This window comes from Colossoma macropomum, unplaced genomic scaffold, assembly GCF_904425465.1.
Source record: "Colossoma macropomum unplaced genomic scaffold, Colossoma_macropomum, whole genome shotgun sequence".
Classification (NCBI taxonomy): domain Eukaryota; kingdom Metazoa; phylum Chordata; class Actinopteri; order Characiformes; family Serrasalmidae; genus Colossoma; species Colossoma macropomum.
The window spans coordinates 29464477-29679814 of record NW_023494789.1 but is presented as its reverse complement, the minus strand read 5'-3'; the positions used below and the strand labels follow the sequence as shown (position 1 = coordinate 29679814).

At 39.1% G+C, this 215338-nt stretch overlaps 8 protein-coding genes, 1 non-coding gene and 1 pseudogene across 17 annotated transcripts; 8 read left to right on the top strand and 2 right to left on the bottom strand.

Moving 5' to 3' along the window:
* The first annotated feature begins 14601 nt into the window (after positions 1 to 14601).
* LOC118808272 (ATP-dependent 6-phosphofructokinase, muscle type-like) lies at positions 14602 to 62292 on the top strand. Of its 3 annotated transcripts, XM_036570819.1 has the most exons (22): positions 14602 to 14822; positions 18044 to 18117; positions 18212 to 18289; positions 21098 to 21287; positions 21918 to 22083; positions 22801 to 22845; positions 22935 to 23043; positions 24565 to 24660; positions 24755 to 24847; positions 24933 to 25058; positions 25533 to 25597; positions 25692 to 25755; positions 26124 to 26270; positions 26368 to 26438; positions 26607 to 26694; positions 28593 to 28745; positions 28827 to 28991; positions 29146 to 29207; positions 29607 to 29718; positions 29816 to 29915; positions 30523 to 30628; positions 31085 to 31322. In XM_036570819.1, the coding sequence occupies exons 1-22, from the start codon at positions 14741 to 14743 to the stop codon at positions 31218 to 31220; spliced, it is 2328 nt and encodes a 775-aa protein (XP_036426712.1). In that variant the 5' UTR covers positions 14602 to 14740; the 3' UTR covers positions 31221 to 31322. The 3 variants fall into 3 exon arrangements, with proteins under 3 accessions (XP_036426712.1, XP_036426715.1, XP_036426713.1); XM_036570822.1 differs by lacking the exons at positions 14602 to 14822; positions 18044 to 18117; positions 18212 to 18289; ... (12 more) ...; positions 28593 to 28745; positions 28827 to 28991 and adding exons at positions 36266 to 36329; positions 36515 to 36594; positions 43175 to 43364; ... (10 more) ...; positions 60078 to 60238; positions 61900 to 62292 and having other exon boundaries at positions 29144 to 29207; positions 31085 to 32163; XM_036570820.1 differs by lacking the exons at positions 14602 to 14822; positions 18044 to 18117; positions 18212 to 18289; ... (12 more) ...; positions 28593 to 28745; positions 28827 to 28991 and adding exons at positions 36263 to 36329; positions 36515 to 36594; positions 43175 to 43364; ... (10 more) ...; positions 60078 to 60238; positions 61900 to 62292 and having other exon boundaries at positions 29144 to 29207; positions 31085 to 32163.
* Positions 62293 to 63648: 1356 nt separating this feature from the next.
* espl1 (extra spindle pole bodies like 1, separase) lies at positions 63649 to 83622 on the top strand. Its single transcript, XM_036570818.1, has 32 exons — positions 63649 to 63766; positions 65326 to 65426; positions 65541 to 65846; positions 66059 to 66787; positions 68700 to 68789; positions 68918 to 69029; positions 69184 to 69311; positions 69415 to 69608; positions 70703 to 70945; positions 71084 to 71228; positions 71748 to 71913; positions 72358 to 72497; positions 73396 to 73530; positions 73852 to 73968; positions 74329 to 74497; positions 75176 to 75304; positions 75830 to 75986; positions 76076 to 76185; positions 76468 to 77732; positions 78214 to 78616; positions 78717 to 78869; positions 79449 to 79662; positions 80095 to 80288; positions 80429 to 80556; positions 80923 to 81045; positions 81290 to 81430; positions 81736 to 81897; positions 82133 to 82237; positions 82384 to 82499; positions 82596 to 82679; positions 82794 to 82958; positions 83354 to 83622. The coding sequence occupies exons 2-32, from the start codon at positions 65346 to 65348 to the stop codon at positions 83553 to 83555; spliced, it is 6606 nt and encodes a 2201-aa protein (XP_036426711.1). The 5' UTR covers positions 63649 to 63766; positions 65326 to 65345; the 3' UTR covers positions 83556 to 83622.
* Positions 83623 to 84662: 1040 nt separating this feature from the next.
* pfdn5 (prefoldin 5) lies at positions 84663 to 88362 on the top strand. Its single transcript, XM_036570817.1, has 6 exons — positions 84663 to 84789; positions 85714 to 85816; positions 86132 to 86163; positions 86541 to 86615; positions 86707 to 86812; positions 88013 to 88362. The coding sequence occupies exons 1-6, from the start codon at positions 84724 to 84726 to the stop codon at positions 88090 to 88092; spliced, it is 462 nt and encodes a 153-aa protein (XP_036426710.1). The 5' UTR covers positions 84663 to 84723; the 3' UTR covers positions 88093 to 88362.
* A 2022-nt stretch (positions 88363 to 90384) lies between these two features.
* Positions 90385 to 107584, top strand: larp4ab (La ribonucleoprotein 4Ab). Of its 4 annotated transcripts, none has more exons than XM_036570813.1 (16): positions 90385 to 90814; positions 95428 to 95569; positions 96733 to 96846; positions 96969 to 97059; positions 97192 to 97328; positions 97529 to 97632; positions 98295 to 98405; positions 98774 to 98827; positions 100306 to 100512; positions 101745 to 101848; positions 103170 to 103364; positions 104125 to 104173; positions 104257 to 104436; positions 104545 to 104669; positions 105328 to 105496; positions 105846 to 107584. In XM_036570813.1, exons 1-16 carry the CDS (start codon positions 90701 to 90703, stop codon positions 106227 to 106229), a joined length of 2280 nt encoding a protein of 759 aa, XP_036426706.1. In that variant the 5' UTR covers positions 90385 to 90700; the 3' UTR covers positions 106230 to 107584. The 4 variants fall into 4 exon arrangements, with proteins under 4 accessions (XP_036426706.1, XP_036426708.1, XP_036426707.1 ...); XM_036570814.1 differs by lacking the exon at positions 90385 to 90814 and adding an exon at positions 94080 to 94285; XM_036570815.1 differs by lacking the exon at positions 96733 to 96846.
* On the top strand, positions 103839 to 104006 carry LOC118808743. Its single transcript, XR_005007305.1, has one exon. It is a non-coding gene; the product is annotated as a small nucleolar RNA SNORD97 (small nucleolar RNA).
* Positions 107585 to 109687: 2103 nt separating the features above from the next.
* atf7b (activating transcription factor 7b) lies at positions 109688 to 118308 on the top strand. The gene is made up of 12 exons (XM_036570812.1): positions 109688 to 109856; positions 110752 to 110827; positions 111183 to 111279; positions 111504 to 111634; positions 111797 to 111952; positions 113171 to 113325; positions 113979 to 114072; positions 114159 to 114278; positions 114478 to 114573; positions 114899 to 115087; positions 115227 to 115329; positions 116258 to 118308. Exons 2-12 carry the CDS (start codon positions 110780 to 110782, stop codon positions 116443 to 116445), a joined length of 1377 nt encoding a protein of 458 aa, XP_036426705.1. The 5' UTR covers positions 109688 to 109856; positions 110752 to 110779; the 3' UTR covers positions 116446 to 118308.
* Positions 118309 to 121029: 2721 nt separating this feature from the next.
* dip2bb (disco-interacting protein 2 homolog Bb) lies at positions 121030 to 174657 on the top strand. Of its 2 annotated transcripts, XM_036570805.1 has the most exons (39): positions 121030 to 121286; positions 143840 to 143911; positions 144841 to 144996; positions 145330 to 145455; positions 146631 to 146900; positions 149032 to 149178; positions 151003 to 151122; positions 151256 to 151453; positions 151716 to 151807; positions 152493 to 152603; positions 152835 to 152958; positions 153380 to 153489; positions 153599 to 153701; positions 153860 to 153924; positions 155267 to 155360; positions 155453 to 155572; positions 155695 to 155809; positions 157184 to 157323; positions 157765 to 157901; positions 159762 to 159842; positions 159929 to 160056; positions 160295 to 160409; positions 161738 to 161939; positions 162427 to 162539; positions 162743 to 162766; positions 163009 to 163089; positions 163261 to 163384; positions 163480 to 163601; positions 164752 to 164863; positions 164977 to 165086; positions 165249 to 165379; positions 165953 to 166121; positions 167827 to 167997; positions 168120 to 168181; positions 169144 to 169201; positions 169303 to 169377; positions 169471 to 169645; positions 170833 to 170956; positions 171075 to 174657. In XM_036570805.1, exons 1-39 carry the CDS (start codon positions 121202 to 121204, stop codon positions 171325 to 171327), a joined length of 4815 nt encoding a protein of 1604 aa, XP_036426698.1. In that variant the 5' UTR covers positions 121030 to 121201; the 3' UTR covers positions 171328 to 174657. The 2 variants fall into 2 exon arrangements, with proteins under 2 accessions (XP_036426698.1, XP_036426699.1); XM_036570806.1 differs by lacking the exon at positions 162743 to 162766.
* atf1 (activating transcription factor 1) lies at positions 173761 to 183064 on the top strand. Of its 3 annotated transcripts, none has more exons than XM_036570807.1 (8): positions 173761 to 173867; positions 176727 to 176830; positions 177002 to 177121; positions 178153 to 178250; positions 179027 to 179160; positions 180503 to 180679; positions 181210 to 181357; positions 181495 to 183064. In XM_036570807.1, exons 1-8 carry the CDS (start codon positions 173780 to 173782, stop codon positions 181637 to 181639), a joined length of 1014 nt encoding a protein of 337 aa, XP_036426700.1. In that variant the 5' UTR covers positions 173761 to 173779; the 3' UTR covers positions 181640 to 183064. The 3 variants fall into 3 exon arrangements, with proteins under 3 accessions (XP_036426700.1, XP_036426701.1, XP_036426702.1); XM_036570808.1 differs by lacking the exon at positions 173761 to 173867 and adding an exon at positions 174902 to 175046 and having other exon boundaries at positions 181495 to 181719; XM_036570809.1 differs by lacking the exon at positions 173761 to 173867 and adding an exon at positions 175141 to 176578 and having other exon boundaries at positions 181495 to 181719.
* A 1182-nt stretch (positions 183065 to 184246) lies between these two features.
* On the bottom strand, positions 184247 to 197171 carry LOC118808265 (methyltransferase-like protein 7A). Its single transcript, XM_036570811.1, has 3 exons — positions 196616 to 197171; positions 188181 to 188266; positions 184247 to 187477 (listed from the first exon to the last, which is right to left on the bottom strand). The coding sequence occupies exons 1-3, from the start codon at positions 197108 to 197110 to the stop codon at positions 187330 to 187332; spliced, it is 729 nt and encodes a 242-aa protein (XP_036426704.1). The 5' UTR covers positions 197111 to 197171; the 3' UTR covers positions 184247 to 187329.
* A 2073-nt stretch (positions 197172 to 199244) lies between these two features.
* LOC118807627 lies at positions 199245 to 210915 on the bottom strand (annotated as a pseudogene).
* Positions 210916 to 215338: the final 4423 nt, after the last annotated feature.

Here is a 215338-nt window from a genome sequence, read left to right as displayed (position 1 = left end):
TTAGCAAAAGAACTGCACGTTAGGAGCTTCACAAAATGTGTTTTCATGGCTGAGCAGCTACACACAAGCCTAAGATCAAAATGCCGAATGCCAAGCATCAGATGGAATGGTATAAAGCATGCTGCCACTGGACTCTGGAGCAGTGGAAAGGTATTCTGTGGAGTGATGAATCACACTTCTCTATCTGGCAGACTAATGGATGAGTCTGGGCTTGGTGAATGCCAGGAGAACGTTACCTGCCTGACTGCATTGTGCCAAGTGTAAAGTTTGGTGGAGGAGGGATAATGCTAGGGAGTTGTTTTTCAGGGGTTGGCCGAGGCTCCTTCGTTCCAGTGAAGGGAAATTGTAATGCTTCAGCATAACAAGACATTTTGGACACTTGAATGTTTCCAACTTTGTGGGAACAGTTTGGGGAAGACCCTTTTCTGTTCCAGCATGACAGTGCCCCAGTGCACAATGCAAGGTCCATAAAGGCATGGTTGGGTGAGTTTGGTGTGGAAGAACTTGACTGGCCCGCACAGAGCTCTGACCTCAACCCTATTGAACGCCGTTGGGATGAGCTAGAACGGAGACTGCGAGCCAGGCCCTCTTGTCCAAAATCATTGACTGACCTCACAAATGCTCTTCTGGATGAATGGGCAAAAATTCCCACAGACACACTGTAAAATCTGGTAGAATGCTTCCCAGACGAGTGGAAGCTGTTATAGCTGCAAAGGGTGGAAAAACTCTATATTATTGCCTATGGATTTAGAATGGGCTATTTAATGTGTGTAGTTGCAATGTGTGTAGTTGCAAGAGTGAGAAACTCTTTCTCCAACCCTTTAGAGAATGTAGAAGTTTCCACATTACAGTTGAACATGTGGAAGAATGGGGTGTCATAACTTCATCAGGTATTCTCCAACAGGCTAAAGACGAGAGTGAAAAGGGTTGTTCCTCACGCTCCAGTAGAGCACTCAATCAGCAGAGGATAGGTAGCCCTCAGTGGACAGACAGATGGAGATGGGTGGACAAATGGATGGATAAACGGATATGGTGTGAGCTGAATGGATAGAAGAATGAACTGGGTTCTGTCCTTAGACTGCTGTTTTTAGAGATGTTGGAATGAAGCTTTGGGCAGAAAGAGGGACGGAGGGAGCGCGAGACAGAGACAAAAGGAAAGAGGGCAATTATCTGAGCTTGGGCTGGCGCACCAGCTTTTGTTTGCGTTTTACAGTGTTGTGTTCTGAACACTAACGAGACAGACAACACTTGTTAATACTAAATTGGACAAAAGGTGAGTGAGAACGAGAGAGAGGCTCACAGAGGGATTCCATTGGCATTCCTTTCAATGACCTCCAATTAGACAAATTTATTCGATGTATTGATCAAAATGCCCCACACAGATAAACACTCACATAATTTGTGGTCACTTTTAGCTCTATGCTCTTGTCTGTACCCTATGGGCATAAGTAATAATTGGGTTCAGGTGCTAACAGGTAAATAAAAGTAAGCTCATAGCCTTGCCTTAATATACAAACGCTGGCAATAGAATGGATCGTACTGATGAGCTCACTGACTTTAAAATGTCGTAGGATGCCACCTCTGCCACAAGTCAGTTTGTGAAATTTCTGTCCTGCTAGATCAGCTCCTGTCAGCTGTAAGTGCTATTATTGTGAAATGGAAGCACCTAGAAGAAACAACAGCTTAGCCACAAAGTGGTAGACCATGCAAACTCACAGAGTGAGGCTGCTGAGTGCATCTTCTGTTGAATCACTCACTAAGGAGTTCCAAATTGCTACTGGAAATTATAAGCTGCTCACTCTTTAAACTGCTGGCTTTTTATTCAGATTTTATGTTGCAGCTTTACAGTAAATAGTACAGTAAATGACAGAGTTGACACTGCAGTTTTTCCATTTCCAAGATCTGACTAAAACCTGGTTACACTACAGCTTGGATTCACAGTCTGTGATGTATCAAAGACTTCCACATGGCCTAGAGTGATATTTTTCTCAAAAAGATTGTCCATTATATCCATTATCCATTATAAATCAAAATGTAATTGGTTGATTCTTCTACCACTTCCTCATTATGTTGGTAGTTAATCTAAAAGGTCTTCTATTCAGTTTCTGAAGTCTTACCCAATGAGAGAGCTAGCTTGGCACTATCTACCTAGATATCACAAGGATGAAATCCTGATTGGACAATTTTCCATTTTTTTTAATTCTTTTGTTCACAACCAGAACTTAACAATGAAATTAAAGTAATACTACTGTACTTGCAGAATGTACTTACAACAAGCATGATGATTCTATTTAGCAACTAAAAGATACAGACATGTCCTTTTATTACCCAGTAATCATTAGCTCTTCTCTGAAAGGCTATTTGTTGACTGTCATTCAACAAATACTGTAAATTCTTTCAGTTACTATTACTTCTGTAGTTATAAGAGTGAGGAATTGAAATGTGGGTCCACATACAGGCTCCTAGAGTTTCAGCAGTATAAAGAACATGACAGTTTTCTTTGTCTGAAAAAAACACATGCCTTTTTATGCTGCCCTGCTGTTCTGTCCCTCACTCCTCCACTACTTTCCTAGTCATACAGCAGTGTGTTTATTACTGTAGTGTTAGCAGCAGGCAGCAGTTTTAGTAGCATTAGGGCAGATGACAGCATGCCTCAGAGCATGGACATCGCCACTGTAACATTTATGAGCTGTTTAAACCTCCACTGTTACTGAGTAAGAAACAGCTTTGCTAAACGTGCTGTGTGTGATTTATTTCAGTGCTCTGTGTGTGTCAGCGCACTGAGGAATTCACAACACATACAAACTGACAGGCTGAGAGTGAAATCACATTAGATCTATTTCAATCTCTATTGCCACATACACTCACACAAATGTACAGGTTTGTTTTAATTCAGTGTAAGGATGTAGGCTCATGCGTTCACTATTGTTAAAACATTTGGAATCTCTTACCATATTAACATTTTTTGTTATTTCATAAACAATAATAATTTATACAATGGGGATTTAAATATTACAAACTATTGGCCAAAATAAATGTTTTAGGATGCTTAGTTTTCCATGGAACACATATACAGAATGACAATCAATAGATATATTGTACAACTCCTTTTACCCCCCCACCCACATCCATCCCATTCCATCCCATCCCATCGCACTCAACCACCACATGCATATACATACATACATACATACTAATAAAACCTCATGTTTTTTTTTTTTCTAGAAGAGTTGATCTCCACTTTTGAAACAAATGTTATGTTGTGTTCTCACTCATTGCAGAATGCAGTGTTGATTAGTCCTGCAGGTATTGGGTGATAACTACACATATATTGGGCTGCCACAACAAGAGGTTTGGAAATGGTTAAACAAAAACATGGACATATATAAAATCATTACTTATTTTGTTAATATTATTTAAATGTGCTGTAGGTTTAGTGTTTTGCTGATAGAAATGGTGATTTTCAGAGTAAATAAACACTTACTGACCAGCTTTTTAAGTTTAATTTTCTTAGGTGCCTAAAATTGTATATGTAAATGCCTATTTGTTATAACAAATTTCTAAGCCTACTGTTATACCTAATCCTAATCTTAAACTCTGCAACCAAAAATAAATTATTTTACCTGTTCAGTTTAAAAAAGTAAAAGAAACATGTAGCTTTTGTAAAAGGAGCTTTACAAAGTCAGGGCCATTTTGTTGGTCCTGGCATTGTAGGTGATCCCTGTTTTCCTTTGGTTTTAATTTACAATGTCATGAAAATGTATGAAAACAAACACCCTCTCACACACGCACTGACAGTTTAGCTGTTGGTGACCGTGCTGAGTCCAGTCCAGCCAGTCTCAGTTGGTCTGAGTGATTGATGTCTGTCAGTCATTGTGTAGGCTGATTGATTGACAGTGGCCTCTCCTGCCCTCTGCACACTGCCCTGAACCTTTCTTTATTCTGATAGACTTTCCTCATTATACACACCATGGCCAACATGGAACTGTTTTAGCCCGCTAATTAGGCACAAGACACACACACACACACACACACTGTCACTCTCTAGCACACACATACCTTCAGGACCCTCTATAAGGAGGCCTCCCCCACATATGCCATACGTTCACACACACACACACACACACAACCAACTTATGCGATGCTGTTTTATCATAATGTTTTTTGTGGATGAAGCTTTTAATCATTGTTCCCTCTATTATAACAACAGTACAATCTGTTCAGGACAGTATAAAAACGTATAAAAAGGTCTATTATTCTTATAGACTAAATAGGTACTTCCAGATGTAAAACTCACATCTGGTCAGCAGTGGAAGCAACTCAATTTAAGAAGTAGTGAAAACAGAATAGACTGAACCAAACCAATATATGCAAAATGTATTTAACAAATACCTTTGAAATTGCCAAAATTTTTTGTCCAACGTACTTTAGTGTTTGAAATACATTTTTTAATTTGAAATCTATTTAACACATAAAAAAAAAAATATAAACAAATTTACACCCCATTTCCAAAAAAGTTGGGACAGAATGCAGTGATGTGCAAAATCATTAAGCTCTATATGTAATTGAAAATAGTACAAAGACAACATATCAGATGTTGAGACTGAATAGTTTTAATGTTGGGACAGGGGCAACAAAAGACTGATAAAGTTGTGTAACGCTAAAAACACCCAGTGGAACATCTCACATCTAAATACGTTAATAGGCAACATGTCAGTAATGATTGTGTCCATGTATGGGAAAACATTGGTGATAATGGTGAAATCTTCTTGTGTTAGGGGCTATAATTTATCTCAGCACATAATGGATTATGTTTGTTTTTTGTTCTTCAATCATAAGTAGTATTCAACCCAGTGTAAGAAAGTGAATGTGTACCTCATGCTGACTTAGAAATCGCATAGAGGTACTAGCAGAAATTAGCATTATCATAACAGTGGTAACAGGATGAACAAATGTTACTTAAAAGTGAAGGTTTCTTCATTAACCACTATATATGCTATATAATACATACAAGTTTATTATTATATGAGAAAAACTTTCACAAGGTTAAGAGGTGATAGGTGTCCTGTGAGTTGTGATGTTATTGTCATGGAAAGAATACTTTTAAAAATAGAATTTAGAGCAAGCTTGGACCATAACAGCTTTAGTAACAAAGACGTTTGCTAATGTTAAAAACAACAACAACATTAGGAGCATCTAGTTTTCAAACTGTAAATATTTAAAGATATACTATATCTGAAAATGTTTTGTCTTTTATGGTCCACCAAAAGTAGATATGAACACATTCAAATTAAAGGTGACAGTTTACACTTTAACCTTACAGTCATTGTATAATTTCAAACTCAATGTGCTGGAGTACAGAGCTAAAATAACAAAGACTGTATGGATTATGAACAGAGAGAAAAATGAGAAGGGATTTTAGAGGGGGGATTTGTAAGGAGAGGGCAGGAGGTCAGTGAAAACGAGTGAGTATAGGAGGAAGAAAAAGGGAGAAGGGAGGAGTACTCAGCAGGAACTAGAGAGCTAGGGATGACAAATGGAGGAAAAGAGAGATCCACTGAGGATTGGGGGGAAGCTGAAGAGAAATTAAACGTAAAGGGGACACCAGACAGGAGGGTGCAGCCATTTAACATGATGAATAAATGAACAAGGAGGAGAGAAATGAGTGAAAAAATAAGGAGAGATTAGACACACATGCCAAAGAGGAATACAAACATGTGGAGGTAAACAGGGAGAAAGCATTGGACAGAACAGGACCACAAGAACTAGTGACTGTCAAAGCCACACTCAGCACAAAGGATCTTATACACTTACTGGGCTCATGTCCTAAATTTCTTTATTCTCTGTGTTACTGTAATGACAGTTGTGTTGTTCAATGCACCAAAAACAGTTCTAATTTGTTTTACATGGCCTCTTTATCCTTTTGTATTAAACCAGCTGATTTAGTTACTGTGTATTTAAGACTGATGTGTGTAAATGATCTCTGTTCTGATTAGTTGCTCTGTATTGTGCCTCATTCAAAAAGCAGACCGGGCTGAAACATTAAACACTACTTAAAGACCTCTGAAGTTGTGTCATCATTCTGTAGTTAAGTCCATATTAGGAATTCTGGGTCTAAACTGCTTTTCCCTATAAGGAAAATCAACCGTGTTGCTGTCAATGTCTGATAGCTGATATGTTTTATACGGACATCTTTGCTCCGAACATCGGCAGATCGTCTGAATTAAGGAGCCGAAATATGTGACGCTGAATTGACGTCATAGGACTGGCAACCTCACAAAAATACCCAGTGCAAGCTTTGTGGGCCAAATGCAAGCTTTGCAAAATAAGCATAATTAGGTTGATTTGGCAGTTTTAGGCTGCAGTTGTGGTAGTTAGTGTTGGTATATGATAGTATTAAAATGTAATAGTCGACTTACTCTCACATATTGGCTTGCTTGCTAGCATGTATGTGGCGTTATTTGAATTTTGACTGTGAAACAACATCATCATTCAGAGAATCAGGTTCTTGGGAGGAAAATGTGCACAGCACAAAACGAATCTGGTTTGGAAGCTTTTTTTACCACAGGACATAATCCACTATAGCAAATTTGATATTGCTACTGGCATTTCCTTGTGGCCCATATACCACGTGGAATGATGGCATGGAAGAGAACCAAATGCCTGTTTACTGCCACATCTTAGCCACCTTTAAACCATCACAGCCAGAACTGACCAAGCACTCAAAACCATGCCGCTACAACAACTTCCCTGTTGCCAAGTGACACCAGGCTCAGGGAGTGGACGCTAGCATGTGCTTTCCTCTCTTTGACTACCAGCTGCAGATGGCAGTGGCATTGATGGGATTTGAACTCATGATCTCCTGATGATGATGATTGGTTAGCCCATAATCTTCCATTCTCAAAAAAAGCCTACATGTCCAAAATGTTAATTACACAGTGTACTGCGTGATATATGGCCAACATCTGAATTTAAACTGTGCACCCCCACATTTCTGTTAAAGCATACATGATTGTCATGTAGCTCATGTCTGCACTGGCAGTGATTTTCGAAACTGTGTAAAATCTGCTTTGGGATGGAGTTCCTAATATAGGCAAGTTGCTAGCTACTTCAGTGTGAATGGGCTGGGCTAAACTGCTGTAGGTGGAATGTTTTTGTTTGACATTAAGAAAACAATTTAGTTCACACATATGGATCATGTGGAGTGATATATATTTATATACTACAACAAACTACTTTATATAAAGTAGAGCAACATTTTATTTTAACAACAATAAAAAGGAGTGATTTGTAGTCTCCATTCAAAATATCCCCAAGCATGGTAATTCCACAGTCAGTTAAGAAATGGTTTTATAGCATGAGCTGAGGCTTACAAGCAAATCTCTTCAGCAGGTATTAGGGGGAGAGTTACAAAGAACGGTGAAAAAAAATTCTTCTGGATTTTCCTATTAATGCATACATAAATGTATTTCAAATATATTTTAATTCACTTTTAGTAATGTAAGTAAGAGGAAGATAGAAGAATGTGGAGAAGGACAGAAACCTGGTAATATGAGGAAGTAGGGGTATCAATCTCTAACACTCACGCACACACACTCACGCACACACACACACACACACACACACACACACACACACACACACACAGAGATGAGAAAATGTGGAAATCTGTTGTAAAGTGTGCCCTCTAGCGGCATACTTTGAAATTGCAGAAAATGCAGTACCCACACACACACATACACACACACACACACACACACACACACACATTCTCAAGTTAATACTATGCTGTGTGTAATCCCATTACCAGTTAAATACCAGTTATCCTCTAATAGTAATATTTAAAATTGAAAGATATTTCTGAAAATCAGAGTGATCAAGATTGAAAAGTCACAGAAAGCACAAGCCGTCTGTGGAGATGGGTAAAGAGTTAAAGATTTCATGCATGGCTACCAGTTCACCTGGCCCTTCTACTGAGAGCGAATGCTCACAGACCTTCAGCAGAAAGAAGGGTCAGGGGAGGCAGTAGAGCTTGTAGCTTCAGGAAAATAAAAGTTTAGAAAAGAGTGAACAGGCTTCACAGATAAAATGTCAGAGCTCAAAGGCAGAACATGATTCATAAAACTTTGCTATGATGAACATTTTGCTATTGTTAGCCATTTTCTCAAGCGTGATTAAGGTAAATCAGGAAACAATATACATGCCGCCGCACAGCTATTCAAATCAATGAAATCACTAAAATGAAAAAAAAATGTAGTCTTATATGTTTAAATGTCATTACGCACACTGCATCCTTTTTAAAATGTTTTTTTTTCCACAGTGTTTAGAAAGCACATATACACTAGTAGTGAAAAGTTTGGACTCAGTTACACATAAAACAGGTACTAAAATAATAATGAGGACACCAAACCTATGAAAGAATTCACATGGACTTACTCCAGTCAGAAAACCCGGCTTTCTACCAAATTGCCCATTTGACTATTTAGACCCACCATCTCTCATCTCAACAATGCATTTACAACGACAGACATCCTACTAATTAACCTTTACTTAGGATGATATAATAGTTGGGGTTCAAGCTCTGCATTTTCCAACTCTAAATTTCACTAAAAATGGAAATGGAAATTATTTGTTTCAAAAATATTGTTTAATTTATATTTAAACAACAATTTATTAAAAAAAAAACTTCAAGCATAAGCCTTCAGGTAAAAATGTCTTGAATAAAATTGCTAATCATACAAACAGGTCTGTCTAAACTTTTGACTGGTAGTGTAGATTTGCAAAGTAAAATTAAAAACATGGCCCCAAAAAAGTGAATTAATGAATCTTGATTAAATGTAATTAAATACATTATAAGCATATATATTAAATATTCAGGCAATTCTCCATTCTTCAGCTGGAACCAGTTTGGTGGGATGACTCAGAAACAGAAGACAAAAAAGAGAAAGGAGAATAGAGAAAGAGAGAATGTGAGAGAGACATACAGTTGTATGCAAAGGTTTGGGCAGCCCTGGTCAAATTACGCTTTATTGGTTTTCTAAGTGTAAATAAGTACGCATCACGAGAACACACTTCTGCATGTGTTAAAGCAGAGATACTGTTAATGTGCGGAATTTAACATAGTGATGGGGGAAAAAACATAAAATGCAGCCTGTGCAAAAGCAAAAGTTAGGGCACGTTATATATGTTTACATATGTTTTTCCAGTGTGTTAAACTTAGCAAATAAATTGAAATTGTGCAGTAAAATATGCAGAAAAATTACATATGTAGGTTTTGTCCCTGTAGAGGACTTTCACATAGAAATATGGATGAAAAGAGAGAGAGAGAGAGAGGGGTATGCTAAGGAAAGAAACTGATCACAAAAGAGAAATGGGGTAGGACAGTAATTGTAATGTACAGCACTAAAGTTAGGACATGATAAATACATGGAGGACAACAAGGCTGTAAAAGAAAGTAAAAATAGCATAAAGGACAAGAGACAAGAAACAGATTGTGGCAGTGAGAGAAAAGGACAGAGAAAGAAAGTAGATAGAGGGAGGGAGAGAGAGAGAGAGAGAGAGAGAGAGAGAGAGAGAGAGAGAGAGAGAGAGAGAGAGAGAGAGAGAGAGAGAGAGAGAGCATATGTGAGGTCAGCTCTAATAATACTGATAAGCCCTGGTCATGGCCACCTCATTCTGCTGGGAATAATGGAGGCGGTGTGGGACAGGTGTGTGCGTGTCTGGCAGGTGTGTGTGTCCATTTGGGACGTGTTTGTGTCGGCGTGCGAGACCAGTGTGTGTTTGCTGGGCTTGTGTGTGAACAGTTTGGAGCTGGGTTTTCGCCTGGTCCACTGGATTCCACATATTGCGCTGGCCGTGCTGATCTGGCGCCTCACTCGCAGGAAGATTCGCTATCATGCCAATGCTGTTCACGGTATGAACAGTGCTTGTGTGTCTGTGTGTTTGTGTCTGTGTGTTTGTGTGTGTGAGTGTAGCCAATCTATGTTTATGTTTATCTGCTCATCTATAGTTCAGTCAGTTTAAGGTTTGTTCAGTGATTGTTTGTAGTTACTGTAGTGGTGTAAGTGTAGAACAGCAGGCTATTTAGGTACATGAGTTTGCAGATACTGTGAGTGTTGATGTGTAGTATTGGGTTTCCTGATATTTTGGCAGATAGACAGTCAGGCGGATGACCAAATGACACAGCACTTAATGGTCACACAGCTGGCCTATATGGTCAGGGGAGGGGCTTCAAAAAAGGGAAGTGACTTTGTTAAACTTGACTTTCCTCTGTGCTCCTACCAAGAGCATTAATGGATTGATTGACATTGACTTTAAACCGTATTATAAAGCTTTTTTTGGTCCATACAGAGCATTTGTTGATGTATATGCCACTAGAGTAAATGCACCTGTAGAGTATTAGTTAGTCTTAAGGAGGTTTATCTTGACTCTTTAAATAACCTCTTAAAGAGCAAGAGTGGAGAAGTTGTAACTGTCAATCAAAAACACCATAGGCATAGTACAGCTAATGCAGACCACCCACTACTCTATTCCAAATTGCAGACTAAGTGATGTGTGAGGTGGTAGGTAGAAGCAGCTTGATCTAACCTGCTTCTTTCGTCAGTAGAGAGACACCACAAGAACATGGACAGCAATCTGAACAGACTGGCTTGACCTAATTAGTTAATTACTGATGGCACATCAGAGCACCTTAGACAGCCGAGACAGAGGGAGAGAGTCTGAGAGTGTGTGTGTGAGTCTTAAGTATCTAGAGAGTTGTAGATTATAGGTGCATTAATCCGCTCTTTGCCATAATCACATTAGGAGACTATTCCAGTGGGCTGCGAAATCTTCACCTTTACTTCAGAACAGCGTAATGATACTAAACCTCTGTTTCTTATTTGCTATGTATTTTCTATTCTACTACAGACTGAACTTACAGTAAGCACAAAAGAATTCACATTAGGTGAAATTTCTACTGTAAAACATGTTGCACCTTGATCATCCTCCCCTGCACAAATTCCTTCCTGTAACTAAAGATCATTTACAGTCTCATTGGACGGGGTTTAAAAAAGGCAGACAGTCAGAAATACTGACACTGCTGTGTGTGTGAAAATCAAGTCAGAGTGTTTTGACATAAGTTTTGATGATTGAATAGACTTTTAAAACAGGGATGTACATGGCAACATAAATAAAGATTAAATTGGGTATTGCATCCATAAGCAGATGCTTTAAATGACCAATCATATAATGAATAATCAAGTATTACTGAATATTTATAAGTACTTGAAAATATTTATATTGCAGATGGAAAGCATATTTCTGAAAACTCTACACGTGGATTCTTCAGGGGTTTCTATGGCTCAAGCATCACACAGCATAGAAGTAAGTGTGTGTGTGTGTGTGTGTGTGTGTGGTAGCCCTTCACATAGAAATCAGTGACAGTCAGTGTAAATGTTTATGTAAATGTGTGTAAAGTGTACGAGACACACTGTCACACTGCCAGCCCTGAGTAGTTTTATTAGGCTTTTCTGGTAATTGTTATCAGAACACATGTAACATTTAAGAACACAGGCAGAGAGAGTTAACACAGGCAAATCCAAACACAGAAAAAGGTACAAGTATTCTACACTAATAGTGGAAAGACCAAAAGCTAGGAAACATGAGTAAATAAACCTCACTCTTCTCAAGCTGCCAAAAAATCTATGCATGATGCCACAGAAGGACCACATTTGGTTCTCCTAGTTTAGTGAAGTTAGTGAGGGTGAAGGACCTCCACAAAATGTAAACAGTCTAGGAAAACATTTAAACTGTATAGAACCTTTACATTATGTGAACTTTCTTTAAACATTTGAAAGGTTCTTCACACTCTCAAACTATTCCTCAGGGGCCCTGAGTCAGTCACACATGGGACAGAGCAAAAATGTGGACCACCTGGTGGGCCTGAGAATTTTAGAACCGTGGTTCTAAGAAACCAATAGTTGTTCTTCTATAGCAGTGGTTTTCAGCTCCAGTCCTGGGGAACCACTGCCCTGCAAAGTTTCAGGTATCCCCTGCCCCAACACACCTGATCCAGCTCATGAAGACCTTGATAATCAGTGAATGAGCTGAATCAGGTGTAATGGGGGAACAGTTGCAAGGCAGTTGTGTCCCCAGGAAGTTGAAAACCACTATTCTATGGTATTGCTTAAAGAACACTTTGTGTCACCTTTTTAAAGTATAGAAACAAGGCTCAGTATTATTTGTTGCACTAGCATGGGTCTGAAGCAGTCATACTCACAAGGTGGTACATATCAGAGTCTTAATGTATCCAAGAACAAGTGGCAAGTTCAGGTAATAATGATCAGGAAACAGCAGGGCTGAAGTAAAGCTAGGGTAAACTGGTCAAGAGCCGAGGAACTGGTATGAAATCTTCTTAATAATGACAATGTGCAGTTCCCAATATGAAGTGTAAGAACATCATACCGGGGAGGAAGAAGTGGAGCAGGAAAGAACTGAGCCTGAGGAAAGAACTGAGAATTGAACCATGGCAAGGAAGGAGACAAAGGCATACAGCACTGAATCAAGGCTAGAGATAAAACAGGAATAACAATAAGAGCCAGAGAAGTGGATGGCCTCTTTGCTGTCCCATGGAAGAGCAGAGATTAACAGGACATAGATGAAAATGAAAAGAGACAGACACAGGCAGGTGACACCATTTCCACAAGCATCAGCATAGTGATGCTCTCCAAGTCTCCATGTAGCACTCTTTCCCAAGGCTTCCCAACTCTACACAGTGATGATGCTGGAGGCTCTCTCATTGACTAACAAATGGAAGCAGAGTCTGTGTCAGTGGAACAGCACCTTCCTGGACATCAAGCAGCTCTGTTAGTGTGGATGCACCAAGGGTCAGGGGGTAGAGTCAGCAGACAGTAAAAGAGCTAAAGTACTGGAGGGATTGCACAGCCAGAGGCCAGACAAACTCTTGTGCTGGTTGCCAGATGGACCTGAGCAAGCAAGACTGTGGGAGCCAAAGTCACGTGGATCATGGAGGCAGGGATTGGAACAATGGCATGACCTGGGGCACAGACAGAAAGAGAGAATGAGATAGGAAGTGGAGCAGGGAACTGTGCCAAACCCTCAAGCAAGGCTGCAGTTCACCTTCCTTAGGAAAAGGCTTGAACTGTAACCAGAACCTAGGACAGGGAACAAAGAATCAGGAAAAAACAGGACAGGAATGGACACTGGCATTGATTCAGTAGGAATGGCAGTCTAACTGTGTCCCTCCTGGACATCCTCACTCACAGTTTGTTGACTGCCAGGGAGTCCTTGTACCAGATCTCTTCTAAGGAACACAGATTCCACAGTGACATGGGGACTGGAACAGGACTAGGACATCCTCCTCTCAAAAAGTTCTGGCAAGATCTGTCTTGCTGGATCTCCAAACTTGGTATGAAGAGGGGCTGTGAACTCTTGCACAGTCTTGGTTTCATTATTCCCATTCAGACTAGAGGGTAGCCCACTTGGAAGCTCTGCACGAGTTAACACATGATTGTTCACCTTCACTAGCAAGGTGGAAGATACGCAAAGCAAAACAAGAAGGAACACCCTGTATCCCCCAGGACGCTGGTCATCTTCACTGGCTAAATTATGTAGGGCACCCATGATGAAGGTAAAAGGATTGATAATTTCTGAGTGACTGGCACCAGTTTAGCAGCATCCTGTTTGAACTTGGTATGGCTAAGGACATAAGATACTGTAAATTTTTATTCACCTCCTTGCCTGTCTCACTGAATATGTGTTAACATTTTGCTTCTTTTTGGGGTATTAATCAGATTTAGCACCTAATTTTGCTGTGGCCAATTCCCACTTGCTATCTAGGTCATTCTCATCAACTGGGATGGTTAAGGCTAGCACATGCATACTCCAAGAGACATGATGCACCACCACATCTTTTCAAACTGTTGTTAATACCAACATAATGTCATTGAACAGCTTAAAATGCTTGGAGGAAAATGTTAACTGCCCATTCTGTTTCCCTGCATTTTCCAGCATCAAACCAATCAAGCTTTCTTGCACTCACTGCCTTGGACGGCTGTGGCATTACTTGGGATTGAACCTACCTCCTGATGATAGAGCCATTGTTAGTTCAAATGAGATCACTGTCATAATATTCGGAACAGTTGACAAAATAAGCAGATGCGGTTAACACAAAAAGAGGCACAGGATGAATTAGGTAGAGCTAGGAAACACAGATCAACAAAAAATCTAAGAAAATAATTCTCAGTGATGTTCTTTGCACTGGCAAGACTTCACACAGCAGCCAGACCAAAAGAGGAGTGAGTGTTCATGAATAAAGAACAAGTGCAAGTGATTGTGATCAGTGAGTGTTATGCCAGGCCTGGAAATATCATGTAGTCTCTTAGAGCAGAGCTTCTCCAACAGTGTGTTCATGTGTGTGCTTGTGTGTCTTTATATTAAAAACGCCTGGGAATTATATATTTAGTTTTGTGAGGGTACAGGGCTTGTCTTGTGTATGTATGTGTGAATTTTTAAGAGTGATTGGGGATTGGTGTGGTATGCGTCACTGCATGCCAAGGAGAGCAGGGAGGGGGTGTTATAAGGTATCCCCCTAGTCCGGATTCATTACTTTCCCCCCTGAGTCTGGGAGAGCGCAGTCTGGCAGAAAGAGAGAGAGAAAGAGTGTGTATGAAGAGTTTATCTGTTTTTCCAACTGTAGGTTTTGATTCTTTCTTTTTCTGCCTCAGGCCAGCCCTTCACAATGCAGGCAACACCGCTTGATCCCACCACAATGGGTGTGGGGAAGGCCATTGCTGTCCTTACATCTGGAGGAGATGCACAAGGTGAGAGAATCTGGTCTACGGAGAAATTGTCACAAGTAGGCCAATTGTGAGCAAGTTTTCCAGGCAGAGGGTGTATAGGCCAGGCAAGGGGAACGAGAAGAAAGGGTGTGTTCTTGAATGTATGAAGAGTTTCATTCCAAACCACTTTATATCTATTTGTAACAATTTTAGATCTAACAAGTTTCTGAAAGAATAATCGCTGATGTGTAATGGTATTGAATTTTTATTTCTCTAATAAAGGTGGTTTTAATCATATTGGAGGATTAATATTTCTTCCATGTGTAAAGCCCACTCCCAACAACTTATATTACAAAGAAAGAAAAATCTTGAAAGTGGTCTATTATGGGTTTTGCAGCAAAACCTTTCCTATGGAGAGAGATAGATTAATGCTATGTTATGTGTAAACATGCAGTTTCCTATAATTTAAACAGGAAATGAAATGCGGCTGCTCATGTATTTGAAGGTAGTCAAAGTAGTTGTTAGTAATGAGCAAACTTGTGTTGCTGACCAAAAATGTTTTGATGTTTTGATTTTGTAAAGCATTCAAAGCTAAGAAAAGTTTAAAAGTGCAGTTGTATTTTTCCCTCCCAGTGATTTTCTGGTAAAGGCTATACTTCCAAAATGGTAACTTTACAGGGGAAGAAAAAAACATTAACTTGTAATGGAAGTTCATCTAAAAATATTACCTTATTTTGGGTCATTTCTATTGGTCTATTCATCACGAAATTTTAACACAATGTAAAGGGAACTGGAGTTTGAAATTATGCAAAAATTAAAAAAAAAAAAGGTTTTTGTAAAACAACAACAACAACATAGATTTAACTTAAATAATATTTTCTACTTAAATAAATCATGCATCTATATTGCAGATGTAAGGGTCTGCACTGCAGGAAGTGTACAGGCCAAAGTAAGACTACTGGTGAAAATACAATTAACAAATGTAATGAGAGGCACTTGTTCAGTTCTTGTGCTGCCAGAAACAGCCAGAACTAGCAACATGATTCCCAAATCTGAAAGGTTGTGAGAGGTCACAGAACTTTCATTGCGACCTTTTGGCCAACCTTTAGCAAGCAGACCTTTGACTTTATCTGGTATCATCTGGTAACCCCAAAGATCCGCTAGTTTTTCTCTCTCTCTTCCCCCCCCCTCTCTCTCTCTCTCTCTTTCTCTCTCTCTGTGTGTCTGGAGGCTGTTATATTTAGCTAAATGACCTTTGCTGGGGTTGCAGTTGAGAGGTGGGCAGTGAGGTTTGCTCTCTCCTGTGGCTCGCTCCTAAACCGACACTCGAGCTGCCCTGCTTGCCCTTTTCAATGGGCCTAAAGCAATGACTGGGTCAGATTAGCGGGAGTGTGTTTCCACGTGTGTACGTGTGCTAGACCAGATGATCAGATAAAAGGTTTGGACCAGGCCCAAGTGTAAGTTGATTTCACACTCCCTGTGATTGGTTTGCTGTACATTGTGATTCTAAACCAACAGTGCTTAGTGCTCTGTAATTAATGCTTGGGTATCAGTTACTGAGCTATAAATTATGAAATAGACTGTGACATTACATTTAAACATGCAGTATATTATTCATCAGTTTGGAGGACATCAGACAGGATGCCTGAATTTTGGACAAAATCAGTTACCAGTGCATTAAGGGCGTTTGAGATAAGGAAGTGAATACTTCCTGTGGGAAAATAAAGGAAGCTATAAAATATAAATCTGAGAATTGTATCAGAAAACAGGAGTGAAACACATTTCTCAAACCACAGAAAACAGAATTTTATGCCTGGTTTTATTTTACCACAGCCTTTATGTTTCTCCCATTTTTCATGCAAAAGTCCAGATAATATCATAGCAAATGTAATGTTTCATATACAATGTATAATTCTGGATGTTAATATTAAGGCTATGGGTAATTGTAGGGGTATGTTGTGCACATGACCTGACTACATAATTAAGGCCTTTGCGGTTGTCAGCTAGACACTGGATTTTTTTTGTTATCGGAAACTTTCACTTCCTTATGTCAGTTGTGTGACTAATTTTGTGCATGAGAAGCACCAGTTCAGACATACTACTGTAAGCCACAGTCATCACCCTACAGTTATTGAAACTAAACAGAATGGGGAGAGCTTCATAAAGAAAGAGCTGAGTTATTTAAATGGTTTTTGTTCTTCAGTAGAAATGTAGGGTGAACTAGTACACACACAACAAGTCAAGTTACATTATATGGCCAAAAGTATGTCAACACCCCACTAATTATTGAGATATTTTAGCTACACTCATCATTAACAGCTATATAAAATCAAGCAAAAAGTCATGCATAAATGAAAAATAGACAATACTTGTGGAAAAGTTCATACTAAAGAGCTCAATGATTTTAAGTTGTCAAACAGTCAACTGTCAACTTTTTTTTTTTTTCATTTTCTTTGCCTGTGGTTAGGAGTTACTCTAATATCACAATTTAATATCCCAATTAAATTATTAGACGGAATGCACATCCCTAGTCTTCTGTGTGGCTGACATAATTATTATGGTTTACATTATGACACATATGGCTGACAGAAACAGACATTTTTTTTTTTTTTGGACCGCAACAATATATTATTTAAATGCATAGATTATAGATCAGTTCAGTCTCATTTGGTGCAATCTAAAAGAGTGTGATTTAGTTCTGTTGTTGTGCTTTCATGTTTAACAACAATGTTATTTTTAATTTAGTCTTACAAATGAGGATGTATTTAGGGAAACATTTCTACAGGTTAACTATTAGCTTTAGTTGAAAGCTTAAACAACTCTCCTTTGCTTTCTTCTTGATCACGAACCTCCATCAAATCTGCTTCCTCAGCTTGTCAGTCTCCTTCAGCTTTTTTCTCTCCCACTCATCCAGTGTTTAATAATAAATAATTTTTATGAAACTCATAGGGAATAAGAAATGAATGAGAAAACAATCAATTATTTGATCTAATAATATACATTTTTTTGGAGGGCTAAAGAACACATAGAAGGGTTAAAGCCCCTCTAAAACTGGTCTAGCAGTGCCCCTGCTCACGAAAGAAGGAAAGGTTCCTTAGGAACTGGCTGCAAAACCTGCACATAAGATGACATGAGATGTATAATTTTGTATGTCAATGTGAACATATTGTAAATATGAAATATGAATCATCCAGCTCCACTTCACATCTTACCTTATGTATGAGCTTTTCTACTAATCTGTTCCTCATTTTGTCTTCTCACAGGTATGAATGCTGCTGTTAGAGCCACAGTACGAGTGGGCATCTACACTGGCGCTAAAGTCTACTTTGTGCATGAGGTATGACACACACGCAGGACACTTTGCTGTAGTTAATAAAGGAAGTAATTCAACGTTGTATTATTCTAATTCATTATGAACATTGTGTGTGTAGGGATATCAGGGTCTGGTGGATGGAGGAGACCACATCCACCTAGCAACATGGGAGAGTGTATCTATGATGCTGCAGCTGGTAAGAAATGCACTTAAATTCTCTGTTTTTGTGTGTACATCAGCCCTGCTCTGTGAGTCAACTTATCTTTCTTACCACACTGATAAAAAACTAACAGTCCCAGCATAACTCAAGGGCTGATGGGATAAATATCATAACTCTAGATTGTCTAGCGATGGCGTTATTGTAAAGATTACTTTTACTCAAATATACACCAGATATACAAAACGTATAGGTTCACTTTGTAGGTTTATTGTCACAGACTGGAGACCATTTGCTGCTGGACAATTTATCAGCCCCTCTCTACCCTGTCTGTCAGTGGAAAGGGACCACCATAGGATCACTGCTGACCACATATGACTAGGGTGGTGGACGATTCTCAGAACAGCAGTGACACTGACATGGTAGTGGCATGGAAGTATATGGTACTGGTGTAAATGGTACATCAGGCACAGCAATGTAGCTGAGTTTGAGAATAGTGTATCCACCAAAAACAACCAGCCAACAGTCGTCCTGTCATCAGAAACTGATCACTGATGTAGGACAAGAAAATAATGCATGGAAAAAGATGAACTACACTCTCTAACTGTAAACCTACAAGGTGTACCAAAAAGTAGGTGTGTCTAATAAAGTGACCAATAAATCTTTTCCATTGATGGATGATATAGAGGGCGGCTGGTAAATTGAGCATTGACAGATGGGCTACAGTCAGCACTTTTAAACCTACAAAGTGCACCTATATGGTAGGTGTTTTCAATAAAGTGGCCAATGAGTATGAGTATTTCATTAAGTTTTTTATTATTTTGTATTGTAGCTGGCTTTTAGGCGTGGAACAGTAATGGAATTTACAAAGCAGTGCTATGGATGAGATCTAGAATTTAACCACAGCGCAAGTGCACCATTCACAGCTTGAAAGATGAGACTGCAGGGAAGATTTCCATTAATTCTTGAATTTTTTACGCATCCCAACACACTCTTCAACCTCTACCCATGTACTATCTCACAAATTATTTGTCGAGTTTACAGGATGGTGCAATTGCACAAGCTTGCATCTGAAAGATTCCATATCCATCTGTGGCAAAGAGTCCAAGAGATCATGGTGTGTTTGCTGGCCTCATGTGTTTTAGTAATGAGGCATGTTATAGGAAGATTCCAACAGTGGGTAGTAGGAATTGGTGATAAGAGATAATTGGGCAAAAGTCCAAAAAATGAAATAAATAACATAAAAGTTTTTGAAGAAGGAGTGCAACAGGGGTGTATTAGGTGAAAGGGGTATGTTGTTGTGATGTAACATGCAGTAATGTTGGTGAGAAGAGCTCCACTTAATGAGTTCAGTCAAAGAGGTCCAGTTAACGAAACATGTATTATACACAAACACCGATGTCTCTTCAGTGCCTCTTACATGCAGGGTTTCACTCCTGACTGCACATCTCCACTGCTCCACTAAACTAACTGAAATAGCATTTGAACAACACAAAGTCTGAACTTCATTGACAATGAAGTACATCACTTCAAGACAGCAGCATATCCATCTCCTACTTCCCTACTGGGCAAAAAAAGGCCAAAATATAATGGTTTTAACTGAGGGGTTTGGCCAGGTCAGAGTCCACATTTAAACCATACAGAGAATTTTAATACTAGCTTGTTAATGTTTTACAACCATTTGAAGCCATCAGTGCTAAGTAGAAAAATACTGACTCTTCTTTCTGTAAAACATTGTCTGCAAATTTCCACACAAAACTTTAACACTGAAAGAAATCAAAGTGAAAAGCTATCTCATATTAGGTTACTTCATTTATTTGTTTAATGATTTGTTGTTAAGACCATTAAAGGCTTAATGTTCTACCATTTTGGGTTTGGCCCATTTTATTTTTGCCCAGGAGTGTAGATGTTTTTAGACGAATGGTTCCATGAACATGACAATTTAGCTTAGATTGCATTTCTATGTTCTGCATCTGTAACTTACCATTGATTACTACAGACAGAAATCCAGTCAAACTCAAAACTCATGTATGATACAAGCTGCTGTGCAGTAGCTGAATTCTGTGATTAGATTATTTAAACATGACTACCTAATGAGAATTCAAAATGTCAACCATTACAGTTTAGCAAAAAAAAAAAAAAAGTTTTTGGATAAGATAGACACACCTTACCAAAGGGTGTCTTCCAGAACTGTTCTTTTGAAGTTTCTTCAGCTTTTGAACACTAAATCCTTAGAATACTACACTCTCAGAAAAAAAACTGTCACTGTCAGCAGGGCAGCACCCCTCTTGTCACTGGGGTGGTACCCTCAAGAGTTCATCTCTCACAACCTTTCTCTGGTACCTTTAGTCAGAGAACATAAGTGTAACCATACTGACTCCACAGACCCCGTCTCGTCTCCAGGCTTTTTATTTTATTGTTCTGTTTTAAAACATTAGGTTATGAAAAGGTACAAATACATACTTTTCACCTGGGAAAATTTATTGGACACAGTTGAACCTTAAAACCACTGAAGACATTTACATTGTTTGGACAAAAAATGTACCTGCACAGTACCTTTATTTCTAACAGTGTAGAACACTTTCCCTAAGGCAAATTTACAATTTAATAACAAATACATGGACCAAAGAATTCAGCAAAGTCTTCTGCAAGACCACATGTTTTGCGTAATTGTTTACAAATTCATCAAATTTAGCAAACGACTGAAATTCTTATCCATTATATTTGTTGGGAGAGAGAGATTAGTTTGAGAAAACTTTCAAGGATAAAATGTAACAGACTGTTTAGAGATCAGCTGAGTAGAAGTAGTTTTTAACAATACTTATACCCTCTTGCTAACCCCTCCAGGGTGGCACGGTGATTGGCAGTGCCCGCTGTAAGGATTTTCGCACTAAAGAGGGCCGCACTAAAGCAGCGTGTAACCTGGTGAAGCTGGGTATCACTAACCTGTGTGTGATCGGCGGAGACGGCAGCCTGACTGGAGCCAATGAATTCCGCTCCGAGTGGAGCGAGCTGCTCCAGATCCTGCTCAAAGCAGGTGTGACTCAAACCAGCCTGCACTGACACTACACTACACTGTCTGATTACTGCTTAACATAGTAAAGCTCATTATTAACACTCTGCAGACACTGACTCTGCTCACATGGTTAATAGAAAATGAATGAGTATACTATTACATGCTGAATGTACTAACTGATTGACATCAACCTTGTTTACCTTTTGTATACAACATTTTGTATAATCCACAACTGCAAATACCTAAAAACACCATTCAAAACATAGACTAGTTTTTGTGTGCTAAACTCCTTGTCTGACACCAGATTATGTTTCTTTAGCATATTTATTTACATATAACCTTCATTTTATACTGATTTTATATTTTATATACAGTACTATGCAAAAGTGGCACCTAAGCACATTTTTGAAAGGCTAGAAATTGCAGCAGTTTAAAATGAATAATTTGCCAAGAAATTTAATTTGTACCATTTCTCCCTCACCACCAAGTCCATCAGTCAAGATTGGTGTTTAGTGTCTGAAATTTGCGACAAGACTTTGGACACCAAACTGTAGACACTAAACATAACTTGGTATATCAACTATGAATGGGGAAAACTGTATAAATTTTATGTGTCCCATTCCTTTGAGTCGTGTTTGCCTGTTTATGCAGGTAAGATCACAGCAGAGGAGGCCAAGCGCTCATCTCATCTGAACATCGTGGGGATGGTTGGCTCCATAGACAATGATTTCTGTGGCACTGACATGACAATCGGAACCGACTCAGCCTTACACAGGATCATAGAGGTGGTGGATGCAATTACAACCACAGCACAAAGGTACAGACAGAGAAACACAGTCACACATGCACAGGCACACACACACACACACACACAAACACACACACACACATATATCTTAATGTGCAATAGGGACTGTGTTACAAAAAACACAAATTTCCTTCATGAGTTTGTTATACTTTGAAAATATTGTTAAGGTTTTAAATTGTTCCATTCACCTTCCAGTGAATACAGTGCATGGAAACTAAGCTGCAAGAACAGCCAGTTTTGAATTCATCATGGTTTTGATGTCACAACCATGAACATATTTACATGACTGCCTTTTTAACATACAGCAGCTTAGCCAGCCCATTCACCTTGAAGTGATAAGAAGTGTTGTTACTGCAGACACTCTGTAGCAGTTATTGAAGTGGTATATTTGGGGAAAGCAAATTAAGCTTGTGTTGTTTTTGGCTGTCAGGAAGCAAGTCATCACTGTCTAAAACATAGAAAATGGCCTAACTCAGTAAATTACCCACCAGAGGCAGAAGTGGCACTATAATAACTCCAGCTCACGACTTCGGCATGTAATTGATTTCTGGGCTTGACTTTGCCTGGGTATTCGGGCCTGGAGGTTATGTTTAAGGTCAGAATGGATGTGTGCAGATGCTCACCGGTGATGAGATTTTACACATCACGACACATTTCTCACAGAACCTCACATCTCGACATCTAGAAGACAAAATCCAATTTGTCTGTCTCTTCCTCTATCTACAGCCATCAAAGAGCCTTCATTCTAGAGGTGATGGGCAGACACTGTGGGTACGTATCACTAGGCCAAATGCTTTTCTTTTCTATTTGTGTACTAGTCTGTGATAATATATTTTTCTACTGCATTTATGTGTGTGTAGGTATTTGGCATTAGTAACTGCTCTGGCAAGCGGTGCTGACTGGGTATTTATTCCTGAGATGCCTCCAGATGATGGCTGGGAAGATCACCTGTGCAGGAGACTTGCCAATGTAATAATAGTAATAATAGGTACACATGCAGACCAAAAGTATGGAAGTAAACAGAATTTTTTTTAAAATTTAAAACACAACACAACATGGTAATTGACATGAAGTTGTTTCCAAAATATTACATTAATTTGCAGTGATGTAGGAGAGTGTGGGTTTGTTAGCACAGTTTTCACTCTCTGTCGTATATACCATGCCATACATTAGGGTAGCCAAACTAGCAGTAAATCAAAACTGAGGGTCTCTGCTAAAAACACTCTTTTAATGTCAGAAAATATTTCGTGGAAGTAATCCATTCATGACAGGTGATGAAATTCATGTTGAGCATGGGGTTGCATGTGGTTGGTTGGCACATATTAAGGGGATAGTTGGCACACTGTTAAAAGACTATAGTTTAAAAAATAAAGCAATAAATAGAAATAATCAGACTTTTTAAATTAAAACCAAATCAATTCAATATTAGAAATATTAAATTTTTTTCTAAGAAAAACATAATGGGCCACTTTTTTCATATATAATATTTTTAAATAAATGTACAGTTAACCTTAAAAACATATTTAATATATAAATAATTTGGGCTTAAACTTAGATTATTATAAGATTTTCATCCTGAGATAGATGCACTTAAATTGTAAATGGCTTAAAGCTTAGAGGTAAAAACAACCTGTTACAAATGTAACATAACTTTAATATAACCAGTGACAGTATAGTACTGCATTCTAGTTGTGCTGTTTAGTAAGTGTGCAGTATCTAATATAAATTAATATACTTTTGACAAAAGTCCTACATTAAGCAGGCTAACACAAGTGCCAACCAACCCAACCCACATGTTAGCTAGAATAACTCTTCTTTGTTTTTAAAATCATACATGAAAAAAGATGACTGCTATTTCTACAAACTAAAATGAATGTAGTTTCAATTTTTCTCTATTGAATCTAACATTCCAATAATGTCAAATAGTTAGTGCCACTTTAACAGATTTTAACATTCAGAGCTCTTGGCAAAATAGAGCAATGTAGGTTAAAAATGGCGGTCATTTTTATGTTACATTTCTGTGTGAGTTTCTCCTATTGACCCAGAAATTAACACTGTGTCAACCAACCCCTGTGCCCCTTCACATCTTTAGTTGGTAACTGTCTCTTACATTGACCAATTTTAATTATGCCCAAACTTCTATTTCAACACACCTGATGCAGTTTATTAATATTTCAGGAGCTTCTGAATATGTGAATCAGGTGAACATGACGATGGCTTTGATTAAACTCACCCGGAGAAAAACAAATTAAGAATCAATTAATTGGATACTATGACGGCAGATCTGTTTGTAGTATGTTATTAGAAAAATAATGTCTATCTCTTGAAAAATAAATCACACTTATTATTACCCCACAAAGCTGGTTTTGCTTCCAGACCTTTGGCTTACAGTGTAAAATCCCTCACTGAATTATCATGATGATGTGATGGTATGATTGGGATTCCTCATCATTTCTCACATATCTCAACATGTATGTTTGATTTCTTCAGCAAAGAAGACTGGGCTATCGTCTGAATGTTATCATTGTGGCTGAAGGAGCTACAGATCGCTTTGGAAAACCCATCACTTGTGACATGGTCAAGATTGTAAGAATCTCCTCAAAACAGCACACAGAATATGATTATGAATGCTAATTCTGTAAGCAGAGAGTGTTAACGTTTGTGCTTTGGCTGTGTTTAGCTGGTCACTAAGAAGCTGGGCTTTGACACTCGAGCGACCATCCTGGGCCATGTGCAGAGAGGGGGAACTCCTTCAGCCTTTGACAGAATCCTGGTATGTTATGGCATGTCTCCATATTCACATAAACAACATGCATGTATCACTGATGTGAGATGAAGTGCTCCCCTCACTCTTTCAGGGCAGTAGGATGGGAGTAGAGGCTGTGATGGCTCTGCTGGAGGCCACGCCTGACACACCTGCCTGTGTGGTCAGCCTGTCTGGAAATCAGGCTGTCAGACTGCCTCTAATGGAATGTGTGCAAGTGGTACGATTTGACCTCTAAATACAAAAATCAGAACTGGTATTACTTTCTGTCTTTTCTTTGAAGTTTTGCTGTTGGTCTGCAGTTTGGGAATATTTTGCAAAGCCACAATTTAGGCTTCAAAGCCTCTAAATAATTTTTCTTGTAACAAGGATTTATGCTGATATGTAATGCATTTCTGAGATATTCCTATATGGGATTTTTGGCCTATATCTAAAATTTCTTATGTAGATATCTGGGAAATTAGGACAAAATCCAACCGGATTACCAATGCACCATTTATTTATAGAGGGTTATAAATGCAGTGAATGAAATGCAGACATTTTAGCACAATAGCTCAGTGTCAGTGTACATGATCCACTCTTCCAAAATACAAACAATGCGTCATCAAATATCGGTTTTTAAGCAAATAGCTGCCAATACCGTTCTGAATTAGATTTCATCCTACATTCATACATATTCGTCTTTGTCTGCCAGACTAAAGATGTGACCAAAGCTATGGCAGAAGGCAAGTTTGAAGAGGCCGTGAAGCTCAGGGGAAAGTGAGTTTTGTGTCTGTCCATCTTTCTGCCTTTCTCTCGTGCTTTGTAATATCAGGAAGCTGAATCTACTGTCTGTACTGCTTCTGTTCTGCAGGAGTTTTGAGAACAACTGGAACACATATAAGCTGCTGGCTCATGTGAGCCCCGCTGAGGTGAAGGTAAGTGGCTGCATCTGCTGGTCAATCAGCTATACAGAAATTTACATTTCTGCCAATTCATCACTGTGAAAGAAAAACAAGTACTTCCAGAATGGTAAGTTTACAGGAGAGGGGTGAAATGTTTTTTTTTTTTTTCAATGCAAGTTAATGTAAAGAGATTTTTTCTAAGCAATTTTGTAGCATTTCTCTCAGTCCATTCATCATGAAATTTCACACAGTATGAAGCACAGCTGCCATGCTCAAATGGTAGAGAAAAACAGAAATACATGTTTTTCTTTCAACAGTGAAAAATGACAATCTGTGTCTTCTTTTCCCGCTTACATCATGTCTGTTTGTCTGTTTTGTATCTCTTTGTCCTCTTTCTGTAGAGCAATATAAATATAGCCATAATGAATGTGGGTGCCCCGTGTGCTGGTATGAATGCAGCAGTACGTTCTGCAGTCAGGATCGGCATCCTACAGGGACATCACATGCTGGCCATACACGATGGTTTTGAGGGACTCGCGCATGGAAATGTAACTAAGCACATGTAAACCGGAAATTACAGTGTAGACACTGCACATATAATGCGTAAATGCACTTATCAACCCACCCTCTGCTCTCTGTGTCCAGATTGAGCCAATTTCCTGGGCCGCTGTTGGAAACTGGACCGGACAGGGTGGCTCTAATTTGGGAACTAAGAGGTACTATAGATCTGTCGATCATGCAAAGAAAAATGAGTTAATCCCTTAACCACCAAAGAAAGACATTTAGGTTCTTCATATAACTTTGTCTCACTTTACTTAATCTCCTATTATGTTATGTCTGTTGCCAGTAGCTCTCTGTCGCCCTCTTTCTGTGTTCATGTGCAGGACACTGCCAGCAAGCGTCATGGAAGAAATTAGTCTGAATGTAGCTAAGTTTAATATCCATGCTCTGATCATCATTGGAGGATTTGAGGTGAGATATTAAGCTGAAATAATTCCAGGGCTTGCATTCACAAAACATCTCAACCTATAACTGCATGGATACCTGTGCAAAAAAGGGGTGGAGGTGAACAAAATAACAGAAACACTATGTGAAATACTCATACACATTGACCTTTTATTAGGGGTCATTTTAGGTTTAATATTACTGTATTAATATTACTCTAGCCCATCTGTTGGTGCACAATTATCAGCCTCCCTATACCCTATCCATTAATAAAAAAATGACCATGATATGACCATCGACCTACCAGATATTATTTCAGAGGTGGATTCTCTGCACATCAGTGGAACCATAAAGCCCTATTAGTGTGTATTGCACTGGTACAAGTCTATCAGGCACAGTGATGTTCCTGGAGTCTTTAAACATCGTGTACACTTACTGTCCACTTTATTAGATACATCTACCTGGTTGGTACACTTGTTGATACACCTGTACAGGTACACTGTACAGTTTGATTGTTGTGATGTGGTGGTGGTGTGCCGATGTTTATTTAATTCTTCAGAGAAACAAAAAGACACTGGAGGAGGATCCTGAAATCCACAAAAATTGAGGTGTTTATTTGACATAAACTGAAGGGTTTCATTGTAAAATGTATCATAGACCATTTTCAAGAATTTTCATGATATAATTATGTTAGGAGTGGGCTTACATACAATGTGACATGATTTATACCACCTTTATTTGAGAAATGAAAATGTGTTGAAAATGTGGATATAGAGCGTTTTGAAATGAAACTCTTTAATTGAAAAAGGACCAACATTCAATACCAGCAATGAGAGGGAAAAAAAAATGTACACCAAACCACATGTGAACCAAACAAAAAGTGCCTCCAGGTCCTCTGTGTTGTGCTAGAAACTCCCCCTCTTTTATTCCGAATACCCTGTGCTAAAAGCTGAATAAACAAATCAGCAAGAGTCAGTCATTTACATCTACCAATCTAGCTATCTACTATAGTCATTTACATTTACTATGCTGCTACTTCAGGGGCATCCAGTTTTATCCACCAAGGGCTGGTGTGGTTGCAGGTTTTTATTCCAAACAAGCAAAAGCACACCTGATTCCACTTGTGTAATCAGTTGGTCAAAAAACAAATCCTGCTTAAGGCCAGTGGCAACACTGGACAGCCCTGTTCTGCCTTCTCAATTGTCACACATAAATAATAGTTACTACTCCACAACACAGAAACTATAGCTGATCTTTTTTCATGCACAATTTGTGTCAGTCATCATTTAGCCTAGTGGTTCTCAAAGAGGTCCACAGGGCCCTCAGAAGGCCCATATTGTTGCTATATTGGTATGTGTTACAAGTGAAGTTGGATCAAAAATGTGGACTGCCTTGGCAGCATTGATGACTGTTTTGAGAACCACTGCTCTAGCCCTTCATCAGTGGTCAGTTTTGGCCACAGGACCATTTTACATTTTTACATTTACAGCATTTAGCAGACGCTCTTATCCAGAGTGACTTACAATCCACCACTGTTGGATGGATGGTTTTAATTGATGGACTATTCTCAACCCAGCATTGACATTGAGGTGTGAAAAAACCTCAGCAGCCCTGTTGTGTCTGATACGCTAGTACACCCACTACCCTGTCCCAAGTAATGTCTGGTCAGTGGAGGTCCATTTCTGGACGAGGTAGAGTGGGGCTAATAAATTGTGCAGTAACAGAAGTATTACAGCCAGTAAATGTAAACCTATGAAGTGCACCTCTCAAAATATTTTATGAACAATAACAATATAATCATTTGTGTTACGTTATGTTTTATATTTTGCTTGTCACTTATCAGATTGTGCTACAAATGACAGGCCATCAATGGGTTAATGGGTTAATACTAAAGCCCTTATATCTCTTTTTACTCTGTATCTAAGGCATTTGTTGCAGGTTTGGAGATGGTGACTGGAAGAGAGAAGTATGAGGAATTGTGTATTCCTATTGTTGTTATTCCAGCCACCGTGTCCAACAACGTTCCTGGATCTGACTTCAGCATTGGAGCTGATACTGCTCTCAACACCATCACAACAGTAAGAATTACATACACACACTCACACACAGTCACACATGCAGACACACACATTCTTAATGTAATCTTTGTGTTGTGAAAGACCTGCGACAGGATAAAGCAGTCTGCGGCTGGAACGAAGCGCAGGGTTTTCATCATTGAGACTATGGGGGGATATTGTGGATATCTGGCAACCATGGCAGGCCTCGCTGCAGGAGCTGACGCTGCCTACATCTATGAAGAACCTTTTGGCATCCATGACCTAGAGGTAAAAGAGGGTGAACCAATAAGAGGACAGATACTGATGCACAGTGGGGAGGAGGGGGGTAAACAAAGTAAACAAAGAGCTAAAGCAGTTATCTGAGGGTAAAGATATGTGTTTACTGTGTGGGTTAATCAGTGATGCATTGTTTAATTGGCAGGCAAACGTTGAGCATTTGGTGGAAAAGATGAAGACCACTGTGAAAAGAGGCCTCATCCTCAGGTTGACTTTGTGCACTTTTAATTTGTCTCTGATCATTTTTCTTCTAAATTTAGTCACAATTCTCATTGTACCATCACACTGAGAAGAAGAGTGAAGAGGAGTTTACCTTTCTATTCTATTCATATCTTTCATATAGTTAAATTAGGCACTTTGCATTTATTGCTGTCTAAAAAAAACATGCATGTACATTTTTGTCATTTTTAATTTTTCTACATTATTTGGACAAAGCATGCATGATGAATGAACCAATAGAAATGCTCCAAAATCACTTTAGAAAAGTCTTTACATTACTCACACAAAATGTTAAGAATGTTTCTGCATTCTGCTATAAATTTACTATTTTTTTTCTGACAGTGATGATTTGAGTAACATGACTAACATGAATTCATTTCTCTGCAGGAATGAGAAGTGTAATGCCAACTACACCACAGACTTCATATTTAATCTGTACACAGAGGAGGGCAAAGGAGTATTTGACTGCCGCAAAAATGTGCTGGGGCACATGCAACAGGTTCTAGTGCTGCTGTACTCTAACTATTCTGTCTGTCTGGTCTATCTGATGGGCTGTCTGACACCTCCTGATCTCTCTCTCTCTCTCTCTCTACCAGGGTGGTACTCCATCACCGTTCGACAGGAACTTTGGCACTAAGATGGGTGCTAAAGCCATATTGTGGCTGACTGATAAATTGAAGGAGTGCTACAGACACGGTTAGTGATGGCTTACGTGGGGGAGGTGGAGGGGGGTATTTTTCCCCTGGTTGCCCTTATTTTCTATTATCTGGCTTCTCTCTGGCTCTCCTCCCTAGTTTTATGTAGTGCCTGAGTTTTTTTGAATACTCTTTCAACGCGCTCACAAACATCTGATTCATCTGCTTGTCGGGGTCTGAAGCACAATCGACATTACAAAATGTTCTTCCGCATGTTGTGTACAATTACACATTTCCACCAGAGAAGGCACCAATCCCCAAAACTTACATAGTGCAGCTTTAGATTCAGTTTGATTTGCATATGTTAGTCTGGTCTGCTTTTTAAATGTGGTTCGCCTAATTTTCCTTGTGAAGAGACAGCCACTCTCTCAGAGTACGAGCCATTTACATAAATCTGTCCCAAAGGTTCAATAACCAAAACAGCCTGTTTTATTTTAAGGAATGAAGTGAGGTCGTAAATGGTCATGTAAACAGACTGTGCCTATTTTCAGTACATAAACCCACACAAACAGTATAAGCTGACTTTAGGGGTAAATGACAAGAAAGTGTAGAATATGTGCTCCATAAATGTGTATTATAAGTAAATGTGCCTTTGATTGCTTGTGCAGGTCGTATCTTTGCCAACACGCCAGACTCTGCCTGCGTGCTGGGCATGAGGAAGAGAGCTTTGGTCTTCCAGCCTCTTGCTGAGCTCAAAATCAATACTGACTTTGAGTGAGTGATGAATGTGCCACACATCTGACTGTCATTTTTTTCTCTTATTCCTAGGAGGACAATGTGCAATCGCTTTGTCATGAATTCTTATTGTCCTAACTTACAGTCTTATGTATTACAGTATGCAAATTTTTGTGCAACCCAGTCAAATTTACATGTGTTTTTGAACTAAGTGAAAATAAGTGCACATCTTCTATAGGGGACACACTTCTGCACATTTTAATACACAATTACTGTTCATTTGCAGAATCAAACATATTGGGAAAAAATAAAATGTTTTATATTTTTTTATATGTTAAACTCAGCAAACAAATGGAAATTGTGTACTGAAACTTTCAGAAAAATGTCATATTTAAGTGTGTTCTCTGTAGATAATGTGTTAACTTACTTTCACGTTTCAGCAAAACATGTAATTTGACTGGTGCATACGACTCTGTCTCCCCGTCCTCTCTCTAGGCATCGTATCCCCAAGACTCAGTGGTGGCTAAAGCTGAGGCCAATTCTGAAGATTCTGGCCAAATACAAGATCAGTCTGGATATATCAGAGAAGGCAGCAATGGAAAGTGTGATCAAGAAGAGAGGAACAGTCTAAATACACTCCCTCACACAGTCACACACTGGTGCTTCTGTAGTTCAGGGTTTCTACCATGAAGCCGTCTCGAGTATTTTGTCAGTCCAGGCATGGTTTCCATCTAAAACCGCACACTTAGTGTACGTGTGTGTGTTCGCATGCATGCTCACCCACTTCCTTCTTCTGCTCCATTTTTCAACTTATCATCCATCAGACCTTATCAGACCTACGCACCATCTTTACATCCTGACATGCCTTCACTTACATCTTTCTTTCTTTATTTTCTTTATTTGTCACTTGTGGTCCTGTATGTGCAAAAAAATAAATACGTGGGATTCAGAGACACTCGTTATACTGAGACACTAAAGCAATAAAACGTGGCCCTGAAACTCTGTCAGAGTGAAATATTTTACTTCAACGTGCCAACTTTTCTCATATAAACACTGAAAAAAAGGTTGGAAAAAAACAAGTAGGTCATGTTCATTTGATGCCCCAGAAACCCCCCCACCTGCAGGGTGAAGGATGTTGTAACTTGTGGGGCTCCCCACAAAAGCACTACATTTCACTTGTGAAACGTGTGAGCTTTTTTAAGGTCCTTCTTTTGTCAGAGAGATGGAATAAACAAAGATTCTATAGAGAAGGAAAACACTTTTTTAGCATTACTGTAGTTTAAGCTAATGTAAGTAAAATGTATTCCATTCATTTTTGATCCGTTTCTGTTAGTCTGTCAATTTTAAAATTCCCACACACATAAAAGGTGAGTGCGACAAAAAAGGGAAAAATACAGCTAAGAGGTTTTGATATGACTGTCGTTAGGCTAGTTCAGACGTGCGCTGGGTGAAGCTGCAGTGGTTGTGGGAACAGCAGTTCCTCATGTGTGCTAGGCTCGATCAGACGCTGTTGTAAGAGCTCAGAGCTGATCTGCAGATTTTAATAAACACAACGTCTTCATAGAAAAGCCATGGTAAGTGTAACTAATCTTTTCTTAATTTGAGTAAGTCTATGTTGTATTTATTTAAAGCAGTATGTTAACCAAAACAGAAAAGGATAACCATGAAAAATCACAAAAGAAATCCAGGAAATCCAGGAATAAACTCTGAACTTCTTTGACTTATATATTTGAAGACAAATACAACTGAAACAGGACCATTTTTTGTTATTATTATTATTTTTATTATTATTAAAAAGAGTTAAGGTAGACCAGTCATCCATTAAAACTGAATGCTTTTGATGAGTCTTTTGCTAACTATTGGAGAATGTCTTGTAAAAATATATATATAGCAAGAGCTTTTTTTTAAGCTTTTTCTTGAGACTCATCAAAAGCATTGCCAGCAGCTCTGGAGGTGGATAGAATAATCTAAAACAATCCCAAATAGGAGTATTATTACTTTCATTTCAGAATTCAGTAATGTAAAGTAAAAAAAAAAATACAAGTAAAAAAAGTATTTAAAGTGAACTGACTCAACAACAACAACAAATTTGTCAGGACATGCAGTGCTTAGCTGTAAAACTTTGTACAATCTTGTACTGTACCATGATCAGAAACGCACTCATTTTGGTATTTCATCATCAGAATACTTTACTGTTTTGTCCATTTACTTACAGGCACTAGCACAAAACTTTAGCACTAAACACTGAAACTGAATAAAAATGAAATAAAATCAAAGTGTGATAGTAAATTAAATATTAAAATTTATGAAGGACAAAAGCCATAGCATTATTATTGCATTATTATTTCACTGGCATGTATAGCAAATATTGTCAGTCAAATTATGTGATAAATTGGTATTATTCAGGTAACAGGTGACAGGATTAAATATTACTTAAATTTTGCTATTGTCTTTTAGTCATTGCGCCGTATTAGTCTGTGGCCTGAAGGTAGTGTTTGAAATCCTGAATGAAGGGGATGACGGGAATTATTAAACAACTGTACAGGCTGTAAAGTTATTATAGATGAATCTATGTTCTTGCCAGCCTTAATGGTTTGTTTTTTTGTGTGACAATCTTGCAGCATGGAAACCTCTCATTTAAAAAAAAAAAAAATTTGAGAACACTCTCAATTATGATCTGTAGACCCCAGAAGATTGGGGTATTGGTGTTAAAGCCCCTCCACTTCCTGAGGAGAACATTGCATTGCCTTGCTTTTTTTATAGATATAATCCACGTTGATCCGAAAGGTGAGTTTATTACCTATTACTGCTCCCAAATCCTAGAAATGGGTGACCTGCTCCACTTCCTGCACACTTATACTGATAGCCTATTTGCGCGGTGTGTGTTGACCACTTTATCTCTCTTCCTTGACACAGCTTCCTAGACTTGATGCCATTTCACCTATGTAAGAAAGGAAAGGTTTTACACTGCACTTAATTCCTTAAATGGCCAGGGCCCACTGGCAGGCCCAAAGCTTTATTACACACTTCTATAACATAAGAATAGCTCAGCCAGATTGCATTAAAGTCCTTGTAGTTACTGAGTAATAAGGCTTAGTATGTATTAAGTCTCTGATTTAAAGGGGTTTAATTTAATATCCACTTGCTGGGGATGCTCAGAAACACAACACAGACCCTTTAGGAGGAGGTGGGTAAAGCCTGAGTAAAATTCCATAAAAAGGATCCATATGAATTGGCTTTGTTAAGATGTCAATCAACTTAGTCCAAGAGAGTGAGAGTAGCACCATCTATGCCACAATTCACCTGCTAAGCGAATGGCATGGGGTCCATACACTCAGCTATTTAAGATAAACATTCTTTATGTACTACAATCTTCATGTATTTGCTGAGTAGGAAAGACACAGCAGTGGTGCCCAATATTGCCATAATATCTCTGTTAAAATGAACGGGCGGAGTCAGAAAGAGTTTCCACTTTGAATGCGACACTATCAGAAACATCCAAGGTGTCTGTGTTATGCTAGGCCTTAATTAATCTCCATTAAAATCCTTTCAATTTTAATCTTTTAACTAAAATAGCATACAGTGTGTAAGAGTTTGTTTTTAAAAGACTGAAAGTGAAGAACATATGCAAGAAAATTTCAATCACAGTGGAATATGGAGAGAAAACCCTGATCGAATTACAGTAGGTTGCTGGAGAACATCAGACTAACTGCAGAGATGGATAACGATTGAAGTGCTTCGGTTTATAAAGTCAATAATTCGATAATTAAACTTATAAGCTTTAACTGTGTGAAACAGTTTTGATGTATGTTAACATTTAATTTATGTTAGCTAATGGTTTAGCTGGTCACCCATCATGGTCATGCTGGTTGTTTAGCATACCAGCATCCAAAACATAACATATGCTGGTTTTGCTGGTGAGAGCTACGCTGGTGTATGCTGTTTTTTCTAGCACGGATGTGGAGGTGTGATTTCAGCTCTCTAACTTTTTTATATTTAAAAAAATAACCAAGACTTCTAACACTGGACTTTGCTACCATGCTACTTTAAGCCCACTTTAAAAATCCCTGTTACTAAAAGAATAGCCTGGTTAACTGAGCTTGTAATTTGGCTGGACTGTAGGCAACACTTTTGTAAAACTGATCAGAAGCTTCCTCTGAGAGAGAGTGAGAGAGTGTGATTCTGTGAGAACATCCTCACTCTGCTACAACATAGTGCCACTCTGTCTAGCACGTTTTGAGGGTAAGCAGGACTACACTGCAGAGAAAGAGAGCTGTGGTTTTACTTCTGATACAGCTGTCGCCTCTTTTTCAGACCGATACCGACTTCCTTCTTGTAACGTCTGCAGTCTGGTTTTGTGTGAGTGTGTAAATGTGTGTGCGTGAGCTTGAGCAAGAGGATAAAAAGTTGCTGCATTTTTTAAGTTGGACAAACTTCACACTTTTGTCCTTAGAATTTAGGCATCACACACCCTGTATTGAGATTTGTATTAAACTATTATTCATTTTCAGTGTAATTTCATTTTAACCATGCTGTCCTAATGACATAACTCATACAAGTACACCACCAAAGGCAAACATGCAGTGTGATCAATATGAAAAAACACAAGAGGAATTCTTACAGTTAGAGAACATGCACTGTTACGCATTTCTGGATGAGGGACTGAGCAAATGAGCTCAAATTATGTGTATTGTTGATTTTCTTAGTGAAAATATGTTTCATCCTCCATATTGTTAGAAATAAAGGTACAGTACATTACATTTTTCATTCATCAAGGTACAAACATTGTAAATGTACCCTCAAAGGTACAAGAATGGTTTTATGGTCCAACTGTGTACCTTAAATAAGTTTTTTTTCCCCAGGTGAAAATGACATATTTGTATATTTTCATAATCTAATGTTCTAAAACAGAACAATAAAATAAAAAGCCTGGAGACGAGACAGGGTGTGTGTGGTCAATACAATTTATAGAAAATATAATTTCAATGGATTATGGTACCATTATGTTACTGACTAAAGGTACTGAGATGTACCTTGAGGGTACCACCCCAGTAACAAGAGGGCTACTGCCCCAGTGACAGTTTCATACCTTTATTTCTGAGATTGTACAGAGAGCACACCTTTGCACAATTACTGTTTATACTTTTTATTATTGAATTTAACATATTGGAAAAAGATATAAAACATTTTTTTATTTTTCCTTAATCTTTAATTTAACCAGGCAGGTCATCAAAAATTCTTATTTACAATGGTGGCCTGGCAAGCACCAAAAAACATGTGATACATTTTATTTCATGCTTTATTTTAGCAATATGTTAATCTTAGCAAAAAAAAAAAATAGAAATTGTGCTCTAAATTTTACAGAAAAGTGTCATATTTAAGTGTGTCCTCTGTAGAGGTTATTTAATTTATTTGCATAAAACTGTATAACCTCCCTGTATACCTCAATACAGCTTTTAAAAGTTTTGAAATGTTTCCTTTTTGTTGTAATAGTAAGGATATCTTTGCTATAATTCATCCTCTATGAAGAACTGCGTACGGCTTAGCTTCTTTGAAGTTTCAATTTCAGAAATCTAAAACGATGGCCACAACAGGCCTGAACAAGCTACTTGTGGGACTGCTAACAATAACAGTTCATGCTTTCTTACAAAAACTTTACCTCTTTAACTCCAGCAGGTCATGACTTATGCTCCGGTGGTGGTCGTTCTTCTTCAGTTTGTGGGACAGCTGTGTACAGCAGGTAATGAACTTCAGTTTTGCGTCAGATGAAGACATAATGTGGAAAATGAAGAGTATGATGCCTTGTTCTATTCTGTTTTTTGTTTTTACTAAGTACATATAATGCTATAAATCATAAATTTGTTGTAGCATGATTTTGACAATGATATGTGATTCTGTCTCTCTCTTTCTTACTGTCGATTTCAGTTCAAGCACCAGTTTGCCAGCCACAGGCCTCATGCTCTGAATGTTTGAGTAGTCCAGGGTGTGCGTGGTGTAAACAGCAGGTAGGCAAGAGGGATTAAGAACTAGATTTTAGATACAACACATTGTAAACACATTTATTCATTGTTTTAAGCCAAACCTCACAACTAGCCAAATGAATAAAGTATTACTTCTTCAACTGAGAGTTCTTCTGGGGAAATAACCTATTTGCAGGGTAACCTGAACTGACAGTGTCCACATCCAAACAAGGGGCTATTAGGACTCCTTTCTCTTTGCTGTTCAAAATTTGCTGCTCTGTTTTCTAGTAATTTGAAATACTGTCTGCTAAGCAAGAGAACCCTAAAAACATTTGTTGTTGTAAGGTTATTAACTAAGGTTATTAAGGAAAGTAAACACTGTTTCAAATTACAGCATTGGCCAGGGGTTGGCCACAGGCGGCTCTTTTACTGCCCTGTTGCGGCTCCACAGCAGAATTAGATTTTTAGGTAAAAATAAAATAATCCTCCTTTGCAGTAAAATAAAGCTCTGCTGATCGTTCTAACAGAGTTTTAACTATAAACTCTCTTAAACACTGGAGTTAATGTATAACTGCTAATTCACCCTTTAACCCTGAAGGTTGGCGCACAGAATTCTGGTCATCATAGCAATGAGAACACACTCTCGCCTAGCTAGTAGCTAACAGAAAGGCAAAGAGAAACATTTAAGATGAACATCGATAATGTGGAGACAAATTAACATATTTGCATTTATAATCACTCCAGCTGGTTTCCTGATACGTTTAATTTGCAATGAGAAGCTGTCAGACTGAAAAGTTGCGAAGCTGTAGTCAGCTTCTCATTTGCCAGCTTCTCATTCGAATTGTACCATTCCACCTTAAATGGCGCAGCAGTCACATTCTGGCACCTCAGTCACCATTTAAGGTGGAACGGGAAAATTTGAACAAGAAGCTGGCGAATGTGAAGCTGACTTCAGCCTCGTAAAACAGTCGAAAGTTGAGAGAAATTTTACAAGAAGCTTTTTACTTTTGAGGAAAAGTTTCCTGCTGGAGACGTGAGAAATGTGGCTATATCTGAGCTAGAGCTTAGAGTAGAGCAAAGTAAGTCTGCGTTTTTGTTTACATTATATTTTTAGTATACTAGTACATTAGCACATACTGAGACATATTTACAGCCAAGATGGCAAAATGGACATAAAATATTATGGCTCCCAAGGTGGATTGAATTTTTGTTGAAAAGACAAAATGGCTCTTCTTACCATTTGGGTTACTGACCCCTGGCATAGGCCTACTTAAATGTGCTCTGCAGCACATACAGGATGATCACAGAGATGTTAAATATTTATATTAAAGTAGGCCTGTACTGTATTTTGGAACAATGAGTGCTTTAGTTAATAACCGTACAAAAAAGCGAGCCTGAAGGATCAGTTTCCAGTTGATGGCTGTGTTTCTGAAGCCCATTGTGTTTTTTCATATTATAGCTAGCTATTGTTTGTAACTGTTTCCTGTTTTTTCATGAAAACAAAATTTGGTCCATCTTTTTCTTTTTTTCTTTCTTTCTTTCTTTCTTTCTTTCTTTCTTTCTTTCTTTCTTTCTTTCTTTTTCTCCCTTGCTTCTTTCTCTCCTCAAGTCTCTCCAAACATCTACAAACATACTAAATTTCCTAGGCTATATACCGTATATTTCAAGAGTCAATCAGTTATTATGGAGAGTACACATTGTTCCAAATTACAGTTTAGGCCTGCTTACATGTGCTACTAGCTCTGCAGCACAAACCAAGATTATCACAGAGACAGAAGACCCTGCAGTGTTAATCTAGAGGGAAGCATGTGGACTGAAACCAAAGGCTGTGGTGAGCTAACTTTAGTGTTCCAGTCCGCTTCTCATTCTGATATTCTTGTGCATGACATGTTTAGTCCTCATTATCTGAAAGGGAAATACCCCACATAAAAACCTGAGAGTTAGTCTGTAGACTTTAGACTTGCTGGCACAAAAAACATTTCTTAATTATTTCTTAATTAAAGTCTCATTTTGAGTTTCAGTGCCATTAGTATAATTTATATACAAGTCATAAGTTCCAAAATCACCTCTGAATCAAGTGGAGTTTAGTAATCTGGTTGCTTTCATCTACCTCATTAAATAAAACAGACAGTACTACACTGTAGTACTCAAGTTTGAAGTTTGACCATTCTTGGGCAGTAATGTCATGTTTAGAATGACTTTGTGATAGTTGTTGTCCAAGCTTCATTGTTTGGTTTGACATAGCCTCATTATGCCCAAGTCATACAATTAAACTGGACATTGAGTTTCTTTTCTGACTGACAGGCTCTTTTCACATCTTCCATTGTTACTATGACATTTGTACGCAAGCTCAAGAAAGGGTTGTAGGAAAAAAGGCTGCACTTGTTTGTCACTGGCCTGATGAAAGCAGAAGAGAAGTGGTGATGATGCTGTTTGTAACCTAAATGCAGCAACCCGAAGGATCAGTTCCCGGTTGATGACTGTGTTTCTCAAGCCCACAGTGTTTTTTCATATTATAGCTATTGTTTCTAACGGTTTCTTGTTTCCTCAAAATTTCCTAGGCCATATACTGTATATTTCAAGAATCAATCACTTGTTTCAGTTTTAAAAATAAACTCAAGACAAACAATGTACTTTACCATGGTGGTGAAAATGCTCTCACAGCTGGGGCCCTGAAAAGAAGTGGTGAAAGAAAGCACAAAACCAATTCCAAAAAGTTGGAACATATGTAAAATGTAAATAAAAACCTACTGGAAATTACTAGAAAAACGTTTTAGAAATCTACTAAATCATTTCTATGGATGCTGAGAAGGCATTTGATCAGCTAGAATGGGAATATCTGTTTGGTATACTACGTCGCTTTGGACTGGGGGACGAGTTTATAAAGTGGATAGAGATTCTTCATCGTTCACCTCAGGCCTCAGTCATAACGAACGGCATGCATTCCCCACCGTTTGATCTTAAACGGGGCACTAGGCAAGGTTGTTGTTTGTCTCCCTTGTTGTTTGCCTTGGCACTCAAACCCTTTGCAATATCCGTCAGAGAAAATGCAAGTATAAAAGGGATAAAAATAGCTCAGATAATTCGTGTTATAGCTCTGTGTGCAGACGACATTTTGCTGTTTCTTTCAGAGCCGGAAAAATCTATCCCAGCTTTAATAGATTTGATAAGAGAATTCAGCTGTTTTTCTGGTAACAAGATCAACTTTGACAAGTCAGAAGCAATCCCACTTGGGAAGTTTAAAGATCTGACCTCCATTCCATCTTTTCCTTTTAAATCGTCTTTGGATGGATTTAATTACTTGGGAATACAATATTCCCGAAATTTAAAAAAGGTTGGTGCGCTAAATTTTTTTTCAATACTTAGGACAGTTAAGGAGGACATGGCTCGGTGGATGGACCTACCGATTTCATGGATAGGTAGGATAAACTTAATTAAATGAATATTCTTCCTAGGATATTATACCCTCTACACATGATCCCACTTTACATTACAAAGAAAGTTGCCATTGATTTTGAAAAACACATAAGCAGATTCATTTGGCATAATAAAAAACCCAGACTTAGGCTATCAAAGCTTCAGCTTCCAAAAGATAAAGGCGGATTAGCCGTACCTAATGTACGCTTTTATAATTGGGCTTGTCATTTAAGAACTATTGTTGACTGGCTTTTGCAAGAATCAGCAACAGGCTTAGAATTTTGGCTTGTTCATCCAATCTCTTTACAAAGTATTCTCACTTCAGGCAAAACATTTATACCTCATGAAATCCGAAACAACTTCCTGATTCACAGTACTTTAAAAGTGTGGTGGGATATTAAAAAATTTTTTGGAAGGGATAATCTATCATGGGCTTTAACTCCACTTATTATGAACAAAGCTTTTCCCTCTGGTTTGCAAGACAGTGTTTTTCATCAGTGGCACAAAGTAGGTATTCAGTCTCTATCTGATCTGTATCAGAGCAATATATTAATGTCATTTCAACAACTACAAGAAAAATTCAGTTTGCCAATTTGCATACCTTCAAATTAGAGACCATATACAGAATGCTATAAAACTCAAGACATATGCACCCCCACAGACTCCTTTTTGAAACAGGCTATATGTTTAAAAAATGTCATATCTTCATTTTATGCTATAATACTTTCAAACTTGCCAAGCAATTTGCAGACAGAGCTATCAGGCTGGCAAAGGGACTTTGGTAAACCAAAAATAGATAAAGATGCGTCAGAAATGATAAGAAACATGGGAAATGTACTAGCCTTCAATAAAACCCTGGAAACAGAGTTTAAGATAGTGTATCGTTTACACTGCACACCTTATATTCTAAATAAAATTGACCCACTAAAATCATCAGTTTGCCCAAAATGTAAAAAAGAGGTGGGTACATACTCACATATGTTTTGGTCTTGCCCCATCATTACCTCCCTCTGGAGTAGGATCAAATTAAAGCTTGAAAGGATATTCAGTTGCACCATGGAGAGCGACCCCTGGTTTTTTGTACTAGGTATGGTTAAGGATGAGGTTAAACTTACATCCTGTAAAATCCAGCTCACTTACAAATTATTGTTTATTGCTCGTAAGTGTATCTTAATTAAGTGGCTAGGTGACAGACCACCCACAATTAACCTTTGGCATAAAGAAATTATGAAAATTCTTCCCTTTGAGCGCTTATATGCTAGAATTAAAGGTAATGATACAGAATTTGAGTGCACTTGGTCTCCCTTCCTTTCCCGTCTCCCACGTCATATATGTGAAATTATTGAATGTGCTCAGGTTTGGCCGAGATGTTGTACTTGACAATGTTATTAAGGCAGATGGCTACATTTATTTGTATGTGTGTGTTTTTGAATGGAATGTCTAGAATGTCCACCATTATGTCTAGCAAGCTGTCTCTTGTTGTTAGTGGGATGGGGTAGGGGGGTGGTTCAGTAGATTCTTACCCTCCTCTGTTTTTGGTTTTTATTGTGGGTTTTGTTTTTTTTGTGTGTGTGTGTGTTATGGTTTTTTTTTTCCTCTTTTCTTTTCTATGATTGAAAATTAAATAAAAATCGTTATTGAAAAAAAAAGAAGTCTACTAAATCTACTGTGACCTGTATTTGAACAAAAACAGTTCAAAGACAAGCTATGTAATGTTTTACCTTTTCAAATTCATTGTTTTTTGTAAGCTCATTCTGAAACTGAGGCCTGCAACACATTCCAGAAAAGTTGTGACAGGGGCAATTTAAAACTGGGAATTTTGTAAAATGTTTAAAAAATTGGTTATGCAATCATGCTTGTGTAAAAAATGAGCACCCAGAAAAGACCTAGTCCGTGAGCAAGGATGGGTTGAAGCTTGCCACTTTGCCAAAAATGCACCAGCATAAAATCCAACAGTTTAAAAATAATGGATTTTAGGCACTGCACCTTCTACACTGCATTATGTCATCAACAGATTCAGGGAATCTAGAGAAATCTCTGTTTGTAAAGGACAAGACCGAAAACTACAACTGAATGGCCATGACCTTCAATCCCTCAGATGGTACTGCATTAAAAACCAGCATGCTTCTGTGATGGATATCACTGAACATGCTCAGGAATACTTTGTCAAACTGCTGTCATTAATCATTGTCTGTCACTGCATCCATAAATGCAAGTTACGACTGTACTATCCACAGTGGAAAACATAGGTTGGCAACATCCAGAAATGCTGCTGACTTTTCTGGGTTTGAGTTCATCTAAAATGGACTGATGCACAGTGGAAACATGTATTGTGGTCTGATGAGTCAACCTTTCAGATTGTTTATAGAAATAAAGGATGTTGTGTTATCTGGGCCAAAGAAGAAAAGGACCACTCACATTGTTACCAGCGTAAAGTTTAAAAGTCAGGGTCTGTCATGGTTGTGGGGCATATTAGTGGGTAGCTTTTACATTTGTAAAGGAAGCACCATTAATGCTAAACACATTTTGGAGCAACATATGCTGCTTTCTAGATGCCATGTTTTTCAGAGACTTCCATGCGTTTTCCAACATGAAAACACCAACACACATTCTGCATTTGTTTAAATAGCATGTTTGCCTAATCAGAGAGTGCAGGTGCTAGACTGGCCTGCCTGTAGTCCAGACCTGTCTCCCAATGAAAATATGTGCAAAACACAGCAATGAAGGAGCCATGTTGTTGCCCAGTTGAAGGCTTGTATTTTGTAAAAACTGACTCATTTTTTTGTCTTCAGTCTCCAAATGATTATTAAGAGTTGTGAAAAGGAAAGGTCAAAACATTAAATATTTATTTTTCAACTATTTTAAATTTTAAAAATGTTAAAGAGAATTTATTAAATACTGCTTTCTGTTTTTATATGCATTTCACATACTGTCCCAAGTTTTTTGTACCATTTGTCCCAAAAGCAGTCTAGAACAGCCATCGAGTTCAAACAGTACTGCTATTGGAGATTACTTTCACTGTATGCCTCCACCCAGTTCTAAATCTCATATAAATAAATTTGCAAGTGTTTATGCATGTGGAAATGTTAGAATAGGAAATATATTTCACACCACACAGTACCTACACATGTTTATCACCGTCCGGAATGCCAGCAACCACCTGGTTAATGTCTTCAAACTTTCTAAAAGAGATTTCTTGGTGTTGTAGGACTTCCTGAAGCAGGGAGAGTCTACTGAGCGCAGGTGCGACTCTTTTGAGTCACTGAAGAACAGGGAATGCAGAGATGTAGTTAACCCTGTTGCAAGCGTGTTTATCACGAAGAACAACAACCTTAACAGCAAAATAGAAGATGTGGTCCAACTCAAACCGCAGGGCATCGAAATCAAGCTCAGAATTGGTGAGCCCCAAATGTGTGGTCTACATATATTACACAGCATTATCCTGGCATTCATCCTCATCTGCCCTGTTTTATTTTCTTTTTCCTGTGGGCAGGTGTGCCACAGGAATTCAAGGTGGAATTTCAGAGGGCTGAAGGTTACCCCATAGACCTGTACTACTTGATGGACCTGAGCTACTCCATGAAGGATGATCTAGAGAATATTAAAAATTTGGGCCAGGACATTTTAAAAGAGCTGCAGAAGGTCACCCAGAGTGTCCGTATTGGTGAGATTATTAATGACATCATGTATAATGAATAGTATGCATGTACTGCATCAATGTTTGAATCCAAACTTTTAAAATCCAAACATTTAAAAACAAGCTCATGTAACAAGTGCAATAATTCAGTATGCATGCTGTTTTGTCTACACACAGTAGCTATTATCAGTCTTGAATGATTAGTCGACTTGGTGATATCCAAAGCCGTAAGCCATACATTTGCTCTCATTTGCTTCAGAACTTTACATGCTTTTTTAGGTGCTTTTCAGCAATGTATAACCTGTCCTTTCTGTTTTTGAGTGTTGTGCATCTTGTAATAAATCCTGTAAAGCATGGGTGCCCAGTCTTAGTCCTAGAGATCTACCACCCTGGAGAGCTTAGATCCACAGCATCTGGCTCTAATATTCAGAAGCTCCTGAAAGCCTTCATTAAGTGACCTGGATGCTGGATCAAGTGTGTTGGATTAGGGTTGGAGCTGGTAGGTCTCTAAAACCAGGATTGGGCACCTCTGCACTAAGGTCATTCTGTGATTCTCTTTCACTATCTTTGCCTACACCAGTCTTTCACTATATATCTTGATTCTTCATGTCTTCTTTTATTTCTTCATGATTCAAAGTATTTTTGAGACTTTCACTATTATGATCTTCCAGCTTCATATGCTAGTGCTACACCGGAAATCAACTGTAAACTTTTAAAGTTTCTTGTGCATGAACTGCATTTACATTTACACATTTGGAAGACCAGATAGACTTACACTGTACAGCCCCAATTCCAAAAAAGTTGGGATGCTGTGTAAAATGTTCAACCCCAACTCCAAAAAAAGTTGGGACGCTGTGTAAAATATAAATAAATGTAAATAAAACAGATTGCAATAATTTTAAAATCTAATAGATCCATATTTTATTCACTATAGAACATAGAACACATCAGATGGTGAAAGTGAGACATTTAACTATTTCATGAAATATATTAACTCATTTAGAACTTGATGGCAGCACCGCACCTCAACAAAGTTGGGAACATGGCCATGTCTACCATTGTGTAGCATCCCCTCTTCTTTTAACAACAGTCTGTGAATGTCTGGCAAGTGAGGAGACCATTTGCTGGAGTTGCTGGGAGAGGAATGTTGTCCCATTCTTTTCTGATGTAGGATTCTAGCTGCTCAACAGTCCTGGCTCTTCTTTGCCAGATATTTAATTTCACGATGCACCAAATGTTTTCTATTGGTGAAAGGTCTGGACTGCAGGCAGGCCAGTTCAGCACCTGGACTCTTCTTCTGCAAAGCCATGCTGTTGTGATGGATGCAGTATGTAGTTTTACATTGTCTTGCTGAAATATGCAAGGCCTTGCCTGAAACAGACGTTGCCTGGATGGGAGCATATGTTGTTCTAAAACCTCTATATACTGTTCAGCATTAATAGTGCCTTTCCAGATGTGTAAGCTGCCCACACCATAGGCACTAATGCAACCACATACCAACAGAGGTGCAGACTTTTCAACTGTTTGCTGATTACAAGCTGGATGGTACCTCTCCTTTGAGTCCATAAGACATATGGTTTCCAAAAATTATTTAAATTTTGATTCATCTGGCCACAGAAGAGTTTTCTATTTTGCCTCAGACCATTTTAAATGAGCTTTGGCCTAGAGAAGATGGCAGTGTTTCTTGATTGTGTTGACATATGGCTTCTTCTTTGCATGATACAGCTTTAACTTGCATTAGTGGATTTCACATCGAGCTGTGTTCACAGGCAATGGTTTCTGGAAGCCCATGCAGTCATTTCTAGTACAGAATCATGCCTGGTTTTAACGCAGTGCCGTCTGAGAGCCCGAAGATCATGAGCATCCAATATTGACCGTTAGCCTTGTCCCTTGCGTACAGGGATTTCTCCAGATTCTCTGAATCTTTTGATGATATTATGTACTGTATATGGTGGGATATCCAAAATCTTCACAATTTTATGTTGAGGAACATTTTTCTACAATTTTTAGATGCCGTTTTTCGCAGATTGATGAACCTCTGCCCATATTTGCTTCTCAGAGACTCTGCTCACTAAAATGCTCTTTTTATACCCAGTCATGTGAGTGAATATCATCAAAAGATTTAGAGAATCTGAAGAAATCCCTGTACGCAAGGAACAAGGCCAATGGTCGATATTGGATGCTCATGATCTTTGGACCCTCAGACAGCACTGCTTTAAAAACAGGCATGATGCTGTACTGGAAATCACTGCGTGAGCTCAGGAACACTTCCAGAAATCATTGTCTGTGAACACAGTTTGCCATGCAATCCACAAATGCAAGTTAAACCTTTCACCAATAGAAAACGTTTGGCGGATCATGAAACAAAATATCTGGCAAAGAAGAGCCAGTACTGTTGAGCAGCTAGAATCCTACATCAGAAAAGAATGGGACAACATTCCTCTCCTAAAACTCCAGCAAATGGTCTCCTCACCTTCCAGATGTTTACAGACTGTTGTTAAAAGAAGAGGGGATGATACACAATGGTAGACATGGCCATGTCCCAACTTTTTTGAGATGCGTTGCTGCCATCAAGTTCTAAACGAGTTAATATATTTCATGAAATAGTAAAATGTCTCACTTTCAACATCTGATGTGTTCTATGTTCTATAGTGAATAAAATATGGATCTATTAGATTTTAGATTAATCGTTGCATTCTGTTTTATTTACATTCATTTATATTTTACACAGCGTCCCAACTTTTTTTGGAATTAGGGTTGCAATAACGTTACAGAGATAGATGAATGTACAGGAGTCTTGCTTAAAGACTTTTATTGGTGTATCGTGGTGTTCTTGCCTGGGTGATGAACCGAACCCCTCTTGTGTGTAACACACTTACACCAACCATTGCAACTATATGGATCAAGAATGATGCAACGTTACACAGGAAACAATTGAGCAGCCAACTTTCACCTGAAATGAGGGAGCCTATTTTACAACAGCTGTAATTCCTACATGATTCACCTTATACACATATACAGACCCTAAATTGAAAGCTGATATTCTGTCCAATTACTTATGAAGTACACTGTACATGAACGTCTACGTACCTCTCTATATTCCTTCTCTATGTTTTAGGTTTTGGCTCGTTCGTGGACAAGGACAAGTTGCCGTACGTTAGCCAAGTGAAGTCAAGGCATCAGAACCCCTGCCCCAACCGCTTGGACACCTGCGAGCCTGCCTTCACCTTCAAGAATGTTCTTCCACTGACAGGCGATGCCAGAGAGTTCAAGAAAAATGTCAGTGCGCAAAAGATATCTGGTAACCTGGACTCACCTGAAGCTGGCCTGGACGCCATCATGCAGGCCGCTGTATGCCAGGTAAGGAGCATTCTACAATAGATAATACTTAGCTTCCATTTAACAAATTCTATTTGATATTATATTTGATATATTGGAGGCAGAATAATAAAATAATAGTACTGGTGTCAATACGGGCCAATGCCTGTCCGGGCACATTGTGGATTTCCATGAAAAATCCTGAAAAAAATACTGAATCAATTTATCTTATGTAACTAGGCAACATTTCTAAAGTGTGCTCCAATTAATTTTTTTAATCATGAAATTTCTTCTTAATTGCACCTTGCATCAAGTTTTCAAAGTTTTAAAGTTTATAGCTATCCTATGTAAGCTTTGGGGATTTGGCGTCTCTGGTGGAAATGTATAATTGCGTGCAACAGTAAGAAAGGAACGTCAGTTGTGCTTTGGACCCCTTCCCTAAGTAGATGAATCTCATATTTTTTCATGTTTGAGTTGAAAGAGTCTTCAAAAGGAACACAAAACTTTTTTGGCGGTTTCATATGATGAATTTAACAGAAGTCTCATTCATCTGCATTTTTGTTAAGACTCTTTTTAAGCACTTTTCCCTTCTGTATGTGTACAGAAAGAGATCGGATGGAGGGATGTGACACGGATTCTGGTCTACACATCTGATGACACGTTCCACATTGCAGGAGATGGACGGCTCGCTGGCATCTTTCAGCCACATGATGGACAGTGTCACCTTAGTAGTTATGGTTTCTATGATGGCACAGTTTTTGTGAGTATCACATAAATTACTACATTTACATAACCCACTGAATGTCAAGTTTATTGTTCAGCTATTGGCACACTAAATAGAAATGAATTGTGTGTGTTTCAGGATTATCCATCAATAGGCCATCTCTCACGAGTTCTTCAAGCTAACAGCATTCAGCTGATATTTGCTGTGACGAAAGACAGTGTTCCAGCTTATGAGGTCAAATCTGTTCAAGATGCTAATCATATATATTGTCTGAGATTTTTCAGTATTTTCAACAGTTAAAATTTCATCTTTCTTCATTTCTCTTACACTCTCTCTCTTTCTCTCATTCTCTTGCTCTCACACACACAAATACAGGCACTGAGTGCATTAATTCCTCAGTCAGTGGTTGCTGAGCTGAAGAAGGACTCCAGTAATGTGGTCCGGCTTATCGCTGATGCCTACGGGGTGAGTACAAAATTTCTGAATTTCAGTGTACTGAGCCTTCTCTTTACTGCAGTACTGTCCTGTCCTAGGGATATCCAGTCCAATTCCTGGACATTTACCACCCTGCATTTACCACCTAATTGGTTACATTAGGGCTGGAACAAAACTCTGGAACTAAAAAATAAGACAAAGTCATCCCTTTTGAAAAACTGCCATACCCCTTTCCATTCCTTTTTGATTAAAGTCAAAAGTCTAGTGTCTATAGATGCCTATAATGTCATATTATCTATAAAATAAAATGCTTTTCCATGTAACTCTGTCATCAGATTATCTGGGACACTGTTGGCTCTCTGTTTGTGAAATGTCGTGACTGTGTTGAGCTGCTAGCGAGCAATAAGGGATGAAAGAGGAGCAGTGCGAAGCCCCTGCTTCATAAACACGGCTGTGATGAAATAGAGCAGACTGCACAACTGCAGCTTTCTTCATATTAAACAATCTTGTGCAACTGTCAAAATAAAAAAAACACACTTTTGTGTTAAAAATCTTATATTTTCTTGTATATTAACAAATTCACAACATTGAATTGGTTTAGATATTCCACACCCAGCTTGTTAGCATGTAGCTCAATTTTCTAATGGATGTCTCCAGACATTCTGGTTCTAAATTTAAGCCTTTCCTTTCAAGACTACAGTGACATCAGGTTCTCTGTGCTGAGACCATTTACAATTACATTATTTGGCAGTCTTTTAGTATTAGGTATCTTGCTCAAGAGCTCTTAATAGCATGGCAAAGCCGGTTCAAGCACCAGCCTTTCATGTGGAGAACAACATTGTTACCTAGTGTGCTTTACCAGCCACTTTACCCATTACAATAGACTCTGTGTGTGGTCAGTGTCAGTAAGCACCTTTGGCAAGCAATCCTACCAGCCATGCAGTATTTTTCATCTCCTACATTCAAACAGTGCTACAGAGTTTTAGAACCCTTTACAATTCCATGAATTTTTGCATTAGTTTCACTTAAAATGTGATCTACTGTTCATTTAAGTCATAACAATAGACAACAGAGGTGTGGATTTGAGTCATATGACTTGGACTCGAGTCCAAATCGAGTCATGAATTTGATGACTTTAGACTCGATTTGAGAAAATCGAGAAAGACTTGAGACCTGACTTTAACACCAGTGATTCGGACTCTGACCTGGACTTGAGTGTCAAGACACGGAAAGACTCGAGACTCAAAGTGGAAGAAACATGGAGAGAGTTTGACTGCAGACGGGACTCTTCACAGTCGATTTTTTTTCAGGTGAATGGATTCGTTTCCTTCCATAAACTGAATAAACAGCAACATTGTCAGATGTCTGTTATTGTGTTTATACTTGGTTTATTTTTTGTTTTGGAAGACAAAAGAAGCGTTTGAGCTCAAGTTTGCCTCCATAAGCTGGAAACAAGCGAAGCATCAAGAGCACCAGTGAGCCCTCGCTCAGCACTTTAACTCTTACTGGATAAACTTACCAGGCGAACTGACCATTTTCCTCATGGTAGCAAAACAAAAGAGACACAGCTCTCTTTCTGACAGATTTTAACAGCTTCTGCAGGTTAAAAAAGTGCAACATTCACCATGAGGCTGAAGTTGACTTTTTAGTTTCATATTTGAATTTTCTGTTCCACCTTAAATAGTGCAGCAGTGAGGCACCAGAACGTAACTGCTGCACCATTTAAGGTGGAATGGAAAATTCAAATGAGAAGCTGCTGGTGAAAAAAAGTTAACTTCAGCTTCGTACATTCACCATCATTTTTCTGTCTTTTCTGTAAACGTTGTTCACCTCGGTCATTTTGGTTTCATGTGAATTCAAACTAGCGGTTGTTTTTAGTTGGCTGAGCTATTTTTTTTTATTTTAATCATATGTGCCCATTGTTCCCAAAAATCATCAAAAATAATCTTCAAAGGTTTTTTTCAGTAGTACTTTTAAAATTCTTTTCATATGTAGTGCACTACAGTTTGTGTATGCCCGTATGCCTGTCATTGTTATCTATGTACCATGGATTTTGTATTTTAGTCAGAAAGGTTAAAAAAAATTGTATACAGCCATACACTACTAACGTGCTGTCATTAAAAGGCTATAGTACCATTATTCAGTGTTATGGCCTTAAATTAACTGAAGAATGCATACTGACTTGTTTAGGACTCAAAGATTAGGTCTTGACTTGGGACTTGAGTGTGAAGACTTGTTACTTACAACATAGTGAGTTGTTCCCACCTGTGATAGACAAAGAGAACCAATAAATAAACAATTACAATGCCTTGCAAAAGTACTCAGCCCACTTAAAAGTCATCAGAATTGACTGGATTACAAATGACACTTACACAGATTATTCTAGCTAGTATTATTGTTGTAAACCGATATGTTCTTAAAGTACGGGAGTCTAAATTAGTTATTTGTAAGCAGATTAAAAATATATTAAAAACTGTAAAATGCTGCTTGCATAAGTATTCAACCCTTTAGACTAGTACTTGGTGGAACTAGTTTTTTTTTTTACAAAAACAGGTTTATGCCTGTTAGTGTGAATTTCTACCAGCTTTGTGCACTGTTTGGAAGAGAGTTTCAGCCATTCTTCCAGGCAGATTTGCTCCAGGTTGTTCAGATTGGTTGGATGATGTTTATGGATCGCAATTTTCAAATAGTGCCACAGCTTCTTGATTGGACTGAGATCTGGTCTTTGACTTGGCCATTGTAGAATACTCACCTTTTCCACTTCTTTGTTGCTTTGGCCTTGTGCTCGGGATCAATGTTCTGCTGAAAGGTGAAGTTTCGCTCAAGCTTTAGTTCCTTAGCAGAGTGAAGCATCTTGTCTTGCAGTGTCTCTTTGTATTTTGCACCCTCCATTTGTGTGTCCTTATAACGGGTGCACTGCTCAAACTGGCGATGAAGCGCAAGAGAGGCAGAAGGGCCGGCGCAATCGTAAGGCTGAGAGGCAGGTGGGAGTAATGGGTTTCCTACACCTATACCACCTATATTCCTCTACCAGCTGTGATCTCCACACAACAAATTGGGAGAACTACTGCGGCTTAACAAAACCAGCAAGGACTTTTCAAAAACATCTGCCGTCTGCTTCATGGAGACCTGGCTCTCTGAGCTGACCCCGGACAGCACGCTGCACCTAACTGGCTTCCAGGTTTGTAGAGCGGACAGAGACACGGAGCTGGCAGGACCAGAAGAGGAGGAATCTGCTTTTGCACCACGAACGCTGGTGTACGGACGTCACCATACTATTAAAATGCACTCCTCATCTAGAGTCACTTTTCATTAACTGCAAACCATCCTCCTCTCCTAGAGAGTTTTCTTCTTTCATTTTGGTTGCTGTTTACATTCTGCCAAACCATTGTTTTCAACTGAACTCAGACAGCTTCAGCAGAAAAAGGAGGCAGCATTCCAGAGTAGGGACAGAATTCTCTACAAAGAGCTGTTCTGCAGATTTGAACACACAAAGGACAATCTTCAGTCTCTGTCTGCCAGTCCCTTGCCCTCCTCAGGAGACAGAAGGTGAGAAAAGCTCCAGGGCCAGAAGAAGTCTCTCCATCCACCCGTAAAGCACTGCTGTGACCAACTACTGCCAGCTTTCACCACCATCTTCGACAGATCACTGGAACTTTGCTCTGTTCCCATGTGCTTCAAGACATCTACCATAATTCCTGTCTCCAAAAAAACAAACATTACTGAACTAAATGACTGCAGGCTAGTAGCCCTGACCTCTGTAGTCATGAAAGTCTTTAAACGCCTGGTCCTAGCTAACCTGAAGGCCATTACCAGCCCTCTGTTGGATCCTTTGCATTTCACGTACAGAGCTAACAGGTCTGTCGATGACACAGTCAACTTGACCCTGCACCTCAAGCTACAGCATCTCAACAGTCCTGGAACCCATGCTAGTGGGTGCATCTAGGAAAGCACAAGTCAGATCCTCAGTACTGGTGTACCACAAGGTTGTGTGCTCTCACCCCTTCTCTTCAGTCTCTGACTGTGTCTCAGCCCAGCTGTGAAGATCCTTAATTTTTCAAATGACACCACTGTGGTGGGCCTCATAACCAACAGGGAAGAATCTACCTACAGAAAGGAAGTCAAGCAGCTGTTCTCCTGGTGCAGCAGCAACCACATGCTGCTCAATATACAAAGGACTGTAGAGATGGTGGTGGACTTCAGGCCTTCAGTGTGTGCACTTATCAAGACAAATTCCTTGTATGTATAACATACTTGGTGAAATATAGAGATTCTGATTAAAATAAAATATGATGGCACAAAACATGAAAGTGTCATTTGTAATACATATAAATCTGATAACTTTTAAGGGGGCTGAATACTTTCGCAAAGCACTTTATATTTTTCATTAATTTACTGAACAATGTGATTCAACATTAAATGTCTTTGTTTGCAGAAGAATGTGAACCTCTAGAATTATCAGTTCAATATAGGCCATAATTATTGTCAGGAGGTTAGGAATGAATTGTATGACAATCAAGTGTGAGTATGGGTGACCTGTCCACTTTATAAAACTGTCGCTGTCAAATTGGGCTTGACCAATCCACTGTCAGACAGTGTACAGTAAAAGGAGAAAATACAATAACACTGTTACCCTTCTCAGCAGTGGTTGTCCAACAAATATCACTCTAAGAGTGAGGCATATTCTGGGAGATCACAAAGAACCCCAGGGTAGTGTCTAAGGATCCACTGGTCTCTCTTGTGCTGGCTAATGTCAGTGTTAATTAATTACTTTACCATCAGTAAAACACTGAAAAGGAAAAGTATGCATAAAATGATAACAAGGAGGAAGCCACTACTCACCAGCAAGAACATTGGTGCTTGTTTAACATTTACTGAAGGTCACCTAGATGAGCCCAAAGACTACTGGAAGAATGTTATGTGGAAAGATTAGGCAGAAATAGAACTTTACATGAGAAATGTTTTTTGTCTTGTGAAAACTGGACACTGCATGCCAGCATAAGAACTTCATTCCAACTGTGAAACATGGTGGTGGCAGTACCACGGTTTGGGGCAGTTTTACTGCTACTGGGACCAAGATGGCTTGCCATCATTTGATGGTACTAAGAATTCTGTATTATATCAGGAAAGGCTACAGGAGAATGTCAGGGTCAATCTATGAATTGAAGCTTAACAGAAGGTGGGTCTTTCTAGTACCACTGCAGGAAACACACTTTCACAACAGTGCTGGTGCATTCAATGACTGCATCCTTCCTCAAACAAAACACTGCTAGTGGCAGGCAAGTAAAGGAACCATTATCATAGCTGTTGTTGAGAGTTTAAAGAAATTTTTTAAATTTATTTATTTATAAATTTATTTAAAAAAAATATCCATTTTTTAAATTGCACATTTAAAAGTGTTTGTGACTATTTTTCCAAATATTATCACAGTAAAGAAACGTCTTTCATTGTTTTGGCTTAGAACTGTGAAAATCACCAGAAATGTGCTGCAACTGAAAAGTGTAGAGAAATTAGTAATTAGTATTAGTCTTAGGTTAGCCTGTACTGTGCCCTTGTTTTCTGAACAGCTGCAGTGGACTAATGTTCAGCTCACCACTCTTTGTCTGAGACGATTATCCTCATTCAGGCAGTTTCTTGTAAAATATGCTGTTGGTTTTGTCATTTTTACGAGCTTGGTGGTTTTGACTGTGAACGGCACTAAACAATAGATGTGTTTTAGGCTAGCCTGTTGATTTGACTACCGGCCCAGTGAAAATCCTGTTTTAAAGCAAATTTGAATACCTGTGAACACAAGAATGGTTCATTCCCATCTGTTCATGAGAATTGAGAAATAGACAGTTTACACAACCTCTTAGTCACTTCCTCCCCATGATCCCCATCATCCACATCACCAGACCGTTCTAAAAAATGAACTGAAACTATGACTATATGTGTGTGTACATCTGTGTAAGTGATGTGGTTCACTGATCTTTAGACATTTAATGTCCTCTTCTGAGTAAACACACAATGACACATGCACATACTGCTTTGGATTTTTTCGTGTTGTAATTAAGCAGTAGTAAATGATTTGTTAGAGTAAATTAGAAATAACTTTTATTTATGTAGTTTTTCACAAGTAAAAATAGTCATAGAGTCATATGCCAAAGCATAAACACCTCTGTTTTAAAATGAATTAACACATCCTGTATAGATAAAATGCATGAATATGACATTTTTCTGCTAATGTCAGTGCACAATTTATAGAAAAAACAAAATATAACATAGAAAATGTGCCATATCTTCTGCACAGGCCACATTTTATGTTTCACTTTTCTCTATATGTGAAATTTCAGTAAATAAACAATATTTGTGCATTTAAATGTGTGTTCTCTGTAGAGGATGTGTTAACTTATTTTCACATGGAAAATCAACAAAACATGTAATTTGACCAGGGGCACCCAAATGTTTGCATACAATTGTATATATTACCTATGGTATGTATGTAATGTCATACAGTTATATTTATTCAAGTATCAGAAATGAAGTCAAAGGTCATATGCACATTCTGAATGTGTGTGTACTGTCTGCAGAACCTAACGTCCACTCTGCACCTGGAACAGGACCGCACCCCTGCTGGCCTGCATATCTCCTACATGTCCTACTGTAGCCCTGGAGTACCCAGTGAGTGGCAGCATAAGGGAGAGTGTACTGGCATCAAGGTCAACGAAAAGGTCAGCTCTGTCACTGTCACCTTCATCATCAGCAGCAGCAGCAGCAGCAACAGTAGCAACACAGGCTACAACTGAGGCTACTCACAGTTTTCCGCAGCTTAAAGCAATAGTTTGACCAAAAATCAATGTTCACAATGTTGTCTTTACCCAAAAGTGCAGTTGATCATCTAAGACATGTTCAATGTCTCAAGTTTGCTTCTTTGGGCTTTGTTGTGTGGTTTCTGACACTGTATTGCACGCTGTTATTATTAAGGGAAAAACTGGGGAAACCCCCTTTAAGAACAATGTCCATGTACTGTTTAGATAAAACATTAAGCGAGCGTAGCATATACAGGATGATGACGAACTACACACAGTTAGGGGAAATGAACTGGAACAGCGGACAGTTTTTATAGCACAAACAAAAAAAATCTTGCCACACCAAAAATATTATATTTGAAAATATTTATATATAAAGATGTGGATGTAACTCTGCCAAACTGCAAAAGTTACATACAAACTCACCTCCAGCAAGATGGCTAAATTGCCTAATTCCAGCTCTTGATTGCTGTAACACTAATGCTAGCTAGTCAGTGACACTCTAGTGAATAATATTGTAAAACTCTAAATAATATTCCTGAGGCCATTGCATTTTGCCCCATTTTGCCTGAGGGACTGCTCTCCCTACAACCACAATATATTATCTGGTGGAATAACTAATAATAATAAGAGGTGGTCGTATAAATAAACTTTAAGAATGAATTAGACCATGGCCAGTTAGTAAGTGGGTCCAGATTTGATTTCGCTGATGATCAGCAGAGAAGATAAAGAGGGTGGGATTTTTGTCATACACAAAAGTACATAGCAAAAAACAGTAATAGCAGCTGTCTTGAAGAAGGTTATCTGTAAAAATGAACGAATATACCCCCAAATGTCCAGCTTCAAAATGGCTGCAGGTACAGTTTTTAAATAGGTGATGCACTTTTGTCCGTGCTTATAGATAACTTCATTCCAAACAGTGATAAACACCACATAAGAAAGTTAGTAGGCCAACTTAGAAACTTCAGAGACAAAACATCTCTAATCTCTCATCCTTTTACTTGCGGTTTGTTTGTGTACTGTCTATTTTATGTTTATATAGAGTATCTTTTTTTATATTTCATTTATTGAACGTATCTTTTATGTTGACACCCACCCCAAAAGAAATTCCTTGTACACCTGGTATTTAAACATTGTGATTCTGATCCTGAAATAGGGTGGCTGAACAACAGTTTGAGGCAACAGGAGAAACTTTGGAAATTTCTTTGCATTCAGTCATTGTTGCAAATCTCACAACAGCTGGAATTGAATGTTCTAGACTCAACTATTCACTTTAACGTTTGCGTTAGGTGTCCTGAATGTTATTTCGTTCGTTGCAGGTGGAGTTCAAAGTCCGTCTGAACGCGTCAGAGTGTCTGAAGAAGCCTGAGATATTTGAGATTCGAATGCACGGCATCAAGGAGGTCCTGAAGGTGACAGTGGAGACGCTGTGCGATTGTAATTGTAAGGACAAGCAGGAGAATTCAGAAGTCTGTAAAGGACAAGGAACACTCAGCTGTGGAGTCTGCAGGTAGGTTATCATCTCTCACAGTCTGCAGCTCCCCCTACTGGCAACGGAATGGAACTGAACACACTACTTACCACGATATACCCGAAAAACCTTCCCTATTTGAATGATTTTAGAAATAATGTCTGTCAAATATGTTTATATAGCAAAAGCATGCAATTACAAACCTTACATTATGTCTGGAGGTGTAAAACCGTTTGATTCAATGTTACAGCTGATAAAATTCTTCTGGAGATGATACAAGACCTAAAATTTTGAACTATGATTTGATTATATTTTTTAAGTTATTATTGTGGTATAATTCCTAATTATTTGTAGAAAAACACTGAATACAAATGACCAAAGTAGTAAAATGCAGTCTTTTTTTCATTTTTATGTTTAAAAATAGCCCTTTTTTTTTATTTGGACAATAACTTAGCGCATGTTAAGTATTCATCAATAATGATCACAACTTATTATTTTTTTAAATCCTTCATTGCCTAACTTTATGTTTGAAAAAGCCTCCATAAATGTATTTAGTTATTAATTGTGTGGCCTCTAACATCTGATGTTAACATTTATTCAGTTATTTCATGTTCAATGTTCTTTTCATCGTTAATGTCCAGTTCTCTCATCACTACTTTATGTACGTTTATTTGTCTCAGTTGTAATGAAGGTCACCTGGGTCAGCACTGTGAGTGTAAGCGTCAGAGTGATATGAACTCCACACATGCCATGCTGAAGTACTGTCGTCCACAAGAGACGTCCCAGGTGTGCAGCGGGCACGGTAGCTGTGAGTGTGGCCAGTGCATATGCAGTGGCCATTTTAGAGGCAACTTTTGTCAGTGTGATGACGCCAGCTGTGAGCGCCATAACAACAAAGTCTGCAATGGTGAGAATAATACATTCTAATTACAGATGATCTCCTAAAATCAGTTTTGTTAAAGCAGGGGTGCCCATGGTCTAATCCACAAAGGGTCGGTGTGGCTGCAGGTTTCTGTTCCAACCAAACTGGAGCACATCTGATCTACTGACCTAAAGACAGAGACGCTTTGATTAAACACGTTGAACATATCATCCAGCATAGTTGACTGTATGATACAGATGTAGCAGATTAGGGATTAGGCAGGGTTCAAATTGTGTCAGAGGTCTTTGAGGGGTCCCCTGGCAGAAAGTCAAGCTAAAAGGTGAGCTATATGTTGATTGATTACTATGATGACTTTCACAACATACAGAATATATAGAAGAATATAGAGAATTTAGACAGAATATATTATTTCGGTATATAGAATATATTAAATAAATATATTATTCATTTCATATATTCTAATTAGAATATATTACTTAAGTAATATAAAATGTCATCAGCTGGCAGGTTTAGTGGTTCCCCCAAGAAGTAAGACCAAATAATGATTCAGTTTGCTGAGCAAATGGGTAAAATTGTGGATGTTGGTTGTTGCACAAAAACAGGTGTTGTTTCATGATGTGGGCTCATGTGAACATTACCCATCACGTGCTCAAAAGCCTAAAATGAAAACTCTTTGCCAACAAAAAACATATTTGTTGGCTTTTGGCTGCTAATGGCATTTATTTTCTCTATGTCTTCATGGCTGATGCTGTCAAAAGTCAAAAGGGCATTCATTTTGACAATTCACATTTTATTCACATTTTATCCAAATTTATTCATATTTTATTTATTCAAAATACATGAGGAAATACATGGGACCCCCAAAGTTCAATTTTGTCTCTCTTATGGGAGATACTGGACGCTTTCAGCCCCCCTCCTTTCGAATCCTTGGATTAGGTTAAAAAACATTAGCATATTCCTCAAATTAACCAGCATGCTCCGATTAACCAAGGATAGTGTCAGCATAGGAAATGAATGCATAACACTACACACCGGACTCTCTTTGTGTGTCTGTGTTTCAGGGCAAGGTAGATGTGAATGTGACACCTGTATATGCAATGCAAACTACACAGGCACTGCATGTCAATGCTCTACAGACACAACTGTGTGTCTGAATAAGAATGGGAAGAAGTGTAGCGGCCATGGGGAGTGTGAGTGTAACCAATGTAAGTGTAAAGACGGTTTTGGGGGAAAGGATTGCTCCCAGCTCCTCAAACCATGTTCAACATATCAGTAAGTGTTCATATATTTTTCAGTTACACCTTCTTTTCTCTTTTACATTATATGCTGAGTATTTGCTGTGCATTTGATAAAGATATGTCATTCAAATACTAAATTACAGGAGTGTAAAAAGTACTGAGAAGCTGAATTTAAGTAAAAGTGTATTTTCTGTACTTACTGTGTCAAACTTTTACTGAATTAAAAGTGTATATAAGAACTCAAAATACACTTGAGTAAAACAAAAAAGACGTTTTTATAATTAAACAGACTCAATCATGTATAAAATAAATATTTTAACAGGTAAGTTAAACTATTGGGCAGTATTAGTTCTTGTGGACCTGTTCGTTCGTTTTAAAGGGTCTGTATCCTAAATTTTCCTTGTACTTTATTTTTTCCCTTGAGGTCTACTTATAACGTTTGTTTAGTTGTATGCAGCAAAACAGTAATAATTCATTTTTACACAATAATTTCCAACATCTCTCATTGTGACTCATTCAAAAAGGAGTCTGGGCTGAAACACTCTTTAGAACTTATAATACTATATAACTATGTAAATGAGTTGGTTCTTCTGACATCATAGATACAGTTAATTCAAAGCAGGCTGTTTTTGCAGCATGGTTTCCATATATGGGAGTGAATGGTACACAATGTAAACAATGTTTACAACAATGTTCACATATTACTTCAAGCTTTAATAAAAAATAATAAAATGTGTGAGAACTCAGTTGATTGGCAAGAGAATTTTTATTTCTTAGATTTGAGATTTTAAACAAGCGCTTTGAAGATGTATATGAAAATAGAATTTTCAAGCATAATACAGATATTCCAAAAAACACTTAAGTAGACATAGTAATAAATTAAAATCACTCAAGTATTTTCCACTATTGTTGAATTGCCTCTATTGTGTGTATGAGCAAACTACTCTGTCCTAAACCATGTTTCTGCTGTGTTTAGACCGTGTGTGGACTGTACAGTTAAGGCCGAGCTTTACGGCCGCTCTACTGATAACTGCTCTCTGGTGTGTGAGTCAGCTAAGCTAACCCGGCTAAAAGGCAATCATCAACTGCAGTGTTTACATGAAGATGTCGTTTACGACGTGACACAGAACAGTGATGGCACAGTGTTGATTCAGTACGCCGATCTGCCACGTAAGTACTGCCAGTTTTTAAAGGCTTTCAGCTTTAACCCCTTTCAGCCCTCAGGTCCTGTATGTGGGCCCACACTTTTACACTTACAAAGCTCACACTGTGCTGTAAAAGCCTTGCAATACCCTAGAATACCTTTTTACCTTTAAGCCTGCCTCTAATGCCAATCTAATTTAGATGGACTAATAGAAAGGGTCCAAAATACTTGGAACAAAATCTCACAATTTTCCTTTTCCTACAAAGATACTATTTCTGAGATATGAGGGTTAAAAATTGCCTGTGCCCTGCAAAAACAGCACTTTGAGTACAAGGGCCTTTTTTGAGTGTTTTTAACATGAGCACTTTCTTTGTGATTATGCCGCAGTAATCAGTGTCACTATCTGACATATATTCCACACAGCTAAATTCTCAACTGTTCTGAATCTCGGCCTTTGTTCCTCTGGCTCATAGGAAGCATTGATAAGACCGCAGTGATCATTGGCACCTCAGTATCAGCTATCGTTCTGATTGGCATCGCCATCATCATCGTCTATAAAGTGCTGCTGGAGCTGTATGATCTGCGGGAATACCGCAGCTTCCTCAAGGCGCAGGAGCAAACTGACTGGAAAGAGGTCTGTCTGTCAGGTGCACACACATCCCTAACACAGCCTTATACTTCTCCTGAACATCAGCATGGGAGTGCTTTGAAGATATAGTGTATTATATTTCTAGTACTTCTGGTGTGAGGAAGTGGGTCAACTTAATGAAGTGGCCGGTCGGTGTATAAACTACATATACTCTTGTTTAGGCTTGTGACTCACATAAGGTGGTATCTGTTTTGCCTGTGTACAGCATGTCCGACAAAATAATCAGTATATCTATGCTCATACCCCACCACCTTCAGTCTGATCAGATTACTTATTAGGCTAGTAAGTCCTGAAAAAAACAGGATTTGAGTTCGACACTATTGTTGTCCAGAGTTTCTAGGGAACCTACATAGACTAGATTTCTTGTTTCACAGACTTATAGGGGCCATATACCTCCAAAATCGTGACATAATCATATTTTATATGAGTAAACTGTATGGGTGGACACACCTAACTAAAGTAACTGACAGACACTTGCAACACAACATACACCACAGCTTTTAAGTTTAATACATAGCCACTATTTTAATTATAAAGTGTTCTATTTTGTTTATAAAACAACAAATGAAAAAGAAAATAGTGACACAATACCTGTTTAGCTAGGAGTCAGTAAACCCGCTGGTTCCTCAGAGTGGAAGTTGAATTGTGAAAAGCAGAGATATCAGCAGGTTTCGGGAGGTGTGTTTGTCAGCTGATGATAATGTCATTTTCTTTAGTTCATTTAAAAACGAATGAAGGATAATGTATGATGGATTAAATATGTTGTGTAATACTTGTGTGTGCTGGTAACGTTTTCACCTTTATTTCTCTGCTAAACCTGACATCTTTGAACTCATCAGGCAGAAGTTTTTGGAGCGGCTCTGGTTTGACTGGCTTTTAGAACTGAGTTATTTTAAATTTAACCTAGCTTTCTTCTAATTGGTTGTACTGCATATAAAAACTTAGTAGCAAAGTAAAAGAGCTATATTAGAAATGACCTCAAGTAAAAGTTAAAGTACTATGATTTAATTCTACTCCAAAATGAACTCAAGTACTGCAACCAGAGTAAATGTAATTCGTTTTCCATGAGTATTTAGTGGGTTGGTAGCTTCAATGTCATAAGCACACTGAGGAAGGCTTTTATCTGTGCCAATACACATCTGTGTTTTTTTTCTGTGAGCTTAATAAACATGCAGTAAATTATAAAAGCACTCTCCAACTTTAGTGACTGTGAAGCACCAACTACCTTTTTAAACTAATGTCAAAACACCATTTAAGTGTCTTTGCACTAAATTCAGAAAGGAAAGTAGAAAGCCATTATTTTTGCATTTGGCATATATTTCGCCAGAAATAGTTCATATCTTTAATGTTAAATAACGTTTTAATGAACATGTTTTTGAGAAATGTAGTCATTATAAGAAAGCGAAGCCATTCTGTAGCAAAATGTCCAAGACTTACATGCTACCTAATGTGTAGGTTTTTATACTATATCTTTTTTGCCTTTATTTTAACTATCTGTCTGTCCTAATTTACTTCCATTCATTCCAAGCTAAGGGTGCAGATCCTAGCGCAGTCATTCAAACCATTAAATGGCACATATTCAGTTTAGATTTACTTGGGGGCATTTTCCTGTGATATTTAACCTTTGACCTTCACTTTTTTTTCAGACCCAGAATCCACTGTTCCAAGGAGCCACAACGACAGTGCTGAACCCTCTGCATTCACAAGACTCTTAAAGTGTCACAACTGCAAAGAAGGAACTGGACTACATCAGTGTAGCCAAAGTATTATGATTGTATTATAATTTGTAGGGTTTTATCCTATAAATAAATAATAGATGTTTCTAACAGTGATTAAATAACAGAGTAGTATGTGGACAGTATATTTTCATAAACATAAATGATTATATTTAGTGACATTTTTATGGTTGCGATTGGAGGTTAGTTTGAAATATTAAGTTACAAATTTAAATGCACATGGCCTTAAGCTCAGAGCACTGAAGATGTCTATGTATATGTCTATGTTATATCAAATGTCCATAAAAACAAACAAAAAACCAACCTTTTTTCCACTGCTCTGAGTATCTTTCCTTTCTTTTGCTGGTTATCATTGTATTTGTCATACACCTGTGGGAACTAGTACATTGGTTTTATCTCATTATCTCTGATTTTTCAAAATGTGTAGGCATATTTTTTTTAGAAAATCTTTTATTTGTGTTTTGACTAATGTAAATGTGTTTATATCTAAATACATCTGTACATATGCTTCTTGCACAGCATGAGAACAAATGCATGGAGGACCTAGAAGTGTATTAGCGTATTGTTTATTAAAATGTTTATTTTTATGCTTATGTTTATTACACCTACTTTTTATTACAATGTAAGCAGGTCCAAGGATAGGACTCCCATTTACATAGTTACATAGACTGAAATGTGAAAATGAGACCAGTCTTCCTCAGTCATTATTAGTATTTAACCAGTGAAATGATACTTGGTCTCTGCAAAGTCTCAGAGAAACATAGGGTGAATTCAAGTATCGAGACACTTAACCTTGAATTTGAGGAAATAGTGTTGCTGTATGTGTGCTGAATGTGTATAAATGTCATTAAGATGGAAGTGTGCTAAATATGAATAAATGGTTTGATCGATAAGACATCATATCTGTAGGTTTCGCTGCCTTTTTAAATTATATGCATCTTCAAAATATCATGGCATTCCTCTTCTAAAATGTTTTGGCTGTAGTTTTGTCCAAAATTATATATACCTGTGCTTTTATTTAAATATAAATAGGTATTGACATTGATCAAAATATTCCCAACGTGTCTATAATATTTTATCAGCTTTTGATAATGGAGCATTGAAAAAGGATTTATCTCTATAACTATCCCTATACACACGTCTTGTGAGGTTTGATATATAATGTTGATAATAGTAAAATAGTGCTAGATCTAAAAATACGTTTTCTTTTGGTATTGTTTTGATTGACAACGCCCTGAATATACTCCGCCATTAATTTATTTTTTAAAAAAGGCAAAATCTTATCGTAAAACAATGTTCAGGCAGCTATTTCATGTAATAGCTTTCTGTGATGTAGATTTTAGAGCCATTAAATTCTTCGGACGTCTGGTTCCCATCACTACCACCTTGAGCAATTCTGGCTTGGTAGGTTTCATTAGCATGGCGCATTTTACATTAAGTGCACTCCGCATAGACATACATATTGGCAGCTCAGTAAACTATTACTTGAGTGGCGGATTTTAGTGGGTTATTCCGATGTTCGCCAGAAGTCTTGGCTTTAGCGGAATTTATCTTGCGTCAAAAAAAATGTACGATTTATATACTACAATTCCCACAATGCTTTGTAGACGTTTCCCGATAGGCTGTTCGCTATTTTGAATAAGTGCGCGTCGCCTCGTTCGTACAGTTCACGGGTTGAAGTTTGAATTACAACAGCAGCGCTGGAGAGTTTATCAACACAAACAGCTGAAATACTGAAATAGTTTTCGCAGAACGAAGGTCATTTCTTCGGTGTGCTGTAAGTGACCAGTTAGCCACATCGCATCACTGCTCGCCGTGGTCTGAATATTAGCTGGTTTAGTTCGTTAGCTGTCTTTTCTGTGTGCCTGTGCGAGGGGTAACGCTAGCTGTGTGTCACAGTATACCTTACCGTTAAGTTAATTAGTTAGGTTACTATTACTAGACTCGCTTGTAAACCTCCAAGACTTATTCTAACCACGTGTGGGTTAAATTTAATACATCGGTTACATTAAAAACATAGGTTACATTTAATACTAACTGTCATATAGCGAACATTGTTGCTTTGTGAGATGTTTGAACCAAACTGAGAGCTAGCTTATGCTAGCCGGTTTTAGCTAAGCAAATTCATGTATTAATTCCGAACTCTAGTGCAGCAGTTCAACAGCACAACACAGCTTCATGAGTAAAACGTGACTTTTTAATATGTCACAGCGTCAACAGTTTTTATGTACAATGTCACTTTGGATCGATCTACAGACTCTTTGTATTTGCAGGGAGGAATATGATTGACATTTGTGTAGGCCAGCACGGCTAAATCGTACAAAATTTGGATAATCCTGATATTCGCCTACAGCGCTTTACTACATTACTTAGAAAAAAAGTGATGGCTGAATGCTGAATACACTGTCCTAAATATATTCAGTAACGTAACGTTGTTTCATTACAATACATTAAAAAGTAACGTATTCAGAACACATTTTGGATACATCTTGGTGAGGCACATTGGATTTTTTTAAAACTTAATTTATACTGTTCTTCATTGTTACTTGTTGGCAGATTTCTTCTCGTAATAATTCTATTAAAATATTTCATGAAAAATTTGTTTATCATTTAAATGAAGTTTCAAAAAAAAAAATTCTTTCACCACCTGCGTCAGTCCAATGCTGCTCCCACAGTCCTTCGAGCAGTACAGTACAACACGGATACTAAATTTGTCACTCACAAACATGTCCACTACTAAGAAGATTTGATCATCCCCTAAAAGAGCTCAGGAACACTGAGATTAATGACTGGCTCATCACCAGATTCATCAGTCTACTCAGGCTTCAGCCTTTGTAAGGAAGCTGTTAATTGAGGTTCTCCTTAGATTTTTTTCAAATTAGCATGTTTGCTACTTAGAGTTGTTAGTAGTAAAAAACACATTGAAGGCCTTTTCAAAATGTAACTTGGGCTGAATACAGATAATGAATTTCTTATTCTAAATCCATATTCCCATATACTTGAAATTCTGTTACGTCCCAGCCCGGACACACTGTATTAGCATGAGTTAATTTTGGGGCAGATTGGTTTAGGACTGCCCAAAAAGACATTTTATTTACAGAGAGGGACATGATTTGACAAGAGAAGTTAAAGTCTTCAAAAGCTATTAATTGTATATATTTTTGTTTGTGTATATTTGACAATGTTTGTATTTTTTTCCTCCACTGTAAGTGCACCGAATGTGTAAAAGTGTTGTTTGCTTGCTGCTAGTTTTTATTTGGCCATCTTCTTCTTCTGAACTGTATAATCTTCATAACTTGAAATGTACTTATTATCTGGCTTACTGAACCTTTTCAGAAAAAGGTGGTGAAGGAAGAATGAAATGTCTAAAAACAGATGAGTACGTCCAACGGATATCATCTATGAAGGACACTGTTCTACTTCATGATGATTTGAAGGTAAGAAAAAGACTTCTTGAGTTTAAGTAGTAGCTCAATGTGTGTAACGTAAGCTAAACTTCTCATATACATTGCACCTCATCTTGAGTTGGCCTTTTGTGTTGTATGCTGCAGAAACATGTAAATGATGATCTTGGCCCATGGAGTCGGACAATATGTGATAGGATCATTCGAGCATGCAATCAGAGGCTTGGCAGTGGAGCTATACAGCCAGAGCATCAAAAATGTCTAGTGGATCTAGTGGAGCTGGCTGTGAAGGGGTATGGGTTGGTCCCTGACCCTGCAGTACCAGGATGCCCGCTTTATCTTGAGAAAATAATTTTCCATATCTTGCAGAAGATGGTTACTCAAAGAGCTCATGGTCCTGCTAGTCGGCTTGGAGACATCATGTATCACAGACTGCAGTGTTCTTCCACAGAGGTATGCAAATGGCTTTAGTGTTCCAAAGATAAGACGTTACAATTGGGTACCTAAATTATGACAGCAGTCTTTAGGACAGAAATCAAGCAGCAATTTTGGCTCTTGGCTGGTTGACTCCATTTGGGATATTTTTTTACTTTTCTTTTATTTTTTTTATCATTTTTAATTATTAAGTAATTATTTTAAAACATTGCCGTTATTTTTGACCACAGGCTGAAGACTTCAGTGTCCTGGTTCGGAACTGCTTCGCAGTGCTTTGGAACAGTCTCCTGACCTCAGGCTCTCAGGCATCCAGCCTCCCTCCCAGGGACAGACTCCGATGGCAGCTGCAAGCTCTGCTCTTCCGGCTGCTGGAGGGATCGTCCAGCACGTCTAAAGTGCCTCTCTTTGTGGAGGAGGCAGTGGGCGAGTTTGAGCGAGCGAGTGGGAGCTTGTCTCAGGACGACGCAGCGTTTTTACTCTCTGAGTTACAGATGCGTTTTCTCAGCCCGTTGCTCAGTGAGAATGCGGGTGGTGACTGCGTGCTGATGCTTTCTTCACTGGCTGTCAGATGTGAGGTGGTGTTTAAGGTGTGCAAGTTGCTGTGCAAGAGCAAGTTCTGGACTGAGGCTGCACAGCTGGTGGACAGAGCTCTGGAGGGGATCAGGCGCCATTGTGACATTTTGTGCTTACCTCTCGGCCTTGCTGCTCGGGCAGTGCAGTTGCGTTGTGCCCTCAGCTCTGGAAGTGAATGCAGCAAGCCTTTCACAGACTGTGCTCGCATCCTTAGAGGGCTGCCTGATGCTATGGGAGATGCTGATGGCCATGCTCTCCTGGAGGCTTGTCAGCTGGTTGTCTGGGCAGCAGAGGCAGGACAAACAAAAGGAATGGACAGGACTACACTGCTGGCCTGTTTTTCCTTTTTGGAGGAATATCAGGAGCTTCTGCTCAAACAGCAAAAGGTAAGCCTTTGGCTATATCTGACACTGCCTTATTCCTTATACAGTGCGCTCTCAGGTGGGACTCATGTTTGGCAGAATGTTGAGCAAACCCATGTAGTGTTAGTGTATGGAATCGTTTACTTTATAGGTATACAATTTGTGATTAAAAGTGTTCTGTGTAGTGCTACTGATTTTCCAATCTAAGGAGCTAGGGATTAGGGGACCATTTTGAACATAGTCCCTGTTTTTGAGCTTCTAATTGAGTTTGGACATTACATTTACAGCATTTAGCAGACACTCTTATCCAGAGCGACTAACAGAAGTGCTTTGTAAACTCAGAGAATGTATTTTAGCTAGTACAAATAGATTTAGAGTAAAAGCTACTACTAAGCTACTAAGTGTTGATATGTAGAGAAAAAAACAAACAGTGCAATACAATACGTTTCAATAAATGCAGTACAATACACTTCAATAAGTACTTGCATTAATGCTCACTTAAGTGCTGTGACAAGAGATGTGTCGTGAGTCTGCGTTTAAAGACCGCGAGAGAGTCTGCTGTTCAGACGGCCAGCGGGAGTTTGTTCCACCGGCTGGATGCCAGGACAGAAAAGGATCTTGATGCTCGTCTTCCATGGATGGAGGATCAAACTGAGCTATACTTGTAGCTCAAAGGGCTTGAGCAGCAGTTGAAATTTTGACCGTTGCCATTAGGTAGGGAGGGTCTGGTTCATTTTGGGTTTGTAAGCAAGCATCAGGGTTTTAAATCTGATGCGTGAAGCTACAGGAAGCCAGTGAATGGAGTGCAGCAGCAGAGTAACATGAGTGAATGTAGGAAGATTCAAGACAAGCTGTGCTTCTGCATTCTGGATGAGTTGCAGGGGCCTGATAGCCTGCATAGGAAGACCAGCCAAGAGCAAGTTGCAGTAGTCAAGCCTTGAGAAGAGACTGAACTAGCACCTGGGTGGCCTCCCGAGAGAAAGAGTCAACTAATCAGGATATCAGTACAAATATTTCTATCTTTGTATTAGAGTGTTTATAAATGTTATGTACTCATTCTTCCTGAGTGCTGCTACACTGTGCTGTGTTTTGTTTCGTTTTCTTCAGAAATGATACTGTAGAGAACCAGAAACAAACTACATTTACTGAAAGGAAACCTGCAGTTTATTTAAAGAGCCCATATCCTACATTATTCTTGTATTTGATTTTTTCCCCTAAAGTTTACTTACAAGGTTTTTGTGTTTTTATGTGCCAAAAATTCATTTTTATGACTATTTTCCCCCAACTTCTATTTATCCCTTAGAAATTAAATAGGCTGTTTTTCTTGCTAGGTTTTTAAGACTGACATGTGCAAATGAGCTCTGTTCTGATTGGGTGTCCTGTCTTGTGCCTTGTTCAAAAAGCAGTCTGGGCTGAAACTCTCTTCATACTTCAGTGAGAGTTGGGTGGGGGCTTTGCAACTTTAACAGTGTTTACCATATTGTATGCTTTTATTTAAAAAGAAAAAAAAGTGAAAAGGGCCTTTTAAATGATATGGGCCTTTTTATATGGCTTATAAACTCTTCTTTTATAGTAACCTGGAACTTACAGCATTATATTTACTACAGTCAGGTCTTGGACAGCAGGTATACAGTTGGTATCAGTGTAAATAAGTATCAGTGGTGTCCATTTTTGGCCTATATGGTGCCTAGCCTAGATCAGTCGGTTGTAGCATGAGAGAAGCACTGAAAATAGAATGGGAAAGAAAACTAAAAGCAAACTGCTTTGAAAATGGAACACTGCTGTTTTCATTACCTAATTACCATTACCTAATTAAAATAATCATCTATGAAATATGAAAAGCTTTTCATAAACCTGAACAGCAACTTCATAGTATGTCAGTTTCTTAGTGTACTGTTACAGATGACGGTCCTGTCCTACTTTGTCTCTATTTCAGAGCTCATTCTCACAACAACTTCAGTATTCACTGTGCTTCAGTCTGTACCAAGGCTTTATCAGCACGTATGACAGTATGCGTTCCTCACAGGTAAACCTCACCTGCCTCACACGCAGGACTGTGTTTATCAATTTATGGACTACTATGTAACATAAGTTGAGTGTTTTCTTTTTTGAAATGTGATTTCTGTGTGTTCATGTGTACTTGTATATGTTTAGGAGTCAGTTATTGAATCTCTGGACAGAGTTCTGTTATACTGCCAGGCAACAGCAGGACGCATGATGACCGAACTACGCAAACTGTCTAATGACAACTTCTTACTGAAAGCAGGTAAATTATAATAATTATAATAATAATTATACAATAGTTAAAAAGCATTGTAATTCAAATTAAGTTTAATTGATTTTAATTTAAATTAGTTTTAAGTTAAAATAATTAGATTTGTGATTTTAGGTAACAAATGTGTCTCTTTATTTCTCTTTAGTGTGTGCGGTGAATAATGTGGTGTATGAGTTATTCAACAGAAAGTTGTATGAAGAAGCATTTGGCCTGGCTGAGATTATCTGTCAGGAGTTAAGTAAGGACTGTCCTGTCTCTCTGCCTGTGGACAGAGTAAGTCCTGACTCTACATCAGCTCTTACAGGATTTGCTTTCTGACTTGATCTCTCAGTTAGTTGTGCAGGTTTCTAAGTTATGTATGTGTGCTTATGTTCAGGTGAATCGCTGTTTCGTGCTGGCCGTGCAGTGTAGTCGGCGTGCAGCTCAGTGGGAGAGAGCTCTGGACTGGGTAGTCCGCTGGGTTCAGGTTCTAGGTGCTCGGGTTCTGGATCACCTTGTGGAACCAGTTTCCCTGTGGGTTAAGACAAAGTGTGATGCTGCCCGTGCAGGAGAGGAAGACACACGCCTTAGGTAACGAAAATACGTTCTCAGTTCTGGCGTGATTAAATTTGATTTATCACCTGGGAAATGAGCAACAGGCAAGTGTTTCAACATGCAAAAAGTGTAAAGTCTAAATCTAAATAGTCATACCTACTACATATATACTTTATGTATTCCAAAAGCAGTTTACTGAATGGGGCACATATCAAGGTACACTGTTACAGTGTGTAATAAATATCATAGTATGTGAAATATCATGTGTGTGAAATCTGGTCTCTTCAATAAAAGCTGATCACAGTTGTTCAAGCTGATCCTAGTTGTTTTCCACAGTTGTTAGCTTTAACAGTCAGAAGTTTATGTTGCAGCAAACAGAATGTGAATTGTGTTTCCATCAGTTGAGTTGAGACACACACACACATTTTCTAAACAGCTTATCCTTCTGGGTCGCGCGGTGGGTTGAAACAAATACATAAATTTAAAATGAATTTGTTGATGTTATGGGTCTTATGAAAACAACAAAAATTCTTACAGGTGCAATGATGCCCTTAGAGATCAGCAGTGAGTGATGTTGATTGACAAGTTTATAGGACAGCAGTGAGTACTGATTGTATATTTGACATAGCATTGTGTCTGATGTCAGTTTGGAGTCACTAAGGATCAACAGCACAGAAGGAAGATGGCTAAGGGTCAGTAAGGATGTGCTGAAAAAAATTTTGAATGAATGTGGCACTTCCAGTTTTTCCAGCGAAGAAGAAAAAAGGCTGAGGAAAACAAAAGCATTTTAATTAGATTACAGTAAAGCGGCAAAATCAAAAATAGATAAACAGTGAGACACAAACACAGTCTGCAGCAGCTACATTCTATGTGGTCTATAGCTTACACACTTTTTGGCATTATCTGATTTAAAGAAGTTTATTACTGGGAATCACATAAATAGTAGTTTTTTTTTTTTGGTTTGTTTTTTTTTTCCTCCCCAAACCTCTTGTTTTGAAAGTTGTTACAGCAAATGTGTGTTTACTCGGTCCCACTGATGATTATGGCATTTTTTTTTCTCTAGTAGTCTACAAACAGCTAGGTTGGATTTTCAAAATATTTGTTTATCTTGTGCTCTTTTTGTTTGTCAGGACTTTGAGGGATGGTTTGGAAGCATCTTCAGTAGATGAGGAGGTGTTGGTGCGCCTGCTGGAAGAAGAGCTGCGTATGTATAAGGAGCAGATTGGAGACACCGCCCAGGAGCGCTATAACGCCCTGTGCGACCTGCTCGATATCTGCCATGAAGACACTACACACACTCTTAGGCGTGCTTCTTACCTGTGTGAGATGGCACAGGTGGTGTGTTACCAGGACTTCAGTCAACAGACAGACTGGTATATCCAGGCATACACATAATAATACATGTATTTGAACACAGATTTCTTAATGTTACACACTAACATGTAAGGGAGTTGGTTAAAGCACTTACGTTTTGTTATAAATTGTTTTATTATCATTGTTTTATTGTTCAGTTCTGCAGTTGATTTTACCCATGAGGCTCTGCGGTTGTTGGAAGAGGAGCAAGAGACAGCAGAGAATGCTGATAGGCTAAAGGATGAAAAAGCACACGCATCTTTGTGGCTTTACATTTGCACACTTGAGGCCAACCTTCAGGAGGTCAGTGATACAGTAGCTTTGTTTTCCAAGCTATAAATAATGACCCTGGTCAAAAAGAGGGAGTCATTCAGATACAAACGTGGTAGCTCTGAGGTAACCAAATGTGAGTAACATGCCTCAGAAATTATTCGGAAAACTCTTCTCTTTGTTTTGTTTTGCTAGAAACTGACTTGTCAAGTCAAATGTTGTCACTACCAAAAAAAGAACAAGGGGCAAAATTAAAATGACTAAGCAGTACTGAGAATACAGTAGGATTTAGATTGTAATGTGTGTTGTACAGCAATACTGTGTGATTTAAATTAAAAATTGTGTAAATTTAGTTCCAGGGCATTTCCTTTTATTTTATTTTATTTATTTATGTATTTTATTGCTACTGCTTACAGATTTGTTCTTGCAGACGTCCGTTTTTCTAATTTATTTATTTATTTGTTGTTTATTAATACTAAACCATAGCAGAAGATGTAATGTATAGTGATGGGATTGTTTATTTTTCTTTTCTTAATCGTATCTTTCTGTCAGGCACTGGATACAGAGAAGCGTTTGCGTGAGGTGCAGGAGGGCAGTAAGGCTACTGGGAATTTGGATCCGGTTCCCACTAATGATCTGGAATATGAAGACAAACAGAAGCTACAGGAGAGCCAGCTGGTGTATGATGGACTCTGCTTCAATTTGGCAGCACAAAATAGTGAGAAGGGGGGCAGATCTTGCACACAAAACACAGTGCAACTGTGAATGAAATGTTTTTCCTAAATATGAGCAGACTGAATGAGAACGTGCCAACAGAATTATAAACATTTGATCTTATTGCTCTATATTCTACACTGACCAGCCACTTCATTAGGTAAACCTCCTTGTATCACTTCCATTTACTATATAGTTGGTCCTGTGGGGGTCCTGACCACTGAACAACAAGGTAAAAAGGGGCTAATAAAGTATACACAGAAACAGATGAACTACAGTCTGTAATTGTAGAACTATGAAGTGCACCAATATGGTAAGTGGAGCTGATGAAATGGACAAAGTGTAAATACAAGAAGGTGTACGTAATGAAGTGGACGGTCTGTGTACATCTTGTCCCTGTACGTACATGGTATATGAGAACTATCAATGCTATTTGTGTATTTGTTAGAACGTAGCGAGCCTTTGGATAGGTGTTTATTACTCTGGAGGACTCTGCTGAAGGATGAGCATGTACCTGTGGTGAGGGACCCCAAACACACTGCCTACTCCATCTCTCTTATGGCTGCCCTCTACTCACTCATGGGCAAGGTAAACACTCTTGCATGACTCTTGAAGGGGAAGGCTATGATTTTAGTAGAGCTTTAAAACAATGAAACTGTGACATGCTGCCATCTAGAAAAATGGACAAAAATTGCTCTGTTCTAGAGAAACAAGAATTGTTCGAAGTGGTGATGATGGGAATGAGACATCTGAAGAGTTTATCACTAAAAGCTTCCTCACAGGAAGTTATTATATGATACTGTTATAAATATGTTGTCTGATGCCTGAGATATTGTTTCATGGTACTTTTGAGGTAAGGTTTTGGCTTGAAACACATTTTTAAAGTAAACATTTTAGGTTGGAGTGTTACAAGCAGGGCCTTGTAAAAATTATCACACATTTTTAAGATTTTTCCCAATTCACCATTATCAGCATTACATTCAAAATCTAAGACACAGGTAGTCTTCTGAACATGGATGTTTTGGATAGTAAATAAAATGTTTGCATCGTAGACACGGACTCATGGTTCATGTCACAATTGTAATGAAATGTGGCACTGTGTTTCTCTATATCAGCCTGCTCTGAACAGCTATTTACATCTCGAAGATTAAATTATGCATAATTTTTGATAAAGCTGTGGATTCCCCTTTAAGGTTGCTTCACCTGTTTTGTTATATTGGACCCTTTTGTCCTTTTTTTATATTTTTAGATAAGATATAAATCTTAGAAACCACAAGTAAATCTATTTAAGATTAGAAAACTTGACAAGTTTTGAGGCAAGTATGTGATTATTCAGACGTACACAATGCTGACTGGTGATTATACATGTCTTGACATGTCTTAGCTATTTAGGGATAATTGTCTCTTAATTACCCCTAAAGAGACCATCCCTTTAAGATGTTATATCCTGTTCATTATATTAATTTATTCATGTATATTCATATAGACCCTGCAGGCTCTGGAGGGTTATCAGCTGTCTGCACATCTGTTCCGACTCCTTGGTGATGGCCAAAATAGTGCTGGTGCCTTTTGCCACTCTGCCAAACTGCTGCTGGACCTGGGCTCTCCTCAGCTCGCTGAGGTAACCATGGAATAAACAGCTAGATAGTAATAGTAGTAATAGTAATGGAGAAAACCATTTATATTTAGATATATAGAGATTTAGGGATTAGATATAACATTGGGGATATTATTTTAAATATTGCTGTGAGTTTAACATGTTGAACATTCAGTTAAATATGTGACATTTTCAGATGTTCTTTCACTGTAAAGAAATATCACTAGTTGTTGGACTGTTTATCTAAAACTTTTATCAGTGTCAACTTCAGATTTTTTATTTTTTTTTTAAATGATCATTTTTATACTGGATTCTAAATGACTGTCGTCTGTTTGCGTTTTTCAGGTGCAGCTGAAGCAAGCAGAGCAGTGTTTGGCCACTGAGCCAGGCTCTGAGGCTATTACGGTCATCTCTGTCACAGCCACATTGCTGAGAGCTCAACTCTGCTATGCTTTACGTGAGGTAATATGCGCACACCTCCCTAAATTATATATTTTCCCTTTTAATCCCATTGGGATTGATGCCATTTCTAACTCTGCCCTCTTAAACAGCTGCTGGCACATCAGATGGTAAAGGCTAATATGTTCTTACTCAGTCATTCAGTATGTATAGCCAGTCATTGAAACATTTAAACATTTAAACAGTTTGGAGGAGTATACAATCTAGCTTAACATGTCTGAAGCAATAAGCTAGCTTTGCTCTGGTCAACTGTGCACTTGATGAGATTTATTTTTTTTTTTTAAATCAGAGATAACTGCACGTATGCAAAGGGATTGGACATTACATAATGGCAGTCTCTGTCTCAACACCTCCCTCTTTTAGGTGGAGCGTGGTGTGCGCAGTCTATGTGAGGTGTTGAAGGAGACAGCACAGCATCACTCCAAGAGCTGGTACATGCTGAAAGCTCGAGCCTTACAGACAGCCAGTGCCTACCTCAGTCTGGACACAGACACACTCTACACACACCTCCGCCAGACCATCATCCAGCATGGTATCATTTTACAAATAACTTTCAGTATATCCACAAATGGGGATATGTTTAGTTACTGATTATTGCAGGTATGCCAAACACCAATAAAAGGGATATATTAGAAAATCTCATTTCTCTGTTTTTAGTTCATTTTTAAATAATATTTTGCCATAACCTGAACTGGCTATTGTTTATTCAAAATAAGGCAAAATGTCAATAGAAAAGTATGGGCACTTGTAGTAGACCTTGATATATTACATGGATACTTGAAATATTTTTTAAAAATCATATTTTAAACCAACCTATTTGCTTGAACTGGAAACCTGGCATCTTTGCTACTCATTGTTCGTTCATTCATTCTTGGAATCAATTTCTGAGCTTCTAAGCTAAGTTGGTTGAACTGCAGTTGAAGCTGAAACACCGCTAGACTGTTTGGTGATATGACTGGTGTGGTAGAACTGAGGTGTTACTGTTGTCCCATAGATTGTCGTTGTGGGAGGGTGGTGGGAGTGCACATTATTGTAAAGAATGCTGGGGATTGTAGTGCAGGGCATTGTGAAACAGGCTAGCATTTAATAGAAATTAAAATAATTTTGTGGACTGGAAAGGATTGTGTCAGTTAAGGCTCACAGGCCTAATGTTTGACACATGGGGATTACTGGCTGTTATTAAGTGTTAATGTGTACATGTATGTTATAGGTCTGAAGACTCCAGACACAGCCCAGTATGAAGGATTGAAGCTGTTGTGCAGTCTGGTAATGATGTTGCTGGGAAATGGCTTTTATGGAGCACCTGCTCCCAATGTGGACACACGATTTGTAGACCAAGGTAAAAAGAAACAAAATGTTAAAATGAATTTGTTCTTAAGGTGGTACAACAATCAAAGGGGGGTTACAAATTGCTTTTGTGGCTGCAGGTTTTCTTTCTAGACACACATGAGCACACCTGATTCTACTTGTTTAATCAATTAATCTTAGTCTCCAACAACTGATCATGTGTGCACCTGCTTTGTTGGAATGAAAACAGACCTCAGTGTCATTGAATGTGTTGGGATTGTTTGGATTGTGAGAAGCAGAAAATTCAACCAGCTTCTAAGACTAAGCTTTGCAGGTGTGGGAAAAATCTCTCTTCAGATACCTGGAATCAGATATCAAATAACTGGAAGAAGGTCCTGAAAAGAATGGAAGCTGTAATTTAAAAAAATGTCCACACTAAATACTGAAAATTTGATGTATTTAGTTGTTGAGGAACAATGAATCACTTGTACTTGATTGCCATTTAAAGTGGAAATTGAATGAAAGAGTGATTTCTGACTATTGCACATTACATTGCATTTTCTCTCTGTCTCTGTAGGAGATAGCGTGGTGTTTAAATGGCTTTTGCTGAGTGAGGTGTTACTCTGCTCTGAGAGGATGGTGTGTGTCAGGAGCAGCGGTGGAGCGGCCCATGAAGCCAAAGCTCAGTGTCTGGAGGCCCTTAAACTCGCCACCAAGCTACACACCCTCAGCCAGTAAGTTTTGTGTGCATATGTGGTACAGTGCAGGATTGCAGACCTCTTTCTAAGCCCATAACTTCCTGGTCACGCATGTCTGTGTGTAGCTGTGCCGAACTGCTGGTGTTGAAGGCTGAGCTGGAGTTGATGAAAGGAGCGAGTGAGGCCAGTGCTTTAGATCTGGAGCAGGTCAGACACTTGCTGGATGTTGGTACAGGTAATTCTTACAGCTTCCTTCAATTTGGCTTCATGGAAATGTCTTTTGTAGAGTTGGGCTGGGTGGGAGACTGGACTTAATATTGTTTTTTTGTATCATATAAGTATGCAATATTGACATTCATAGAATTTGGTTGCTTTTCACAAAAATGTTTTAGCAGTAAATTAATTGTTTGCTGTTTTGTTGTAATATGCCTCACAATAAATCTTTAGCTGGATTTCAAATGTAATAAATGAACTTCAGAAATCATGTTTGCAATTCTATGATCTCTGCTTTTTGTAGATTTTGGCCAGCACCACCAACAAAAATCTGAGCTGAAAATAAAACCTCGCAAAGGCAGACCAGCTGCACCAACTTCTGCCGTTCAGATTGCTGAGGAAGAGGAGGATATTAGTGATCTCCTGAGCTCTCGCTCACTGGGCCGGGAGCCAGTAGAGGGGCTGTCTGAGTTAGGCCGGGATGCATCACCCCCTCTGAAGCCTAAACGGCAGCATGTGCTGTCTTGCCTGACTCATGGAGACAGCTGCTCCTGCCCGTGCTGCACTGAGCCTGGCTTGGCTCGTGTCAGCATCCATTGGGCCCTGGTGCAGGCCGATCTTCAGAAAGAGTCGCAAAGCTCACGTCGATTACGCCATTATGCTAAGATGCGCTGCAGTAGCATCATAGATAAACTACACACCCGCCTGGCCACCCTAATGTCCTGTAAACTGTGCCCCAGTCAGTGCCTGCCCCCCTCTGTACTACAGGCAGAGGTTGGCAGGATTCATTTGGGCACTGTGCTGACTCAGCTCCGCTGTGGGGCTGGAGAAAAGGGAAAGGCTGCTGCTCTGTGGGAAGAGATAGAGGTGGGGCTACAGGTTGTGGAGTCTAAAGGGACCCTTTGTGCAGAGCTGGGACCTCTAAGGGCCGCTCTGCTGGGTGCCAAAGCTGTTGCCTGTTGCTTGGCCCTGGCTGGGAAAAAGCAATGTAGTCCTGATGATCTAATCTCCGATGTATGGGGCTGGACTCCACTGCTCACTACAGTGGCTCCCAAAATCAAAACGCAGCTCAAACAGCAGAACAGACTGAAGAGCTCCAGTTGTGATAAACCTTTTCCAGTGGCAGGTGCATCTGCCAAGAGCCTCCCAGCAAGCAAAAAAGAAGCACCTTTAGAGCAAGGGATTAATAAAACAAGAGAGGCATCCACAGCTTTGCCAAAGAAAGCCAAGGACCCGGTGTCAAAAATCAGCATCACAAAACCTAACATGGTTTTCAAAACCCCGCGAGCAACCAGGACCCCCTGCCCTAAATCTGCCTCCGTGGCAGTGTCTGCTGGTATAACCAGTGACATGAGTGCGTTTGACTTCACCAGTGAGGTTCCTGGTATTACTGTAAGCTCCACCCCACTGACAGCAGCCAAAGCTGCAGGTGCTAGCCGTTCTGGCATTACTAAGTCAAAAACCACAGCAAAGAGTTCATTCCAGGTTTTTGAAGATTCTTCTCCTCAACAAGAGAAACCTGTAACTGTCCCAGCTGCACCAAAACGGACGAAACGCTCACGCTTTAAGGTTTGAACAGTGCCTTTTGAATGACTTTCAAACTCTTGCTGACTGAGATCTGATATAATAACTGAATATGACTGTATAATGACTGAAATTAAAAGAATAGGACAAAATTTACCTTCAGACATGAAAGGAATAGGATTGTGAAATGTGCTTCCCCAGCCATTCTAAATTGTATTCATATTTTTGTATTTGTATAGATAAGTTTCATATGGTCAGCAATTGCATAAGAAAGTCTGTTTTAAGATTTTTTTGAGATTGCTTGATGCTGTTTAATGGAAATTGCATTTAGGCATGCAGTTTCCACAGTGCTAATTGCTGGGCTTTAAGCTTACTTTTTGGGAACAGTAGCCTTGTAGTTCCAGTGCAAAACTGCATTTGAGTTAAGGGGAAGATTGTGTGTTTTTGTTTTTACTTTTTATTTATTTTTTTGGTGTCAAACTGTTGCTTAAGCACCCCTTTTCTCTCTTTTTCTTTCTCCCTCTAGGTTGAGTTTAGTGATGAGAGTGATGCTGACACAGCTCCCCCTGCTGTAGAGATCGAGAAAAAGTCAGAGAAAAAACGCTCTGTCATGTCCACATCTAAAACCTCTGCTGCACCAATACCAGCTTCCAAATTCCCTCTAAATCCATCTGCTCAGCAGGATGGGCCCAGAAGGACGAGAACTGGTAAGAAAAGCACAGCCCTCTGCGCCAGTGGCCCCTCCTCCGAGGATGAAATGGGTGTGTCCTCTCAAACACGGCCACGACGGGGGCGGTCCAAAAAAGGTCAAAATTCAAATGATCAAGAGCAACCAGAGAGGATGAGGATGATCAAGGAAGATGAAGATGAAGTTCTAGACATCAGCCTAGAGGACCTCCAAGAATCTGACTCTGAGACACTAAACACAGGTAGGGCTGTGTATGAGACACAGGATACTGACATTTAAATCTGATTTATCTGTAAAATACAGATACTGTATACCCTGAATGTGTTTGGTTTTGTGTGCAGAAAGTCCTGCAGATGCTCCTGATGCTGACTTGGAGGTACTGAGGAGAGACTTGGGAACAGATTTAAGCAGAGATTGTGTGAATGAGCTCAAAAGTGTTGGTCAGACTGGCATAGGAACACATGCATCACTACCACACACACATGTAGCACCAGGTAAGAGTCACTCACAAAGTAATTATAGGAAATAAAAGAAACCTGTTGAAAAAGGCTCACACAATGCATGTTTGTAGATTATTGGACATAATGTTGTGCCTCAGTTCAGTAAAACAAAGTATATTAACCTGTTCAAATCTATATTTTGTTAAGATATTTTGTCTCAAGTGTGAATTAAACCGTTAACCAGCTGCATGCTGTCTAAATAATGTACAAAAGCCTTATTTGCTTCTGGCACGTTTTCACTATTCAACTAAGTTCTATTATTAAGACTTTCCCTCAGAACTCCTGAACTGCATTTTATTGACCAGTGAATCTGTGTGCATGGAATGCTTTTGATTTAAATCCGCATATGACACAAAGGTTTCCTACTGGAATTTTGAAATCCTATAATATAGAGCTTCCAAAGGTTGTTCTGCTGATTTAGAATGATTCAGCCTCAGTCAGAGCACGAGAAATTGTTAGTAACCTCTAGCTGCAGTCTCCCTCTGAAAGCATCTACATGAAAGATCAGTACATACAAAAAATTACAACTACTATAACTTCACATTTTGACATGCCTGTCTGCTTTATACGTAGCTGAGCTCTCTGTAGAGGTGGTCCGGTCTCTCCTGCGCTCCTCTTGGCTCCTCCTCCATCATTTTCCAAGTCCGTCCCTCTACCCTCACCTGTGCTCACTGCTTGCCCAATTGTTGGGTCTTTCTGATCCCGTCACTACAGCCATGCTGCATGCTCAATCACTGGGCGTGTCCACTCGCCATCACATGACTCGCCACCTGGCTAATCGGCTTAGGTATGTCAAACACATGGTTGTTTCTTTTTGTGGTAGGTTTTTGATTGCTAATATTTCTTTTCTGCTTTACAAACTGATTGGTATGTTTTTGTAAAGTGTAAAAAAATCTGCTCACCTGATTCTTGTGTTTTTTTTTGTTTGTTTTTTTTTTCATAAATACATTTATTTGTTTTTTAAATAAATGTGTACTTTTCATCATTTAAATTTAGAACTCATTTGCGTGCTTCATGCGTTCCAATATAGGACATTTTTGGAATCTAAAATGTTAACTGCTGCACCATGTTCTGTTATTTACAACACAAACCCATCTTCAGTAACTTTTTATAAAGGATATGAAAATGTTGATACTGCACAGCCCTACTGTTATGAATTCTCAGGTATAATTTTTGTTGGCATCAACTTTGACAAGTTAAGCCTTTGTTTTTTTCTCAGGAAAATGAAAAAGTCCAGCGGTGATGTAGCAGAGAGTTTAAGTGTGTTGAGCCTGGAGGAATCGTCCACTCAGCCACAGACAAAAACACTCTCTGCTCTCGAGAGCATCTACTCGTTCACCTCAACACAGCCAGCAGAGTTCCCCCAAACACACTGCCAAGAGTTCACACAGCAGCTCAAAGACCTGCCAGCAGGTAATTACACACTTGTACAGTCTGTGAGAAGTAAATTGCCAAGCTAGGTCTTCCAGCAGTTAAATCAGGTAGCCTCAGTTCCTTACTCTTAGTTTGTTTCTATATGCAAATACTTTAACAAGTTCTCTTGTGTTCTGCAGGTGTTACTGTGTGTTTGCTCTCTCTTGTGGGGGTGTACCCTGGTGAGATTGGCAGTACTGTTCTCCTCACGCGACTAGAGCGTGACTCTGTTCCCATCACCATGAGAATCCCAACCCAACACAGACATGTATGAGCAACTTTCTATCTGTGTGTTTCTGTCCTTCAAACCATGCCTGTCATAAAACATTAATACTTCTCAATAATGCAATTTTGAGGTGGCTTTGTTAAAAGTATTAAGCTACCTCAAACCAGTATTAGCAGCAGAGGCTTGAACTTTGAACAATTGCTACTTTGACATATTAGGCCACGATGTGCACCTTTTAACACTAGATGAGGAAGGAAAAAAGTCTGGCTATTGACTTGCTACAGCATAAATCAGCATGACCAATAGTAGATAGGTAGCTGGCTGTGTTGTAATTGTGGAGAGAAAATAGTAGTGATATTTTTGTCCATTTCACCTAGCCCTGTGTTCATGCTCTGTCTCTCTCCATAGCGCTCGATGCCTGTTCTGCTGGAGGAGATGGAGGGAGTACTGCAGGGGCAGAAGGAAGTGAGTGGAGTGGCAGATAAGGTGCAGTGGTGGGATGGCAGGAAGGCTCTGGATGCTCGAGTGGAGGTGAGAAGAGAAGCTGTCAGGGGATCTGTGTGGCCACTCTGGCTATAGGGGACTGCTGAAAAGTGAAGCTTTTGGTAGAAAGTCTAAGTGAAGAGGATTACAACCTGATGTTTTTCTCTTTAATGCTAGTCTCTGTATTTAGACATTTAGAGAAAAAAATTTGCATAATTTAAGTTTAGGAATGTTGTTGCCTTGTGGTCCTTTTGTGGTTCGTCTAAATGGTTTGTCTTTCTCTTGCTCTTAGAAACTGCTTGAGGAGTTGGAGGAGGCTTTAGGGGTATGGCGGGCATTACTCCTCCCCTTGACATCTGACCCTGAGCTCTCAGTTCAACTCAAATGGTTCCACCCCTCAATGGGAGGAAAGATCACTTTGAACATGCTGAAGGTCTGTGTCTCCTGGGGGTGCCAGCAACATTACACTGGTGTCTTATGAAGTCTTATGCCTTTATGTAGCCTTAAAAAATTCATTCATACAGTGAAGGTGTTTAGTTAATGGACAAAAGTCAAACAAAGGATACTTTGCAGACTCTGAATGCACTTTTAGTCAGCCATCCACACAAACCTGAAATGCAAATAATATGGAAGCTCTCATGTCAGTGACATGCTGTACTTTCTTTGTACTGTTGTAGTTCTGTGATGTATTCTCCTCAGTTTTGTGTTTATCTTTTTGTTTTGTTTTCGTGCCTCCAGGTGATTCTGTCTGCAGCTCCTCTGCTCTCTCACTCAGATCTGCACTCTTTGGCTGAGGGTGCATGTCTGGAGGGAGATTTTCTGAAGATGCTAAAGAAGTGTGTGTCTGAACTGAGAGGAAGGGAGGAACCTCAAGGACACACTGTCTTAATCTTAGACAAGGTACATTTTAGCATTCTCTCAATATAACTGCAATGTTTACCCCAAAAAGGCTATTGACAGCCACCTAGGTTTGTTGACACAGTGTCAATGGTCATGAGTGTAAATTCAAATTCAAAAAAAAAATCCCATGCTGTAACTGCAGCATTGAAACAATGCTAGTGTCATTCCATAAATGGCTTATTAAAAACTTAGTTGTTTTTAACATAGTAACACATTTGTGTTTGTGATTGAGCAGTACCTTCAAAGGTTGCCATGGGAGAACATCTCTTGCATGAAGTCTCGCTCTGTCACACGTATGCCTTCATTACACGCTGTACTGGGACACAGTTATCTCCAAGAGGTACTGACACTTTTTTTTTTGTTTGTTTGTTTTTTTTTGTTTGCTAAACATGTACACACTACTCTTACATAATGTGGCACATTTAATGGATGATTTCTTCTGACTGTTTTACCTAAATCAGTATATGTTTTCTCTCTCACTCTCAGGTGGATCCAGACTCTGTGTTATCACGTGGTGTTGATCCCCAGCAGGTTTATTTTGTGCTAAACCCAGATAGAAACCTGCCTGAGACCGAGAAGCGCTTTAGAGATTGGTTTACTGGGTTAGTGTCTCATGCGTACACCCCATGCCGTTTCACTGCTTGCTCTGCCTCTCATTGCCTAATTTAGTAATGTTTGCTTTGTCTCTGGCTGTTCAGTGAGACGGCATGGCAGGGAGTTTGTGGAGCTTCTCCTGACCCTGATAAACTGCAGGAGGCTATAACCACCAAAGACTTATACATGTGAGTGAGCTTTTCCTGTACTGCAATATCTGTTGCTTAGGCAAAGATATTTCATTACCATGAGGTCAACAAACTGTGACTTATAACTCGTGTCTTTTTGTCTTTGGATTTAAGTTATGTTGGGCATGGAGCTGGGGCACGTTTCCTGGATGCTCAGAGGGTCCTGAAGGGCCCTGTGAGAGCAGTGGCTCTGCTTTTTGGATGCAGTAGTGCTGCACTCAGTGTGCAGGGCTGCCTTGAGGGAACTGGCATCATCCTCAGCTATCTCATTGCTGGATGGTAATATATGGACAGTCATTAGCAGCGAGTCTAACAGTTAATTGAGAATGTAGAATGCTACATCTTTAACCTACAGCCTGTAATATAAGTGCCTACACTAAACAGTTGGACCTAGTTGACATTTTTTGCTATTATTTCAAATGAAATGTTCAATGTTTCAGATGATTGTTTGGATTTCAAATAGTACATTTAGTAAGATGCATCCCAAACAGCCTGGTGGCATATTAGAAACTTAAGAATTTTGAATTAGTTAAGCCTGTTATTTAGCTGATTAGTACATTTTCACTAAACAGGAGAAACTGTAGCTATAGTTGTGGTCTAGCAAAAACTCCAATTACAGCCTCTTTCTTAACCCTTTTGTAAACTTCTTTCTGCCTCTCTTTTTCCTTTTTTAGCCCATTAGTGTTGGGGAACTTGTGGGATGTAACAGATCGTGATATTGATCGATTTACATCTGCCCTGTTGCAATCCTGGCTTTCCAGTGGCTCAGGTTCCTCCCTGCTCCAGCACCTTATCCAATCACGTGATGCCACCCATCTCAAACATATGATTGGAGCTGCACCCATTGCATATGGCCTACCTGTACACTTGCGCTAGCACATCAGCTATAGTGTGAATATCTAGTGTTTTTACAATGACCAGTCAAAATATGCAGTTTTAGTGATATGAGTGAAGTGTTATGTATAATCCTGTTTTATATTATATACAGTATTCTACATATAGTATTGCTGATGCATACTTACCATCACAGAGCTATATGAATTGTTATTTTAACAGTTCCAGCTTCATGTTGGATTATTTTTCCTTGTTAATACATGTTTGGTGTAATTTTTTCCCTTAGAATTTATCACTTTTTAGATATATTTTAATTTTGTATGTTATATTTTAATTTAAGTATTTTGAAAGTTTGTAAATTTGTTTTTAACTTGCAAGCTATTCTTACTGTTTTTAATGTTCATGCAACAAATAAGCAATATTAAATTCATTCAAAAATGAAAATGCTTTGTGACTTTTTTCCCCTAACTATATTCTAACTACTACATCATTCCATATTAGTGAAATTGCTCCAAAGGGGAAAAATAAAAATAATAAAACATTTAATTCGTTCATTCATTCATTCTTGCTGGTATGGTTGTTGTATCCCATAACTCGTTTGAACACGTTCGTACGGAAGTCCAGAGAGGCCATGAGGTAGTTACATTTTTTTGGATTATGTTGAGATAACGAGTTACTTGTTATCTAAAGATAACAATCCAGAGAATTATAGCAGCAGCTCATGGCCTCTCTCGACTTCGATACGTTCGACATGGAGCCTGTGATGTTCCAAAGTGGCTCCTCTCCCCGCTCCTGAATTCCATTCCATTCCATTCAGCTTGGGCTCCGGCTAAAACAAAACCTACGGCACATTTTGTTTTTTGTTCACCCAATATGTTAAATTCAGAATATATACTGAAATTGTGTTCTTATTTTCACTTAGGTTAGAAAAACAACAAAACGTGCAGTTTGACTGAGGGTGTTGCATATGCCTATAATTTCAGCTATCACCAGTAAGAACTCTGTCCATTTAATTAGAGTAAAAGGAACATTTTTATTACTATCATAATTTTAATGTGAGGATTCAATTTTCACAAGTAAAAACTAATTCATTTTAATGTTTTTTTTTTTTCTAATTTCTTACTAGTACAAATCGAGTTGTAGTAAATCTACAAAGACTTCGTTTCCGCTTAAACCGGAAGCTTTCCTTATTGTCATTTTTCTTCCCAACATGGCGGTGAATCTTACTGAATTGTCTCTTCCACAGTTGGAAGGTTTAAAGACTCAGCTCGAGCAGGTAACGCGGTCACTTTCATTAAACCAGTGCAGATTAACACTGAGTGTAATTCGGTTCGTGTGTTCAGTCGCGGTAGAACTCTGTGTCGCCCACCGCGTCATAAAGCGCCGTCACGTTGTTGTTAGCTACCGGCTAAAGCTCCTCCAGGATGGGTGCGTGACGGAGAAGAAATGACTTTCATTAAAATTAATAATCTAATAATGAACAGTCCAGCGTTCGTCTGTTCAGTGCCATGCGCAACTCACCATAGTAACACTGCGCAGAACTGCATTTGAATGAGCCGCAGCCTCAGCGACCACACTTGCCTGTAAAAAGATTGAAACGTAGAGCTTTCTAATGTTTGTGTGAGCTGTGAGATCTAGGGTTTTGTTAATGCAGCTACAACCCAGGCATAGATGCTGTTATAAAGGTGAATAAACGGGGGTTACTTTGAAATTTCAGAACTCATTGCCAGACCTGGAAAAGGACATGTTGTAGGTACAAATGTGGATATTCTGATGGGAAAATAACACAGACATAAGATTCAAATCCTGCTTCAGGGGAAAAATGGTGTTGTCTTTTTCTCTGCATTGTTGCAGTCTAACTAACGTATTTGCTATCGCCTTGTAATGTATAGCAAGTTAAACACTGAAAGTTTGGAAAGTCTTGAAAAGAGCCTACCATTACTACATATTTCCTGCAATTCCTAAATAGATGTAGGAAATAAGAGCCTTGCTGAGGAGTACAGTAGCAGGTGGGAGCTTGTTTGGGAAATGAGGTGATGAGAGCTTCAGTCCAGACAGCATTCAAACCAAACTATATACTGCCATCACACCTGTTTACCAGTGTATTAACTAAACCAGTGAGTGAAAGTGTATTAAAGGTCTGTGCAGTGTTTGTTAGAGTCTACAATTCTTATAACTGTTTTTTCGTTTTGCTTTTTAGGAAACAGAATTTCTGTCATCATCCATAGCTCAGTTGAAAGTAGTTCAAACGAAATATGTAGAAGCCAAGGACAGTCTCAACGTTCTCAAAAAGAGTAATGAAGGTGAGGCTTTATAATCTACACTGTAAAATGGTTATTATACTTTATTTCATAGATTTCCAACTCTGGTTCTGGTGCACCCCTTTCCTGCACATAGTGTTTTTCGTCTGATACTTACCTACTTAAACACAGGAAGGGGTTGTCAATCAGCTGATAAGTTGGATCAGGTGTGTAAGAAGCAGGGAAAACATTAAAATATGCTGGACAGGGGACATCAGAGTTGGGAACTACTTCTTTATGTAATCTGTGCAAGAGTACATAATACAACGTCTTCATTGCTTTTGAATCATTTTCTTGATGTTCCCTTCTTTCTTTCAGGAAAAGAGTTGCTTGTCCCTCTTACCAGCTCTGTATCCTTTCACCAGCTGAGACACTCTCACTGATTGGTAAATCAGTTCAAAGTAAAGTTATCAAATCTTGAATTGTGTTTTGTGTGTGTGTGTATGTGTTTGTGTGTGTAGCTTCTGTTATAAAGGTGAATAAATGGGGGTTACTTTGAAATGTCAGAACTCATTTTCAGATGTGGAAAAGGACATTCTCACTGATTGGTAGTTCAGAGTAGTGTTGAGGTCTTGAAAATATTGTTTTGTGTGTGTGTGTGTGTGTGTGTGTGTGTGTGTGTGTGTGTGTGTGTGCACGTACGTATGTGTATGAGAGAGAGAGAGAGAGAGAGAGAAAGAAACGTTTTCAAGTACACTCTGTTGCTTTCTTTAACTGCCGTCCTTAGATGTATGTTCCTGGAACTCTGAATGACGTAGAACATGTATTGGTAGATGTGGGAACGGGTTACTTTGTAGAGAAGGTGAGTGAGAGTATTTTGCTAAAGCCTGATTGTGTTCAGATGTATAGTTTGTATGAAGACATAACTCAAGTCAGCTGCATTTTTTTTTCAGAATGTGGAGGACAGTAAAGAGTTCTTTAAGCGCAAAATCGACTTTCTCACAAAACAGATTGAGAAGATTCAGCCTGCTCTTCAAGAAAAACATGCTATGAAGCAAGGTGATGCTCTTCTCTGAATAACACACTTGAATTAGCTAATTTGCTAGTAACAAAGTCCTGTATGTCACATACAAAAATTGACAACTATGTGAAGCCGAGGTGTCCCTTGCTCAGACATTGTTTAATAGATTCAAATTTCTGTTTATAAATACTAGTGCAAAAAAAAGCACTTCAGCAGATTACAACAGAGGGGCTTGATAAATGCATTCACACTGCCACACTTCTAGGTTTTCCATCCACCTCTTTTGTTTTTTTTTTTTTTGCAAATTTTGAAAAAGTGCATTAAACCCTGGATGGAAAAGCTAGAAATTAAAAAAAAAATCCTGATAAAAGATTTTTAAGCTTGGACAAGGTGGAAAAGATGGTTTATTGATAAAAGAGAAATCTGAAAAACCTATGGCATGAGTGCTGAAGTATAGCTGGCACTACATCCTATCAGAACTGTTTGCTGTGGTGGTGTTCGCAGGGGTTTGGTGGGTGATGGCAAAGTGGGGCAGCATTTCTGCATAATTACCTGGTTAAAATAAAAACAGTGTCAAACAGAGTGGTTTATTGTGAAATGTGCTGTTCTAGAGTAACTTACCAAGTCAGAATGTATCACAGTGGTAATGATAGGAACCAAACGTCTGAAGAGTTTGTCTCTAAAAGCTATTGCACAAAAAGTTATTATATGACATGGTTACAGATACACTTCCTAATGCTTTAAACATTGTTTTACAATAGTTTTAATTATAGAAAATGTAATTTTAAAAACATATTCATAGCAGAGAGGTGCATGCGCTATACAGGCGTTTTAAGGCAAAATAGACCCCAAAGAAAATTTTTCCTAGATTTACCACTGTTTATCACCAAAATTATATAAAAAAATTCAGAAGGCACATGTAGATTCACTGATCATTTTGGATCGTAAATAAAATGGTTATATGAGTGTTTTAGACCTTGCAATCCCTACTTCCTGTCACCACCACAGTAAAGAAATCTTTGAGTCTCTCTAAAATGCACCGTTTCACATCAAAACACTCTGAATGACTGTTTACTTCTCATCCGTTTTCTTTTAACGACTTTTTTGGAAAAAAATTTCTTTGTTTGCAAAACACTTAAAAGGAAACTGCTGTCCTGACAACAACGAATCAGTAACCTGTTGTGCCTTCAATGTCTTTCTCACATTTATTAACAATTTCTAATTTCTTTCTCTTACAGCTGTGGTTGAAGTCATGAACATGAAGCTACAGCAACTGCACAGCCAACAAACGTCACAGTCCGGCACCACCAAGGCCTAAATACACTCTCTCTCTCTCTCGCACACATACCCATTTCACTACTCTGTAATATAATCTAAGGGGCTGTCATGCTGACCATTCTGCAGACCACTGTTGTGATGTAAACACATTGTCCTTTGGTATTCACAGTTAATTTTACAGATGTAGTTCAACAGTATGGCAATTAAACTCTGTCATCTAGTTACCAACATAGTATTCATTAATTTATGTCAAAGTTTCTCTCTGTGTGCTGCCTGATGTTGCTTTTAAATTAAAGGATTTAATATTCCAGTAGTTTCCCCCCAAGCACTGCTAGGCACTACATCTCCTTGGCCTGCTTTGGGGCCACCTAAAACTGTCAGCAGCTGCATAAAATGAATATTTTGTCTTGAAAAAGAGCCCTAAGAACAGGTAGCCCAAAAACAGCTGTTATACGTTGATGTCTGTATGTAAATGTTACTGCTGGGAAAAATGTGTCAAACATGAGGCACTCAGCTTTATTATTGGAAGATCTTTCTCCTGTTTTCTAATGTACTTCCATTCATCATGTTTGGGTATTAAAAACAGGGTTAAATGTGAAAATGTTGCTGTATCTCTTTAAGAGTGAGACTGCTGCTTCTAGAGCAGGTTTGCTTTGCAGCAAGGTAAAACGTGGCAGTGTGTACACAGGGGAAATCTGATTCTAAATCAGCACTACGTGATATCTTGAGTACTGCTCCCAGGCTGTATCACTAACACCAGCTATAGAGACGATGGGCTATTAAAAAAAGCCTCTAGACATGGAGAAGATTCATAATGATTAAGCAAAAACAGGAACATACAGAAGCCTCTTCTGTTTTGAAAAGTTCTTGCTGTACAGAGTAAAAGCTGATGAAGGAATAGCTTGACTTTATGAGTTCACTGAGCCTCATTTTACATGAGAGAAGTTTGATACACACTAGTCTCAGAACTACAGCAAACCATGCACTGGAAGGAAGTTGTTGAGAGTGGGTTTGTTTCTTTTAGAAGTACTCTGGAAGGCCCTGGGCAGATGCTGCTGTGAATCATGTAGTTGGTTCACACTGATAGTCAGTAAAATGACTGATTCCATACTTTATTTAAAATGTAGCAAACATTTTGTCTTCACTGCTTTTATTCTGAAACAGACATGCAGTTCAGGCCTGCTTTTTTGTGTACAGCTGTATAAACTGACGAGTACTGTGGTCTTGTTTGGAAATAAGCAGCTCCCCGTTTGTTGGGAAAATAAACACAGCAAACTTTGCCACACTTCATCTGTAGATAACATATTCAGTTTATCATCTAATACTGTAAATGTTTTCCACGGGCAGTTTTCCGCTGTCTGAATCTAAAAACATAATGACTTAGGAGCTCTACTGTCACTTAAGTTGCTTTTAAACAAACTTTAGCTGTAAACGAATTTGGCTGTTCAGCTGCTGAAAGCGTTATTCGCTGTGTCATGATTGGCGGTTGCCTGGCTGCTGTCGTTGCTGCGCGTCCGTCGCTATGCGGAGAGAGCGCCCACTGGTTGCTATGCGGCGTGTTGCACACTGTTGCCGGGGAGGAGAGCGAATGCGCGCTGGAAGAGGAGGAGGGGTGGTCGCTCAGTGATTGGAAGTTCGAATCAGTTCACCGAACCGATTCTTTCCAACTCTGCTTTTCAGTGAATCGACTGACAGATTCATTGATCACAAATCAGTGTCATTCGGTTCGCATCAGTGTGCTTTCTCGGCAAGAATGCATTTTTGTGTGCAGTACTGTCAAAACAAATACAACATAGCACACAATTAAGTAGTATTAACCGTTATAATGAAACAAAATGTTGATGTTTCCTGCAGCAACAATCACGTTATCTTTGATGCTCTGTTGATAGTATGTGCACATGCACGCACACAGATTTTCATATACAGAACAAAAACAAAACATACATTTTTAAATAGCTAATTCTAGATGCCCAAAGTGTGTCTGATTGTCCCTCGGGCTGATTCCCGTCTTCTGATGTCGCTGCTTTTGTTCACTAATTGCAACCAGACTTGAAATGTGCACATCACAATCAGAAAGTGGAAACCAGTAACCGTCTACAGATTGATTTACGCTAATTCAAAGAGGCTTCTGCTGCTGTTACACTGTGGTATTTTATGTTTTCATAAGGTAAAATCTGATTGTTATATGAACTTATTGGAAGACGCCCTGTGACATCGACATTTCATTGTGCAAAAAAAGTTCCGTTCATTTGGAGTTGTGTGAATCGGTTCGAATGATTTACTATAAAAAGAACCGGTTCAGAAGGACGATTCGTTCACATCATCGGTGATCGCATTGTCTGTCGGGACGGTGGCGGAGTGCGAATTACTGTCAGAGACGCCTGGTGAGCTCGGGGTGCTCAGCGTCGCGGCTATTTAAAGCCCTTTTCGGATATGAGTCGAGGAATAACACTGCGAGTAAATAATAAGTTATAACCTGTCGGTCAAGAGCTTTCTTTCTGGTCCGTTTATAGAAGGTAACTACAAACCGACGCAAACTAGTCCGAGCAAGTGCTTGTTGCGTCCACCCGGCGAGGAGAGGCGGAGGAAGGTGAGGGGGGGAGAGAGAGACCGGACCGGACCGGCCGGAGCAGCGGCGAAGGCGGCCGATGACTTCAGAGAATAGCGGTTCACTACAGCAGACGGAGGAGGTCGAGTCGAGCCCAGTCATCCGAGAAAACGAAAGCAGAACACCTGAAGCCGGGAAGGACCGAGGCGACATGGTGAGTATGGGCCTGTGTGTGCTGAATCGGCACTACAGACCCACCACTAACCCCCCTCCCCCCTCTCCCCTCTCCCCTCTCCCATCCATGTCGCTGAGAGTGCAGCGACATGAGGGTGGCTAGGTAGCTAACTAGCAACATACCATCTGTGCTTCACTTCCATTTTTGGAAGGAACATGTAAAGTAGTGGGTGCAAGCAAGCGTGGCAGAAGTTAAACGCTTACATGCTGCCGTGGCGTAACAGATAAACTGCTGTTACATGACCCGGCTAACAGTTAAAGCTAGCAGCCAATTTACTGACGTGTGGTTAGATTAACGAGGGCTTAGACAGCCCGGTTAGCTCGCTTAGCTACCGCAAACAAACCGGTCCGAGTTAGTTAGGCTGATCAAGAACACCACGTACTTCAACCAAAGCCTGTCTGTCTGCATTCATTTTGAGACGTCTATTTATTGTACACGTTTATGCCATTTTTTCCAAATTTGCTCTCCTGAGCTCACTCCATTCGAGTTGTACTTTGCCGCATAAATGAACTCCGTAACTCCTGAGGTGGAAGGGAAGGCGAGTTCGTCTCTGATAGCGTGTTTGGCTTGTTGACCTAATAAATGGCCCCAGATAATCCAGACAGTAACGTTACACGGTTAACATGGTTTAACTACGGTATTTCTACCTTTCGTATCGAAGAAATGTAAATCATTTGCTGTGGGAATCGATTTTGATCCCTCCGTTTGATGTGACTTGTTAGCTAAATAGCTGGTTTAGTTGTGAAGGATTAACATATGGCTCAGACTGACAAGCCGCCTCATGGCCTGGACACCGCGGTTTGGCTCGTGTTAAACCGAATTAAACCATGTGGTCGCTGTTCTTCCTCAGTGAGAGTGACCTGTTGAAATGACTGACACTGCCGAAGACATTCACCTTTGTTTCACAGTGTGGACGAGCAATGACGCTCACGAGTTTACATTCTGCATACCGGGTCAAAATAGCAGCCTGTGGAGTTTTACGTGTATTTTAAATGTAGTACTTTTATTTTAAAAATAGTGTTAGTATAAACCAAAGATGCAAATTTCAAAGGCACTGCAGTTGACAATTGTCATAAATCCTCGTTATAACATGTTTTTGGGTGATGGTTTTTGAACGACATTATGAAGTTGGTGAGTTCCTCACTCTACATTTTGGACATTTTGGTGGAACCCACATTGATCATAATTTATTTATATTTTTTTAAATCCTAGATACTAACAGGGTATTAATGAAATCATGAGAACTCATAGGTGTTTTGTTAAACTTTGCCAACCCAACCGTGGAGTTTTATGTTCATTCTTAATATCTTTATCATTGCTTTTGTTACCAGATGAGAAAATTAACATTGAGTGATGGCTTAAAACGACTAGAGTTCTGAAGAGCAACACACCTGGTTTAACTCATAAGCTAATTGCCCTATATGTCTAATGGTTGTTAGACACCTCTTCTGTAGTTTGTATAATCTCCATAGAAAAGCATTGCAAATGAGACACTATAGAGCAGCCGCACATGATGCAAAGGTCACCATGTCCAATGCCAAGTGTTGGCTGGAGGAATATGAAGCCCCCAAGCGTTATGCTGTGGAGCTGTGTTCTCTTCAGTGATTGAGCACTCTCAAATATTTTTGGGATGAGTTAGAGGGACATTTGTGAACTAGAACTAAACATCCAGCACTAGTATTTGATCTTACTAATGCTCTTGTGGCTGAATGCAAGCAAATCCTCACAGCAATGTTTTAACATCTAGAATAAAGCCTTACCACTAGGCTAGAAGCTGTTACTGCACCAGAAGGAACTTGAGATGAGCAGGTCCACAGACCTTTGGACATTTGGTCTATCAAGCTGTCCAGCAGCTTTAGTCAGGTGTATTATAGCAGGGAAAACACATCTTCAATGCACAAAATCCACCTAAGTGACAAAAAAACCCACTAATCTAGTTACTAAGATGTTTAGGAAGCAGCAAATTCAACTCAATCACTGCTTTCAATTAATCTGCTCATTATCAAGCCCTTCAACAAATTTATTGTACATGTGATTCAATAATTTCATATATTAGGACCACAAAACCATTTAATGGGCTATGTTAAGAATTTTGATTGAAAATTGGCTACATAACTGGGGCAAAATACCTTTATTGGTCTATACCACAACATTTATATAGAGTTATTTGTTGGAAAGTAGAGCCCAGTATACACTATAAAGCACTTTTCTGTATACTGGTTTATCTTTATTGCCAAGTAATGGCAAGTGCTAAGAGCAGCGTTATAAAGAGAAATAGCGATTTTAGTAGCTTTACGGTACAAACTGTGGCAATCTAATTTGTCATTATTGATGACTGTTCTAATATAGGATCTTAAATGTTTCTTGATTAGTATTCAAAGCGTTTTAAAAGTGTTTAGTTCAAAGCTGCGTTGCCTCCTCATAAATAAAGCTGCCTCTCCAAAAGTTTGGCAGAAGTAGTATTGTTGAGTTTTGCTGAGCTGGAAAAGATATGAGGATAAAGTTAAATTGATCTATGAATAGATTTGTTTGAACAGTTTTAAACCTGAGTGATCTCAAGCTATGGTGTTTAAATTTAGCTGTAACTGTATGGCTCAGTGCAGCATTTGGGTATCTAATATTACATACGTCGTAACAATAGGCCTTCGAAGTGTCATTAGAGGGCCACATTTAGGAGCAGTGTCTTGGCTATCTCAGGAAGTGAGATGATCATATGAAAGGTTTGTTTTTGTTTAGTTTAGGTGTAGACGTGTATGGTCCGGGCTACGCATACCCACTGTCTAAGGAAATGGCCTACATATACAGAAATGCACTTAGAATATAGGTTAATGTGTGGTCAGAGACGTGGCTTGGTGAAATGCATGATGCTAGTTGGGGGAAGGCATCCATTTTTAATATTTGTGTACATGTTGATTTACTGTGCACGACAAACTATTAGTTTTCAGCGTTTATTTATTTATTCATTCATTCATTTAGGTAGTTGTATTCGGTTTCATTGAGTGCAACCGTGCGATATGTTCTTCTCGCCATGTGCTCGGCGGTGAGCCCCGGTTCCGGTTGAGCTTGTATGATGGACGTGGTCGAGGCCCAATGAGAGCCGGTGTTTCGCGTGACGCAATTCGCTAGGTTTAGTGCGGACGAATCTATGAATGAGAGTAGAGAATATTCAAAGCGTGCCGGCGCATGTGACTTCTAAAGGGGCGGGGCGAGGAGGAGCGCTGCAGCCAATCTGAGACGCAGAACGGCGCTGCTCTAGCCTGTGCCATGCTGGTGCAAGAGCGCTGCTGTCTGTGAACTCGTCTACAACTGCACCGCGCTTTCGATTGAAATAGGAAAATAAAGTTAAACCTGGAGACTTCTTCTCTTAAACTAGATTAATTCATTCATTCACGGAGTGTGTGGTGAGTGGCAGCGTCGCCGGGGAGAGGGATAATGCTGCTGTTTGTGGAGGTGAGTTTGAATAAGTTTTTTTTCAATCGACACGGCGTGGTTTTTCGTTTCGGGCGATGGGGCGCCTCGAGTTTAGAGGCGATGAGGCCTGCTTGAGTTCCGATTCCGAGCTGCGCGGAGTTACGCGTCTTTTCTGGCCTGTTTGAAAATGTTTGGTGCTGTTAAATTACGCGGAACGGAAACGTCGTAAGTGCAACGCGTTTTAAAGCTAACCGTGATAGTGTGCAGAACGACAAGGCCACGTGAGTGAGACTAACGTTAGCTGGCCTTGAAGGCCGGCATGACTGGCTTATATTTAGCTCCGTTGACGGAAAGGTTAAGATAACATTTCACTGATTTTAGCCGCCGGTTGCAAGGAATAAATCAGTCTTGCGAATTTCTCCACCGCGGTTTGAAAATAGCGTCGGTCAGATTAAACACCGCCGGGTTGCGGTCAGGTCAGCCAGGTGATGGTTTTAGATGCGGGTTTGTAGCGCGTTGGTAGCCGCTCTCGGTCCGCATTATGAGAGCTGCTGGAGGCTGATCAGATTAAGCGTGTGAAAAGGCTATTTTAGCGGACAGACTCATAATCAGGCCTGTGAATGAACGTGAGCTTCAGCAGTGCTGTGTGGACGTAGCAAGGCTGCGGTCAAAGGTGAACCCAGAGTAGACTGTCAGCTAAATAAACGATAATGAGTTTGCTCACGTAGTCCCTGGGAAGGATATAGAGGGGTCAGTCAGATATCAGCGATAAATAATCCACATTTGTGACCTTTTAACGGAGGCTGCGTGTGCGCGGAGTTCCTCATTAAAAGCTGTGTTGACGCTCAGAGTGCGGCAGAAGTTCACACCTCTTCAAGCAGTGTGATTCAGTTACTCTTCTGCATCGTGGTTACGCTTCCTAACTTTCACTTGACTCTGAATTTCCACTATTTAGCAACTCCATTTGTATAAATTCAGCTGCTTTCACATTGGCTGCTTGATTAGCTATTCAGTGACCCAAGATCAGCTGTGCTGAGATGTTGCAAGTTTCTTTAAGTACAACGAGCTTACTAAAATAATCTTAGGCCAGTGAAGCTAGTGAGAGTCATAATGATGGTAGATAAGCAGCTTCTGTTCGGTCACCTATATAACCCCCACTTATTTCTTATCTTGTTTTCAAGGTGACCACAAAGGGGGCCGGTCTGAATCCCAATGCCAAAGTCTGGCAGGAAGTCTCTGCTCCTCCCGCCCACAACCCAGAGGAGGGCATGGAAAGCGCTGATTGGCCACAGGCAGACCTCACCCCCACCGAGCAGCCGGAAGGTGAGAGGAGTGACTGGCAAAGGCGTCGATGGTATAGTCATTGAAATGAAGTAAAGTGTGGTTTGATGGGTGAAAGCAGAGTGATTGACCTTGTTGGGTAAGGCAGATGGAATCTCACTTTATTCTTATTCTGATTAAGGAGACGGTTGGGTAGTTCTGAAGTGGTAAGCAGCTGTTAGAGCTGTGATCTGAATTCAGAAAAACAAAACAAAACACCTACTCGCATCCGCTGGGCAGTTCAACTTTGAAAAGTCCATGATGTAGGGCTAGACGGTTGTCGTTTAAAAAATGGATGAATACTTACATATATTTACTGTTGTTGTTTTATGTGATGTTGGAATGCAGAATCAGAATCACTTTATTTTGCCAATTATATTACACATACAAGGTTTTGTAAGTGCATGCATGTGTGATGTGTAGCATACTGAACAGACCAGACAGGTAAACAGACTGTTCACAGATCTTTAACTAAGGGACAAACTAAATAAATAGAATGAAGATTGAAAAAGAATATTAGCCAGTGTGAACGTTGCAAAAGAGATGCTATTAGCTGTACAAATGCAGATATAAATGTCTGTGGACATTCTGTATAGTCTGTATAGTTGTGAAAATAAGGATGTTACATGAGTTATACCGTAGTGCAGTAAAGGTGTAATGTAGCTTCTAAGTAATGTGAAAATAAATGTAAATGTTTCACAAATGGTGAATGGCGCTGTAGATGACTCCAAATTGAATGCGAAAGCTGTATGTTTTGAGATTAATGCGGTAATAGCCAAAGTATTTTCAGTTAAGTCAAGGGGAATACGTTGATGAGAATTTAATGTAAGTAGGTAATCATATTAATTAGCTAACACATCTAAAATGCTTTCTGGTGTCCAGTTTTTATTTATGATTCTGTAAAATAACTGCTAATGATATCAGATTTTTAGAATAGTAAAAGTTAAATCCAGCTCTTTTGGTGGGGGACATTTGAGCTAGTGTTGCCCCCCTCCCAAACACACACACAGAAGATATGCTTGTTGATCTTAGCAGCTGGTATTTCACAGGGGAAATTGAATAGGGAATCGTTTTCTATATTGGGATATGTCTGTAGTGAATACCTACAAAGAAAATACAAGGTCTGTATTACTGTGGAGGTGCTATCACCTTCTCTTTATGTTTAGGCTGTAAGGGGTATGGTATTGGCAATGGTGACTCTGAGTCAGCCCCTCATGTGGAGGGTGGTCTGCTAAATGGTGTAGACACACCAGACGTTACGTATCCAATATATGAACCAGGTCAGTCTTCATCCCTCACACTTGTACTTGCTCACTCCACAGATGTTTGCATGCACACAGAAGTGAATAGATACAATGACAGACTCTAAATGTGGCTGAAATGTGCGTGTGCTTGTCCACAGTGGAGGAAGAAGTGATGGAGGAGCTGCAGCCCCTCTCTGAGGAGAGTCTGAGGGAGTCGTTGAAGAAGCAGCTGGAGTTCTGCTTCTCCAGGTAATAAACTCGCCTTACTGAGCTGACCTCTTACACTCTTCCTTAAGTTGTATAGCATGTTCACAGTCTTTACTGTTTGTAGATCTGAATTCAAGATTTTTCCATGAATACACAATGTTTCTGTATGTTTAGGGAGAACCTCTCCAAAGACCTGTATCTGATATCTCAGATGGATGGTGATCAGTTTGTGCCTATCTGGACAATTGCCAGCATGGAGGGCATTAAACTACTGACTACTGATATGGACTTGATACTGGAGGTGCTGCGAGGTAAAACTATGTAGCCTATTCACATTATGGGTGTAGACCTAATAATTCTCTTGTGAGAAGACTTGCATGCACACTGTTTTCTCAGTTGCATTAAGCTACCGTTTTGGATGTGTTCTAGAATATCGAACTTCATCTTAGCTTTGTCCTAAGAGTAGTCTGTATGTGTTCTCTTGTTTCTTGGTCCCTGATGGACTTTACAGCATCTCCAATGGTGCAAGTGGATGAGAAGGGCGAGAAGGTTCGGCCCAATCATAAGCGCTGCATCATCATTCTTCGAGAAGTACCGGAGACCACCCCTGTTGAGGTGAGAACGTGTCTTAACTACAAAACCATGGCTGTTAAGTATACAATCATTAAAGAAATTTGTTTTAAAAATCATGTTTTAACAATTTTCCTCTTACCCCAGATGTAGTCAGTAAGCCAAGACATGTCCAAGTCCATTAGTGTCAAAGTTTTGCTTCTTTAGTTTAGCTCTGGAGTCGTCACCCAAATCTTTTCTGTAAATACGAGGGCTGAACACAAATATTCAACTATTTTTGAATATTTAATCGTTTGGTGGGTATTCATTTTTCAGATATTGGTGTGTGTGTGTGTGTGTGTGTGTGTGTGTGTGTGATATTTTAATTTTTATTATTATTATTATTATTTTATTTATATATTTTTTTTGGGCTTAGTGTGGGCTATCACTAGAGGCGAACTGCAAAATACTGTAACATTCAGGGTTCTCGGGAGAAACTTGGACAATTTGAGGTTGCGGTTCATGACGTAGTTTTATTTTAAATTTGCTGAAACACAGCCTCTCTAGTACTAACAGCTAAAACAAAGCTGTCTGCTCTTCTCTGGACAACCCACCACCTCTGTTTTTGTTCTTCAGTTCTCAATCTGAAGTTAGCTGACCCCATTGTGCAATTTTAGTCACAAAATGTGCAAGAGTAATGTGTATTTAGTGGTTTGTTTCTCTTTCAGGAGGTGGAGGCACTATTTAAAAGTGAGAAGTGTCCACAGGTCATCAGTGTCGAGTTTGCTCATAATAACAACTGGTACATCACGTTCCAGTCTGACACTGATGCCCAACAGGTATGAGACACATTCGCTACAGGACTCACCCCTAAGCTGGCATTGTACTTCAAACGTAAAAGGCATCTTATGGGCCAAAATGACATGGTGGTGCATTGTGTACTATTTGCTGAACGGAACCTCTAATCATATTTTGTTCCAAGGCCTCTATATGAGTGTGACTTGTTCACTGCACTAAGCTTCTAGTGGTGCTGATACGTACACAGGGGCCTTTTTAAGTATACTTATAACAGCATGTTCAGTTTTGATTAGTTCTTTTGTGGTTTGTAGTGTACTTCCAGCTTTACCCATAATCTGTTTACCATAAACGCTTGCTCTAAGTGCTTTCATTCCGATTCATAATGACATGGTTTTTATACATTTCACAGGCCTACAAGTATTTACGTGAGGAAGTGAAAACCTTTCAGGGAAAGCCGATCATGGTGAGTTTTGTGGTGCTCTTGCTGAGGACATGGGTGGTGCAGTTGGGGTATGTTTTTTGATTATCCAACTTTAGTTGATGGTGATTAGTTTGTCAGTGACAGACTGTAAAGACATTTTAAAGAAATTAGTGTTTTGGCAAAATTAAAGCTTTAATTCCCTTTAAAAAAAAGTTTGCCTTCTTTCATGAAACATTCTTATAACATTGTTACTACTTTTATTAAAAATGAGTTTAGTCATTATGTGACAAGCGGGGAAAAACCCTACAGACTCTTCTTCCTTTATTGTAATTTGTATTTCTTATAGAAAGAGAAATAGAAGTCCTAGTTAAAATCTTACAGCTAGCTAAAGCAGCCAGCTCACTGTTTACTTTGTAAAGTGAGGCTACAGCAGCTTGGGCTGAAACATTATTGGCAGAAGAATGCAGAATCTGAAAATGTGGGAACAAGATCTTTCTGTTCTGTCACACTGGAGATTTGAGGACAAATGAATTCCTGCATTACACACTAGACTGCAGTGAGCAGAGAAACAAGGGGAAGGTGTGAATAGGCTGCTGCTCTCTTTGTGCTTACAGCACTGAGACATGCGCCTGACACGTGCGCCCTCACGGCTGCTTTTGTCAAAGCCTGTGGTGCCTTTGTGATCAAATTAGAGCATTTAAACCACACAAAATGGAGGTGGAACAAATAATCAGGTCAAAGTTTTTCACGCTGAAGTGGTGTTGTCTCTTATCGCTAACTTGGGTGTTTTGTTGTTTGTTTACATACATCTGTATTAGTCATTTAACTGTAAGTGTATATCATGTAGGTTTCTACCCTATAAAAGTGCCCAAGACAAGTTAGCTTCACTTAAAACTGCTAATATGGCTAACAGTAAAAACTGACTGACTCCTCAACCACTCAATCAACCCACAGACCACTCCTTCTCTTATGTACTCTGTACCCATATAGAAAAGGGTAGAATTTCTTGGCATGACTGATTTTTCTACTAGCAATTTTGCCAATATTTAGTCTGTGAAATAAATCTGTAGGCATGTTCTACATATTTGCTTTCACAAGAAAGGAATGTTTTCTCACATTATTACTTCTTGATCTTTTGAAAATGTTCTGCATACCCTTACATACATATTAATTGTTCTAGCTTCCCCAGTGATGATCAGTATCGCGCTTGGAAGGATCCAGAGCCCTTGCTGCTGTAGAGATATATCTCTCTCTCTCTCTCTCTCTCTCTCTCTCTCTCTCTCTCTCTCTCTCTCTCTCTCTCTCTCTCTCTCTCTCTCTCTCTCTCTCTCTGCCTCCTCACTCAACCCTGTTTCTCTCTTCCTTCTCTCAGTACAGGTGGTTCTGCCCTAATGACCGTGAGATTATGAGATCTGAGGGGATTTTAAAACACTATATACAAGAATCCAGGCTTAGTTTTTAAAATAAATCTCTCTGTTGTGTGACATTTACTGACACTGAAACCTTTTGTTTGTCTACAGGCTCGTATTAAGGCCATTAACACCTTCTTTGCTAAAAACGGCTACAGTGCAGTGGACTCTGCTGTATATGCTGGCAGCCCTCAGTCTCATTACTCGTCTCCAGTTTACCTGCAGCAGATGTACCAGCCTCCTCAGCAGTACCCGCTCTACAGCCTGCTGCCACAGGCCTGGACCCCTTCACCCACTCCGTACTTTGAAACACCTCTGGTGAGAACTGCATACTTGGGGACTTATTTATGCTTCCATTCAGAAGATTGGAATGGTTTGCGATTATTTTCCCCAATAACAGCTTATACAAAGTGAACTTAAATAGTATAATCAGAACACTAAAAAGTATTTGTAGAGGTTTTGTTTGTTTTAGCTATTTTGGGAGCAACAAAAGATTAAATGATAAATATTGTACTATAATTTTTGTCAACGTATTCAACATAAGAATTGATTGCCATTGTAGACATTAATTTTATAACCTCATTCTGGATGTTTGCTCCATTCATGATTCTGAACACAACTACAAAGGGCCCATATTGTGGCAAAGTAAAATCTCTCCACTGTTTTGTTGTAAAATAGTTTGATATTGTGTATAATCATAGTTTTATATAGACTGTATGGGCTGAGGAGTGAAAACTAAGATGTGAAAAAAGTCCTGTTTTGAATTCATTATTTCTGTGGTGTCACAAAACCCAGCACATTTACGTACATCAGCCTGTTCATCCTGCATCAATTCAGCCTGAATGTTTCAGCCTGGACTTCCTTTTGAATGAGGCACTACACAGGGCAGCGCAAGAGCTCATTTACATATATCAGTCTTAAAGACACAGTAACAAAAACAGCCTGTTTGATTCTGAGGAACCAAAACAGGTTGGAAAAATGTTCACATAAAAATTAATTAGGACTTGTTGGTTGTTGGTACATAAACCACACTTAACGCTATAAGTGTACATCACAGTGAAAAATATAAACAAGGAAAAATGTAGGATGTAGGCCCTTAATATTATTTATTTACTATTGTATTGATACAACTTGCTACTAATTAGTAGAGCACTGGCATATTAATACATATATTTGCAGCCAAATGGGATTTGTTATTGGTGTGTTATGCCTTGTATTAAATTTTATAAACAAATAAATGAACTAAATAGTTTCTATTAGTCAAACTGAAATAAAAAATTGCCCTTTTTTTTTTTTTTAAGAAACACTTGTTAGTTCGTGCTTCTGGTCCCCTATTAAGCATGATCCATCATATTGTATTGTATCACTTAAAAATAAGATTCTTATTTTTAAGTAGTCTTTTGTGTGCCTCCAAAACATTTGATTTTAGATTACATCTTAAGCGGTAAGATTATGAGATCTGAGGGTCTGTGTAGTACAGAGTGAAACTGTTTTAAATTAGCTTGTTCTGTATATCTGACCTGTGTTTGTGTTGTGTCTTCTCTGTGCAGGCTCCATTTCCCAACAGTACATTTGTTAATGGCTTCAGCACTGCAGGAAGCTACAAGACTGGCTCCTCTCCACTCAGCCTTACACGTCACTTTCCACGCAATCGGTATGACCACTCCGTCAGTTTAGACTGACTGCTGACTCTCCCTGTATCACTACACTTTGCAGAACAGTAGCTAGACAGTTGTGTATTCAGCAATCATTGCAGTCAGTTGTTTTTGGTTGAATCTTGGTTAAAACAATAATAAACATATTTACTGAGTTGGCAGAGATACATAAACATGCAAACGTATACAGAGACTCTGAAAGGATTCGTTACCTAGTCTTATGCTCACTTGATAAAGTACAGCGCTAATATTTCAAAGAGATTCAGTAAGAGAATTCGCTTCATGAAAACATGTAGAGATGTTTCATTGGTATGAATGATTCCTAGGGGTTGACAGAGGAACAGCGTAATGATGAGTTTTTAAGACTGAAGTTCAAAAATGCAGAAGACTGGAGCTGAGAGAGGAAACTGAAGCAACATACGTCAAGTTGGAATTAGGCAGTATTTTCATTATATCCTAAAATCAACAGTTTTATTCTTCAGACCACAGTCTACCTGAGAAATAATTAAATACTGTAACCAAAGTAAGCGTTCAATATGGCCTGTATTCACTTGTTACATATGATGACTCAGTTTCAACTGAAACCTCTGTAATTATCTCCATGAAGGAAGAAAGTACCTTCCATTTTTATCCAGAACAGCTTGTTAGATAGAACTGTATGCTAAACCTGATTAAATTGCGTTCTCAGATTATTTGTAACAGTTATTTGTGTTACTGACCTTACTATTTTTGCCCTCCAGCCTTCCACTTTATTCAAGAAAGAATGTTATCAATACTTTCAGGTAGACATTTTGTTGCATATGTCACTGTATTTCCATTTTCATAGTCATCTCACACTGTCACTCACTGCCATGGTGTGGTTTATATATGATTATTTAGGCCAAAAACTGGGCTGAACCTTGGTGGGTGACAGTAGGTGTTATTTAAGCAAAAACCTTCTTCAGATGCATGTTGATAGAGAGCCTGAGCTCAATGCTAGAACCAGATTCATCTCCTGTCTATTTGTTTGCATAAAAAAAACCCATTATCGCGTCAGCATAAATGTACTACCTCCCATGAGTTTTGTCCTTGTGTTTCACTATTACACCTCATCAATCATAAAGCTTGTGACAAGGGAACAGTCATCCTTGTGTATCATAACATCTCCATTCCATTTACAGTCAGCTCCATAATGAAATGATGTCTTTGGTTTATTAGCTCAAGTTTGCACTGCAAATATAAGCAAAGACATAATGTTTATTTGAAGAAGGTTCTATGTGCTTGATGAATTTTGTATGCAAGGTAACTTGTGTTTTAACCGCATTGATGTTGTGTTTGTAGGAACCATGTAAAACCGCAGTCCCGTGCTGATGGAACTTCTCAATCTGAAGTTCTTTCGGGCTCCAGCACTCCCCAGGCCCCCCGAACCCCTGCTGCAGTGTCAAGCTCAGATCCCTCCATTCTCAGCCTGTCTGACCCTCCACCTTCCCCTAACGAGAACAATCACTCTGACCTGGGCAGCAGCAGCCGAGCCAGGTCTGTCTTTATGAAGTGGTATTCGTTTAGGGAAGAGCATTTTTAATATTTATCAGTAATAAAATTGTTCTTTGATTAATATTCAAATAGTCAAACGCCACTTACTGAAGCCAACAAAGGGTGTGGGCAGTTTGTCCATGAAAATAGATTAAGTTGAGTAATTTCTAATAAGAGTAATAAATTTAAGTTTCAAGCCAGTCACTGATTTACAATGTTAAATTCAAGCAGCCACGTTAGTTATTTAAAAATAGTATAAAAAATATCTAAAATAAAAAAACACTATCTGTGCAAAGCTCAACCTTTCAGTCTGTTTTGACTCACTGAATAGTTTTTCATGCCCATCTCTCCATATCTCTGCATTGAGTCACAACCATTAATGATGTACACCCACATCCTGATGGTATTCATACCTGCTGAGTATACAAATGTGTGTCTTCTAGATTTAGAACTTAGAATTTTTTTTAATGCTTTACGTGACCCAGTGATGATAGAATGGAGCGCACAGAGGGGGGAACAGGTGTTGAGAGCCTGGCTTTCTTTTTCTCCTCTACTCTTTCATCCTCATCTGTTCTTTCTTTTTCTCTCCTTTGTCACTCTCACTCCTGCCCCGATGAGCGGTAAGATTATGAGATCTGAGGGTCAGACATCGATAGCAGTAATGTAGACATAAATCTTCAGTTATGTTTCAAGTTAAAGCTCTGTTAAGTAGTAGGTGTATTTGCATTTGTTTGTGTTAACCTCTTTGGTCATGTAATTTTAGGAGAGGAAGTTACCGTGGAATGAGGCGCAGGAGGGAAGATGAACGAACGGTAAGACAGCCTCTTCGTTAATTGTAACATATGGCTTTGTTTCTTCTCTCTTTTTGCAAATTAATTTCTCATGCCCTTTACAGAGGCCTCTTCCACTAACTGAGGTCAAAAGCCCACCTCCCAGATTTGACCTGGCAGCCTCCAATTTCCCACCGCTGCCAGGGGGAGTGGCTGGCCGTTTGCCAGGAGGTGTGATCACATCGTCTGAATCGGTTCTGGAGAATCGCATGGCCGATGTAGTGAAAGGCATCAACAGGGACAAGGTACCAAATCATTCCTTTTCTGTGTTCATATTTCTCCCCATTTAATTAAATATTCTCCATCATTTAATCAGTTAAGAACTAATCGCACGCATGTTTTGTTTGTTACAGTTGGAATCCAGTAAGCAAGACGTGAGTAAAGATTCACAGTCTCCTCAAGGGGAAGGGCCTACTCCTGTTCCTACAACGCCAACACCAAAACCCCCAGCTGTACCGCAGGACACACCTGGCCCCAGGTAAACATGCTTACATACCTGTGCTACAGGGAGAGGGGCCTCTGTTTAAATTCTCACCTGGTATGTCTTTAAAAGCTGTTCGTATTTCAGTGGAGACTAGAGAATAGGAAAATAATTGCCTTCCAGTTTCTGAGCAGTCTAATATTGTCTGCCACAGGTCAATAACTTTAACATTTAAGGCATGTCAAATTCAAAACCATAGTCTTTGTTCACTTTTGTTGGCTGTTTTATCTGCTGCCATACCACCGAACAAGCTTTGCTTGTTTCGTTGTTTATTCTCTCATCTGCTAGTCAGATGGCATTTCAACGAATGTATTTTATATATAGATAACGAATACGCATTACGTTTACACTTGTGGTTTTAAATATGGTGAATATCCATTTTTGGCCACCTCCTAAAATGGTTTGATTGATCAATCACTCAGTGTTTCTCCTTTTATGCTTGGTTTTTCTTGCACCCAAGTGAAATCGGAACATGATCTCAACAAAAACACATGTTCATCTAAGGTTTAAACAGGCCCCTAGATATAGACATCTGTTGTGCAGTAGCCTTAAGGGGCCCCTTCATGAGAGGTTCTGTTTTTTCTTAAAATGATTTTTAAAATGATCAGTATATAAATTGTTCATAATCAGAACTGATTTATCAATTGTTATTTAGTGTTGCACATCAAGCGAAGAGACCAGACAGTGAATCTCATACCTCAAAAAACACGGCCCTCAGTTCTGCTCCAATCACCTCTGCTCCTGCTCCTGCTCCTGCTCCACCTGCGCCTTCCCACAAACCTGATCCATCCGGTCCATCTGCCCCCTCCATCACACCTGTACAGGTAAGTTCTGCTGTTAGTTAGAAGAGAAGCTCTACATAATTCATGCATGGTTTTGTCTGGCCTTGTGAAGAAAGACCAAAGCGCATAGAGGGAGACCAGGTAGTAGGAGGACAGATTTAGGAATTCTTTTGCCTTTTTTCCTCTCCATTCCACTTTCCTACCCCCTTTTTTCTCTTTCCTTCTATCTTTTTCTCAAATTAGTCGCTTCCACTCCTGTCCCTGTGAGCGGTAAGATTATGAGATCTGAGGGTCAGACAGCAACTGTGTCTGTGAAGGCAGATATGCATGTGTAATTAATGTGGATTAATTATGTGGATTAACGGTCTTGACGTTGATGTCCTCTTCTCAGGAGCCTCGGAAGCTCAGCTATGCTGAGGTATGTCAGAAGCCGCCCAAAGACCCGTCCCCTACGCCAGCATCAGCGCCAGCACCATCTCCAAGCCCCACACCCTCACCTTCCGCCAGCCAACCACTCCGTGAGCTTCGTGTAAACAAAGCGGAAGGCCCTGCCCCTCCTCAGAGCAGCCCTAGCGAGAAGGTAGAGAAAGGAGGTGAAAGCAGACCTCCTCGCGAGCAGACCAGCTATCAGCGTGGTGGTGGGAGCAGGGGGGCGGGGTTCAAACTCAGAGAGCAGCAGAGACGGCCCCTGCAGGGCCGACGTCCCTCCCCCCAAGCGGGGTTTAACAGGCACAGTGGAAAGGAGCAAAACATCCCTCCAAGATCGCCAAAGTAACAATCCATATGACGCCTTCGTACTCATACACACATATTAAAGATTTACTCATCTTAATATATATATATATATAAATATATATTATATGTAAAAAGAGAATATGTCTATATATAAATCTACATATTAACTGCACGATGAGTTGCACTACGTTGACGAACGACAGACAGCTCTGGCCACCAAAAGCATGAGCTGCATCTGAGAAGAACTGAAAATCAAAGATGGGCAGGGACCCTCAGGACTCGTAAAGATGACTTTGCCATGGCACATGGTGTTATGTCTGCGACTGCAGCAGTTGATTGGCTGTGTATGAGTGTGAAATGAGCTCATTTGTTAGGTTGTTTATGGTCCTGGGCACCAGTGTACAATGCTCTACGCTTCTTATCCATACCTGTGAAGGTACACTGACAAGCCAGCACAGCTTCTCCATATGCAACAAGAAGAGGCCAGATGGTCCAACACTGCTGCTTCTCCCTAGTCTGTGTGTGTCTGTGTGTGTCTGTCAAAAAAAAAACTGGAAAGCAGAAAACTGTACATGTTATATTGTGTAAAAGAAAAGCAACAAATGAAATAAGTGGAATGGACAAAACTGAAGAATGATGTACTCAGGATGAGGCTGAACTGGAACGCTGTCAGGATTCAGGGAAGAGCTGTGAACTGCCTGAAACAAAAAAGAGGGTAGAGCTTCTAAAGTGGCTTGAGTTATTGTTTTGTACTTTTGTGGTGTCTACTTTGTGCTCTTAAGTGTTTTCAGAGTCTGGGCTGGACCATGGAAGAGTGTGATGCTAAAAAGAGACTTGATGAAATATGTAGGTTTTACAGTTAAGGCAGTGTGATGGAATGTCTTCCCTGCTCTTGTCTGAGTTTGAGCCCTGATATCACTGTCTCTGTCAGGTGTGTTGATTTGAGGCTGTGACTCTTATTGTCCTCTGCTGTAAAATAGTGAGACTTGATGGAGAAGGACTTTTAATGCCTGCTTTCTTATCATTGCGTATGTGCCCAGTATGAGGATGTACTTTTTTAATGAATATAAAATGAGTATAAATTACATTATACCTGTACTTTTCAGGTAATTGATTACCTGTGTAACAGTGTAGCACACCTATACGATATGGTGTACCTTTTGGCATCGGCCAGTCTCGTCATTTGCTAATGGATAAGGAGCTCAGGACTTCAAGAGGAAATCATTGGTGTTTTGTATGCAAGTATGAATGCATGTGTCTAATCATTTCGTCCATGGCTTCCTGAGTGTAATGCAATTTTTATCATAGCCTTTTGAATTCAAATGTTAATTGTTCATGGCTTCTTTACTTTGAGTTACTAAACTGTATTTGAGTGTTTAAATGTTTTGACCAGTATCAAGTGTGGCTCTTCTTCCCTGCCTTTTAAACAGATTTATCATATTTTTTTTCTCATTGTTGACACATGTATAAATGGTTTGTGCACAAATCCAGACCAAAGTTGAATCAGCAGAGAGACAATCTCAGGAAGTGCTGTTTTACCACAGTTACTCCTCCCATGCCCTAACCCTCAGCCCTTGGGTAGAGCTGTTAGTTCAAGTGATTGATGCTTGTCTCATAGGTTTGATAAGTTGATGACTAGGCAGAATGCTGACGTGTGTATTTGTGATTCTGAATGTTGCTAAAAAGACTTCGATATGTAAACCTTCTGAAGGTGATGGTGTGTCCTAACAATTGTATTTTTATCCATTGAGATTTGCAAGACCTAAAAAGCTCTGCAGATTTTGTCTTAGTATGTTTTCTATTTATTCTATTTTCTTTAATACACTGTGCATTCTGTTCAGTTTTTTTCTTTAAATACTGGCATTAGGTCCTGCGTAATTAATTTTATTATTTTTGTTTTATTTTGAGGGGGGGGGTTGGAATATTTCGGTTACAAACGATGTAGAGTATGTGCCACTAAGTAAGAGTAATCAATCTGAGTCAGGTTTTATAATTTGATTTTCATTACTTTGTTTTAAAAGCAGCTTGTGGTATTGTAAAATTAAATGCACTAATTTTGTTTCTACTCTTGTACGCTGTGCGCTTTTTAGAAAATTAACCTGACATGGTTTCTCGTAGTGAGATTGCTAGAATTAGATTGACCTCCCTTCCCTTTTGTAGTTATTTTCCCTTGTCAGGGTTTCCTTTCTCCCCAGGGCTTGTGTTTTGTCAGGGAGGGGTGAATAGTACATGAGTGAGTGAAATGTTGCAGGACACACAGTTGTAGATGTCTAATGAGAACTGTTTAAGAAAAATTATGAGGAAAAAACAAAATAAATGATAAAATGATCTGCATTTACTTATCTGCATTTTTCTACCCTCAGGGGAAACCTGTGCTCTAACAGATATGCCATAACATTTGCAGTAAGTAAGCTCTGCTGTAAGGGCTAGCTTTGGCAGCACCACATGTGTAGCAGCATAATACATAACTGGGTATAATCTATGTAAATGTGCTGATGTGGTGGGATGCTGCCATTATGTAAGAGGATGGGAGGAAACGAGTCCCTGCTTTACAGTGGATGGGGATAAGAACAAACCAATGTTTAAAACATTTCTCTTCTAATACATTTTGATCAGAATAGTATCTGATGTTTGCATATTTCTTATACTGCTTGTTTTTCTCCTGCTGTTTCTTCTGAAAATGCTACTTGTATTTGGATCCTCATGTGGACCTCTGCAGTATGTCTTAATTTGCTGGAATATGATCATATACTGATCAGTGCCATTTATGCATGTCACACAAACCTATGGGTTGGTTTCCAGGGATTTAAGCTGAGTCATGGATTACAGTGCAATTTGAATGGAGATCCTCCACTAAAAGGAAAGCGTGGTCTTGGATTAGGTTTGTTCCCTGTCTGGAAAACCGAACCTAAATGCTCAGAAGTGTCCAGGCGCCCTTTTAAGGTACATTAAAATCCACCTATGGTTGACGCGGGTGTTGTATTGTGCACATGCATCTTGTATAATCTCTATAGTAGAGCACTGCCAATATAATGGGATGATCTGAAGCAGCTGCAGTGTGTCTAGTGGGGTATAGAGCTCTCGAGCGTTGGACTGCGGAGCAGTGGGACTGCGTCTTCTGGAGTCATGGGTCTCCATCCGGTAGGCCTAACTATGGGATGAGTTGAAGAGGTGTTTGTGATCCAGAACTAATCATTCACCATTGGTGCCTGGTTTTACTAATGCTTTTGTGGCTGGATGTAATCAGATCATCACAGAAATGCTCCAACATCTACTGTAAAGCCTTCCCAGAAGAGCAGCTGTTACAGCAGAAAAAGGGGGGGGGGCAAACTTCCATTTGACACCGTTGATTTCAGAAGAAACACAGGTGTCTACAAACTTTTGGACACGCGTTGTATTTACCCGTCCAAAAAAGTATTTCTTAAGATTAGGCTTGCCGTCTGTCCTTTGTGTGTCTGCTTTGTACGTGAATGTTTTGAATGTACAGTAATCTGAGATTCGGGATTTATCCTCTTCTACTGTAAATCTGTTACGTAACACGTTTAATCTGGAGGCTGTATCACCGCAGCGTATCGCGAGGTTTCTGCTGTAGTGGATGAAGGAGCAGTGAAGCCAGCAGCGGCGGAGGGAGAGAGAGAGGGGCGCAGAGAGAGGGAGGAGTGGCGGGGTGAGTTTGCAAACACCACCACTTGCAGAGGATAACAGCTGCAGTACCCATCAGCGTTTTATCACTCTCTTTCCCGAGCGGGTCCCCACATTGGCGCTTTCGCGAATATCCCAATCGTCAGCACAAACGGTGGCGGTGAATTAGCATTAGCCCGTTAGCTCAGTCTAGCAGAAACAGACCATGTAAGCAGCAGCTAACAGTTAGTTAGCGTGACACGGGCGCTGTTTATGTTCTAGATAGTTACTCGTAAAACTCTTCACATCACCCTAGACCTGTTCTGTGCTTGCCTTCTGCCTACTTTTGTGGCTGTCTTCAATAATAGTTTGTGTGTCAGCGTGCCCGTCTTCTTCATGTGCTCGTTGTGTTGTCAGCTGGTGAGGATATAACTAAGCTAACGTTAGCTAGCAAATGTCGTTATGTCTCGGCTCGCCTTCCCCCGATATAAACCAACAAACTTAAACCGTCGAATTTATCTCAGTATATTGGTGATTACGTTTGACCAAACGGGTAGCTTTTTGAAAGATATCCTAGATTAGCCGACTGGCTAATTCACCCCTTTCCTTCTCCTGATGTTAGTACGACACAGTTAGCATCTTACTGTAACCTACAGGCTCGGGCGGAAATGCAATGTGCGCACATTACATGATGTACAATCGCAGATAGCGACCTTCAGTGTGCATCACCGCCGTGTATAACAGTCATATGTCTGAAGGGACATAAAGCATGTTGTTTCATCAAAGTCAAGTCCGCATCTGAAACGCTTTGTACTGTGAGAAATGGCTTCATTATGTGTAGCTATTTGAGAGGAATTCCACTGATCACTCTGATCACTTTACTGAATTCTTGCGCTCTTACGGTGAAGTGTAACTGTTCTTTTTGCTGGATGGTGTTGTAGAAGTGACACAGGAACTGTTTGATGTAAAATGGGGGACGATCGACCTTTTGTGTGCTCAGCCCCAGGATGTGGACAGGTAAGGGCTACCTGAGTCTTTCCTTTCCAGCTGCTGTCTTATCTCTGTCTCCTCCTTGTAGAAACTACCCGGTTTAATTACCCAATTTTGCCCGTTTACATCGTTCAAAAACAATTAAAGGGAAGAAGTCATTGGGTATTCGACCAATTTAGTGACACATCAGTGCTAGTTATAGTTTCATTAACAATTACCACATTGTTTTTGAATGAACCATTATCAAAATAACAGGCTTTTGGTTTGAATTACGTAACTTCCTTTCTGTTCTACCCATTTTGTTTTTCAAAAGATATGATGTTACTGTTAATAGCAAATAATAGATGTAACTAAATGAAACTGTGTCTGTTTTTTGCATTAGCGGTTTACCAATGAAGATCATCTGGCTGTGCATAAACATAAGCATGAGATGACCCTGAAGTTTGGACAGACTAGAACTGACACTGTTATTATTGCAGGTTTGGTTGACATCATTTCTTTTTATACTGGAGATGGTAGATGGCTTCATTTAATGTGATTTTGGTATTTGTTTACGTTATATCACACTATACACTGACTGCCAAACATGCTTGATGTTCTCTGATTCTGTAGAAGTGACACTTGGCATCCTGGCACCAAGTGACGCCTTCACCTGCAGCATAGAGCAGTGTAAGTTGATACTGATTGTGTGTATGTGTTACAGATCAGACACCCACTCCCACCCGCTTTTTGAAGAACTGTGAGGAGGTGGGTTTGTTCAGTGAGCTAGATGGCTCCTTTGAACAGGAGCTTCGCAAAACACAGGAGGATGAGGAGAGGAGAGCCAAGACTACGGTGAGACTTATGTAGCAATTTTTTTTATCAGTTTTTATCTACCAACTGATACATACTGATGTTACTCCTATGACCTGTATACAGCATTTGGTTGTAGATTTTGGCTGAATTATTCAGTCTGTGTTTTTGTAATTTGACCAGTGGAGTCTTCTGTCTTCATAGCTTTCTGCTTTGCAAATTCCATCTGAAATGGAGAGAGAAGGACCTCTGGAGATTGACTCCTCACCTCCTGACAGCCCTTCATCTGCTTCTAGCATGACGGACAGCAAAGACTCAGTGACTCTGACGAAGGAGCCTATTGCCTTGAGGAAGAGCAAGGTTAGGCTGAATGGTTAAAGTGTGTATATATGGACAAATACATTGAGATCATTGAGCTTTTAGCTCATACACTCATGAGAAACAAACTGTTGTTAGAGGTGTGATTAAAAAATTGAAAAAGTGAGCATCAGTACCATCACAGTTTGCCAAAATGTTGCATGACATTATTTCAGCATGTCCACCAAGACTGCATCAGCAAAAAAGGCCTTGCAGTTTATGCTGTACCTCACACATATTAAAGGAAACTCATTACACATAAAGTTGACAACTTTTATGAGTGTGGGTGCTAGATGAACTTGTGACATTTCCTGTTACATTTTCATTGGGTAGCATTCCTACCAATGTCTCTTCCAACAGTAACACTGTGACTAGCTTGGAAATATTTAACAACATTTGACAGGTGGCAGGTGTTAAGTTCCCATTCCGACTTCACTGTCTAATAATAAATGTGGCTGTGTTGCAGTTCATGAGTTGACAATGTCTGAGTATTTTCAGATGCTTTAATATGGCAGACCAAGTAGGTGCCTTATTAAGTCAGGAGAGGAAAATTGCTCACCAGCAAGAACTTGATATTTGAAGTTTCACATTCCTGTTTTAAAGGGGGTATAATAAGAAACGGGTATGTCTGTTTGAGAAAAGGTGGTTTGAAGTGGGAATGGTTGTGGTGCCAAACCTTTTACATTTGAAGATCATCATCCCATTTGGCTAGTTGGCAAAGGCCCTTTGAATGGTCTTGAGACTTTGAGAGTTAATTCCCACATTTGGTCATTTATTGCTGCTATGACTTTTTCTCCTTTTTTTTTTTTTCTTTTTTCTTTTTAAAAAAGTCACATTTGCACATCTGTTGGTTAATTTGGGTAGAAAAAATAGGTAGGCCAAATAGTAAATCCCTTGTTCTTGTACGTTTTTCCCACATTGAAGCATTCTCACATTTTGGCAGGAAGAGATCTAAAGATAATATTCAAAGGAGCAGTGTTAGGTATTATGGCTAATAGTGGATAATAATGATGTCTAGGCAGTGTTTCTTACTGGTGTTATTTGTTGCCTATTTTTTTTTAAGTGCCATTATTTTAATTATCTAAAGTCATACAAATTTTATTAAATATTTCTGACTAAACCTATAAGTTTAAATATTTCTGCCAAATTCTAAATCTGGAATGGTAAAATTAATTGATGTTTAACTGAAAATTTTGTAAAACTGTTTCTGGTTTTAAACAGGATATGCCTCCAAGGACCACAGCAAGCTCTGCACCTACACCCACAATAGTACGACCAGGGTCCCTCCCTCTTCACCTAGGATACGACTCCATGAACCCCACTCAACCCTCGCCTACTTCTGTCATCACAAGGACCCCTCCCTCCAACAGACTCAGGTACAACACACACTACTCTTTAGTGCACTGGTTCCCAAGAGGATGTTTAGTCTGCTGGGACTATGACAGCGTTCTGAGAAATGTAAGACTTAATCTGTCCCCTTCTTAATTTTTCCCCAGTTGAGTAACTGTAAGATGATTGCATAGAACTTAGTACTGTGAAATGGGTCATCAAATTACGAGTTCTGGACATTTCATTTGTTTTTGTTACTACAGGAACTGCTCTGTTAGTGTAAGCCAGTGCTGGTTAAAACAGAAAAACTGAAAACCTAAATATTTGCAAACACTCATGGTGCTGTGTGTGTGTGTGTATGTGTGTGTGTATGTGTGTGTGTATGTGTGTGTGTGTGTGTGTGTATATATATATATATATATATATATATATATATATATATATATATATTAAAAATTATATGAGAAAACATACATCAGACAGGAGATGTTTTCATAGAGGTAGAGTTTTGATCATAAACTGTACAACTATGCCATATCCTGGGATATCTTGATAACAGCAGATGTATGAGTTTCTTATGAATGCCATACTTTAGCCACTGTGAATTGTGTTTAGTACGTTTCGGCGCCTGATCAGCATTCAAAACGTAAATTCTCTCTCTCTCTCTCTCTCTCTCTCTCTCTCTCTCTCTTTTCTGCAGTTCTCCCTCTGGTTCCTTTCCTATGATGATGCAGCTTCCAAATGGTCAGACTGTTCCCCTGCTTCCCAGCCCTGGACAAACATCAGTCATATCTGTAAGAGGTCCAAAAATTACAACAATGTTTTTTGACCTGTGTACTTAGATTCTGTTTAAGTTTTGTTTGCATGAATGTATGTGTAGTTGGCCCGGTCATCCAATACGGTGCCCAACATCCCTGGCATTCCTGGCCCTCCTATTGGTGGAAGCAGCAGTGGTTCCTCCTCTCCATCTGGATACAGTTCTCATAATGATGCCAAGATGGTGAGAACGACACGTGCACATGCACACGCAGGATTGCAAAAGTGCTCATGAAGTCAGAATATACACATCTTAAATGAATATTCATTTAGATAATTGCACACTATTTGTTGCAGTTAGTAAATTACAGAAGTAGGTCTGTGTGGGTGTTTTTGTTTTCCAACGTTTTTGTCCAGCTTTTGTTCGTTTTGTCTCCCTCTAGAGGCTGAAGGCAGCACTATCACCACAGAGTGTTAGTGGACCAACACCGACCCAGAAAACCGAACCCAATGAGACACCTTCACCAGCTCAACCACAGGTCAGTGCAGTGCAGTCACAGAAACATGAACACATGCCTACACGTAAATGTATGTACTGACATACTAATAAGGTGTAATGTTACGGTATACATTGAATGGTGGTCGGCACTGGTTACAGCTGAATGCCGCAGTATTATTGTAAAAATGTACACAGTTATTGTGTAAAAGTTATACCCTTGTATAATTTCTAGTCTAAAGTGGTTTTTTGAATTATTAAACAGAAAAATACATACCAAATATATTTTTCTTTTATCAGCCACATAGATAAATGTTGTTACAAATTTTGCTTTACTGGCATGTTATGACTCATAATTCTCTCCTTAGGTGTCTCCGGCTCCGCCTAGAGGTGGACGCAGGCGCCGGGGGCAGGAGACAGAACCTGACGAGCGCAGACGGCGCTTCCTGGAAAGGAACAGAGCCGCTGCCTATCGTTGCCGGCAGAAGCGAAAAGTGTGGGTCAGTGCTCTAGAGAAGCGTGCAGAGGAGCTTGCCACAACTAATGTCACACTCACGGTGAGACACATGAGGTTTTAATTACACAACCTTCCAGAAAACGTAAAGGTTCTTAGTACCATTTGTTTGCATATGTGTGTGTGTGTTAATATGTTACCGTGTGTGTGTGTGTGTGTGTGTGTGTGTTTGCGCACAACAGAATGAAGTGTCTCTATTGAGGACTGAGGTGACACGTTTGAAAGAATTGCTGCTGGCTCATAAGGACTGCCCTGTTACTGCCATGCAGAAAAAAGCCTACCTAGGTAATCTATCCATTTATTTATCTGCCCGCTGATACAACTATATATCACTCCCTATCTACTTATTCAACAACCTATGCTTTGTGCCTAGAAAATCATGTCACTCCATTTACATTGTCAAAATTATTTAGACACCTAGCTGCAAAAACTGAAGGAGCAACTGCTAAAGTGTTATCTTAGTAGTGATACCATACTGCATTGTTGTGATGTCAGCACTCATAAACCAGCTTTAAACCACCTGTGAGCCAAAAGATTGTCAGTTAAGACTGCGTATCAATATTTAATATCTTTATGGGATCATATCAAATACTTTAATGCCACAGAGTATCAAACACTTGTCATTCAGTGCTACAATTCAGTACCTAGTAGTTGATCTTTTTAGCATCAATGAGCCAGTAAGCATGTTTGTTCCAAAATCTAGACTGCTGATTGGTTGTCTAAATTACATGCTGGATGTGTTACAAAAACAAATTAATGATAGTTATTGATAGGTTTGTACAAAATGCATATGTGATGTCATTTTCTTTTTGTAAAATGTATTTTTTAATAATGTTTATAATTTAATATTTTTCCAATTTAAATAAGATATTTAAAATACACTGTTTGGGAATTGGTATTGAAGCAGAAATTTTAAACCAGACCAGTCAAAATTTTAATAGTTGCTTTTTACTATCATTTGGAAAAAAAGAATCTGACAGCGTTATTTAAACAAAATCTACTCTTCACACTAATGAAGACGCTTAGATAAGGCAGGTATTTTGTGCTATTTCATTGCAAAGTAACAGTGAAAATCATATGTTAATGTGTATAGATCATGCCTCCTTTCCATCCATCTGTGCAACTTAATTCATCCCGCCAGCTCTGCTTTTCCCCTCATTATTCTCCATCTTCTACCTGGACAAGCATTAAACCCCTCTCCCTCTCTCTCTAGCCGCAGGTGTTGATGAGAGTGCAGTGTCAGCGATGGTGTTGCCGGTCTCGGTTCCAGCTCCAGTATCTGTAAACGGATTGAGCATGAGAGCAGCAGAGGCCGTGGCCGTTTTGGCTGGAATGGGCTCTGGCCAGTGGAGCAGTCCAGCTGGAGACGTGCCGTCCCACTCACAGCCTACCTCCAGATGATGACCATGTGCTTCAGCCTGTAAGGACAGGGCATCTGTCTTGAGGAAGTAGGCCTGTGAAGGAAGTCCATTGTCAGATCTCTTCCCTCGGGAACTGTTAGTCAGAGTGTGTTTGTAAATGCCCTTCGTATGTGGCAAATGGGAACAATCGCTATGACCTGACCACACCCAGTTTCTCACCTTCAGCGTATCACAGTCTCTCCTGTTACTTTGGGCTACTGTAGCTAGAGATTGCAGCTTTTTTTTCATTGGACTAAGTGGCCTGAGTGTGTGACCTGTCGCAGGATGTCGCTGGCAGACTATACAGACTAGGACGCACTGCAGTAAAAGCTTGTAAAGACTCGCTATGTTATCTCACACCCATGTACACACATTTAGAGTCCTTCAGCACGCTTATGCACTGTTGTGCTCACTTGATATTTTGTTGTTTGCAGGTGTTGCTCATTTTACATTTTTAATCGACTCTAAAATATTTTTTTCTAAATATTTGACTGCATGATTCAAACCACATAAGATAGATGAGTACCACATTATGCAGACACATTTAGCATTCTGTTGTTCTCTTTCTAATGCTTTCACATTTTTTTCTCTCCGTGTCTTGGTAAACCTAAAATCATTTCTCTCAGGTCTCTCCTGCTGTGTGGCTGTGGTAGTCAACGTGGAAATTCTCTTGCCTCTTGTTAGAATAACTGAAAGCCACAGAATAGACTTGTCTGGAGATGAAGAGCAATATATTTTTATATTTGAATGTCATTATCAGTCTGCATTTTGCGGTCTATGTATGAGATGTACGGGTAGCTTAACGACAAACAAGTGTGTGATTGCTTTTATCTTTAAGGAAATAATCTGCTCAGTTGAATCACATTTTTTTCCTTCAAGTAAGAAGCCAAAAATCCTTTACATTAGAGGTTGTACCCAAAAGTTTCAGGTTGTCAGGTTTCAAACGTGGGAACACAAACATGCACCAACATGACCCCACTTCTTGCAGTTCATAGATTGTGCGCATGTGTATCATTGATATGTATTGTACATATGTATGAATGTGAGATCTTAAAAATGGTGGATAGTTTTATCATTCTGTAGCACATTTCTCATTAAGGGGTCTATCAGTCAGAATGCCTATTACACCAGAATTTGATCTATAACAAATGGAAAAGGCTGTAAAGTCCTCCCATTGAAACTTGGTCATTGAATGTTTTGTATATGGCTCGTTTAGTGACTGAAAAACCCACACTTGAACACAGTGTCAAACCACCCCCTCCTTTCAGTCCTATTTTAATGATATCATCGAACAACTGCTAATTATTGTATCAACATTATGTTCACTGCCTTGGTATAATTCCAGCCTGAATGCTATGTTTTGTTCAGGTTTATCTTTACTTCCCTGTTTTTGATTTGTTTTGTTTTTTTTTGGTTTTCTTTTTGTGACTTGTTTACTGTTTATGGATTATTTTTCCTCAGCAGTCATATCAGTCCCTGTGAGGCCTACCCGTTCTTGTCTGGTGGTGTGCTTTCTCACCTGCAGCAGTACATTGTGAAAGAGGAGCTTTTCTCAGTGTGTATCACTAACTGATCCAAAAGTGTGCAACTCGTCAGACAAACCCTTTAACTAGAGCTGTAAATATCACTAAATATGAAATGCGCATATATGTCCAAGCATTGCTGTCTGTACAATATTAACTAAATGAGATGGCCCTGAAGATATATTGTAATAATTAAACATTAATGGAATTCAAATGTGTGGTAAATTGAGATGCATGTCATTGACATTTAAGGACTGTTGTTTGATCATTGGTGAACTTAAGACGTGCAGTCACTAGCATTTTTCAGTTATGCTCAATGAAATAAAAATGTTTTGAATCAGGCCTTCAGGTGAGATGTGAGAAGTTGGAGAAATGTATTTAGAGTGGCTTTTCTCCTGTGGCTTGTCATTTGACCAGCAATGAGCCAACACCGTTTGCCTGAGCTGTGAAACACAAACGATGTTAATTTAATGAGACTTATTTAACTCAACATCTCTGAGACATACAGTACTGTGCAAAAGTTTTAACACGTGCAGCAAATTACAAGTTCATGGACATTGTTATGGAGCTTGTCATGGGCATATGTTTGGAGCTATAACAGCCTCCACTCCATTTGGGCCCATTCAGTCAAAAAAGCATTTGTGAGATAAGCACTTTATGTTGGACAAGAAGGCCTGGCTCACAATCCAATTAATTCCAAAGTGTTTATTGGGGTTGGAGTCAGGGTTCTGTGCAGGCCACTGGAGTTTCTCAACGCCAAACTCATCAAACCTTTTTGGACCTCACTTTGTGCACAGGGGCACAGTCATGCTGGAACAGGAAAGGACCCTTGCTGTGCTGCTGTCACAAAGGTGGAAACATAATTGTTTAAAATATCTTTGTATGCTGTAGCATTAACATTACCCTCCACTGGAACTAATGGGCTGAGCCCAAACCCTGAAAATAAGCCCCAGAGCAAACTTTCCCAATGGCACTATGCATTCTGGTAGGTAGCATTCTCTTGGCATCTGCCAAACCTGGATTCATCCGTCACGTGGCACTCAAGCCGAGACTTGGCATTGTGCATAGCTTGGGTGTAGCTGCTCTGCCACTGAAACTCATTTTGAGAAGCTCCTGATGCACAGTTCTTGTGCTGATGTTGCTTTCAGAGGCAGTTTGGAAGTCTGAAGTGAGTGATGCAATAGAAGATAGATGATTTTACATCCTTCAGCTCTTAGTAACCTTGCTCTAAGTTTGTGTGGTCTACCGCTTCTTTGCTGAGCTGTTGTTGCTCTTGGATGCTTCCATTTCACAATAATAGCACTTACAGTTGACTGGGGCAGATCTAGCAGGGCAGAAATTTCACAAACTGATAGAGTGGCATCCTATGACCGTGCCATGTTAAAGTCACTGAGCTCTTCAGTACAGCACTTTCTACTACCAATGGGCCTCATTCAGCAATACTGTCTTAAGTTTTTTCTTCAATTTGTTCTTGAGAAAGATCTTAAGAAAAAGTCAGATTTATGACGTGTTCTTAAACCACGGAACTGTTCGCACCTTTGTGCTCTTGAGCATGTGTGTAGATTCTGTTCTTACCTAAGAACAAATCCCAAATAAGAAAACATTGGTGAATGTCAGAATCTTTGTGAAAACTGTGTGGCCCAGTGTTCCCAGAAGTCTGGGAATCTGTCAGATATCAAACAACTGAACACAAAGCACAGTCAAACACATTCTGAAGTGGATGGTAAGTGCTTGATTGCCATGCGGTCATGCATGTCTGGCAGGTCATCAGATATTTGTGTTTCTTGAGACCCCTGACTCCTGTCATTGCACAGCTAAATGTTGAACCTATGTCTTAGCTTTAGGGTGCACATCTATTGCTACACAAAGGACTGCTTTTATCCCAAAAAGGGGCTCTTCACAGTCTACTCCAATGTTTACCATTAGTTATTTAACACCAGCAGTTGGGACTGTGATTTTAAGTTGGTGTTACATTTATGAAAGCTTTGTGTAAAAGTAAATACACACATACACACTCTTACAGTGGAATCCAAAAAACTGACATATTAGAAACAGTAAGTCAGTAAATCAAGATAACCTACATATAATTAGAACAATAACATGAATTGTAACCTTCTCACTTTGTAGCCTGTGTAGTTTCTTACCAATTTGAATTTAGTCTGATGGACGTGTCAGGCAAGACCTTACAGCTTGCTTTTTTCTGTGTATTGAATTTTAATATCATTAATAATAAAGTATGCCAATCTCTGTTTAAATGATATAATACTTTTTTATGAAATCACAATGCAAATTGCTTTACTGAATTTTCATTTTATTTTAAGGCCCCAATTTGCATGTATGAGTGGGAAATTTAAATGTAATTCTGCAGTTCACTGCCTGTTTTACATAATAGATTTTCACTCGTAGTTTGCCTGTGATATGCTTCCATTCTCAGCCTACGCCATGTGTTTATGTATGCCCTGAACAACACACTAGCACTGCTCTTGGCTTTATAAAGGGTTCATAACCAACTCCTGAAAATTTCATAAAATGTTTCAAGGGTTATAAAGGGGTTCTTAAAGATTCATAAGTTTTCATTCTTGACTGTATACATTACAGTTCCCAAAGGCCTTATCAAAGTTCCATAAATGATATAATCATAAATAATTAATAAACTGTTCGTAGCGGTTCATAAAGGGGATTCATAAAAGTTCCTAGAAAACTTTATGAAGGGATTCATAAGGAGGTAATGCATGGTACCTAAATATTCACAAAGATCCGTATCGGGGTTTATAATGAGGGTCATAAACGTACGTCAAGCAATTTATAGAGGGTCCTTAAAATGCCTCATAAAGATTCTTAATAAGGGTTTTAAAATGGACTTGTGAAGGGGTTTATAAACCTTACACAACGTGAAGGGTGTATAAAGGTTTCTATTAAAGGAATCAGGTTTGTAAAGAGGTTCATGTGGTGGTACATCTCAGACTCTGAATGCTGAAAGAAGCCCGTGACAGCAGAGGGAGCAGAAACGCTCCTGATGATCCTCAGCAGCGCTCCTCCGGGCTGCGGGTCACGTGACTCTCTCCATCGGTCTGGATCTCCGTCTCTCTCGGTATGGCGGAGATGGAGCGCTTCACTGATGGAGCTCGTCCTGCCGTGTAACAGCCGCTGTCTATGCTCGCTGGAAGCGGGGGAGCTGCTGTAGTTCGTGGGGAACCGCTCTGCGCAGTGCTTTAGCCGCCTCTCCGCTCAGGCATGGCGGAGCGAACTGTGGAGGTGTCCGCTCTGCCCGCGGAGGTCCGGGAGCAGCTCGCCGAGCTAGACCTGGAGCTGTCCGAGGGTAAGCTCACAACATTAACCCGAGGGCCAGAGGCGAGTGGAGGACAGGGGCAGGTAGTGTGCGTGTGTGTGAGAGAGTGGTAAGGTGTGTTAGAGCTCGTTTAACGGAACAGCTCAATGTTATGTTGAGTCGCTCATGAGAGAGAGAGAGAGAGGTAGAGATGCTACAGTGCTAACGCTAACGCTGCTGTGAGGGCCGAAACACACTGACCTCCTTTTCGTCGAGAATTATTTGTTTTGTGTGTCATATTTACCTCATGTTTTCTCGTGTCATCCCCCTCTGTTCACTCACGGGCCACAGCAGAGCTCAGTGTTTTAACACGACACTCGGGTTAACGAACGTGCAGTCGACGCGTGCAGTGTATAAGATAACGTTATAGGCCTATAGGCTGTGTGGATGAGACATTTATTTATTTATTTATTTATTGTGTCACAACACAGGCTATATGTAAAGTTTCTCTAAATGTGGCTTTATATCAGTTGTTGTTTGTTTTTCATTAGTCTGTTTTAATGCTAAACGTTTATAAGAGCACGATGACGTAGCCATCACCTTAAACCGCGAGGCGCATTGACAGATGGATTTAGAGGATGATTGTCCTCTTCATCAGTAAGCCGACCAGCAGCATGGGGGGCTGGTGTTTCTCCCCAGTGGATACTGCACTCACACACGCACACACGTATATCAGCTGGAAAAGCCGCTGTCCCCTGAAATTTAGACCTGGGCTGCCCGTTAAAGGGCTCATAGCCTGCATTTTCCGTATTTCATATATATTCATGTCTATATATTTTTTGCTATAAGGTCAGCTTACGAATTTTGTGTGTTTTTATGACAGTTTCAGCTATGAGTTATTTCATGATCATTTCCAACCTCTCTTCATTTCTTAGAATAAAAAACTGACCGCTTCTGTTACTGTGCCTTTAAGACTGATGTATGTAAATGACCTCTGTTCTGATTGGCTCTCTGTGTGTTCTCCCGTGTTGCCCCTCATTCAAAAGCAGGTTGAAACACTCCTTATAATGGCTGAATTCTAGTTCTGCGCCTGCGTATCTGCGAAATTGTGTGAGTGTCGTGTTTGTATAGGTCAGGGGTGTCCAATCTTATCCACAAAGGGCCAGTGTGGGTGCCAGTTTGTTGTTCCAGACAAGAAGAGCACATCTGATTTCACTCGTTTAATCAGTTAGTCTCAGTCTTTAAACACCTGAGCATGTGTGCTCCTGTTTTGTAGCAATAAAAACCTGCGGCCGCACTGGCCCTTTGCGGATCAGATTGGACACCGCTGGTATAGGTGTCTGCCAACATGCTTGCACATAACTTGCACATAAAGATGGGTCAGATAAACGTTTTTAGTGTTGCACCTCTTCTGCCAATCGGTCTTCAAATTTCTTCATTTGGTTTTGCGCGGGTTTTGTACTGTTTGGGTTTCATCCTGCCCCAGCGCTACCGGTCAGCGTTTGCCTTAGCTGTCCAGTAATGTGTAGTTGAGATTTTGGAGGTGTGCACATTATGGCCTCTGCAAGCATCTTCAAGCTACGTTTACCTATAAACCTCTGTGCTTCTCACAGGCGGTTTGTGGTGGTTTGATGTGAATTGGTTCACTGTAGAGAAATTTACTGGTTCAGATTTTCTTTACAGTGTTGGTGATAGGAACCAGGAGTCACAATGTATACAATGCAAATGTACCCATTTTATTTACTTTTCCATACAACAGTGAACCTACACATGTCTCCTGGGTTTTTATGTGTGATGTTTATAATGGTAAAATAGTGGATCTGAAAAAAAGAAGTTGTCTTTAGGTTCTCTTTTGCCTGCATGTACCTCTCCACCATGAATGGATTTGTTAAATAAAAAACATTTTCTCAAAACTACTAAACTACCTCTCAAAATGTTTCAAGCATTATTTTCCTGTTAAAGCCTTCTGTGAAGTAGCTTTTAGTGGCATTTAAAGCTTCGGACATCTGGTTCCTATCACCACCGCTGTGATCAGTTCTGCCTCAGTAGGTTTCCCTTGAACAGAGCATTTCATATCAAACCGCTCTGAATGACTTTGTTTACATCTTCATGATTTTAAGTATTGACATTCTCCACATTGTACTCTGAAAAGCATATTGTAGCATAATTTATCATGATAGCGATCTAATATTGTCATATTGCCCACTTTAACGTAAATGAGCAGAGCAAAACTGGTGTGGGCTGAACAGGCCAATATATTTAAATGCATTGGTTTTTGTGTCTCTTTAAATACCAGTTGTGTGGTTGAAGATTGTCACATAAGCTTTTGTCACCCTAAAGGGTTTCCGTGTGAAGCACATGGACATTGCCTGCTCTCAGTTTGTTAGACTGTTATATTCAGGATGAATGTTTGTAAAACCAGTAATTAAAGGCCATCATAATTTCATGAGCAAACAAATTGAGTGCTCGTGTGCATGGACTGAAGGCTATTCTGTGCCAAAGCAAGAGTGTGCTCATTTTTATGTGTTCTGATTAACCACATTTGATCTGAGTATGCACGCCTGTGTGCGTTCATGTGTTCGTATTATATAACTCTCCTCAGTTGTCTGACTCAAACGCGTCTGGGGTTGCATGTGTGTGTGTTTATGTTTGCATGAATTTTGTGCTGGAGCTGGGAATAAGAGGCATGCCTGTTTTTCTCTGTACCACACCACCACCACATCATCATAGCGCTTGTTCCTTAGAACAGTTGGGTGAAAGCTGAGCATCATACTCAGCCAATGATGATACATCCCCAGCAGCTGATTAGATAATAATTTGGAGTGTGGATTATGAATTATTTGCAGTGGTCTTCCAACCGTTACATGACAGTAATGTGAGTTGTATTGAGGAAGTGGGAATGGCCTGTTGTTGGATATTATACAACATTAAAGCCTCTTTTACTCCAGGGTGCTCTCATATTGTCTCTACCACCCACATATATGTGTGTGTGTTATCTCCTAGTGGACAGTATAGGTGTGTGTACAAAGCTAGCCACAATGGCCATATGTCAGCAGTAGTGTGTTTTTTTGCTGAGTTCAGAATGCAGTCCTGGCACTGTCCCCTTCTCCTCCTACAGTTGTGATATTTATGGCCCTCAAACAGACGCCTGCAGTCTTTAGAACGCTGCCATCTCTCACCTCCACATTCAAATATATAATCCATTTATGTGTGTCTTTGATTTCTTTCGATGGGTGCTTGTCCTCCAAGTCTGTGTGTGTTTGTGTGTTTGTGTGTTGTGTGTGTGTGTGTGTGTGTGTGTGTGTGTGTGTGTTTAGGTAGGCAGTTCTAAACCCCTCTTGTTGACACTGATGGCAGCTAACTGAATGAGAAATGAGAAAATATCCATGGCCACTGTGTTGTTCTGAAGAAGGGCTGTAGTGGGCTTGCTCTTTAAATGTCTTAACTGGCAGTTTAAATTCTGTAACTGTATTATTTGGCAGTTTAAATTCTATGGGCTGGTTTCCCAGACCCAGATTAAGCCTAAGCCTAGGCTAAAAAGAACTTCCAGTGGTGATTCAACATTGAAACTGCGGTTTAGTTCAAGACGAGGCTTAATCCATGTCCGGTAAATCGTCCCTACAACTGTTTATCTGGCAATTTCAATTGATCTATCCATGCTCCACACACAGATGCATTCTCGGAACACAGTACTATTTAGAGACTTTAAAGAAGCATTTTAGCAGTCTGATATGAGTGGTTTACGTATTGTGTGCTGCAGCTCCTCATTAGGTTGAATGGGACTTTTGCCAACATTCTGTAGAGCTTGTCTAATCTATCAACAATCAATAATCTATCAACTCATTAAACCAGTGCAGCTCAACAGCTGTGCTTCAGCAACAGTCTCATCTATGTTAGGTACAATGAATGTGGTGTTAATGTAGGATGTCACATCCCCCAGCATGTTTAAAAGTTCACTTGTGTTTCTGATTGGGAATAGGAAATGAAATAGATCCATAAATGACTGACCTTTTTTTTAACCAGCATTAAGTGAGTTTTACCATCACTGGGGGCTGTTACCACGGTAACTTGGTTAACCGTCACTGGGTACAGACCTATCTCTGGGGATAGTCAGGGTCCTCTCCCATGTCAATGGTGGCCCACCTGACAGCTGCTGTTTATTCAGCTCATCAGTGTTAAACTGAGATCACACAAGCATCAACATGTTCATTCAGACTTCAGCACTCACATAAGGAGGTAGAATGTGTAAAACTTACAGCAGTCCCTGTAGTAGTAAAGACAGTGAATACAGACCCAGCATGTTAGAAGTCTGGATTTATTTCTGTTGTTTTGCTGTACTATTTGGATGCAGTTATGTAGTTACGTTGACTGTTTAAATATGCCCCTGTAATAGTATGCTACATAATGAATTACATTTACAATTGATCTACATTCATAAATATTGACAGGTTTGAGTTTGCATTCAAAAGTTTTATTTGTTTTGATGTCAAAAATTACAAAAGCCTGGAAAAAACAAAATATTTTATTGTTCACAAACAAGTCTGCATGCAATAACTGTGCAACTGACTGCACAAAAGTTATTCATAAACAGATTCAGATCATAGTACGTTATTTCTTCTTCTACTTAGCAAATATGACATTGGTTGAAAGTTTAGAAACTGCCTTTTTGTCTGAGTTGTTCTACTCGTTTCAGTGACCTAAGAGTTGACAATCATTAATAAAACATTACAACACGCTTTTAACTGGCAGCAGAAACTGTAGCGGTTTTAAGGGTTAACATCACAGACAAATGGCTAATTAACAGAAGTCTGCTTGAGGTTGGATAGTAATGAACATGTTAGCAGTTCAAATGTAGAGATCATTGAGTGAGCTCTGGAGATGCTACTGTGCTGGTGATTGGGGCCTAAGTTGTGGCATTAGTGACCCAAACAGGAAGGTTTCCATACATCAGCAATATCAGTAAAGTAAAAGCACACTGTGATATTCACACAGTGGCAACCTTAAGTGTTCTATATCTCCAAAATGGTAATGTTATAGGAGAAGAAAAAAGAGTTCTGTCTTAACCTTAAAGTCCATAAATATACATGGTCAGAATAAAGGGTACTGTCCAGATAAATTTTAGTCCCCCAAGGTACAAACAACGTAAATGTACCTTCAAAGGTACAATATGGTCCTTTAGGTCCAATTGTGTACTTTAAATGATTTTTAAAGTGTGCTTCGTTCACTTTTACAGGGGAAGGGACACAATTATACCTTTTCATTACTTTTTGAAGTTGAAAATTAAAATAAAAAGCCTGGAGTCAAGACACGATGTACGGAGTCAATGCACTGTAAAGAATATAACTGCAATGGCATATGGTAATGTTACAGTAATGTTCCCTAACTGAAGGTACTGAAGGTCTGCCTTTTGAGGGAACCACCCCAGTGATAGTGTTTTGTACCCTGAAAGGTACAGTTTTTTTCTAAGAGTATAGCAATTTAGACTCATTTGACTCGGGCCATTCGTCATGAAATGTTTACACTAGCACTGCTGACATATCATCTACTGTGATGTTGCTTTTCAGTTTTATTATTATTAGTGATTGACTAATAATTGTAATAAAAATAATAAAACTGCAGTTTTACTGGCTGCTTTGAATTGTTTTAAAACAAGTTTAAAATACGTAAAAACTAAATACATAGTAAGTTTATGGAAATGCGGTTTCCGTCTTTTTAATGTTTACATTCACATCGCTCTGTGTATGACTGCCCTTAATGTCATTATAACTAAAGGAAAGAGCACAAAACAGTCCAATCTATACATTCTTTTAGCATAGAGTTACAGCATTCAGGATGTATGGGCTCATTTACTTTTGTTAATGCATAGTTTAATGTCACCTGATAGTGTGCTATCAGAAAATACCATGAATGAATTTTCTCAGTATCGCTCAGCACTAGTTTACACAGAAAAAGGGGCAGTTGCAGTTTTTAAATGGTCGAAAAATGACTGTGTTAATAGTGTTAATACTGTTAATACTGTTAATAGTGTTAATAGTGTTAACGGTGATTATATGTTAAACGGGGTATTGATTGTGTCAGATATAAACAGAGTACTTCAGAGAAGTGAGGGGGTGACAGTGTGCAGGGACAAAGGTAGTTGCTATTAGCAGCTGCGCTCTTGGATAAAATGCCAGAGGACCATGACCTCACAATCATATGGCACTCACTGGTTAAATATAGAAGTGATAATTAACACTGAGTCTAATGAAGGGACCTTACTGAGAGCCTGAGAGAGTATTAACCAGCTGCTACTACACTTCCCAGAGTCCTCTTGGCCCTTTATTAGGACTTACTGTCATTCTGTCCTGTCCCGAAGAGGGGGTTCCCATAGAGACTGCACAATCAGCACATTCAGGGTGTATGTGTGTGTGTGAGAGAGTGAGTGAGAACACACACACACACACACACACACACACACACACACACAATAAGCTCCATTGAGAGTGTGAGGGCCGAGCTGTCAGGATCTCTGCTGGAATTCAGGGTACACGCCCGCCGCTTTTATGCACTTAAGCTTATCAAATGAGCTGTGTTTGTAAGAGCGCATGCGTGTGTGTGTGTGTGTGTGTGTGAGATTTGTAACTGGAGAGGCTGGGAGGGTTAGTGTTGTTGAGTGTTTTTGTGTGTAGGGAGATCCTCTGTGGTTTGGTTTTCTTCACTGAGTTTGTGGGAGGACAAGAAGGTTTATACAGTGGAGAGAGAGGGGGGAGAAAAAGATAGAAAGGAAGAAAGAAAGAAAGAGAGAAGCAATGTTAAGGAGAGGGAGGTAAAGTGGACAGAGAGAGAAAGGAAGAAACAGGAAGAAAGAAAGAGAAACAGTGAGAGCGAGTGAGGAAAGGAGAGAGAAGACAGAGAGAGAGAAAGAGAGACAATATCACAGAGGGGAGAGAGAAAGAGAAGAAAGAAGGAGAGAGACAGAAACACACACACAGACAGAGAGAGAGAGAGAGAGAGATTACTCTAATCTAGGTCACAGAGCATCAGGAAGCGACATGCTCATTTACCCATGATTCTCAGCGTGCTCACTCTCTTTTATTTTCATCCCTCATTCCTTTTGCCATTTCACTTATGTGTCTACTCAGACAGAGTGTGTTTACTGTCTCAGCCCTCGAAGGAGTCTTTCCCTTCTTGTCCTCCCTCCCTCTCTCTCTTCTCCCTCTCTCTCACTTCTCTCTCTTCTCTTTCCTCTCTTGCCCTCTCTCTCTCTGTCTCTCTCTCTCTCTCTCTCTCTCTCTCTCTCTCTCTCTCTCTTGTTCTTTCCCCCTTACTCTCACTTCTCTCTCTCTCTTTCTCACTCCCACTTTTATTTTCCTTTTACCTTTCCTGGTTTTCCACTCTATTCTCTCTTATACACACACACACACACACACACACACACACACACGCACACACACACACGCGCACACACACATGGTGGAACATGTGAATAAGTAATGTCCCCTGCAGTGTGGAATGAGTGCCTTAGAGACTGAATTATTCACCTCTCTTACTTTTTCTTTCTCACTCTCTCTGTAAGTGAATGAGAGAGAGAGAAATAGAAAGAGCGCGAAAGAGAGAGAGAGAGATACAGTGACCAAATCAGACCATTAGATTTAGTGGCTGTTCATTCAGTGCTGCAGAAATTTTCACCTTCAATTTCTTCCTCTGTCACTTGTTACTTTTCATTCTCTTCTCTTCTCTTCTCTTCTCTTCTCTTCTCTTCTCTTCTCTTCTCTTCTCTTCTCCTCTCTTCTCTTCTCCTCGTGTCTCTCCCTCTCTCTCTCTGACTCTCTTTCTCTCTCTCTCTCTCTCTCAGGTGACTGGGGGGATAGATATGAATAATGGAGTGGTTTGCTTTGTCACTGGAGCGTCTCTCTCTTTAGCTGAGTTGTGCTCTTCCAGGACGCTGACTCGTGAATTCCAGAGGAAGCCCTTAGCGTTTGGAAACACAATCAACAGGCTACAGTGATGGAAATATTTATTCTTTAAGATCCAGCATGTCCCACAGGGATGTGTGTGGTGAGGTTTCAGTAAACAGTGCACACTCATACTTTTGAAGGTGGTTATACGCATCTCACGATAACAACCGCATCTCGCAGCATCATCAGATTCAGTGGAACGCTTGAACTTTAAAACCGACAGAAACAAAAACCCAAATCTGAGGCTTTGCCTCCAGATCTCTGTACCGCATATGCAAATGCTGAAAACACATTATTATCCATTTCTACAGTGTCTCTCTAACAGTGTCTCTTTTTGTTGACAATGCCTTCAGAAACTTTCTTTAACTGATCAAAATCTGCTACTAGAGTAGTTCCTACTCATGCATGTCAGCTTTCCAGCACAAATGTAGTATTGATTAAAAGTAGAATGTGCACTTCTGATACCATTTCTCTGCTTGTTTCAGTGAGTTATGAGTGAGAAATAATTAATCAAAATGCAAAAAGAGATGTTTCCAAGCCAGTGTTGGGGGTAACATGGTACAAAGTACGAAAGTGCATTTTTTCACTGTAACAAAGTAGTGTAATGCTTTTATAGTTTAATTCTAGTAACCACATTACAGTTACTGACTTAATAAGAATTGTATTACTTGTGTTGCTCATATTTCTCTAATATTTCTCATATTTCTCTAAAACAATATTAATTACATGCAATGCAATTACAACATAAATTTCCTCTATATAGATTATCCATGCCGGTCCTTGTATGTGCCTGCGCATGCTACCTGTGTCAGTTTACCGTGTGATTTGACTGTGAATGCAACCAGCACAGAGTGAGCATTGAATACAACTTTCTATCATTGTAAACTTGGCAAGCAATCTGTCAGAGCATCTCATCATGCTAATGTAACTCTAATGGACAAAAATCCCAAGCTGAAGAAGAGAGAGCCCCATCATCAGTTAAGCAGGCCAGACTGTTCCAGGAATCTTCCTTTTCAGAGATCATTACAGTGATTGGCTGTTTCTTTCTGAATAAATTACTGAAATTAATTTTCCCATACGTTCAAGTTGGTTTTACTGGTTTTAGTAACGTAGAAGCGGTAAGTAGTAAAATTACTTTTTCAGGAAGTAATCAGTAAAGTAATCCTATTACAGTTTGAGAGAAGTAATAAAATTTTTGTAATAGACTTTTTTGAGTAACTTCCCCAACACTTTTCAAGGTGTATACCTATTAGGGTTAAAGGGATCTAGCAGGTTTAATGTTTTTATCTCACACCCATATAAGTATAATAAGCTCTACTCCATAATAAAGAAACGAGCGCAGTTGGTCAATCAGGTGCTGTAGGATAGTTCATTTTTTTTGATGAGCAAGCATTTGACAATTGGCAAGTGCATTTTGACTGAACTCTGTCCAAAAAGAAACCAGTCCATAGTGCACTGCAGCTGACACGACATTCTGTGGGAAATAATCAAGATGCTTATTAGGAGGGCCAGAGCAAGCAACAGCACTTCCACTGAGCAGCTGAAGGCAGTGTGTTGCATCATTCACTCACTGTGTACACTCATCATCCACTTTATTAGAAACACTTGCCATGGACTTCCATTCACTGGCCACTTTATGAGCTCCACCACTTTATAGGTCACTATATAGGTGTCCAATTACAGGCTGTTGTCCATCTGTAGTAATTTGTCAGCCACTCTCTACCTCATTTGTCATTGGTCATTTTGTGACTACAGGATCACTGTTGTCCACATTTTATTATTTGGGTGGTGAACCATACTCAACACAACAGTGACACTGACATGATAGTGTGTGCCATAGGCCTGGGCGATATCTAAAAATAATTAGCACATTAGCATTTTCTATTTAAAAAATTGTGCTGTATTTTTAGTGCATTCAAGAGCTCCTTCTGGTGTAGATTCATGGTGACTTGCATACTTACAGCAAAATAAGTAGACGAGCCATGCGGTAGGTAAAGCTAGCATTACAGTGTGTAGCAGAGAGAACAAACATACAGTTTCTTAACAAATTGCTGGTACAGCAGTGCACTGCTGAAAATGTCTCATGTGGAGCACAGTGACTTTTCTCTATTCAGTTTATGCTGTTGTTGGTGCCATGAAACAGTGCGTAGTCACACAAGACTGTGGCTCACATTTGGGACAGATGCCTGTAGACACTTCACCTCTGTGGATCTGGTACCCATGCTGCCTTAAAAGTATAGTTAGGTGAAAAATTTGATTTACACAGTTTACCCCTTACCACAAATGTAGTGTATCAGCCAAAACATGCCAGGTGTCCAAAGTCTGGCTCTTTAAAGTTGTGCTGGAGCTACAAGGTTTCAAGACTTACAAATGTGTAAGTCTTGAAACGGTTTCCACTGTTGTCATGTATTGCGGAAACTTTCATTTTTAAGTTTTAATAATTTTATTAGATTTGCAAATGTTTGCCTAATCAAGCTCCAAATGTTTTAGTGACATGGTGAAACCTCTTCAGACTGCTGATTCTGTTACAAAGGGTGCTGCTGCTGCAGAAAACTGCAAGCCAGTTTACTAAATTTGTACAATGAACCTTTGGCTCCCATAATAAAACCACAGGCCGTCACTGTTGTTTTGTGAGTGTGCATTTATAGGAGTGCAAATTACTGTGAGGAGATCATTATTTAGCTCATCCCATCAGATAAACAGGTGTTTTCAAACAGAAAGTCAAAATAAATACTTATTTGTCAAAATGTAGACTTGTGATGACTGAGAGAGTGATAACTTACACAACAGAATCAGAGAAAAATTAAAAATGTTTTTGTTTAACCTGGTGGAGATACAGAAAGCATGTTTGTTTATATTGTGCTGATAATATGTTAATTATGAAATTGTGCTTGTATTTATTTGTATTTATAAGTTCTTAGTAGACAACCCACTAAAGTAGCTGCCACTGCTGGCTCAAAGTATGAGTACTGTCACTGTCATTTTTTTATTGATTACTACTCCTCTTTCATCACTACGTGAATGGTGTTTAATTAAAAGTCTAGCTGGGAAGCAACATTGCAAAGTAGCATGTTGCTATAAATGTTATGATATCCAACATCAGACAGTTCTTTTTAGTTTTCTATGACGTAATGTTTATTTCACAGACAAATTTAATTTCAGATAGACTTGCTTATGTGAACTTGACATACTGTTATCTATCTATAAAATGGACAAAAGTACATTGCATAGCTAAAAAACAGCAGCAGCCATCTTGAAGCCTGAATTTGTTCTCTAGTTTCCATCCTTTTGTATACAGAGTTGGGCAGAATACTTTAAAAGGTACTGATGGCTGAATATTGAATGCACTGTACTAAATGTATTCAGCAACATATTTCATTACAACACATAAAAAGTAACAATCAGAATGCATTTAGAATATGTACTGATGAGGTGCAAAGGGGGAAACTGCTGTTGTAATTTTTATTTAATTCACACACTCGCTGTTACTGGTTGGCAGTTTTCTTCATGTGATTCTCTTGTTAATGTTTTGTGAAAAAATAATTATTCATTACAAAATTATCAACAGTATTTGGGCTCTCATCACGTGCTTCAGTCCACTGCTGCTCCCAAAATCTCAGTCCCATCTCAGAAACTAGGCAAACAATTTGCCATGTCGCAATAACGAAATCTTCCAAACTTGACTATTAACTGGGCAGGTATGTGATTTCCAGTTAATGTAACTTGCCACAAAACGCATGCACAAGTCCAGTATGACACTGATGTTAAGCGTATCACTCATAAACATGTCCACTACTGAGGACAGTTCAGCTTGATCAATGCTCAAAAGAGTTTAGTACCACAGACATTAATGACTGGCTCAACACATTGGTTTATCAGTCTACTCAGGCTTTAGCAGAGCTCAGTAACACTGAGATTAATAACTGATCATTACATTGGTTTATCAGTCTGCTCAGGTTATTAATCTCAGTAACACTGAGATTAATAACTGATCACCACATTGGTTTATCAGTCTACTCAGGCTTAAGCAGAGCTCAGTAACACTGAGATTAATAACTGATCATAACATTGATTTATCAGTCTACTCAGACTTTAGCAGCAACTTTAGCAGCTGTTTTTTAAGTTCTTCGTTAGAGTATATCTTCACATGCTGTCTGCTGATTTTAAATAGTTAATACACAAGCATTGATAGTGTTTCTTTTAATGACACTATATATGTTTATTTTAGTAGGTAAGTACTGTAAAAGTATTCTGCTAAAAGTTTTGACTGAGTACAGATACTTAATCTATGTATTCTGAACACATGCTCCAAATACTTGTATATTCTGTTTGCATCCCTACCCTGATAACAGTAAACAGACTTCTGACACCAAACATATCTTGGCTGATGGGCTACATTTAGGATAAAAGGATAGCTGTGTAATTTTTTTACTGTACTATTGCTTTAACTCACATACGCACACAAACACACAGATACAAAGATAGCTGTAGAGATGAGTGGCTGTGTGTTTTAAGTGGTTCTACCTGTTTTCAGTATAAGCGTTGAGTAATTAGAAGGGGCAAGTTTTACTCTCACCTGAACGTTAACATGTTGAGGTGTGTTTTCTGTGTTGTTTTTTGAAGCGAATGACTGAAGTGTACAGTGTTCAGTGGAGCTGCATGTTGCCACCTGCACTGACGCACACTGCACCTTCGTTCAGACTCCTGTTATCATGACGACAGTGGGACTGGTGGGATGGTGGAGTGTTAAAGGCGAGTGTGTTTGTGTTTAGTGGCTCCAGGGTCTAGTTAGAGGTGTGTGTGTGCAAAGAAAGTGAAGCTGAGTCGTACAGCTTTATGTTCTCTCAGCAGCACAGGAAACCATGTCAAAGGACAGACGGGCAAGCAGTGGAGAAAATGACATCATCCACAGGGAGAGGAAGAGTGTGTGTGTGTGTGTGTTATTGTGCGTTTTCATACATTTTCAGGTCAAATATGTTCTGACTATGTAGGAAAAACAGAAAAAAAATGGGCTGACCTAGGCTTAGATCATTCTTTTTTGGACAGTGACGATGTATGGATCATTGTACCAAGCTAGTACAAAGTCAGAGTTTGAAACACATTTGGACTTTAGACTAAAAACCCTTTGCTTTGAACGACTCTACACCTTAATTATGTTTATTTTAGTAAAACAAATGATTGAACATTCATTTTGTCACTATCAATAGAACAACAATGGTGCCGAATCTTTACCAAATATTTCAGTAGTGACTGTATCGATAGTGACAGTTTTAGATCTTTAGATCTTTAGATCAAAATCTGAATCTGAACAGCTGGACACACATACAGTCAGAACATTTTATTAAAACAGAAAAAAGTTTCCTTAGTTGCAGAAATTATGTGTTTTGGTAGTGACAATTGTTAAGGTTACACACTGATTTTCAGACTTTAGGACACATTTACTTCAAAACAATGAGATATAACTGCTCACCATGTGGCCATGAGGGACAGGGATGCAGGGATGAAGGAGAGTGAATGAGAGAGTAGAAAGGTAGAGGAATGAAAGAAGACTTTGTAAAGTGTGAAACGGTGTTGACGGTTACAGAATGGTGAGTCACTGTTTTGTTGGGGCCAACTGAGGTACTGCGGTGTGTGTGTGTGTGTGTGTGTGTGTGTCTGTAACAGTGGAAAGATTTCAAGATAGCTGTATTTTGTTTTCCTGTGAGACAGTAAGAAATAGGTATTCTCTTAGGTACAGAGTGTGGTGTGGGCAGAGGGAAAGAAAGAGAGAGAGACAGAATGAGCATAAGAGAGAGAAAGTGGCTGTGAGAGAGAAAGTGAATAAGAGAGAGAGAGATTAGAGATATGTATGAGAGATATAAACTAAAGAAAGCAGTAAATGCATTCTTTGAGACATGTCATGGAACTCATGTAAACCAAAAACTTATAACTTGTTTAGAGGTATTGTAAGTAATGTTTGTTTAGTTGTGTAGGCAATGCTAATGTATTAAGCATGTATGCTGTCAGAATAAGACTTTGCTTATATTTTCAAGAAAAAATGTAAGCTTTACTTGTCTACACATGATTATATGTAACTGTAGTCATTTGTGTGAGAGTGTTTAAGCTACTAAATTATCTACTAAGTCAATATAGATAGAAAACAAAGATGGCAAATAATCAGATTTAGCCACTTTACTGCATGCATACAATAAACTAGAAAATACAATTAAATCATTAATCACAATCATTTTTATGACAGTTAATCGTCAGTTAAAATATGATCGTGGCCATGTTAATTGTCAAATTTTCAGTATATTTTTATTATACTCATGGAAAATTAACAGAATATCATTTATACACTGTAATGACAAATGAATTTATATTCTAATTGTCTTAGCTATCAGGAAAATTCCTCTGGAGAGCTGATGGAGATGGTGAGCTGTTCTAGAGGAGACAGCAGGACACAGCACATTTGTTTTTTTGTTTTTTTTTAAATAATTTTAACAGTATTTGAAAAAGGCTTATGTGTGTTCATGCAAACTACTGTCTATGAGCAATTCAGCCAAAAGTGTACAGGTGTTGCAGCTTACTTCATAGATGGGGTTCACTGGAACAGACTGAGGGTCTAGTTCTAACTGTCACTGTGAAAGGTAAATTGATGCACTATTAACACAGTTAATTCAATACAAATCCAAGTAATTTCATCTTGTAAAAAGACGGTGTCAAACATAGTACATTTGATATGAGGTCAGTTTGGTTAGTTTTAGTCTGCCAGCCCTTTTGGCCATTGTCACATTAGAGGGAGGTTCAGCCTCTAAGTCCATTTTTGCTGATCTATCTCCAGTGTTTCTCTGTCTAATTATTATCAGCCACATCTGTGTTGTACAATCGGTTACCACTGGCAGTAATTTCAATATTTATACTGTAATTAATACTGTACATAGTAGAACAATCCTCTCCATTTCCTCTGTTCTTCTCCTCTCTTCTCTATTCCCTCTGTTCCTTTCCCCTCCTTCATCTTCTTCTTCTTCACTATCTTCTCTCCTCTCACTTCCTTACCCATCCCTCTAAAATCATATCAGTCTGTGAACAAGGCCGAGGAAATCCCCATGTGGCCATGGTGTGTGTGTGTGTGTGTGTGTGTGTGTGTGTGTGTAATGGAAAGAGTGCAAAGAGAAAGATAAGAGAGGGGATGAAGAAATGAAAGGCAGGGCAGAGAGAAAGGGAAGAAGATGGACACAGAAAAGGAGTTCGTTAAAGTAAAAATTTAGAGTTAGAGGAAAAGGGTGGAAAGATATTGTAGGTAAAATGAAAAAAATGATGAAAAAAATGGAAAAGAATAAGAGTAGATTGGACAGATATTAGAATTTCCCCAATACAGGGTAAAATTCAAAATTAAAATCTTATATTTTCTTCCAAGATATTTCATTAAAGCAGGATTGTCCAACTGTTTGTAATTAGGGGTGAAATTAATGGAAATGAGCGCAGATTAAGATTAAGCGTTGCTGTTGAAGTGGGATTACTGTTTAGGAGTTAAATGGAGTAAGGGCTAATGGGATAATAGTACAATTTAACCTTTTACACTGGGGTTCAGTGTTGAAGGCTTGAGGTATGTGAGACCAGTAAGGGTGTCATGATACACATTTATAAGTATAATTTCGTTTTTGATGCTGAAGTGAAGATTTGATTTCATGTTCAATAACAAAATAAGCCCCATAAATCACTAAATGTGAACATGTTGAATGTTCATTATAAGATTTTGTCTTCACTGTGGTCATATTACGTGACTCTGTGGAACATTAAACTACCAATATCCATTTAGTCTTTACAAGGGCCGGACCATCTTTACTGGATATAGCACATTTTAGTTTTTAAAGCCTCTTCTAGGTAAATCTTGGCTAAGATCATTTTAATTTATTAAGAAAAAGTCTGTGATGTAAATTTCTGCATTTTGTGCCGTGATGACACATGGAAAAATGCACAGCTTCAAAAAATAAGATACATAGATGCATGTCCAGGGAGATACCCCTGTTCATCTGTATATGGTGGTACATTCCAAAGTAAAAGTATGTGGTGGTGTGGCTGGGATTGTGTTCATGTAGTTCTTGTAGGAGTTTGCTCTGTGCTGCATTTTTACTCGCTTTTTTATCAGAGAAAAATGCTAGACGTTTCGTGCAGCAGCCCCTTTTCTCAGATGAATGCACGCTTTCTTCTAGAGACAGCGCTATCATGTTCTACGTCACAACCTGCAAGTCTCCACTTGGCTTTTTGTCAGGTCTTTGTTGTTATTGACATTTCTCAAAAGACTATAACCAGGTAACTTTAACCAGCTTTTTGAACTGTTCAAAAGATGTCATAATAGTTTGTGAGACAAATTGCAACCTGATGTGTATTTTTACTGAGCCGTACTCCATGGAGTGAAAATATGTAATACTGTACCTGCTAATGTGAGAGTATATGCTTGAATAACTGTACATGTAGCTGCAAAAGTCAGTTTATGTATTTGCCCAAGTCTGTTTACTTTTTTGCGTAATCTGGTGAGATTGTGCAGGCTGCCTTCGATCATGATACCAGCAGATTAAGAGTGACTGAGCACAAAAGATCAATTGTAATAAAATATCATTGGCTTCTAGCAGTGCCAACAGGTGTCCTAGGTTCTCTGTGAATTATATTATGCTTGACACTGGCAGTGTTTGGGCTGCAGTTGCCTGCCATTTTCTCTTCTGATATGATGTGAAAGCGTGTCTTGTTTTTGTCATTGTGAAGAAGATCTTGTCCGACACGTCATGACTGGCTCTGTGTGGCTGATTTGGAGATCATTATGCTGTGTGCTGCTGTCCTTTGCTATAAGGACATATTAGAAAACAGTAAGGAAGAGACTCAGGGTGCATGTGGCAAGGCTTGCAGGCCACCACAAACTTTGAAGGCATGATAAGTGGAATTTTCTCTGCTGATTGATCCTTACTAGATTAGCTGAGAACTTTTTTCCCACCCTTAGGATCTAACACAGAACCTCTCTTATCAGGAATCAGTAAATTTAAAATGTATAAAGTTCTAATGCTTAAAAATGTAGAGATGTTGTCATTTTCCTATACAGTTTACTTGTATTTACTAGGAATGCACTGGTCCAGGAATTGTGGGCCAGTATCCCATATTTTTCATATACTTATCTGCCGATGCAGATACATTTAATAAATGTAAAAATTTAGAGTAGATCTATCTGGCTTAGTGTTACAGAGAAATACAACACTTATTTATGGAGAGTTACAAATGCAGCAAAATTAAGAAGAAAATGCAGATGATGTAGCCCAGTAGCCCACTGACCCCTCAACATTCTGCCCTTCTAGTGTATAGAAGGTACTCCATGAATACTTGTTTTGAAATACCATTTAAATCTAAACATCTGTCTGATGCCAGTATTTTTTGAAGCATACCAATACCAATATGATTCTGATATTATAGCGACATAAAATGTGATTTGACACATATGCCATAAAAATATAGTACTGCTCAAAAATAAAAAAAAACTTGATTCATTTAATTTCCAGTCAAAATGGCCATTAGATTACTTAAAGCTTTCTTCTTTGAAGCTTTTGCTTCAGATCTGAAAAAATCACTTGATCAAGTTTGCAAATCATACCACTGTTACTGAACTGACCAATGACAGCAATCTGCAAACAGGGGTATGGTGGAGAATCTAGTATTTTGGTCCTGGACATGTCAACATCACTAAAGAACCCATGGCGGACTTCAGCAGACCCAGAAGGAGTAATGTCTAATGAGCACTAGCGCAATAAGAAAAGCATGGAGACGGAATCCACATAGACTTTCACAGCAGCATAGGTTCTCAACAGTTGCATTTAAACAAACTAGTGTGTTCACTAGTCGATTTACTGTGTGTATCGCAGAGCTACAGCACATGCCCTGTAGAACACTGTGGCCATAGAATAAACATTGTAGGATGTGTAGGATGTTCCTTCGAACAGTTAGATTTACGCAGGCTGCTGTCACAGTGAGGCCCAATCCATGATTTCAGATTCCAGCCACTCTGGCCAAAAAAAAAGGCTGTCTCCCTGGTGTTCTGGCAAGCAGTACCACACTAACTAGGCCTAATACACAGCCTACCAGGATCAAAAACATTTTCTGTCCCTCTTGTTCAGAACAACTAATTACTCAGTCTAGTTTGCACAGTGCACTTTAAATGTGTGTATTTATTAATGTATACTTATTGTTTTGCTTTTAATTTTAGGTTTGCTTATTATCTGTATTATGTGGAACTTATTGTGTTGTACTGAGTGTGTCAGAGAGGTCGATGCAAAAAGCATATGTATTTACACGTACAAGAAATGACTCAACTCTTTTTTTTAACAGACACCAGCATTACAGGTTGAAGAACTTGCTGTTGGTGTTGTTTCTGCGTCTGTTCTCATCATCGCCTCCAGGGTTAGACATGAAAACAGAAACAGTGTTAGTGTTTCCCACACGTAGGCTTTGTTTGGGCGGGCCGCCAGGGTTTATTAATGGCTGCCTGAGTATGTTTAGGGGAACCATTTTAACAATTTTCTGTTTTCTGAGAGAGAGAGAGAGGGAGAGAGAATGAATGAGAGAGAGAGCGACTAAGTGAAAAATAGTGAATGAGTGAGAGAGAAAATGAATGAGTGAGAGACAGCAGACTCACTGGCAGACAGTAAGTAAAAGCTGTTCTGTGGAAGAAGCTGGTGGTGGTAGTGATGCACAACGTTATTGGAATCATGTTAATATCAGCAGATATTCTCTGAAATATTTTTATTTGAGAATCTGTCATAGATTTGACCATATTTCAGGCTGATATTTGAGGACATATGTATCGTACTCTAAAGAGTAGAACATTTAGGTGACTACTGTGTTGCATTTAATCAGTTAACTCTATTTATAATCATATGCAAATAATTATTATTTTTCTCCATAATGCTAATCCAGGTAGATCTAGTCACAATTTCTACATTTAAAAATGTGAACTGTTGGCATTGGTATTGGCATTGGCTGATATATTTTTGGAAAAATGTAGGATGTCTGCATTGCCCCAGAATTCCCATATTGGTGTGTCCCTATGAAGATCTGCTCAGAACATTACAAAAGCAGCATGTCAAGAACGTTACTAATGCTAACACAGCAAAGCTGGGGCTAGTGGTCAGAAATTTGTATTTGTTTACTCTTCAGGGTGTCATAGTTAGAAACTGAAATATTGTGAATATTGAGTAAAATATTGCTAATATTGTAAAATATGTATTTGTATATTTTATTTGAATGGTTCACTATAGATGGTCACAAAATATATGTTGCAGTGGTTCCCAGCACTGATTCTGGAGCCCCCCCCCGCCTCACACATTTTAGTGTTTTTCCTGTTCCCAGCAAAGCTTATCCAAACAATCGGCTAATTAACAAGCCTTTTCTGGGTTGAAGTGGCTGTATTAGAGCAGGAAAGCGCTAACATTTGCGGGGCAGGGGGGCAGTCCAGAGCCAGGGTTGGGAGTCACTGATCAATTCAAGTCCAGTGTAACTTTTCCTTAACCCTAAACCTAATACTCGCTCAGTAACTTTAAACCAAACCTCAGTCCAAAACCTAAACCTAGCCCTAATTTTAACCCTGCTTCTAATCCTCACATTGTCAATGAACTCACGTTTTCCAGTTCTGTTAACAAATTAAGCTTCTTGATGTGTAGAAAAGCTATAGAGGACCAAGGGTCATCAAAATAAAGCATAAATATAACTCTACTTCTCTTTTCTACTGTCTTCTGCAATGATGCCAATGTTTATTTTTGGTGATTATGATTATTTTCTGGATGACGAAAGTGAGTGTAAGTGTGAGATCAGTGTGTAAATGTATAAAGGAACAGGAACTGCTGCGCTGCTCTCACACTGCAGTTTTGAATATTTCACAGAATTTCTAATGAATTTTTTTAGACAGAACACTCACTCCAGACTTCTCACCCTCAAAGGCTTTACAGAGATGGTTAGACTGTATGTGAGTGAGTGTGTGTGTGTGTGTGTGTGTGTGTGTGTGTGTGTGTGTGTATGTGTGTGTGTGTGTGTGTGTTTCTAGCTGCACGTCCTGTTCAAAGTGAATACATACATTTGCAATGCAGCTATGAGCTTGCAAGGCGTAACACCTTTTTGTAATTGCTGAAATAGCACCATGGCTGTCTGGCACTGATTCTGAGAGATCACAGTTCATATTGATGTTCATACTGTACATTTTAGGGAAATCTGTCTTGTAGTGCTGGTGCTTTTCAAAGGGTTTTTTAGGTTTTTTGGGCAAAGCTGCTAAAGTGTAGCTTGTAGCTTTAATAAACTAAAAGTTGCTGTTGCTTTAAGCTATAAGATTCTACAAGAATGTACTATTGATTCCCAAAACAAAGAACAATATTCATCATTTTTATTGAGAGATTTTTGCCCTTTTGTGTTTTCTTGCTGTTGGAAGACACTGACATCAAGTGTTCCCTCGAATCAGCCGTAATAAGGATAGGCTTTTTGTCCGTGGCTCCTTACCACACACTCTCTTTAGGTGTGCCTAATCAGCTATCAGAGAATGAGCTAGAACGGTTGCAGTTTAGGACCACCCTTAACTGTGGTAAAATGACTGTAATACACACCTCCTTAAAAGATAAGTTGCACAACTGGGTTTCTGGAAAGTAGCTTCTGGATAGAGCTGTTCTTTCCTTCCTTCACTCCTTGTACTACTATTACTGAATGCCTGAGCTGCTGGGTAAAGTGTGAATATTAAGTAAATTCTTTAATGTTTGTCTGGTCTAACTTAGCTGACAAATCGTCATGTTGCTTGAATTTGAATGTCATGTCAAGTGGTCTATATTGTCGTTCCTTGACATAACTTGTGTACATTGGAACAAAATGTTCTTCAGGCCCCATGGTGCAACACACAACAACAGCGCTTTACACAGGACTGTATAGAGTGTAGAAACACGACAGTATGAAATGCGTGCAGAATATACAATAAATACACTAAACAATGAACATACAGAATAAATAAACATAGAAATAAATACTAGACAGGACAACAAAACCATGTGTACAAATGGACATCATATATATGTATATACACACGTGTACCTACATGAATTGGCATAAAGCAGCATATGAGTGATAAAGGAACTAGTGCAAACATTAAACTATAAACTGTAGAGAAAGACTGAAGTCTTATAGCAGCATTTAAATAATTAATTGTTTTAAAGTGCTTGCTTTGGTGGTAAGGTGTGTGTCTGTGGTGGACGTTAAAAAGTATCTAGATTAGTCCAGGTGGATGTTAGGGGTCATCATTGCCCTGAGTAATCTGACCACCTCTGGTAAGAAGCTGTTTCAGGGTCTGGAGGTGGTGGAACGGGTGCTCTGGTACCTTGTGCCAGAAGGCAGGAAGGTGAAGAGTCCATGAGAGGGGTGGGAGGGGTTGTCCTCAATGCTGGTGGCCTTGAGGATGCAACGCTTGTGGTGGGCGGTGTCGATGGTGGGTAAAGACATTGGGGGTTTAAGAAAATATCAATACAGTTGAGTATCATGATATTATGTTTTGTGATGCTGTATTGTCCAGCTTAGTATCACTACTTACTCCTTGATAATTTGATTTAGGCTGTAAAAATATCCTACTTATTCTTTTAATGCTGGTAACATTTTCTGATAAGAAGATTTAGATGAGGCTGAAGTCAGCTTTCGAATAGCCAGCTTCTTGTTTGAATTTTACATTCTGGCTCCCAAGACGTGGTAATAATAAATGCTGCACCATTTACAAATGAGCTTTTATTTTTTTAGTGATATAGACAAATGTTCAGATTGCACAAGAGTGCTATGATGTTGGATGTTACAGGGACTGTGATAAATGCAAATACAGATCCCTGTTCTAATTGCATAAAAAGTAAACTCAAATTTTATGCGTATGGTAGTGTGTTTTTATACTATGACAGTTTTCCTAAAATTAGATTTAAAAGATTGCAACATTTCCTACTTACAGCGTCGCAATAGATCACAGTATATTGAATCATGATCCCTTTGTCGTGATACGTATCATATCGTGGTCTGAGACGGGGCATGGAATTTGGATGGTTGACCAAATTCCTACTTATATTAGCCACGTTCATCACTGTGGTTACCATAGTAATTCCCGATTAAGCATTACTTTACTTATGTAACCCAATATCACACACAGATTCAAAGTCTGCCAGAAAATAAAAGTTTAAAAAAGAGAAGAAAATGCCTGCTCTTGTGGAGTTGTTTATGTTGTCATAAACAACTCCACAAGAGTTTTTCTTCCTTTTCAATCTGTTTGAAATATTGTTTAAGATGTACTGTCCTGGGCAAAAAAATGGGCCAAGCCCAAAATGCTAAAACATTACGCTTTTAATTGTCTTACCAAATAATTAAACAAATAGATACCTTTTTCCTTTCATTTCTTTAAAGGTTGAATTTTTGTGTGTAAATTTGCAGACAACGTTTTACAGAAAGAAGAGTCAGTATTTTTCGATGGCTTCAGATGTGGTGAACGTGAGACCAAATGTTCTCTATAGGGTTTAAATGTGGGCTCTGACTGGGCCAAAAGCGTCAGTAAAAAAACATAATATTTTGGGCTTAGCCCTTTTTTTTTCCCAGGAATGTATATACACAGTAACTGTATGTATTAACTGTATTGTTTTCCTTTTGTAGGCGACATCACGCAAAAAGGATATGAGAAGAAGAGGGCTAAGCTACTTGCTCCCTACATCATCCAAGCACAAAGTATGACTGAGGATATTTTCTCTCTCCCTTTTCCATTCTCTCATCTTGCTCCTTCTTTTCTCTCTGGCCTGTGCTATTTTGGTTTGTGCTTTGTGCTTGTGTGTTCCTCCGCTGTCCCCTGACTCATATGATGATATGGTTATGAAACATCCCTTTAGCATATTCCTTTCCACTCGCGCTCATCAGGGGATCCAGGCCAAATTCTCACTCCATGCTTCCCTCTAGTGGTCAAAGTACTTGCTGCATGACTTTCCTTGGTCATCCCTGAACTCAGTAAAATATTAAAGGAAGAGTTCTACAAAAAATCAAAATTTACTGTTTTCTGCTTACCTAAAGGTAGTCCGGTCAGCCAAGACACGTTTGGTGTCCAGGATTCAGTGGTCAGTGTTTGGTGTCCAAAGTGGTATGAGGGTAATGTAACTAACAGGCAAAGGCTATCCCCACCAATTAGCATTGTGTAGACTGCATATCTAGATCAGATGCTTTTGTACGTTTTTATAGATAACAGCATATCACACAGTGTCAGAGGTGGCGTATAGGGTTCCATTACTTAGACGCTACATTAGTTTTGTACTGGAGCTGTGTGGTTAAAGAAGTAAACTTCGGATACCAAGCATATCTTGGCTGATTGACTACAATTTGGGCAAGGGGAAAATAGGCACATTGTCACTGAAGTCTTCCTTTAAACTGATACAAAACATCAGTTTACGTTTCACTTCTTGGTAAGAGGTATTGTCTAGTAGTGGTTAGAGATACATTATACTGTGTCCCTTTATATCAAGGGGAGATTCTTCCTAAAAATCTTCAAAGTGTTTTCAGAACTGAATGAAATGACTCAGCATGACTTTGCTTGATCCCTGCCAGTCATATCTGTCCTCCTCTGTACTTGGTTGTTGTTTTTATTCATCACTCACTCTTATGTTCTACAGATTTGGCTCCGCCACCGCAGCAGGATGGACAGGAGCCTGGCCCAAGCTCTGCCACTGCACCTAGCAATGCTTCCTCAAGCTCCTCATCCTCTCGCCATCGCCGGACACGCCGACCGCACCGCAGTGGTGGGACCAGGGATGAGCGCTATAGATCAGGTAATAAAGTGGAGTAGGCAATCACATTAGAATGTTTGAAGCTGAACTAAGTCCAATGACAGATCATGAGGACAGTGCAGTTGCACTGCATAATATTTTCACCTCGTTACCTTCATTACAGTGAGTGAAAGTGCTCCTGAAATCATCTGTTATCTTAAGAGTAGCCAATGAAGTCAGAATTCAACTGCAGTGATACAAAAGATCAAGATCATGATTGAAAGGATAGGAATCTGTTGGCTGTATGTCATTTTAATGTAAATTCTCTCTCTCTCTCTCTCTCTCTTTCTCTCTCTTTCCCCTTCTTTCTCTCTCTTTCTCTTTCTCTGTCCTTAGATATCCATACTGAGGCTGTACAAGCCGCCTTAGCCAAACATAAAGAGGAGAAGATGGCGCTGCCTATGCCAACCAAACGGCGCTCAACTTATGTGCAGTCACCCATCGACAACTGCACCCCACCAGGTACACAAACGTTTCCATTATCACAGGTTAAGCACAGGTTCTGTTGTTGCACATGGCCACAACAGTACAATCAGTGGAAGAAACATGACTGTCAGAGCTAGGCCTTCAGTTCAGGCCGTAAATGTCCAAAAGGTCAAAAACGAGGAAAAACAATAATTCTAATTTCTGCTAGCACCTTTTTGGGTTTTCATTAGTATGTTAGCATTAAGGTAAAGGTGATTCATGTGAATATTTTTTGTCTGTTCTAGATTAAATGCAGACATTTGAAGGTTGTAAAAGACGTTCCACATTTTATTTGAAGCTTGTAACAGACATATTAACATATATTTTGCCCTGTAACGGTTTTACAGTGACTCTTTCAGAGCCCTGACTTTGAGCTGCTGCTGTTTTCCCTCTGACTGAAATGCACTGGTCAGGCTACCACTTGTACTGGCAGTCAGTGTCATATCTACAACTTGACGTATTTTCTCACAGAATTGGTCCCCACACATTGGAAATCTAAAACATGACTGGTCAAATTATATGTAAAGACTTCAGTTCAGCATCTGAAGTCTTAATGAAGTGGAGAGCTTAAGTGGCTGTATACCAAGATAATGCAGAGAAAACAGGTTAAATTTCTAAATTTAAACTAGATTAAATTTCCTTTGTTTTGTGTCTAACCAAAGATTGGCAATGAAATCAGAGAATTGCAATAATTCTTGCAGAGGTTAATATAACAAGTATAATGATAAAATGACAACAGACATGTATTTTTTATTTCACAGAAACCATTAGGCTTTTTTCTAAAGGCCTGAAAGGCCCACTGAGTATGGCCAGCTGATGGAGCCCACATTTGGATTTAGAGACTTCTGTAGTACTTGCTCTGTGCATTACTTTTATGGTTCTGAGCATCTATTAATGTGTTCTAACTCACCAAGATGGGGCATGCTGAAGATCTGGACATGAACTAATCTGTAGCATTTTATTTTAAGATTGCATGTTATCAGCAGCTGAGTGCCCATAGTTATGTTAAGTCGCTGTAGCATGTAATCACTCTTTGATTAACCACGTTCAGGCACTCAATTAGGGATCATTACACCCACTAGCAATTCTCATCATTGGATGGAAAATGGTAGCATATGGATATCAGTTTTTTCATCCTCCCCCACTCTCTTTTCTTTCACTGTTCCTCTTAGACTCCTCCTCTTCCTCGGATGATGAAGGTGGGGTGAGTGGTGAAAGTGGCGAACAGCAGCAGTCTCCTGACTCCTGGATGAACAGCTCCATCCATGGCTCATCCACGTCCTCATCCTCGGCCTCCTCCACAATGTCCCATGGCGAGTCTCGTCCACCGCAAGCCCCACAGCCCCAGAGCCAGCAGCAGCTTCCCCCACAATACCCCCCACCACCCCACTCACACTCACAGCCCTCTGCCCTCGCCGAGGCCTTTGCTCACGCACGCATTGGTGAGTACAGGCAAAAAGCCATACACAAATATTCACATAGCCATGCACACACAGGTCACAGATTGAGGTAGTTTCATATTAAAGTTTAGTTCCAGCTCTCGAGTCTTTGCAGCAGCCGCCTGTGCATTGACCCTATCAGGGGTGCCATACTGGAGGATGAAAGGAATTTTAATAAATTAATAAATTATTAATAAATTAGGAAAGCCCTAATTCCAAGTGCCCTAAAGGGACACAGGCCCACAAAGATTGTGCCTTTTTTGTAGAGATTCTTAATAAAAACATTATTTCATTCATTAAATAATAACGAAATAAAAAATTTACATACAGTGCCAACAGCATTGTAGGGCTGCCTTCTGTCACCCTTACAATACCGTTCTGTTCTGTGTAAAGATTCAGTGGTTTAGCCTGGTCACAGTCCGTTAGAAGAACAAGACATTCGTTTTTTTTAATTCAAATAAAGATGCTACCAAAAAGATGGGATGTCAAAAATGGCAGGAAAAAATGATGACTCGAAGAGACAGGGACCCTCAATAATGGGGCATAACAATTTCAACATTACAATTTCAGCCAGTGACATAGAGTTTATTGATATGCAAATGATGGAATTGTGCAGCTATTACAAAATAAAGGGTAGGGTTATGATTTTTTCTTTACTGCTGTAATACGTTCTGCTAAAGGAAATGAGGTGAGACAAGGGGCCTGCAGCTAAAATTTTAATGGGTCCAAATGTTCCTTCTGGTGCCTCTGGGTCCTATTTTAGAAGATTGCAAGTTTGATCCCTAGCTGTGCCACAACCTCCAGTAGCCGGGAGTCAGTATAACTGGCCTCGCTCTCTCTGGGTGGATAGGATGTCCTTCTCTCTCTCCTCTTCACTCAGCATGATGGTGGACAACATGGGCATCTGTTAACTGATGTAACAGAATTGGCAGTAATTGTTTTTTTCCCAGAATGTTGATCTGTCCATTGAGATTGCGGTGGCAGCAGTTCGAACAGATGCAGTGGCTGGTTTACATGTCTCAGAGGAAGCACGTGTTAGCCCTCCCAGCTTGGTAGCGTCATATGACTGGGGGAGACCTAGCTAGCAGATGTCTAAACTGGGGAGCAAAATGGAGAAAAAAAGAGATTTTCTTGTTTGGGGTTCATGTAATTTTAAATGATTTATGAGTGATGAATTTGTTTTTGTGCATCAGCTTCTTTTCATGTCTGTGAATTTTATGCTGGTATTTTGTTGTTTTTTTATGTATTGTTTGCTTCTCATTTGTTCTCTTTTTATCATTTATCTGTATTTAACTCTCAGTGACAAGAACAGGACGAGGTAAACTCATAAATTTGCATACCTAAATGTGTGTTTACGGTTGTTTGCTGTGTGTTTCAGTTTGTTGTAGTTACTTTAATCCCAACAGAGACACAGTACATGAACACTGAATTGCATATATCTGTAAAATCCCCAGACACGCCTCTTTAGAGTCACATGAATGATTGAGCCAGATCTTCACACAGATTGTGACTGTACAACTGTTTAGTGGCAATCTGAGAATCTGAAATGAATAAAGGCAAGGGCAACTACAATTATTTCTGTGTGAAAGTAGAAATGTTTTTGTTCTTACTTATTCATTTGATCATTCATTGGGCTTTAATACACACTTGTTCCAAGTCTGTTTGTGATGGAATTGTGTATTTCACCTTTAGATCACCCTGTGACCACTTCACTGTGTACATTTTGAGGTTTTGGTTAAATGGCTTAGTAAATTACAGTCTTCCTGTTTACCTTTGCAGTTAACAGTTTGCACATTTGGTTGTAGCTTTGATCAGTGCTTTGACTTTTTGTTAAAAATGGCCTTAAATAGTAAAATCTAACTACTCAAAACAGTACAAGTGTTTTACCACCTTGAGTCGTAGGCTTACTATTCAGTAATTATTATTAATTATTCAGTAACTACAATGAGGCTAATGTAAAAGTTAAGGGAGCATAGTTATGAGACTGAGGAATTGAAATATGGGCCCCATACAGGCTTCTAGAGTTTAAGGGGTTAAGTCATTTGTCTTTAAGTCTCTCTTCAGTGTACTTTTGAGCCTGCACAAGTGTATATGGTGGGCACAGCTGAATTTGAGTGTGGTGTTTGTGTGTTAGATCCTCCAGCAGGTGCTCTGGGCCCTGATGGTGCTCCACAGGCTCAAGCCAGGGCGAGAGGCTCGCGCGTGGACCTGCCTTCCAACGCTGTGGTGAGAGGAATGAGCCGCGGACAGAGCAGATCAAGCATGATGGAGACTGCTGACGGTACTGAGAGAGAGAGAGAGAGAGAGAAAGAGAAAGAGAGAGAGAGACTGGACAAACTAACTAAAATTTAATTTGAGATGTAAAAAAAAAGTTTCCTTTGAGCCCCAGCCTTGCTAAAACGTGCACGGGCCTGGCATGTGTTAAGAGTAAATGTAGTAGGTCGCTCAGAATCTGTTGAGTATGTGTGTGTATGTTGGTTTTTCATGTTGATGTGCTGGAGGGAGTGAATGAAGAGAGTGAATGAGAGAACCTGTTTGTTAAAGTATGTGTATTACCATTTTAATCTGTAACTCCAGAAAGCAATGCATAATTTCCACATGTTCAAAAATGGTGCAAATGATTAATTGATTTAATCATGACTAAATGTTTATTTTGATTTGTTTGCTTTATTAATCAAATCCAATTTTTTGTTTTTTTGTTTTTCCTTTCCACTTTTTCTCCACGTGTGTTGTGTTGCTTTTCATTGCTTTTCTCTGTTAGTGAGAAGAGTGGGGAAAGGTAACGATTAGCCCTAGCAATGCCCTATAGTTAAGCTGTACCCCCTGGCCCGCTGCGTGTGTGTGTGTGTGTACAGATGTATGGTGAAACCCTCCACACCTGTACAGTCAGTCACTTGCTGTTTAAAACTATTCAGACGGGATTAGTTTTACATGGAGAGGTGGGGTAATGTATTTGTGTGAGGGTATGGGATATGTAATGTATGTAATTTTAATGCAGAATGTCTGTAATTTTTATGACCGGAATAAGAAATCTCTGTAAATGCAGAAATGGGATTGGCTACTTCCATTGCGCTGCCTTTACTCCACAAAAGAATAGAAAACATGGCAAAACATTAAATATAGCCATTATTTCAGTTCCCTAACCATGTACCTAGCTGCCTTAAGTAAATGCAGTGTGTCCTTATTGTCATTAGCTTGGGAATTTAAAGCTAACAGTCATCATCTCCACATAAAATCTTTTCATAATAATGTTAATGTAATAATGTTAATGTTAATGTTTAGTCAAACACTTAACAGTGACAGTACTTTGTTTTAAGGTAATCAAATATAAGGTAACTGTGCATTAATATTTGCAGGATTTTTTTTTATTTTTTGCTGCAGAGGTGGCATTTGTTTCTTTTCACTTCAGAAATCAACAAACAATACAGTTTGACGAGGGTACCTGAACTTTTCCATACATTTGTACACATTGGCTCCGGGTGTGCCATAGGGAATACAAGAAAATGCCTCCATACTTAAGAAGTACCCTGAAAACGTGTGATACCACTTGTGAACAACAGGAGATAGCATTTTTACTAACATGGCAATTCGCGCAGGATTGATATAACCTGAGGTTATTTCTGCGGTTTATTTTATAGAAGGCAAAAGGCACCGGAATCTTTACTGATGCAGGAGCATGCAGTCCTTAAAAATTACTGACATTGTGGATTGGAAAGGGATTAAAATGAATGAGAAATAGCGGTTATAATTACATTACCCTACCTCCCCCTGTAAAACTAACCCCAATCTGATTAGTACTTTAGTCTGTTAGTCTTCTCATAGGCAGTTTACTGTTTCCTTTATCTCTACTTACAGTTGGTTACTTCTTAGTCCTGGTCTCCGGCTCTCTAAACACTTGTATGAATTTGATAAATATATTTTTTAAATATGTGGGCACCTCTTGACCAGGACTGCAAACCTACTGTAAGAGAAGAACGTGTTTTCTCCAGTCGTGCCTTGGTAATACCCTGTTGAGCCAGGATTGTGTGCATGTCTATGTGTATATATATGTGTGTGTGCTCGTCTGTCTCACCCCCTCACCTGCCTGGCCCCGGTCCTGGTCTAGGTGTTCCAGTGTCAAGCCGCGTGTCCACTAAGATCCAGCAGTTGCTCAACACACTGAAAAGGCCCAAACGACCCCCACTCAGCGAGTTTTTTATGGACGACCAGGAGGAGATTGTAGAAGGTGCCCATCCTAACCTGTACATCACTACTGGACCAACTTAACCTTCTACTTTCTTTCACTTAGTCACATAGAATTACAAAGACATGCCCATGACATATGCTTAGTCTGCTCTGTCGCTCTGCTTCTTTCGTAGTTCCTCGGCCAGATCCTAACACCCCAAAGCCAGAGGGCCGGCAGATAATTCCAGTTAAAGGGGAACCACTGGGTGTGGTCAGTAATTGGCCTCCTGCCCTCCAGGCTGCATTGGCCCGATGGGGAGCCACTCAGGGCAAAAGCCCTGCCCTCACAGCCCTTGACATTACAGGAAAACCACTCTACACACTCACATATGGTAAAAGAGGCCATTTATTAATAAACTATTGATACATGTAGGAAAGAAAGTTCTGCATGCTGCTTATCGCTGTTAGTAGATTAGACCTAGTCTTACACATGAGCAGAATAAACAAAATCATCTTAGGTTGAGATTAAGGGCAGAGGCCCAGATGGAATCGTGAGCTTTCTGGGGTGCTTCGTTTTCTGTGACTGATGTGTTTTTCCCCTTGGCAGACATGCTTTGTCAGATTGTAAGTGATTAATTGGTGTGTGGTTGCCAGGGAAACTGTGGAGCCGTAGTGTTAAGCTGGCCTACACACTCCTTAACAAGTTGGGGACCAAGAACGAACAGATCCTCAAACCAGGAGACCGGGTGAGCAAAAAACACAGTGACCCTGGGTGTCATTTACAGAAAGAAAAAGAAAAACAAAAAAACAACAGCAACAAACATACAGTATCAGTCAAACATTTGGTCACATCTACTCATAGAAGAGATTTTCTTTATTTTCATTATTTTCCACATTTTTAGAATAACAGTGAAGACCTCAAACTATAAAATAATGATCTGCTCAGAACTTTTGGCCTTCGACTGGATAGGCTACTTAGACTCACCTCATTTCAAAACTGACTGGCTCAGACATTAACCATGTAAAAAAGGACATATTTTAAGTTTTACTCAAGTTTTAGGTGGCACAAACACATAATTTGGTTCACTTCACACCTCCAAATTTCACAGTTTGAAGTCTAAATGAATTTTTTTGTTATTTAAATTTTTAGTTTTGGAAATAAATTCACAATAATCATCCACTTTACTATTGTAACTTGTCTTAGACACAAATTTTAAGTACTAATTTAGGATTGCAAAAAACATACATTCAAACAGGAGTGTCCCAAATTGGTAACGGATATAAATACATTTACACATAATTGGTAAAGAACTATTTTGGGAACTGGACAGGCTAAAAATCATCATGTAGAATTTTAATGTTTAATGTTTGAGTGTCCGTGTTTCACTGTTTGAACATCCATTGATGACAGCGATTTGCTTTTAAACCCAGGTGGCGCTGGTGTATCCCAACAGTGACCCAGGGATGTTCTGGGTGGCGTTTTACGGCTGTCTGCTTGCAGAGGTCATTCCTGTGCCCATAGAGGTGCCACTGTCCCGCAAGGTAACTGCAGAACATCCCTAAACCACCAACAGTCCCCTACAATTCACACTAGAACATTTTCATTCCCACTTCTAGAGTGTTATTCACTTTCACAAGATTTTAAATTAATGACTGATGTGTTGTGAAGTTATGGTGATATCTCCCAAAATGCTATTGTATTTTTTTATATATACATATATATATGTCCTGTGTTCAACACCTCACTTTATTTGTTCTTGTGTGCTTCTATAGGATGCAGGCAGTAGTCAGATTGGCTTCTTGTTGGGCAGCTGTGGGGTTAGTCTGGCCCTGACCAGTGAGATTTGCCTGAAAGGTTTACCGAAAACACCCACTGGAGAAATATTGCAGTTCAAAGGTTAGACCCTCTTCTACAGTACTCTCTGTTGTTTATCTAAAGAGATTTGCAAATTTCATGAATTGTTTCATTTTACAATAAACAGAAGGATATTCATTGTCTTTGATACACTGTTCAGACATGACAATGATACGAACTATTGTTCTAACAATACGAGTTCTAGCAATACGAGAGATGAACTTTTTGCCAAGTGAAGGCTTACTGGTATCACACACACATACATTTATTTGATAAATTAGGCCTACTGAATGAACTCTCAGTTGTTGTTTATTGTTTTATTTATTGTTTTTTTTGCCCCTCCCCACACACTGTATGTTTCTGTTGGAATGTGCTGATGTATTATATGGATTATATTGTATTTTAAACACATATGCCATTAAACTAAACCTGAATGAACCTGTTGTTCTTTTCATTTTTAAAGGCTGGCCAAGACTAAAATGGGTAATTACTGACTCTAAATACCTCACGAAACCTTCAAAAGACTGGCAGCCACATATTCCGACCGCTAATACGGACACTGCATATATAGAGGTATGGTTGTTTGTTTCGATGTGGTCAATATTGGATGTGGCTGTAACATGTGTATTTCTTTTTCTCTCTCTGCACCTAAATCTCACTCACTCTCTCTTGTATCTCTCAGTATAAAGCGAGTAAGGAGGGGACAGTGATGGGTGTTGCTGTGTCGAAGGTCGCCATGCTAACACACTGTCAGGCCCTCACACAGGCCTGTAACTACTGTGAGGGTGAGTTCTGTTTCCATGGAAACACGGCATCTCTCATTCGAGTAGGATTAAGCTGCTTGTTCACTCTGTACCCAAGTGTGTTAAACAGTACAGATATGAAGTTTTATCAGAAGCACCAGTCCCCACGACTAAAACTCTCTGTGTGCTTGCACTCTCAGGTGAAACACTGGTGAATGTTCTGGACTTTAAGAAGGACATGGGTCTGTGGCATGGAGTTCTCACAGTGAGTATCCTGGAGTTTGTTGCGAAAAAAAAGTGTAAACGTGTGTGATTGCATGTTTTTCATGTCATTCACATTAGAAAGCTGGTCATTATGAGCTCTGAATGAAATCACTCAGCCTTGTCAGAGAGTCTGAGGCATTTTTCTCACTTAATGTGGCCAAGAAACGCCTACCTTTTACGAAGATTTCATTTGACTGACATGTAAAATAACCAGTCACACAGTGCTGTTTTGGTGTGACAATTTGGGGCAGGTGATTTTGAAAACAGGGCTACAGCCAAAAAAGCCTGCAGATAACAAATGTGTGAGAAAGCTCGTGAGGATATCTCATAAATGCTGCAAAGAAAACTATCAAATAACTTCACGGATGCCATACCTCGAACTTCACAAATCTTTTTGTAATCCAGAGACTATATCTTGCGCCGAAAGGCTCAGTCACGGCGCTCAGAGCAGGTAACCACTTGTATTCCCATCAGGCTGATAAATCCTGCTGCTTAGAAGTGCAAGTACACACAGACGTGCAGGTAGCCAGTTAGAATAGAACTGACAGAATTAGTAGTGGTGGCGAGTTTAATGTGCAAAAGCTATCAGATGCTCCATTTGTGTATGGGTGGGGTGTCTGAGGCTGAGACTAAGGAGATGGTGTTCCAGTGGTGTTGTTTAAAATTTCACCAGTTTTTCAAAGTTTCTGCATAATTTAATCATTGAGATGTAAACAAAGTAATTCACAGTTGTTTGATGTGAACGAGTTCATGGTAGAGAAACATACCAGCTCAGAACCAGAGGGCTGCAACGTCCAATATTAAAATAATTTATATAGCCATTTAATTTGCTATTCAGTACACCCAGTGAACCTACACGTTTTCTGAGTTTTAATATGTAATGTTGACAATTGTAAAATAATGGTAAACTTGAAAAAAAGTTTTTATGGGGTATTATTTTGCCCTACACTGCCCTCCATTCACCTCTCCACCATGAATGGGTGGTTTTGAACAAATCTTGTCTCAGTACAATGGATACAACAATTTCTCAGACATCAGGCAGCATATTTCTAACTGTTGTGTGTAATTGCTTTCTGAAAGGTAGCTTTTACGAGTATTCAGATTCAGCTGTTTGGTTCCCGTTACCATCACTGTGAACAACTTTATCTTGGTAAGTTTCTCTAGAACAGGGCTAATTTCATGTTAGACTGACCTGGCCATAAAGTTTGAAGTTATGCAGAAATTTAGAAAAACTTCCAGAACAAATAACATAATTAAATAAATATAAAGCAAATTGTACAGTCATTCTGTAGTTTATTTTTGTATTCGAAAAATCAAATGTGTCTATCATGCATGTGTTTTAGAGCGTAATGAACCGGATTCACACCATCAGTGTTCCGTATGCAGTAATGAAGGCCTGTCCTCTGTCCTGGGTCCAGCGGGTTCACATACACAAAGGTACCAACGATAAGGCCATCCCCTTCTTTTAAAACATGCTCACAAACTCGAACAGCTTTCATTTAAAAAGCGTTCCTGCTGTGTTTCCACAGCGCGTGTTGCCTTGGTGAAGTGTCGTGACCTACACTGGGCCATGATGGCACACAGAGAGCAAAGAGACATTAGCCTGGCCTCCCTGCGCATGCTGATCGTTGCCGATGGAGCCAATCCCTGTGAGACATGCTAATTTGTCTGCCACTAAAACTCATGGAAGAAAATCATTTTAAAGACAGAAGCCTGTTGTAATAAAATTGTTTTCTTCCTCCCTCTCTCTTTATCTGCCCATCTGTCTCAGGGTCCGTATCATCATGTGATGCTTTTTTGAACGTGTTCCAGGCTCACGGTCTGAAGCCAGAGGTGATCTGTCCATGTGCTACATCCCCTGAGGCCATGACTGTGGCCATACGCAGGTATACACCGAACAAAGATGTTTGATTAATTTAAAAAACGTAATTGTGGCATGTGCAAAAGTTTGGACACTCTTCCAATTGTAAAGTCACAGAAGTTGAATTAAGTCATTAGGCTTTAATTGACTTGTTAGGACTGGTTAGGCAGGTCAAGAATAGTTATTAGAAGTTGTCAGCTGATGGTAATTCCAGAGTGTAATAAATTCTCTGACTCTTCAAACATTGTGCTAACACTCAACGACCATGCACTCCTCTAAGCAACCAGCTCATGATCTAAATAAAGCTAACTGATGCCTACAAATCAGGTGAAGGCTGTATGAAGATATCAAAGCACTTCCAGCTCACAATTTCCACCCTCTAAAATTTCATTAAGAAACTGTGGGAAGGAGAACTGTGGAAGTCAAGGCAAGATCTGGAAGACCAAGATAATTCTCAGATAGAACTGATTTTCTGCTGGCCAGAAAGGCAAAGTAAAACCCCCTTATGACAGCAGAGGACCTGCAGGAAGGTGTTTAGCTGGCAGCGTTGCTTGCACAAACATGATCTGCATGTAAGAATCATCAGAAGGAAATTGTATCTGTGACCTCATCACAAAAGTCAGTGCCTGAGTTCTGAAGACGGAGGCCAGCTATTAAGCCTGGGGGTACATCTCTCATGCTTCAGGGCTGTTTGCCAGCCAGTGGCACAGGAAACATTGCAAATGTAGATGGAAGAAAGGATTCTAATATAAATATTTGGAAACAAATATAACACATTCAGCCATAAGACAAAGATATAAAACATACCTCAGAATTCACCATGATGGGCTCCTGAGTGGCGCAACCGTCTAAGCGTTGGCCCTATCATCAGGAGATCGCAAGTTCGATTCCTGGTGATGCTACAGCCATCTGTAGCCGGGAGGCCAAGAGAGCACAATTGGCTTCGCTCTGTGGGTGGGTAGGATGGCCCCTCCTTCTCCCCCCATCACTTAACACGATGCTAGTCAGCGCAGGCGTCTGTTAGCTGACGTAACAGATCTGGCGGTTAGTGCTTTCCTCCGAGCGTGTTCAGCTGTCCAATGACGTTGCATGAGCGGCAGTTCAAAAAGAAGCAATGGCTGGTTTTACAGGTCTCGCCCTCCTAGCGATACGATAGTATCCTAGGAGTCCTAACTAGCGGGTGGAAGTGGAGACGACTAAATTGGGGAGATAATTGGGTAAAAAAAAAGAATACCCCATGAGTTACTTCAAGAAACACAAGCTGAGGCTTATGGAATGGTCCTCTCAGTCACCTGATTTGAACACCATTACATGCCTTTTTTAAGTTAATCAAATACTGTGCATTAACATTTGCAAAAGTTAGGTTGGTAATTGCACACTATACTGTCTCTCTCTTCAGGCCTGGAGTTCCTGGCGCTCCTCTCCCGGCTCGGGCCATCCTCTCAATGACTGGCCTGAGCCATGGGGTCATCAGGGTCAACACCGAGGACAAAAACTCTGCCCTCACTGTCCAGGACGTGGGCCATGTCATGCCTGGAGGTGAGTGGCTTCTCTCAGCAGCCTTTCTGTTTCTTTATTAACAACTGCAGCAGTAACAAAGGTGAAGTGTAAACTTGTTCTAGTGAAGCACAAAACTAATGAGGTCATAGAAGTTGACAGTTCAAGCAACTTTTGTCATGCACTCACAGTTGTGTTACATATGCTGAAAATATGTATATGTAACCCGACACACCAAATCCATGGAGAATCTGAAATAAGAACATATTGTCTTGATTTGTATGATGATAATGAGATGTTTTTAGGTTTTGTGTCCAACACGTTGAAATCATGTTTTAAAGACATGCCACTGAAATACAATGAAAATGTTTGTTCTATACATATCAGCCCTCCCTTAGAATGATAACTTGCTGTAATACCCTATACCCTATATATTAACTTTCATCATGCCTATAAGATGTATAATACATACGCACATTTCAGCTTTGATGTGCATCGTGAAGCCAGATGGGCCGCCCATGCTGTGTAAGACTGATGAGATAGGAGAGATTGTGGTGAACTCTCGTGCTGGGGGGACCATGTACTACGGACTGTCTGGAGTCACCAAAAACACATTTGAGGTTTTACCATGAACCTGCATGCATTTACATACACACTCATAACAAGATTATTATCTGATTTCGGCAGTTAATCAGGTGGTGTTGTACATAACATTAAGCTTTCATTGGATATCTTGTATACCCTTATTTTGATTTTGATTTTTCTACATCTGCATATGTGTACAGATGGAGCCAGATTAGAGCTCCTCGCGAATCTGTAAACACTAAATACTTTCAATGCCATAACTGCAAAATTGTACCAGATGACTGCATTATGTGCAATTGGAGCCATATAAGCTTGCAAATAAGTATTTACCAGTAAAGAGACTCCATGACAAAATGAAAACTGTGGCAAAAAGTTTCAAAATCTCATGCAGTGCCTCTTTGGTGAATTTATTAGTGAGTTGCTAAGGAACAGAAGAGATGCATGTTGTGTATTTAGAAATTTAATTGACTCATGTAGACCTGAAGTTTTGTTAATATCGGGTAACTAAAATGCTTGTAAAGTGCTGTTGAACGTTGTCAAAATCTGATTTTCTGCAGTTATTTTGATTATTTTGTGTGTATAAACATACTTGTTCACTCATACACTATATGGCCAAAAGTATTGGGACACCTACACATCACACCTGCAGGAGCTTTTATAGCACCCCATTCTAAATCCATAGGCATTAATATGGAGTTTGTTCCCCTTTGGAGCTATATAGGCTTCCACTCTTCTGGGAAGCTTTCTACAAGATTTTGGAGTGTGTCTGTGGGGAATATTTGCCCATTCATCCAGAAAAGCATTTGTGATGTCAGATGCTGATGTTCTAGTTCATCCCAAAGGTGTTCAATGGGGTTGAGGTCAGGGCTCTGTGCAGGCCAGTCACGTGCTTCCACACCAAGCTCACCCAGCCATGCCTTTATTGACCTTGCTTTGTGCACTGGGGCACAGTCATGCTGGAACAGAAAAGGGCCTTCCCCAAACTGAAGCACACAATTATCCAAAATGTCTTGGTATGCTGAGGCATTAAGATTTCCCTTCACTGGAACTAAGGGGCCTAGACCAACCCCTGAAAAACAACTCCCTAGCATTATCCCTCCTCCACCAAACTTTACAGCTGACACAAGGCAGTCAGGCAAGTAGTGTTCTCCGGGCATTCACCAAACCCAGACCCGTCTATCTGACTGCCAGATAGAGAAGCATGATTTGTAACTCCACAGAATACACTTCCACTGCTCCAGAGTCCAGTGGCGGCTTGCTTTGCACCACTCAATCCGACTCTTGGCATTGTGCGTGGTGATGTAAGGCTTGCATGCAGCCTCTCAGCCATGGAAAGTCATGCAATGATGCCAATTTTTGTGTTGATGTTAAAGCCAGAGGGGGTTTGCAACACTGTAGTTACTGAGTCAGCAGAGTGTTGGCGACTTTATGCACTTGGCGACCCACTCTGTAACTTTACGTGATCTGCCACTTTGTGGCTGAGTTGCTGTGGCCCCTAAATGCTTCCACTTTTCAATAATACCACTCACAGTTGATTGTGGAATATCTAGGAGGGAAGAAATTTTGTGAACTGACTTGTTGCAACAGTGGCATGCTATTACAGTACCATGTTTGAATTTAGTGAGCTCTTTAGAACAAGCTATTATTTCACAAATGTTTGTAAAGGCAGACTGCATGGCTAGGTGCTTGATTTTATACACTTGAGGAAATGTTACTGAATGAAACATCTGAATTCAGTGTTTAAGAGGTGTGTCCTAAAACTTTTGTCCATATAGTGTACATGCATATGCACTGCCATTCCTTTATACACTACCAAAAAAGGTTATACTTCATTGCCTTTCTCTGTATTTTAAAGTATTTGTTAGCTGAAATGCTATGCATTCTTAAACGTGCAGGTTATTCCAGTTAATGCTAGTGGCGCCCCTATTGGAGAAATCCCATTTGTGCGCTCAGGACTGCTGGGATTTGTAGGACCGGTAAGACTGACACCCCTTTGATGATGGTCATTTTGTTCACAATGCTACTTAAGAGAGGTTTTACTATACATGTATCTGTGTCTCAGGGAAGTTTGATATTTGTGGTGGGGAAGAACGAGGGCTTGCTGACGGTCAGTGGCCGTCGCCACAATGCTGATGACCTGGTGGCTACAGCTCTAGCAGTGGAGCCGGTAAAGACTGTGTACAGAGGCAGGTGCGTGAATTTGCTGCAGATGTGTCAGAAATGTTTGTACTTCCACAGAGTGGTAAATGGAGAGAACTTCCGATCTTAAACATAATTTTCCCCTTTGGGTTCATGGCACATGATGAATAAGTGAATGCATGTGTGCATTTAAGAGGTTAAATGACTTTGTGACTTCCTGAAGAGGTCACATGATTTTATTATGAGCACAGTGAACCTTGATTTATGTGTGTGTTTGTGTGTCTGTTAGGATCGCTGTGTTCTCAGTGACAGTGTTCTATGATGAGCGGATAGTAATAGTGGCGGAGCAGCGGCCTGATGCCAGTGAAGAGGACAGCTTCCAGTGGATGAGCCGAGTACTGCAGGTAAAAGGCTCTAATGCTCCAGAACACGGTACATGCCAGAATTACGCTTGGTCTGAGAACCTAACCTTGACTACCACTCTCTAACTTCCTGAGCACATTTTCTATGTTTTCTACAAGGCCACATGTGTACAGTCACTTATTTTAAAAAGTCAGTAAATAGACTAAAGCGTCAGTCTGTCCACTAAATATGTGTCAAGACTTTTTGGTTCTATCTTACATTAACCTGTCTTTAAAAGACTGAGGTACAGAAAACTGTTAACATTGAAGTGGGAGAGCATTAAGAGCCTTAAAAAGGCATGATAGAAACCTTTTTCAGCCTTACAATGAGGTTGCAAATATGCAGTATGTTTTTGGCTCCTGTTTACGGTGGCAAAAGTAACTGTTTGCAGGATCACTTTTTGTCTATTCTAGATTAGACACAGACATATATTTTGAAGCTTGTAAAAGATATTTTGTATGTTTTAAATGAAGCTTGCAACAGACAAGAGTATATTTTTACAATGTATGGAACAATTTTACAGTGACTCTTTCAGTAAAGAGGCCTGGCCCAATTGAAGTCAAACCTGTTTGAAACCTGGTTAGAGGTTAGTGACATATCTAGGACTTCCTGAAGTCCTAGAGCAACAGTGCCGAGTTTTGTCCACGAGTTTTATCCTGTGGCTACAGGTTTTCATTCTAAACAAACAGGAGCACACCTTATTCCACTCATTAATTGGTTGCGCTCAATCTGCAATCAGGTGATCATGTGTGCTTCTGCTTTGTTAGCATGAAAAACTGCAGCCTCACTGGCCCTTTGTGGATAAGATTGGATGCCCCTGTCCTTAGAGTGACATCTTATTTCACTAAATTGCTCCCCCCTTTTGGTAAATCAAAATGGACTGGTTGATTCCGCTGTCAGTTCCAGATTAAGTTGGTAGTTGTTTAATCTAACATGTAATGTCTTCAATACAGCTCCTAAAGTCCTAACCAATGGGATAACTTATTTGGCTGTGTGTGCCTAGATACCACAGAGAAAGAAAATCCTGACTGGACAATTTTTCATTCTGTGATTTAAACCCTATTGTTTGCAACCAGAACTTACTGATATAAGAGAATTTCTACAAACAACTTCTAATGAGGCCTACAAGGCCCAGAGGGTTCCTCACTCCTTGCTAGTTTGTGAAAACTGTGGATGGAGGAGCTAATATTGTGGAGGTGAAATTTTCATACCTTCCCACCTCTAGCCACATGATTTAGTTTCTGTGTCCACTTTTGATAATAGTTCAAGAAAAAAGGAAACAGTCTTGTAACCACAGGTTGTAACTCTTTTGAATTTTTTTGTGCTCTAGGCCATAGACAGCATCCATCAGGTGGGCCTGTATTGCTTAGCATTGGTTCCTGCTAACACGCTGCCAAAGACTCCTCTGGGGGGCATTCACATTTCTGAGACTAAACAGCTGTTCCTGGAGGGCTCACTGCACCCCTGCAACATCCTCATGTGCCCCCACACCTGCGTCACCAACATGCCCAAACCACGCCAGAAACAGCCAGGTGTGTGTGTGTTTGTGTTCATTCACTTTGAAAAATGATATATATGTTAATTGTTGGGCTGTTAAATTTGGTAAACACTCCAAATGATACTTCCCCTTCAATGTGTAGCCGTTAAAAACAAAGTAACCAGAACTGGAAATGACTTTGGTTTTATCAAAAGAGCCGTCAGTGAAGCTTGCCTTTTAAAAACTGTATGCGAAGGACGTGGAGTCATAGCAAAGCACCTGGGCTACATATGGTTCACAGGGTCAAACTAGTAAAAAGTGTTAATGGTGTTGGAAAAAATGAGTGCAAACAATTTTACATGTTATAAACATGTTCAGTTTGTCGCACTTCTTAATTACCAAAACACTGGTGTTATTATTTTGAGAAGTTTTATGTCACACCATAAGAATTCAGCTATGTTATTACAAAACCTTAGTGTCATATTATATATGATTGCATTGTAATGTGATGTAGACTGTAATGTAATGGCCTGTGTGTGCAGTTGGTGTGGGTCCTGCCTCTATCATGGTGGGTAACCTGGTGGCTGGGAAGAGAATAGCTCAGGCAGCAGGCAGAGATTTGGGAATGATAGAGGATCAAGACCTCGTCAGAAAGGTAGGAACACACATTCAGTACTGGTACAGTCCTGTACCTGACTGTTATTGTCAAATAATCGGTCATTCATTCACTTTTTAAACATGGCTTAGTATTTTCAGGCACAAACGTAGTGCATCTTCTGAGAGTCTGATACTTACTGCTCATTGAGACTGATGTAAACAAGTTATTCATTGTGTTTTAATGCTTTCAAACGGATGTAGCTGTGCATGTGGCCTACTATGATGGTAAGATATGTTCATAATGTAGCAGTCATTCTGTTCACTTGCTTTGTGTATTAGTACATTTATAACTGACTCAACATTCTGCTCTCGTTAAACGTGCTGATATGGTGTTGATGGTCTGTGTTTGTCAAGTCTTTTTAGTGTTCAGTTTTTAGATTGCAGCCTGTACTGTATATGCACTCTTTCCAATGTTTACAGCCATGTGTGACAAGTCTCACGTAATCTTTTTCACTTTCTCTTTTCAGCATCAGTTCCTCGCAGAGGCTTTGCAGTGGAGAGCACAAACAGACCCTGACCATGTGCTCTATGTGCTGCTGAATGCAAAGGTAGCACTAACATAAACATACATGCATGCACAGAATCACACAGATGAAAATCACTGTCAACACTGAGATTCAAGTGAATATTATGTAACATATGTATAGATTCACCCTGAATGTAAAGTTAATTTGTTCTACTTGAATTTAATGTTACCTCACCCTTCATTCTCTCTGCAGGGTGTGGCGGTGTGTACAGCTACATGTGTGCAGCTTCACAAAAGGGCAGAAAAGATTGCGGCTGCGCTCATGGAAAGAAGCGGCATTAACACTGGAGAGAATGTTGTGTTGTTATACCCACCAGGTGAACAATACACACACACACACTTCAGCCCTAAGGTATTATCATGCCTACAGGAGCTACTGTGGTGTAAACATTGTGTCTATATGTGTGTGCAGGAATTGATCTGATTGCTGCATTTTATGGCTGTTTGTATGCTGGTTGTATTCCTGTCACCGTGAGACCACCACATCCACAGAACCTCTCAGCCACACTTCCCACAGTCCGCATGATCATTGACGTAAGTGTGTTAGCAGAGAAAGATGTATGTATATAGCAAAATGTTTTAGGCACCTGTGAAATGTTTCTTTTTAAAGTTATTTAATTGGGCAGTAAGTGTTTTTTGCTGAGAAAAAACACTGTAATTAGAATAATTGCTAATAACTTGATCACAGTAAATTGGAATTTTATGTATGTCAGTGTGTTTGATTAGTCATATTTTCTAACTAGGTCACAAGATGTCGACCAAGATGTAGTTCCTGTTACTTTTTGCTACATTATGTATACAGGCCACCCTTCAGTTATTTAATTTCTGGTCAGAACAGCCATTAAGTATACATTTATTATTTTTTCATATTTTTTCATGATAATCCACTTGCTTAAGAAAGTGGAAAGTCAAAGAATGAAAATGCAAGAGTTTCCAAAACTGGAGTTAAGAAATATTAAAAGATACAAAGAAAACAGGACTCCTAATAACTATACAAGACCTGATAGACCACCAAAACTGTCACCATCAGATAAACAGTACTTAAAGCTTTCATCTTTGAGAGGTCAAGCTCCGCTCTTACTTCAGATCTAAAATCCACAGCTTTTTCTGTAAATATTTTCACTGTTAGAAGACAGTTCAATACTGTGGGTCTGAAAGAATGTGTAGCTCTCAAGAAACCCTTACTGAGAAAAGAAAATAGACAAAAAATAAGAAAATTTGCAAATCAAACAAAGAAGCTGCTGAAGTTCTCAGAACAAAGGACTGACCACCCCAGAGCCCAGACCTCAGCATCACTGAATGTGTTTGGCATTATTTGGAAAGTTCAGTCTAAGAAAACATCCCTGCAGATTTCTTTGAAAAACTGAAAACAAGCCTCCAAAACAAGCCTGAAAAGAAATGAAGCTATATTGAAGGCAAAGTTTGGACACACTAAATGCTGAAAAAAATATATTTAGTTTTTGGGTAAATTTCTGCTAAATATATGTTTCCTGCTTTTTTCTGATGCTGATTCTTTCTGACTGGAAATGAATGAAAGAGTGTTCTTCAGCTTTTGTACAGCATTGTGTATATATACAAATTTCTTAGTTTTTCTCATTTTGCATCATCTGTTTATAGTTCATATCACATTCTGTTTGCCCCTTTTTCTTCTCTCTCTCTCTCTCTCTCTCTCTCTTTCTTTCAGGTTAGTAAGGCTGCTTGCATCCTCACTACTCAGGTTCTAATGAAGATTCTTAGATCGAAGGAAGCAGCTGCTTCTGTCAACATAAAAACATGGCCCATCATAATAGACACAGGTACAAAGACACACATAGACACTTTCCACTGAGGTTAACAGTCACAGCAGTTTATCACCACAGGATAACTACTCAAACTCTCTCTCTCTCTCTCTCTCTCTCTCTCTCCACAGATGACCTTCCACGCAAGCGCCCCCCCTCCATCTACAAACCTCCATCCGCTGAGATGATTGCTTACCTGGACTTCAGTGTCTCCACCACAGGCATGCTTACAGGGGTCAAGGTAGTGCACTGGGGTTGGCTGTTTACAATGGTCAGAATTATTAATCAAATGTGTTGATAGTGTTAGAAAAAACTGAATTACCTCCATGGTCATTATGTGTATCAGACAATGCTAGCTGATTACCTAAGCTTCTGTTTGGCCATGTGATTGGCTGTTTGTCAGATTTCTCATGCGGCGGTGAGTGCTCTGTGTCGTTCCATAAAGCTGCAGTGTGAGCTCTACTCCTCACGCCAGATCGCCATCTGCCTCGACCCCTACTGTGGACTCGGCTTCGTGCTCTGGTGCCTTGCGAGGTAACACAACACAGTGCTGTTGAATACTTGAAGAAATATTCAGTCTGCCTTTTTTAGAATCTCATTGCATTTAATATTGCATGTAATATCATTTAGTATCAGATTGGGAAATTTTATTTGATGGTTAAATGATGTTCTGACACAGCCCCTCTTAAAAAAATGATGAGAACAAACCAACAAATAAGTAAAAGGAATAATTTCGAAGAAAACTTTTCTGAAGCTGTCTTGTTTGAATTTTTAACCAGATACTTATCCATTGTTGAAAATAAAATTCTGTTAATTTACTTTCTTTTAATGTGCATTGATGCTTGAGAGTTTATAAATCAGGAGGACAGTAAACTTGCAGTGTACATCAAATGAAAGCAGTTTCCTTTTGAAGCAAAACAACATCTTTTTCTTTGGCCAAAACTTCACAATGATTTGAGTTTGTTTGTTGTGGTGTTCACTTCTTGCTGAACAGAACTAACCACAGCACTGTTTGTTCTAAAACCCTGAGTTTAAGTGGTCCTAATCGCTGCATCAGTTGCTACTTGTCATAAAAGGTGTGATGATTTTTATATGTATGTTTTGCAGTGTGTACTCAGGTCATCAGTCAATCCTGATTCCTCCTCTGGAGCTAGAGAGCTCACTGTCTCTGTGGCTGAGCACACTCAGTCAGTACCGCATCAGAGACACCTTCTGCTCCTACTCCGTCATGGAGCTCTGCACTAAGGGCCTTGGAGGACAGACTGAGATCCTCAAGGTACACACACACACATACACACACATGTGCATGCACAATCAGTTCCAGACATACTCATATGTCAACATACACATCAGTGCAGGGAAGTTAAGGTAGCTCTTGGACTTTTAACCCTTAAATTTGTGGGTACTTCTCCTTGTTAGTAGCATGGGTTGTTAGTAACCCAGCATCTACACTACCAGTCAGAATGCTGAATTTGTTTTTCATAGTCTTAAAGACATTTTCACCTATAGACATTTTAAGTTAAAGAATTTTGTTCTAAGACAAATGTAAATAGAGAAGTTTACCAGAACAAAACTTTTAACTGAAATATATGTTTATTTAGTGTTTTCTTTAGGCAGCCAGTGTATCATCACTGACAGAGCTAAACCTTATATCTCCAAATTGTAATTTTACAAGAAAAAATGTTTTTTTGGTTACTGTAAAAATCATATGTGTTATAATACCTCTTAGATGTCTTCACTGTGACTATATAATGTGAAAAATAGTTCATTCTTAGAGTATGTGTAAACATTTGACTGATGGTGAATACCTTACACAAACTGATCTACAGACTGCCATAATAATGTAAAACTCTAAAAGCAATAACAAAATAATAAAATAAGATGCAGTTTGTTGTAGTTTGACATTTAGTTTGAAAAACTGGGTTAGGTAGACAGGGCAAACTGTAACGTCTCAGCCTCCTTCTTGGCCATTCCCAGCCACCAGAGGGAGAAAGAGAACTGAACCCTGCTGAATAGGGCTGGCTGTTGTCAGCTGTTCATCACCTTGTTTAGAGCTCACACGCAGCTCTCTGCTCAGTCTAGAGTTCACTGTGCCACGTGCAAGTTCTTTCGACCAAGCCGGTATCATTCCCTCTCTCGAGTTCTGTGTGTGTGATCCTTGGTCTCTACTGAGTAAAAGATGACAGCGTAAGTATTAAAACAAAAAAACACTAAAAGAGAAAAGCTGAAGGAAAGGAAAACATAAAGAAAAGAAAAAAGCTCTTGAGTGTTTCTGTTGAGCATTTTCCCGTCTTTGTGAAATTTTGCTTTGTTTGAAGACACTGTATTGGCGTTTCTTTTGTTTGGCCTTCGCTTTCCTATTTGTTTATTTTTCTGCCTTTTCTCTCCCTTTGTTTATTTCCCCCTCTGCTTAGCTTTGTTTTTCTCTGCTGCGGTAGTGTAGTGGCAACACATTCGTCCTGGCACCTCAAGGTTGCGAGTTCTGTCCTTGCTTGGTGTGGCTTTCGTTTAATTTCATTTATATTTCCCACATTTTGAGACTCCACTGTTCTGTACTTGAGTCCACCCGTGTTTGGTCAGTGGCTTACCTCATAGGGCTCTGGGCTCCAAACATTGGGACTGCTGGCTTGATTCCTGATTTAGAGTAAGCTAGCCACCATGTTACACAAACTGACTTCACTGCAGGTATACGTCATTGCTTAATTAACTGGGAAAAACATTACATAAATGTTCTAGCATGCCCTAGGAGAGAGAGAGCTTGTATTTAAGTGCTTTTTTCAAGGGCATGAATGCCAAAATGGGGAGGGCTAGCAGAGCTGGCTGTTTCTTGTACTACAACCAGGTTTTTGATTAGTAGACAAGATCCCTTAAATACTGAGCCACTGCTGTCCAGATTTAGAAGTGCTTGAATAGGTATGATAACAAAATATACACATCATGAACCCCTCCTGAAACCAGCCTTCCATCCGTATCTTCGGCAGACTCGGGGATTGAACCTGTCGTGTGTGAGGAGTTGTGTGGTTGTAGCTGAGGAGCGTCCGCGTCTGGCTCTCACACAGTCCTTCTCCAAACTCTTCAAAGACCTGGGACTTTCCTCAAGAGCTGTCAGCACTGCGTTTGGATCTAGAGTCAACCTGGCCATCTGTCTGCAGGTAGTCAAGTGGACCAAACTGTTCCTGTGTGGGTGGGGGCGCAATTTTCTTACAGATTTAGTTAAATATGTGTTTATGTGGAACCAAATTAAATATTTAAAATGTGCACCAATGTATCTCAGGGTACCACTGGACCAGACCCCTCTACTGTGTTTGTGGACATGAAGTCCCTCCGACATGATAGGTATGATATATATGCATATACCAAGGCACAGACAGGTATAGCTAATAGTGTCATTGTTTATGTCTTAGCCTTTTAATTCCAGGCTTATTATTTTCTAAAACCATGTGTGTGTGTGTGTGTGTGTGTGTGTAATAGCGTGTAATGGGAGCCCCTTTTGAGGGGTCAATTGCTTCACTGAACTGTTGCGTAATGACTACCCAAAAGTCTTTCTTGTCATGTAACTTTATAATCTAATGTAGCTTAAAAAGGTGTACTGGTGTAGCTCTGGAGCTTTATGTAGTTCGGGTGCTCTTGTGAACAGTTAACTCATTTGGATTCAAAGCTGCACTGTGTAAGTGTTGGGGATTTCCATCTCTCTGGTGGAAATATGTAATTGCATGCATTGTGTATAAGAACATTTAGTAATATTGGTAGTGCTTTGTACCTCTTCCCCAAGCAGATGAATCTGATATTGTGATCCCACTAAAAGAATATCCAAAGAGAATTCAAGTCAAAACTTGGTCAAGGAGGTCTTCCGAGGATGTGAATAAATTATCTACTGTTTTCATCATATCTTCATCAGTATAATGTTGATTTGCATTTGAGACCTAAACATCAAGTTGGAACTTCTTTTTGATCTTGTGCATGTAATGTATATATTGAAATGTGTATGGCTTGGTCCAAAACACTCCTGTGAAATCTAATCTGATGTCTCTGACTTTTAAATTACTATTTCATGTACTATTACTATTGCAGCAGCGCACATACACCGTATTTTAGCATGATTTTTTTTTCTCCTGAATCAGTAGTGAAACTTCTTTCAACTTTAACAAAAAACTTACATAGTGTTGCTTTAATAAAGAGTTTACCTGTAGTGGCTCATCACTGGAGAACAAATAGTGTGAATAAGTTTCTTTGGACAACTGAAATGATTTGTTTGTCATGATGAAACATTGTTGAAGTGACCATATTGTGCTTGTTAGGGTAAGACTGGTTGAAAGAGGGGCACCTCAGTCTCTTCCTCTGATGGAGTCTGGAACAGTGAGTACAACATCCACTTCAGCGAGACTGAACCATTATGACTTCATTTGCAACATGAAAAATGTTTCTCCTCTTCTATTATTTCCCTCTCCTTTTTTCAGATCCTTCCTGGAGTGAGGGTGATAATAGTGAATCCAGAAACCAGGGGGCCGCTAGGGGATTCTCATCTGGGAGAGGTGTGTATGTGTGCTGAGAAAGTGTGTATTGCAGTGTGGCAGTACGGAAAGCATCAGTGTTATTGTAGTAATATGGCTCTCCCTCTGTTTCAGATTTGGGTGAACAGTCCTCACACAGCGACAGGCTACTACACCATCTACGGAGAGGAGAGCCTGCAGGCTGACCACTTCAACACCAAACTCAGCTTTGGAGATCCACAAACACTCTGGGCCAGGACTGGATACCTCGGCTTTATCAAAAGGACTGAACTCACAGACTCCAGTGGAGGTGAAAGAGAAAGAGAGAGATATTCCAATATCATACTATGTTTTCCCTCCCCCTCCCTATCTGGCGCTTTCTATACTACCAGGATTTCACCTCCCTCATCTAGTGCGGGTGCTGGAGGTGTTGTCCTTCACAACTGCATGTTGACTGGTGTCCAGGGCCTGTATTCATAAAGCTTCTCAGAGCATGCATACTGATCTAGGATGAGATTCCTTTCTTATTTACTATGACTTTCCTGACAGGAACAGATCCTAGATCAGCACTTCTGCTCCAAGAAGCTTTGTGAATACCGGCCCATATCTGACTCCATGTTGGTTTGGAATTTTTTTCAGACAAATCGCAGTGGATATTGCATGTCTCGCCCATAATTATTTCTCACCCATATGTCCTGTTTCATTCGGAAACACATAACGTTAAAGAAGACAGATGTGTTTCATTTTCCAATTCACATTAACTTTAACACATTACAGGGTTTCCACACGTTCTGGAAAACATGGAAATGTAGAGAATTGTAAAGTTCACAGTTAAATAAAAATGTCCTGGAAATATTAGTGAAGTACTGGAAAAGCCACCAAGGTTGCATATTTTGGTATATTTTAGCTGATCATACCCATTTTGAGTCTCCATTCTTACCTACTGTAGCGTGGAATGCTACAGTATTGCATGTGAGCGGATATGTGTACACTGTGTCGCCTGTTTCAGCAGGGCTACATTAAAACATGCCTGCTTTTAATGTTTTAGTAGAACTTGTGATCAAATGATGATAGTCATTTTCATGAGCAACAGCTGTGTTGCATGGCATGGAAATGATCCTGGAATTTGTCCTGGAAAAGTCCTGGAAAATGTTTTGTTACTAAGCATGAGAACCATTAGAATTTTCAGTTTGACACATAATAACAAGTAATAGAGAATAATAATAAGGAATAACACAGGTTGCTTTTAGATATGGAAATAAACAGACAGTCAAAAACTGAAGTAACCATAACAGTAGTGAAAGATGAGAGGCAGATTGAAAAAAGGAAGGGAAAAAGGCCAAATTTTATTTTGTTAGCTCAAAATGAAAATGTATGAATACAGATAAATAGTTGTGGTCTCCAGTTAGATTCACTGTCTATATGTGATTTTAATGCATCTATACATGATCAAAAATTGTTTTTCATTTTTAACTTTTTACATTAACATTTTCCTAGACCGTCATGATGCTTTGTTTGTGGTGGGATCTCTGGATGAAACTCTGGAACTTAGGGGTCTGCGCTACCACCCTATCGACATAGAAACCAGCGTATGTCGGGCTCATCGCAGTATCGGTGAAAGGTAAGATTTCATGTGATGGGTACTCCAAGAAACTGTTTTTTTTGTTTATGTGACAAACTTTAGTCAGTGATGCTGTTCTCCTGCCACAAACTCTCTCTTTTACTCTTTCTTATCTCAGTGCTGTGTTTACCTGGACTAATCTTCTTGTGGTCGTGTCAGAACTGTGCGGATCGGAGCAGGATGCGCTGGACCTGGTCCCTTTGATAACTAACGTGGTACTAGAGGAGCATCACCTGATTGTGGGGGTGGTGGTGATTGTTGATCCTGGGGTCATCCCCATCAACTCTCGTGGTGAGAAGCAGAGAATGCACCTGAGAGACTCTTTCCTGGCTGATCAGTTAGACCCCATCTACGTGGCCTACAACATGTGAGCCCAAATCCAGGCTTTGGAGTTAAAGAGCAGCCTGGAGAAGATCTGCAGATCTGCATGGAGATTGAGTCTTCTGCCTTAAGGCACATATGCTGGGTTTGAGTCTTCATGATGTGTAGAAGACTTTGTTGTTGTTTCACTATGGGCAGAGTATCAGCTATAAGTAAAAAAAAACATCATGACAGACCACTGGTAAGGCAGGAGAGGGTCAACATACTGTTTTTTTTTTCCTTATGAAACAGAACGTTTATTTGTTTTCTCCCCAATTTTAGCCCCCCCAGTACCAACACCTTTGGCAAAATTAATTATTTTCAAAACCTGGTCTAGTTTTTGCACCACCACTACTCCAACCCTCTTCTAGCTCTCTGTTAGTTTAAGCACTTTTAAGAGGGGTAAACTGTGTTTTATTCTGGGGCACGGTTTGAATGATCTAGTAAGCGATAGTATTGATGACCTCTTGGCTTTATTGACTATTTGCTTCATGTTAATCTGTAAGTGAAAAACACCTATTTGTTTCAGTGTGTGGAATTAGGTATTTACTCTTATTTCTGCAAACACTAAGCAGTCCTTTAGTCAAAGGACTGTATCCACCACAGCTACAATACATACAATACAGTTTTTTATTACATTTTTGGATTATGTTTTGTGTTATCTGATGGAACTCAGAATGGCTCAGTGAGCTGAATTGAAAACAGCATTTTGTTACAGACACTGAACTAATTTTATTTAGAACGGTATTAGGTCTGATGTATAGAAATGCAGTTCTTTTAAAATGTTATTTTTTGTCATTTTCTTTCCATTTGTGTTTCAGTGAAAATCTCAAAGGGAACTCAAATATAGGCTAATAATAACTAATAATGTATGTGATGCTATGAAAGTTGAGAATTACTTAGTCAATGACTCTTCTTAAGATGGTTAAGGAAGGTTTTTTTTTATCTATCATTATTTGAAATCTTTTGTGTCATACACTTGGTGTCATGTAATTTGAATGGAAGATGAAAGACAGATACCGTCTCTCCAGTTCTTACTTTAAAACTGAACGAAAAGAACCAAAATTATATACATTTATGGCACTTTCCAGCCCACTATTTCAGCATTAGGACAAGTTTTTTTTCCTTTCTTGATCCATTTATGCACTTTATGAAAGGCATGAGGACTATTAACACTTAGCAAATCAAAAGGGCATTTTTGTCACAATGCTGTAATATTCTCTTAAAAATAGTTCTTATTCGCAGCATAATATAAATAATGTAGGTACTGACAGACATCACTAACATGCTTGCATGTGTAGCACAGTCTGTAGACATAAAAAATCTTTGAAAAATAGATGTAGTACCAGTCAAAAGTTTGGACATGCCTACTCATAGGAGAGTTTTTGTTCTATTTTTCCAGATTCCAGCAGTCTGTAAGAAGTTCCTGGACATGCATACTTGGAGGACATTTAAAACTATTTTTATTACATTTTTTTAAATAAACTAATTTCTAAGCATCAGCTTCACGGTTTATATTAAATTAAAAAAAACTTTCAAGTACTTGAGCATAACCCTTTAGTTAAAAATGTCAAATGTCATGCATTCAATCAGGTATCTACACTTTTGACTGGTACTGTATGTAACATGGATATGTAAATAAATACATTTACATATCTGCCATCTGCCATTCTCACATACATATTCAAGACGATTTGATGCTTTCACCACTGAGGTATAAGGACATGACATCATACAAGTGCATCATACAAGCGCACACAGTCATACACCCACTGGCTTACCAAATAACCCACAGTCAAACCTAACAGCCATGGCCTCTGGGACATTCTGCTCCTTTTCTTCTCTCATCTTAAGGTGCTTAGGAACATCAGGACAAACTTTTCTGACTTCTAACTGGCAGGAATGAAACCAGGAATCTGTACGTGTAACCACTTTTACTGTAAAATAGCAAACTGTACAAAGGCAGAGATTTTACATGCTCAAGTATCATTTCAGAAGGACAGTGGACACTTTCTGTACTACACAGAGATTTGTACTGGGGTGCAGCTCAGACACCTGTAAACCACAGACTCTGTACAGATGAAGATATGTACTGTACTGTAATGTCCCTTGCTGTTCTCTGTCACATGAGTATGAATAACTGCTGTCAGTCATGATTTCGAGACGCCCTCGGCTGGTCGAATGGGAATTTAAAGTGTAACTGATTCATTGTAAATAGCTTGCTCTGTTTCTGTTCCTTTGTTAACACTTTGTGGGGTCTGCATTCAGTTCTGTTCTGTTCTAGCTTCTTTTGATGTTTAAGAGCAGAAACTTGCATGAAAAATCCAAGCACTGTGGGAGATGGAAAGAAACTATGTTGTAATAACTCACCCATGTAGAATCAGGATTTTATTCAACCATTATTCTTCATGGCGTGTGTGTGGGTGTGTGTGAGTGTGTGTACACCTGAGATTTTATGTGAGCATGCTTGTGTGCATGTGTGCGGATGTTCAGATGTTCAGATGTTCATGCGTGTCATTTTTGGTCGTGGAGGGACAACAATTATGTGACTGTGAGTACACAGCTGAATGGCATTACTTTTCTAATTATGTTTTTCACTGTGTTTATCCCAAAATCAGTTACACTACTATGAATGGCAGTGTTTGGTAGCTATTCTCATAGTGAGGTGGAATGTGTGGCTTTAGGTTCAAGCACAAACCAGAGGATGAGCGTTTATGTGGAAATATTCAGGGAAACAGTGCTTTCCAACTGTAAAGGGGTTTACTGTATATTCACTAAGGTACTTAGGGTATAGTAAACACAGACTTTTATGAAAAATTGCTTTGTTTGCTAATGGCTGCCTGCTGTGAACAAGAACGGGAATATGAGAGAATGGCTGGGTAGAGGACTGCGTCTGATAGGTACACTTTTCTCACTATGCAAGCAGCTGTTCCACAGTCACAGCCCACAGTGCACACACACATACTCACACACACATTCACACCTACAGCCTGACAAAAGCACTCAAGAGGGGAAAAAACACCCATTTGGGGAACAGGCCTAATGTAGATTGGGAACATTCATAACCATGACCAGAGAATGCACTCCTCTCTTGTGTTGGTATATACTTTTGGTAAGTTTCAATTAATAATAATTACAGTAATAATGACAATGTCATGTTATAGTTAAAAAGGGGTTGATTTTGTGATACTTTAACGTCATGTATGAATATTAATGGAACAACGTCATGATTATGCAACCCTGTTCCCATTAACTTTCACCTGTTTGATTTTGTACATTGGTTAATTACTGTTTTATATTTAAATGGCAAAAAAAGAATAAAAAGCTTTTATTTTGCAGCACTGATGCGTTCAGGCTTTACTGTGTGCTGGCATTCTACTTCACCAACACCAACACCATTCATAATTTTATTGATTTGTTGGTTAAAAAACGAACATCTGCATTTTGATATGTTTAATCAGCCTGTATGTCTGATGATTAAAGCTCATTCATTACTGTAAAGTCCTGTCCGTGGTAGACACAGTGACCAATCACAAAGCTCAGAGGGGGTGACGTCACATATCCTTCGAGTGGGAGGTGCATTACAACAGAAAACAAGCCAGCTTTTTTCAATGGAAACCGCCCTGGTTTATTTATAACATTTGTTGGCGTTTTAACTGTTGAATTTCGAAAAACGGACGTCCACGTTGCATCCGCGGCTGTTTGAAGAAGCTGTTCAAGCGGTTTAAAGGTACGTGTTGGCTTAATTCGGCTGTAGCTGCAGCGCTTGTGCTGCTGTATGCGGGAGAGCTGTCGGCCATGGCGCCCGTCCGCCCGGTTATGGTTATGGTCGCCTCGTCGTCGTTGTCGTCGGAGGGGAAGGTGGTTCAATGGCTCCCCGTATCGCTGACGTGTTTTGACGCGGGTACTTGCGTGCCAGTGACTAGCCAGAAACTTTCGTCGAGCGTCGCATAAGTCGCCCGTTGACTTATAAACGTTGTACAATCTGACAGCACAAAGCGGAGATGGGAAGCGTTAGCGCCCATAAGCGTGAGGTTCAGCTGAAGTAGCAGCCGTGTGGGTTGCTAATGTTGAAATGAATTTTGCCTTGAATATTAACCTCCGAAATTATGAAACAACACACAGCGCTGTCTCTGCAATTCCGCTGCAGCTTGTTAGCTAAATATCCGCCTGTTCATGTTGGAACCAAGTTAATCGAAACGGGTCCAGATATGAAGTGTGTTCAAAAACATTGCTAAAAACAGTCAGACGAATGTTAATTAGACGCACTTGGACTGAAGCGGAGTTTTCAGTTAACGTTACTTAACTTTAGCTAGCTGGCTAGGTTAGCTAATGTTAGCTTCTTCTCATTATTCTTTGCTTTAACCCACTTGGTAAAGCTAGCTTAGCTAAGCTAACAAGTCATTTATGAGCCTTATTAGCATTTACGTTAGCTACCTCTAATAAGAACAATAAACAGGGTCGGACAGCTTAACAGAGTGGCTAAGTTAGTAACGTATAAAGTTAACTTAGCCGTGAGAGATTGTTCAGCGATGGGCGTTTCTTAACTTCTGGTGCTTTCCATTTGGTGTGGTTGGTGTTTTCCACCGCTAGCGCTTGTTATAAATGAACATATAGTTAGGTGTTTTGAGTAGGAATCGCAAGCTAATAATAATGTACCTCTCAGTCGTGAAAATCAGTCGAAATTTGTCTTAGAGAAATGTCCGTTGAAGTAATAAAACCGTGGACAGCTATTAAAGGACTTGTACACTGGAAGCCTTCAAGCGGTTAATAATAACAGAGGGAACAGGTCTCTAGGGAGATGGACAACACCTTGGGCTATTGCCACAAAATTTTAAACTGTAATTGCCCAGAGCATTCAAAAGTGGTAGATTCGCCCAGTCCGTTCAGCTGGTACCTGAAAAAAAGCACCTAGCCCACTCAGGGCCTTGTTGTGTTAATGGTATTACTAAATCTACTGAAGAACATGGAAACACTGCTTCTGTTTTTAATCTGGAGATAGGATAGTGGGTGCTAGGCAGCCCACGTTTTATCCCTTCAACAGATTTTTATCGCCATCAGCAGTGACACAGGGTCTGACTGGCCACTGTGCAGTATTGAGATTTGGGAGTGTATGAGCAATGCGCTCACTGTGTGAGTCAGAGTGTGAGTGAAGTCTGTTCCGGCACTGTGAGAGAAGTAGATTCAGTGCTGGAGGGACTGAGTGGAAATACTGACTAAAACTATGCTCTTAAGGCAGAAGAACTGTGCTACCATCCCACTGTGAGTGCACAAACACTCTCATCACCCTGTACAGAAAATGAATCAAAAACCTGCCCTGTTTTTGTGTCGCTGAATATGAACATCTAGACACTCTTTTAAAGTGTTTGGTGAAACTGCTAATGGACTGTGATCATGTTTACATTTGCAGTGGCAATGGAGGACGTTCACCAGAACAGCACTAATGGCACTGAGTCACAAACTGTTACCATCCCTACAACTATTACAGCTTCTCAGTTATCACAATTACAACAGGTATTTTGTGTGCATGTACATGAGTAAGAAGCATAGTTGATGCTCTGGTTATCCTTTGATAATGGCTGTTAGTATTTGATCATTTTATTATTATTATTATTTTTAAATTATGTGAAGTTGTTAACTTGTGGAGCGCATTAATGCTTGTGCTGTGTGCAATGAATTACTCAGATGTCTCTGGGAGGTTCTCCAGTCACTGTGTTGCAGCTGCCTAGTGGTCAAATTCAGGTTCAAGGAGTGATCCAATCTGCCCAGTCATCAGTTATTCAGTCACCACCAGCACAACCACAGGTAACTTACAGGGTCTTCCTTGTCTCCACAGATGCTGGCAGTTAATGATATAAATCCGTATTCCAGTAAATGGGATCAGAAAATTCCCTTCATGAAACCACATTGTGAAGAATTTCAGATGGACACTGGCATAAACAGGAGTTATCTTTCTTTGGATGACAAGATGGAATACCGTTTGAAGTTAAATTAGAATAAATTTAAAAATCAATATGACAGGCCTGTAACAGCTTTGTATTCAGACTAAAACTGCAGCAGTGGTACATTTGAATCAGTTTGTTTTCATCATGATACGTTAAAAGTGCACTTTGCTGTGTAAAAACTGGATGTCTACAATGGGACACACATCTAAATATTCCAGAACCCTAAAGACTGTTTAGACATGCTGATGGGACTAAAAGTTGAATTTCCATAAAAATCTTACAGAACAGAAGAGAGGCTAATTATCTCTCAGGCTGCACACAGCATGCATACTTTCAGTTGCAAAACACAAATATTATAATATTTGTATTATAAATATTATAAACAAAAATATTGTTTCATGCTTATGTCCCACTAAATGAAGAAAAACTGAGAAAATGCCTTTTACTCTTCTTGCAGTCCATAACATATGATGTAATTATCAGCATTTTAAGGAACTGGCAGTAAGTAGCCAGAACACCAATAACAGCATCTCTGTGTTTCTAAAATATGATCCTATATCCAATATCAACATTATTTTGAATGTACACACACTTCTGGAGTCCAACATGGTAGGCCTTGAGTCTGGTGTCTTCACATGCTGATAGTGAGATACCTTATCTACATGTTGTTTGTGTGTGCATGGTAGTTGTGTTTTGGAGTATGATGTCATTATGCCAGGTTGTGCAATATGTGTGAGTTTGACACCATACTGATATGCTAGAATTAGTCAGCAGTTGGGGTTTTTAATGCGGTTAGCCAGACAATGAACTATCTACTATTTAAACCTCTACTTGTAATGTACAGTCTGCAGCAGTGTTTATTAACAGGAGTGTGTACATCCATCTTCCCAGGGTCATCGGTCTGACAGTGAAGATTCTCAGGACTCAACAGACAGTGGAGCTTCTAACCAGAAAACAAGGGAAATTCTGGCCAGGCGCCCATCTTACAGGTTCATATGCACATCCACATGGACTCTCATGACAGAGTATCTGTCAGGAAGATTCACTACCCACATTTTGATTTGATGAACATTAAACAAATTTAGTGCTATCTATAGACAATAGGTAGCCAGAGGCAGACATGGCATGGTGCATGGAGTGTCATATATCGCATTTACCTGCATTGCTTGTACATTTTGTCCTCTCTGTGTGTTTTTTGTTTGTACCTGCTTATTGCTGTCTGTTTCATTATCCTTTCCTAAATGTACACACAATTGTCTTTCTCCATTTGTGAGTTGTTTAATGTAGTAATTGATTGTTCATGTCATGGTAATTGATTGTTCAAGTCATTGACTAGTACACAAGTAAGTACTGCATACCCCAGCATACGTTTTGCAAGGAGGATGTTAAATGCTTTCCATACACCTTGAGCATTAGTTCATTAAAAAGCTGACAAGTCGTAACTAACAGAAACTTTCCCTCAGGCTCACTAAAACACTGAACAGTTGCATTCACAGTACAGGAAGTTATGCACAATGCTTTGCTGGCTAGCACCCTTTTTGGTCCTCCAACCTTCCAAAAATAAACTTTTGTCCATCAGAGGACAACATGTGTTTGTATTTTCCAAATACATGGATTTCTGCATTCAGTTCTAATGCACATGACACGTATGGCACAGAGCTGCAGTGCCATCTCCTGAATGAAAACTAATACTCTGCTTAAACTCCTTTTCTCCTAATTGTTCCCAAAATTTATACTAAAACCTTTTGTTCTTTTTATGTTGCAGGAAGATTTTAAATGACCTCTCAGGTGAAGAGGTTGTGAGTCGTAATGAAGGAGAAGAGGAGACTTCTGCTTCGTCTGCTATGACAACAGTGTCTCTCCCCACACCAATCTATCAGACTAGCAGCGGACAGTACAGTAAGACCTGTATTATTTATATCAGGGCCGGCCAAAATGTGGCTCGGGGGTGAAAGCTGGCCTGTGAGGATGTTTGATTTGGCCCACCATAAAGTTACCCAGACCCCACCCTCACCCAGTGAAAACTAAACATACTTTTATATAGTGTATAATTTATTCAGGTCTTAATTTCTTTTTAAAATTGTATTTTTTTTAAATATCTAGTGACAAAATGCATTGTGTTGATATATTAAAATGTAAATTTTGACATATCGACCTTTTTTATTTATATGTTTGTATTTGGCCCTCTGCCGACCATAAACATTGCATTTGGGCCCCTCCAAGACAAAAGTTTGGACACCCTTGCTTAATATAGTTAGAAACATTGTACAGACCTGTATATGTTACTCGTAAAACATTATTATTTTTAATTTTCTTCATTTGGTGTGTCCATTCTTTGCATAAAGTAGAGCTTTATAATCAGGCCTGAAATGTTGGTACAAACCTGATAATAGCCGGAGAATTTACTGTCCGACTCCGACTGGAACCACAGCAGCAAGGGGACCCAACCTGAGCCCACATAAATCTGTCCAAAACCAACCTGTTCTCAACATCAGGTTTTTATTCCAAAACTGACCTGAGTGCACAATTTTGTCTGAAGCTGACCTGAACCAGCTGAATAAAATCTAATTTTTCTAGACAGTGCCAGTTATTGTGCAGTGACAAAAATAGCAGTCGTTAGATCATGGACAAACAAAATTTTAATAATCAGAAATAATCAGCGGTGCAGAATTAAAATTTTAATACTGCTTTAAGGATTGTATTCATCAAGCAATGCTGTTCTCATGTGCAGTGCTAATATAGCAGGATGTTGGCCTTCATCTGTTTAATCTTTAGGCTTCTTTATCTAGAACATGTTGCATATAACAGACACATTGAACATACAATATATATAAAATATACATTACTAACAAATGAAATGTCCTTTTGGATACACTAATATGTACTTTCCCGAATTGGTTTTTTCTCACATTTTCTCACATTTCTCACAAACATGAGCTTTCGACAGAAGTGACTCCAGCATGCCAGATTTAAATGTTATGAGGTATTGAAAGTAGGGATAAAAAATAAAGTAAGTAGAAGTATGAGTCATGCTGTAAGAACCCAAACGTGAAATGTGAATTATACTTGAGCCTGACACATATTTGGGAAGTGACGTCCAGTTTGGACCAAAATTTCAAAGCTCTGGTATGAAGCCATTGCTTGTTGCATGAGTTGTCAAAGATGCTGTATTTGCTATCATATTTTTAAAAAAGGAATACATAAGTGACTCTTAACAACGTGTTTGTTGCCAATTTTACAGTTGCGATTGCATCAAACGGCTCTCTGCAGTTGGCTAGTGCTGCTGCTGAGGGTGTACAGGGCCTGCAGACACTCACTATGACCAATTCCAACCCTAGCCAGCCTACTATACTACAGTATGCACAGACTGCTGATGGACAACAGATATTGCTTCCCAGCAACCAGGTGGTGCTACAAGGTTAGTGTACACACACACAGACACACAACGATAATGCTGCCAAGCAACCAGCTGGTGTTAGCTCAGTTGAGTATACCAGCAAATTCAGGGTGCATTGGTTTGCTGTACTTTAAGTCCTTAAATCATAGTCATATGCAACAGCTCCATATGAGGGTTTTAAATGTGAAAATAAGGTAACATATCCTCTACAGATAACTAACTTCAGTATGGCATTAGTCTGTAAATTTTAGTGCAGAATTTCTATTAATTTGCTGAGTTCAGCATGTTGGAAAAGAGTAAAATATAAAATACACAGGCCACATTTTTTTGTTTGTTTTTGGAATTACATTCCACAAGTAAACAGTAACTGCATTAAAATATGCTGAAGTTTTTACGTGATTTGATCTGGGTCAGATAAACGTTTGCATGCTGTTTTATACTGGAATGATGTTTTGCTAAGACTGAAATGGCCTATCAGAATTCTTTCTGTCTGTCTTTATCTCTCATGCATGCAGACACACATTCATTCATTGTGTAACGTTATGTTGTAGGTGCAGGGGGTGAAATGCAGGCCTATCAGATTCGCTCATCATCTTCAGCGCTGCCTCAGACCGTAGTCATGACGTCACCGGTCATTAGCTCTCAGGGCAAGTCGGACGACCCTCAGTTAAAGCGAGAGATCCGCCTAGCTAAAAACAGGTGTGTATGTGTGGATGTTTATTGTATGATCATGACTGTAGTTATGAGCTCAGTGTTTGATGGGACAACGTGCTTACCTGTCATCTCACCATATCCGTCCTTAAATGACCCGTTATTGAATCTGTGCTCGTGTGTAGGGAGGCAGCTCGTGAGTGTCGCAGAAAGAAAAAGGAGTATGTGAAGTGCTTGGAGAACCGTGTGGCTGTGCTGGAGAATCAAAATAAAACGCTGATCGAGGAGCTCAAGACGTTAAAGGACCTTTACTGCGTCAAAACGGGCTAGCACAGCTGCACCGAGACAGTGCTAAGCGGACAGTACTTGCAGCTCTGCCTATACACACACACATAAACACACAATTCTGGGCCACAAGGAATTGGACAATTCCTTGTTTTTATACTACTCATTTTTAACTAACATCTTAGGATTGGCAGGCCAAAGAGAGAAACGAAATACGTGTTTATGGATGTGGAGGAATGAATTGTGTATTCTTTTTCCTTTACATGTTTTTAATAACAAGATGAGCAGATGTGTATATTTGTGTATGTAACGTGTGTGTGTGTGTGTGTGTGTGTGTGTGTGTGTGTCTATGTATGTATGGATGCACACCAACACCGGGAATGTTTGCTTTACCAGTGACCTGTTCATTTACCAGGGAATATCTGTGTTTTTGTTTTTCCAGAAGTGCTTGCTGAAACAATAAAAAAGAAAAAGAAAAATAGAAATAAAAAAATAGTGCAGATAAGCACCTGCCATTTATACCCTGCCTCTCAGATGCAGCTGAACTATTTTTGAATATTGTGAAATGATTGTGTTTTTCATGGAGTCGTTTTCTTTCTTTTTGATTATTTACTTTCCTTCCCCATTTGACCAAATGTTCCAGTATTCTTATCATGCTCAAATTTATCATAATGGGTTCAAGGGAATGGTTGACAACACAGCAGGGAATCAAGAAACTGACAAGCAGAGCATCATCTAAAATGTGTAGGATTTTGTCAGTTATGATAAAAACTTAAATAGCTTTGTTTTCATTAATCTATTTCTAATTTTGATATGTTCTTGTCATTGTGTTTTTTTTAAGATTTTCATCAAGCCCAGTGTGGGACTGAAAAGATTTTTAACAAAGAATCTTAAATCAGTTCAGATCTTTGCTTAGTGTGTCTGAGGAAATACTCCTTAAAACAAATTCTATATTTAAAAAAAAAAGCACCAGAAGTCCACTGCTGGCTTTTGAATTGTGTTCGAAATTTACTTAAGAACTTGATTGGATTCATTGGAAACATTAAAATGACTAATTACATTTATAGCGGTTGCTTCTTGTTTTAGAGCCGATTTCCAGTCACATCAACCTTAGAAAACAGAAAAAAATGCTATCATGTATCTCTGTATTGTTCCCAACACGACAGATTCACTGCCCAGATGGTAAAAGATGATTAAGCTGACTCTTGACACAGCAGTGATTTGACTGTGGAATTGAACAACTCAATACTTGTTTACTCTTACAAAGTGCACCTTTGAAGCAGGGGTAAAGCCCAGGGCTGGGAGGGTTTTTTTTTTGTTTATTTCTTTTGGCTAAAGCTGTTACTGGGACAGTTGAATCAGGGAGCACACCTGCACTTGAAAATGCAGGTGACATTGTTTAAGAAAAAGGAAAAAATGAAATCAATTGTTATTAAGTAAATCTAAATAAATATTTTTCCAACCTCTGTATACTTTGTGGGGTTTGTTTTTGTTAGTTTGTGTATTTCTTTATTTATTTACATAACTACCTGCGCCCTGTAAAAAATACAAACTGCCAGTCTGTGCCTAACCAGTGAAAAGCCTGTTGCGTTTTGTCCTCTGTACATTTGCCTGAATATCTCAGTGAATTCTGAGGTTGTAACATACAAGCTCAATTCCAAAAACGTTGGGACAGTATGGCTGCGTCCAAAAACCGCATACTACTTTAATAAATAGTAGGGCTGCACGATATTAACATAAAATGCAATGTTTCATAAAGCTGTTGGATATCATGATGATGGTAGGAGAAGTGATAAATTACTATTAAAAATGGCTGGATGTAATACAAGTGCAGACATTTTTTTTGGGATATGTAAACAAAACTCTGACCTCTCTTTAAACAAATACCAAAATACAAAATTATAAAAGCATCACTTACTGCAAAATAAAAAGAAATAAAATACTAACAACTACTTACATCAGAGCTGTAAGCACATTTTTTGTGGAGTGAAAGGCTGAGAAACAGCATTACCTCAACAGCTTTTCCTATGAAGGCTACAAAACCAAATAAATATATATATATTTATTTTTATATAGGCACACAAGAACAAAGACATCCTTGTTTCCATTTATTTTATTTTTTTTTGCCTCTCTCAGGCCTCTGTGTTTTCTGTATTTTACAGAAGATATTTGCAGAAGGCCACTATCTGCCGATCTAAGATCACGTGCTGGAACATAGACAGACACTTTGTGATGTAAGCAGGTGCTTTAAGGTCATTTAGAGCTTTAAAAACTAAACTAACTCTATCCTGAATCAGGTAGCCACTGCAGTTCTTTTAAAACAGTGATATGATCTCTTTTGATGCATTTTGTACGAATTGTTTAGCTTTATTAGGAAGTCCAGTAAGAAGAGCATCACAGTGATCAACTCTGCTTGTAACAAATGCATGAACAAGTTTCTCTGCATCGCTCTGAGATAGAAGATAGATTATTTAGCGATATTTCTCAAATGATAAAAAGCTAATTTAGTGACTGCATTTGCATGCAAGATAAAACCTGCAAAGACACCCAGGTTTCGTACTTCAGGTTTGGTATATGAAGCTAAAGAACCAAGTTTCTCTGAATATGGCACAATTAGTAATCATACATAAAAGTAAATGAATAAGAAGGTGACATTTTTGAGGGATTTATTCATGAGGTTAAATAAATAAGTCAAAGTTTATTTGTATAGCACTTTTTACAACAGGCGTTGTCACAAAGCAGCTTTACAGAAAAATCCGGGTCCAAGTCCCCATGAGCAAGCCGATGGCGACAATGGCAAGGGAAAAACTCCCCAAGAGCAAGAGGAATAAACCTTGAGAGGAACCAAGACTCAAAAGGGGAAACCATCCTCCTCTGGCCGACACCGGATAGTAAACAATAACAGCAGAGAATAACAGATTTCAAACAGAGAACTCTGTCCCTGTTAGGAAGCTGAAATTTCAGGTGGACGCTGATGACATTATTCACATCGGGCCAGAAAAATGACGTCCTAGATCGAGATCCAGTCTTCCGCTGTAAGGAATTTTATTCTAGCGCAAGCTGATTTAATACTTAAAAAATAAAAATAGTGGACACAGGAAAATAAATTGGAAGCTGAAATTCTATGTACATTTCAGAAAAATAAAAATGTAAAAACTTCAAAAGAGAGCCTGCATCCCACTCTTAATTTTAGTTACAACTAAAAATAACTGGCAACATGGTATACTGAGCAATAGCGTCTTTAGATTAATAAAGGTTTTAATTTCTAGATTTTTTTCTTCAGTCTCATACTTTAAAGTACTTGCAACGAAATTATGTAGTAGAAATAAATCAAAGGAACATCATGTATCTGCAGAATTAAATATTTTATTACACTATATGGACAAAAGTATTGGGACACCTACACATTACACCCACAGAAGCTTTTATGACATCCCATTCTAAATCCACGGGCATTAATATGGAGTTGGTCCCCCTTTTGCAGCAACAGCAGCTTCCACTCTTCTGGTAAGCTTTCTATAAGATTTTGGAGTGTGTCAGTGGGGATTTTTGCTCATTCATCCAGAAGAGCATTTATGATGTCAGACTCTGATGTTGAACGAAAGGAACTGGCTCACAATCTCTGTTCTAGTTATTCGATGGGGTTGAGGTTGGGGTTCTGTTGAGGTTTGTGGGCCAGTCAAGTTCTTCCACATCAAACTCACCAAGGCATGCCTTTATAGACCTTGCTTTGTGCTCCTGAGCAAAGTCATGCTGTAACAGAAAAGGGCCTTCAACAAACTGTTCCCACAAAATTGATTAGGAAGTGTGTCCCAATACTTTTGTCGATATAGTGTATCCTAGAGTCATATTCTCTATATTCACAATGGTATGGCAAATGTCCCAACTGAAAAAAAAACAACAGAAACCATTAAGTGTTTCTGTTGATTCCTGATGGTTTTGTAATGTGTTTTGGCGTCTATTAACAGGTTGATACCACAATGTAAAGGATCCTGACGGTTTAACAGGTGACTAGCGGCTGATTCTAAATGCCTGTGATGGTTTCCTAATGGGATCCAAAGATGTTGTACAGAAAACTTGTGGTCTCTATTGGAAACCATTAAGCCAATTTCCATTAGAAAGCAAAACCCTTAGGTTTCAATCCTAATGGTTTCTAACAGTCCTTCTTCAGCATGGACAGTACACATTCTTAATTCCTTCAACATTAGTTCTCCATTATTAGAGGCTGTGAAAGTGGAAACTGCGCAGAAAATGTGATTGTGAACACTCCGTTCGCTGAATGAGAAGCGGCCAACAAAAAGCTAACTTCAGCCGGCAAATAAGGAGCCAAACGAATAAGTAACTAATTTCAGCCTCATGTAAAAAAAAGTATGTCAGGCAAGTTGATTGTATGGTTTAACACGTCCTCAGCAGCAGCTCTGCTATAACACATCTCTGGTATAACATGTCCTCAGCAGCGGCGGTCTGTGGAGGAGCCTCCTCTGCAGCTAGTGCCAAATGATCCAGCCTATCAGGATTCAGAAGTACATCAACGTCATAACTTCTGACTCCCGATCAGCCGTGAGGCTCAAGTCTGCAGTATCTAAACATTGGATGAGAGCTGAGGAAGGCAGCTATTGAGGTTAATAAAAAGAGGAGGCATAAAAAGACTGATGTTAAATGAATCAAACTTGCAGCTTGCAGTATTGTTGCAACTGTGAAGATATTCAACATGACTCATTTTACTGTGTTTTCTACCATGAAAACACAACTGAAGTGCACAAATTAGCTAACAATGTCTCTACCCCCTCTGCCGCTGCTCCGATGTGCAGTTCAGCTTAAAATTCAGCTGTGGCTAGTAAAGTTAGCTTGCTTTCGCCTGTTTTATTTTAACTAAGAGCTCTGTTTTGGGTTTAGCTGTAAGTTAGATTTGCCTTCTTCGCTGATTGCCAGCTTCGCTAAGCTAATGCTCCATTTTTTTTTTTACTTGCAGTTAGTACTTTCACCTCAGATTCTCAGTTCTCACTGAATATTTTAATAGTGCGACTTTGAGGGTTTTCAGGAGAAACGTAGCTAAACAATTCAAGGTTACGGTCCACAACTCGGCTTTACTGAAGAATTCACCAGAAAACACAACAAAACCAGCAGAACAGGCGCGCACTCACTGTTGATCCTCAGTGGCCAAACTGTTAGCTCGCTAAGCTAAAAACACAGACTTCCTTAGCTAGAAGCTAAAAACACACCTAGCTTTCCTCCCTCACCACTCCACCCATTTTAGCGCTCTTCAAAATGAAAGTCATTGTCTAACTTCAAACACCCCAGCATAAACATTTCTCTTTTTTTACATTAACTATATACTGTAGCGTGGCGATGCCACAATATGATTCAAGGCAAAAATTAATTACATATTAATTAATATTAATTAAAAATTAATATTCTTTAAAATGTTCTAAGAAGAAAATTAGTCAGTTCTTTGTTGTTTGGACAAATCATTACAGTGTATGTACAATTAATAAATTAACAGGTTTATGAAAAAGTGTGTTTTTTTCCTCTTTGCCTCCACCCATAAAAATATACAAAGGGCCAGTAAAACTGATCTACTGGCCCAGGGGGCCACTGGGAGAAAAATGTTACATTGGACACTGACACATGGCTTTACAAGTTCATTTGTTACCAAATCATATCACAGAAGTAAAACATATTTGATACAAAAATATGTGTTAATCCACTGTGTCACCGGTCCAACTGTGCCGTCATTATTTCATAGCATAACCCAAGATATGTGGTCTGATGAGAAAGAAAAGTGGTGCCTGGAAGTGGCGAAGCTGCAAGTCGGAGAAACCAGCTGCCTCTATGTGCTTCCAGGTGGCACGAGTAGTCTCACAGCCATCGCCGATATAGTACCTACAACACACAACCAAAAGAGGCATCTCATCCACACATTCACACCCAGATGCTACAGTAATTTCATGTTCTAAGAAAAGTAGTAAATCAAACTCAGTACAAATATTGGGATAGTGTATTGTTTGTTCAGAGACATGGCAAAAGTCTCTCTTATAGGCTTGCCAGGGGTTAAACTGGGATCTAGAGGTAGGGAAGTTACATCTTTTATGGGTGCCAACAATGTAGAACATAAGTGCTCAATCTTAACCGCAAAGGGCTGGTCTGCATTGTAACCAAGGAAAAGCTCACCTATTTGTGTTTAATTAGATGGTCTCAGCCTTTAAACAGTTGATCTTGTGTGCTCCTGCTTAGCTGGAACAAAAACCTGCAGCCACACTGACCTTTGTGGATAAGACTGTGTATTATACTATGTGATGGAAATGTGATTAAAGCTACTTGCCTTTCACAAAAACCAAAGACATGTTCTGGCCCAATATGGCCCCTACTATAGCCTAATGTCAGAGCTGCTGTAAAATATAATTAAATGTTTAAGCAGCTGCAAGTGGTGCAAAGTAAATACTTCCTGTGTAGGTATTGTCTGAAGCCATCTAAGAGAATGAGACTTTAAAGACTGTAATGGAATGCTATAGGCTGCATTTCTGTATGGTTTGTGTGTTTGTATGTGTGTGTGTGTGTGTGTGTGTGTGTGTGTGTGTGTGTGTACATTAAAGGCTTGAAAACATGCTGAAAGAAGTATGTCCAGGTCGAGGGGTCAGCCTCCACATGCTCCAAGAAGAAGAATGCTCCACCCTGTAAAACAAAATGTTTTAGTTACAGTGCTCTGCTGTGTATTCATTAGCCTAATGTATTTGTAATATGGGGAACACTTGTTCAGAGAAATACTGTAAGATGGAATAGGAAAGCTGTCCCTTGTACACTGATCAACACTCAGTAAGTTGCTCGCTGCCTTTTTAGGGTCTTACTCTTATCTCCAACCTGGACTAAGTTCATAACAAACAAGCTGTGTACAGCACTGATCTCCCAGATGAGATGTAAAATCCCCAAGTTTTGAGCTTATATATAGGCAACATAAACAAATATTGGTAAAAAAAAGTTAATCTAATTTTACTAATGCAGCCATGTGTTTTTTGGAATCAGGTAGGATTACGTAGCAAGCAGAATGGCTGGAACTAAGATGCAGTGTTACTAAACCTGAAAATGGATTCTTGAGGCTTTTTGTCTTAAACACTGAATTCACATGTACATTTTACAACCTTTACTGATCAAACTTTACCCTCAATCTCTATGTTTACATGTACATTAATATCCCAGTATGAATCTGATGAAGTCAGTTAGTTCAAACAGTGATTTGATGATTTGTAGGTGAATGAGGCCAGAGTAAACATTGTCTGATTTAAATGTGATCCAAACTGATATTAATGGGCAATTTGAAGATAAATGTAGCCCCCAATTGTAGAGGTGTAACTACCTGCAGTGCTGGTGGGTTCATCGCGCTGGGTCTTGAATGGGAGAGTTGGTGGAGTGACTGAACCCCTAATGTCTATACTGGACCCCTGACATCACTACTTATGTAATTTTATATCTATGACTTTTAATAATAACTTAATAAAATACTTCACACTGGAGGTGGGTGATATGGCAAAGATATAATATTGCAATACTTATAGAAATTTTCATGATACACAATATGTAACAATATTTATTTTTTCAGACATCTGATCACGTAGAACAGAGAAAGAAGAAACAGCAGTGCTACATTTACTACCAAAAACTGAATACAATGATTTTTATTCAATATTTGGCATATTGTGTTGCACTAAATTTAGTTAAACGGGATAAATTTTGCTCTCTTTATAATGAAACAGGCAGCTGGTCATTCTTCTACAAGCACTGACAATAAGCATGGTATGTTCAGAAAGCATATTCTATTGTATTGTGACATAATATCACAATAACAATATACATTTTCATATTTCCCAGCCCTATCTCAAACAGCAGCCTACCCTACAGCACCAACTTGGTTCAAATAGCAATAGAGAGCAAAAAACAAATTTTCATCTTTTTTTGCACTGGGGCCCATAAGATCCTAGAAAGTATAACGCATATATACGTGTGCCAATACATACTGCATGTTGTCTATATGTATAGGCACTGTGCCAGAGTGCATGTAAACATGTTGCACTGAATTGCGACCATCAAGTTGTGTTATCATAGAGGGCACCATTTTGCAGTTTCTGTTCACACGAGCACTTTACAAAGACTATGTAAGCTACGCCAACGCGCATTCATTTCTCGTTCTGCTGCATTTAGCAAGCCTAATGATGAGTAATGTGTGTGTTTTACATTTTACATTGTCTAGAAGTACATAAATATAAGAATGTTTCATTACAAATTTTCTACACATTTAAAAGTCACATCAGGAAGGTCAATATCTACCCCAGACAAAAGCTTCTTTGCCTAAAGAAAGCAAAATGTCAGGCACAATAACACATTTTTGTAGAATATTAAGACACACACTATACAAGTATCAAGTAACAGTCAGAGTAATATGTTTAATTTTGTTCATCACACATAATACTTTCATATTGCAAAGCTGCTGGAAGAATTATATCACACCCCTGCCTGTTCTGTTGTGCTAAACAGATAAATTGTACCATTTCTAGGCTGTTTTTACTCAGGCTTCATTCGGACAGTGGTCATCATGGCTTTCTGGATAACAATTTGAAAGATGGTTATTCTCCTATAAGGTTTTGGTTGTTTTATCATTGTTTACTGTTATTATGGAGTCACATTGGGGTGATTCATTCTCATGGTAAATTGCCTATGCCAGGTCCTGTCTTTAAACCTTAATTAGGTTATATTGGCTATAAATGAGAATGATGTAGTGACTGGGTTGCACAGGTAAGTCCTGACACCAAAGTCATCAGTTATCACAGCTACATTCAGAATGTGTGACCCCACTGCATCTCCACAAAAATACTGAAAATCCTTGTGATATTGGCATGGGGGTCACCAATTCTGACAGCTGCTATCAATATGTGACTTCATCTCCACAAAACATATAAAAAGACCAACCAGAGTTTTCTGGTGACTTACCATTCCACCATTTCAGTCAGCATTAATGACTGGAGAAGACAGAGGGGCCACAACATAGGGGTAACCAGAATGTGTGACTGCGCTGCATCTCCACAAAAAAATTGTGAAAAATTAACCAAATCTCCTGAGGTGACTCACCGTTCCTTCACCTTTTCAGTCAAAAAAAGCATTCATGACTGGAGTGGACAGATGGGCCTTGGCATAGGGGTCAAAGTGTTCAGGGTATTTACCTTTATTAAGAAATTCTTTGTTTCACTATTTCAGGATCCATATTGAACTCAAAGTACTCATAACATTGAAAGGTTCAGGTCTGAAATATAAAGTGCCAATGTTTACAGCTGCTTTAGCTAACTTTACTACGACCAAAAACAATCAATGTTCATCATGATAGTCATGTTACAAAAGTTACAGAGGATGATGGGGGAGAACGCCCCTGCCCTTAAGACTATTGTCTGTTTACTGTAGGAGTAAACCCACCTTTTACATGACTTTAGAATGGTGACAAAGGGGAAAAAAAACAAAAAACTGAAGAGCAGTTTTCCTTTTATAGCACAAAAATAAATGTATTGTATAGGGGCATCTTGCCAGCAATCACTACATTATATACCACTACATAACACAACCATTATATTCCATTATATTCCACTATATAACATACAGTGAAATATAATTGAATAATCACAACCATTATATTTGATTCTATTTAACTATATAACAGTGTCATATGTTATAAACACTATTATATAACAGATTTTAAATTAAATTGAGGTCTTAATTTATGTGTGAACGAGATCAAATTTTCATCTAGAAAAAAAGTAATACACAAAACACAAATTAAGCAATAATAATAATGATAATGTAGATGGAAGTATTTCAAATTTAATTGGTAAGTTGAAAATGATTAGTGCAGATAGAAATGAATGCCTAACAGCAAAACTCACAACGAAATTATAAAAGTAAGTATAGCTATGTAACTCCAGCCAGTAAAACTACACAGAACTGAATTAAACATATTGTATTATTAAAATTAAAATACACAAGTCATTTGCTATAAATTACTGCTGATGGGAGCCTTTTGCCTATTGTCTAAAGGGGCTTCTTAAAGGTTTAACATTACAAACAAAAAAGTAAATCTCCATAACAACCAAATAACATTTCTTGTACAACTTAATCATCTCAGGTCTATGAATTATATTTGGTTGGTTGTTCACTAACTAACTAACCAAGTGTGATTACATATTGCTCACCTCTATGCCAAGGTCCGTCTGTCCACTCCAGTCATTAATGCTTTTTTGGCTGAAAAGGTGAAAGGATGTTAAGTCGGCTGAAAAGATTTGGTTAGTTAGGGGTCCAAGCACCTTTAGGTGCATGGAAGCCTAGTGCTTTTGCTAGAATTTTTTTCTTCTTCTTCTTTTTCTGCCCTAAAACGGTTTGTGGAGAAGACACCGTAAGTCATCCAAAGACCAAACTTAGAGGGTAGGTTTAGATCCCCCCCCCCACTACTCAGGCAACTGAAATGACCCCAGTTGGCCTGATGGTGGCGCTATAGAGCAACATTTTACCTTTTTGCCCATATCTCCTGAACCATGGGGGCTACACTCAAAATTATTGCTTCTTCATAATCCTTGCTTTATTCTACATCAACGCTCCACTGCATGTTTTTAGCCCCGCCCCCAAATTTATCATCATAATGGGCAAATAATATGTGACATCTACATTTTTCTACTAGTCTGAGGTTTTTCAAGATATCAAAACAATATTGGTCTCAAAATGTTCAGGGGAGTCTGGAGGTCAAGAATTATAAAAAAAAATTGAATATTTGTACACAATATGGCTGCCACATGCCAATTAAGACCCTCTGGGTTTGGCTTAATTCACATAGATGGCTACAGATCAAGACTGCTTTGGCCAATTCACATCAAACTTATCAGTCCTGTACCCCCCATGATTCTGTGGAAGCCCCCCAAGCTTGATACTGATTACTCAATAGGGGCGCTATAACAACCAAAAATCTGTTTCTCAGCAACCGCTTGGCCAATTGAGCTGAAACTCTGCATGCTGTATCCATGGCCTAATATTTACATGGTCTATTAAGGACAACTGAATCATTGGACAAATATGGCCGCCTTTGGCCAATAAGCTTTCAACAGGCATTTGGAGGGCTTAGCATTGGCCAATCATCATAAAAATGAAAGTATATGTCCACATACACAATCTCTAATAGCCTATAAAGTTTGACCTCAATTGGCCATGAGGTGGCGCTATAGAGCATAAACAAGGATAAGTCCTATAAATTTTATCAAAGATCAAAATAGATCAATTCATATCATTGCTTACACTGAGAATGACATTTTATCAAATACAAGTCTTTTAAAATTCTGTAATCTTTTTCTTTGATTGATCAATGTTTGAAAATTGAGCTTTTCGAACTAGTCTGTGGATTTTAAGACTATTGTTTCAATTTTGGTCTTCAAACAATCTGTGAAGTCCGCAGGTAAATAATTATCAAAAAAACCTTAACTTTATTGCAAAGAACAGCCATAAGACACCAATGAATCTGTTCGGCCTGGCCTTTTCTGACTTAGGGGGCTACAGATTCTTTAGTTTTTAGGTGATTGTGATAAATCTTGGTAAACTTGTACAATACTGTTTTCTGAGGAAACATGCAGAGTTTCATTTAAATTGATTGTCATAAACCCCTACAATACTTAATCTAGTGCGTAATTATTAAAATGTCATATTCTTCTATGGATGAAATAAAGAAAAGATAGTGGTTTCAAATTACACATCTCATTAACATCTAACACATTGCAATTATATGTATGTTCCAAAATTGCACAGGAAATGTGGAAATTTGACTTAAACCCAGGTTGGCCACACAATTAATAAGGGTAATATCTTCTGCCCAGCAGAGGGAGCATCAGCATTAAATGCAAATTATGACTTCAAACATACTTATGGTCGTAGTCTTTGCAACATCTATCTTGCAGCAAAGGAACTGTCTGAATTTTATCTATTCCACTGAGCCAAGCAATTTTGTGTATACAAGTCTTTTAAAAAACTGTATTGTTTTTCTGTAAATCATCCGAGTTTGAAAACTGATGTTCTCATACTGCTTGCTGAAATGTTTTTTGCAACGTCTCAAACTTGGTCTCTAAACAACTGTTAAAGTCTCATGATCAATAATCATTTTAAAAATCTTGCCTTTTAAGCACAATATTATTGCAAGTTATGGAAAAATCAGTTCGGTCCAGCCTTAATCGGAAACAAGGGACCACAAATCTGTCACTCATGCTCTGACTGTGACCAAAAATGATATATACTTTGACAGTAATAAGCTGAGGAAACGTATGACATTAGGCTTGAATTGGCTTAAGTTGGCTCTTACAATGCTCAATGTACTGCCAACAATCTAAAATGTAATTATTCTGTCTAAGAATAAAAACAATAAAAACATGACAATTGTTTCAAATTGTGCATCTTAATGAGAATTCTCACTTTGCAAATATGTGTAGGTTGTACTGTACAGGAAATCCTATTATTTGATCTCAGCAAATTTTGTTCAGAGCAACAGTTTTTCTCTGGCCACCAGAGGGAGCCAAATCAGTAACTGCACATCATTGTTGACATATATATGGAAAGCTTTACTGTATATCATTAAGCGAAGAGCATTTCTGAATGTTATGTTTTCCACTAAGCCTAACAATTTTGCAAATACAAGTCTTAAAAAACTTTCAGTAATATCACAGTTGAAAAATGATGGAGAATAGACGTTTCTTACTAATTCCTGAGTTTAAATCAAATTTAAAACATCAGATTGAAAATATCATGACATAAGCACAGTGTGGCTGAAGATTTGAATAAATTGGTGTGAACTGACTTATTCTGCCAACAATACACCAATAATTGTCTGAATATAACCAAATTTGACATAAATATACAAAATGACAAATTAAGAGTGTATTATGATGATTTCATTTGGAATTGTACCTCAGTGGTCACAGTAATTGCAAGGTGTGAACTAATTCCCAAAACGGTGCTTAGTTCCTTATTGCTCCGTACCAATAAATTCACTCAAAAAAAAAAAAAAACAGGTCTGCTGTGAGTGTCTTGTAGCTCACCATGAAAACATCTGCCTTTGAAGATTACGGTCATGGGTTTGATTCCCTGTCACAGATGTTGGATGGTGCTGTAGCAGTTGTTGTGAACACATGCTTAATTATCTTAATCTTAATGAAGGGTCTTTCTTAAAAATCCAACGATTTGCTGTCTTCTATGGCCAGAGACATAAAATTTATTTATGCTGCTACTTTGTCCTAAAATGGTGCGTGGTTCTTTGTTGCTTCCTCTCAATAAATTGTTTCGAAAACTGCGATTTTGCCGCGGATGTCTTTGAACTCTAAGGTCGTGGGTTCGAATCCCTGTCATGGATGTTAAAATGAGTTGCGTAGATTGTAGCAGATGTATCACCTAGTGGTCTTAATCATTGGGAAAGGAGATCTTTCTTAAAAATCTAAAGATCTGCTGCCTTCTACAACCAGGGGCCACTACTTTACTCCTCAATGTCTTCCTGGTGCTTGGACCCCGCAGATTGCCGCTTGCGGCTATATTTTTCATTATATTTTGTGGGGATGCAGTGCAGTCACATCAGAACTGGTCACCCTTATGCCAAGGCCCATCTGTCCACTCAAGTCATTAGTGTCTTTTTCGGATGAAATGGTGAAGGGATGGTAAGTCACCTGAAAAGTTTGTTAGTTTTTACTAATTTTGTGGAGATGCAGTGCAGTCACATATTCTAATAGAAGCTGTCAGCATTGGAGACCCGTATGCCAAGACCCGTCTGTCTACTCCAGTCATGAATGCTGTGTTTGGCTGAAAAGTTAAAAGGATGGTAATTTTCCTGAAAAGATTTGTTTAGTTTTCACAATTTGTTGTGGAGATGTAGTGCAGTCGCATATTTTGACGGCAGATGTCAGAATTGGTGACCCCTATGCCAAGACCCATCTGTCTACTCCAGTCATGAATGCTGTATTTGGCTGAAAAGGTCATGCTAAGCCTCCTAAAAAAAAAAAGTAATCTACTTTTTCGTGGAGATGCAGTGGGGTCACACATTCTGACTGTAGCTGTCATAACTGATGACTCTGGTATCAGGACTTATCTGTGCAAACCAGTCACTACATCATTCTCATTTAAAGCCAATATAACCAAGGTTATATATAAGGTTAAAGACAGGACCTGGCTAAGCAAATGTGTCATCTACCATGTGAATGTATAACCCCAATGTGACTCCATAATAACAGAAAACAATGACAAAATAACCAAAACCTTATAGGAGAATAAACACCTTTCAAATTTTTATCCAGAAAGCCATGATGACCACTGTCCAAATGAAGCCTGAGTAGGAATAGCCTAGAAATGGTACAACTTATCAGTTTAGCACAACAGAACAGGCAGGGGTGTGATATAATTCTTCCAGCAGCTTTGCAATATAAAAGTATTATGTGTGATGGACAAAATTAAATGTATTATTCTGACTGTTACTTGATACTTGTATAGTGTGTTATTAATATTCTACAAAAATGTGTTATTGTGCCTGACATTTTGCTTACTTCAGGCAAAGAAGCTTGCTGTTGTCTGGAGTAGATATTGTCTGACCTTCCTGATGTGACACTTAAATGTGTACAAGATTTGTAATGAAACACTTTTATTTACGTAATTCTAGACAATATAAAATGTAAACACACATTTCTCATCGTTAGGCTTGCTGAATGCAGCAGAAGGAGAAATCAAAGCGCGTCGGCGTAAGTTAGCTTACGCAGTCTGCGTAAAGCGCTCGTGTGAACAGAAACTGCGCAATTGCGCCCTGTACGATCACACAACTTGATGGTCACAGAATTCGGTGTAACAATCTGAGCCAAACAGTCTGAACACATTTGGAGCCAGTGCTTTAAACAAGTTCAAACAGTCAGAACCAAAAACAGAACGGGGTATTTAACCGGTTTGAGGGGGATTGAGCAGATGACAATAACCTGCTTAACTTACCGGTCTCAGGACTCTTATGGCCTCCTGGATAACCTTGGGAGTGTTTTTAACCGAGCACAGAACGAGTGTGCAGACCACCACGTCCATAGAATTGTCCTCCACGACCCTCAGGTCCTCCCCAGACGCCACTACGAAGTTCTCGTACACCAGGTGGTCGTTCTTGTCCATGCTTTTCTGCAGGTAATCCTTAAAGTGAGGGTTAGGGTCGGTGCAGGTGATATTGCAGCCGCTCGGGTAGTGCTGAAAGTTGGCCCCGCTGCCGCAGCCCACCTCCAGCAGGTGCAGCGGCCCATCGCGCGGAGAGAAGCGCAGCAGGTCGCGAAACAGCTCGCGCTTCTTCTCGTCCATCTTTCGGTTGTATGAAAAGCTAACGTAATACGTGAGGATGGGAAACACGCGCTTGTAGAATCGGTACAGACCCAGCAGCTCCCACAGCTGCAGCGGCAGGATGAGGATTTTTACCACCAAAGTACACGCGTGCATTAAAATCGACATACCGGCAACGGACGCCGACAAGCAGCTCAACAAACGAACGTAGCCTGCTGACCCTTATGAACTCACAGAGCTGCGACAAGAGGTGACGGAGGAGGAGCTTCCTGCGATGGGATTGGCTGGAACTGACGGTGACGACTTGTAGTTCAGACTCTCAGCCTACTTGATCTGAATGTTTTTAGTTTTTATTTTGTTGTATTTTACAGTTTCTGTCCTGTGACGTTTTCCCTGTCCGCCTTTCTGGTCTTTTTATTTATAAATTCTTGCTGTTATTAGATCCAGTAACCACCAGAGTGTGAAAGGTGTATTTGCTTAGCTCCACACCAGCTGGTGTGTATCTAATAGTCTTAGATATTTCTAACAGTAATAACCCTTTCAAACTGAAATAATACCCAACAACCATGACCTACTGTTTCCAACTAGCACACTGTCAGCTGATGTGGTGGTGAGGAGGAAAAGAGCAAACAATTAAAATAAAGACAAAACAGTGACATCATAGTTGTCTTGTGTTTATGTAAATATATATGATTGACACTACATTTCTCAACATACGTTCTGAATACTTTACTAACTGTAATGCTTCATTGTTGTATTTGTGCATGCCTGATGTGGAGTTAAGCAAAACTGACAGTAATGCTGCATTTACATGTTGGCAGTAAACAGGAGACAGCACATTCCATTGTTTTCAATAGAGCTGCGGCAGAAAATTCTGACACGACCTTTGGCTGTTGACCACAGCAGTGAAATAAACCCTATGTTGATTGTTTTGAGAGCTAAACCGCAAAAAATAAAAGAATACAGAGCGTACTCTTCTCCGTACCCTCCTGCCTTTTTCCACCTTAAACAATTACAAGACACACTGCTTTTCCTTTATTTAACCATCCGTTAATGCTGTCACCATGCCAGCATGTGCATGGCTTCATGCTGCCATCTGTCATGTACCACTATGAGGCATGGAACCTTTTTTAATGCAAACGTAAACACACAAGGACAGCACAGTGACATCACAATTGTTTTGGCATCAACTAAATATATGCATTCCTGACTAATAAAGTAGGTTTGTCATTATTTTACACTACAAACATTACATTAAACATTACTTTCCAGTACTTATCAGAAACAGAAAAAAACAGGGAGTACATGTCAGATAATGTGAATATACAGTGGTGCTTGAAATGTTGTGAACTCTTTAGAATTTTCTATATTTCTGCATAAATTTGACCTAAAACTTCATCAGATTTTCAAACAAGTCCTAATAGTAGATAAAGAGAACCAAATTAAACAAATGAGACAAAATATAAGACTTGGTCATTTATTCAATGAGGAAAATGATCCCATATTACATATCTGTGAGTGGCAAAAGTATATGGACCTTTGCTTTCAGTATCTGGTGTGACCCCCTTGTGCAGCAATAAACCAGTAACTGTTGATTAGTCCTGCACATTGGCTTGGTGGAACTTCAGCCAATTCCTCCGTACAAAACAGCTTCAACTCTGTTATGTTGGTGGGTTTCCTCCCATGAACTGCTTGCTTCAGGTCCTTCCACAACATTTCTATAGGATTAAGGTCAGGACTTTGACTTCACCATTCCAAAACATGAACTTTATTCTTCTTTAACCATTCTTTGGTAGAATGACTTGTGTGGTTAGGGTTGTTGTCTTGCTGCATGACCCACGTTCTCTTGAGTTTCAGCTCACGGGCAGATGTCCTGACATTTTCCTTTAGAATTTGCTGGTATAAATCAAAGTTCATTGTTTCATCAATAATGGTAAGCCGTCCTGGCCCAGATGCAGCAAAACAGGCCCAAACCATGATACTACCACCACCATGTTTCACAGATGGGATAAGGTTTTTATGCTGGAATGCAGTGTTTTCCTTTCTCCTAACATAATGCTTCTCATTTAAACCAAAAAGATGTCTTTTGGTCTTATCTGCCCCTCTGGCTTGTCCAAGTGATCTTTAGCAACTGCAGACGGGCAGCAATGTTCTTTTTGGAAAGCAGCAGCTTTCTCCTTGCAACCCTGCCATGCACACCATTGTTGTTCAGTGTTCTCCTGATGGTGGACTCATGAACATAAACATTAGCCACTATAAGACAGGCTTTTAGTTGCTTAAAAGTTACCCTGGGTTTGTGACCTCATGGACCATTACACGACTTGCTCTTGGTGTGATCTTTGTTGGTCGACCACTCCTGGGTAGCGTAACAGTGGTCTTGAAACTCCTCCATTTGTACACAATCTGACTGTGGATTGGTGAAGTCCTTTAGAGATGGTTTTGTAACCTTTTCCAGCCTGATGAGCATAAACAACTGTTCCTCTGAGGTCCTCAGAAATCTCCTTTGTTTATGCCATGATACACTTCCACAAACATGTGTTGTGAAGATCAGACTGTGATAGATCCCTGTTCTTTAAATAATACAGGGTGGTCACTCACACCTGTTTGCCATCCCATTGATTTAAAACACCTGATTAATTTCAACATCAAATGATCTGTTCATTATAAAGGTTCACATACTTTTGCCACTCATAGATATATAATATTGGATCACTTTCCTCAATAAATAAATGAACAAGTCTAATATTTTTGTCTCATTTGTTTAATTTGGTTCTCTTTATCTACTATTTGGATGTAATAAGTTTGCATACTTTTTTAAAACTAAAATCCATAATATCAGGCAAGCCATTAATACATCTGTATCCACCAAAGAGCCCATGTCCTCTCCATCACCACATAAAGATATCATGGTTGAAATGTCCCAGTTTAGTGCTTAAATTTTAATCGATCAATACTTAAATTTTAATCGATATACTGAGTCATCCCAAATCCTCCACTTGTAGTCTTGACATGTTGCCAACCAACTTTTTAAAGGACATGCTTCACTGAGTAGTAGCAGACATACTTCAGATGGTAAACACCTCACTAATGTCAGGCATTTTTCCTAACAAATTAAAAACTGTAGTTATGAAGCCTATTTTGAAAATGAAAAATCTAGAAGCACTATTGAATAATTACAGACTGATTCCAAATGACCGATTCAAGCAACTTACTGGCTTTCTGTCCTTAAATAGCTGTGTAGACAAATTTCAGTCAGGCTTTTGGCCTAATTATACTACTGAGATGTGTCTCAACTTATTAATGACATTGATTTAAATACAGACTCTGGAAAAACTTTGATAACACTGACCATAAAAGTCTCATAATTAGACTTGAGAACTGGGTTGGGCTCTCTGTAACTGTCCTAAAATGGTTCAGTTCATACCTGCAAGGAAGGGACTACTTTGAGGAAACTGAAAATTACGTTTCTGAAACAGTGCCAGTGACCTGTAGTGACCTCTAGGGTTCAATTCTTGGGCCACTCTTATTTAATTTATACATGCTGCCTCTTGGCCAATTACTACAAGACCATCTTACCACAGCTATGCAAATGATACTCAGATCTACTTGGCCCTCTCCCCAAACAACTATGGTCCTCTTGACTTAATTTGTAAGTGCCTTGAGCACATCACTAACTGGATGGGACAAAACTTTCTGTAGTTGAATAAAAATAAAACAGAGATTATTTTATTTGGGGACAGACTATCTGCCTATCAGGATTCAAGAGCCTTAAAATCTAAATAACTAGTATCTCAGTGTACTAATGGACTCAGATAATAATTTTAGCTGTCATGTCAAAGCAGTTACTAAATCAGTTTTTCTCACCTTAAGAACATCAACAAGATCAGAGATTTTCTGACTAAACCAGACCTGGAGAAACTCATCCACACCTTTATTTGTAGCAGGATTGATTAGTGTAATGGTCTCCTAAATGGACTCCCAAAAAAGACAAACAGCTTCAGATGATTTAAAATGCAGCTGCCAAAATTCTAACTAGGAGTAAAAGATGGAAACACATCACCCCATTCTTAAAACCTTACACCGGCTACCAGTGTATCTTAGAATAGACTCTAAGATACTGTTACTGGTCTATAAATCGCCTAATGGTGTAGGACCACCATATTTATCTCATATGAACTCAGATCATTAGAAACTATTCAGTTAGTCCTGCTTAGGGTAAAGACTAAACATTTAAACATGTTTAAATGGAACCAGTTGACAGAGAACATAAGAATAATTTAATTTTTTATTTTTAATTTGATTTTTAGTTATCGTATTTTAATTTCTAATTTGATTTTTGGTTCAATCATTTTCTCTTTGAAATTTGTTTTGTTTTGTTTTGAATCATTTTTTTTATTTCCATTCTTTTACTTCTGCCTTGCCTTCTACTGTGTACCTAGGATCCTTGCATAGTCAGTGTGACTGTGTAATTCACAATTTTGCAGCTGCTATATATTAATCAGTAACTACTGTGAAATAAGCATGTAAGATACATAGTTCTGGACCTGTCAATGAGTCCTTAGATTTTGAGGGTTTTAAAAATAAAAGTATTATATTGCAAAATAATATTTATATTACATTGCAAATTATTACTTTTCTTTAAGCAAGATTTTTTAAAATCCCAATCGTTTGCACTTGCCACATATTTGCACAGCACACAGTACTTTGCAAAAGTCAGAGACCACCATTTGCGAATCAAACAAAGAAGCTGCTGGTGTTCTCAGAAAAATGGACTGACCACCACAGAGACCAGACCTCAACACCATTGAACATGTTGGAGATAACTGGGATTGTGAGAAGCAGGAAATGCAACCAACTTCTAAGACTGAACCTTGGAGGTGTGGAAAAGTATCTCTGCACATTTTTTAATAAACTGAAAGCAAGTTAAAAAGAATTTAAGCTGTAATAAAGGAAAATGGTGGACACACAAAAAATACTATAAAACATTAAATTATATTTAGTTGTGGTTTCTGTGTAGTTTTCTGTATACATGCATACATACATATATGCCTATTTTTGATTGGAAATTAAATGAATGGAAGGTGGTCTCTGACTTTTCCACAGTTACAGTTTTTTGATCTGTAAATGGCACAAAAATGTGTTTGTGTTAATAAATAATTATGTATCAAAAGGCAGAACAATCCTTTCACTCAAGAATTCTGTGCTTTTTTAAGGTCTTGTGAAATAACATAGAAATTCTATGAAGACAAAGTGTCATTCAGTCAGACACAGAGCATCATGCATTTATGTATTTCTAATACCAGAAAATAACTGGATGCAGTTCCTATCATTGCTGTTCATTTTTGATCAGAGGTGCACTTTCTTTTTATCTTAAACCTAAAGTTGGTAGACTGTATAAAATGACTGTAATTCCTGATTCATATGCAAGCACATACCGTCAAATTAAAGCTGTAATGCTGTACTTTAACCTCATAGTCACTGTTTCATTTCATATCCAAAGTTCAACTTCAAATCTGGGGCACAGAGCCATAGCAACAAAAATATTGTGTCACTGGTCAACTACAATAATTACACTTTCCAGTTCACTGCTGCACTTGTGGAGACACTGTGTGATTTTGGTGGTGGGTAGTGGAGGCAATGCTGTCTGGAGAAAAGTAAGAAATAAAAGTCACTGTTAGTACATACAGGATTGGCATTTCAGTCCACCAAGGTGAACACTCATGGAATGTGTTTAGCAATATCGCCACAAATAACTGTTTATGTGTACAATGTGTAACTCATAGATTCATAGATTTTAGCTCATGATCAAACCACCAACAGAGCACAGTTTATTTGATGGCATGGAATTTAAAATGTAAAGTAATTGAGACTCTACTGGCCCTGCTCACCTAATAGACCCTCACACATCGTAGGGTAAAGAATTTCTGTAATTTATACAATAATGTAATGTGTTCAAGCCAATATGACATTTTAAATGTATCTTACAGTTTCTTTGCAGCATCCTATGTTTAATTCTGGGAAAACATCTGCAGTGCAGGCAGATTATACTGTATCAAACACCTTATTGTATAGCTTTTGTTATATTATTGTAAATAATATTGCAGTAATACTTCAAAACATACATTATTGTCAGCTGTCCTGCAAAACAGTGCCAAAAGCACTTTTCTGTAGCAGCAAAGGATCATCGTCTTTCACTGCAATTTAACTTCGTAACTTAGTGTTTCACTTTTACATTATTTAAAAGTTGCATTAATACAGTGGATTTAAAAATCCACACATCTGTTAAAATGCCAGGTTTTTGTCAGACCAAGATGAATCAGACCAAGATGATTCATTTCAGATTTATTTCCACATTCAATGTGACCCATAATCTGTACAATTCCATTGAAAAACAAACTGAAATCATTTATAGATAGATAGATCACTTTATTAATCCCAGGGGGAAATTCTTCTATTGCAGCAGTAAAAGCACAGTAAAAAGCATAATAAGAGCAAAAAGAACAGGAGCAAAGTATTGCCGTACACTATAAACAGACATATAAAAAGAAAGTAGAAACAAGTAATAGAATAAAATATACTAAAACAATAAACAATAAGAGTAGTGTACAGTACAAAAATACAAAGTAATTGCATGACTACTATGCAGAACCAATGGGGTGGTGCCTGTCCCTCCAGTGAATGAACTACTGACTATGGACTGTATAGAGGGGGGAAACTGTATTAGAGGGGGAAAATGAAAATAACAAAACTAAAATAATGTGGTTGCATAAGTGTAAACACCCCTTATAATTGGGGATGTGGTTATGTTCAGAATTAGCCAATCACATTTACTATGTTAAATAGTAGTCAGTACACAGCTGCCATCATTTAAAGTGATTCAGCTGTTCTAGTAGGATTTTCCTGACAATTTCTTAGTTGCATTTTACAGGAAAAGCCATGGTCTGTAAAGATCTTACAACACATCAAAGGGATCTGATTGTTGGAAGGTATCAGTCAGGAGAACAAAAAATGTCCAAGGCATTAGATATACCAAGGAACACAATGCAGACGGTCATCAAGAAGTGGATTAAATTTGGCACAACAGTGACATTACCAAGAACTGAACATCCCTCAAAAATTGATGAAAAGACAAGAAGAAAATTGGTGTGGGGGATGCTGCCAAGAGGCCTACAGCAACATTAAAGGAGCTGCAGGAATTTCTGGCAAGTACTGGTTGTGTAGTGCATGTGACAACAATGTCCCGTATTCTTTATATGTCTGGGCTGTGGGGTAGGGTGACAAGACGGGAGCCTTTTCTAACAAAGAAAACATCCAAGCCCGGCTATGTTTTGCCAAAACCTACATCAAGTCTGCAACACCAAAAGAACACCAAACCTTTTTGTCATACATGTGATTTATGTGGACCATTCTACCGAAATTGTTCAAACTGTGCTCCCACAGCTTAGATGCCTTTAAACCTAAGGAATAAATTGAGTTAGTAATAGGCTAATTATGTAAAAAAAAATCATGTATAGGGTACTTTCTGTTGGGAAGTGGCTGTCCCAAACCCCTAAATTCCAACTTGTGAAAATAAGACTTTTTTATTTCTTTTAAGTGAAGTTTTTAGAAGAAGATTTATCATGAGTTTAAATTTTAAATAAAAATAACGTTATTCCAAAAATGCTGTCGCACATTTTCATGTCACTACGGAAACACAGTTTTAGTCCATAGGCAGAGCCTTATTTTAGACACACATCCTTGTCCCTCATAGGACTGCGGTTAAGCCTTTCACCAAAACACGTTTAAACACAGGAGTGCGCAAATACTACACTTAGTTTGTATTAGAAGTCAAATTTACTGTCATCATCTTCATAAAATGGTGATTTTTAATAGGTAGTGCATAAAACAAACAGATATCAGTTCAGGGTTCATCATACTATGTACATATGAATTATGAAGTGATTCTTCTGTACAGTCTTTAAGCAACTGGCAGTCAAATCACTACATTTGTCAACTGCATTTTAATGAATCGTTAGTTAAAACATTATAAAATGCAGCAGACTAGTGGATACAACTTAACATCTTATTTAATTTTTAAAAAATAACATCTTAATGAAACAATATTTTATTCATTCACTTACCATATTGGCATAGTGTATTGTTTGTTCAAACAGAGATGTGGCAAAAGTCCCTCTTATAGGCTTGCCAGGGGTTAAACTGGGATCTAGAGGTAGGGGAGATCTTTAATGGGTGCCAACAATGTGGGACCAATGTAGAACATGAGGGCTGGGCTGGTCTGCATTCTAACCAAGGAAGAGCTCACCTATCTGTGTTTAATTTGATGGTTTCAGTCTTCAAACTGTTGATCTTGTGTGCTCCTGCTTGGCTGGAATGAAAACCTGTAGCCACACTAACCCTTTGTGGATAAGACTGTGTATTATACTACGTGATGGAAATGTGATTAAAACTGCTTGCTTTTCACATAAACCAAAGGCATGTTCTGGCCCAATGTAGCCCCTACTATAGCCTAATGTCAGAGCTGCTGTAAAATATCATGTTTAAGTGATGCAGTCCAGTTGTGCATAGTAAATGTTTCTTGGTAGGGCTTCCACAATACTTCTGTGGAAGTACCGTCTGAAGCCATCTACGAAAGTCGATTACATCATTAAGAAGACCGCGTCGCCATGTTGGTGGGCAAGTTGTAACTCTGACTTGCCTGTCATAGCTTATATATAGCATCTATAGCATGTATCATCACCCTTTACTGCAGCTACAACCCTGCAGGTGGATAAAAACCAATTCAAATACACCAGAATGACCACGAAAAAGATGAAAGGATATGTAGATGCTTTAGATGCAGTCTCCAGATATGGGAAATTTCAGTGGCTGATATTTTATAAAAACTAATAAAAGTGGCTACCAAAGCTCTTAAATAATAAACTCGTGCATATATATCAAGCTCAGGTCAGCGTATTCGCGCCTACTGCCAGCTTCACGTTTGAATTTTCCATTCCACCTTAAATGGTGCTGCAGTTACACTGAGGCGCCTTAAACGTAGAAGGAATTTCGAAAGTTGGTAAATATGAAGCCATCAACTTACCTCAATAAAAGCAAGGATTTAGCTCAATAAACGCATTAATTTACCCATAATTAAGATAAATTCTTAATTATCTAATACCTCAAACTTTCACTTGGAGATGTTTACTGAGCAGCTAACATGCAGCCCAGCGAAGCTATAATCGGCCATTGGCTAACGCTGCGTCCCAAACCACGCACTTCTGTACTTCACGTACTACACTAATGAGTGCACTTCTAATGTTATATGCGCTATTTTTTTGTATACTATTTGGCGTGCTATTATGTGGTTTGGGACACGAAAAATAACGCAGCTGGAAAAATCTGCCGTTTAGACTATAACTTTAATTGTTTCACTACAGCGACAGATCAAGTGAGATCAAGTCAATAACCAGCTCCGTTTTAGACTCAGGGACTCGACATTCATTCGGATTCGGTGCGAGCTATATGATCCGAGTGTGGTTGAAGGTGTTCCGGCAAGCAGAACATCGGTCCAGTTCCAGTACTGTTTCTGAAGTCTGCTGGTCTGGGCCGAGTGAGGCTCCCATTCGGCGGGTATCAGTAAAGCGCGAGTTTCTCCAACCGTCACTTTTGAAAACTGAGGTAAGAAGACCGTCATCTCTTTAGAAATAACGTTGAATAAGAAGAGAAACATTGTTTTTTTGGCAAAGGTGAACTCTGAATACAGTCAGAAAATAATTCACCCGTGTGTTTGATTTGTTTGTTTGATAGAACTCTAACCTATCGTTAAAACTACTTAGGTAAACTTGCGAACTGTTAACGTTAGCTAGTTAACGCTTGCTAACCTAGCGTGAGCTGACCCTGTTCATTTTAGCAGGGTAAGATAATTTATGTAACCATGCTAACCAGCGTCAAGCACGGTAACCGAAGCTTTTTCCTGCCCTCAAGTTATCGTGTAAACTACCGCTAGCTAACGTTAACCTTAGCACTGTAAGCTAAGTCGGCTAACGCTAGCTAGGTAGCTAGCCAGGTTAGCTACGTTCATTGGGATTTGAGGTAAAAGTAAACATTAAGATATACGCACAAAAGTACTCTGTATCCATAATTTAATCTCACATTTATCTCATCTTAAAATAAACTGCATTAAACATTAACCTAGTTGACGTTTTAGCCCAGTAACATGAAGTAAAATTAGGTTAGCTAACGTTAGCTGGTAAGGGGGTTTTAGCCATATTATATCATAATGAAAGTAATGGCTTGTGCAAATCAGATGGTTTGTTTTCTGTAATTGTTATATGATGGTAACGTCTCATTTTGTTAAATTATATTAATTGTGAATGTGTTTCCTTCTGTTAAGCTTCCAGTGCAAAATCTTATGGAAATGTGAGTATCCCAGTACATATTTTTCCACATCATGTATGAATGATATGTGAATAATTTGGGCAAATGAAATGAAATTAGAATTAAAGCCCAGTTTTGAGTACTATGTAACTATAATAGTAAAGTCTTCTGTGTATCATGACTTTCTGATTTTTTTCATCACACGTGGATTTCAGTTTCTGGAACTGGAAGTGTTCTTTTAAATATTTTTCTACACCATGCGTGAAATTAAAGTCATGTTTTCATTACTACTGTGTATTATATTAATGTTTTCTGGTGTTTCAGTGCGCTCATTATGAATCTGTAGCAGACTTGAATGATTTGTGTAAATAATTTGCACTTGGCAAATTAAACTACAGCTCAATTTGGTGACTGAAAGCAATATATAATCATAAAGTCTCTTATGATGTTCAAGTGTGTTCACTGTGAATCATGTCTTTCTCTATGTTCAGTTTTCAACCCATGTTTCTTCCAACTTCTGCTTTAACCACAAAATCTCATTGAACTGTAATTGTTCCTTTAAAGATTATTTCACTCCGTGTAGAAATGACTGAAAATAATTCGGACTTCACAAATAAAATCAGATTATAGCTTTGTTTGAGTACTGTATTTGATGATAAAGTATTTTTAGATGTTTTTTTTTTAGTGTAAATATATGCGTCATGTCTTTCTCTCTGTTCAGGTTTCAGCCCAGGTTACTCCCTAGTTCTGTTTCCACTGAAAAATCTTGTGGAAGTGTAAGTATTCCTTTAAAATATTTTTCCATGCTTTGTATGAAGAAATTAAATTAGAACCCAGCTTTGTTCATGAGTGCTGTATATGATAGTAAAGTCTCCAGTGGTGTTGAAGTTCATTCATTGTGAATCATGGCTTTCTCTCTGTTCAGTTTTCAAACGGTTTTGCTTCCAAGTTCTGCTTCCACTACAAAATATTGTGGAATGGTAAATATTCTTGAAAAAAAATTTCCACCCCATATATGAATGATTTGTCTAAATGATTTGGTCATCAAAAATAAAATTAGATCTCAACTTTGCTTATGAGTTAAGTATGTGATGGTAAAGTGTCAGATAATGTTAAAGTGTCCTTCAGAGGTTAAATTTCTCTAGTTTTAAGTGTGATATTGAGCTAATGAACCACAAAGACATTTTTTCATCAACTTTTTTACCCATTCTTTCCAAGACAATAATAATAAAACTGACTCTAGGGTTCTGGTTCTCAGGTTAAGCCTAGTCTTTGACTACACAGCATTCTGAAGGAAATTCTTCGTTGCAAGGAAACTGTAGTACAGGAGTAGGCTTCATGCCTGTCCAGGAAACTGACCCTAGATGTTAATTCAAGGTGTGGCTACACAAAATTTCATCACTTTAAACCAAACTGAACAAATTCTGTGGGATTTTTTATAGGACTGGCCCTAGTAATTTGAATACACAAGTATCCATTTGTTACATTGGCTTCTCTGTTTAGTATTTGAAAGCTTTGACTTTTTAAAGGCACAAAGTAGCCCAATAAAATAACTAGATAAATTAAAAAACAAATAAATAAAACAAACTAAAGCTTAAACCGTGATGGTAATACATAATAATTCCAATTCTTTATACTCTTAGCGTCTAGATACATGACACGTAACACTATACAAATATTTGTATAGCATGTACGTGATGAAACAAACACATAAGAGCTGTGTTGAAGGCTACATTCGTGAATGTTGCCACCTTTTGGATATATGTTGAAGTGCAGTTATGAACATACTTAAAATTATGGTTAATTACAAAATGAAATTCTTTAAGCGTGATTTTGAGCATGAGTATTCTGGTGCTTATTTGGAATTACCATGGAGTATTCAAAGTCTGTAATGCTGTTTTGGGAAGCCCCAATTTTTTTCTTATCATACTAAATTTAGTTGTTAGACATGAATGGGTTAATATGGACTTAGTACTGATTACATGGAAACATGCTTGGATGTGTTAATTATTTACACCCAAAAAACACAGTTCTGACGATCACATTTCCCTCAGGAAAAGTGGGGGCGGGGGCGTGTATGCCATTGTGGCAAGCAGATATCATGCCTGTTCAGAAAGTTACTTATTTTATGTCATGCGTTTTAAGACATCCTCATACCACAGTGACAAATTTCAGACATCAGACAAAACAGTTTTTGGTCTTGGGAAAACATGTCCTGTCACAGCAGTCATAAAAATGGACATCAGCCAAAACAGCTCTTTGACAAAAGGCATCAAGCAAAGCGGCCACAGACAAAATGGCCTGGGACAGTCAAGTTAATGTGACATTCACAGTTTTGTTCTTTCTTTCTAGAGTAATTACCGTTTACAGTATTGAGCTGTGCATTTGTTTTATTTGACATAAATTAAGCTTCACTGTTTGCCTCCGTGTCACCAGAAGAAAAAGTGAGTAAACACTTCGAAGAAATTAAAATAATAAAGGGTGAAGCAAAGAAAAAAGTTCACCATAGTTATTTTCCATTCTGTTACAAGCACAGGCCAGGTCTATGTTTTTAAAATACCTTCGTGTCAGAGTTGTATATGTAGGATGTTATAAAATATAAAAAAAAAATATATATATAAAAAAATAACATTAATTAAAATTATTATTATTAAATAATATTTTTTTCAGATTTGCCGGTATTTTACCCTTATCAACATTTCATATGAAATTCAGAAGACACATGTAGGTCACCTGATGCAGGTAAAATGGTAACTGAAAATGTATGCGTATATTAAATATATAACTGTATAATGTAAAGGTATAACCCCCCCCCCACCCACGGTCAAAGGCCAACGCTTTTCTCCAGCAGAACCCAATAAATTTGTTCAGCGAATCAGTGCCCATTTTTCCGGTGAGGTGATGCAACACTGCCGTGAACTGTTTCAGGCAGAATCTCAAAGGGCTCCCTTCTTCCTACATAGTGCAGTACATAGGTCTAAAAAGGTATTTAACTGGTTTGAGAGGGATTTAGCAGATGATAGTAACCTGCTTGCCAATCTCAGGACTCTTTTGGCCTCCTGGATAACCTTGGGAGTGTTTTTAACCTAGCACAGAATGAGTGTGCAGACCACCACGTTCATAGAGTTTCTTCCAAGACCCTCAGGTTCTCCCCAGGAGCCACTACGAAGTTCTCGTACACCAGGTGGTCATTTTTGTCCATGCTTTTCTGCAGGTAATCCCTGAAATAAAGGTTAGTGTTGGTGTAGGTGATCTTGCAGCCACTTGGGTAGTGCTGGAAAGTTGGCCCCACTGCCACAGCCCACTTCCAGCAGGTGCAGAGGCCCTCCGCACAGGGAGAAGTGCAGCAGTTTGCACTTCTTCCTTTTCATCTTTCTGTTGTATGAGAAGCTAAGGTACTACATGAGGGCCAGAAACACTCGCTTCTAGAATCGGTACAGACCTAGATGCTCCACCAGCTACAGCGGCAGGATCAAGATTTTTAGCACCAAAGTACAGGTGTGCATTAAGATCGATATCTCGGCCCCGGAAGCAAAGAAGCAGCTCAACACAAGGACACTCTGATAAACACACAGATCTCCGGTCAGGAGAGGGAGCATGCGATTGCCGCCAATCATCAGCCGCTCATGAAAACCCACCACGTCCTGCGCTGGAATTGGATATCAGCAACATAACAAGACACTTGCATTTAACTTTTCCTGTGTTTACTGTATGTACATCATCATCATCGTCGTTAACCGCTTAGTCCAGCTAGGGTTGCGGTACTGTATGTACAGTTTCATGTAAAAGTTTTTGAAGTCTTGGAACTACCTGGATTCTGCAGGAATGGATCCTACAATATTAAATCATTTTCATAATAATTTTTATATCATGCTAAAAAACAAAGGACTTTTTAACACGTCATATACACTGATTTAAATGACTATATCTACAAGGAAGAAATGGTTGAAACAGTCAAGGTCACTGGTGGAAAACAAGCCAGAAAGCCATTACATAAGCCAGATCACATTTTACATAGACTTTATACGCTAACCCAGTGTTGTAGACAGAAATAACGCTTCTGTGTTTCAGAAATATAATTTATGAAACACAAGAAATGCTCAGCTTTTATGCATACATTGATTTAAAAAGATATGTTTATTTTTCAGATTCTTTGAGTCTTTTTTTAATGTGCTTAATGTTCAGTAGACGGGAGAGTAAAATCCATTAAAATTACTAAAAACAATATTATCCCCTAATTCATAGAACATCACATACTGTCACTCCGAAATACACATTAGATTCTACTTTCAACAAAAAAAAATCTGAACGATTGCGTTTTGTAATGTATAAGTGTAGTAAGTATAACATGCGTATACAACCCCATTTCCAAAAAAGTTGGGACGCTGTGCAGAATGTAAATAAAAATAGAATGCAATGATATGCAAATCATGTAAACCATTTTTTAAAGGAAAATACTACAAAGACAACATATCCAATGTTGAAACTGAGAAATTTTATTGTTTTTTGAAAAATATATGCCCATTTTGAATTTGCCCACAACACATTCCAAAAAAGTTGGGACGGGGGCATGTTTACCACTGTGTTTCATCACCTCATCTTTTAACAACACTCTGTAAGTGTTTGGGAACTGAGGTAGTTTAAAAATGTAGTTTTAAAAGTGAGATGTTTTCCCATTCTTGTTTGATACAGAATTTCAGCTGCTCAACAGTTCGAGCTCTCCTTTGTCATATTTTTCATTTCATAATGCACCAAATGTTATCAATGGTGACAGGTCTAGACTGCAGGTGGGCCAGTTTTGCACCTGGACTCTTTTAATGCAAAGCAATGCTGTTGTAATACATGCAGAATGTGGTTTGGCATTGTCTTGCTGAAATAAGCAAGGCCTTCCCTGAAAAAGCCGTCATCTGGATGGCAGCATATGTTGCCAAAACATATATATATCATTCAGCATTAATGATGCCTTCACAGATGTGCACGCCACCCATGCCATGTGCACTAATGCACCCCTATACCATCATTAATACTGGCATTTGAACTGTGGACTGATAACAAGCTGAGTGGTCTTTAGCCCGGAGGATGCAGTGTCCATGATTTCCAAAAAGAAATTAAAATTTTGATTTGTTGGACCACAGGACACTTTTCCACTTCACCTCAGTCCATTTTAAATGAGCTCAGGCCCAGAGAAGGTGGCGGCTTCAGCCAAAAATGATATAATTTCACGCAAAACTCCAAAAATGGGCTGGACAAAATTATTGGCACCTTTTCAAAATTGTGGGTAAATAACTTTGTTTCAAGCATGTGATGCTCGTTCAAACTCACCTGTGGCAAGTAACAGGTGTGGGCAATATAAAAATCACACCTGAAACCAGATAAAAAAGGAGAGAAGTTGACTCAATCTTTGCATTGTTTGTCTGTGTATGCCACACTAAGCATGGAGAACAGAAAGAGGAGAAGAGAACTGTCTGAGGACATGAGAATCAAAATTGTGGAAAAATATTAACAATCTCAAGGTTACAAGTCCATCTCCAGAGATCTTGATGTTCCTTTGTCCACCATGCGCAACATAATCAGAATAAGAAGTTTACAACCCATGGCACTGTAGCTAATCTCCCTGGATGTGGACGGAAGAGAAAAATTGATGAAAGGTTGCAACTCAGGATAGTCCGGATGGTGGAGCCCCAATCAAGTTCCAAAGAAATTCAAGCTGTCCTGCAGGCTCAGGGTGCATCAGGACAGCTTGGATTTCTTTGGAACTTGATTGGGCGCGAACTATCCGTCGACATTTGAATGAAATGAAACGCTATGGCAGGAGACCCAGGAGGACCCCACTGCTGACACAGAGACATAAAAAAGCTAGACTGCAGTTTACCAAAATGTACATGAGTAAGCCAAAATCCTTCTGGGAAAATGTCTTGTGGACAGATGAGACCAAGATAGAGCTTTTTGGTAAAGCACATCATTCTACTGTTTACCGAAAACAGAATGAGGCCCACAGAGAAAAAAACACAGTACCTACAGTCAAATATGGTGGAGGTTCAAAGATGTTTTGGGGTTGTTTTGCTGCCTCTTGCACTGGGTGCCTTGACTGTGTGCAAGGCATCATGAAATCTGAAGATTACCAAAGGATTTTGGGTCGCAGTGTAGGGCCCATTGTCAGAAAGCTGGGTTTGCGTCCTAGGCCATGGGTCTTCCAACAGGACAATGACCCCAAACATACTTCAAAAAGCACCCAGAAATGGATGGAAACAAAGCGCTGGAGAGTTCTGAAGTGGCCAGCAATGAGTCTGGATCTAAATCCCATTGAACACCTGTGGAGAGATCTTAAAATTGCTGTTGGGAGAAGGCACCCTTCATATATGAGAGACCTAGAGCAGTTTTCAAAAGAAGAGTGGTCTAAAATTCCAGTTGAGAGGTGTAAGAAGCTTGTTGATGGTTATAGGAAGCGATTGATTTCAGTTATTTTTTCCAAAGGGTGTGCAACCAAATGTTAAGTTGAGGGTGCCAATAATTTTGTCCGGCCCATTTTTGGAGTTTTGCATGAAATTATATCATTTTTGGCTTTTTTGCCTGTTTTTTTGTGTTGTTTCAATACATACAAAGGAAATAAACGTGTATAACAAAACGTGTAATTGCAGTAATTTTCTGGGAGAAATACTTCATTTTCTGGAAAAATTTCAGGGGTGCCAACAATTTCGGCCATGACTGTATATGATTTCTTCTTTGCGTTTTGGAGTTTTAATTTGCATTTGTGGATGCAGCGACAAACTGTTTTCACAGACAGTGGTTTTCAGAAGTGTTTCTGAGCCCATGCAACTTCCTCTAGAGAATCATGTCTGTTTTTAATGAAGTGCTGCCTGAGGGCCCAAATTTCATGGACAGCAAATACTGTTTTTTGGCCTTGTCCCTTGCATACACAGTTTTCTCTAAATTCTCTGAATCTTTTAATGTTATTATGTACAGTAGATGGTAAAAAGCAATGGTTCTTTGCTATTTTATGTTAGGAAAAAGTTTTTCCTGAATTGCTGCACTATTTGATCATGCAGTCTTTCACAGAGTGGTGAACCCCTCCTCATCTTTACTTCTGCTTTTTTATACCCAATCATGTTACTGACCTGTTACTAATCAATCACATAGCCATACAATCTCCATAGACAAACACTGGCAGTACAATAGGTGGATGGGAGCTCAAAACTTTAAACATGGCATTATTTTAGGATGCCACAAGTCAATGTGTGAAATTCTTGCCCTGCCAGATCTGCCCCGGTCAACTGCAAGTGCTATTGTGGTGAAATAGAAGTGTCTAGGAGTAACAGCAGCTCGGTAACTAAGTAGATCACTAAAGCTGGTTGACAAAATGAAAAACAGAGTGCTAAAGCGCGTAGCACTCTGTAAAAGTTGTCTATCTTCTGTTGCATCACTGACTCAAAACTGCCTCTGGAAGCAACATGAGCAAGATGTTGCTTCCAGAGGCAGCAACATGGGTCAGGAGATTCATGAGATGGGTTTCCATGGCTGAGCAGCTGCACACAAGCCTAAGCTCACTATGCACAATGCCAAGAGTCAGCTGGTGTGAAGCACGCTGCCACTGGACTACGCTGTAGAAGTGTGTTCTCTGGAGTGATGTATCACACTTTACTATCTGTTTTTTGTTGCTTTTTTTCCATTGAATCAAACCATGATGTCCAAACCGCAGTGTGAACTGAGCTGTGACTTCTGTGTACTGTTACACCCTTAATAATCACTAATTGTTATCCAATATAATAATAATAATAATAATAATAATAATACTTAGCAAACTGATATGCAGTTTACTGAATGAAAGAATCTGGGAAATGGAGTTCACTGAATTCATATTTTATTCAAGCAGGGAAAAAACAGTTAATGGTTTGGTCCGAATAGAGTGTCACTGTGCCAACTGTGTTAAAAGTTTTGAAAAAGTGAAAATGCTTTCTAGCAATCATAAAAAAAAAAAAACTGTACAAGAATCATAAAAACAGTTCATGATCAAATGGTATTCTAGTTTTCAGGTATCACCTC

Excerpts from the sequence above, each read along its gene's own strand:
- atf7b (XM_036570812.1), top strand. The coding sequence starts at position 110,780 with ATGGGGGACGATCGACCTTTTGTGTGCTCAGCCCCAGGATGTGGACAG. Across the intron at positions 110,828-111,182 it reads CAGCCCCAGGATGTGGACAG|CGGTTTACCAATGAAGATCA; the intron begins GTAAGGGCTACC and ends TTTTTGCATTAG. Across the intron at positions 111,953-113,170 it reads TTGCCTTGAGGAAGAGCAAG|GATATGCCTCCAAGGACCAC; the intron begins GTTAGGCTGAAT and ends GGTTTTAAACAG.
- espl1 (XM_036570818.1), top strand. The coding sequence starts at position 65,346 with ATGAAATGTCTAAAAACAGATGAGTACGTCCAACGGATATCATCTATG. Across the intron at positions 65,847-66,058 it reads TGCAGTGTTCTTCCACAGAG|GCTGAAGACTTCAGTGTCCT; the intron begins GTATGCAAATGG and ends TTTTGACCACAG. Across the intron at positions 76,186-76,467 it reads CTTGCTGGATGTTGGTACAG|ATTTTGGCCAGCACCACCAA; the intron begins GTAATTCTTACA and ends TGCTTTTTGTAG.
- dip2bb (XM_036570805.1), top strand. The coding sequence starts at position 121,202 with ATGGCGGAGCGAACTGTGGAGGTGTCCGCTCTGCCCGCGGAGGTCCGG. Across the intron at positions 153,490-153,598 it reads CGGACACTGCATATATAGAG|TATAAAGCGAGTAAGGAGGG; the intron begins GTATGGTTGTTT and ends TGTATCTCTCAG. Across the intron at positions 164,864-164,976 it reads GCCCATCATAATAGACACAG|ATGACCTTCCACGCAAGCGC; the intron begins GTACAAAGACAC and ends CTCTCTCCACAG.
- LOC118808272 (XM_036570819.1), top strand. The coding sequence starts at position 14,741 with ATGCAGGCAACACCGCTTGATCCCACCACAATGGGTGTGGGGAAGGCC. Across the intron at positions 26,271-26,367 it reads AGGGACTCGCGCATGGAAAT|ATTGAGCCAATTTCCTGGGC; the intron begins GTAACTAAGCAC and ends CTCTGTGTCCAG. Across the intron at positions 29,208-29,606 it reads AAAAGAGGCCTCATCCTCAG|GAATGAGAAGTGTAATGCCA; the intron begins GTTGACTTTGTG and ends ATTTCTCTGCAG.
- pfdn5 (XM_036570817.1), top strand. The coding sequence starts at position 84,724 with ATGGCGGTGAATCTTACTGAATTGTCTCTTCCACAGTTGGAAGGTTTA. Across the intron at positions 86,164-86,540 it reads TTGTCCCTCTTACCAGCTCT|ATGTATGTTCCTGGAACTCT; the intron begins GTATCCTTTCAC and ends TGCCGTCCTTAG. Across the intron at positions 86,813-88,012 it reads AAAACATGCTATGAAGCAAG|CTGTGGTTGAAGTCATGAAC; the intron begins GTGATGCTCTTC and ends TTTCTCTTACAG.
- LOC118808265 (XM_036570811.1), bottom strand. The coding sequence starts at position 197,110 with ATGTCGATTTTAATGCACGCGTGTACTTTGGTGGTAAAAATCCTCATC. Across the intron at positions 188,267-196,615 it reads CCATAAGAGTCCTGAGACCG|GGTGGAGCATTCTTCTTCTT; the intron begins GTAAGTTAAGCA and ends TTTGTTTTACAG. Across the intron at positions 187,478-188,180 it reads CATGTTTTCAAGCCTTTAAT|GTACTATATCGGCGATGGCT; the intron begins GTACACACACAC and ends TGTGTGTTGTAG.
- atf1 (XM_036570807.1), top strand. The coding sequence starts at position 173,780 with ATGCTTGTGTGCATGTGTGCGGATGTTCAGATGTTCAGATGTTCATGC. Across the intron at positions 178,251-179,026 it reads GCCAGGCGCCCATCTTACAG|GAAGATTTTAAATGACCTCT; the intron begins GTTCATATGCAC and ends TTTATGTTGCAG. Across the intron at positions 179,161-180,502 it reads GACTAGCAGCGGACAGTACA|TTGCGATTGCATCAAACGGC; the intron begins GTAAGACCTGTA and ends CCAATTTTACAG.
- larp4ab (XM_036570813.1), top strand. The coding sequence starts at position 90,701 with ATGACTTCAGAGAATAGCGGTTCACTACAGCAGACGGAGGAGGTCGAG. Across the intron at positions 97,329-97,528 it reads GATACTGGAGGTGCTGCGAG|CATCTCCAATGGTGCAAGTG; the intron begins GTAAAACTATGT and ends TGGACTTTACAG. Across the intron at positions 100,513-101,744 it reads CGTACTTTGAAACACCTCTG|GCTCCATTTCCCAACAGTAC; the intron begins GTGAGAACTGCA and ends TTCTCTGTGCAG.